At 44.0% G+C, this 288,358-nt stretch overlaps 3 protein-coding genes and 2 pseudogenes across 5 annotated transcripts; 2 read left to right on the top strand and 3 right to left on the bottom strand.

Annotated features, from left to right (window-relative positions):
* The first annotated feature begins 107,190 nt into the window (after positions 1–107,190).
* On the top strand, positions 107,191–171,083 carry Serpine2 (serpin family E member 2). Of its 2 annotated transcripts, XM_052749993.1 has the most exons (10): positions 107,239–107,354; positions 117,238–117,359; positions 142,030–142,310; positions 146,471–146,698; positions 152,743–152,940; positions 161,022–161,220; positions 162,432–162,532; positions 166,249–166,335; positions 168,772–168,855; positions 170,463–171,083. In XM_052749993.1, the coding sequence occupies exons 3-10, from the start codon at positions 142,052–142,054 to the stop codon at positions 170,498–170,500; spliced, it is 1,194 nt and encodes a 397-aa protein (XP_052605953.1). In that variant the 5' UTR covers positions 107,239–107,354; positions 117,238–117,359; positions 142,030–142,051; the 3' UTR covers positions 170,501–171,083. The 2 variants fall into 2 exon arrangements, with proteins under 2 accessions (XP_052605952.1, XP_052605953.1); XM_052749992.1 differs by lacking the exon at positions 117,238–117,359 and having other exon boundaries at positions 107,191–107,354.
* Positions 170,869–184,428, bottom strand: LOC128117748 (ATP synthase subunit d, mitochondrial-like; annotated as a pseudogene).
* A 984-nt stretch (positions 184,429–185,412) lies between these two features.
* Positions 185,413–190,749, bottom strand: Mrpl44 (mitochondrial ribosomal protein L44). 2 transcript variants are annotated; one of them, XM_052749994.1, is made up of 4 exons: positions 190,532–190,749; positions 188,848–189,316; positions 187,811–187,989; positions 185,413–185,890 (listed from the first exon to the last, which is right to left on the bottom strand). In XM_052749994.1, the coding sequence occupies exons 1-4, from the start codon at positions 190,708–190,710 to the stop codon at positions 185,701–185,703; spliced, it is 1,017 nt and encodes a 338-aa protein (XP_052605954.1). In that variant the 5' UTR covers positions 190,711–190,749; the 3' UTR covers positions 185,413–185,700. The 2 variants fall into 2 exon arrangements, with proteins under 2 accessions (XP_052605954.1, XP_052605955.1); XM_052749995.1 differs by lacking the exon at positions 190,532–190,749 and adding an exon at positions 190,174–190,364.
* Positions 190,750–195,874: 5,125 nt separating this feature from the next.
* On the bottom strand, positions 195,875–196,581 carry LOC128117345 (ADP-ribosylation factor-like protein 5A; annotated as a pseudogene).
* A 9,504-nt stretch (positions 196,582–206,085) lies between these two features.
* Wdfy1 (WD repeat and FYVE domain containing 1) lies at positions 206,086–256,132 on the top strand. The gene is made up of 12 exons (XM_052749991.1): positions 206,086–206,264; positions 226,502–226,569; positions 232,695–232,768; positions 236,413–236,467; positions 238,923–239,073; positions 240,719–240,831; positions 243,176–243,302; positions 244,304–244,409; positions 249,030–249,131; positions 250,511–250,641; positions 252,041–252,149; positions 252,849–256,132. Exons 1-12 carry the CDS (start codon positions 206,128–206,130, stop codon positions 252,906–252,908), a joined length of 1,233 nt encoding a protein of 410 aa, XP_052605951.1. The 5' UTR covers positions 206,086–206,127; the 3' UTR covers positions 252,909–256,132.
* The last annotated feature ends 32,226 nt before the right edge of the window (positions 256,133–288,358 follow it).

Genomic DNA, 288,358 nt, shown 5'->3' with positions numbered 1-288,358 from the left:
TTCTGTGAGTAGAGGGGGATGGAGAAAAGGATAGCTAATAGTAAGGATGTTTGAGATAACATGCCTCCCTAAAGTCACAGGTGTGGGATATTTTCCATTGAGTTGTTAGTCAGGAGTGTCCTGGAGATTCCCAAAATACAGGCTACTGCCCCTGTTCACGGTTGCTCACTGGAATGCAAAGTTAAGACCTCGCTGATGAAGACATGTTGTTTACAGGATGAGGAAAATCAAGTTAGGACTGGCCAGGAAACTTCCTCCCTGCTGCCTAGCTCTCACAGTACAAGGAGTTGCTGTGTAGACTGCCGGGAGGAAACTTTCATCAACAATCTTACCCAGTCAAGAATCCTGTGAACTACAAAAATGGCCGGAGTGGTAAGATAGCCTGTGAGTGCAGTGGTGGAATGAGTATTATAAAGGTGACATTCTGATTAATAATCCGTTATCTGATTGGATTTACGATCCCTTCCACAGACACACTCACCAAAAAAAAAAAAAAAAAAAAAGTGCCTGTACTGTAAATCTGCCCAAGGACCCATGGCTGGTAGCTCACAGGACCCAAGGGTGAACCTATTGCTATTATTTTCCTAAACGAACATAATATTAAACTGCTTTCTAAATTCATATCTCCATACCCATAGATGAATGCAGCTCTCAGACCTCATCAGAGAAGTTTCTTTGTGCAATGGACAGTAGTTAGTGTACACACACACACACAACCAGTCAAAGTGCAGGGAATAAATGTCTGCAACGTGCTCGATCACACGAGCATCTGTGTGGCCCCGCTCCATTGTTCTCAAGGAACATCATCTCTTGGTGGGACAATGGAGTAGCAAAGGGAAAGGAAAGGGCATGCTAGAGGGGGAGCAATCCCTCATGCTGTGCCCTAGGAGAGGGCATGAGACCTGGGAACACTAAAAACGCTGGGTCTAGTCTCTTGCAGAAATGAAGTCATTCTCCCATGGTCCTAGAGGAAGGCAAAGTTTCATCTTTGTGCACATAAAAAGATGAACCTCTTACCCACTGATGAGAACTTCCTGGCTGCTCTCACCTTTAAGTGATAGCATACAAGATGGTAGTCAACAGTGGGAGCGTGGGTCCGTACCTAGACCAGAGATGAACAGTGTGCTTGATTGGGCTGTTACGAAGCTGCAGGCTAAAAACTTAAAGAGAAGACATTAACAAAGATTTCAGTTTTTCTTCAGTGACATGCAGTTCTCTGTACAGGTTTTCAAAAGTCTGTGTTGTAGTTAGCCAATATGGGGGGTTTTCAGACAAACACAATAATCCAAGAAAGGAACAAGGGAGCCTCCAGGCTACACAAAGATTAGTTGTAAGTCTCACGGTGGCTAAGCAGAGTAAAGATGGCATGAAGAGGAAGCTGGAAAATGAGGGAACTGTGGAATGGCCACTGATTACAAATCATTACAGACTAAATAATTTCCCCCAAAGATGTCAAGTCCTAATCTCTGTGTGCAGTCTATGTTACCCTATGTGAATAAACAGGGTTCATGGAAGTGATTCATGATCTTGGGGTGAGGGGTTATCTTGTGTTATCTGTGTGGTCCTTATGCCATCCCGATGATCCTTAGAAGGGATGCAGAGGATCAGAGTCAGAGAAGATGGCTACATGATAACAGCAGCAGAAATTGGAGTGATGCACTTTGAAGCTGGAGCCACACACCATGGAATTCAGACAGTCATGAGAAACTGAGAACAGCAACAAAGGCTTTTCTTCTCAGAACCTCTGGAAGGAACCACTCTTGCTGTCACCTTGACCTGAACTGATTTGAGACTTCTATCCTCCTGAAACGTAGAAAACACGTTGTGTTGTTTGATGATGTGAAATTTGTGATAGTAGCAATAGAAACTACCACAGGCCCAGTAACACTAAGGGTTTACTGAAACTGAGATATCGATAGAGGAAGTGAGCTCAGAAGCTGGGGGAGTGTAGTCATAAAGGAAATTACTTCAAGTGTGTGAAAGTGCAATAGTTCATCTTCATCGTCAACATAACTAGGTTTGGAGTCACCTAGGAGATATGCCTCTGGACACGTCTATGAGAATGTTTCCATGGAGATTTAACTCAGAAGGAAAACTCATTCTGAAGTGGGTAGCACCATCCCGTAGAATAAAAGGGGAGGAGTGAAAGGAGGGCAACTGAGCATCAGTACTCATCTTTATGCTTCCTGATTGTGGATACAATGAGACCAACCATCCACCACCATGTCTTCCCTGCCACGATGGACTGTACTGGCTAAAACCATGTGTGAAAATAAACCTTTCTTTCTAAAATAGTTAATTTATTACAGCAGCAGCAGTAACTGACAAGGCCAACATGACCATGGGATACACAGGTGAGGTAAGATACTAACACAGTCATTGGAGGGAAGGGGCTTCAGAGGTCAGAGGTTAGAAGGACTATTGGAAGGAGTTGTGAAATCCTCAAGGGTCATGATAGATGTGGCATGAGAAAAAGTGACACTAATCCTGGAGCTGAAATCTTCTAGGAACAAAGGTGGGTGACCTGGAGTCCGTAGATGACCATAACATAGAGACACGGCAAGTGGTTCAGCCTGATGCAAATAGCTTAACAAATGGAGGGGCAGAAGAGACGATGGTGAGAGCAGTTTGGAAGACTAACAAGGAACAAATCTGTTTCCCAGCTCCAGGCCCATGCTATCCTGTGAGCACTGTGGTAAGCACTTGAGAGGTTCAAGGAAAGCTGTGCCCCAAGGCAAACCGTACTTGAGATTATGGGGTAAGATAGTGAGGGCAAAGCATGTGAGAGATTTTCCTGATGACTAATCCTGAGCTCCCGGAGACACAGAGGAAGGGTTTGCTTGGGAGAGGAGTGGGAGATGGATGCACGGAGATGCATTTGGTGAGACTTTGGAAGATGAAGCAGGATCTGAACTCATCACGGCTTCCCAATGGGGGGCTGACGGGAAATGTATCCCAGTGGTTTCACTCTATACCAGCGGTGGAGTGCTAGCAGATACTAAGAGATAGTGGGGACTGTTAGAGTCACCAGGAAGGTTCTAGAGCCTCCTAACCCATGGCAAAAGAAGGGGAAAGGGCGCAGTGTGTAAATAAGCCTTGAGAGTGATGTAACTTGGTAGAAAGAGGGAGGTTTGATAACAGTAATCTATTTTATATAGTAGAGAAAAACACAGCTTGTTCTGACTTGTTCTCACATTAACAGTGCCAGGCAAGCATTTCCCAAACTCCACAAAGGTTATCAGATCTCCAACAACTATCATGCAGGCCACAGGCTGACCAGACAATAAACCTGAGTGCCATCTTTCAAAACCCTTACATTTATCTGGCCAACACCAGGAAGCTTTAAGAACAGAGTATCTGTCTTGTGGCCAAGAGGCCTTACTTCAGCCCTGCGGGTTTGGCGCTTTGGACTTAGGTTCAACATGCTCATGAAACAACAGTTTTATTTATAAATGGAGAGGGGCAGTGGAAGAGTGAATCCTGGGGAGACACTCTATCGATTTATGGAGATGCTTGGGTTAAAATAAAAAAAACCTTCACACGGGACTGACTGTTTACAGAATGAATTTCAAATGTTTGGCACTTGGAGTAGAGTCATCGGAAAAGTGAATTTCCAAAGAGCCTTGAGCTGCCAGGAGAGGTCACAAGTGAAGAGGAGAAAAAAAAAGTCTGTGGACATACACAACCTGAAAAGGCCAATGTGATAAGAGTGAAGAGCCATCTTCTTGTTGCCTACTATGTACTAATAAAGCTCATGCCCAACAGCTGATATCAATAGGTGACTGCTATAATTGTCTTCAGGGATTTAAGTTGGCTTTACTCACCATGTCAGAGGTCTGATGTGATACACTCTCCTGCAAGTCTGCCCTTTATCCAGAGTGGTGTATCATGAACCAAGAATTGTTGTGGGAAGCAACCATCCCTTGAGGTCTGAAGACCTTTTCCCATAAATGAAACACAGAACGTTTTTCTTTGCAATACCAGTAGAGTCCTTGGCACCCGTTAATCAATTCAATCTGATTACTGAGAGTATGGGGAGAAGGTTTTAAAAGGCTCCTAGAAATGATCGTCCTCATTTGAGGAGGTGTTTAATTTCTGGCCCCAGTCCTCGGCACACAGAAACTATTAGGGTTATCCCTCCCACGAATTTGGTAAGCTAAGTTCACTATTATCTTTTAAAAGGTAGACTCTGAAAGGTCCCTTCAAGTTTTAACATTCTGAAATCTAAAGCAAACCTCCTGATACCCCATTATAATATGTATCTTTAAAGTAAGTGGAGTTTGACATTGAATGACCTATCTCATAGCTCCCCTTCTATGTGGTAATAATCATGCAGGCACCTGACTCATCTTTTCATCATCCTTGAAGGTTCTCGCAAAAACAGGCAACTGCCACTTTGCTGAAAGGAGCAGAGCTTCTCAATTACTGTATTTGAAAATACGCTAATGGAATCATTTCAGAATGACTGGAAAACTGGCTTTGTTCTAGTTTATAGTCTCATCTTCGGTCACCAGCAGCCAAATTTAAAAAAAAAAATACCAAGCATCTTACTAAGTCATCTTAGTCATTGCAATTGATTTCTTCCAACCTAAGCACTGAGTTTCTTAGCATATGGTCTCTTACTAAGATCAACAGCTTACCCTACAAGGAGACCCAGTGGAAGAAAGCTTGGGACACATGTGACTCCTCAGCAATACATGGTGTGACCAGTATCTCCCAGGACCTCCACTAGCTTTGCAGGTGATTGCTTTCTTGGCCTAAGTAAACATGAGAGTACTTGGAGGGGAGAGGAGGCTGGTACTCAAGATGAACGGAGAAAGAAGATGCTTAGGGTTGGGCAGTGGTATAGAAAACCATGGTCAGCATGCCTGGGGGGTGCAAACAGATCCTAGACACCTGTACAGAGAGAACAAAGAAGCCCAAGGAGAACCCCTTGCATTTCTCTGTTCACCTAAGTCAGTAGAATTGCTTGGCTGTATCCAAAGAGAATAAGCACTTTGGAGAAACATAGTAAACAAGCGTTCTGAATATCGCACACAATCATCTACTGAACAAGAGAGTGTTTCTCTCAACCAGTTTATAGAGGTGGTGGGGTCTTTTTTGTTAGGATCACAAAGGATTTGTCCTTTCCATACAGAAAGAGGTTGTTGAGGCTATTTCCTCCATAGTCCACTCCTGGCTTCAGTTGAGCTGCAGATCACAGCCACCAAAGCCATCAGAATGAGAAGTCACCTAGAGTTGAGGTGTGGATGAACACACACACATGACATATGGCTGAAAATAGTATATATTTTCCCCCAAATCAACCAGATCTGGATACTACTAAAGACCCCTGCTCTAGCAGATGGCATACAGACAAGGGGAGGGGACAGGAAGTGACAACTTCCTGCTATAGAACAGTGCAGAGAAACCCACTTGACTTCCTCTCTGTCCCCACTCCTCACCTTTCTCCTAGAACAGGTTGAGAGAGGCTGGGTGAAAGACCTTTGGCTGGCCTTTATCAAGACTATCTTTTTTGGGGTGATTCAGACCAAGTGAAGTGAGACCACTTGGCCCTCTGTGACTTTTGTGAATTCCCGGCTTCACTAGACTTCAATCTCCACATCCACAGTACTCCCTAGATGGCTGCCATGGGCCCAGGCCAGTCCAGGGTTGGACACTGCTTCTAACTTCCAGACAAGTTTTGACATCAGCTCTGGCAATCCCAGACACAAAAGATGTGCCCAGGGAAGCACTGGGGTGATTTTCAGTGCACCCCAGTCCCAGCAGAGTACAGAGCCAAGCTGGCATGTGACCAAATCTTTCCCCATCCCTTCCCACACTCCTTTCCTCCCTGCTCTGCAGACACTCAGCCTTGTGGACTCTAACTCACAGAGTCCTATTCCAACCTATCTTGTCCCCAGGACACTCAGCCTTGTGGACTCTAACTCACAGAGTCCTATTCCAACCTATCTTGTCCCCAGGAGTGCCACTAATTCTTCTTGCCATTGCCCACTTTTTTTAAACATGGCTCCTTTGAAGCTGATCACACAACTAGGTTTTTGTTGGATTGTTGAGATCAGGGCTCCATAAAGTGATGGACCCCTAGCACTGTTATTGTAACAGCCCCCACACTGACTTACTATCTGATAAACAATGTGTGTAACAAGGACAAATAAGTAAAGACCCCTAGGGCTCCAGCTCAGCTTGGTTCTCTCCTGTTGATTCAGTCACCTTGAATGCTAGCTGCCTATGCATTTCTTCACACATTTGGACCTGGACCTGCTGTGTCTATGCCAGGCTTGGTCCCTTTGTCTCTGCTGCTGGCTACATCTTCATTCTCAACCCCCATTCTTCCTTGTCCAGACCTCTATAGCAGCATCTTCTCCACTATGGTTGACTTGAGTCAATAAAGACTCTAAGCTGGGCATGGTGGTCCATGCCTTTAATTCTAGGACTTAGGAGGCAGAGGCAGGTGGATTTCTGTGAGTTTGAGGCCAGCCTTGTCTACAAAGCAAGTTCCAGGACTGCCAGGGCAGTTACAAAGAGAAACCTTGTCTCAAAAAACCAAATACACACACACACACACACACACACACACACACACACACACACACACTCCATTTCTATCAACCCACTTCTGAAACCCCTTGAACTCTGCTGTAACCTCTTTAACTTTTCCATCCTGTAACTCATGTGTATGCATATACATATTTTTTGCTGTGTGATGTGTGATATGAGAGTTAATATTAGTAATTACGATTGGAACAAAAGAACCTACATTCACCTCTGTTAGATCGCCAAGGTAGGGGGTATTATCTTGCAAATTGCTGCTATTCAAACAGCTAAACCTTATGAATTTATTATTATTCAATAAATTCTGACATTGTGGAAAGGCATAGATGTTTCTGGCATAGGGTGCTCACAACACCAATTAAAATGAGTATCAGTAAAATTTGGATGACTAAAGGTATTTGCAACTTTTCAGAATAAGTGGCTTAAGTCAAATTCATCTCCTAAGTAGTGAGACAGGTGTGCGTGCATGTGTGTGTGTGTGTGTGTGTGTGTGTGTGTGTGTGTGTGTGTGTGTGTGTGTACTATGTATCCTTGTGGGTACAGGAGAATATACCCATGCACTTGAGGCCAGAGAAGGATGCTGGTCATCCCTTTCCATCACTGACTTATGTTCTTGATAAAAGGTCTATCACTGACTTGGAACTTACCCTGTTTGGGCTAGGAAACCCCCAGCAGTCCTGTTTCTCCACCTACCTCTGGTGCTAGGGTTGCAGGCATGTGTGGGGGTTTTTACATGAGTGTTGGGATCTGAACTCAGATTTTTAGGCTTGCAAAGCAAGGGCTCTTACCCACTGAGCCATGTCCCCAACATCAAAGACATGTCTTTATGGCCTTAGGTTTTCAAGAAAAGTGCTTGTCCTGAAATTTCTTTGTAAACTCAACAACCACTACATTATTTCTTTTGTTGGTCCATACCACAGTCAACTGAGTTATGCGCTTTCCTTGAAGGAAATAATTTAATACCATAATCCCATCAGAAACCATGAGGACATTCACCAGCATCATCCCTTTCTCAGAGTTCCAAGGACTTTTCCTGCCATTCATTGGCAACTGTCTGTTCCCAAATTTATTCTATCTCTCTCTATCACAAGTCCTGGCTGAGTAAAATCTTGAGTGAGTAAACTTACTACATCTCCAAGTGTAGGGTTTTACGATGTTAAAAAGCTTAACACTATCCGGGCTATCTTCTCAGCTGCCTGTGTTTCTTAGGATTCAGTTGACTGATGTCCACAAGCATCAACAACTTAAACAAAGCAGAACTGTTTTCCTCTCTCTTACAGATTTCAGTACGGAACCACACGACATCACTCACCCTGGTTCCATCTTGCTGCTTTCCCTGGAGTGCTCTGCATTCACAGACGTCCATTGTCCAAGATGACTGCTCCATGTCTAGTCTGCACATGCATATTCTGTCTAGCAGAAAAGAGGAAAATGGAAGAGGGAATGCCCCCTTCAGGATGCTTTACATAAATCTAACAACAACAACACAAAATTTCACTGAAGTCCTACTGAACAGAACTTGGTCACACCACCACATATGTGTGCAAAAAGACTGTGTGAAATGGAAGTTTCCTCTGGTATGTCATCACTTCCAGAGTGTGAAGTGTCTGGAAGTGATTAGCAGGTTTTCCTCAGCCCTCCCGACTTCCTCACATCACAGCATCCCATGAAGGCCACCCCGAAGCAGCTGCTTCCAAGTCATGGTTCTCCTTCCTCATTGCATCACTAACACCTCAAGCTTGCTTCCTGTGTGATCTCTGGTGCTGGTCTTGAGTTCAGTTCCTGAATCATTCGCTTCTTACTAACTTCCCTCAGGCGTGGTGGAAGGTAGTTTCTGTTCAGACACTGAAGTAGGAAGGGAGACAAGCCTGTCGGACAGTCCATTAACTGAAATGTTAATGAGCTCTCTGGCACACCAAGTCAGGAATAGGGTGTTGGTGACACAGTCACAAAAGGCCCAATCTTCTGGGACGGGTCAAGTACACAATCAGAGACTGATGAAGAGCTGTAGGGCAGCGGTGGGGGAGGTGCCTGGATTGTCAGGGCGGATGAAGGTGGTCAGGCAAATCATCTTGGAAGAGCTTAGCCTGAGGTGAGCTTAAAGGAACTTCCTTCTTGCCAGAAGCAGAGAAAGAAAACAGTATGCTGTGTTCATGCAAGTACGTGATACTTGGGGTGACTATAAAAGCAAGAAATGAAATTAGAGAGGCAGGTACCAACTCACAAACCATCTTAGCTTGCAATGTGATAGGAGTTCCACTTCAGACAGAGACAGCGGGGACCACTGAAGGCATTCCATCGATGAAACAATCAAATTTGGGGTTATAGGTAGAGCACTGTGGCAGAGTGTGGAAGAACATTTTAAGAAGGGGTTAAAATAAAGAAGTAGCTCATTCCTAACTATCTGACATTCTATGCAGAATGTCTGCCAACTCTGGACACTGCTGGAGTCGGCAGGAGGAAGAGACGGGTAGGCAGAGCATAGGGTAGTGAAACTCTCCTGTGATTCTACAGTATCATGACAGACACATGTCCTTACACATTTGGTCAAACTCATCAGATGCATAAACACCAAGAACAAGCTGTGATGTAAACTATGGGCTTTGGCTGATTCTATTTGTCAATGTAGTTCAATCAGTTTTATTAAATATACCACTCTGGGGTTTGGAATGTAACACTAATAATGAGAGAGGCTATGCACAGATTGGATAAGGCCATTCAGGATATTTTCCTGTGAACTTAGAACTACTGATATATATATATATATATATATATATATATATATATATAGAGAGAGAGAGAGAGAGAGAGAGAGGGGGGGGGATGCTGACATATATATGTATATATATATATGAAATTAGAGGGCAGAAAGGAAGCTGTTGAAGTAATCAAGAGGGAAATAGTGACAGACTGAACTACAGAAGGGGAAAAGAGATGGAGAGGAAGGGATATTCCTGTCAAAGAATCAAACCAGGAGGTTAGAATTTGGTAGATGGAAGACAGAAGGAAGGGTACATCATGGTTGAGCTTGGTTGTCTAACATGCACCCGAGGAGAAGGTGCTGTCAATCACTGAGATAGCAAGTATCCTATAAGAAGTAAGTTTTTGGAGGAAAGTTAATGGGGATGACGATGGAGGGCGCTGTGTCTATGGTGATCCTAGAAGTGAAGTCAGGTAAACAGGTGATCTCACTGTCAGAAGCTCCAGCGTCAGGTCTGGCCTGGAAGATGGAGGTGGCAACCAGAGCATAGAGTTTAAATCATGACTGTGTGTATACTAAAGCACACAGTTAGAGCAGACAGAAAGAAAAGCGGCAATGCAAAGCCAGAGCATGCGGGAGGCTTTCAGACAGGCAGGGGACAGGGCTGGGAAGATGGGCTTGGCAGTAAAGCATGCTTGCTTTCCTTGCAGGGGACCAGAGTTCAGTGCCTGCCCGGAACCCGTATCGGGCAGCGAACAACTACCTGCAAGTCCAGCTACAGAAGATCTGATGATCTTTCATGGTCTGCACAGGCACCTACACTCTGCATGCATGCATGCGTGCGTGCGTGCGTGCATTGCTTGTGCATGCACACACACACACACACACACACACACACACACACACACACACACACAATTTAAAGATAAAATAAATCTTACCCAAAAAAAGAAAAGTAGGTAGATAAAGGTGCAAGGCAGAAAGACATCATGGAAGCTAGAGGCTGAGACAGCTCAGGAGAGAGTCTGTGACTGTGGTATTTTGGTGAAACATCGAGGTTGCTGATGATAATGATTTTAGACCCTAAACTGACTCTATTATCAGAGACTCCACAGACAGGTGTGTCACAGGAGTGGGAAGTGGCCCTGGTTTCAAGTGGGCTGTGAAGTAGAGACGCTAGGTTTCAATGTCCATGTGGACTTCGCGTGGCCAGTAGAGTGGAGCTATTGGGCTGGTCCTAGCAGTTTTAGAATGTGAAGGAAGGCTTTGCTGGTTTCATGTTTCCCATCAGAGATATCTCAGTGTTCTTTCCTAGCTATGAGAGGAAAGCCAAAAAAGAAACACCATGCCAGATGGTGGTGGTGCACGCCTTTAATCCCAGCACTCGGGAGGCAGAGGCAGGCGGATCTTTGTAAGCGAGATCCAGGAAAGGTACAAAGCTACACAGAGAAACCCTGTCTTGAAAAAAACAAAAAACAAAAAACAAAAAAAAAAGAAGAAAGAAAAAGAAACACCACTAACTTCAAGTTTCCTAGCAAAGTGAGGGACAGGGAATCTTTTTTACTTATAATGATTATTTATTTTTATTTTATGTGCATTAGTGTTTTGCCTGCATGTATGTTGGTGTGAGGATGTGAGATCCCCTGGAACCAAAGCTAACATGTGGGGGCTGGGAACTGAACCTGGGTCCTCTGGAGGAGCAGACTGTGCTCTTAACCACTCAGCTATCGCTCCAGCCCAGCAGGGAGTCTTTCACTACTCAGAAAAATGGGAATGAACACTGGTCTTTGGAATTGTTTCTAGGGGTAAAGAATGGTGAGGGGAATGGGGTGGTTAACAAAGAACCACTTTAAAAAAAAAGAAAAAGAAACAAAAACTTGGCAAAGCTCTCTGTGAGTTCTGTTTTGCTACCTTAAGTCTGGAGCTGAGTATTCCTCGTGAGTGTCTTTGGACCCCATCACTGAATTCTGAAATCATAGCACACTTTGGGGCATTGTGTAGCCTCCTTCAACTCTTAACCATTTCTATGACTCTCACTGCCATTTATGTTTGCTGTCTCCGGGTAAGTTGTTCTTCCTGCCCAATCAGAATTTTCTCCACATCCCTCATACAGCCTCAACCCTGCCCTCACTGATTGCCCAACAGTCAGAATAAAGGCCTCCTGCCAATGACCCACAGGAACTGAATCCCCGTGCCACTAGCCATGTGAATGAACGTTACGGGAAATAAAGCCTTCTGCTCCCTTAAGTTCTAGAAGATTCTAGCTCTAGCTAGCAATTTGACTGCAACCTTAGGAGAGCCTCATAGCAAGAACAGCCTCGCTGACGTCAACCCAAAGCCTGAACTGCAGAAACTGAAATAAATGAATGTAACTTTGAAGCATTGTGCTCTGAGGAGCCTGATGCTCAGCATTAGACAACACAGGTGCCTCCCACTTTATCCTGTGTGCCCTGGAAGAAGGGATGCAGATACAACAAACACTGAGCTGTGCTTGCTAGAGTGGGTCCTTCGGCAAGCGCACAGCAAACACTAGCTGCTGACGTGCCATCAGCCAAGTACTGTTGTAGGCACCAAGGCTGTAGTGATAAGCAAGGAAGTACCCTGACATTCTCACAGGACAAACACACTCATACTGGCCCTAAGAGCCGTCCGGAATATAAAATACTCTGTGTGGAGAAGATCAGGGGCAAGGCAATGACTAGGATGAGCCAAGACCTCACAGAGAAATGTTGAACAAATTCTGAAGAGAATGCAGAGGAGAAAACGGCCTGCTTACAAAAGGACTTGGTGTGTTTTAAGGATGGAAAGAGAGAGGCCCATGATGGATAAGCAGATGACTGCTAAAGGAGGTGTGTCACAAAGTCGTGTCTCTCTGCTTTCTTCTTGTAGTGGCTGGGTCAGTGGAGCCTAAAACTGCATCCTTGATCTGACCTTCATATCCTCTCCACACAAGACCAGTCAAGTCTGGAGTGGAAAGTGACAGGTGTCTAAGCTTTTCCGGAATGCTTCATTGTGGAGAAATTTGACCTCAGAATAATTTGTAATTAAATGGTTTGTGGATTTTCATTTGTCTTGCTCTCTTGGGAGCCCCATGGAATAAAGCATGCTTGAGACACAGAGAGAATGCAGCACTAGATTTTAAAAATGTTACCAAAACTAGCGTCAGTGCTCACAAACAGATCAACCATTACATGCGATAAGCACGTGACTGAAGAAACATGCAAATCAAAATGGGCAGTGTCAGGCTGCAGCAAAGGGCACAAAGAGAAGCAAGAGACCATGGTCTCATTTCCTCCTCGCCTTTTCCCCAGGCGAAGTTCCATGGGGCATCCCAGGGCTTCTGTTATCAGGTGCATGCATGCGTTCCTTTTAACCACTGTGTTCTGAGGGTCTGCTATGAAGCATTAGACAACTACTATGATAAGCATCCCCACCTCCTCCATGCTCCCCTGGAGAGGAAGCAATGCTGATCTTAACAAACACTGAGTTATGCTTACTGCAAAATGTGTCCCAGAACACTCTTTTGTATAATGTAGAGTTCCCTCGAGGAGACACACCATCCTCATTCACTTCTCAGGTGTTCACAGGAAAAGCCAGAGGAAGTCAAATTCCTTTCAGGGTACAGGAGTTAAAACATCCTCTGGTGTGAGTATGGCTACGTAACTGAAGTCAGATATTGCAAAGTAGATAACGTCAAGAAGTTTCCAGAATGCAAGGCATGTGAGGTAATAACAGGAAGCAAAGGTGGAGAAGTAATTGCTGGGCTCCCATTAACCACACAGGAGATCCTCCTGAGCTTGAACGAGGGGGACCAGAGAATTACTGCTCAGCATGAATCAGATAGAAGAAAAATAGCATCCAATTCCTGAAAGGGCAATGGGTGGGTGGCAGAACTGCGGGATGGAACGAGGCGGGATAAGACTCCTGTGATCTCTGTCTTCCACATCACTCTGGGGCAGAAAGTCAGACAGTCTTGAAGATTAGAAATAGAATAAGGATTACTTTAGGGAGAGTTATTGGAGAAATAGCTAGCTAGCTACCAGAGAACTTGTAAGACAAATGAACATGGGTAGATTTTTAAAATTCAATGTAAAAAAAAAATCCTAAAAATGAGTTGGCCTCATCAATTGAGTTAGAATCTCCCATTTAAAGAAAGCAAGGGTCTTGGAGAAAGTTTCTTGTGGCCTCAGGTTGGCCTCCTATTTTCTTTTTAATGCTTTTGTTTGTACGGGAATCTGATTTCACTGGGGACTCTGATTAAATTAGGTGCAGGTCAAAACGTCAAAACCTGTCTCCCTTTTATCTGATGACAAAGGAGTTGAGAAGGCAGCAAAACAAGAAAGGGAGGAAGTTAGGAAATTGGAATTGAGCCTCTATTGGACACGGCAGACGTCTGTGTGGTATGGAGTGCATACCAATGGAATTCAGTCACCTAAAAATCCAGAATACACAAGAGGAAGTCAAGACAACAGCAGTTGACAATTTTATTGTTTGTTTTCGCATTTCTGTTTCATCTTCTTATTCTCTATCTCCAACACAACCCAAAAGTTCCACCATCATTCATACACAGCTAAATTAGGATGAGCACCACTCTATCAGAGCACATGTGTTTTCTAAACCTCCCCAGGTCATGCTGACATGAGACTTGAGGACCACTGAGTCTTTGTGTCTAGCATTTACTAGACCCACTGAATAGAACCATCGTGGTAAGTGTGATAGTCCACTCAGACTCTGCTGGTTTGAATGAGATGCTCCCCATGTTCTAGAACATTTGAATACTTGGTTCCCAGTTGGTGGTTGTTTCAAGGGGCTTAGGATGTATGGCCTTGCTGGAAGAAGTACGTCACTGGGGGTAGCCTTTGAGATTTCAAAAGCCTTGTGCCATTTCCAATGTTCTCTTTCTGCTTGGGGCTTGTGTTTTGAGATGTGAGCACTCATTTTCCAGCCCCAGCCACAACGTCTGTCACCTGCTGACACCATTATGGACCCTAACTCTCTGGAGTCATATGCACAAAATGAACTCTTCTAAAACTTGTCACATTGTTTTATCATAGCAACACCAAGGCAACTAAGACGGATTCTATAACAAATGTAACATATAATGACATTTTGGTCAACCATGGACTGCATATACAAAGTGGACCCATAACAGTATACCATCTAATGGTATCATAGATACTGTAGTATATGCAATTAGACTCAATGATTTCCACACAAGGATGACATTTATCGGATGAACCATCTCATGAGATATCCCCATTAGTGAGTAACAAATGACTAGACCATAAAGTGGATGGCTTATAAACAACAGGGATTTATCTCTCACAATTCTAGAGCATGGGAAGTCCAAGACCAGTGCACAGGTAGAGTCATCATCTAGTTCATAGATGATGTCTTCTAGCTATGTTCTCATACAGTAGAAAGAACTGCTGTCTGGAACCTCTCTCATGAGGGCATGAACGCCACTGATGAGGGTTCTGTTCTCATGACCAAATCACCTTCCCAAGGACTGTAACTCATGATACTATTGCCTTCTCTATTAATATTTCAACATATGTATTGAGGAGGATGGAGGAACACAAATGTTCAGGCCATAGCAATTGGATGGGGAAGTCCGTCTTTTTAAATTTTTCCTCACATGCTTTTGATGCATACAACACCTTGTGTTTGTTTGCTTGTGATATGATGGTCCACAAATTGGTGCCTGGATAGGATGAGATATGATTGACAGGGCTAGAGGAAGGAGAAGGTCAAATGTGGTAAACGAGACTTTGCTGGATGCCAGAAGGAGGTACCTATTCTCCAGGATCTAAGGAGAGGTGGCAGAGGAGGAGAGCAAAACAAAACACAGACGTCTTCCGTCTCAAGGGACAGCTGGGACAAGGGGATACTCAGAGGGAACATGTATATTTCGGGAACTGTGGGATCTTGAGCATTCTTAATAGTTACTTTAAAGGATAAGTGAAGCATCACTGGGCAAGATGGAATTTGTCTCCAGAAGGTTGAAGGGACGCATGGGGGGCACAATTCAGATGAGCTGCTTAGAGCTGTCAAGGCTATAACGAGCCAAGAGAAGACTTTTAGAAAACTGTTTTGACAGAAAGAAAAATAGGAAGATGGAAAGTCTATTCACCACCATTAGGCGTATAATAGCAGAGAAAATTGCCTCCAAGAAGCACCTTAGGGCAAGTCAGGGTGGCCTGCTGAAAGGCTGCTTTTAAGAGCCAAGCTGGGGCAAACACTACAGGAGAGAGGTCGCCCTGGAGCCAGAAGCCCAGAACAAATACAACGTCTGTGCAGGGCACCGGCTGGAAAAGCCCAGGCTCGGGGCCCAAGGGGGGACATGATAGACAGACACTAAAACAGCTTCCAGAGGCAGGAGAGATGGAAAATGTTTTAGCAACACCACACACCACACACACACACACACACACACACACACACACACACACACACACACAGCTATGTTAATGGCCTCAAACACAAAATGACCAGCAGTTCAGATATACCAAAGAGAAGGCCATAGAGTGCTTCCTTTAAGTGCAAAGGTAAAAGTTTCTCATAGTTATATACATAGAGGAACCCCACAGTGTCAGTTTGGTGCTATATATCATCTCAGACCTCCACCACAGGCCTTAGAACATATCCCCTGCAGACAAGGATGCACCACTGAGCACTGTACAGATGTTTTATTTTAGGTTCTCGCTAAGCACGCCTTTCAGAACACAGGCCTAGGGCAGCTACAGTCAGAGATCTGAAAGATCTCAAGGCTTCCAAGATGTTCTGGACATTGACGTAACCAGTAACCTCTCTGACATTAGATGATACAATCTTTTCATATTATTAAAATGTTGTAAAAGATGTCCTTGTACTTAAAATTATTTTATTTTAACATTTAAGACATTCAAAAAATTTAAGTCTTAGAAGTGTAAAAGGTAAGTCAAAGGTTATACAGAAATGCACTAAAAATCACCCTGCCAAGGCACTGATGGGTATAGCTCAGTCCACAGAGTGCTTGTCTGAAAGGCCCAAGGTCCTGGGGTCAATCCCCAGAGTTACAAAAAGAAAACAACATCTTTAACCTAGTGTGGTGGTGCACACCTGTAGTCCCAGCACACAGGAAGTGGAGGCAGGAGGATCAGGAGTTCAAGGTCATTCTGAGCTTCATAGTAAGTTAATGTCTGTCTAGACTACAGGAGACCTGGCTCCAAAAACAAACAAACAAAAATATCAGGGCCAGTGAGCTGGCTTGCTGCCAAGTCTGATGACCTGAACTTAATCTTCAGAATATACTCGGTGGAAGAACTGATGTCCACAAGTTCTTTCCTGACCTCCACATGTGTTCGTATGCCACAGCACACACGTGCCCGTGCACATGCTGACACTCAAAATTAATCAATATAAGAAATCATCCTATACAGAGATTGAGCTAATAATTTATACTTCTGATCACAGCATGGGAAGTGCCTATTTCCCTATATCTAACCAATATTTATTTAATTTTAATAACCAATAGTTATTTAAAAGTCATTGCCAGTTTGAAAAGTGAAAAATTCTTAAAACATAAACTCCTAGGCTGGGTAGTGGTGGTGGTGCACGCCTGTAATCCCAGCACTCAGGAGGCAGAGGCAGGGGGATCTCTGTGAGTTTGAGGCCAGCCTAGTCTACAAAGCAAGTTCCAGGACAGCCAGAGCTGTTACACAGAGAAACCTTGTCTTGAAAAAGAAATAAGCAAATGAATAAACTCTTTATTTATTACACATGTTATTTGACCCGCCTCAGATGTTGCAATATCTTTCCTAGCATGTCATTTACCGTCAAACTTTGCTTATGGTGACTCATTTTATGTTTGGGGACCTGGAAGTTTTCTAGTTTTCACTTAATCAAGTCTATCCGTTTTTCTTTCTCTTCCAGATTTTTCCTTCTGATGTTACACTTAGAAAGACCCTCTTCTACCATGAGATTATTGAAGTACCGACCAGCATGTTCTAGAATTGCTAGGGTTCTTAATGCAGCTGGACTTTGTCTTAGGATAGAATGTAAGGAGGGGATCAAATGTCTACCCCAAATACCTGACTGGTCACATCATTATCAAGTATACTAATATACTCTTGTTTAAAGGCCATTTTTCCATGCAACAATAATGGAATAATAACTATATCTCAGGATAGCTATCGCTCTTTGGTGAATGGCAACTACACACCAGGAGCCCCATAAAGTGCCTTTCAGGTATTAACTAATTTCATCCCCACCTTGTGGGATGCTATTACCACATTCATTTCATGAAACTGGAAAATGGCACAAAGACATGGAAAGACTTACGCAAGATTGCTACTAGGAAGTAGAAAACCAAGAATCAAACTATTATATTTTGAATATGAAATGTCCCCGCACAGAATCACTAATTTAGAAGGTTCTGGGAATGTTAGGGGGAAGGGTCTTGCTGAAGGAAATAAGTGACTGGATGCATGCTTCTAAATGTTATTTCCCATTCCACAATCCCTTCTGTGCACTCCCCGCAGGGACCCTGAGTCAACAGAACCAATGATGATGGACTGAAATCTTTGAAAGGGTTTGTTAAAATAAATCCTCCCTTCTTTTAAATTGTTCATGTTAGGAATTCTGCCAAGTAATGACAAAGCTAATTATATAGTAATCCAGCTCAGCTAGCTCCAGAGGCCAAATCCTTTAAGAACAAGTTTCTTGAATTTGTGATAGATCCCTCGGTATATTTATAGACACAGACACACACACATACATATTATAGATAGAATATATAATATTCTGCTTCTTTGTCCTTTCTTCATGATGATGCTATCAAAATGATACCTTTTCCTATTCGGTTGGATGTTTCCTATAGGGAACACCTGCACTTAGGAGTCCTTACTTCCCATATCACTCCATGTATCCATATAACACTGAATACAATCAACAGACACCGTCCTGTGGCATGGACTTCTTTAGACACCCAGTCCTGCCTCATTGGGCTCTGCTGACATAGCGGATCCCCTTTCCTCCCTGAAGGGCTTCGGGGTTCAGTTGGTCGGTTCCTCTGCCCAGAGGAACTGTGCTAGGCCTGGACAAAGTGCAGCTGCTCTCTCCTCTTGCCCTGATATTGTTGTTTCACTGGTGACTGGGGAAATGAATGTCTCCACTGAGAGCAGAGTGGGGTTGACCCCTGTCACCATCTTTAAAGACTAAATATTTATTTAAGTGTGGCCTCCACTATCTACATTCCGGATCCTTTCCTGGTTTGGGTCAACCCCTTTCATCCTCATCTAACAGCTCTTTGTCTTTCCTGTTGCACGCTAGCCCTTCTAGCTGTGGCCAATGTCCCTTTCCCCTCTCATTGCCCCTCCAGAGTCATAGTCTGCCCTTCATAGAAACCTTGTCTCACCCACTTCTTTCCGGTCTCTGACCACACACCCGAGGAGCTCTTATCCTTACACAACTCACTTACTGAAGTTGGAAGGGCAATAAAGAGTGCATTCGTTTCTGGCCAAATGCAGCCATGGTCCGTATGCTCTTTAAAGTGTCCTATCGTGTTACCAAAGCAGGATATGATTCATCTCCAAGGAGGCATCCTCCCAGGCACACACACCAGTGAAGGAAAGCTTGGATCAGACACAACAGAACCGCAAACAGCCCTACAAAAGGCACATTTCCCCAGGGGAATGTACCCTCTACACTGATGTGGGCTTCCACCTCGGCGTTGTTTCAATCTACCTTGTATTTCTTGAATTCACTTCAGATTTTAATACTCTGAGTGGTTGGGGTGGTCTGGGTAGAAAGAGATATTTGGGATGTTAAAATTCTGACAAGTTTGATCACTTCACAGTCTGATGATAAAAGAAAACCAGTGACTAAAAGGAGAAACTTGCCAGAATTTAGAGAAGGGTGTGTGTATGGGAGTATGTATTCTTCCCAAAACAAACAGATAGTAACACATAGTCACCTAGTGCTTGAACACAGTGGGCTTTCATTATTTTTTTAATCTGGACACAGAACAGATTTTTCAATTGCAAAGGAAGTCATGGGGACCACGTAAGGTTAATGGATAAAGACCTCACATTTCAGGAAGCTGACTTGAAAGAAGAGGTTTAATGAACTTCTCTGGGAGTCTTGGGGGCTTTCCTCAGCTCTGTGCTGTGATTCAGCAAAGAAATTTGATAAAGAGAGAAACTCAAGAGTTCATGTGGAGCCTTATGTAATTTTCATTTACATAATTACTTTTTGAAAACCATGTTCTAGCTTGCAAGACTTCAAGACTATGTGCCTGTATACAGATGTTTCTTTCTATGCGTTGTTATTTTAGATAAAGACAGGTTGACTGAGTGGACTAATTCTCTGAACCTCACTTATCCTTAACTATCTGCTACCACCAAAGACATGTGTGTTCTACAGTACATACATCCAAAACATCAATGTCAACACAGAGCATTTTGATCAAACTATTTGATTGGATTTAACCATTCCTGCCCCCTTCCTGTACAGCTCAGTTTGAAAGCCTCCATCCAGGCAAACTCAAACCCACTCTTAGGATCCTTTGTGCTCTATGACACTATTTAGAGAACAATGGATTTTTGACCCCAAGTTCTGTAATTTGGTGAAGAATTGATGTCCTTGCTAGCACAAATAAACAGAAAACCAAGCCATTTTCAAGTGAGTTACTACAGTCAATATTGTGTCTTAATGGAATTTATGTCTAGGTTTTAAAAGGGTCTTTTCTGATTTTTTTGAAATTGATAACTATCAGAAGAAACAATGTCATCTGCAATGGTAGCCTCTCTAGTGGTTCAATCTTCTACTTTCAAGTGACTTTTGTTGGCCCAGGGTCTTTCAAAGGAAAGCCAATTGTATTTAAACCGTTTCTAGTTGTAAGAGCTTTGATGTGAGACTCATTTATTTTTTTCATTAGACTGTGTACTTCAAGCTTTGTTTAACATTGGTAAAGTCAAGAACTATACTTCTTTTTTTTTTCTTTCCTTTTTTCTGTCCATGAATTGTATGTTCTTATGTTTTCCTTGGTTCTCTTAAGATTGTCTCCTACAAAGCAACTATTAAAAACCTTGACCCTGGGTCTTTCTCATATGCTCAGCCTAAAATTACTTCTATGAAGTAGCCATCTTTCTAGGCAATTAGGAAGCCATTCAGTAGCTCCTTGAATTTAGTCACCCAGAAACACTTACAGCTGGATTCTCACAATGGGGTTATACTGCCAATGTCACTGCCTGCAGAACATTTTGTTAGAATTTTATATTTTCAAACTCAGAGGCATTAAACCTCCAGAACGTTGCAGTCAGATAGCTGGTATGAACCTCAGTCAGTAGCATGCTCTTCGTTAATTTCTTGCTTTATCGGAGATTAATTTTACTGAGATATACAGGAAGATGGGTTTGTGTAATTGTCAAGGGATCTCCATGAAACCACAATGGCATGCATCCTTGCTAGCTTCTCTCAGCTCCACTTGCTTGTCACATTGTTTATTGCACTTAAGAAGACCTGCTCAAGGGTTCTGGCTTGTCAGTAAGCAAAGGGTTAAATGACAGATGCCTCATCCTCACTGACTCCATTTTCACTGTCCATAACTATCATCATGGTGTGGTCACAGATGGAGAATTAGCATCAGGACCTACCACTGGAGTCTTTCTATGCTAGGCAGTGCTAGAAGCACCTGTGTGAGGCTTTGTCCAGAAGAGTTAGGGATTGTCTATCGAATTGTCTATATGGCCAATAGTTCCTACTGTGACTTGACTTAACGATGAACTTTTGGCTTTGGTTTTAGTTGTATTGATTATGATCAGTGTTACCCATTATCCCCCAAATGAGTGTGAGAGTACAAAAGGAAATCTTGATGAAGGAATACTATGAAAACATTTAACAAAGCACAAATATTTATGAAGATAATTGACATAATGTTGCCTAATGCTCTTAATAGTTCAAACAGTTTCTCTCCTTCTCTGCTACCACAGAAGAAAAAAGGTTTATTCATTGTTTTCAAATACCCACTAAGATTATTGTATTTCTTCCTTCACTTACAAATAGAACAGAATTTTTATCTGACCCAAGAAAACAATTTTGCATTTTCTTTTACAGCACAAAGTATATATGTTGTTTACATACTGTTGCTATTGTTCAGTTAATATTTATTTTTGAATTTTCTGGCACTATGTATTGGCAGAAGAGAGATCAAGAGTATGCGAGTTCAGTAAACATCTCCTGTTATTTTTCTTTCTTGTGAATTGATTTATATATGTTAATAATTGTTTTTATAAATTACTTCCTGGAATGTGAGGTGTGGCATTATAGGATGCCAGTACTTAGTTTATTTTAAAACTTATATTCTATGGTTCAACCACATTTTCTAATTATAAATCTCCTGGGTCTTCTGTAGAATGAGTCAATGACACATTCAGTTTATGTTGAATGATACAATGTTTTTAAAACTAGTCAACAAAATCTCGCCTGTGTTTAGCAGTTTCAATTCAACAGGAAAAGTCCCGGTTTCCACCTTATTATGACAACCATAAGCCATATCTGAAATAGTCTAGTCCATTTACCTCAGTTGTCAATGCCTAGCTTTATTACACCTCTTATTTTGTTCTGTCTGCCACCCCCACCCCACCTATTACTTTTGGACCATTTTAGAAAGACAGTTTCCGTGTTAAATTTAGTACCTGGAGGCTCAGGGTTACATTATTCCAGATGACTCACAAGAAGGAAAACAGCTCCAGAAATAACCATCCCTGTCGCCCTGCGCAAGTCACTTAACTTTGTGAATTCCAGAAAAACAAGACTGAAGCTCAGAGATGATAGTCATGAAACCGAAGTTGATACAGAGATGCAAGTCGTGAAACCCTCTCTCACCAGAGATGCTGGTCCTCAGGGTGCTGTGGAGTGGGGGTGGGAGCGGGAGAGGGTGACATGCTGTCCTTGGATGTGATGCTCACGGGAGATATGGGGTACGTTACTGGCAGCCCACTTCATAAGCTGAAAGCCAGATTGTTGAGAAAAGAAACAATTCTCCAGTCCTTTGGCAGTCTAGCCCGATGGCTCAGAAGGAAATTGTGTCATTACTTCCTGTCTTAGATAAACATTATGTAGGCAAACAGTTCCCTGAGACCTTGTAATTTCTGATACTCTTGGGCCCACAGAACAAGTTTTCACTGTGGTGTCTCAAAGTCCTTCAACGGAAAGTAGTTTTATATAAGGGCCTTGTTTGAGTTACCTCCACTCCTTCTGCAGTTGCCATGGTGAAACATCTTAACTATGCTTCCCGGACAGCCTGGCCAGGCTGCTGGACCTGCGTGATGCTGGCCCCGAACGCTGTAGTTTCTCCTGGAAATTTAGAGGAAAGTGTGTGGGTGTCCATTCCACCACAGCTAATGATGACTGTGGGAGAGAAAGTGTTTTCAAAGGGGAGAAGATGCCTTTTTTGCTGTTGATTGGTACATGGTTATCCCCCAGAAAGGCGCTAGACGCAGAACCTTACCTCTCTCACCATAGAACCCGGAGATCTGCTCTCCCCCGTGCAGCCAAGTTGAACTGACATTTTTCTTTCTATTCTTGTCCCTGTAGAGCAGCGGTTCTCAACCTTCCTGATGCTGCGACCCTTTAATACAGTTCTTCGTGTTGTGATGACCCCCAACCGCAAAATTATTTGGTTGTTACTTTATAACTGTAATTTTGCTACTGTTACGAATCATAATGTAAATATCTGATATGCAGGATATCTAATATGAGACCCCAATGGGGTCGTGGCCCACAGGTTGAGAACCACTGCTTTAGCCTCTGGAGCATTGTTTTCAAGCTGATGTGTACAAATCATCTGGGATTTTTTTTGGTGAGGTGCTTTTTTGGTGTAGGCTGCAGTGGGTCTAAATTCTGTGTCTATCCCAAGGTTGCAAGGCCTGCTGATGCTTCTGGCTGATGACTACCCTTTGCATAAAACTGCTCCTTTAATCCCAGGATGTGGGAGGCAGGGGCAGGTGGATCGCTGGTCTACAGAGCAAGCTCCAGGACAGTCAGGGCTACACAGAGAAATCCTGTCTAGAAAGCAAAGTAACAACAACGACAAAAAAAACCCAACCAAACAAAAAGAGTGACCGACACCACCCACTGGCAATTCCCCATCTGCAGGGATATACACGACAATCAGTTGTTGCAGTTAGAAACGCAATGTAGTTCCAACTACTTCAGGGTACGTGTGAAAACTGTTCACTACTGTCTTTCCTTCCATGCCATATGGCAAGGATGTGACTGACGGCATTGCTCTAACACGTGATCTGATTTCAATGGCCCCAACTCACGCTGGAGCCAACCAAATCTCACAATCCCTGGAAAGTGACAATATACATAGGCATCATTGTTGGAAAGATCTGGCATCTTAACTGACCTGGGAAAAGGTTGCCCTGTTGTTTTGCAGGGCTTTATGGAGTACACTTCCAATTGTTTTCTATTTTTTTTTTGTTTTGTTTTTTTTGTTTTTCGAGACAGGGTTTCTCTGTGTAGCTTTGCGCCTTTCCTGGGACTCACTTGGTAGCCCAGGCTGGCCTCGAACTCACAGAGATCCGCCTGGCTCTGCCTCCCGAGTGCTGGGATTAAAGGCGTGCGCCACCACCGCCCGGCCCAATTGTTTTCTATTGATGTCCTAAGGTTCCCTTACTATCAATTACATAGCCTTCTTAATTTATCTAAAGAATGCTGATACCATTCCATCAGTCAGCCTGTAACGCTAAAATATTTATTTTTTAAAATTTAATTAGAAATAGAGTTACATCATTTCCTGCTTCCTTTTCTTCCCTCCTACCTTCCTCATGTCTGTCTCCTTTTAAATCCATCCCTCCTTGGCTTTAACTATGGTTTTTATATGCACATATAAACAAACAAACAGAAATAACCTGTATTTTGAGGGCATATTACGCTGAAGTCACTGTGCTACTCAGTTATGAGGCAAGAAGTCAAATACTGTTTTATTTTGTTTTCCTTCTGTCTAGGCCCACATTTACAATACACTAAGCATTTTTCTTGGTAACTTATATATTTTACTCTGTTTAAATTTATATCAACCCTTTTTTGCTATATTAATATTGGTACGATTATCCCTATTATAAAGTTCAAGACCAGGAGCAGGTTTCTTGTTTGAGATACACAGCAATAACAGTAATGCTAACGCTGGTGAGTTGGCTCCATGGATGAAGGTACTTGCTGTCAAACCTAATGAACTGAGTCCAATCACCATAACCCACATGATGGAAGGAGAGAACTGACTCCTATAAGTTGTCCTTTGACCTCCATAAACACCATGGTATGCACATGCACATACATTCACACATACATACACACACAAGTAAATAAATACACACACATAAATAAATGCTAAAAAAATTTTAAATATTGATGTTAGTAAACAGTGGGTCAGAGCTTGAACACAGAAAGTCAAGGTTAGACACCTACATTTTCAAACAGTGTTCTAGGTATGACTGTCTCACCGGGACAGCCATATTCATATGAAGTCCTTGGAAAAGAGTTTCACATGTAGGACCAGAGGCCGGAGAACAGCCTGCCCTATGAGCAGAGATACTGACAGTCCTACTCCTGGGCTTGAACAGAGAAAGTGAGATCTTAACTCTCAATATGGCATTTGGAGGTCAAGGCTTAGAAGACTAATAAGACTGTGAAAATGGAGTCTTCATCAATAACATTAGTGCCCTCAGAAGAGGCCAAAGGTTAACTCTCCTCTCTATTATATGCCATCTGTGGATACAAGAAATCCACAGGCTGCAACCTGTATCTGGATTTTCATCAGAACCCAGCCGTGCCGGCAGCCATATCACATTTGACACAGAGAAACTGAAGGTCCACAAGGTTGGCAAACGTTTGACCCAAAGTGGTTGTGATCGTCAGCTTTCCATTGCTGTGACAAGCCACCCAAGAAAATCAACTTAATGAATCAAATTTCAGATGTTGAAGTCAATGGTCAGTTGGCTCCTTTTCTTCTTTTTCAACCACCAAATATGCCAACAAGTTGCTGTTGTTTTAGTGTGTGTGTGTGTGTGCGTGTGTGTGTGTGTGTGTGTGTGTGTGTGTGTGTGTGTGTGTGTAGGTAGGTAGCTACAGGTATGCCTGTGAACCATATACATGCCTGGTGCCTACAGGGCCTACAAAAGGAAGGACTCCTGATCCCTGGAACTGGAGCTACATGCCGTTCTGAGGCAACAAGAGAAAGTAAATGATGAGCCATCTCTCCAGCCCCTTTGTTTTCTTCCTGGCCTGTGGCAAGGGGAAGGGGAAGGGCATCATGAGGGCAAACATATAGTAGAACAGGACTGCTTGTGTCTTGTTGGCCAGGAAGCAGAGAGAAAGACTTCACCACTGTGGCAAGGCTCTTCCCTGAAATCTGGCTGAGTGAAGACAAGAGTTTCTGAATTCCCAGGAAGATTCCGAGATCATGATCTAGCGGGGACTTTGTGGTAACCAACAAAGGTGGCAATAGTCGCCTCCCTTGATAATCCAAATGAACCTGCCAACTGTTTGAATAAGAAAGCACAATAGTTCCAGACAGTTTAGAAAACAATACAGCACCTACCTGAAAGTATAAATTGACACAATAGTCTGACTAGCCATTGTCCCCTGTCACCCCTCGAGAGTATCTTCCTCCACAGCAGCTCTTTGCTCTTGGCTTTTCTTGTCCCTGGTAGTTACCCCCGCTTTACTCTATAATGAACTCTGTCTTCGATACTGTCCTCAGTGTGCCCCACCGCAGTTCTTTCAGTGGGGATTATAAGAACTGTGGAGCTGAGCGAAGGCCAGAGTAAGATCCTGATAATAGCCGGAGCCTCATGATCCAGTCACCTTCCAAAAGTCTCCATTTCTGAACACTGCTACATGGGGGCCGAGTCCGAAATACACGAGCTTTCGGACGACATTTAAAACGCAAACCATAGAGTGACCCAAATCAATAACAAAGGTGAGAGCTGACCCCCTGGCATCATTCAACACCATGTTGCTCAGCACTGCGGAGACATTGGTTGCAGAAATGAGTGAGAAGCTAGGGTTGTTTTCTCTCTCTTCTTGATTCCAATCACTTTTCCTATATGCTTCAAAATTCCATGTTGCTTCAAAATGATGTTTTAATGAGCACCTTGAACCCTTGGTGACTGGAATGTAATATGTACTCTCTGATCTACTGAATGAATGATTGAAAACGCACAAAAAGTCATCAGGACCAGAAAAAAAAAAGACTTTGAAGTTATTTGCTCTGAGAGAGCACATCACACATTCCTAAAAACAAAGCTAGCAATAAGATAGTAAATAGTATCAGAATACCGTTAAAGGGAATTTTTTTCTGACAGAGATACATCCCCGTGGAGTGTGTCTTATTATTTCCCAGGCTTCTCACTTTTCACAATCACATTAAGTCTCTCGGTGCTTGTCACTGAATCCCATGAAGATCCAGTATATGGGAAATGCCCAACGTCTGTCAAGGTGCCTGTTATTGTAGTCATTTATTTTCTCCCTCTGTTTTTTCCTTCTTTTACATCTGCTCTGCCCTCCCATGCAGAAAAGCGAAAACAATTTTTTGTGTGAGATATTGAACGTTGAGGTGACTGTGGGCGGCATCACCCCTCATCCATTTTAAAAGTCGTCCTCCTGATCAGAATCAGAGTTGATGAAAAATTTGAATCTGTTTTTAGTGCAATCAAGATAACTTGGCAACAAAGGGCCAAGTTTAGCACAGAATGGGAAATTGGGCCATTTGTTCACAAGGGAGAAAGCATAGTTTACATGCAGCCATCTCAGCTCAAACATCCTCCTGTGTTTAACCTCAAGGGAAGCAATGGAAATCTCATGTACAGTGGATCTTGTCCACTCGACTGAGACCAGCGAATTGTTTGGAGTATGTATAATTCAAGCTTCAACCTTGTGTCATGGCAGGAATGTTGTGTCTTCTAGAGAGGAAAGAACACAGGAAGAGATGTGAATGTGTTCATGTGTAGCACCTACCAGTGGTTCTCAACCTTCTTGATGCTGAGACCCCTTAAGGTAGTTCCTTATATTGTGGTGACCCCAGACTGTGGTGGTATTTTACTTGTACTGAAATGTGATTTTAATTGTATGTTAATAAATAAAGTTGCCTGGGGGTCAGAGCTATTAGAGCCATAGCAAGTGCGTGGCGGCGGTGGCGCACACCTTTAATCTCAATACCATAGAGGACCTGGAGGGCTGTACATACAGGCAGTGACGAGGCAGTCACGTGTTTGGGTTTACAACCAATGAGAAGGCAGAACAGCTAGACTATATAAAGACATACACACAGGAAGTAGGCCCTCTTCGGAGAGCTCTCTTGGCTGAAGAAGGAAGGGTAAGGCTCTTAGCTCTGACCTCTTGGCTTTCTTCTCTGAATTGGCTCTGTGTTTCTTATTTAATAAGACGGTTGATTACATCTACACCAGACCGTAAAATTATTTTTGTTGCTACTTCATCAATGTAATTTTGCTACTGTTACAAATCATAATGCAAATATCTGATATGTAACCCCTGTGAAAAGGTCATTGGTCCCCCAGGGGGGTTGAAACCTACAGGTTAAGAACCACTTACTGAGCTGGCCAGTGGTGGCGCATGCCTTTAATCCCAGCACTTGGGAGGCAGAGCCGGGTGGATCTCTGTGAGTTTGAGGCCAGCCTGGTCTACAGAGCAAGATCCAGGAAAGGCTCAAAGCTACACAGAGAAACCCTGTCTCGAAAAACCAAAAAAAAAAAAGAATCACTTTAGTCAAAAACCGTAATTTACCTGTAAGATAGCTGAGGGGCCCAGAAGGACCCAACTTTCCGGACATGTTTCTTCTTATCAAGAGAGCTGAGGGCTCCCGAAGGACCTCTCTAGCCTAACACAGGGTTGACAAATTGCTTGAGGAATGCCTGGAAACCCTTTTTCAGTTTCTCGGTTGAGCACAGCATGGATGCTGTGCCTTTACAAAGATGAAATACTCACCTGTATAGGATGGATGAATATGGTGAGAATTTTCTTTCCGTCTGTCCTTCCATCCTTCCACTATCCTTCCTCTGAGGTCTTATAATACACAATGCTTTCTGTCATCAGAGCGCAGGCCACTGAGATTGAGGTCCTTATCTGTCATGTTCATCCTTAGGTCCTAGCACATATCACAGTTCATAGCAGTGAGCAGATTCTCAGGGAATTTTGTAGAAATAGTGAATATAAAACAAACACATGTGATAGATAATACACCGAGCATCTACTCATTTCCCGTGACCAATGCCAAGGGTAGTGGTTAGCGTCTGTGCATGCCCAAATCTGAGTCACGAATCAAGGCAGATTTATTCACACTTGATATACACTTGTAAGCACACCTGGGGGTTCTCTTCTTAAAGACTTAGGGTGAAGTTTGAAGCCACCAATGAAAGTTGAGAATGACTGTACCCTTAACGCATATAAAATCTCAAGTTTTAAATATAGTTACATGTAACAAACTGTGAAGACTAGAAAATGACTCTAATAAATTAGTATTTAGATCTTTCCTTCTTGGCCAAAACTGGTAGTCAATGTAACCAGTGGGATCAAGACTGCTGTATGGGCTCCATTTGTATTTTTACTCTTGAGTTCTGGGTTGCTTCTGTCTTTCAAGATCTCTCTTTTGAGCTAGTATTCTTACTATATATAATCAGAGTGTGTGGGGAGGGACCCTACCAGGCTGCTGGATGCTGAGAAGGACTGCTATGCCCCTGTGTGGAGAGGCAGAGCTTCTTTTTTAAAGTATGTCAAAGGCTACACTCCCTTGTGGACACCCCAGCACTTCTTGGCCCTCACCATTGAACATCCTCACTGCCATGTTCCATCAGGTGTACCTCGCTCACCATCAATGCCTTCAAGTGCCCAGGAACAAACTAACACTGTCCTATAGTCACTCAGATACTTCATTTGGAAAAGTCTTCTGTGAACCAACAAATTTCAAAAAGATGCAGAAATTCTCTCCAGGAATATCCCCAGTACACATTAACCTTGTAATAGAGCAAACAAAAAAACTTCCTTTTTTCAACTCAGAGTTTACCACCTTCAATCTCTTATTCCTACATAACACCTTAACACCTTGGTAAACATTGGTGCAGGTCAGAGAACACATGTGAAGGGCGTGATAAAATGTGACTCCAAGGCTCCTTTTCACATAAATGAATAAAAGACTAGGGAAGTTCAGAGACTTCCCCCACGGTCCGCATAGCTTTTGTATTGTACATTGGAGTCGGAGCTAGTTCTTAACATTTTATATCCCATTTCCCCTACTTGAGGCAAGGTTGTTATGACTGATGAAGACAAAAACTCAAATGGGCAGGGAATAAAATTTGAGAATAACTTAATTGAGGTCATTCACTTCACAATCACCTTGAATTGGACCCACACTGATAGTCGGTGAAGGGAGTCCTTGCAAAAAGCTGCTTTCTCCTCAGAACTGGGCCGTGTGTTCCTTAGCTCTGTTCCTGCTAGGTACAGCCTGTCTCCTCCAGCCCAGGTACAGCCTGTCTCTTCCAGCCCAGGTACAACCTGTCTCTTCCAGCTGAGCCTACTAAGGCATTTGGGAATGTGAAGAACCCAGCATTTGGGCTAAATTTCACAATGGCTGGGATTTCATCCCACAGAGTTGGCACTAAACTATGGAGTACCTGGAGAGAGTCCAGAGTACAGACATGGGCAGTGTCTGGGTAGCGATCTCTGTACGGTAGAGGGGAGATCTGGGACAATCCTGAGCATTGAGGAAAGAGGCAGTTTGGCAATGTGAAAATGAAAAGTCAGTAAAGATGGGGTAAGATCTGCTTCAGAAGCAGGAGAGGCAAGCCTGGAGAATTCAGAAGGAACTTCAAGGGGGCCCTAATTAATCATCATGATGGAGCCACAAATTAGTCCTGTGGTAAACAGAACGCATTTCCTTTCTCTCCTGTGTCTCTTTCTTGGAATTTCTTTTGTGTGTGTGCAATTTCCCCAGACCCAAGGCATTGTAGTAAACATGAAAAAGCAGTTGGGGCCACTGTCCATGACATGAAGTGCAGCGGGAGCCCAAACCTCACTCTGAAAAGAGAAAGAACAGCCGCCTATCTGGGTTCCTGTCGCCAAACACCCAGAGTTCTCTTGCTTTTGTTTCATAACCAGCAAATGAAAGATGAGCTTTTAACATCCTGACTGCTTGAGTAGAAATAAATCTTGCCCTTTGTTAGTCCTACCCAGATGTCTTCCTTCACCTCCGAACATCACTGAAGGCAACAGCTCCATCTTTCCTGAGACTTCTTGTCTTAGCAACTCCTTAACAGGACTGGTAAGTTAAGTCCCCAACTGCTGACATTTGAATCCTGACTGTTCCCCCCACCCAGGGGCCATGTAGGAAGGGTTTGCTCTCCAGGGTGTTAGCATTAGGAGGCATTGGATCTTAAAGAAGTGAGACCTGTTGGAAGGTCTTTGGGATTACTGTGAGATCCTGGACCCTCCTCTTTTTCCTTCTGCTTCTTAGACACGAGGTGAGCAGTTTTCCATAATGTACCATTCCCTCCATAGGAGCTTCTTTGCCATGGGTGTAAAGCGAAAAGAACAAGCCGGGGGCTGGCAGGATGACTCAGTGGGTACATGTGCTTGCCTTGCAAGCTGGATGATCTGAGTTCAAGTCCCAGAACCCCCGGCAGAGGAGAGAAAGTTTTTCTCTAATCCCCATATGCGCACATGGCATTCAAGTGGCTGAATTCATGTACACTCGTCATAAATATGCATGTTAATACTACTATTAATAATAATTATGTAATAATTAATAATAATAAAATTGTAAAGACCAACTAAGGGGGCTGGAGAGATGGATGAGCAGTTAAGAGCACTTGCTGCTCCTGTAGGATCCCTCCATTCAGTTCCCAGCACCCATATCGTGCCCCACAACCATCTGAAACTCTAGATTCAAGCAATCTGTCACCTTCTTCTGGTATCCACAAGCCAGGAATGCACTTGCCACACATACATACATGTAGGCAAACAGGCATACCCATAAATAAAAATAAATACATCTATTTTTAACAAAAATATCAACTGGGACTTGCAAATATGTGTGTCAAAATAACCCTTTTCTTTTTCTAAGGTGATTTTTGTTATGCATCTCACTGTAGTAACAGAAAGCCAACTGGTACACTGCCTTCCTCCCATATCCTGTAATGCAATGGGGGACTTCTCCATCCACCAGAGCATGTGTCTGCTCATGTCTCCACCCTATGGAAGGCCAAAAATTCTTTGCAGAGCATGTACAGCCTTCGGGTTGTGTCTTTGATTTCCATGTCTAATTTGTTCACACCCTATACATCAGAATCACTGAGGTCTTTACCTCAATCCAAGAGGTCGGCTTCGTCCTCTCCTCCTGAGGCATGACTTAGGATGTTGCCGCACTTTGGAAGACTTGTCACCACAAGCTCCCATGCCTGTAGATGCTTGTTTGCTCTTTGCACAAACACCTCCTCTCAAGTAGGCCTGAGAATAAATGTGAAGTGTCGGGGAGGTGGAGGGGGGGTCCGTTATCCTCTTTTCCCCGTGGCCCAATTCTTGTGTTAGATAAACAGCAAGATTCATGGTGCCATCCCATTAAATGGTATAATCATGTTCTGACTTATTCCATTGCTTAGCTCAGCCAGTTATGTATTGTTATAACAGGATACCAAAGACTAAATAATTTCTAGACAAAACAAGTGTTTCTTACTGTTCTAAGCTGGGCGGTCCAAGATCAAGGAGTCCACATCTGTCAGGGACTTCAGAGTATGTCATCCCATGGCAGAGAGTGGAAGGGTATAACTACTTTAAAGCAAGCAGGAAGTAGAACTCACAGCCTCAAGCCCTCTTATAATTGGCATTCATCCATGCTTGAGGGTAGACATCTCTTGGTCCCAGCATCTCTCAGGTTCTGCTTCTCATTACCACATTGGGATTAAGTTTCCTGCGAGTGTTCTTTGGTAGTCACATTTAAATTATGCCACTGCTCAACACATATTACACAATTATTTACTGTGTCTGAGAGATGTTGAATATTCAAGGGGGAACAAAATGGGCATCCAGCTTACCACGTACTGAAAAAACTCAACAAGGCATTACCTATAAACTAAAAGCATTGACTACGTTAATCACTACTGAGGGGAAAAAAGAATTAAATGGATGAATAAAACTCTAGAAGGGGGACTCCTGAGGAGGTGACAATTGTCCCCAAATGTAAAGTGTGAATAGACATTGACTAAGTGAGGAGAGGAAGCATTCTCAGGAAGTCTTCCTCTTTATTTACTTTTATTCAAGTTCTTATATATAGAGGTGCAGACTGTGTTTGTCAGAAGACTGAGACATGATGAATGGTATTTTTAAAATGTTTATTTTATTTTTTAATTCTATGTATTTATATATGTGTATATGTATATGTGTGTATATATAATATCTATATGGGGGGAGCATATGTGCACATGTGTGCAGGTGACTATGAAGGTCAGAAGGTTAAATCCTCTGGATCCGGAGTTGCAGATAAGATTGTGAAATGGATGCTGGGAACTCAGATCAGGTCCTCTGCAAAACCAGTGCACACTCTTGATCCCTGAACCATCTGTCTAGCCCTACGAGGAGAGATTTTAAACAATGAGTGGTATTATTGAAACAGGTTCAAAGAATGGCCCCCTTCCTCTAGGTGATCCACTTGAGAATGTTGGAAAGGTTCTGCTCCCTGAACCTGAGGCCAGCCCTCTTCGCTTACCATCCTAGGAAAAGAGAAGTTACAGAGTGGTCCACTCGGAAAGACTGCTACCAGCGGATGGGCCGACAGCAAGTCGGTAAGAAGACAGCCTCTTAGAAGTGGGGGCCAGAAGGCTGAAGTCAGACTGTGGCAAACAAAGGCAACATTGGGAAAGAGCGCAGGAAGTAAAGATAAAAAGAGACTCCGAGTCAGGGCAAGACAGTTCTGGCCATAGAAAAATGAAGACTCAGATTCTTTAGTTTGGTCAAGAGCCAGGAAGAACAAGTCCACAGCTACCAGGGGTCGGAAGAAACCTGAACCTTGGGATCTGCGTGAGTAAGTCTGTTTTCCCAGCCCAACGCTGTTGGTTTTCGGGGTTATTTGTCACTGTTAGAACCTTGGGGGCTGAGTGAAGGACGGATTTCCGCAGAGAATGGATCTCAGTCCTAGGACTCAAGCTGTGACCACTTTGTGTGAAGAGCCTCCTCTAAGGGAAACTTGGGAAATGGTTGTTTATATCTTTAATGATAAAAAATGGTGCTATTGTTACCCTGGTCTCATTAAGTCCTTCTCTCTTTCATTTTTCTAACTCACTGTGCAGGCAGATTCCTAATAAATTTTCTTTTTTTTTCCCCCCTTAAACCTCTAAAGTAATGCCAGGAACAGACACATAACTGGTACCTCCTTGGAGAGTCCCATTGCTTTCCAACCTGGAAAAGCATGAAGGGATGGGTCTCCGCTGGCTTACCCAAAGCCTAGTCACTAATGTAACTGCGGGCAGCTGCCTCCAATAGAAAGGGGCTGGTGGATGATCCAAGTATCTGTCTTCTCTTTCATGTGGCTCTGGACTCAAGCACTAATCTGAAAATTCTTATTTGACTTTCTCCACAGACTCCAACGCCTTTCAGAAACTAGAATGTGTGTCATTGGTGGCTTCCATTGGTTCTCAAGTGTCTCTGGGTCGAATTTAACCACCCCAAACCCCAACCTTATAAGGAAATCTCAAAAGAAAAACACAGTGAGAACCAGAAAGTGAAAGTCTCATGGACAGCCAGGAATAGTGGTTTAAGTTTCATAACTGGTATATCCATATTTTCAGAAGGAATATGGTGCCAAATCCTTTCAGGAGGAATAGGATAGAAAATATCACTCACTTGGAACCGGACAGACCTCTGTTAAAATGCTAAGCCTTCTATTAACCACAAAAATTTTTGCTATATTTATTTGTAGTATTTACGTATGTGTGTATTTGTGTGTGTGTGTGTGTGTGTGTGTGAGAGAGAGAGAGAGAGAGAGAGAGAGAGAGAGAGAGAGAGAGATCACATACATGCCTGTATGTGTGCGGGTACATATGCATGTGTATATGTATGTATCTATCCGGAGACCAGCAGCAAGTGTGGTTCCTCAGGTGCTGTTCATCTTTTTAAAAAGAGTGTCTCCTGCTGGCTTTGGCCTCACTCAATAGACTAAGCTGGCTAGCCAACAAGCTCCGGGGATCCACTTAGCTCCATCTGCTCAGAGCTGGGATTACAATCATTTGCCCAGATTTTCCATATGGGTTCTAGGGATTAAACCCAGGTCCTCATGCTGGCATGATAAGAGAGCTCTCTCCATGGAGTTACCTCCCTAGCCCCACTGAGCAAAGCTTAGGATGAGTCAGTCACTCAGTCCTCATTTATTCCAATTTTGCATCAGCCATATGTGACTTAGCTTAAAAGATTGTTTAGGTAATCACAAAACCAACTGTCAGTGCTAATTGTTATTTATTTTGATTTCTTCCCAACTCCTTTTCATTTGACTTCCTGACTCCACCATTGACTAGACCAAGCTAAGAGCAGGAATTCTTCCCAGCTGGTGCTGAGAACGAGGATCTGGGGAAACTGCTATCAAAGAAAAGGATGCCACGGGAACTCAGAGCACATCTTCCTGGATATATGTCCTTTAGCCCAGAATAGAAGAAAATATCTCCTACCTTCCTCAGGCCTGAGAGCATCCCCATAACTCAGCAAAATAACGGCAGTTTAGTAAATAGCCCACCGAAAATGCACCCTTTATCAAGGATGTTGTAGCTAATACGACAGGAAGTAAGGAATGTGCGGAGCAGAGTTACCATGAATGTTTAGGCTTCATACATTCAACATCCACCAAATCTTCATGAGGCATCTGCCAAGTTCCCAGGCACTGTTCTAGGCGCATGGAATCGTAGCCGGAAGGTTTCTCCAGTTCCACCCAGCCCCACGGTCCTACAGCTGCTTATAAAACAATCACTCAGAGGCTTAATATTATTTACAAACTGTATGGTCTATGGCAGGCCTCTTGCTAGCTAGCTCTTATATCTTAAATTAAGCCATTTCTATTCATCTACTTTTTGCCACGTGTTCCATGGCTTACCAGTGTGCAGGCACATTGCTGTTCCTTCAGTGGCGGTTGGCATCTCCCTCCAGACTCTGCTTTTCTCTTTCCTGTCTCTCTCCTTTCCTGCCTGCCTCTAAGCTGCCTTGCCATAGGCCAAAGCAGCTTATTTATTAACCAATGGGAACAACATATACTCATAGTGTACAGAAAGACATCCCACACCCACAGCATTTCCCCTTTTCTGTCTAATCAAAAAGGAAGGTTTTAATTTTAACATAGTAAAATTACATATCATAGAACAGTTATCAAGCAGGAATTACAGGTATAATATCTAGTCTATTTGTATTCGGCAAAATTAAAGAAAATATTCTATCGATCCTATATTTGTGAGTATAAGATTTCATATCTAATTTATCTTTTATCGTAACCAAGGAAAATTATAATTATCTAGTCTTCGGCTACATCAAAGACCCCAGAACGATATGCTATTACTTAAGTAAACAGGAAGAGCATTGTAAGCAACTTCCAAAAATCTAGAATAACAGACACAAACAGCAATGTCAGGGATCTGTCCTTGCACTGATGTTTCGGTAGATAGACAGGCAATAGCCAGCAAACAGGCAAAGAAATAAGCAATGCACCCTGTCAGGAGGTGTAGCATGATGAAAGACGTACAGGGTGGGATAAGTGAAATTGGGTTAGCTGAGAGAGGAGACGCACAAGTTACAAGTGTAAGCAACAGTGGTCAGGCACTGAATGGAAAAATATTCTTGTAATTGAAAAACTTGAAGAGCATCTTGGTGGGGGGAACCACACCTGGTTTTCTATCTTTTAATTTCTCAACTGAAGTCTCACTTCAAGTCTCACTGCCCAAATCAACTCAAGCCCTTGTTGAGGATGAACCCAGATATGTCCTTAATTAATACCTTATGAATAGACACTCATTCATATCTAAGCTATTACCAAGCAGCAGTTGGGAGTCTTGAGACAAGAGGATTTTTGAGTCCAAGGTCCACCAGGGCTACACAGTGAACCTAAGGCCTGCCTGGGCTACATACAACCCTGTCTTAAAACAACCAAAACAAGCAAGCAAACCAACAAACAAGGTCTAATTGAGTTATGTTGGTGAATGAATGGTAAGTATATGAAACCTCTCCCCCAAGAAATTGTGGCTTAATTTATTCCAACATGTTGAATTCCTTCTATCTTCCAAAACAGCAGGGTCTCCCTTATTTAGACTGATCATTTTCCTCTACCACAAGTAAGTACTGGGACAAAGGCCATGCTTCGGGAATGTGGCCAAACAAAACCTCAAAACTCCAGTAAGCAAATTTTACAGAAATATCTCTTGTCATACGAGGTTGGGCCAGGATCATTTCTCAATACGTGATTTCTACCTATTTTTCATTCCTTTGTATGAAAGTTCTTCTGAGCTGGACATGTGTAGTTCCCCTTTGTACCCAACCTGGAGTCCCAGCACAGCCTTGGGCAGCTGGCAGCTGGTAAGAGTTTGCTGAGCTCTTCTGTTCTAGCTAACAGAGAGGAACAGTGAGCAGGAAGCTTTGATGGAAAACATCCTAACACCAACTGCAGGCAGGCAGGCAGGCTTTGAGGTTCCAGTTTTCATGGGTGGCGACAGTTAAGGTCCATGTGTCTGATGATCATGGAAAGGGGTCACTGGGGAGAGCAAGCATGAGACATGATTTGTATCACAGTCTTCTTGAAATTAAACAACAATCCAACCCTTTCCTGGCAGTGAGGCCTGCTCAGTGCTTCCCCATGTATGTCCTTCAAACACGCTTCTTGTTCAAACATCTGGGACTCAGTCAACTGTGTCAAGAGGTACTCATCAGTTCTAACATCTGGTTTATGGGCAGGATGCAGACTATAAAGACATTTTGTGGAACCTGTAAGGAATTTTTGGTTTCGTTTTTGATGTTGGGAAAGACTTCCAGAGAATTCTTTTAAAATGTTTTGGGCTACAACTAATTAAATTGCAGAGTTGTGGAGCCCAGTCCCAACAGATACATCTACAATCTGACTCCCACACCTAAGTCTCAGGGATCATTGAAGAGGAGACAGAAAATTGGAAGAACCAGAGGATCAGGGAGTTTGCTGTGAAATTAGATCTAGGGATGTCAGAAGCTACACCCATAAAGTATCACCAACACGACTGTCTAAACGAGCTGAACATGGACAACAACAGATGTGCCAAGGAGGATGGAGGAAAGAGCTACACAAACAACTACAGGCAACTCTGAGGAAGGCTGAAAGCTGAAGAATTCGTCTTCCCAGGAAAGAGCACCATTGGTTATCCAATACCAAAGGATTAGCCCTGAAAACATATGTACAAGTCATATACAGAGTGAGCGGGTTGTATTTATGTATTTGAGGAGAGAAAGAAAGAGAAAGAGGGGCATAAAACTGAGAGCAAGGAGGGGTACATGACAGGGTTTAGAGGAAGAAAGGGAAAAGAGGAGTGGTGTAATTATACTATAATCTCAAAAATTAAAAGAAATAAATTTCAAAATATTTGGGGGAAAATAGTTTCCAGCTTCAAAAAATGAAAGCTTCACATAAAATTCTTGAGATCCAACACCCTCCCCGCCCCCCCCCCCCCGTGTGTGTGTGTGTGTGTGTGTGTGTGTGTGTGTGTTTGCATGTGAAGGTTCATGTGTTACAGGTGGTTTGCTTGTTTAGTTTAGTTAATGTTCTGTTTTGAGTCGGGGTCTCTTGGTGGCTTGGACCTCACCAAATAGACTGGGCTGGTTGCCCAAGGAGCCTCAGGAACCCTATGTCTCTGACTCCTCAGCACAAGGATTACAAGCATGTGCCACCATGCCTGTTTTTTCATTTTGTGTTTTTTATGTGGGTTATGGGAATCGAACTTGTTTCCTCTTATTGTGAGGCCAGCGCTTTCCTGACTTTTCCATCTTCCTTCCCCAGCCTCCAACTTGTTTGGACAGACCAAAAGATCTAGTAATGCCAACAAGAAGGGTCCGTATCCACACAATCACAGCCCATCCCAGCATGTCACACAAATCCCCTCAGTCCTTGTTGCCTTAATCTCTACCTGGTTTCCTACTTGGACCTGAGAAGTCTTTTAAAAATTAAATCAGAAAGCATTAAATTGATAACAATTTCATTCTCACAACTTGGGAGCAGAGAGCAACAGCCACCATTTACTGCGTGCTCATGTGCCCCGTACACCGCTCGGCCCTCTTCTCATCTGTGAACTCAGGAGGGATGTCCTATCAATGTCTACAGATCACAAAAGGTAGACTTCGATAAAAAGAAGTCATGCAACTTACCAATGGCAGCGATATGAGGGAGACAAAAGAGAGCTGGCCCCAGCACCTCAGAGATGAACTTCAAATCTTAACATGCATGCCTCTTAGATCAACTAGATGTACTGTGGACAGCATCTTCGGTCTGGTGGTCCTTCTCCTGATGAATTATCTGCTTTCGTTCTAGGGTCTCAATTTGTTGAGCATACATACCTTGTACCTATAGATGGACATCACACTAGAGACAGGGGAGGTATCCGCATATTCTATATGACATGATGTACATGTATGCCCTGCTGGTCAGATTAGGCATTAACTCACCTATTGTAACGATCATGGTTCCTTAAAGAACACAGAAACTACACACTTGTTTTGGCTGCTCTTGGATGAGAATTGAGCCAGAACCTGTTCTGTGGCATAAAATATCGTAGATGGATAACATGGCTGCCAGTCAGACCACACTCCTAAACATCACTTAGATTGAACCTGCACTGTGGCCAAAGCCACGTGCTAAGTCCAAGCGTCTCATCTTTATTTCAGAGCCTCTTTGAGTCTCTGCTCCAGCCAGGCAGTGATTCCCAGCCTCCTCCACAGCCTCAGCTCCGTCCAAACTTGGACTCCTCCCAAAGTGGCAGCTCCCCAGGGGTGGGGGCGCGTGGAGTCCTGCCTGCTTCCTGTGTAGTGTCAGCTCTTCTTTCTGGTGGCTCTTTCATTCACAAGGCCCGAAGGCTAACATCACCCTTCTTCTTTTTAACAAAATAAACCACTTACATGTTATTTATTTTATTTCAGAATATTCCCACTTTCGGGATGATTTCTTTGTTTATATTGTTTTATTGTTTATATAATGAAGGCCAGGCTGAAGACACTGTGGCAGCGTCCCTAAGGCACTGCCTCTGAGCTCTGGAATTTTCCTTAAACCCTAGCCAGCCACACCCTCAGCTTCCTGTGGGCCCTGACCTGAGAGCCCCTCCAGCTGTTTATGCATGCTTCTTCCTAAGGCTCCAAAACTTGGCCTTTCTGGGAATCATGAAACCCAAGTCCCCATACGCCTCCTCAGACACTGCCGAGTCCTTAGTCTGCTGAAGATTATTTCCTACCTTTGTTTTCTGGGACTTCATAATTTAAATGGATCGCTTTGCCGAGGAGGTGCCATTGATAACTTTAGAAATGAAAACCTCCTGGAGGAAAAAAAAAAAAAATCTATGACATGACTTCTCCTGTAACGTGATATTTGCCTCACCCTTGACTCATTTTTTTCCCCTTAAGCACAATCTACTTCCTGTCATTGCTATGAACTCAATGTTTGTGCCCTATCCAAATTCATATGTTGAACTTCTAGCCCCAGAGTGACGGTATTTGGAAGGTGAGCATCAGGTCAGGGGTGTACTAGCTACTGTTCTCATTGCTGTGACAAAATGCCCAACCAAAACCAGCTTAAAGAAGGAAGGATGTGTTTTGTCTTGTAGTTTGTGGGTCTAGGCCATCCTAACAGGGAAGTCACAGCAGCCGGATGTCAACTGGTCGCGTTACATCTGCAGTCTGGAAGCAGAGAGCAATGGGTGCTGGTGCTCAGCTGCCTTCTCTTCCCTATTTGGTCCAGGATTCCAGGCCAAGGAATGGTGCTGCCCACATCTAGGGTGGATCTGCCCATCTCAGTTGGCCTAATCTAGAAAGTCCCTCACTAATACGTCAGAGATTGGACTCCTTGCCGTTTCTAGATTCTGCCAAGTTGACAAATCAGTATTAACTGTCACAGGGGGGTAAAGTTCTTATGAGAGTTCTGTTTAAAGAGTAAAAGAAGGGCTAGCTGCAGCTATGTAATAAGACTGGAGAGAGAGAGAGAGAGAGACAGAGAGAGAGACAGAGAGAGACAGAGAGAGAGAGAGAGAGCTAGCTTCCTCTGTGCATGTCAGGATATGGGAAGGCAGCTGTCTGTAACCTAAAGGAAGCCCTTCCCAGGAAGAGAATCTTCACCTTGGGTTGGCTGGTGGCTTCCAGAACTATGAGGATCGATTGCCTTTTGCTGAAGCAGCCCAGGCTGACTGAGCCCCCCAAGAGGAAAACTCATAAACAGGGAATCCTTCGAATTTTACCGCACAAAAACAGGGATCTTTGTTTTTGTTCAGTGACACAGCCCAAGTGCTTTGCACTTCATAGGCACTCGATAAAAAGTTCATTCAAGGGAGGAAAGAGCTCATTGTTTAAGAACCATCATTATAGACTGGAAGCCCATTGATAAAGCTTTTTAAGGATCAACACTTAAATGGTCTAATCCATACCAATTTCCTTGACAAAAGAAATGAGTGTCTTCTCAGCATAAGTCACTGTGAATCTGGGTTGTCTTGGGGTCTATCCTACTCTTTTTATTGTGTGTGTGGTTTTTTCAAGACAGGGTTCCCCTGTAACAGTCCTGGCTGTCCTGGAACTCACTTTGTAGACCAGGCTGGCCTTGAACTCCCTGAGATCCACCTGCCTCTGTGCTGGGATTAAAGGGGTGCACCACCACCAACCAGGGTCTACCTTACTCTTCATTTGACTGAATCCCACATAACCAAGATGTCTCTAAGAAAACAAGTGTCCAAAAAGTGAGGTGCTAATGTGGAATCTGAACTTAAGCTCTCCTTTTCTTAACTCACAGAGCAGAAGCCGTCTGAATTTTTTTCTATGAAGGCTTTAGTAAATTGTTACATAAAATGTATAAATAATAAAATGTATTGTTTGCTTCTTATCACCAATTCTAAGTCATTCCTGGCAATGTTTCCTATCAGAAAAGTTTTTTCTGTCTTCCAACAAAGCAATGTTTATTATTTATGCTTAAGCAGAAATGTGTGCTTAACATCACTATGCCTGCAATATCTAGTATATACTAGATAATAAATACTTGTGATGTGATTGGATTTAGTGGTAGTTTGTTTGGGAGTTCATAACATCTTATTTTGAGGATCAAATTTGCCTAGTAGCCTGTAACATTGGTATACAAATGCCACGGAGCTACACTCTGTTTCTGGTTCATATTACAGCCCTATTTTTCCATGAAGGACAAAAAGGTTCAGCCTAATTCACCTTATTTTGAAGCAAGTGTGCTTTTTTCTTGAGATTTACTGAAGATGGAGGCTGTGAGATGGAACTGATTAGAAATTCCCCTATGTTTTAACAGTGCATGGGGTTATACTGAATAGGATTGACAAGCTTATTTTTTTTTTTTGGTTTTTTTTTTTTTTTTGAGACAGGGTTTCTATGTGTAGTTTTGGTGCCTGCCTGGATCTCACTCCATAGACCAGGCTGGCCTTGAACTCACAGAGATCTGCCTGGCTCTGCCTCTCGATTGCTGGGATTAAAGGCGTGTGCCACCACTGCCCAGCTTAGCTTGCTTGTTCTTTAAAAGGATATTTCTGTTTGGAGCAGATCCTAGGAATCTGTATTTTTACATATATACTCTGAAGTGTAATTTTGAAAAATTGGCCAAGATTGTCTATGTGTGAAAATATATCATGGGCTCTGCAGTATACCACTCCAGCTCCTCTAGTTAGGATGTCGACTGTATCTCCCTACCTTTGAGTCTAGGCTGGTCTTGTGGCCCGCACAGATCAACAGACAAGGCAGAAGTCATACTGAGCCAGCTCTAATCCTGATCTGCAAAGGTCTGGCTTTCATGAGTCTTTTCGGTTTTTGTCACTATGTGTTAGGACTTGACTCTTCATCCACTTTATGTGCTAAACACTTGGTTCCCAGTGGCTATTTTGTGAGGTTATAGGAATTTAGGATATAGGGTCTGGCTAAAGGAAGGTAGTTTACTGGAAGTGTGTCTTTGAAGGTATCAACTACTTCCTAGCAAACCATCCCTTTCTCTGTTCACCATAAGGTAGAAAGAGAAGGGGGGAGGGAGTGAGGAAGGAAGGAAGGGAGGAAGGAAGGGAGAGAGAGAGAGAGAGAAGAAAGAAAGAAAGAAAGAAAGAAAGAAAAGAAAGAAAGAAAGAAAGAAAGAAAGAAAGAAAGAAAGGAAAAAAGAAAAAGAAAGAAAGAGAAGGAAGGAAGGAAGGAAGGAAGGAAGGAAGGAAGGAAGGAAGGAAGGAAGGGGGAGAAAGAGAGAGAAGTCAGTTTAAGCCACATTTCTGCCACCACAATGTTTGACTCCACCATGAGCTCTTATCAAGGAGCCAAGGGCCACGGGGTAAAATATCTGAAACTTTGAACTAAAATAAACCTTTGCTCCTATCATTCTCTCAAATACTTTGATCACAGCTTTGCAACAGTAATTAATACCATGTAAGCAAGCTCAACCTAGATGATCAAAATGTTGGAGATATCTATCACCCAGATGATGGCTAATTAACAAATAGACATTTGGGTGAGACCGTCCACCTCTACTGGAGAGCTGACCACAGACACGGCAAGGTAGCTACACATGACTAGCCAAGCTGAGCTACTAAGCCAGCGGAACCAATGTTAGCCCAGATATCTGTATGGAATAAGAAACTAATGTCTAACTACTGCACATCTTAAATGATTCCTGCAATCAAACAGATTTTGTGTTTAACGTTAGCCAAGAAGAGCTGCACTTTTATGTGAATCAAGACATGTATCCAAATGCTAATCTCCATAAATTCTTGCAATTTGACTCTTTTGTTCTATCAATGAATATAAGTAGAAATATAACATGGGAGATTTTATATTAATTACAGATAGGTTTTTTTTAAGTCCACCAAACAACACCAAAAATAGCACCAAGAATTGTGACTTTCTGGAAAGATTCTGGGTTGGGTTATGGAGTTAACCAACAGCCCTTAAAAGCATGATCTATAGGCACCACAAACTGTCTCAAATACCCTGGATTTTGGTTTACCCATCCTCACAAATGGAGGACAAAACAGGCATATAAATGAGTGAGGGCTTTTAATTTCTTCATGCCTAGGACAATAGGCTAAGATATATTAGTGATTTTTCAAGGAGTATAATTTGAGAGCCTGGAAATAGGTGCTGAATTCTTTTGTTTTCTAGCAGTGGACATTTTCTGCATTCTCTCTATTCCTTTGCCAAGTAACAACACTGCATTTTAGCATTAATGATTAATGTCTATTGCTGATGTTTCCAGATTAATGCCTCCATGACTGGACAGGAAATCCTGTTCCAGTCCACAGGCGAGTTGCTTTAGCTCGTTATTAATCACCCAAACATAAGCCGCATAGAGTCCCCACTGCAAATGAGAGAGATAAATCCAGTCATATTGATAATTTTAAATTCGCCTCTAGGCAAGCTAGGAAGCTGAAGGGGAAGTGTTATAGGAAAAGGTTTGTCGGGAAAAACAGCAGAAATCAGGTCGTGGGAGCAGCTTCCCATTTCCTCCTGTGGAGGCTGAAAACCAAGTTACAGGAATGAACTTTAAGATCTGACAACAACAAAGAGCTGTTTGTGTTCAATTAGCACATTGATTAGAGGTTTAACGAGAGCATATATTTTCCTTTTATCAGCTCCTAAGGTTTTCTTACTGGGAAAAAAAAATCCAGGCATGGTCTTGCCTACTCTGCAGCTCATAATATTTTGAAATAAAAAGAAAATACCACAATAAACTGACCTAAGAAGAAACTCCTGTTTTAAATCAATGTTGCTTGACCACTAAAAGAATCATATTATGTTATGTATTGTTTTACATGAAATAGGTTTAGAAGAAAACAAGTGTATATTCTTTGAGGAATTCTTTTACAACCCAAGAGATGAATGAAATGAGCTAGTCATGCCTCAGAAGTGTAGCTTTTATGCTTTGTAGTCTCTTTGCAAGGATACAATAATTTCCTTTTATCTCTAAGCAGAAAGGGCATGTTTTATTGCACCCCTATTACAGACGAAGGAATTGGGGTTCAGAGATGTCAATCTACTAAGTACGAAAGTTTCACAGGCTAAATCAATCAGTAACTACATTTAAAATAAGTTTAAAGTAATTTAAAAGATGTATCTCTCCTTGTGCCTCTATCATTTTTATTTCAAAAGCAGGAGAAAAGATATACACTCACAACTCAGAAGAGATACTGTAAGTGCATTTAAAATCACTATTAAATAAAATCACATTTAAATCCATCTATAAGCTGGACATGGTAGCTCACGCCTTTAATTCCAGCACTCAGGAGGCAGAGGCAGGCAGATCTCTGTGAGTTTGAAGCTAGCCTGGTCTACAAAGCAAGTTCCAGGACAGCCAGAGTTACACAGAAAACCCCTGTCTTGAAAACCAGATGAATAAATACATAAATAAAACTTTCTATTCATGGTAGGGAAAGTGAAAAGTGGGTGAAGGAGTTGTGAGAGATCTCGGTGAACCTGTGGATAAGATTGGATTGAGATTAGTAACAAGTGGGACAGAGATGATCTTCCCTAGAGGACATTAGGAATGCATAGATTTGGGGAGTATAGGTTCTGCTCAGGATGATCCATGGGACTAAGTGTGGAATAGCACACAGGAGTGCCTGTGCGGCCTGTGTTAACCCGATCTTCCTCCAAATGTCAGTCCACAGCTGCTCACTCTCCCAATACGGAGAATTCTTTGTAAAAGTGAAGAGGTGCCTGGGGATATAGCCTTCACGGGGCCTGCTCTAACATGTTCAAGACCCTGGGCTACATCCCCAGGAACACAAGAAAATCACGGAAGGGAAGACTCAAGGGAACTGTGTCCTTTTATTATGTGAGACTGTATAGACTCAAAACATTAGAATTTCTAAGAAATAAAAGAAGGGTCACCACCACCCTCTTACTCTAATTAAACAACAAACAAGCTTTACCCTTTTTACAGAATGGTTTTTCCTAGAAACCATTCTGAAAGAGTTCATTTCTTTTTTTTATTATTTTTAAATTTTTTCATATAATATATTTTGATGATATTTTTTCCTTCAACTCCTCCCAGATTCTCCCCACTGACCTACCAAGATTCACCTACCTAGATCCCAACTAAATCCCCCCCCATCTCTCTCTGAAAAAAAATTAAGAACAAATAGACAATAAAACAAAAAAATACTAAAATAAAATATGTTTAGTTAGGGTTTCTATTGCTGTGAAGAGGACACCATGACCACAGCAACTCTTATAAAGGAAACATTTAATTGTGGTGGCTCATTTACAGTTCAGAGATTTAGTCCATTATCATCATGGTAGGGAGCATGGCGGCATGCAGGCAGACATGGTACTGGAGAGGTAGCTGAGAGTTCTACATCTTGCGCAGGCAACAGGAAGGTAACAGAGCATAGATGAGACCTCAAAGCCCGCCTCCACAGTGACACACTTCCTCCAACAAGACCACGCCTACTCCAACAAGGCCAGACCTCCTAATAGTGCCACTCCCTTTGGGGGTCATTCTCTTTCAAACCACCACAAAACAACAGCCCACGAAAATTATGGAGTCCATTTTTGTGTTGGCCAACTACTCCTGAACATGGAGCCTGCCCTGAAGTGTGGTTGATATACCCAGTAAGTATCACTCCATTGGATTTTCCCTTTCTCGGCAGGTATTAATTACAAATATTTTTTTGGTTAAGGGTTAAAACTTGGTGTCTACTTCCCCCCATCATGCTGGAATTTTTATGTGGTTTGAACTTGTGCTGGTTTTGTATATCCTGTCACAATTTCTCTGAGTTTATATGCTTATCAGCCCCGTTGTATCTGAAAAATACTGTTCCCTTGAAGTTGTCCATCTGTCTCCTCTTCTGCATAGATCACTGAGCCTTGAATAGAGGGATTTGATAAAGACATCCCATTTATGGATGAATGCTCCACAGATTCTCATTCTATGTACACTGTCCACTTGTAGATTACCATGTTAATTACCATTTGCTGCATGAAGAAGCCTCTCTGATGAGGGTGAAGCAGTACACTGATCTATGGGTATAGCAATATGTCATAAGGAATGATTTTTTATTGCTATGTTCATTTAGCAGAATAACAGTAGTATATTTTCCCCTATGGCCCTTGATATATCTAATCTCAGATTGTTTAATACTTTAGCAGGTATGGGTTCTATCTCATAGAGTGGATCTCAAATCCAGTTTTTAAAAAGTGGTTGGTTATTCCCATAACATTTGAGCCACTAGGACACCAATATTTCTGACAGGCAGGTCATTGTTGTAGGTCAGAAGACTCATAACTGGGCGATAATGGTGACTGTTTTTCCTCACTGGCAATGTGCATAGCACCCTCTGTCACCATGAATGCAAGTCAATAGGCTTAAAGTGCCTAGCTGGGCCCCAGCTCAATTTCTCCATGTTCAATGCCATAAGTAAATGGTAAAATTATGACATTTGCAAGTATTTGCTAGTAAATGCATGGAGCTAGAAACAATCGTCATGAGGGACATAACCCAGACCCAGAAAGAAAACATTGCATGCTTTCTCTTATATGTGAATGTCAGCTTTTAAGCTCTAGATATGTGTATTTAAATCAGGATAACCATAGAGGTTGAGTAGCTGGTAAGGGACCAAAGGGGAGTAGGGGATCTCCCAAGGGAGGGGAAATAGAATACAGTGTTATTTATAAAGCGATAAAGAGGAAACTAGAATAGAATAGGAGAGGTATGGGAAAGAATATACGGGGGGACAAGTAACATTAAAGTCCTTTTGAAAAGCCATATGGACACCTACTACTTCCTAAAATAGTTATATACATGAAAGGAATTTAAGTGAAGTCACCATATAATGGAGGAGGCAACATCCTCAATTAAGCATCATACATCACCAAGTAAAATGCCCCCATGTTAAAGGCAATTTCCTAGTCATATTTAGAACTCTGGGTTCAATATTAATATTAACATTCATAACTCTATGGCTTAAATCCCTAATGCAAGTTTTGTTTGTGTTTGTTTGTTCAGACTTCACTGCTGGAAGGTGAGATTGTAATTTTACACACAGATAATAGTCAATTTCCCTAAAATTATGTTGGATGCTTTTTTATTATGTGCGATATGCTTTTCTTCAGTGGATAGTAGGACTACTTGTAGTTGGAGTTTTCCTGCCTGGCCCACAGTCAGGACAAATCTCTCTCACCTGCCAGTCCCACAGCCGCTCAAACCCGACCAAGTAAACACAGAGACTTATATTGGTTACAAACTGTATGGCCGTGACAGGCTTCTTGCTAACTGTTCTTACAGCTTAAATTAATCCATTTCCATTAATCTATACCTTGCCACATGGCTCGTGGCTTACCGGCATCTTCACATGCTGTTTGTCATCCTGGCGGCTGGCAGTGTCTCTCTGACTCAGCCTTCCACTTCCCAGCTTTATTCTCCTCCTTGTCCTGCCTACACTTCCTGCCTAGCCAATGGCCAATCAGTGTTTTATTTATTGACTAATCAGCAACACATTTGCCATACAGAACATCCCACAGCAACTACTTGTTTTGGTTTGGGTGATTTTTTTTTTATAAGCATTACTTTTTTTTTTTTTTTTTTTTTTTGGTTTTTCGAGACAGGGTTTCTCTGTGTAGCTTTGCGCCTTTCCTGGATCTCGCGCTGTAGACCAGACTGGCCTCGAACTCACAGAGATCCGCCTGCCTCTGCCTCCCGAGTGCTGGGATTAAAGGCGTGCGCCACCACTGCCCGGCAATTTTTTGATACAGTGAATAGACATTGTGGCGGATGAGACAGGTTTCAGGTAGCCTAGGCTAACCTAGAGTGCCGACATAGCTAAGGATGACCTTGAACTCTGCTCCTCCTGCCTTCTCCTCTCAGGTGCTGAGTTTACGGATGTGGGCAGTACTCAGCAACCCACACTTTAAAGGGCCTTTTGATTTCTACTAGCATCAACTCCTTCTTAATCTTCTTTTTTAAAGGTTTCTACTGTATCAGTTTTCCATTGCTGCATAAAAAAATTACCACGTATTCAGTGGCTAACCGTAGCAGATTTATGTCCTCAGTTTCCAGGTCAGGAGATTCGCAAGGACAAACAGGTTTCAAAGTGTCAGACAGGGGGTAATTCTCCTCGGACGTGGGCAGTCATCTTCCAAGTTCACAGACTTACGCAAAATCCATTGCCTTGTGGTTGTAACCTACTTGTTTCCTTGTTAGCTGTCACATGGGGACTAATTTCCGCTCCTGGAAGTCACCAGCAGTTTCCACTGGCAGTTTCTAGCATGACCGATGACCTGCCTTGCGGTCCAACAGTAACCCATCCCCCACCCCTCCTTATTTCCCTTTGAAGGGTCCTCTGATTAGGTCAGCTCAGCAAAAACAGTCTCCCTGTTAATTAAGTCAAAGTCAAATTAGTAACAAATTGGTAACATAACCATGGATGTGATAGTCACCATATCGCAGGCTTTAACCCAGGCTGACAAGATGAAAGTATGTGCACCAGGGGACCAGCAAAGCTTGTCGCCTGCCTTCCTCGCTTTTGGAATTAATTGTATATCAACTGGACTGAGCTACAGGGTCCACAGATATTTGGTCACACGTTATCTTTATTGTGTCTTGGGGGTGTTTCGGGAGATCAACACTTGAACTGAGAAGCTAAGCAGAGCAGATTTTCCTCCCAGAATGAGTCTTGTTCACTCATTAAAGTCCAGAAGGGAACAAAAAGTGCCAGTGTGAGGAACTACTTGCTGCCTTCAAGGTGGATGCTGGTTTCTTCTTGGCTTTGACCTCAGAATAAAGCATTACTTTTTCCTGGGTCTACTGGAGTCTGTCGGCTTTCAGAAAGCCTTCGCTGCCCTAGGTCTCCAGTTTGTCAACTTCATGTGCTGGGATTTGTCAGCTTCCAGCACTGCATAAAGCAGCTTTGCAGAGGCAGGTTTATGACATGTTTGCTGGTTCTGATTCTCTGGAGGACAATAACGAAACCAGATTTGGGTGCCAAGAGTGGTTCGAGAACCCAAATTTTAAGGATAAGTTGTTCAGATTTATTTGAGAATTTCTGGAATTGGAACTCTAATGAGATTCAAAATGCTAATGAACTATTTTCATTAGTTAAGAGAGCATTGACAGACGTGACCTGGCATTAGAGATGCATAAAATGTTGCCATTAGGTACTTTTAATCAACCACTTACAAGAATTGAGGATCTGAGAAACTATGCACGGAAACTTATGAGCTCTTATTTATTTTTTTTTAACTAATGAATATAATGAGGTCGGGTGGCTGTTCTGAATGTCACTAGAAAAAGTGGCAGAGAAACGGATGTACTGAGATCCAAATGCTCAAATTACTTGAAAATTTCTTTATGTGCTTAACGTGCCCTTTTCTTTGAGACTGGTCCTCCCTATGTAACCAGGCTGGTTTTAGCCTTGTAATTCTCCTACACCTACCTCCCAAGAGTAGGGATTAAAGCATGCCACAAATGACCAGCTTTGAAGTCAACTCTTACCTTTTGAAACCACAAGGATAGGACCATGGGAAATCACATGCAGATTTTCTTCCCATGACTAGGTGAATGAACTACAGGATGGGTTGAATGCTCGGTCTTGCAGTATATTGACTGTATGAGTGAGGGCAATGGGTCAGGAGGAATAGAACCTTGAACACTGTAAGTAGGTGTGTAGACATGGCGCCTATAACACACAGCAGAATCAAAGCACCTATCAGAATATTCCTATGTTGGCCTGTAGTGTTGTTATGTCGATGAAGAATTCCTAGAAGTGAAATAGTATTCCCAAAGCTTTATTTGAGCAGTGTAAGTAGAACACATTAGGGTGAGTAAGAAGTGATCTTGAACAACAGCAGAAAAAAACAGAGTTTGGCCTTTGAATGTCTGGACTTGAGCCAGCTAGCTTACAGATTTAGCATCCTCTGAATGAAGGAGAGGCCAAATCTTCTCAAGAAAATACCCTGATCTACTGCCAAAAATGTCTCCTGTTAATCTTACTCCCAATCCTCCCTAAAGGACCTATGACTTTTCCCAGAGTTACTCCACATTGGGAGTGTGTGTGTGGGGGGGGGGGGGGGGGGGGAAATCAGGCCTTTAAGGACTACAGGATAGCGTCTCTGATTTGGTATTTATTTCAAGAGACCCACAAAGGCTAGTGTTGTCCACCAGTTAGAGTAAGGACTTATGGAAGAAAATCTTTATCTCAGATCTGCATCACAGTAGGCACAGGAGGTCACCAAACTCAAGCCCTGGTTATTCCCCCAGATCTGCAATGCGTAATTGAAATGAACAACCCCAGCAGCTGACACACTCCTCATGATGATTCCCTGGCCTGTCAATCTGGTTTCATTATGCTTTGGAAAAAGGGGTGGAAGCCATTGGAAGTGCCTCTATCTAGGAAAAAAAATACATCAAGGCCAAAACTGCATGCTAGAGGGGCTACAGTGACAATGTTGCCACTGAGGACTTGAGGGACATAGGGACAGTGACTCCCACCACAAATGCATTCAATTACAGAGAATGGTAATTAGATCTTAGGGAGCAACAGATCTTCCAGGTGGTGACTCCAATTCCACCTCCTGCACCAGGAGTGATTTCATTGCTTGAGTGAATTAACACATGATTACTGCATTGCAAGCTATTAATATAGCAAATGCCTTCTCCTCCATCCATGACAATAAGAGGCAGTTGGCTCTCCATTGTCTTAGTACTATATCATCAACACCCTACCTTGGGGATATACAAATTCTTTAATCTTTTGCCATAATTTAGTTTGCATGGTGCAAACTGAACTTTCCTTCCTTGAGATACCACACTGATCTACTATGTTGAAGGATTATGCTGATTGAACTCAATGAACATGGAATAGCTTCTATCCCAGTTGTACTGGTAAAACACGTATATGTCAGAGAGCTAGAAATAAATCCAACCAAAATTCAGGGACCTTCTATCTCAGTGCAATTTTTAGTGGTTCCATGGTATGAGGCGTATTGAGAAAGAGATCTTTCCTAAGGTGATGGGTAAGCTGTTGAATCCGTGCCTTTGATACACTGAAGAAAAACTCAGTGCCTAGAGGACCTGTTTAGATTTTGGATGCAACATACTTATCTGTTGGGAGGTTGCTTTTGCCCATTTACTTAGTGCCCTGAAAACTGTCATGTGGAGACCAGACTAAGAGAAAATTCTGACACAGGTCCACAATGCTGGGCAAACTATTCTACTATGTGAGCCATTTGGCCCAGGAGATCCAATGGTATATGAAGATAGGAAAGCCCTTTTGAAGCCTTTGTCAAGCCCCTATCCAAAGACGAATGGGCTCATGGGATTTTAGGGCAAAGTCCCACCATTCTCCTTGTAACTACTCTTTTTTTCAGACATAGTTCTTAGAAGTCCTTAACCATAGGCCACTGAGTTCTCTTGCAACTTGAACTGCCCCCTCATGTGCTAGATTTATCCAATATAATTGTCCAACAGAAGTTAGGGCTTCTGTTGCTGTGAAGGGACACTATGACACCATGGCAACTCTTAATAAAGAAAACATTTCGTTGGGGCTGGCTTACAGTTTCAGAGGTGTAGTCTATTACTGTCATGGCGGGAAGCATGGCAGTGTGCAGACAGATATGGTGCTGGAGAAGGAGCCAAGAGTTCTACATCTGGATCGGCAGGCAGCAGGAAAAGATTGAGACACTGGGCCTGCCTTGAGCCTCTGAGACCTCAGCCCCACCCCTCAACAGTGCCATACCTCCTCCAGAAAGACCACACCTATTCACACAAGGCCATAGATACTCACACTAGGCCACACCTACTCACACAAGGCACACCTACTCACACAAGGCCTCTGTCTCCTAATAGTGCCACTCCCATTCAGCCTATGGGGGGGGGCATTTTCAAACCACCACCACAATGGAACACAACTGGTTGATTAAATCCTGAAGGCGCGAGTGAGTTGCATGTAGAGGTGGCACAAATCTCCATGTCCCCACTGCTATTGCACTGCCTTATCCCTCCCAGCTTTAATCTGTGTGTTCATGGGGAGTCCTCTGTCACCAGGAGACTGAGACTATCCCCAGTTTATATGTGGGTCCACACAATATGCAGACACTACACAAAAGTACATGGTTGTAGCATTACAGCCCCCTTCTGGTGAAGGGCAAACCTACCCACGGGCAGAATTTGCAATGAACCAGGCTTTCCCCTTCACTTAGAAGTAGAAAGAGCCCACGCATACTTATCTACTGATGCACAGATTGTTGACATTGATTTTGTTGGATGGTCAACTACTTAAGAGGAAAATTGGTGACCAAAAAAAGTCTGCAGAAGAGGAATGCTGATGAAACTCTCCGGATGGCTTTCAAATGGCTCACAGTTCCAAGTTATGTTCCCGTCCGGGCATCTTCAGTCAGGCCAGCGAGGAGTGAATGTGTGACTAGTGCACTTTATACAGCTCAGGATCCCAGGGCCAGAGAATGGAATGGCGCATAATTAAGGTAATGTCATCAAGACAGTCCCCTTGTTGTTTGACACTCTTCTTAGGGAGAATGAACAAATGTCTACCACCCCAGACAGGGAACGGATGACAGATACCATTGAAGTCCAACTTAGTGAATCCATTAAGTTTTATTAGGTTACTAACAGGAGCAGAAATGACTCCAAGTCAGCTGCTTCACCAAAAAGCATGAGTGACAGTTTGTAAGAGCTGGAAACCTGGAGCACACTGCACAACCTGCAGGCAGCTCACCAGGTTGGGGTATGTCCTTCCCAGGCAGCTCAACTGATCTGGCGTCTGCCTCTTCCAGGCAGCTCAGATGGTCTGAGGATGTCTCTCAGTGGTCCTTACTGCTCATATATGCCTGGGGAGGGAGGACCGTAGTGAATGTACTCAGTGGCAGTAACTTGCTGAAGTCTTTAAGTCGCTTACTTCCTGAGCTTAAGGAGCTTCCTGCGGGTTGCAGTGTTTCACTTCCCCTTGAAGCACTGTGTTGTTTCACCTTTGTTTTGACACTGTGTTTTAAGGAGCTTCTCTACCTGTAGAAGGTTTTAATCTTGGAGGAAACTGGTACAATACACTCCTACAGGCATGCCCAGAGACCACGTTGACAATTAACACTAACAATAATGATGGATGGATGGATGGATGGATGGATGGATGGATGGATGGATGGATGAATATAGATGATAGATAGATAGATAGATAGATAGATAGATAGATAGATAGATAGATAGATAGATAGATAGATGGTGGATAGTGAGTATAGATATATCTATAGATTAGTATATTATATAGGTGATGGAGTTCTGATAAATATACTTGTCTTTATAATTTTCCAAACAACTTTAGAAGATTTTGGAAATGGTTTTTCACTTGTTCATGAGGCAAATATCTTATTCAAGTTTAGTGCACATATAGAAAACCATACAGATAACCAACACATACTTACAGTTTTACAAAATTCATATTTATTTCACTGGTATCCAGAACATTAGCCCTTCAATACCTACTTCCAGCCTCTAGACCCCAAGGACAAGTTACTTGTAACCCCATCCTGACATCACAAATGGGACTGACTAGCTTTGAACTTCATATAAAGAGAGTTATACCATGTTAGATCCAAAGCCCCCTTCTATAACCCACTTTTCCCTGTCCACTCTGCGTTAGCTGGCTGTTTTGGCTGCTTTCTGCTCATTGTTCTCTAAGTTCTCTGTCTCTCACGCTGTGCTCTGTCTTTCTACCTCCATTATTCTCTCCCACTCTCTCACTTCCCCAGCCCTGATCATGTATAGTCTGCTTTTCTCGCCATTCTAGACTTCTCCAAATGCCTCTGGCTGTTCCCTCTCTAATAGCTACAATAAAACCTTCTCATACCATGTTAGTAGTTTTTACACACAATACTTGATTTTTCTATCTGTCTTACTATAGACAGTGAAGAGACTGGCCAGTTTGAGTGTGACAAGCACGGGTCTGGCAGGCCTTTCCCATCTCTCCCATTCCCTCTGCCTTGCAGGAAAAACCATTAGATTGCATTCCTAAAGCTGGCCCCCAAAGTCTACTCACTTATTTGGCCACTTCCTCTTCCTGAGGCTGACCATCAAGGTCCAGCTATCAAAGTATTGAAGTCTAGCGATCAAAAGTCCTCTTTGGCTCACCTAATTAACATGCCCAATTAAAATTAAATACCTCATCCTAACAGGAGGGTTTCTCATTTTACCTTTAGAAATTGCCATTTGCCTATGGGCCAAGTCTGTTTCCTCTCTATCCAGAGGCAGTCCTTTGCCCCCACCCCCTTGCCCCAGGACAAATGTCTCTGCCCCTTTTCTCTTGTTCTCTTCCCATTCTTACTCATCCTCTACCTCCTGTCTGTCTCTTATCCTCTGCTCTCTGTCCCTCTAGGGCAAATGAAACTCCTTTGTTCTGAGAACTTGGTCTTGGAGGTCCTGAGCCAATGCTTTTCCTTGCAGACAACATAATGCTTGCAAAATTCATATTCTGTAATCTGTAACATGTAGTTGTTCATTCTCATTGTTGTACAGTATCCTACAGCAATCTTTTCTACATTCTGATGGTTTATTTTCAGTGTGTGTGTGTGTGTGTGTGTGTGTGTGTGTGTGTGTGTGTGTGCTTATTTCTTGCCTTTGACCATAAACAGTTCTCCTGCCATGAGTATTCAGGGATACATCCTTTGGAGGAGATATATCTAGGAATCTTTTAATTGGAGTACTTATTAATGGCACATGTAACTTTGGCCAGAATTAAACACCTATTATCTTTGCTCCAAGAACATGAAAGATCTCCCCACTGGTGCAAATTAAATATCCTTCCAAAAGCACTTCCACATTTGCCTAGAGATGAAAAGACGATGAAAGAAATTCTGACTCACCTTTCCACAGCCAGGGTTGCACCCTCTTGCCAAAGCACTAAGTATAAATACAGTGTGTTTGGTTTCCCTTATTTCTCACAAATGTTCATTATATTTGGCCATTACTGCTCCCAATATACCCTTTTGATTTGATTGTTAGTCATGTCTTGTTCATTCAACTTTGGACACCTAACATTAATGTTTCGCATACACAGGAGGGCTCCATGTGGGGCTTTGGGATTTGGGGGAGGACTTCTTTACTGGACACTTTTTAGAAATATTTCCTCTTGAGCCATTCTCTTGTTTACAGTCTTATTTCACACTTTAAAAAATCTACATCCGTAAAAATCTTAGATAGGTGTCTTACTATGTCAAAAATTCCTTTGGCACAAATAGTCATCAAAATGTGCCATGAATTGACCAAATAGTCTGCCTTAACCAAACAAAGTGTCGAGTGGATTGTACTGAGCTAAAGTCTCTTGTGATCACATCTCACTGCTGAGCTGAACTGGTTCTGTAAATCTTCATTAGAATAATACCCATTAAGGTGCCTAATCCTGGCAGCATTCAGCCTTGATGAGGAATGTGTGCTTTTAGGATAAATGAGCTCATTCAAACTCTCTACTGGTAGGTAGGTATGTGTCACATTGTCACCTGATATCTTCTAACCTCTGTGCACTTTTTCCTGTGCAGCAGGAATCCCCAGTACCAGCTCAAGGTAATGGAGGAACTAGTCCTACAAAGAATCAGGCCACAGTCTGTCTTGCCCATTGGTCCCATCGCTTCCATTAAGCTCCCCAACTTCAGACATTCTAGGATGAATAGTATACAACACTCAATGTTTTCTGATGAGCGAGGCACTCTAGAATCCAGACCAAGCTCATCCCACTCCACCCTCCTATCTGCACCGTTGCCAACTTCTCTGTTCTGCAGTTTGCTCAGTCGTCTCTCCGTGGAACAGATGGCAGCCTCCTTCAGCTAAAACTCCCAACTCTAGGAGCAATTCCCATGGAGATCCAGGAGAATTTGGTTGAGTAGGATGCCGGTGGGGATGGAGGAGGTTAGCATCCATCGATATGAAAGGATAGTGGTCTCTGACTTCCTATCTCTCTGCCTCTCCCCACTTCCTTCTTGGGTGCATTCGCTCCCATCCCATGCCTGTTGAGGCCACAGCCATACAACAAATTAGTTAAGCTCAGGAGAGCAGCCTGGCCCTGACTTTCTGTGGGCTATCCAGAGTGTTTGGGGTAGATAACAGCCTATTTGTCGTTGGTTCTTTCCTTTGACAGTAACTTCAAAATAGTAGGGAAGTTTTCAGGTGATGAAAAAAAATTTACAAACCCCATCATTTCAGTTATCAATGTTATGAAGAAGATCTAGAGAAGTGTGACAGTGTGAGGAACCAGTTAAGATAGGGCCAAAAGCAGCCTGAGGAGGAGGCATATGAGCTTACATTTCCAGAATGACGGAAATCACTGAGCCCTTCAGAAACCTGGAAGAACATTTCACACAAACAGAATACTATGTAAAAAATGTTGACGTAGGCCAGGCAGTGGTGGCACACTCCTTTAATCCGAGCAGTTGGAAGGCAAAGCCAGGCGGACCTCTGTGAGATTCAGGCCAGCCTGGTCTATAGAGAAAGATCCAGGACAGGCACCAAAACCACACGGAGAAACCTTGTCTCAAAAAACAAAATAAAAAAAATGTTGACATAAAAGTAAGCTTGACTTGTCTGGGAGAAAGAGAGGAAGCCCATGCTCTTTACAATATGCATTTTGCAATATACCTAGATACTGGCAAAATTACACTACCCACCTTTAGTCTATCACCCAAAAGTTACCATTCATGCATTAATGAGAATTCACAGCAAAGCTTCTTCTCATAATGAAGAGGAAGGATAGGAGATAGGGAAATCACTCTAGAAAAGAATGTTGTAGAAGCAAATTCTATGTAAATAGATAGTTAAATCTTTGACTCAGGCATCACTAATGTAAAAATCATTCCTACCCACTTCTACGTGCTATATATTCATATAAACACCAAGCAGTTAATTATCATCTGTTGCAGTCCAGACATGCTATAAAATGAAGTAAGTAATTGAATTATAAAGGTCCTGGTACCCAAGAGGCAGCCATCTATAACTCTATCATGATAATCAAGAATACTTCAGAGAATAAGATGAACTAGACATAGAAAAATGTTTCTTGGTGTGAGTATTGCCAGCAAAAAAAACAAGGGGAACTCGTGAATGTCATTGCATTGTTTTGAAAGACAAATTATTAAAACGTATCTAAGATTAAGTCATGGTAAAACTGATATTAATTTCATAGTACTCATTCTTAACCGTGGATTATAAAATACCATGTTTCTTATGAAAAGTCAAACTTTCATTTAAAATAATTAAGAAGCCACTCAAATTTTTCTTCCCAGAGTCAAAATATGACCAGGATACATTGCTTCAGCCATCTATTATTCCTTTGCTGGTCTGAGGACTCAGAGTCCTGGCCAACTGGGCTCCTCCTCCACAGGAAGTCAAAGCTGAAATCAGTGTGCAAGTAAGGATCGTGATACATCCCAGCAGAGCAGGGGAGCAGTGGAGGCCCTCCACTATGGTGATATTTTATTTTGTACTAAAATGTTATTTGTATGTTAATAAATAAAGTTGCCTGGGGGTCAGAGCTATTAGCAAGCCATAGGAAAGCCGGACAGTGGTGGTGTACGCCTGTAATCCTAGCACTTGATAGGCAGAGCTAGGTAGATCTCAGTAATGCAGTCAGCATTGGAGATACATGCCTTTAATCTCAATCATAGAAGACCTGGAGGTCTATACAGACAGGCAGTGATGAGGCGGTCATGTGGTTGTGTAGATGTAACCAACGGTCTTATAAAATAAGAAACACAGAGCCAATTCAGAGAAGAAAGCCAAGAGGTCAGAGCTAAGAGCCTCACCCTTCCTGATTCAGGGATCCTCTCCAGCCAAGAGAGCTCTCCGAAAAGGACCTACTTCCTGTGTGTCTGTCTTTAAAGTCTTCCTGTTCTGCCTTGTCATTGGTTGTAAACCCAAACATGTGACTGCCTCGTCACTGCCTGAATGTACCGCCCTCCAGGTCCTTAAAGGCGTGCGCCACCGCCGCCATGCACTTGCTATGACTCTAATAGCTCTGACCCCCAGACAACTTTATTTATTAACATACAATTAAAATCACATTTCAGTACAAGTAAAATACCACCACATGGTTGGGTTTACAACCAATGAGAAGGCAGAACCGAAAGTCTATATAAAGACTTTAACACAGGAAGTAGCTCTCTTTCAAAGAGGTAGGACCACCGCAGGAGGAAGGGTAAGGTTTTAGCTCTTAGCTCTGACCTCTTGGCTTTCTTCTTTGCATTGGTTCTGTGTTTCTTATTTAATAAGACAATTGGTTACAGCTACAATCCACCCTTGGCTACTATATTCCTGAAGAGACTCCACAACATAGACGGTGTTCTCTGAGCTTGTCTGATTTCTGTTTTACACCTAGGAGCTCTTTCTTCAATGGGGATCGTAGTCAGTTCCTTGTATGGGGAGATGCGTGGCTCTAAGCCATTCCCATTCACCCAGGCACTCATTGACAAGACGTGTCAGTTTGATGAAATGGGTCTCAGCCCCAATCACTTGGCCAGCTCTTTTAAAACAGTGATAGCTATCAAGTCATGGCATATCTATACAAATCTAAGATGTCCTTAACATCATCGCCTCATGACCTCATTTACCCCACTTGTATAATCCCCCAAGGTTGTCAATGATATGATTTTTTTTTTCTCCAGAGTATGCTATGGATCACCTTAAGATAGGACAATTGTCCAGGTGACATGACCTAAGATCAGGAGCCATGTTCAGTGTTCTCTCGTTGTCACCGAAGTCCATTATGAGGAGCTGGGATGTTAGGTGCATCTGGCTGGTGTAAAGATGGCAGAGACCACGTGTCAACGAATCAGGCAGCACGGAGAGACTGAAAGCAGTATCTGGCTGACAGCCTGCAAGAAATGCGACCTCAGTCTTGCAACTGTATGGTGTGGAATTCCGCAAGTGTCCCAAATGAACTTGATAGTTGATCTTTTCCTTAGAGCCCACAGGCAAGAAGACTACTTGCGTGATCCTTTGACGATAGTTTTGAGACACTAAGAAGGATGTGATCATGTCTAGACATCTGACCTACAGAGCCAGGAGCTAAGAAACATATTGTTAAGCCCCAAAGTTTATGGTACAACAGAAGTGTAATATACAGCTTCAGTACACTGACTAGCTCTCTCTTCGTGTCTCTATCTGCCTATCTGTCTCTCAGTCTCTCTCTGTCTATCTTCCTCTCTCTCTCTCTCTCTCTCTCTCTCTCTCTCTCCATCTCTCTCTCTGTCTCTATCTCTCTCTCTGTCTCTCTCTCTCTGTCTCTCTCTCTCTCTCTCTGCCTCCAGAGAGTCATCAAGTGAAGTGTGTGCTCCCATGACGGGTTCCAGGATAACTTAGTAGCAGGCCCAAAATTATCAACAATGCATTATTTAAAAGTTTATATTTCCCCTAAATCCATGTCATCCCAGTCTGTGATATGTGAGTAGTTTCTGTCTATATTTTTCCAAAGATACAGAATGTAGCCTGTGTTCTTTATGTGTGACCCTTATTTATGTGAAAACAAATGAGAAGGGCATCTTCTGATGATGGCATATGAGACAGAATAGGGGAGAAAGAGAAGAGAAATGAAAGGAAGGGGGAGAGAAAGGAGATAGGAGGGTGGGAAGGAAGGAAAGGGGGAGAATGATAATGCAGTATTTCAGTTATCTATTGATACATTTATGAATCATCCTAAAACAATGGCTTGGTGAATAGCTACTTTATTTTCCTCCAGTATGATGGGTGAAATGGTCCAGTTTTTCCTTCCTATGACTGTGATCTTGTGCTACAGATATTGAAGGGACTTGGCTGGACTGAAAGTCCAAGGTAACACAGTCACGGGACTAACAATGGTGCCAGCTGCTCTCAGGATGCTTAGTGAGGACCAGTGACCACAGTCTGTGATTCTCTGTGTGGGGTCACCATGCACTTTGTGCTCTCAGCATGGCAGCCGGGTGTCGAGGAGCAGAGAAGGTCCATCTTCCTTCGGTATGGATCTAGAAACTCGAGAAAGCCACTTTCGCTGCACCGTAATGGACAGAGCCCACCTTAAGAATCATTCTGATTCAGGAGAAGGAGAAACAAGTCCTGCCTCTTGAAGTAAAAAGAGAGAGGTTACATGGACAGGTTGGAGAAGAATTGTTGGGGTCATCATTGAAAACTCAGCATTAAAGGAGAATCTCTGTGTGTTGGTTGCTACCACCCTCCCCCTCCCCCTCCCCCTCCTCCTCCTCCTCTTCTTCCTCTTCTTCTTCTTCTTCTTCTTCTTCTTCTTCTTCTTCTTCTTCTTCTTCTTCTTCTTGACATAGAAATCATGATCTTCTAAAACTAGATCAGACCATATCATCTTTCCACCTGGATGTCACAATAATCTACAAGGGGCGCATGTGTCCTACTCCTGTATGTAAGCTTCTCTGAGCCCGGCCTCAAGCCCTGACCCGATACAATGGCTCTCTGCATTTCAGACTTGGGTCTCCAGGCTGCTCCTCAAGCCTTCCAGGCACATTCCTATCTCAAGAATTTTGCCTTTGCTTTTTTTCCTCCTGTCTCGGAAGTGTTCTGCAGACGATCCCTCCCTCAAGTCAAACGCCAGGGAAGCTGATTTGACTATCCTAAACAAAATAGGAACCTTCCTCGTCTCACTGCTGTGTACTAAATTGCGTCCTTCCAAAGTTTGCACGCTGAGTGAAATTCAAACCCCTTAAATGGGTGTTATTTGGAGTAAGGATATGATTAAAAAAAATTCTAAGAGTAAAGCCCTAGCCAGATAGGATTGATGTCTCTGAGAAGAGACAGTAGCAGGAAGCCAGAGAGCATTGTCTCCCTTCTCCATTTCCCCACCCCATGTGTGAGAACACAGCAAGAAGTCATCTACAAACCAGAAGAAAGCTCTTTCTAGGAAACAAATGGATCAGCTCCCTGACCTTGGACTTCCAGCCTCTAGAACAATGAGAGAATGAATTTCCATTGTTGCGGCCTTCTGTTTACGATAGCCCCACCCGCTACCTCTGTCCACCTCCCTTAGTGGATTTTCTCCACTCCCCATATCATCAACTGTGTGGTGATATATTGTCCCCCAATATATTGTGCACCCTAATAAACTTATCTGAAATCAGAGACCAGAACAGGTGGCACACACACCTTTAATCCTTGCATTCTGGAGGCAAAGATCCATCCGGATCTCTGTGAGTTCAAGGTCACACTGGAAACAGAGCCAGGCATGGTGGCACACACCTTTAATCCCAGGACTTGAGATCTCATGTCTTGCTTGGGAAAGACACATGCCTTTAATCCCAGGAAGTGATGGCAGGAAGCAGAAAGGTATATAAGGTGTCAGGACCAGGAACTAGAAACTTTTAGCCTTTCTAAGCTTTTAGATTTTAGCAGCAGTTCAGCTGAGATCCATTTGGATGAAGATTCAGAAACTTTCAGTCCAAGGAAACAAGATCAGCTGAGGGATTGGCAAGGTGAGGTTGGATGTGGCTTGTTCTGCTTCTCTGATCTTTCAGCATTCACCCCAATACCTGGCTCCAGGTTTGTTTTTATTAATAAAACCTTTTAAGATTCCTGTTACACAACTGCGTGATTCCACACTATTATTTGTGTTTTGTGTCAACCAACTATAGGCTCCATGAGGAGAGGCTTTGTTTTAATCATTGCTGTTTCCATAACCTCTAAAACATGCCATCAATACCTATGTAATGAGGGAGTTGAATGAACAAGAAACACTAGGGATAATTTTGTGCATTCACTAATAGAGAGAGAATACCATTCCTTCACCAGCTGGAAGCCTAGCATGCCTCCCCTTCCCTAGCAAAACCAGCAAATGTTTTAAAGAGCTGGGTCAGGTAAAACGTTGCAGGAATGACAGCATACACCCTATAAGAAGAGAGTGGAACAGGAAGCTAACCGGTGCAAAGACGGGGCTGGGTTTTTAAAGTGCACAGATGGGAACTCTCTGGGGTGGGCGTGTTTCATCTTGACTTGCTCATATTTGATGCATTGCATTCGAGTGCCGCTTGCCCCAAGGAACCTGTGAGTGCCACTTAGACTAGGGAGTCCAATCCACTGGGGAAAAGTGGTTCAGCTCTCATTACACATCCATAATGTGTTTTTGACTCTGTGGTAGCACTAAAGGTCTATCTCAGAGCATCTTCTAAGAGCTCTGGGATTTGTTTCCATAGCAGGCTTGCTGAAGGTACCCACAGGGCATTACATCATGAGTCTGAACCAGAATAGTTTCGTGGTAGATCATTAACCCTTTATGTGTATCATTACAGCTTATTTTCTTTTATTTTATGTGCATTGGTGTTTTGCCTGCATGTATATCTGTGGGAGGGTGTCAGATCCCCTGGAACTGGAGCTTCGGAGAGTTTGTGAGCTGTCTTGTGGGTGCTGGGAATTGAACCCCAGTTCTTTGGACAAGCATGCAATGCTCTTAACCACTGAGCCATCTCTCTAGCCATCTCTCATTATAACTTCTTCAACACCAAAAGATAAGTCTGTAACAATTGTGGTAGAAATGAACTTCCAAGTATCGGGGGTACCTGTTGCTTATGCTGGGTTCACCCTCACATTTCTTAGATGCAGACTACACACTCTCTAGCCTAATAGCTGAAAATAACAACAAAAACAGCAACAGAAACCCAGCAACTACAGTAAAAGAGCCATCACCACAGTCCCAGCTCACTGATCAGGAAACTGAGACGGAACAAATTGTGTATAGTTAGAGCCCAGAATGAATTGAAAGAAGAATTGTGATGGGTTGGCAAGGAATTCAAAGTAATGAATGGTCTGCTTTTGCATGGCAGTTTCAACTCTTTAACAGCAAGTGAATGAAAACTGTCACTGGAGAGAGTGTGTGATGGGAGCTAGGGAGATAGCTTGGTGAGCCAAGTGCTTGCCCTCCATGTCTGTGGACCAGAGTTTGGATCCTACATGTGCAGGTAAATGCCATGTGGGCACAGCAGCCTCCCTGTAATCCAGCTCTTAGAAGGTAGAAACAGGATCCTCAGAGCAAATGAGATACCACTCCTCAAGATGTAAGGTGGAGCGCTAGCGAAGAAACTACATGATCCCAAACCGTGATGTCTGCATTGATGGTTACACATATGTGTACATAACTACATATCTGCAGATACAATGAACTTGGTGGTAAAGCAGCCAAAATGTGTTGAATCTCTTGGATTCAGAGAGCAGAAGTCCGAAGTCAGGGCATCAGCAAAGTCAGTTCCTTCTATATACCCCTTTCTTCACATGGCCTCTTCTCTCTCTCTCTCTCTCTCTCTCTCTCTCTCTCTCTCTCTCTCTCTCTCTGTGTGTGTGTGTGTGTGTGTGTGTGTGTGTGTGTGTGTGTGTGTGGTGTGTGTGTGTGTTCTCCCTTTCTGCCACTTATAATGGCCCCTCATTCAGACTAAGAGTCCACTCAGGTCCAGGATGGTCTATTCTGGGCAGTCTTAACCTTCATCAGACCTTCAAAGACTCTTATTCCAGATATGATTGTATTACGAGGTTCCAGGGATTAGGGATTGGACACATCTTTTTGGAGGACCCTATTCATTCCCTACATAATCTGTCAGTAGACTGCAGTCTACTAGATACAAATACCGATCACTGTTTGCCATTGAAGTACAGCTAGGGTGGGGCCATGAAGCCTGTTCTAGCTGCAGTGTGCCCTCTTCCCTCAACAGCCCACGTTCATCCTTTCCTCAATGTTCTTCTCAATTTATCTATCCAAGTTACAATAATCATCTAGTGATCCCATTGATCACAGCCATTCTCTCCAACCCCACTTGTTCCTCAGACATCTGCGTTTCTACAAATTCATATTTAGTTACAGAGGGTGCTGCAAAGAACATGGACTTCAGATACAAATGCTAGCACGTACAGCTCTGTCATGTGACCTCTCTAAGGCTCAATCTACTTGTCTGTGTAGTAATACTTGCCATAGAATGAATGCTCCTATATGTAAAGCTCCCAGCTCGGTATCTTGCTCCCGAGCTACAGAAAGAGTCAAGAAGTACTAGTGTTCTTCCAGGGCATACATTATATCTGTGCTGTATAATCCAGGCATGACACAATAAAAAACTTTGTAGGAATTTTCCTGAAGACAGAGAAAAAGCATCATTACTCTTAAAGAAGCCACAAGTGGATTTTCCTCTTTTGAAATTCTGAGCAGAAGAAGATTTAGAAATGTCCTTGAATGAGGATGCATGGATCAGAGCTCTTTTTGTGTCTAGGAAGGCTTGCACATTTACCGTTACTGATGATGGGGATTCATCCTAATTTAGTACATCTTTCTAAAGGAAAATACCTGCCCACGACAACCTTCTCTCCTTTTGCAGCTTGAACAGCTCCCTGGCTATTCGTTTAAATAATCTTCTAATTTCCCATACGATGGCTAATCATCCAGTCACTCTGTAGCAGGCTTCTGTTGTTTTGAGTCGTAGCATTTTAGTTTGGCTGAAAAACAGTCTGCAGGTCTAACTTGGCCATAGAAAACTCATGTACTGTCAAATTCAAAATGATCTCTTTGGGTTTTTCTGGCACCGTTTGATGACTGGTCACAATGAGGTTCCAAGAGCATTGCAGGGTGCCTATGGAGTTTTCTGAGCCATGAGAAGAATTGACAATGACCGGGCTTGTTTAGATGATAAATACATTTCCTTTCCTGCTAATTTCACGGGAAGGACAAATTTGCATATTGTTTATAAAATAAAGCTCATAGATTGTCATCCTGAATCATAAATCACGTTGAGAAGCCAATTACTCTATTCCCTGATCTTACTAGATGGCAAAATGCCAGCACTTTCTAGAACCATCTTAGTTGCACTCATTTGAGTGTTTGTGTGTGTGTGTGTGTGTGCGCGTGTGTACATATTTGTGTAGGTACATGTGTACAGTACAGGCACATGAAGGTCAAAGGTCATTCCTCAAGCACTATCACTTTGGGGTGTGTGTGCAAGAGACCCTGTCTGAAACATGTCAAGTAGGTTAGGTTGACTGGCCAGTGAGTTCCAGAGATCAGTTTGTGTATCCCAGTGTGTCCCCAGCACTAGGATAACAAGAGCATGCTGCCATGCCCAGCTTCTTTAACATGGCTTCTGGAGATTGAACTATGGTTCTCATGGCTGCTATTTCTTAACTCTTGCATCTATTTCTAAACCAAGGTCTTTTTTGCCCACCAGCAGCCTGTGTGGCTAATAAACTTTATTTAGACAATATAGTACATGTTTTTGTTGATTTTAGTGGTGCTTTCTGATTCAAAACAGCTCCTACCACTCTGTGTCCTGCTTCTTCCATTTATACTGTCGCTTGGTTCCTAAGTTCATGTGAACTGGTTATCATTGAAGAAACTTAGCAGTTTAACTGGAAAATACCCGAGTGTTGGCTAACGGGTCCAGACTAATAATTCCCCGTCTGCTAGGCACACCCTTGTGGAGCTGTCTCTGTCATTCTGACTCAGAGATCAGGCTTCAAGCTTACCCAGCTAGTTAACTATCCGGTTGGTTCCAAGAACCACAAGCTAAATTTCATTAAATTGTGACACTTTGATATTTCCTAAATGGTGACATTTTGGTATTGTGCTATAAAAAAATAACAGACAGTGTACTCAGAATTTTCCCTCATTGAAATCTTTAATTTTTTATTAAGCATTTTAAATAAAAGTTCATCTGGCCTAACAAACCCAGAACAAAGTTAAAAATGTACCTAAGAACTTGTTTAAACACCATAGGCAACACCAAACTCACATTTAAGTCTTTCCCCATTAGGATTGGCCAATAAATTCTACAGGCCTACCCTAACTACAGGTGTACCTTTCTGTTAGTATTTGTGCTGGCCAGTGAAACCCACTCAGGACTCTCTGAGCTTCTCTGATGCATTTTCACTTTGACCCTTGGTCAGAATGATGCCCCTGAAGCATTTTAGCACTCCTCTGGAGTCTTCTCAGCCAGGTAGATGTTCCACAGGCTAAGGTTTTGCTGCTCAAACATATTGGGCCAACTCTGAACACACACACACACACATACACACACACACACATACACACACACACACACAGAGTATAGTATGCGTATATATATTATATATCATATATATTAAAATATCCCAAATCTTGCAGTTCTTTATATACTGTATAAGATTCATAGATCTTTAGTATGCTCTGAGAAGAGCCAGAGAGACACATCATTTCCTAAACTCATTTATATATCCAATTCCTTTTGCACAAAACATCTCTTTGTTTGTACTTCAAGGCACATACTTTGAGAAAGGCTAATACCAGTTCCTGGGCAGAATTTGTGACAAATCCTGGCTACTTGAGCATCATCCCAGTGACTAAGCCACCTCAAATGATTACCAGACTTTCATGGGACCTTGACCGCATTTCAGAATTGCTATGAACCACTGATGTTTCATCTGTTAAGCAACTAGTTTGAGTTTTCTTATAGTTTGAATAGTCTCTGATTTGCCCCCAGAGATTTGTAATATTTGTATTGTTTCACCAAATGACCAAGTGGAAGTGAAAAAAAATACTATTCTATAGAAGAGAATTCCACACCAACCTGTCTACAAAGATACCGTTATGGCTCAATGCAAAAGACCTATGATTTCCCCAAGACCTCCGCATTTTCCATAAGTAGAGTCTAAGTCTTTACATGTTAAGACTGACAGCAGCATGCTTCATCTACCAAGGTCCTTTGTAGAGTGTCCCTGGAACTCTTCAATTGTCACTTCTGAGGAAGCTGGGAGACACTTAGTGGCTTTGCTGCTCAGTCCCTTAATACTGGGAAGAGATCTGAAGTTAGGATCTCCATGGGCTACCAATTTATCCACGTAGTAATGTTTTCCTTTGCAACAGTAAAGGACAGAGACAGCAGCCTTAACTCCACCCTCTTCTCTCCTGTGAGTTTTCCCCTTCTGAATTCTGATATCTCATCTCTGGGATCATCAATGCCCTGGCCATACCAACCCCACCATGTTCTTCTAATGATTCAGAAAGAAGTGGAAACTGTTTCTACACATCATAAACCAGGCCACCACTACCCCTGGCAGTATAGGACCTTGAAATCTAAGAAAGAGAATATATTCATATTTCTATTTGTTTCTCAACCTATGAAGAATTGATATGTGTGTTTGTTTGTCTTTTGTTTTGTTTTGTTTTGATTTTGATTTGTTTGGTTTTTTGGTTGTGAATGAGAACAGAAAGTTGTCTAGAAATGTCCAATTAGGTAATGAAGTTGTAACACACCAAAAATGAAAATTAATTACCATTAAGCAACACACTTAGCAGTTTGGTCTCAGTCCAGAGGCAGACATGAGCTTTGGCTTTCGGGTGACAATCTACTCAAAAATCCAACGTTGGCTGTTGTGTATTTCAATGACTCTAGAGAGCTAGAGCTACCCTGGATGTTCCTGAAGAGAAACAGGCAACACTTGGGGGTAGGTGAAAAGACCATCTGGTGAAATTTTAACTTATTTTTCTGGCAAAGTTTGATGGAAATGAAAAACAAAACAAAACAAAAGTGTTAATCCATATCCCTTAGCTGTAAAAGATGAAACTCAATTCAAACCAGCTCTTAAGCAAAAGAGTTTTGTATTTGTCCGTGAATCTCTCTCTCTCTCTCTCTCTCTCTCTCTCTCTCTCTCTCTCTCTCTCTCTCTCTCTCTCTCTCCATCCCTCCATCCTTCCTTTCTTCCCTTTCTCCCTTTCTTTCCACCTTTCTTTCAGAAAACTTGGCAGTATACTAGCCCACTGGGTCAATGAATAGAACTATGCGTCACCTTAGGAAGGAGTACTCTGTGACAGGAAACCTTGGCCAATGACAGGCAGTCAACAGTCTTGAGTTTAACATTTTTCTTTGCATTCTGACTCGACCTGTGCATAGCAGTTTTCATACCCAGGGCTGCTGCCTGGAACCTCTGCTGCCTGCTGATAGGTTACCCTCTCTCCATCCTTATCTCCTCCATAGACAGGCACTAGAGCCCCATCTATTATGAGAGGACATTCACCAGTTACTCCTTGTCTCAGGCCCTGTTGGCTTCCCTTGGGAAGCAATCTCAGTAGAAAGCATGCTTGTGTATGATTGTTGGCCCTGGACTCTTTACCCAGTGAAGACAGGGATCCGTTTCACTAGCCAACAACTAGTACAGTGTCTGCACTGTATACAAAGTGAAAAACTGAAAGTAAAATAAACCCAAAGAAAGAGAAAACCTCTATTTCTTTGGTCTTTTGTCAGATTGAGAAAAGCAAGGTGAAGCTTAACATTCCGGGCTCACATAATGTACTTTGACAGAAATTGAGAATGTATTGAGCTGGAGTTGGGGGCAGGAGGCCAGGGACTTGGCTTCATATACCTCACCAGTTCTTCCCACTTTCCCAAAAACATTTTGACGGTATTATATATGACCGAACAGCATACCATCAAACAAATATTCATGGTGTTGTCTATGACATTCTCAGTTTGTGAAGATAGAACACATTATCTGCTTTTCTGCCTTTACCAGATATCCCATGTTGCCTGTTACCTACAGATTTTCTATCATATATATAATAAGTAACATATATAAAGATATAATATATAAAACAAATGAATCTCTAATACATTTATAGAAGATTCTGCACTGGGAGAAAATGGATTCATGTTGGCCAGAAGTAAAGAGGGGGCAGGCAAGTCATACAATACCCTGGCTATACTCACATAAGAGTCCGTGGCAGTGGGTCTCAACACCATGGGGGTCAAACAACCTTTTCACAGGGGTGGACTATCAGAAGTATATATTACAATTCATAATAGCAGCAAAATTACAGTTTTGAAGTAGCAATGAAAGAATTCTATGGTTGGAGTTCACCACAACGGGAGGAACTGTTTTAAAGGGTCGCAGCATTAGGAAGGTTGAGAACCACTGGTCTACAAAGTTAGAAACAGAGAAGTGGGAAGACACAATGGAGAAAAGAACCAGGAGAAGGACAGGGGACCACTTCATCCTGATGGGTTCTAAGGGTGAGGATGGAAATAAACACCTGAGCCTGGGGTAGATGAACTGGGAGTTTATGCAGTTATTCACAAGTAGGAATGTTTCTTTTTCCTTTTGCTCTTACTGAGGTTTGACTCTGAGGTCTCAGCAAATCCACCCTTAACTACTGTACCTTGGCTGAAAGGGCTGTCTCAATAACCATGCAGAATTTGGCTGTCTAAAGAACTCTGCCCCTTCTAATACACACTTAGCTCTCAAAACATAGAAGCACTTTTAATCTCTCTTCGAATGTGGGCTCACACTGGTGGCGAAAGTCATGTCACAGCGTGCTCTGGAGAAAGGCGGCGGATATCCACAGTCGTGCGTAGTAGCCTGGCCACTCTGTGTGACTCTCATTTCTAAACCAGCCCTTCTCGGGGAATCAAGTCCAGAGTTCTTGCACTTAAAGTCATTAGCAGTCTGTCACCTTTACCTCCAGCTCACCAGTTCTGTGCTGTGAGTCATGGTCATGCTATTCTGTCTACTACATGTTCAATTCCAACTCACTTAGGAAAATGTTAGTAATTATTTAAAAAGAAATGTATAGGTCCTAAAACTTAAGTAAAACAGTTTACTTATTTTTATACTCCTGGAAATAACTGACAGAATAAAAGATGATGAAATGAATAGTTAAGTACCAAAACATCTTAATACTTCCAAAGACTTGCTGATACCACAGGCGCCGAGAGAATCCAACATGATTTCATTCTACTGTAACCCTTGGGGAAACAGCACCAACATGCCTTCTGCTCCAGGGGACGTGCACTTCCTTGAGCCCCAGTGGCCTCTGTCTGTGGTCCTCCACTGCATCTTCATTTAAGAAAGAAATATCGTAGAGATGGGATGCCTTTGTCTTCATCAGTGAGTCTGCCAAGAGGATTTCTAAACTTTTCAATATCTCTGTTAGCACAAAAGAACAACTTGATACTTCGGTAAATACTCTCGCTCCTTCAAGAATTTGGAAATTTCTAACAGACCAAAAAGCTTTGAATTACTTTCATCATTTGTCACCATTCTGACATTTCAAATGGATCCCGATGTTTAATTTAATTTGTATTGGGGATTTCTACACTGACTGACCATACTTTCTTTGTAAAGTGGTTTTGGAAATCGTCACTACTGGAATTTAATTACACGGACATATTTTTCCAATAAGAACTTATTCAGTGTGGGCCATAGAGATGCCTCAGGTCAGAGCAAGAGGCTCTATGAAAACTAAGGTACATAAGCCAGTTATGAACGCTCCTTGTGAGGCTCAGTTGTGTACAGACACACTCACAAAATGCCAGGAGGTTCGGTCAGCTCTGTCACATGACTCTAGGACTAGAATGAACTTCTGACATCTTGTGTCACAACTTCTGACATCCTGTTTCACGGTGATATCCAGAGAGGTTGAAAGTCTTAGTCATAGAGATGCTTAATGGCAGGGGCAGGACCAAGTTCCAGACACTGACACTGAACAGAAGCATTATGCTTGCTTTACGAGCCATCTCGTGAAGTCTGTTCTTTCATTCCCAGCCAGGCCTGGGGACTTAACTATGAAATAATGCAAATATTTACCCTGTCCTCATAAAGCTTATATTCAAGTGAATGAGATAGGTTGTCACCATCATTGTTGATGTCATCATCATCACAAAGTTGGACAACTGAAATAAAGAAACCAATGAAGGACAGAGAAAATAATAGGAAGTGGCTGTCTGGGTTCTCTAAAGGAACATTGTGTGTGTGTGTGTGTGTGTGTGTGTGTGTGTGTGTGTGTGTGTGTGTGCCTCAAAACAAGAGAAACCAATGATGCAGCCCCTGTATGAGATTGAAATCCGGGGAATGCCCTGAAAAGTCATTGGTATGAGTTTTCACTGAAAGACTGAAGGAACTAAGTTCTTCCAGGCAGCAGCAATAATTGTTCTTCTCTGCAAGAGTAGAGCTTGCACACAGACTGGCTTTCTCTGCTCAGATTCCATCCATGATTCCCTATTAAATGACGCTATGTACCTTCAGGGTAAGCTTCTTTCCTCAGTTGCTCTCCCCACATGTCAATCCTCTCTGGAAACACACACACACACACACACACACACACACACACACACACACAGGTATTTCCCTAATCTTCTAAGCAATTCAACTTCCAGTCAAGTTGGCAATTCAGATAAACCATGACAACCCCCCCTTAGGAACAACAGTTACCTACCAAACAGTCGCTTCCACTTTTGATGGAGGCGACATTTAGGTTCAGAGAGTTGAAGGATGAAGAAGAGAAAGTCACTGGGAGCATTTTGAAAGGCACAAGCAGCAGCAGCAGCAGCAGCAGCAGCAGCAGCAGCAGCAGCGTGTAGGCACTTAGAGGAAATTTCAGTGTTGTTGAGTCTGAGGTCAGCCTAGGTTCTCTTTTGAGAAGGAATGTGTTTATAACGTCTACCTGTTTGATCTCCATTTTGTTTAGTCAGCTGCTTATTCTGATCATGTGACGCTTCTTTGTTTGTTTGTTTGTTTGTTTTAACTTTTCCTTCCAGAACTAGGGATTGAACCAAGGGCATCACACTGGCCAGGCAAACGCTCTTTCGTTGAACTATATCTCCAGATCTCTAATTTTTTTTCCTTCTTTTAATTTGAGAAAGGGTCTCACTAATTTACACAACTGACCTTGAACTCACTCTGTAGCCCAGGCATTCATTGATATTTAAATCCTCCTGCCTCAGCCTCCCACCAGATCTAGCACATGCAATGCTTCTTATACCATAGGAACAAGCTTTCTATTATTTAGAATGGGAATCACACTCCTACCCATATTCTCCCCTCCTCACAGCATGAGGAGGCTTAGGTTTCATTACTAGCCTTGCTTAAGGGCTTGACTCCTTCCTAAATTAACTGAGGGAATCATAGGAAATAATCTACTAAAGCAGAGGAATCAGGAAACTAACTATTCAAATAGTTCATGAGGTGATGAGCTTGTCATCTGCCCTCATCCATTATATGTACAGTTCAGTGAATTCAGTTCTCCTTATTTTACACACTGAATAGATGTAGAACTGCAACAACATGTTCAGAAAGTACCATCACTCACAGCCTGATGATTTGATGCTGTGGTGGTTTGAATGAAAATAGCCCCCAAAGGCTCATAGGGAATGGCACTATTAGAAAGTATGACTTTGTTGGAGTAGGTGTGGCCTTGTTGATGGAAGTGTGTCACTGGGGGTCTTTGAGGTCTCAAATGCTCAAGTCAGGCCCAGTGTCACTTTCTCTTCTTACTGCCTGCTGATCCAGATGTAAAACACTTGGCTACCTCTCTAGCGCCATGTCTGCCTACATGCTGCCATGCTTCTTGCCATGACTATGGACTAAAACTCTGAACTGTAAGCCAGCCCCAATTAAATGTTTTCCTTTATAGAAGTTACCATGGTCATGGTGTCTCTTCACAGCAATAGAAACCCTAACTAAAACAGAAGCCATGCAAGCCCCTGAGCACTTCTGTATTTACCGCTGATTTTCAAATCTATCCACCAAAATATCCCTGAGCTCCTGCTGTTCATTTTCATTCAACTTTTTTAAATCATGTTTTTGTAGCACAAATAGTAATGCATTCTCAAAGTTTCTCACCAAGCCACCCTCCGACTAGTGTCAGATCTCACATGCTAAGATAGAATATTTTGTATATAACATTAACATAAAGCCACCTTGTCTGTCTGACTTAGTAAATAACTTGACCCCTCCAATAATCTAGGATCTGACTGCTAATGTTTGCCTAAAGCTTGGTTGCTCTCTAGCCAGTTGGTTCAGCTGAGATGATACTAATGAAGCCAGTGCTATAGATTCAGCTCCCCTGGGGACTAATTAGCTTCACAGGCAAGAAAAACTCTTCCAAATTTCTCTCATAACCCAAGCCTCCTATTTTAGAAGTTCACACACAAGGGGAAAGAAGGGTCGTCTATGCCATCCCCTCTAAATTCTAAAAAACCCCTCTTCTTCCCAGGAAAGATTATTGCAAGAGCTTTACATTCATTTGCCAGCTCAGTCATTTAACTCTGTGAATTCCTCCTTCCTCCCGTCACCTCTCAAGTAGCTCTTACTAAACACAACAGCAGTCTGCTAACTTCCCTGAGCGAGGCCCATCCAGGGCCAATCCTTTCCTCCAGGGAGGGAAAGAGAACAAACTTCTTGGAAGATGAATGAGCCCTAGTCAGTGACTGGGATAGTTGAGGGTGACAGCTTTCAGATAAGTTGCTTCTGGGGACATCTAGGTCAGCTGATGGGAGCCATGGCTGTCACTCTCAAAGAATTACTGGGGACAGCTAGAATTCAATGAGTAGTTGTTGAACATGGTATAAAGAGCCAGTCTTCTTGTCTTAAATCAAGAGAATTCTAGTATCTCTGAAGCTCTCCATAAAATCCAATGAAGGCTTTGTTGTATTGCCCTGATATAACATTATCCACTGAGGATCCTTGTCACAGAGTAGCAGAGTGACCAGACTGGACTCTTTTTCATCATCAGAGGCTAATAGTTTCTTCTGATAGCTATCAAAGATACATTTTCATGTACATGACATTGTCCTCCCTTCCCATTGTGCCTCAACCAGCAGTAATATCAAAAGGCTTACAGAACATCTCGTCCATTGACATCACATTGGATAAAGAGTTAGTTCACTTCGCAACACAAAGGTATAATATTGATCACATGATCACAGAATATTGGTGCCATTTCTGACTGCATTGTGGATAAATGATTGACTTGACAGAGTAATGGAGAGGACTTTTAAAATGCAATTAAGGTTCCAACTTGGATGTGGTTCCCTGATGAGAATGCCCCTCCTCCAAGAATTAACATAAAGTCTAAAGCAGTTACTACCATACATTGTTGGATCTCTAATATGTAGAGTACACATGTCCAGAAGTAAGAGTGTCTTAGTCACCTTTTTATTGCTGTGATAAGACACTGTGACCAAGGAAACTCATAGAAGAAACAGTTTATTGGGGACTTACAGTTTCAGAAGATGAATCCATGACCATCATGGTAGGGAGGTTAGCAATAGGCAGGCAGGCATTGTGTTGGAACAGTATCTGAGATCTTATATCCTTATGTAAAAATAGAGACAGAGGGAACTAACTGGTAATACCTGTAGCATGAATCTTAAAGGTACTTATTAATAAAAACAAACCCGGAGCCAGTTATTGGGGTGAAAGCTGGAAGATCAGAGAAGCAGAACAAGCTACAGCTACCTCACCTTGCCAGTTCCACAGCTGATCCTGTTTCCTCAGACTGGAAGCCTCTAAGTCCTCATATTCTAATGGATCTCAGCTGAACTGCTGCTAGAAGCCTAAAAGCTTAACCAGCCAAATGCTTCTAGTTTCTGGTCTTCATGCCTTATATATCTTTCTGCTTTCTACCATCACTCCCTAGGATTAAAGTCTCACTTTCTGGGATTAAAGCGTGTGTCACCATGCTTGGCTGTATCCTTGTGGCCTTGAACTCACAAAGATCCAGACAAATTTCTGCCTCTGGAATGCTAATGTGCTACCACTGCCTAATCTCTATGTTTAATATTGTGGCTGCTCTGTCTCTGACCCCAGATAAGTTTATTAGAGTGCACAATATTTTGGGGAACACAATACCACCACAAATACCTTTAAAAATACTTTTGAAAACCTCAAAGCCCACTCCAGGTGACACACCTTCTCCAAGAAGGCCACACCTCCTAATCCTTCCCAAATAGTTCCACCAACTGGGGCCCAAGTATTCAAACCTATGAACCTGTGAAGGACATTATCTTTCAAATCACCACAAAGGGGTAGAAGTGGAAATGCCTCTTCCTCCCCTGACAACACACACATCATTATGTCCAGGGTTGCATTTTGGTCTCCATAACTCCAGTTTAGATTTAAAGGTCCTGGTTCCCAGGATGAACACTTTCACCAAACATTTAAAGAGAATTCTGCTGGAGAGATGGCTCAGAGGTTAAGAGCACTCACTGGCTGCTCTTCCATAGGTCCTGAGTTCAATTCCCAGCAACCATATGGTGGCTCACAACCATCTGTAATGAGATTTGGTGCCCTTTTCTGGCCTGCAGGGATTCAGGCAGGCAGAACATTGTACACATAATAAATAAATCTTTAAAAAGAAGAGAGAGAGAGAATTCCATTAACTTTTAAGGTATTGGGCTGTACCCAGATACTTCAGGTTTCTTTTGCCAACAAGAAGCAAAGTAAGCTGCCTTCATTTTGACAGAAGTAATCATGAGCATCAAGAGAAGTTGAGGCTTTGTTATATGGTTGAGAGGAGGCAGAATATGTTTGGAATCTATATGATGCATTGAACATCTATATTTTGGTGCTTTCGTGTCCGACATTGGTAGTAAACAGGTCAATGTGGCAGTCATACATAGCCCAAGAAGGGCATATTACTCAGGGTTTAGAATCTTTGGATTTGAGAGTCTAGATGCTGCCTTAAGTAAATTTAGCTAGCAGAAGTTATAGCTGAGGATAAAGTAAATATAGAATGAGTAAAATGAACTGTAGCTTCAAGGCCAATAAAGATGAAGCTTGTATTTTCATCTCATTAACTTTTTTTTCTTGTAAAAATCCCAAAGATCAACCAGACATATGAAAGAGTTGTTCCCTGTAGCTTACTACAAGAAATCAAATAGCAGATCCAAGAACTATATGGGGCAGACCATAGCAATGTTTCCAAAGTGAGCCACCCAGATCCTTCTTCCCTCTCACCTAAGTACTTGCAGTATTGATAGGTAGAGGTTTACAGCTAATCTGTCCTCCAGAAACTGTCTTATATGAAGCAAAGCCATCATAGAAACTGTCATGTTCTCTTCTCACTGGCAGGGCACATCTACCAACTATTCATGACAGGAACATACAAGGAACCTGCCCTTTGTCTCACACAGAAAAAAAAATATAAAGGGATATTCTAGTTTCTGACCTTCCTCTGAAATTAGATGAAACTTCTGTGACTGTATCAGAGTCCAGCTTCTCCCTCTGGCCATTCGTGCTTTGTTCCAACTCACATGTATGGAGTTTTGTCTGCATATCACATGTGTGCCTGCCAGAAGAGGGTGTCAAAGCCCCTGGCACTGGAGTAACAGATGGTTTTGAGCCATCATGTGGGTGCTGGGAATTGAACTTGGGTCCTCAGCAAGAACAGCAAGTGCCCTTAATCCCTGAGGCATCTCTCCAGCCCCTATATAACAGAGGGATGTAAAGGGAATGCTTTTTTGTTCATTTGGAGATAGTGTAAATCTTCATTCTTAAACAAGACACTTCCTTTCTCTGCCCTTCTGGTGCAGTGACAAGATAGCAATGTGGGAGTCAAATGGGTATCATTAATTGATAAATTCATTGTGACAAAGTCCTTACCATGACACTTGGAATACTAAGTATTTATTAAGCAGAAGTGTGTGCCTATGATTTCATCTTCTATTGCAAACATCCCTGAAGCAAACAGCTATTTTATTGGGAGGTGATCCTAGTTAAATATCTGTAGGGAAGAAGGAAAGACAATACTATTTGGTCAATGAGAAGTTATTGCTGTGGTCAGTTAGGGCTGAAACCCTTCGAGACCTTGAAAATACTAAGACTCCCTTGGGTCTTTCCACTACAACACCACAGTAAGAATCTGGAGAGACACTGACCCCAATTCTAATCCACCAGATTCCTTCCCCCCCAGCCATGGTATTGAATACTATATGTTTTTAGTCTGACTCACCTGCTATTTGAAAAAGAAATTCGACTTAGCAACCAGTGAAAGCATTCAAGTAGAAAGTGAGAGGGACAAGGAGGTAGAAGCCACAAATGTGTTTAAGAATAATGAGTGCCAAGGCAATATGGCCGGGACAAGGATCGGATTTTCTGTAGTGCGTGTTTGTACAAAGTACAAATCTTCTCAGAAGTTTACTTTTATTCATAGACTTTCCTCTGCTCTTAATTATCTCACTGTCTTATCGGGGGAGGGGGGTGGAAGCGCATAATAAATGAAGACCTCCTTGGTACCAAATATCTACATGCCTTACCTGGAAACTGTGAGAATAAACTTTTGAGAGACTGGGTCTTCAAGGGTGCAATTGGGATTCTGTTAAGATCATTTGGGTGGACCCTAAACTCAATGTCAAAAGTCCTTGCGAGAGTGAACTGGCAGGAACCTTGAGACAGCAGAGGTGCAATGTGACCACAGATACAGAGTTTAGATTGATGTGCCCCAAAGCCAAAGCTACCCTGGAGCTACTGGAAGCAGCAACAAGGGATCCCTGGTTGACTCTGGAAAGAAAAACTGGCCCTGATGATGTCCTTGTCTTTTGGCATCTAGCCTCTAGTGCTATCAGAGGGTAGATTTCTATTGCTTGAAGACTCCCAGGTGGCAGTTTCCACAAAAGCCCTAAGCAATTTCTGAGGGTTTGTTTTTGCTACTTCCTCTGAGAACGCCAGCTGTCTTTACAGTGATTTAACTTTATTGGACTATCCTGAACACAGACCAGTCCAGCTATAATCCATCTTAAAGGATCTGTATGTCTTGAGATCCAGGAGATCCTATACCCTGGTCCCTTGGCTCCAGACTACGATAATACCCCACTGTGACATCACATTCTCTGGCCCTTTCAGAAAAGTAATAGGTATAAAGTCTTTCCTGTACTTTTTCAGACAGCATTAAAAATGGGTTATGTTAAAGCTGGCTGATGAAGATGATTACTCGATCAGAAGCACATTATGGCACTTTCTTCAAATTTATGCACAAGTTGGCTATTTATTCCATCAACATTTATCAGCTTCTGTGGTCTGCCAAGAATTTTTCTGGGTGCCGACTTCTCAGAAGCAGGAATCTTGATGGAAAAACAATGGTTGTCTTATTCAGTGCACATTTACTGAGGTCCACTCTCCTGCTGGAAGCAAGGGCTGTGCATGTGGTGTATAAGAGGAAAGGTCTACTTTGATTCTGTCTACAGAGTCCCAGTTCGCTGGTCCTTTCCTTGGGAGTATTCATGTTCTGTATCACTGGAAAAATCCCTGGATGCTGGATGCAGAATCTGAGATGCTCCCAGCACTCAGACACTCTTCACATCTTAGAGGATCCCATCTGTATGCTTAACACAGAAAGAAGAGAGGATCACTCCCATCTATCATGGGCCAGCTAGATCATCCTCCTTCAAAATGCCTTGCAGATTTTTCTGGCCCAAGTGATCCATCCACCTATGGTATTCTAGATCAAGCCTCCCTTGCTGCCTCAACTGTTTCTGTTAACTGCTTAATGCTTTGCTAAGTGTTATCTTTCCCCTACTTAGTGGGATTACACCTGGAAAGCTAAAATAGGTTCCTAATATTGTCCCAATGCCATAAATGCAATGGGTGATTAATAATTTGTTTGAGGAAATGAGTATTGAGTGCAATTGATTGAACGGTTGAATGAATGGATCCTAACTCCTCTGTGCTCAAAGCATCCCACTGACTTCCCATTACCAGCAAAGGGGGAAACAAAATTCATCCCAGGGACCTCTGACACAGCACCTGCTGTCTTCCAACATCTCCTCCTACCAGTCTTCCGTTGCTCATTCACTGTCCTTCTTGCTGTTTCTCGTCCACACTACATGTACTCATTCCTCAAGACTAGCCAGGACTGCCAGACTCCACAAATTCAATTACAGCACACTCAGATCAGGTTGAAGTTTGCAGAAATGGGTGGTTTAAAACATCCAATGACATCCTAGGTAACAGTTATAATAGATACATACGAAAAACATTTGTTTTTGTATGGACTCAACTTGAACTGAGTGCCTAAGTGCTAGTCTCTCCACGTAGAACACCTTCACTGGGAATCCCTATATGTCCCTCAGATCCTTGGTTCCCTCAGACATCACCATCTTGAAGAGGTGTGCCCTTAGTCCTCAGTCTCTCAAGAACACACCATCTCTAGCTCTTTCCCTCTCCATCCCCTCCTATGCTTCTCTGTGGCACTTTGGAGACAGAGCATTTCCTGTGGGTTTGTTCATCTTCGCCCCTCGTGACAATTCCAGATGAGTGAGGACTTGTTTCACTGGTTGACATCTTATTTTCCCAGGGCTAGGGTACAGTCTGGCTTGAGGCAGCTTCCTTATAACTGTCCCTTCAATAAATAAAATGGAATCACTCATAGTTTGCTTTAATATGGTGGTTCTTACAGAAAGATCAAGTAACTTTTCATTCAGGCAACTTCCCATTCTTGTTATTAGCACCAATGTCCTTCAAGAGTAATACAATACAAGAGTAATACAAAGTAATACAAAACAATAGTCCACTCTTATTCTTAACATTTTGGTTTTGTGAGCCTGCTTTTTAATGGCTGTGCCATTATTCTAACCCTTCACCCTTATTCTTGGCTTCACTTTGCACTGTCTTGGTTATCCATGGTTAACTATGATGCAAAAATATTATTCGTCTTGATCCTTTTGAGAGAAAGGGACCACTTTCACATAACTTTTGTTACAGTCTACATCTACAGTATAGTTTGTGCAGTATACAACTAGTGGCCTTAACGATAAAACAACCATAGCAATGTAGTTACATATTAATTATTACCATTATGCTTCATTTACAAATTGAACTTCATTATAGGTATGTATATGTAGAAATAAATGTAGTCTATGCAGAGCTTAGTACTGTCTGCAGTTTCAAACACCCAGTGGAGGTCTTGGCACATGTCCCACATGGGTAAATCGGACTCACATATTCCCTCTCATCTCACCTGTTCCCCAATCATGACAGCTTTAAAAAAAAGATTTATTTTATTTTTAAGTGTGTGTGTGTGTGTGTGTGTGTGTGTGTGTGTGTGTGTGTGTGTGTGTATGATAGCACAGTTGCCTGAGGAAGCTGGAAGAGGGTGTTAGATCACTTGGAACTGGAGTTACAGGTTGTTGTGAACCATTTGATGTGGGTGCTGGGAACAGAACTTGAGTCCTCTGGGAGAGTAGCCAGTGCTCTTAACTACAGAACCACCTCCCCAGCCCGAGAGGGCTTTTCTTCAATGAGGAGACACCTGAAATAAAAAGAGAATTCTCCTTGCCTCTTTGGCTTCTTGTCACTTACTTAGAAGTCAAAGAAAACAAACATCTGAATTTTCATCCTTCTCTGGCAGAAAAGTCCAGCACCACAAGTTCATGTCACTTGAATCCGAAGTTGCTTGACCTTGAGTTTTCCTTGCGATGTTGCGGGGCTGGTTTATCTGTAATTGACAGTCTGGGAAAGGCAAAAATGAACATTGGTAATTGAGGGGATGACCTGTGCTGTTCCAGCCTACGTTCCACTTTCCTATTTGGCCCTTGCCCAAGAATAGGGAGAGCAACTGTCCTCTGTTTTATTATAGCAATCAGCTATAAGAAAAATTGCAGCCACTGTACAATCTTCCAGAGGAGGCACACTGCTTCCATTTCTGTTTCTGAGATGCTTGAGGGATGAGACACGGCCTGAAAGTGGATACCAGGCAGTAGTCTGACTTGTGAGAAGCTGTCAATGGGAAAGCCGACAATAATCCACTCAGTCAGTATCCAACAGTGAAACATTTGCCTTCCAAAACTTTATTCCCAGCCATTGTTGGGGCTAGAATAATGATGGACAGTCTGGATAATATGGGGTTATTGTATGAAACTGTAGCTCTCCACTATTATAATAGTGAAGAGTCCTTGAAACCTCCCCCTCCTCCTCCTCCTCCTCCCCCCTCCTCCCCCTCCTCCTCCTCCTCCTCCTCCTCCTCCTCCTCCTCCTCCTCCTCCTCCTCCTCCATCACCACCTCTCCAGGAGGTTAGCTCCTGTCAACATGAGGTTAGCCTATGTCCTCATTCCCTGATGACCAGCATCTGGCTCCAGGCTCTGGAAGGGGCTCTGGAGACATCACCAGTCACTAATCTTCATGTTCTTCATGACCTCTCATGTGTTCAGAAATGATTGCTGATACTCTAGGTTTCTTTCTCATCCAGGATCCTCTACCTGGCTTTCAAAGTCCTGCCCCAACTGCTTTCTCCCTGTCTGATCAACGACTACCCCATCTCTTATTCTTATCTTATTTTATAGGCTGTATCCACCTCTGGGCACCTTTCAAAGTCTTCTTTATGTTCTTGATAGCTTGGAATCTCGTCTGTTTAAATTTGCCTTGCACCTAGACTAGACTTTCTCTCTTGTCATAAAATTCCATATTTAACCTTTGAATATACTTGCTGCCCTTATTTTACTTTTTTCTCACATCATCATCATCATTTTATTTTTAGTTAGCATGCAAATTAATAAGATTTATTGTGATATTTTGTGTGTATATATAATTATACTTTGTTCACCGCTTGCCACTGTCCATTTCCACTCTCCCACCGACTCCCTCTTGTTGGTCCTTTTTCTCTCTGCAAACAGTCTTCCCTCCTGCTTTTCTGTCACATATGTTCTAGCATCTCCTCTTGCTTCTGCTTCCCATTCCATTTACGCCTTTCCCTCTCCTCTCATCATCCCCTGTTTATTTTCACGTCTTATATATATGAAGACATTTAAATTGATTCCACATATGAGAGAAGACATGCAACAGATTCTGAGTCTAGCTTATTTCTCTGAACACAACGATCTGCAGTTCCATCCATTGTAATTTCATTCCTTACACCTGATCAAAATTCCATGGTATATAGCGACTACATTTTCTCATCCATTTATCCGTTTACGGACAGCGAGGCTGCTCCATATTTTAGCTATTATGGATAGAACTTGATGCTTTTATTGATTCCTGTTGTCTTTCACCCTCAACTAAATTGCAAATGCCTTGAGATATGGCATAAAAATGTGGAAAACGAACACTGTAGCTCATGACTGATTTGTTTTTTGTTTTTTGTTTTTTTACATTAAAATTTTTATTTCATTTGAAAACCAGAGATTTGACAATGTCCTTTTAAAAATCATCTTAACTTATGAACCTGTTGAACTTATCTTGTAGGCACTTAATACAGGAAATCATCCAAATGCCTGGCCCTTGGACTCCTGTTATCTTGGCTTGGGATTTGCATGAGAGTGAGATAACTATCAGCTCCCATAAATATTTTGTATTTTTCTGTGCCAGCTTCTAAGGTTTATATATCTATAATAATGAGACAAAATATAATAATGAAAATTGTGCAAGGACTAGAAACTCTTTGCTTAAATAAACTCTGTCAATTCCTAAACTAGGCTTATGGAGTTGGTCTTCATCCTTGACTGATTTGTTTTTAAACGACCCCAACGGCACATTTAGTGCCCCGCCCATGTTGACGGCTATTCACTTAGTTTTCTCCTAATGGCAACAAGAATGAAAGAGGTTTCCTTCAGCTCAGTGCCTTCCTGGCACCGTCTATTAAACAAGTGTATTGACGGAATCTGTACTGTCTTGACACCAGCTCAGTAAAGAGCAGCCTACTGTGTAAAAGGCATCCAAAGTAAACATGCTGATTGTACATTTTCTTGAAATCTTCCTATCATCTTATGCTAAGGAATTGTTGTTCCATTTTAGCGCTAAAAACGAGTTTAGTCAGACAAGAAAGTAAGTCCAAGTTCACATAGTCGGTCGAGAGTGAAGTCAGGCCAGTTATGGTAGCTCATAGTCCCAATGGTTGGGAGGGACAGGCAGGAGGATCACTGCAAGTCCGAGGCCATTCTAGTGGACACAGAGATTTCGAGGCCATCCAGGGACACAAAGGGACACCCTGTGTCAAAAAGACGACAACAAAGTCATCGGGATTTGAATACAGACTAAGCTACCTTCCAAGCCCAGAGAGGAGATGTCAAATGAACGGACGAATGGGCAGCATTTCCCGCCAGGGAGTAGTCAATAGAATATCTCTTGGAATTTCTATGGCTAGTTGAAAAATTTAATTCACTCGGTCTTCAAAGAACACCACAAATGCCCAACCCTTCAACACGCTGAACCGAAAGATGCTGGGGAGTGTGAAACATCTAAATATGATTGATTCTTCTCCTGAGGGGGAAAAGGAATCAATGTTTTGCTTTTCCTCCAGTTTAGTAGAGCTTTTTGTGTGTGTTAACGGACTTCCTTTAGAAATTTAAATGCTTAATTTAAATAAGTCCTGGGACTCCACATAGCTCCATCTTGCACAGCTGTGTTTAAAAATGCATGGCCCAGTAGCCAAAAAGTAACTTAATTGAAATTTCGTTCTTTGCCTGCATCACTCATAGAATATCAAAAAGAATAAAATTTCTAAATTGAAAGAATTCTGCTCCAAACCCTGTTTCCTCTCATCAGCATTTCCTCTCTATACCAAAGTTGCATCCATACCTCTCTTGGGTCAAATTCCCACAATTCCTTCTGATGCACCTACGGGAACTCTTCCCTCTCAAATACCTCTTTCCTGATTCACTATCCTACCCCATCTTCTCATTTTACATTATACCTAGGAGCCAGAATGTCAGGGCTGCCACAGTCTTTAATGTGAGACTCTACTGGGCTGTGTAACATCTGTCTCTAGTCACTATAGCCTTGGGAGACCCTGCCTGTGGCATTGTAGGGTTCTTAGCTCTGTCTCTCTCCATCTCTCCCCTCCCTCTTCTTTCACCCTCCTTCCCTCCTTCCTTGTCCCTTTCCTCCTCCCATTGTTTCTCTGAACCTCAACATGGTTATGTGAACAAACTCAACTACAAATGGGGAAATAAATAACCGAAAGCCTAGTTATCCCAGCTCAGAACATTCTAGACCAGCCCAACAACCCAAACACAAGATAGCAATAAAATAAAAAAAAAAGAACAGCACAGCCAGCCCCAAGCTAGACTCGTTATCCTCACAGATCCATGAGCATGCCTAGCCAAGAGTAACAGGTTTATCCAGTCAACTCACTGTCTTATGAGCTAATTTGTACTTGATAGGAGCAGTTTGTTACACACCATGAGGTAGCTGATACATTAGTGAAACAGGAGGAAAATCAGAGCTGGAGGCAGAGGGGAAATAGTGAATACTTATAAATAAATTTTTGTTTCCTTTTGGTAGAGGCTGGTATTTACAAGTTAAATATTTCTAATAGCAATGTTGGAATTCAGTCTTCTTTTGATCTAACTACCAAAATAAGTGCTCAAACTGTAAAAACTACTCAGACACTTTCTATATAGAAATATTTACCCTGCATGCACACAATAATTTAATTTACAATTCCCTTCAAATATAAAGTATAGCTAGACTTTCTTTGAACTGCCAACTCCCAAATAATGACACAGAGACTTCTTATTGTGTGTGAAAGCTTGACCTTAGCTTAGGCTTGTTCCCAGCTGGCTCTTATAACTAAAATTAACCAGTTTATATTAATCTATGTTCTGCTTCCTTACCTCTCCTCAGTACAGTACATCCAATTTCCTTTGCATCTCACTGGTGGATTCCACTTCTCTTCTTCCCAGAGTCCCTATCTCTGCCCAGAAGTACCACCTATTCTAGGTATTGGTGGTTCAGCTCTTTATTAAAACAATCAGAAGGTGCCTTGGCAGAGACACATCTTCACAAAGTGTACAAAAAGATTATCCCACAACAGTATAGCAAATTTTTCTCCCTACCACTCTCATGGCTACTGGTTGGAGCCTGCTGCTTAAGAATTTTGCTGAAAATGGTGCTTAGTGCATCAAAGAAGTAAGTGCTGGTCATAATCTATGACGGGTTTATGGATAAACAACAGAAGTGTGTAAGTCACCGGCTCCTGACAGAACCGCAGTGAAATCTGCATGCTGGCTGCATCCACTTAGAAAATATTCCCCTTCTGAGAATATTTGTTTGGCTTCAGCCATTTTGCACATAAATTGTTCTGAAGTTAGGGTATATGCCTCTGAGTCACTGCCAAAAGAACTGCTTTGATCACATTCAAAGTCTGTCCCCACAAGATCTTTCCTAACTTGGGTTTTAGGAGGCTGAGCCGTAGCATGCGGCCGGTGAGGAGGCATCTGGTGATGAGTCAACAAACACATACCTCGAGATACACTGTATTAGGAAATGATAAGTAATGTCACCATCTGGTGACTCCCCCAGCATGCTGCAGCTCTCCATGCCGATTTCATTAATGCCTCAGAGCAAGAAGACATCCGTTCTCAAAGAGCATGTGGGAATTCTTGGGGAGACTGTGACAACCATACAAAGGACAGTGGATCAGAGGATCTTTGAAGGTCCTTTGTTTATACAACAGACACCAGTTGTCACTAAACTAGGAAAACGGAACCTACTAGAATGGTATAGGACGGCTTTTATAATCAAAGGAAGGACTGGAAAACAGCATGGGGAAACGCCTTGCTGGTTACTAGTTTTCCAAGAAGCCAGACAGCCAGGCCCAGAATGGGTGTTTGCCATGTTTACTTCCCTCCATCCTATGTCATGAATGAACCTTCCAGGAAGCTTAGTGCAATCTAAGTTTTTGTATCTCTGTCTCTCTCTGTCTCTCTGTCTCAGTCTGACTCTCTCTCTCTCTCTCTCTCTCTCTCTCTCTCTCTCTCTCTCTCTCTTTCTGTTCCTCCCTTCCTACTCTTCCCTCTCCCTTTTAGAGACAGAGTTTCTCTATATAGCCCAGTCTGTCCTCGAATTCCCACTGTAGACCAGGCTGGCCTCAAACTCAGAGATCCGCCTGCCTCTGCCTCCCCATTTCTAGGATTAAAGGTGTGTGCCACCACACCAGGCCTAAGTCTTTGCAGTTTAGAAGCCTGTTGTCCTCTAGTTGAGTGACCTCTGGACTCATTTCTGGAAGCTAAACTGATGGTTTAAATATATATTTTTAAGTGTGTGTGTGTGTGTGTGTGTGTGTGTGTGTGTGTGTGTGTGTGTGTGTGTGTGAAGCCTTTGAGAGGCCACAGTCATTGGATGCGCCTGGAGCTAGAGTTATAAGTAGTTGTAAGCTCCCCAACACGGGCATGGGAATTGAACTTGGGTCCTTTGCAAAAGCAGTTCATGCCCTGAATCACTGAGCCATCTCCCCAACCCCCTACACTGACTCTTTACTCCTATAACTTATTTAATTTAAATATGTACTATCATTAGTGATGGAGAACAATATGTCACTACCCCTTCTATAAATAGCTTTCATCTGCTTGCAGACATTAAACCTGTTCCTGAGCTTGCTGTGAATCAAGGGAAAGAATTAAACAACCTCCCCCATCAATTCTGTTTACTGAGCTCTTAATGAGCTTTTCTGAAAGAAATGTCACCAGGCTGTCTGCCCTGGCGAGTCAAGAGTCTATTCAATCTCTATTGAGAGTGGACATGATAAAAAGACAAAAAAATCATGCTGCTGTCACTCACAGAGTCAATCCCTTTCCATAAACACACATGCCTGGGCATGCTCTTTCACACAAATTTTAAAGGCTGCATTTCCCTAGAGGACATTAAGGCTTCTCTACCTGGAGATATGGTAGAATCATGGCATCCCAGGTTGGTGAAGAAGAAGCAGAAGTCCCAACAGAAAGGAATCAGGGTAAGGCAGGATAACAGCCCCAGTTAGTTACTGGACTAGATCTCAACAAAATCATTTCATCATAAAATATAACAATGATATCAAATATCATTTATATGTGCTGGTGTTACATCAATCAAGCACTTTACATGCGTGATCTTATTTGATGTCTTATCCACCACAGCTTTAGAGTTATTTTTCATTGCTATGTATGAAGAAACTAGAGCTCAGAGGGTAGAGACATTACATAATTACATTTACAGGAGGCATCAGAGCAGATGAGGGGCTACGGCTCCAGAGTTCAGGATGAAATCACTGTACTCTCAAGGACAACAAAACCCAATGCTGGAGGTGGAGAAAGAGTCCCCAGTCTGTTGGGCAGCTTCCTGGGTTCCTGCGGGAAGATGGAAGGGCAGAGCCCCAGGAAGGGTATTGGGAGTCTACTCAAGCTCACAGGAACTTGAATCTAGTCTCAAACCTCAGCAGGCTAAGATGTGTCCATTGTAAAGACAAGCAACCCGCTGTTAACTGCAGCTATTCAGGCAAAGCTTACAAGCCAATATAATAAATAAGCCTGGTAATGATGCAGCAGCCTCCAAGCCCTAGAGCCAGGGTCCACATCTGGTCCTAGGACAAGACTCAAAGAAAATCACCAGAGAGTCTGCGTGACCCCTATGCACTCCCCAACTGTGAACTATAGCCTATTCATACCCTGTGCCCAATCACTGTCCTTCTAGGATCCCCATGGTCCTCTATTGTCTGATGAACCACAGCCCTAAAAATGCATCCAGCCTTTCCAGCCTGCCCTGCTATCTTTCCAGTGAACTGAACCCTGTCCCTCAACCTGTATCAATAGGAATATTGTATTAAAATTGATATTATTCATTCGTGTTGGCTATCATGACAACACAGAGATTTTTTTTCCTCAGCCACCAAACTGGACCACTTGGGTTCTGATGCCAGGCCAAATGAAAGCCCATCTTACCCGGTATTACATGGCCCCCATACTTAGGCAGTCTCCCTCGGATGGGTGCTCCCAATTATAGCACCCTCTGTAGCTCCAGTGCTGCCCCAATGGCGGTCTTCCTCACCTTTCCTCATTTTGTGACTTTTGGAATTCTCAAACAGTAGACAGCTGAATGAGCATTTTATTATGACGCAGCCAGCAAAGCCGCTGGCTTTATTGACTGGTGACTGGCCTTAGGTAATGTGAGGCAGGCTGCAGTAAATATTCACACAGACTGACAGCACTCACCAGGGTGCAGAGGTCCACATGACTTTACCCACTCAAGGCTGAGGACGGATACACTCTCCCACTCCCATGCCCTTCCACTTCTCGGTGTCTGCAGCAGGCAATTTGTTTCTGAGGCCCTGCCTTCCCCTGTTCCTGCCTCTGGCTCATTTTCTCATTTTGACATTGCATGTCCTCTGTCCATTGTTTTGGAAAAGTACAGGTGTGACCACCCTTTTCAGAAAAGTCCCTTTGCACAGACTTCATGTAATATGGGCTCTGTTCCCCTCCGACACTGGCCTGGTGAAGCTGAGGACTTCACTCATTTTGAGGAATGCTGAATCACTACTTAAGAATTAGCCTCAGTCTGGCCAGAAGCCATCAGAAGCTTGGATGAGAGACTCAGTTGTAACACGAATCTTAAACTGTCTTATTAATAAAAAAAAAAAATCCCACAGCCATATATTGGGGTGAAAGCTGAGAGATCAGAGGAATAAAACAAGCCACAGTCAACCTCACCTCGCCAACTGCTCAGCAGATCATGTTTCCATCAATCCTCGAACTGAAAGCTTCTGAGTCCTCACCCCTAAGGGTCTCAGTTGAACTGCTGCTAAAAAGCCTCCAGTTCCTGGTCCTCATGCCTTATATACCTTTCTGCTTCCTGCCATCACTTCCTGGGATTAAAAGCATGTGTCCTTCCCAAGCAAAGGCCTGAGATCTCAAGTGCTGGGATTAAAGGTGTGTGCCACCACTGCCTGGCTCTGTTCCCAGTGTGGCTTTGAACTCACAGAGATCTAGACAAGGATCTCTGCCTCCCAAGTGATAGGATTAAGGGTGTGTGCCACCACTGTCGGCCCTCTATGTCTAATCTAGTGGCTGGCTCTGTCCTCTGATCCCCAAATAAGTTTATTAGAGTACACCATATATTGGGGTACACAATATATCGCCACACTCAGTGTCTTCACAGGCCAGGATGATTCTTCCATTAGCAGGGGCTATGAACCTCAGGACTGAGAATGGATTTGGGGACATTGCATCTGCAACCAGGAGTCAATGGATTGATATAAGAGTGTTTGAATGTGAATTTTCCTTAGGAGAGGCTATGGTTTAATAGACCCTTTCCTTTACTCCTCCTTCCTGTCAGGACTATGGCGTTACGCTGTGTGGTCCTGGGAAGCTTTCCTATTGGTGATACTGACAATGAGGACCATGATGCAGTGAATGCAAAGTACTAACAGGAAGGATTTTTTCCCAATTTTATTTTTATGTGTTTGACTGTTTTGCATTCATGTATGCATGTGTACCATATGTGTGCCTGTTTCCCTCAGAGGCCAGGAAAGGGCATCAGATCCCCTGGGACTGGAGTTACCGACAGTTCTGAGGGACCAGGTGGGCGCTGGGCAGGGAATCAAAGTCTCAATAAACTCTTTTAGCTCTGAATCGTCTCTCCAGGTCCTTAAATATTTGTTTTTATTATTTTTCAGTCGTGGATATACGTATTTGTGTGTATCTGCATGTGGGCGTGTTCACATGTGTGTAGGTGGCCACAGCGGCATGAAGAGGATGTCTGATCTCCTGGAGCTGGAGTCGCAGGAGTTGGAGAGTCACCCAACGTGGATGTCTGCCATTATTAATGTTTCTTTAGAAATTCTGGATTTCAGCCATTGTTTTGCCATTATGTCATGGGGGAAGAAGAGCTAGGTCAGTTTACCATATAATTTACTTGCAGGTTATACTTCTGCAAAATGTATGCAAATTGTTTCAAATAGCATCTGCTAATCTAGGTGTTGTTTTCCTAGGGCTCTTCATGTTTCTGGCAGCAATAGAATAGTAGAAAGGAAAAATCACATTCCCTTTATTGAATGGTGGGTTTTTATTTTAAAGACTTATTTGATTTCATGTGCTCTTAAGCACGGAGCCATCTCTCCAGCCTCTTATTTTTTAGTATGTATTTCTTATTCTAAGTTCATTTAATATCAACCTTATGACTGGGAAAATTATATAGCAAATCATTATTGTCAGAAAAAAACATTTGGATTTGGGTTCATAATTGGAATTAAAATATAGATTTAAAAGGAGAAGAGAATTTTATTTCTCACCTAAAGCCAACATCTTGTAGCTGTACCATTCAGAAAGATAACTTCTAAGGTCATGGTGGGTAGCAAGGTTATACTGAGTGTTTTAAGAACCAGACTTAAGAGGATGGAGAGATACAGCAGGGTTAAGAGCACTTTCTGCTCTTGCAGAGGATTTGGGTTCAATTCCCTCCACTTTCATGGCAATTTACAACCATCAGGGGATTTAATGCCATCTTCTGACCTCTGTGGGAACCAAGAATACACATAGTGTACATACATACATGTAGGCAAAACACTCATAAAATAAAATGAATAAATCTAAAGAAGAAGAATCAGACTTGAAAATGGCTTACATCTTTACTGCCCAAAGCCACTCCCATTGCCCAAGTCAGTTGCAAGAAGACTGGAAAATGCAGGAAGCACCAGAGATCGAAGGGGTTGTAGTATTCTTTGGGATTGATCCTTTGAAAAGTCACACACAATGGTTTAGATCTTTAATTGCATTTCCCTTATACTGCTTTGTACTTACACACTCTACTATGGCAAAGCTGAGCCCTAAAACTTCTGAAAAGGAGAGAGTATGCTATACTAGCCTACCATTCCCAGATCAAAGACCTTTATTACATTATTTCTTTTATTAAGGATAGAGAGAACAATTCTTACCACAGCCTCCAGGATCTATCTGATGTCACCTGAACTCTAACAACCTCTCTAGGGTTAGATGCTCCATTCCTTCTCTTCTTGATCTGATCACTTTCCTTTGCTCAACAGACCATCTTCAGCTTCCCCGTGATGCCTCCCACCCAGGACTCTAGACGTGCCATCCTGAATTCTAAGACCACCTTGGTCCACCCCCATTTGATTTAAGACCTGGTTCATCACTAAGTGAAGACTTACCTTGATCATCAAGGCTAAGTTGTCCTCACTCATTCTCACACAGCTCCTTACATTTTCTCTCTTTTGTTATACATGCATGTGTGACTCTTTGACCAACCTTGCTTTTGCTACCATATCTTAGTATATATTTACTAAAACCACTGAGTGAGTGAATTCTGGAAATTAATGACAGAATTATCATGACTGGTCAAGACTCACCAGGATTGTGTATTAAGACAGACAGCTGAGAGGAGGAGGGACAGATTCCTGAACAGAATCCAGATTCTACTAGTAGGAAGGGGGTGGTAAGAACAGATAACCACACCTGCTCTGCCGAGCTGACAGCCAGTGTGCTGCAGGCTGTCATAAGTTCTCGTGGGGATATTGTCAAATTTGTATCTGTGTGCATAATTTAGTATATGAATACCCATTTTGATATGTTAATAGGTAGCTATTAGCTAGAATATTCTTGAACTGATAATACTCTTGTGGTGTGGTACAGGGTATATTTTTCCACGAACAAGAAGCAGGAGGCATGAAACTTCACCAAGATGTGGGTGCTGGGATATTTAAAAAAAAAAAAACTTTCCCACTAGCAAATCCAATTATGCATTCTGGACACATGGAGACATCGGGCTGAAGAGGCACCAAGATATTTATTTCATAACAGTTCATTTTAATTGACAGCTGGATTAACTTAACAAACACCTAGTACATTAGTGGTGCACACATTTGGGTGTGTCTGTGACAACATTTCCTGAAAGGATTAATGATGGGGGAAGATCTGAGGAGATCAGGATCTGGCATCTCTGTCTTCTTAAAAAGACACTACTGGAGCAGAGTGTCTGACAGAAACAGCTTAACAAAGAAAAGTGGGCCTGGGGCTCACAGTGTTAGTCAGTCATGGCAGGGAAGACACAGCAGTGTCCATGGCAGTGGGAACATACCAGAGCCTCCTCACATCTCAGAGAACCAGAAGGCAAATTGCTCAAGCTGGAATCAGGGCTGGCTCTAACTCCCAAATGTGCAGCCTCAATAGCCTAACAATAGCAGCCATCCCTCCTGCTCCCCAAAGGTACTCTAACCTGTCCAAAAGGTCTCACCATGTAGAGACCAAGTATGCATGTACAAGCACCTGGGGAGGGGACAATTCCCATGCAAACCATAGCACCAGTGCTGCTAGGTTAAGGCCACATTTACCTTTTAAATGTCTTCGAATACAATCATATTAGAAAGTTGAAACCCACCCCGAGGCACTACCCCATGGGATGGAGTCTAGAACCAAATAAATGGGGCAGGGAGGAAGGGAAGGCAGCTGAGCAGTGACATTCCTTTTTCCTACTTCCCTGATCCACCCAGATGTGGCTGAGAGTCATTCCTTTTTTCTTCTCCCCATGATGGACTGTACCCCCTGACACCATGATGCCAAATAGAGCTCTGTTCCTTTCCATTCATTCTTGTTGGGTATTTTGCTACAGCAAGAAGAAAGGTCACCAATATGCCCATCAACATGACACTGTACCATTCAAAACAGTTGTGTATCTTAGGAACAGCAAGCACACATAGCGTCCAGCTCTGGGTTCCTAAATACCTTTTTTTGCCAGTGAAAGGAACCCTAACTTCTTGTTGGGCATGGAAAGGTAAAACATAGGTGAGCCTGGTACATCTTGATCCAAAAGGCAAAACATTGAGTCATAGGCAAATGGTTAAGGGCACATTGAAGGGATGCAGAAAGAGGTCCCAGTGGCTGAATCTGGAAATTTGAGAGTGACAAGATGATACAGAAGTGTGGTATTGTATCACAATCCAAAGTATAAACATAAGTAAATCCATATTGATACAAATACATGACTGAACTAAATAGGTGGAAAGAGACACATCTTTACTACAGGATAATTCTATTCAATACAAGCAGATATTCCCACCTGCAGAAGATGGAGTTCCACCTCCTTCCATGTGAGATGGACTTAGTCATGGGCATCAAGAGAAGAGAAGATGATGCCAACACCCATTGACATGTCCATGTGGAAAGGGGAAATTCTACTTGGTCCCACCCCTAGATGAGGAGCTACAGGCTGTCAATGCCTGCTGAGAGAGGAAGAAGCTGTCTCCTTCAGGGAAAGGCTCCCATGTAAGGTTGTCCTGTCCCTAGTGGTGAACCTGGAACACATGTACATATGAGCAAATTTAAATGGTTTCAGTAGTTACACATATATGTGCGTATATGGACTGCTTAACAATAATAACCAAAAAAGAGATCATGAATTTGGGAGGGAGGATGGGAGGAGCTAGAAGGGGAGAGACGAGGGCAGGATTGATGAAGATACAATCCTAAAAAATTAAAAGTTTTAAAATTCTTTTAGAATTATAGAGGATAGAAAGAGGGAAACAGTGACTTTTAGTGAAAAACACAGCAGATATGGCCTGAGTCAAATGACCAAGGGAACTCCCAAGATGAAGCATACTGACCTCATCTAGCCCTGAGATGATGTGAGGAGAGGAAGTGAGAAGTTCATCTCTGTCGTCTTCTTCTTCAAGTCCTGTAATCCCCATATAAAGGGCAATAAAGGACACTAGACAAACACAAATTGAGAGACATCCTACACGACACAACTATTGACTTGTAACTGTCAAGATCACGAAAAAGAGAAAAAGGTTAAGAACTTGTCACAGCCTGTCACAGACTAGAGGAAACAAAAGGAACACAGTGACTAAATGCAATGGCTGCCTTTTATGGGAACCTGGAGTTGCAAAGAAACATTGGGGGAAATAATGGTGACATCCAAATAAGTCTGATGGACTTTAGTTCCTGATGAGGTGACATGGTTAATTTCTAAACTGTGACAAATAAATGATTGACACTCCATATTATCCTTTCAACTTTGTTATAAGCCTAGAAATCATTTCAAAAGAAAAAAAATTAATTGCTGATAAATGAAAAAAGGCTGAGAACTAATATTCTAAAATTCATGTTTAGGGTGCTGGAGATGTGACTCAGCAATTAAGAGTTCAGTCCCCAGGACCCATGTTGTGCAACTCACATAAGTTGTAAGTCTAGCTCCAGGGGATCCTCTAGCCTCCACTGGCTCCTGAACTCCATGTGCATAACTCCGCCCTCCCCCACATATTCCGCTGCCACCACACACAAACAGACGTATATACATATATACAATTAAGATAAGTAAATAACACATCTTTCCTTGTTCCAGGCAACAATATTAAGGTTCTGAGTTGCCTGGGCTCCCCAAATGGTACCACTATCCTGCACTATCCAGCGTTTTATGTTTGAGCCTGGGTATAATGCTATCAGCTCATAGTAGAGGACCTTGTGACATCATAACATAAACTTGATCTACCGCTTGTTGTCATGTAATAGTGCCATCTCCCTGAAGATCCACGGGGGATGCCTTTTAGATTTAGTGCCAAGGACAGTCATGATTCTCTAAGCTGGCTTAGACCCTAGCTGCCAGGAAGCTTAAAGCCAATTCGACCACACACCTCTAGGAGATTTAAGATGTTAGGTACAGATCCTGTGACCAGTTCGCATTCCAAGCTTACTGTGACCACCTCCCTCTTTCTCTTCCCTCTGCTCAGTCTCCACACACAGAAATGGGGCTCTTTCTCTCTGGAACCTCAGTGCCCAGCTTGGCGTCTGGCTCACAGCTGCGACTCATACATTGTTTATCACACACGGCGCACCCTTCAAACGTTTAACAAAACACCGAGAATATTCAAACTTCAAAGCAATCTCATAAAGCAGCGACTGTTTTCCTCTTCATTTTACAGGTCATGTAAGCAAACATGAGGGAACAGAATTATACAAACTGCCCAAGTTACCAAAAGAGTGAATGGCAGAGCTTGGATTGGAACCCACAAAGTCTGACACTGAAGCCACTGTTATTAACCTTGGCCTGCCCGGTAGCTTGTAAATGAGAAGGGGTGGCTGAGAGAAAGTAATAGGAGGGAAGGAGAAAAGAAAGAGGGAGACAGAGAGACTTCAGAAAGAGTTTAACATAAGTGTAAGATGGTATTATATGTTGTTTACAACCTCAGGATTTGAAACAAACAAAAGGACAAAAGGATTTCTGTTCACCCCACTCAAGAACAATCTGCACCCCTGTAAGACACACTGTTCATTCTTTAGGGTTTAAGGCCAGAAAAGATACCATTAAAATGCAAATACCACTTGAAGGGAAGTGAATCCAGTGTTAAAACTCATTTATCATCTCAGCCGGGCAGCCTTCTAGAAGAAGCCTCAGTTTGAATGACATTTGATGGGTGGAAGAAGGCCCAGCACTTCTCAGGGGTCCTGGGAGACTGTAGGAGCCTGCATAAGGCTGGGGCTGGAGGGGGGGAGCCCTGAACAGCACTGGAAAGCAGAGGAAATTGGGCTGTGGGTAGGAGCCTCACCCACCTGGACTGTTCCTGGTAGACAGCTGGTTGGTTCTGCAGGCCTTTATGGAGCAGCCTGGCAAAGACAAGACAGAACAAGAGCCTGAACCCCTTGCTGTACCACATAGTGTTGACTTCCTCTGGACGTTCCCTCTCTTGTCCCCATTCTTTCAAAGCACAGATTCTAAACGAGACATGATAGCCTCTAAAGGGCCCGGTTTATCAAAAGCACTATTTCCCATTTATTGCACGTGATGTGGAACACTTAGGAGGCAGTGCAGAATCAGGACATCTAAGTTAGAGTGATGGTCGTAACAGCTGCTGACTGAGAGTTTTCTGGATGTTTTTCTGTTTGTTTTTACATAATTTCATTCCAACATCCCAGTGAGTCTGTGAGGTAGTATGACGACCTTCAACAACAAATAATGGAAGGCTTCGAGGTATGTGGAGAATTCACTAAGATTGCAGGTTAGTAAGGTAGAGAGCTTAGATACGATCACTGATCTGTAAGGCTCCAGGCACAGGCTCTTATTACCTCAGTCTCTTCTTGGTTTACCTACATCCTAGGACAAGTCAGTTGGTTTTTGGCCCCTAGCAAGTGAGATCAGCCTTCTTTTTTTTTTTTTTTCCTCGAGACAGGGTTTCTCTGTGTAGTTTTGGAGTTTATCCTGGAACTCACTCTGTAGACTAGGCTGGCTTCGAACTCACAGAGATCTGCTTGCCTCTGCCTCCCAAGTGCTGAGATTAAAGGCATGCACCACCACTGTCCGGCCCAACCTTCTTAAACTCTAATGTTCATATGGCTCAACTGAACATTTTAACATTGTTAAAAAATAGGTTGTTGGCCCAGAGTAGTGAAGCACACTTTTCACCCCAGGAATCAGGAGGCAGAAGTAGGTGGATCTCTGTGAATTCACCACGGTGTGTTCTACATAATGAGTTGTAGGCCAGCCAGGGCTGTGAATTGAGACTCCCCATCTCAATAATAATAATAATAATAATAATAATAATAATAATAATAATAATAATAATAAAAAGGTTGTGAATGTAGTAGGTGTGGCAAGACCTGAGATGTTACCAAGCAGGCAAGTTTCTGAGGTTGAGGTTGATGGCCTAGGGTATACACCTTTAGAAACAGGGCACTATATCAGTTTTGATTAGTATGCATGAGTAAGTCTTCTTAACAAGTTCAGATTCACAGGAATGCCACATGAGCAGATGTGAAGAAGGGATTCCCTCGTGCATTATTTAATGAGAATCTCAAAGATGATCCTGCAGACACCTTATGGAATCCACTTTAACACAGCAGCGAAAACAGTAAGTGATCTGTAAGGCCCCTTTCTCATGCTAGAAGTCTTTGAAGATATACTCAGTGTTAAGATGTTATAGATACAGCTACTCAACGACTCTCACTGGCATTCTTGGTACTTAGTTGTTTATCCCTAAGCCCTTTGGGGTAAAAGTCTCCAAAGTAGACTGGAGAGGCAGAAAAACGTCCTTTGGATGGCTCTTTATGTGATAATTGCTTCAAAAGTCTCCATGGCTCTCTATGTCTGGCATAACAATAATTGGTTTCTATTCTTTTATAAGAGCCTGTCTTTCCTCAGAGCTTCATAAATGTGGGGTCAGTGTTACCCTCATTAAAGCCAAAATGCTGTTCAAGTAGAGCTGATAAGTGGAAGCAGGGTACTTCCTCACCATTGAGACCCTGGTGGCTCGTAAAAGTAAGAATTGCTGTACAGTAATGCCTCAAGACACAGCACAGGTCAGCTGTGCCCTGCGGCCAGCTAGAGCTGATTAAGAGTCTGATCGTTAAAGACTGACTCATTATGATGATAAAGAGTGTTCTTAACTCCAAAGCTATCTTGCGAATTAGGTTGTCTTCTCCATGTGACCTGAGTGAACTTTGATGATGGTCCATGGGATCTGCCCAAACATGTATATACAAACCAACACAGTTCTTAGAAATCTTTTCTGGTCTGGCATGAAGTCAAGAACTTAGGAGGATAAATTATTTCTTTCTGTAAAGAACTGGACATCTCACGACACTTGTCTTCATCACCCCTTCCCCTCTCTGACATCTGTCAATAAAGTCTAGGGAAACCCATATAAACACTACCATTTGCTGCTCTACAATGTTCCAGACATACGAGCAGGTGCCCCAGGAGGGTTGGTGTGGGAGGCTATAACAAAATACCCTAGACTAGATGACTTATAAGAAACAGCAATTTATTCCCCACAGTTCTTGAGGCTGAGAAGTCTAAGAACAAGGTCCCAGATGAGTCCGTGTCTGGTGAGGGTCCATTTCTTGGCTCATAGAAGGCCATTTTCATCTTCTTTCTATACTATAGAGAGTCTATGGCTTCACAGAGCAGAAGGATAAGGGTCTTCCTCGGGCCTCTTGTATAAGGGCACATAATTCCATGCATGAAGCGTCCCAAAGACCTTACCTCTTAATGCCATCCATTGGTCATCAAGTTTTGGCATGTGGACTTTAAAGGGACATAAACATTCAGACCACAACAGTTGGTATAGAATAGACCTAACAAGAACAACTTGAGTTGGACCAGGAAAGATAACTGTGTATTTCAGGATGATCAATAACAACAATATACATGAAATGCTTTGGAGTTTACAGTATGCTTCATCTAACCCTATGAAAGACGTTCTGTTATTCTTCTTTTAGACTTAAGGAAACTGCAGCCCACAGGCATTAAATGGCTTCCAGATGATCATGAGAAAGTGACAGAAATGGACAGAAATCCAGGTCTTCTGGATCCCAGTGTCTAATCTTTTGAGTACTTTCCATCGTTCAATGCTGCAAAGGTGGAAGGCCTCAAGTATAAAAGAAGAAACAAAAATATGCAAATAATCTAGGTACCAACCCTCACTTGGATCCTCACATGGATGTCCCCTTTTGGAACAGTGAAATTAATTGGATCGCCCATTCATTCAATAATCACATTATAGTTTTCTGTAATAATATTATATTAATATATCAATTATATCATAATTAATATAATTTATTATGTTAATAGTATATTATTAATAATATTAATGCTATATTAATAATAATATTCTATGATAAATTATTATAATCTTCTCAATTGAAGGAACTGTATGAAAAAAATAGAGATATCTGGAATTGAAGATAGGATATGATTGTAGTAATGACCTATGATGTAGGTCAGTAAGTAGCTAACCTTCAGAGCGACAGGGCTGCTGAGGAAGGAGAGATTGAGACTGGCTGAGAAAAAAAGAAAATTGCAATGGTTTTCATGAGAGAAAGGTGGTGGATTATGCCCCCATATGGTCAAAGTAGCCCGTTCCATGCCACATATCTTCTTGAAATGTAATTTTGTGATTTACCTTATCATGAACGGAATTCCTGGTCCCCCAAATCTGCTATGTTGAAGTCCTAAACTCACTAATGTGACTGTATTTGAAGACAGAGCATTTAAGAAGGTAATTAAGGCTAAATGAGGCCTTAAATGTGAGGCCTTAACCCAGAAACACTGGCACTATGGTTTGCATGTGACATGGGCCCTCCCCAGGAGCATGTGCTTGCACACGTTATTGCTTGCACACTTCGTTCCCTGTTGGTAGAACAGGTTTGGGAGGCTCTGATGCAACTTCCAGGAAAGGAGGCATGACTGCTGGAAGTGGGTCACTGAATATGGACCTGTGAGGGTTAGAACCAGCCCCACTTCTAGCTTGAGAGCTCTGCTTTCGGGCTTGCTGAGATGTGAGAAGATTCTGATGGGCATTTTCATTGCCATGAACATGGCTATGCCTTCCCTGCCATGGCTGACCGTGAGCCAAAAGAAATATTTCCTACCTTAACTTGTTTCTGATCTCTCGCTCTCTCTCTCCCTCGCTCCCTCCCTCCCTTTGTCCCTCCCTCCCGCCTCTCCCTCCCTCCCTTCCCCTCTCCCTCTCTGCCCCTCCCCTTCTTCTCCATCCCCATCTCCCTCCCTTCCCCTCTCCCTTCCTCCACCTCTCTGTGGCCAGTGAGGACACAATGAGAAAACAACCATCTTCAAGGTACATAGTCCAGAAAAATCAGCGCTACTAACACACCGTGTTCTTAGACTTCCAGCTTCCATAAGTAAATGTTCATCTGTTCATCGTATGCCACTCAGTCTACAGTATGAACAGACAGACAGCTATGCCTCTCAGCAAGAGGTAGAGTCAGCTCTTCCTCTTTGGATCTTACATAGTCCATGACCTGCTTGAATCTTGGCAACAGAAGTGACATTGTACCACATCCAAGACAAGTCTCTAAGAGAACTCTGAGCTTTGGTTTCCACCCTCTGGAGGTTTGAACTATAACACAAAGTCTAACTACTACTGTAAACACCACACAGAGGAGATGCTTTTGAGTATGAAGTGTGACAAGATGGAAGACGGAACATGAAGATGAGAAACACGGAAGGCAGAGGGTAGAGTTCCAGTCACCCCCACCGAGGAGCCACACATGTGAGGGAAGCCACCTTCAGCTGGCACCTGCACCAGCGAGCACAGAGTGAATTAGATACCAGCCATCCCAACTGAATTCTGCTGGGGCCACTATGTACAACTATAAACAAGCAAATGACAGTTGTTATTTAAACTATGGAGATTTGGGCTGATTGGTAATGCAATGCTAGATGTCACAGGTGAGAAAGGGGGCCAGAGAAAATGGTTTGAACAATGGCACATTGATAGAAAAAAAATATAATTATAGATAAATAATTCTGATTGATAAAGCTTTAAGGAATATAGAAATTGAGAAGGTGGTACTATCAAGGTAGGCTAAGGTAGGCTGTGGGGGCTTTCACTGCACTTTTTTATTCTGAGCAATTAGGATATGTGTTGTGGAATATTATTTTAACTAGGCAAAGATGTGTTACATTTGTTTATGATGCATTTGTTTAAGGATGTAAGGATGTGTGTTTAATTACGTAAAAATCAGATGTCTGCCTGAGGCAGGTACCTGATTGGTCTATAAAAAGCTGAACAGCCAATAGGTAGGCAGGAGAGGGATAGGCGGGGCAGCAGACAGAGAGAATAAGTAGGAGGAGAAATCCAGGCAAAAGAGAAGAAGAGAACAAGGGAGAAAGAGAGGGGCACATGAGGGACCAGAAGCAAGGAAGCTGCCAGCCAGACATGTGTAAGTAAGATGTTCAGAAGGAAAAAAAATTAAAAAGCCAGGAAGCAGAAAGTAGATAAAGAGAAACAGGTTAATTTAAGTTAAAGAAAAAAAGAGAGAGAGCTATCCAGAAACGAGCCTAAGCTAGGCCGAGCATTCATAACTAATAAGAAGTCACTGTGTCATGATTTGGGAGCTGGTTGGTCAGATGTGTCAGGTACTCTGCTAAACCCTTTCCATGGATGAACTGGTCATCGCCTGCTCCTATGAAATTCTATAGTTATTCCACATTCTGCGAAAAAGAAAACAGGCTCAGAAATTAAGTTACCCTTACTTAGTGCTGGGGCTAAGATCTGAAAGCAGGCATTCTACTCTGGATTGTGAGCCTAGCCTTGAACGGCTGAGCCATCTCTCAGGCCCAACACAGGCTTTCTAATTCCAGAGTATTCACCCATCACCTCTGCAGAAGATTGCCTATGCCAGAGATTGGACTGCAGCGACAAGAAGGGCGTTATCTGAGCAGATATCGGACAAACACGTTGGAAAGACTATGCATCTGTGGACAGATTATGGGAGCTGTAAGAGTAGGAAGGGGGACTTGGTGCAGTCTGGGTGTTAGGTAGTGGGGGGTATGAACTTGTTGGGAAAAGAATAAGAAAAGGGGATGAACAAGTGGGATTTGGGGAAGAAGCACCACCAAGGACTAAAGGGCCACGGAGGAGTACAGATTCATTCTCTTCTTTATGGCTTCAGTCATTCCTGTTAGCAAGCCTGTGAAGGCAAACTGGTTTGGGGACTGGGATGACTCATCTTAATGGTCAGCTTAATGGGATTTGGAGTCACCATGGCAATAGACTTCCAGGCATGCCTGTAAGAGATTGTCTAGATTAGGTTAATTGAGCTGCAGAGAACTGTCCCAAGTGTGGGTGGCATCATTCTGTGGGCTTAGGGTCCCAGACTGAAGAACACAGAGAAAACTCTGAGCGCCGGCATTCATCACTCTCCGCTTCCTGGCTGCGGATGAAATGTGACCAGCTGCCTCAGGCTCCTGTTGCCATGACGACGATGGACTGTATCTTTGATCAAGCTATAACAAAACCTTCATTCGATTGCATTTCTCAGGAGTTTTGTCACAGCCATAAGATAAATAATAAGTACACGGGCAGAGCTATCTGTTTGTTTTTAGACTTGTTATGTGGAGGTGCCGACTAGGCATTTGATGACATATATACATACATATGTATATATATGTATATGTGTGTGTATATATGTACACACACACACACACACACACTTATATGTGACCTCAGGATAGTGATCCAGATGACACATAAATATTATTTTGGAATCCATGCAGAACTCACCAACTCACAGGTATCCAGTAGTGTCAGTGAGGGGTCCTTGATTATACTACAAAAATAAATGTCCCCATAAAGTAGAAAGGGCTCACAGAAACACGTGTTCCCGAGCTTCTATTCAGAAGGGCAGAGACAAGAACGGTGCTAAGCTCCAGACGAGAACTCACATTCTCATTAGGCTGGGATGAGCAGGCTCCTAGCTACTCTTTCCAATCCTTGGAAGACTCGGAGCACTGGGAGGGAGGGAATCCAGTTAACTTGGTTGCATGTCCACCCCTAAGCTAGGGGAAGCAAGGACAGTTTGACTTCTATTCCCAACAAGGTGGTACATGGAACAGAAGTGCTTCAGTGGGCAGAGGATGGGGAAGAATGGATAATGGCTGGCTACATATCCATCGGTGTACGGGGAGAGTAGAAAAGACAAAATCAAGGTCAGTCGGTCTCACCTATGCGAAGAGAAAGATTGGATGAGGGAAAGATACAGACAAGCAAAGGAGTTAAAAGAGTTGTAAAAGATAAGAGTTGTAAAAGCACAAGAATTTACTGTTCATATTCTGATCCCGCCCTTTGGCGCCACCCTATGCCCTGACGTAAAAACCTATCTCTTTGAAACCCTGTCTGGAAAAACAAAAACAACAACAAAAAACTGTGTGTGTGTGTGTGTGTGTGTGTGTGTGGTTTTTGTTGTTGTTGTTGTTTTTGAGACAGGGTTTCTCTGTGTAGCTTTGGAGCCTTTCCTGGAACTCACTCTGTAGACCAGGCTGGCCTCGAGCTCACAGAGATTCTCCTGCCTCTGCCTCCCGAGTGCTGGGATTAAAGGTCTGCGCCACCACCGCCTGGCTTACAAAACCTATTCTTAAGGGAAAAGTCCGCCCATTTTCTCTCCCTTCCGTTTTCCTCCCACGAGGTGAGCACCTCTCGAACCCCTCGCCCCCGTCTCCCTCTCCCTATCTCTCTCTTTTCCTCTTTCTCTCCCTCCTTTCTTCCCCCCACCAAATAAAACTTCACTGAGTGCTGTCTGCACGGCATCTCTGTCTCTCACCCGCCGTGACTGCCCGCCAGGACCTCCAGCGCGTGTAACATCATAACGTTTACTACTGCTGGAAGATCATGGAGAACGATAAAAAATCTCCAGGGTTCATCCATGTTACTGGTAACTTTGGGAAGAGAAGGATGGAGTGAGCAGCTGGTGAAGGGGTGGGGGGAGACTAATGATGCGCCTGAGTGGCTGGATTAAAGAAACTCCTGGAAGTAGGCAGGCAGCATCCGGTGAGCGGTGACGAAAGACATGCTAGGTGCAGTGGTGGGACCCGCGGTGATTCTCAAACCGTGCACCTTCTATTGTGCTTGGTGAGATGTAAGTAGAAAGTGATACCTAGCCTAGCACCTAGCAATGTCTGTGCTCTGGAGTTGTTGGTGAGAAGTAGGCAAGGAGAAAAGAACAAATCGACTCTCGGGCTTAATCAGTTTCAGAAGTTACAGAAAGAGGAAATTGGATTTACTTGAAAGCCAACTTTGGAGGGAAATAAAAAAACAAATGTCTTTTATAAGCTCAACCGGGACACAATAGCAGTGCAACAGTCTCCGAAGGTAATTGTCTAAGTGAACTGTTCTAACCAGGCTCTTCTCTCTGGGTTGGAACAGTCTTACAAAACAGGATTTGCATCTGTAATGTTGTGTAACAAGCAGCTTTGTGGTATAATATCTTTTCAATGGAGGGTAGATAGGAGAGAGGCAACTGTCACTCTCTTAGTATCATAATCTCTCTCGGTCTTCCAGACAAAACACCATCACCCAGTTGGAAGCTAAAGACAGCTTTTACTCAAATACAAGGTCACTTTATGTGGGTCCACGGGGGAGCAGTGGAGGTGGGGTGGGGGGGATTCACATTTAGTCCATGGCACTCAGCACTGGACCCCATCCAAGAGAGGAAACCAGACTAAATAGATCATTTGTTTTATTCTGTTTGGGAATTTCTTGCGTGTCTCTCCCAACTGCAGCTTAGGGACACAAAGCCAAACTCAGAGCCCTGGCTAGAGCTGGCTAAAAGCCAGGTCACTTTTTTATTTTTATTTTTAAAGGACTAAAGAGCTTGAAGCTGTAGCTGCAGATTAAGGCAAGCCACACAATCGAAGGATGAAATGAAATTCTACTGGGAAGGTGAAGTTGGGAAGAAGGGGCCAGGTAGGAGTTAAGTGATTTGTATTGCTCAAACAAAGCGGAGACAGAGAAGGGAAGGCCATATCATGGCCTGGAAGCACCCATCTTTGAGAAATGCACTTGCAAGAAGGGTCAGATGCTGAGAGGAAGATCTGCAGTTGGAGCCCTCCAGCAGAGGTAGTCCCACACTGTCTCTGGACCTTCACACCAATGATGGATGGCCAAGTGTCTGACAGTGTGAGTGGCATGGAAGGTGTCCCCTGGGTCTTTGCTGCTGTCCTGCCTTGTGGGCATGAGGAAGGCAGGCCAACGCCAGCCACGCACCCTCAGTAACAAATGTCGTTGGTATTCCTAGCAGATCGCGCTGGTAGAATGAGGCTTTGTTTTGAATCCTTTCCTCTGGGGGAAGTTCACAATCCATCTCATCCAATGGCCAAGGAGAGAGAAGCATCCATGGCTGGGCTTATTTTAGTGTATTGGTTAACATTGCATCCTGTCTGACTTCAGAACTGACAAGTCAGGTACAGTATTGCTTAAAATGCTTCTTCCACACTCCTGGGGAGAATAGGGAAGTGAATGGCAGTCATGAAAATGTAAACAAAAGAGGCACCTCCTAAAGACTCCTGAGTAATGTATTTCATAGACGAAGAATCTTGACCAGTGGTTCTCAACCTTCCTGATGCTGCGACCCTTTAATACAGTTCCTCATGTTGTGAGGAACCATATTATTATTATTTTCTTTGCTACTCATAACTGTAATTTTTCTACTGTTATGAGTCATAATGTAAATATCTGATATGCAGGATATCTGATATGTGACCCCCTATGAAAGGGTCATTGTCCCCCAAAGGGGTCATGACCCCACAGGTTGAGAACTGCTGGTCTAGATCCTATTTATGCTCTAACTGGGAAAATAGGTTTTTCCTCTTTGGAGACGTTAGCTGCATTACAAGACACTCAAATCCTTCAGTGTTTGTACATTTTTCTCAAAACAGTTAACTGGAGGAAAATTTTCCCGAAAAGTATACAATGGGAAGTAGTGTTTGAGATACGAACCACCGTCTCGGTATTAATATCCTGAGAGTGGTATTATGAAATAGCTTTGCAAAATGTCACCCCTGAGAAAAACTGGGCAAAGTGTACAGGGGTCTCCACCGCACACCTAAAACCATCTCAGTTAGCAACGTCAATGTGAAGACAGCGTGATCCAGGTGGACGCAGAGAACTCAGCGAGCTTTGCTTATCTGTCTTCACTCACACTTCTTCTAGTAGTTTCTCTAGCAGTTTCTTCCACGCCCCCCACCCCACCCCCCACCCCCACACAGCACTTGGTACACACACCAGGGTCTTGTGCACATGAGACAAGCACTCTACTCCCTAGCTACGATCCCAGGCCCTGATGCCCCCATCTGGAAAGCAGCTCTTGGATTTTTCAAATGGGGGTGGGGGTGGGGGTGTGCTGCTTCTCTCTGGATTGTCTTCTATCACCTCCCCACTAGACCCCATCTGAATTCTGCCTATCCACAGCCCACCCTCCCAGGCAAACTAAGCTGCAACCCTGTCATTACCGCCTCTGAAAGTCCCCTTGCATCTCTATATCCTATCTACACACATTTCTGAGCAATTGCTGTGTGTGGAATGACCCCCACTAGGCACAGAGGATACCCTGAGCTGGGAACCATGTGAAGCTGGTCTCTCTCTGCTGCTCTCTGGTGACATATCCTGAGGAGGGACAGAGGAAAAGTAGCAAGAAGCAAATAGGGAAGGGGGGAAAAAATCAAATCATCATGAGGTTTATGAAGAAACTGAGAGGGAAGGAAGTGACTTTAACTCAGTAGTCAAGAAAGGCTTCCCAGAGGAGGGGGTAAGATGTAACTTGTGACCTGCAGAATGAGTGGGCAGCCTCTCAGGAGCATTTGGGACAGAGGGAACAAGAAAAATGGGATTTGTAGACTGTCACGACTGTAGAGCAAGGGAAGGTTTTCTTTTTGTGTGTGTGATTGCATTTCTTCATTTGGGGTGGGGGTGGGGGGCAAACCTCCCATAGCATGTGTCCCTACAAGAGGAACTGTGAGAGAGAGAGAGAGAGAGAGAGAGAGAGAGAGAGAGAGAGAGAGAGAGAGAGAGAGAGAGAGAGAGAGAGAGAGAGAGTCTAGCATGGACACAGGCGCACCAGTGTGACTGCAGGGCGATCTGAGTTGCTCTTAACAGTGGGTGCAGTTTATTTCAGGGCCCTAGGGAGATTTACCGCCTTTCTTCCTCACAAGGGCCAAACGTGGGGCCTGCCGGGGAGGGTGTTGCACCAAAGGCAACAGAAATGACCATGAAAGTTGGGTCCCCACAAACCTGACTTGAGCAAAGGAGGCCTGAAGAAGGCAGAAAGGGAGACCCAGGTGATCCACCATGGAGCAGGACAACCATCTGTTGCTGACCTCGGGTCTGCAGCCGTTTCCTACTCCAAAGGTCTCATGAGCAGAAGGTGCAGGTTCAGAAGACCTGGATTCCCAGAGCTTTGCGTGTGCCTCGTGCCGTCACCACAAGCAAGTGCCCAGTTCTCTGGATGCCCTTGCTTGTCATGTACCTAGGAGCCCCACAGCTAGCCCATCCTCTGAGCAGGCATAAGTTGGCTCTGGGGCACCTGAAGGAAGGACCTGTTCCAGACCTCCAAGTCCTGGCACGGTTATCCCCATCACCTGCAGGATTGTACGTTGTCGCGGGGCGCCCCTTCTCTCTCTAAGTCCCAGGGACACACCACTGGTTTCGGTGTCGCCCACTCGCTCCCCCACATGCCCATCTGGACGACCCACGTGCGGCTCGACCCCGGGGTTGGCGCCGCACCTCGGGCGGGGCGCGTCTGGCCGGCGCTTTCGGGGGACCAGGACACCGCCCCCCACCCCCCGCGCCTCCTCGAGGGGGCAGCATCCGGCCGCCGCGGGTCCGGCAGGGGGGGGGGGGGACGTCCTGGAGTCCCCTGCGGTGGAGGGACGCTGCGGCCGGCTGCCACACAAAGGCGGCGGCGGCGGCGGCGGCGGGAAGGCGGGGCGGGGCGGGCCGGGGGCGGGGGAGGCAGGAAGGGGCGGGGGCGGCGGCGGCGGCGGCGGCGATAAAGCCCCCGCGCAGCCCGGCCGGCTAGTGCTGTGGTTGCACGGGAGCGCGGGCTGCACGCGTCCCCGCCGCCTGTCCGCCCCCCCGCGCCCCTGCGCTGTCCTCCCTCCGGGCTCCGACCGCCACCTGGGGATCTAAGCGAGGACGGGTGAGTACCGGCTGCGCGGTCCCCGCCGCTGGGAGGGGAGCCGGGGACCGTCCCCGGGGCTGCGCCGCGACCGGGCGCCGGGGCGGGAACTTTCTCGGGCCGCCGGGGCCACTGCTGCGAGCGCGCCGGGCGCCCGCGTCCCTATCCCCGAGGGCTGGGGCGCCCAGGTGTGCCCGAGATTGAGGGAGCCGCTCGCCGAGCTCGGCGTGGCTGCGGTGGGTCCTGGAGGGCTGCAAACCGTGACCCTGAACCTGAGGCGTCGGGCCACTCAGGGGTATCACCGACCCCGCACTTTGCTTGTGAGCGCCCGGGACAGGGACCAGGAGACCCACTCTCACTGGTTACCTTTGCCTCAGCAGCGTGGAGGTGAGCAGCGATTTAGGGGAGAGCTTTTGCACCGGCCTTTGCAACAGGCTTATCCATACTATGCAGTAGCAGCTCTTTGCTATTTATTATTTATTTCCATCAACTGTAGACCAGGGTATTGCGAGGCCGCTGAGTGACTCCAGGTAAGGTGAAAGTACTCAGAAATCCTGGGCGGAATTCGGTATTTAATTTGCCCCCAAGATGAGCAGAGGGAAAGCTGCTATTACATAAGACAGCACTCCACCTTCAGGTATTAGAGAAGGTACTGTTGAGGATTTTTAGTGTTTTAATGAACAAAACAGAATCTCCGCGTGTCTCTCTTGAGAAATCTCCAAACGCGGCTGGATCTTGCTTTGACTACTTTGCAAAGAACGTTCTTATATTTAGCGTCAACATAAAAAGGTGTTTGAAGGTTTGACTTTCTCTTTCAAGCTAGGAAGCAGTTTACTTCTCTGAACTGTTCTGGAACAATTGATCTGATAGTTTTGTGCCGTGGGAGATTTTGTATCGGAGTGGGAACAGAGATAACTGGGAGAAATGGCAGCTTTACTGATTTGTGTATCTAAAGCACACTTAGAAATTGAAGGTCCTTTCAACACTTTCTGTGGCTCTAAAGCGGGAATTATACGCTGTTTGCAACATTTAAGCAAAACATTCTCAAGAGACATTCGACCAATAATGCTCCCATCAACTCTCGAGTTTTGACTGTTTTTCAAAATAGTGTTTGAACATTTCGTTCAGGGAAGGGTGATGCCTGAAGGTCATGAGACGATGTCATCTTTCTTTTCTGGAGATCCCCAACAGAATCTATGCAGGAACTGCCCCCCCCCCCCCCCATGAACTTGACATATTAGCACAATTTTGAAAAGACAGAAATGACTGACTCTCCAAAGGGTGTTAATTTTCACCTTCACACATAGATGATTTGACAGTGGTCGGAGATGGCTGAAGATGGTGGAATTGGAAGCGAGATGATGACCTGACCAGGCTCCTGGTCCCGTTCCATGTTGCTGCCTTCTTGTAGCAGTCCTCTCCCACATGGTTGGGGACTTTGGCCATTTCTTCCTCCTGTGGTGGTGATGCTGCAGGCTCAATTCCAGGGCCATCTCAAGTCCAGTGGTTTCCACCCACTCAATTCACTCAGTCCTCTAAACAAGTTCGAGACTGGCCCTCACCTGCAGGTGCTCCGCCTCTGTCAGAAACCCCGACGTCTGCCGGGCATAGTAGTATATGCTCAAAATCCCAGCCCCTGGGAGGCTGAAACAGCATTGCTGTGAGCCTGATCTACATAGTGAGCTCCGGGTCAGCCAGGGCTCATAGAAAGACCTGTCTCAAAAACAACTGGAGTTCGCAGGCACACACACACACACAAACACACACACACACACACACACACACACACACACACACACACACACACACAAACACTCCATTATCTTAAAACCATAAGCTCCTCCTACTTCCCCAGGCTACCATTGGGAGTTTTCAACACAAAGGGTTTTCGGGGGGGGGGGCTTCCATGCTTCAGGTTCTACAGGTGACCTAATGACCCTGTAGAACTGAGACCATGCTCCTGAAGAAGTAAAGGCCACCAGACTTGTCCCATGTGTTACCTCTGTGCCACCCTATAAGCATTTCCATATTTACCCACCCGTCTGCTCAGTCTCCCCAGGCCTGTGTGTGCCTTACGTTTTTCTTTCGACATTTTCCACCTTTGCTAAATATAGCAGGTCCTCGCATTCCTGGGATTATCATTCTTACAGGGGGAGAAAAACAGACAGAAAAGCATACCTATGGTAAATACTGTGGGGTAGAATGGCAGAGAAAATAATCAAGTTGAACTGGGAATTTGCAGAAGAGGAGAGAAAAGGCTCCTTGTGTCAGTGAGTAATGTCTCCAGCTGTGTCATGAATCCCAAGCCTCCCTCTGCTGAGGAATCTTACCCCTCTCTCTTACGGTCTGTTCATTCTCTTGCTTCTGTTTATTCTCTTGCTATGAACCCTATTGTCCTTCAGCAGGAATTTTGCAATGCTCTAACTTCCCCTGTTCTGGCCTTTTTACCTTTCCCTGGTGGTCACCAGATTCTTAAATTGCCACTTCCCAGTTTCTCTTCTTCTCAGGCCCTGCAAGTGTCCCCAGAACAGAAGAGCCTATGATTTCCTGTATGAGCCGTCTCCTGGGTGCCCAGCTGGCCTCTGCCATCTCCTGGGTGCCCAGCTGGCCTCTGGCATTTGACACCAGGCACTTTCTTCCATGCCTTTCTCCAGCTTTCCTCCCTCCCATCATCTCTTCTCCTTCCTGCGGTTTCCCAATACCCTGCCTCTCCCTCATGAACGCTATCCGTAGAGTCTTTGGCTGAAACATTTTCCCAGTTTCACTTGTCACCATTATGAAGTGAGTCCCAGGTTGCCGTCCGAGCTAAGAGCATTCTCTTATATTTCTACTAGTTGCCAGCTTGGAGATCTGAGACTGACTTTATGTGTTTGCTTGTTGTATGCAGGTATACATGTATGCGTTTACATGCAAGCGCTGTTCATCTTGTTTTTGTTGGTTTTGTGTTGAGATAGGGTTTCTCACTGGCTTGGAGCTCCACAGCAGACCAGGCTAGCTGATGAGCCTGAGAGATCCTCTTGTCTCCGCTTTCTCAGCCCTGGGATTACAAGTACACACCATGCTCTTTATTTTTTTAATATTGGTCTGAGGATTGAGCTCACATACCTACCTGTACCTGTGCTTGGGTGGCAGGCGCTTTATCATCTAAGCCAGTGGTTCTCAACCTTCCTAATGCTGCGCCCTTTTAATAATACCTGGAGAAAGGCATGGAAGAAAGTGCCTCATGTTGTGGTGGCCCCGTTTGTTACTACCTCATAACTGTAGTTTTGCTACTGTTGTGGATCGTAATGTAAATATCTGCTATGTAGGATATCTGATATGCGACCCACAGGTTGAGAACCGCTGATCTAACGAAGTTATTGATCTCATCAGCCCTGACTTTAGCTTTTATGCCCACCTCATATGTTCCTCATTAGCCAAAGTTTTTATTTTTTTTTCTTAATGGCTATATAATTCCCCAAGGTATACAAGCGTGAGCCTCCAGTAATGCCTAATTTCTGCATATCCTGCTCTGACCAGTCACAGTCCCGTTGCTTCTCTGTGCTGTGTGAGCCCATGAGCCTCCAATCTATTTGCTTGCCTCTGTTTTCTCTTTGTGTGTAGAAATGACAAGATGGTGCCCAGTGCACCGCTTTTAGCTGGCCGACATATATTGACCTGGGTGAAATGTACAGAAAAATTAGCAATGTTTAGATTAGTTCTGGAGATTAGTACTTGGAGATAACCTTGGATTTATTGCTTCCCTTGAAAGGCAGAAGGCGTGGAGCATCATGAGGCTTACGTTCAATGTAGAAACCCTCGGTGGGTGCTAAGCCCCTTGCACTTGTCCATGATGGAGGTTAGCTGCTTTCTGGTCCCTGTGGACCTGTGACCCCTCATTGACATCAGCTCTGTGGCTTTAGAGTTAGTAACTGTGGGCTGGGGCAGCTGTCGGCAGCCTGGGAGTCCTGGCGGCTTACTGCAAGTTGCCTGCACCGAGAGCTCTGCCTCCTATCTGTCTGTCTGTCTCAGATCTCTGCAGGCTCCCTTCACCTGCCTGCATCCCTCCTGACATAATCCAGTACCTCCCTCTTGGTGTGGAGTTAACCACCACTCTGGAGGGGCAGGTGTAGAGTCAGGAGATTCTTCGGATTGGGAGGTGACTGCTCAGTGGTCCTTCTGCAAGGTTGTCCCTGAGCATCTCAGAATGCTTTCGCTGTGGCTCATACAGAATTCTGGTATTACCTTACCTGTGTCCAGACTCCACATACTTCACCCTTTTCTCAACTCCACGTACCTTCACACACACACACACACACACACACACACACACACACACACACACGCACGCACGCACGCGCGCCAATAGAACATAGGGTTTGGTCAACTCACACCCCAGGCAGCAGTAGTAAGGAGACTGTAAGTATGAAGGCACAGTCCCAGAGATATGTAGTTCCCAAAGTCAGGCAGACCTTCCACTGTCCCACCCAGAGCCTGTGTCTATGGTGCTCAGGGAACATTCCATAACACATCAGGAACTCACCAGGCTGGTGGCTGTCTAGTGACCTGACCACATCTGTGCTCTCTTCTACCCTTCCTGCCTCCCTGCCGTGTCCTCTTCTGGAAGGTTGTTTCTTCTACACTGACTGGGCTCCATGGGGCCCACATACCAGGATGCTGCACTGTATCTCCCTGCCTCCGTCTTGTGGTACCTTTGCCTACAATTCCCTTCTTCCATGCTCACTCTGGATAATTTCACCTTTTTCCAAACCCAGGTCTAGTTATCTTCTGTCCAAAGCCATTCCTGATAATCACTGCTTCCAGCCTTTGGTCACACACATGCACATGTGGTATACACACACACACCACACACACACACACACACACACACACACACAGTGCGTACACACCTCTGTGGTGGCAGCTGCCACCTTATAGTCAAATGCTTTACCTGCCTTTGTTTTAATTTTGTTGGCAAGCTAATGTGTGAACTAAACTGTCACCATTTTTTCGTAAGTCTGGTTCATATTCTGTGTGGAAAAGGAGCTGTATTTCAGGCTCAAAGGGGAACTCTTTAAAAGATAACCTCAACTTCAGGTTATGGTACTTCTACTTTTAATATACGTTTTCATTCTTCTCTGTGTGGACAGGTGGATATGTATGTGAACTTTAGTGTGTGATGGCCAGAGGACAACCTCAGATGTTTCTTCAGTGGTAGCCACCTTGCTCTTTGAGAGTCTGGAACTCACCAATTAGGCAAGGCTGCCTGGCCAGAGAACCCTGGGGATCCATCCTCTTGTCTCTGCTCCCCTAACTGGGATTCCAAGTATATACCACCATGCCTGACATTTTTTTTTTAAGTATGTGCTCTGGGGATTGAACTTGGGTTCTTGTGCTTGCTTGGCGAGCACTCCTGTTTTCACTTTTTTTTAAAAAAAAAAATGTTCTGAGCGACCGCATGTTTTGAGGTAGAACATTAGGAAACGAAAGCAGTACAAAAATGCTTCTCTGCCTGTGACCACTTGGAGGATCCCCCTGACCTTTCTCAGCCTACTGCTGTCTTCCTTGAGGTCCTCTGGCTGGGCTGCACTTTGCCTCTCATGGCTTGTGTAAGGAGGGATGATGCATTGTGGACCATAGTGCACTTCTGCTCGCCTTGGTGATGATGGTGTGTACCTTCTTAGTGACATTGTTTTTCCTGTTTGTCTCTTTTGTCATGGTGCTGACTCTCTTCAGCCAAATTTGGTGAAAAGGACCCTGGACTGAAGAGGATCTGGGCTGTGCTACTGACAGTCTAACCATGTGGAACTCGGTTTCCCTTTGTATACAGTGGATATCACAGAAATAAATGACATTCACGGTTTCTTATTAAATGTCTTATAGATTTAAAAAAAATCTATAACTTCTTGGCTTTCCTTTCTAATCTAGCTTTCTCATAAATATCAAATCTAGATGACTTTTTTCCTTGAGTGCATTATTCTGTGCTTACATACCACGACGTTCCCGTCCATCTCTTTCTTTTATAATCCTGTGAAGTCATTTAGCATTAGAACGTAGAAATAGCACCCTGGGCCAAGGAGAAGATTTAGTTGATGTTTCTACTCGGAGGCAGTTATGAAATTGTTAAATGAATTAGGACCCTATGCTTGGATCTTCTTTGTGAGCCCGTTCCCCATATATAAATGTTCTCAGTCTTCACTTCCAAACCATCTTTCTTCATGAATAGATTGCATGCCTGAGGTGGAAATCAATGTTGGTTAAAAAAAAAATATCCTTGGGAACTAAATGGAGTCAAGCACAGTAAACTGCATCTTAAGGTTCTTTCTTATCGGTATGTTCACAATTTATCTAAGGATGCTGAAAGCTTACTACTATTTTATGATTCTTTAGAGAACCACCATCTTCTACTGAGTAGGCTGCGTCTTTTACATAGTCCACAAGACTTTGCTTTATTTTGCTGTTTGATTTCTAGGTTTGGATTTAAGCCCAGGCTGGAGAAGTCAGCATCCCTACTGAATGCCTTTTTTTTTTTTTTTTGCATGGGGGTGGGGGTGCGGGGCAAGAATGGCCACCAAGCCTGAGCAATCTCCTCTTTTGTGGTACTGTTGGTGTATTTTGATAAACATATCCTCCATTTCATGTCTGGATCTCTCTCAAGGTTGGGTAGACATCCTAGTTCATGATCATATCAGGAACACCCAGACCCATGCTACTGTTTGACCTTGTACTCAACCTCTCCTTCAGAAGATAAAATAGGAATCCACTGTGCCATTCTCCTCTTATCAACTGATCCTTAGAAGAAAGAAAATGTGGACAAAATTTTAACGTTAAAACTCTCTCTCACTCTCGCTCTTTGTCTCTTTCTCTCTCTCTGAAAAAGCTGCAGGCATCTCTTGTTGTGGCTGTAAACCTTGGTAGATACACTTGGTTTTTATACCTTTGCCGCCTCCATGCTCCCCGACAGCACCAAATGAGGGTTTTGGTTACTTAAGGAATTTCTCTTGAGAGTATACCAAACATAGCATCAGGACCCCGCCACCCTTCTGCCCATCCCCCTCTGTAGAATGCCAACACATCTAGCTATAGGAAAAAATAACCACCTGTTTTTATAGGCAAAATCCTGAAAATAGGTATGGGTAGGTATGCGTTTATAGCAAACACAAAACTCACTTGGGTTGAGTAAGGTGCAGCTGGGACGTAACTCTGTGTGTGGCCAAAGGCTTGTCCATCCTGAGTTCGAGCCCTAGCAAACCACCAGACAAGAGATTTAAAAGCATGTAAAAGGCAAGTGACACCTTCCTTCCAGAAGGGAACCCTAGGAATAATAGAGATGCTTGCTGATAGCATTTGGTTTTTTTTGTTAGTTTAGTTTTTATTTGTTTATTTGTTTTCCTTCATATTCTGAATACAGATCTACCTGAGAAGTTCCTTTATTGAGGATTTGGTCTCTGTTTGGATCATATAAAAAGCTATTTACACCTGCGTTACCTTTTCCTTACAGTGCGAAACCCTAATCAAAACAACCCCAGCAGAAATGTGTTCCATAAGGAGCTCTTGCCTTTCGCTTGCTGACCCTTAGATCTGGCTCTGAAATGGAAAGCAGAGACTCAGGGCCTCGAGGTTCACCTCTTCCCTTTGGTCTCTTGACACATCTTCTCTCTTCCTTTCCTCGAAGACCATGACTGCAACTAGCTCCAGGCTTATCTCCCTAGAGCACCATGATAAAGAGGGAAGGAGCTTTCTTGCCAATGCCAGTGGAGGGGCGGGGAACACTGGGAGGAAATCTGATTGGCTCAGTTCTGGTCACTTGCCTTTGTCTGCACCAATGGTTGCAGTTATTAAGAATGGGGCTTTTATGAGTGGTTGGATCTGGTCAAGTGTTCGATGATGTGGGTCATGCTGGGGTAAGGTGTGCTAAGCACATAAATTATCTTCAGGTGACAGAGACTCCTCGTGTGCTCCTTGAACTTGCTGCCTACCTCTGGAATAGGAGCTAATAGCTCTTCTACCCATACAGTTGTGAAAGAAGAGTGGAAAAGCCAGCGTGCCCATGGTTATACAGCCTGTTTATCATGACGGAGTTAGGTCTAAGTTTGTGAACTGTGAGCTGGCAGCACAGATCACCAAGACTTCCATCACTCCTCAGCAGTGTTTATGTCTTCTCAAAAAGAAAAATCTTCCGAATCCCACCCTTCCTTCCAAGTCACTGCCTTTTCCGTAGGGCATGATAGCCCAAGTTCATGAGGGAGGAGTAAGCCGACACTTTTATGTTGTTTGAAGAAGTAACGTGTTTACTTTTGTTAACATTTGGCCTCCCAGTTTGGTCCTTAGACATACCTCCCCCCCCCCCCCCCCCCCCCCCGCAACTGGAGTCTAAAATTAGTGCTGACCTTTGGATGGAGAATGCATTTCACACAGTCCGAAGAACCAACGTAGACTGAGCTGGATAAAATTCCACAGAACCAAGAGTGAGTGTAACCTGATTTTTAAATTCAACTCTATTTGGGATTTAACTTTTCTTTTTGTGAAGTTTATACTTTATTCGAAACTTGTCACTTCTATATAGCAGAGATTTCCCCTCCTCCCTTCCTCTGCTCCTTCTCCTCCTGGTCCTCATCTTCCTCCTCCTCTAGATTTGGAGCCTCATAGACTTTGGTTTGAATCTAGATCCCATCAGTTGCAAGCGGGAGAACATAACCAGGTTTCTAAGGTTTCCTAAGGCTCAGCTTTGTCTGTGAGTTGAGCATGAAGGTAAACACCTCTTGAGTATTGTGGGCATAGAGTGGAGAGTGTATCTTAGGTAGAGGTTGTACATAGTGGTAGGAATAGAGTCTATCAGGACAAGAGGTGGCCATGGTCATAGTTCTGGATTGTCTTTGCCATAGTGATATAGGTGATGTTTGGCTTCCCCAAGATTTCTATTCTGTGTGTCTCAGACCTGGTGAGTTGCTCTGTGTATTGGTACCCTTTATAGTCAGTCTCCCATCCCGTGACACTGAATAGGCAACACTCACTGAGATCAGCCTCAAGTCAACAGAAGTGTCTTCCTCTATTTCTCCCTACTTTGTTGAGGTGAGGTCTCTCGCTGAACCTGACTGTGGCTCTTTTTGCTAGCCAGTTTGCCCCAGGGATGCTGTATGTGCATCCTGAGTGAATGCTGAGATTGCACATGGACTCCCTCTCCCAAGACTTTGAAGAGAGTCCTGGGCATCTGAACTCTGGTCCTCACACTTCTGTGGCAAACACTTTACCCAGGACCATGTCCCCCAACTCAGAAATGACTGCTTTAAAGATAGGCTGAATGCATTTGGAACACTTGTCCATTTAAGTATGATTGGATTCCCTAATTATACAAGAATTCTAAGAATGTTTAACTTGCAAGTATTCCCAGGTCAGACATGTATTTTCTGCTGTAGTTGATAGAGTTGTCTTAGGATTTTCCTGGAACTTAGCATTTGAGACGTAATACAATGCTCTGAGTATGTGCCTGCACCTGAGCTGGTGCTGACAATGGAGATTTGATGTGGTGGATAACTTAATTATAAAAGGGCTTCCTTTCTAAAGACGTGGATTTTCTTTCTGAAATTAACTCCCTAAGAGATTGACATCACTTTCTGCCAAATCTAGGTTAGTTTCTTAATATGACATGTGAGTTAAGATAGCCATTTAGAAGATTGGCCAAAGATGCTCAGATGTGCATAATAAACCTGTTCTTGTGCAACAGGGTGGTAAACTCTGAATTTCAAAGTGCTGATCGTATAAATGTTAATTAATTCAGCATAGTCAAAGGGCTGAAAACACAGTTGTTCCTACAGGTATGCGTCGCTTATTTGACTAAAATTTCTTTGCGCGAGGTAAGTCCACATTTTGCGTGTATGATGGTTAGGTTATGTTTTCCTGCCCCTCCTTTCTTGTCTGGTCGTAGGTGTCTTATCTGGCCTGTGAGGATCCACATCCTGTCTTGGCCTTCTGCGTTCCTTTTACTGTACCTGGTATAGAGGAGCTGAAAAGAAGCTCCAAGGCAAAGAAGGAATTGAAAAATTACAGGTAATCCGTATGTCAATTGCTGTTAAGCACATTTTATACTCGATTTTGATGAGTCTTAGCAACACTTATAGTAAGGGGAGTGGGTCATAGCTTACAGTGAGAAATCATGAGACACAGGTGTGCGGAGCAACTCGCTCAGACGCTCATGGATGGGAGAGAGTCTGGAACCACGGGTCCCCATGGAGGAAACTTTTTGTTCTGAATCACTGTTTTCAGTGCCCGAGCAATAAGGCAAGACAGCTCAGATAAAAAGGTCATGACCTTGATGGGCAGGGAATCACCTTGGGAGTCAGAGGGACTTGGTTTTAAAACCCAACTCCATCTGCATTTGCTGTGTGTAGCCAATGTCAACTGTTCACTTGGCTGTGCTCCATTTCCACAGGTGGGAAGTACACATGGTGAGGGTTTTTCCTCTTTCTTAGAGAGGGATCGATAGTGTCTGTCCCATTTCACACCGAAGGAGCTAGAAAATGCAGGGACTTCTATCCATGTCGTGGTCAGAGCTGTGACAGAGCTCCCCCTTCCTGATTACTGTTACCTGTTGCTCTCAGGATGTCAAATCTGGGTACAGTTTTGCAACAGGCTGCCCTGCCTCCCCCTACCCCTGACTGGACCCTTTACTTGTGGGCTATCCTATCCATTCCCTAGAAATGTGTGGCCAACTCATGTCTCCTCCTGTCTGGATTCACTCCCATCATCCTGATGAAGACGCTGTCTTGGGTGTGGAAGACATTCTACAAATTGGCTCTTGATGGGTGTGCCCCTCTCATAACATCCAGAAATTGAATGACGGTCCTGTCATCGGGGTGAAATTCAATTTGAGAGCTGGGTTTTGAGCGCCTACTCAGTAATAGTTACCTGGAGGCACTCAGGTATAGAGACAGGACAGGCGTCACCTTGGAGATTCTCATCCACTTATGTTGAGAGCATGTCTACGTTCAAGATAACCTAGCACAGTGGCATCCCACAGTGGTAGAAGGGCAGCAACCCCAGAGTGCTCTAGATCAGTGGTTCTCAACCTTCCTCCTGCTGCAACCCTTCACAGTTCCTCACGTTGTGGTGACCCCCAACCACAAAATTATTTTTTGTTGCTTCTTCTTAGTAACTGTAATTTTGCTACTGCTCTGAATCATAATGTAAATATCCAGTATGTAGGATATCTGATATGTGTCCCTTGTGAAAGGGTTGTTCAACCCCCACAAGGGCTGTGACCCACAGGTTGAGAACAGCTTCTTTAGAGGGTACAAAAGCAACAGTTGAAGGGGCTGGGAGATGACTCAGTAGTAAAGTGTTTGCTGCATGAGTCCAAGAACCTGAGTCCGGATTCCCCAGTGTTCATGTAAAATCTGCAGTGTGTGTCTATCGTCCCAGAATTGGGGAGGCAAATAGGAAGATCCTTGGGGCTAGCTGGAAATGATTAAGGTCCAGGTTCAATAAGAGACTCTGTGCTAAAAAAATCAGATTGCAAGCAATAGAGGAAGACACCTGACATTGCACAGCTACATACATACTCATGTACACCACACGGACACTCACAAATGCCCAGGCTCAAAAGTGACAATCAGGTTTCCATGGAGTCGTTTTGCTCTTTATCATCTTGCACTGACATGATCAGTAAGTAGTCCTTCACCAGACCGGACTTGATCTTATGACCTCCATCCTGCCCCTAGTTGTATCAGGAATCTTAAACGTTCTTATTAATAAAATCAAACCTGAGCCAGGTATTGGGGTGAACTGGAAGATCAGAGAACCAGAACAAGCCACAACTAACCTCACCTGGCCAACTTCTCAGCTGATCTTGTTTCCTCAGACTGGAAGCCTCTGTGTCCTCATATCCGAATGGCTCTCAGCTGAACTGTGCTGCTCAAAAGCCTGAAAGCTTAACCAGCCAAATGCTTAACCAAATGCTTCTAGTTTCTGGTCTCCACGCCTTATATATTTTTCTGTTTTTGCCATCACTCCCTGGGATTAAAGGCTCACTTTCTGGGATTAAAGGCGTGTGTCACCATGCCTGGCCGTTTCCAGTGTGGCTTGAACTCATGGAGATCCAGAGGGATTTCTGTCTCTGGAATGCTAGGATTAAAGGTGTGAGTGCCACCATTTTCTAGCCTTTGTCTCTAGTGGCTGTTCTGTCTCTGACCCCAGATAAGTTTATTAGGGTGCACAATATTTTGGGGAACACAATACCACCACACCTAGTCCTTCACCAGGTCAGTCATTAGCTGCCATCATTAATGACACTAATGAGGTATTGGACAGGTTAGACTGGCTGGTGGTCAGTGTGGCTTGGATGGCTGAGAAGGCTACACTGGAGTCTCTCCCTCCTATATCTCTTGTAAAAGGAATCTAAAAAAGTAGTCTGTGATCTTGAGAGGCAGAGAAGCCACTGATGTCCTGATGAGCCATGGGCTGGGAAGATCTTGCCAAATCCTCCAAGTGGTCTGCAGCAGCTTGTGGTTCTGTAGGTGAGGGTCCCAGACTCCCCACTGAAAAATACAGGCAAGTGACAGGATTTCCTCTGTGACATGTGGACAGTGATAGCCAGTTCTTAGGCAGCTGGCTGGGGGGCCGCATGTGAAACCTGTCATGCAGAGAAATGATTTAAATGTGACAAGGATATCTGGGAGGTAATCTATGCACAGGTGAAGGGTGGGGACATAGCTGATGAATGTGGGTGTCTTGATGCCCTGTGGGTAATAGTCTTTGTTTCTTTGACTTGTATGTCCACGAAATTCCATTTGCCATAAACTTTGGTTTTTTTATTGATTTGTTTCAGCCAAGAATTGTTGGTTTGGCTCTCTGTGGCTGACTACAGGTAGACAACTCCCTTACAGAGGAGAAATTAGCTTGCACACAAAAGATGAAAGTTTTAGTGGGTGCCTTTGGAAAGTGTGACCCCGTTGTTCATAGGAAGCTTGCACTTCCATTCAGTATGCATGGTTACAAGAGCAGGTGCACGTGGAACTGTGTGCACACTCAGAAGGATTGCATGATGGGCCAGGCCTGGGAACAGCATCTATCCTCTCCCCTCTTTTTGCTAAGTATTCAGTCTGAAGTTCACTGGCACCTTCAGCATAGGCCGAGAAATGTCATTTGGCTCTGGGACTGGAATGATGAGGAAATGGATTAGCTGAGATCCTTCTTGGATTACTTGGTTGCTATTGCTGTGATAAAACACCATGGCCCAAACATCTTGGGAGGACAGGGTTTATTTCAGCTTATACTTCCAGGTAACAGTCCATCACATCCCTGAGGGCAGGAACTGAAACAGGACAGGAACCTGGAAGCAGGATGATGCAGAGACCATGGATGAGTGTTGCTTACTGGCTTGCTCCCCATGGCTTGCTCAGTCTGCTTTTCTTACATCACCCAGCACCACCTGCCCAGAGGTGGTCCCACCCACAATGGGCTGGGCTCTCCTCCATCAATCACTAGTTAAGAAAATGCCCTACAGGCTTGTCTGCAGGCTAATATTATGGAGGCATTTTCTCAATTGGAGTCCCCTTCTCTCTGATGACACCAGCCTGTGTCAAGTTGACATAGGATTAGCCAGCACAGCTGAGGCCCTGTCTACTGTCAAAGGAAAAGACTACTAAAGGTCGCTTTATAACATCAACACAGTCAGTCATCGGCCCTAGGGGTCATAGATAATTATATTTTTGCCTCTGAGGGCAATTGTACTGATGTTCCCTCAGAGGCTTCTCATAGCAACCAAGCCAATAATTCAGGGTCCATGTCTATGACATGTCACTTGGTCAGGAGATGCAGTGCCTGGGAACATAGTTGGGAACTACAGAAATGATAGCAGATACTGAAGGATGACGGAGGAGAGGCCAAAATAAAATGCTTCTTGGAAGATGGGAGTGGAAAGAAAAGTGCTATTTCTAGCTCACAGTACATGTGAGCTCATGTCTTAGTCAAAGTTTGTTTAGTCTGGTTAACCCAAACTGGTGAGGGTAGTGAGGATCTTCCTACTGAGAAGACTGGAAGTTTGCATGATAGTCATCCGTCCTTGGGAGTTAGGAGTCCATTAATGGAATAGTACGACCCTTTTCTTGAACAGTGTGGAGAGAGGTGTTGGGTGTACTGGAAATTCAGCTCTGAATCTGGGATAGCTAGGAGGGAAAGTCAGGCCAAGCTTCGAAGTGGCATTTTCTGGAAGAAGCACTGGTAATGTCAGCCTTGAGGGAGACATACCTTACATGTTCCCTTATATCTATCTCTCTGGCTGTGTGACATGGTCGGGTTAGATATCATCTGCACATCTCATGTGTGAGGTGACATGTCAACAAGGCTGTGTCCTTGATAGGAACTATGTAAGTCTCCAGTGAAACCACCCACTTTCTACATTGTTGCCGATTATCATCTTTCTTTCTTAAATTTTTTGTTTGTTTTTTGGAGGTTTTTTTTTTTGTTTTTGTTTTTGTTTTTTTTAATCAAGGCAGGGTTTCTCTGTTTAGCTTTGGAGCCTATCCTGGAACTCACTCTGTAGACCAGGCTAGCCTTGAACTCACAGAGATCCACCTGCCTCTGCATCCCGAGTGTTGGGATTAAAGGCATGCGCCACCGCACCCAGCTTGGATATCATCCTTCTTTAGACACGTAACTATGAGGAGAAGCCCAGCCAGCCTGCCCACCCTTCCCATTCCCTGGTGCACCATCTATTCCAGAAGTTAGATAAATGGAGAAAGTGAACTTTAAATTCTTGGTTTGTTGGTTTGTTTGTTTGTTTTATTTAGAAACCTTGCTCTTCTGCCTTAGCTTGGATCTGGCAGAGAGAAGTGGTCAATCCTGTGAGGAAAAGCTCTCAGATTTATGTCAGCACTTCTCACCACAGCAGTTCTCGGAAGTCGAGGGTGGATGAAAGGGGTTAGCACTCAGTATAGAGCAGGGAAACTGAGTCACTGAGCAGGTATGGGGTCTATGAAAGCAGGCAGAGATGAGGCTTCTGGTCCCACGTTTGTGTTGAGTGAATGTAGACATCTTATAGGAAATAGCTAACTGTCCCTCTTGTTGCCTCTCTCCTAGACGCCTTCAGAAGGTGTCAGCATCTACTCTAGCAAGGGAGCTTGAGGCAAACCGAGGGAGGAGACTGAGTTTGAAACCATGCTTCCTATTACTTCAGGCGGTTTCTAAGCTTTGAAGAATTATTTTGGTTTCATGGTGAGGATGACTTGTAAATATAGAATTATTTTTTCTATTGCTGTGATAAAACACTATGACCAGAGTCAACTTACAGAAGAAAGTGTTTACTTGGGCCTTACAGTTTCTGAGGGTTAGGAGCCCATGAGGGGGAGCTAAGGCATGCCAGTACAGAGAGCTTATAGCTCACAAGCAGCAGGCAGAGAGGGCAAGACTGGGAATGAGAGGGAAAGGCAAGTCTTTTGAAACCTCATGTCCTGCTCCCAGTGACACACCTCCTCCAACAAGCCCACACTTCCTAACCCTTCCCAAACAGTTCCACCAACTGGAGGAACCAAGCATTCAAATATATGCGCCTGTGGGGCCCATTCTCACTTAAACCACCACAAGCATAGCCTCCCCCCATGCTTCTTACCCTTCTCTTCTTTCCTCTATTCTGATTTATGTGTTCACACATTCTTTGTAACGAAAGACTTGGAATCAAGAGGCTAAGTCTCTCCCTGACCCCTTGTAGTAAGTACCAGGTCAAACCCAGTCAGTGCCTTTCACACACAGGGCAAGCACTTTATCACTGAGCTATATCCTCAGACCCACAGGAACCTCTTCCCTTTGCTCATCCTCTTTCTTTATTGAGAAGTATTTCCAGATTCTCGTCTTTGAACACATATGTGTTTATTTATGTATTAGTTGATTTTGGAAGGTGGCTCGTAGAGTTTGTTCCCACTGACTTTTATGTTTATAATGCTTTCTTAGCAGCTAGTTTTGCTTACTATATAACTCACGAGAAAGTTCTGCTTAGGAAGTTTGGCTGTACCAAACCTGGGTGGGTGGGCAGGAGACTTGGTTATGAGAACAACCCCCGCAAAAAAGGAGACTAAATATCACGGGGTCACATCAGTGGGTGCCATAGCTTACCTTACGGTAGCCATAGCAGTCATAATAACAAATGCAAAACACTGGCTCCCTGTTTCCTGGTGGAATCCATTTTTTTTGTTTGTTTGTTTGTTTTGTTTGTTTTTCGAGACAGGGTTTCTCTGTGCAGCTTTGCACCTTTCCTGGATCTCGCTCCGTAGACCAGGCTGGCCTCGAACTTACAAAGATCCGCCTGCCTCTGCCTCCCAAGTGCTGGGATTAAAGGCATGTGCCACCACCACTCGGCTGGAATCCATTTTAAATGTGATGTCTTCAATGAATTTCAAGAACTTTTTCTTTAACCCTGAATATTTAGTTTCTACATCTGTTTGGGAACATGGATGTCTTACAAATCTGATTTAGTTACATGGATCTTTTCTTCTCCCTCTCTCTCTCTCAGCTTCTGTACCACAGGCTCAGCTTTTGGTTATGTCTCTTGGGATTGCCTCGGGAGAAAAGATAATAAATACTGTCTGGTGCCAGGGGAGTAGGAAAAAGCATACAGTGAGGGATCAAATGGTACTACATTTTCCTTGCGTGTCAGAAAAATTGGCTGCTCAGATGACATTTCCTCCTGGGGTCCACAGCGTGAAATGTGGAATAAAAGCTCAGAGTTTGTCAGGATGCTTAGTGTCGTTAAAGTTTGAGAGACTAACAGTGACCAATTCCACAGACAGATGATGGATAAACAGAGTTCTCTGGCTGAATAGTGTACTCCATGGTATGATGGTTCAGAGGCAGAGGCAGGAGGATCTCCATAAATTTAAGGTCAGCCCAACCTATTACTGAACTGCAGACAAGTCAGGACCATTTAGCTCAAAAATTCACAACCAAACTGACGCAAAACAACAAGTCTTGAGTGATGGGTAAGGTTGTGCCAATTGCCTGGTGTGGTGGTGCATGCCTTTAGTTTCAGCACAGAGGTGGGTGGGTCTGTAAGATCATCTGGATATACTTAGCAAATTCCAGGATAGCCAAGGCTACATTTAAAAAAAAAAAAAAAAAAAAAAAACTGTGTAAGTTCGTGGCCCAATTCATAGTAGTAAAACCCTGAGGTAGCTCCATGTAGACTGTTTCCTAGCCAGTAGGCACAGGGAGTTAGCTCATCAAACGCTGCACACAACTCTATCCCTTTCATTCTTATGCGTAACTATAGATAATGTAAGAGCCTCACCCCCGGGGACAGTTATTGAAATTTCTAGGTTGTGAGTTCTTTCTTCCTAATTTCATTTCTTATTTTATAGACCAAAGGTGAGGGTTCAAAGTGTGACAGGAACTTTCATGCCCTCGGTAGATGTATATTTGATGCCCCCGTGTTTCCCAGCTTTCGAGTCTAATGATTTTTGTTCTGTGCTGGTAGTTATTGGATATTAGTTGCTACCACTGTTGGCCCCGAATGGCTGTTAAGGGGAGCAATGCCTTCCCCTCCTGCTCTCATGGTCTCCTACTTACTTACTATGTGGTGGGACACTAATAATCAAACCATTTATAAAGGCAAGTAGCTGCCCCCCCCTCGTTAGCCTGATCTCTTGTTACTGTAAGTCACTTTCTGTCTTGTTTCTTTGTCCTTTAAGGATGCCTGCCATTCATCCATCCTGAAGGTTCTTGGTGTGGGACCTCAATAACAGCTTTGTTAACTTGGGAAATGCACAGGCTCCTTCGAAACCCGCTAAGCTCTCAGAAATGGAAGGTGGTCACACATGTCCTTACTCCCTTCTCCCAAATAGCGTATTTTAAATCCCCAGCCTCTGTCTTCATCCCCAGTGGGTATTACTGTCAAGCACCCTGATCTGGAATGTCCGAGGGGCTCTTGTATCTCGAATCATACAGTTCTGGGCACTCTTGAGAACTCAGCTGTGCCTCCTTGGTGGGTATGTTCTTAAGGCTGGTGCCTTCTTCCTGCTAGGCATCCTGGCATCCTACTGCCATTTTGAGTTTTCTTCTCTAGGTTACTTCTCACAGGTTTGAACCAGTCAAGTCTGTGGAGTGTTTGTTTTCTCCAGAAAAAGAGCCCCGTTCAAGCCATTGTTTTTAAAAGTCACTTGGAGCCTTCAAAACCTCCATTCATTAATTCACAGTGCTAAAATTTAGGAGTGGCTGGGGCTTCAGGCAAACTATATTGAATTAAATGTGTAGAGCACTTTAAGACAGCATTTGATTGTACATTTAAAATAGGCAATGCAAATTGAAATTCCTCCTGGGTGCTTTAAGTCATGCATTATATGTGCGGTATTTTCAATTAGCTACAGAAAAAAAAATCCTTCAGTACGGCTCTATTTTTACAGCTGGGAATTGCTCAGGGAACACAATCGACTATTTTATATATGTAAGATTTATTTAAATGACTTGTGGGGCATTTTTGCAATTTAACCAATAATTGAAAATATTGTTGCAGGGTGGCAGGTAAAGCGAGGAAGTCGTTTTGCATTCCAGGAGAGGTGCTATGAGCCCAATAGTGCCTTAGTTAGAGTGGCTGGATGGGGGCGGGGGGTTGTGGCAGCAGAGACTTGGTCCTTCAAATTTCACACCTAGCTTTGGCCCCACCGTAGAGAGGAGAATGATTGGCTGTGAGGTGGTACTTCCAATGAGAACTTCCAACTCTAAAGTTTTATCCATTTTCTCCTTTTTTTTCTTTCTTCTTCTTTTTTTTTTTAAATGGGTCAAACACAAATTAAAAGTCCAATGGGATAGAAGGAGCTATGACTCATTCTCTGAGTGCTGCCCTACCCTTTCCCATTGTTCATCATCATCTCACTTCAGACATCACCCGGAATATTGATGCAGAAAGCAAGTTGATGCCCTCCGGGTGGACTAACCCATACATACCTCCATGGTTGTTCCATAAGCATGACTGGGGCGGGATGGTTAATAACAAATACTCCTACTGAAATAAATGATGTTTTAAGTGGTTGTTCAGCCACACTGTACTGAAACCCATCATTATTCTGCTCAAACAATGAATATAGATTAATTAGGCATTTTGTGCCCAGAAGGGGAATGGTATCCGTTTATTTCTAACCTTTATAATAATAACTGCCAGCCAGGGTCCATCTTCCCTCTGTCTTCCGGGATGTCTGCTAATGTCTCTAGGCATGTAGTTATCACAACTGGGCGGAGGATGCAGTAAGCATCTTTTGGGTAAAGATGCCGCTTAACAATTTGTAATGCACAGCCCCTTACAACCAAGAATCATCCAGCCCAGCATGTGAAGAGTGCCAAGCACTTTTCAAATATGTTAGACTGTATGAAATGACCCATGGTGCACCATTGAATTAAGTTGGTCTTTAGAGGCCTGGCTACTTCTTTAATGCCTTGTTTGTATGTTGAACGCCTGGGTATCCATGTGTCATCCTGGATGCTAGGGTCCAGTGATGGACAGGGCAGATAAAGGAACCGAGGGGAGACAGGACGATAGATGTTTCATTTGGGAAGAACTTTAACGTGGAAGCCTGATGCTGAAAAGAAGCCAGCAGGTTTGGGATATCTGGAGACAGCAATGCTGCTCGATCTCGGCCAGATAATGATGTAGAGGCTGCAGGATGGACTCGCAGCTGCTAACAAGAATATTGGAAAACCATGGGAGAGTTTGGCGCAGATCTTTTGCAAAAGAGCATGGTCAGCTCTCCTTCTCCGCAGTCAGAGAGCAGAGTGGGTAGTGATTTGGGTACAGGAAGTCAGTGCTGCCTTGCAGAGAAGTTGGTGACTTAGACTGGGAACAAGGAGATGGGGAGGAGAGATGAGGTGTATTCAAGAGGGAGAATGGGTTTGGTGATGAGTCTACTATGACAAAGGAAAAGATAGCTCCCAGACTCTTGGCTTGGATTCTAGGATGGGGAGGAGGTGGTGGGTGGTGCCAGTTATTAAGCCAAGTTTGGTGCTTAGGGCTGGCCCCTCCCCCTTCCTAGTATAGCCATGAAAATTGCTAAGGGAATATCATGCAGGAAAACTGTGGGTTGGGGTCCACTTACAGACACTTAAGGCTTTCCTCCCAGATTGCCTGTTCTTCTGGGGTCACCCTAATAGGCTTTTTAGAAGTGTGATACCGCATTATTTGTAAGTGGTCTCTTTGTGGGTCGTTGCCAAGCATTTCCTGTTCCATGTTATTCTATCCACCTAAACAAACAAAATGGCTCTGAGAGTCAGCTTAAAATCCAGACGGCTGCCGTTAAATCTCATGACCCCTGAGACAGAGTTTGTCTGGTTGCACTACACTCAAACCTTCCAAAATTGCTTGAGTTTAATCGCACCCTGCCTCAATTTCGAAATGGTAGGAAAACACTCCGTATTCATAAGCTTGGGAACCTTGGAGAAAACACGATGCCCGTTTCCCAAGCTGACATGGTGCTCCTCAGTCATTTCTAAACCTGTCCTGGGGTCTGTTGATGGAGCAGTGCAGCATGCTGGTGCCCTGGGGAAGACACAGGCCTATATGTTATCTTCTCTAGCGATCTGTGCCCAGATGCAAAGATCCTGTAATGTCATATCCTAGACCTTTGAATCTCCCCTACATTGAGGAAACATAGGAAATGGGTCAGCAAGTCAGGCAAGTCAATAAGTAAGGCAACGTTCTTTTTGTTTGCAGGAATCAGTTTGAGTCTTTCGTACTTGAAGTTAAGGTGGTCTGTAGTGGAGACTCTCAGAGAATGAGGTCATCATCTCTGCCCATGATGGTCATGGTGGTAAACAGTAGTGATGGCAGAAGCTAGCATTGATAGAGGCCTTAAGAACTGGCCTACGCTGGAGAGATGGATCAACAGGGAAGTGTACAGGCTGCTCTTCCTGAGAACCTGATTCGATGCCCAGCACCTGCATGGTGGCTCACAACCATCTGTAACTCCAAGTTTCAGAGGATCCAGTGTCTTCTTGGCTTCTGAGAGTACCAGGCACCCCAGTGGAACATAGATTATGCATGCAGGCAGAACACCCATCCAGATAAAATAAAAATAAACCCTCACTCTCTTTAAAAAAACAAAAACTAAAAGAACTAGCCTTCAAACCCATGACGCATTGTGTTTCTTAGTAGCTACAATACCTCATACACCTTTACCAGGTCTATACAAAGGTGGTGCTTCACATAACAATGGAGAAAGAGTGCAGCCAGCAAGTTGATATGTGCAGTCTGCTCCCTCATTCATACTGTACCAGTTTCCTGTGGGAAATTGTCATATTTTCTCCTAGCTTTTTTCATTCATTTTATGGATATGTGTGTGTGTGCGCGCGTGCGTGCGGATACTGTACCAGTTTCCTGTGGTAAATACTTGTATTTTCTTCTAGTTTTTTTCATTCTTTCTTATGTGTATGTGTATGTGTGCACGCGTGCGCAGAGGTCAACCTTAGGTGCCATTCCTCAGCAGCTACTCACCTTGTCTTTTGAGACAGGGTCTCTTTCTAGCCTGGGGCTCACTACATGGGCTGGGCTGACTGGAGGGCCAGAGAGCCCCAGCAGAAGTCTGAATCTTTAAACCAGACCCCCGCCCCCCTGCCAGCACTGTATGATTACATGCCCACACCATCATACCCAGCTTTTTTTGTTTTGTTTTTTGTTTTTTCGAGACGGGGGTTTCTCTGTGTAGCTTTGGGCCTTTCCTGGAACTCACTCTGTAGCCCAGGCTGGCCTCGAACTCACAGAGATCCGCCTGCCTCTGCCTCCCGAGTGCTGGGATTGAAGGCATGAGCCACCACCGCGCGGCCATACCCAGCTTTTTACATGGATGCCAGGGATCAAGGGAAGACTCAGTTCTTCATGTTTGAGCAGCAAGTAATTTCACCAACCGAGCCATCCCCCCGGCCACTTTACAGGATCTTTTCTGAAGAACAAAAGGTTTCCATTTTTATCCATTTTTCTTGTTTATTAGTTTTACCTTTTTGGACATGGATGCTTTTAGTGTGAATGAAATCTGAGAAAGACTGGGAGTTGGGGTCCTGCCTCTTATAATGTGCGGTGACTGATGACTGTGAACAGGCAGTGGAGGAAGGTAGACACAGGCTTGAGAGGCGCTCTCTAATTTGGGTTCTGGGGTAGGGTTTCCTGCTCCAGGGTCACCTGTGCCTCGCAAGACTGTGAGGTGGTATTTGGCATGAAACGAGCAGAAACAAAGTCATCAGAGGCATTTTACCCTCCAGACCGTCTTAATGAATGACTTTCTGACCTCTCCCCCTGCTCCCTGGACTAGTTACATACAGCTCATTCTCCAGTCTCCACTGGGGAGGGTGGGGCTTTCCTCAGACTGCTACAGGCCCTCTCTGTGTGGGTGCGCCTGGCTTCCTTGGCTGTACAGCCCACTTGCTTTCAGAGCATTTGTGCCAAAGATAGGTAAAAATGAATTCAAGAGGTTTGATGATGGTTTGATTAAAAGTCTTCTCTGAAGCAGGGCCTACCAACCCCTGTGTTCTGTTGACAGATTGGACCATGTCGTTCCTCATCGTTGGGGGCTTTTTGTGACACTCAGTGTCCCTGGCTTCTCACGGGGATGCCACAGCACTTTCCTCCCTACCCTGATATGTTTCTAAAAAACACAAATGGCTTTAGAGATGATGTCCAAGGGTCCCAGACCACTTGGGTTGAGAACCCTGAGGGGAGATTTTAATGATCCTGATTTGATCAGCGATTTGATATGCATGTTGAAACAGCAGATGCACCTCATTAGTACCATTATCATATGCTAATAAAAAGTGCTCGCACCAAGGCCTGGTTCTCAGCAATGAGCCCAGCATACTCACTACCATAGTATTTGTGGAATAGAGGAGCGGATGGCTGTGCTTAATATCAAAAAACTCTTAGTGCTACCTGACTTTAGGGGAGCCAAGAGGCTTTGGCTGTGAAATTGAGCCTCAGCTGTTTCAGTCCCTCTCCACATGGTCGAATGTGGGTTTCCTTGCCCACCACCTCCACTGACAGAAACAGGATCACAGGGCCTTCAGGTTCCTGCCTGATTAAAACCCACATCCTCTGTTAGTGCTATCAAAGCTGGGTCTCACGGCTCAGAAAAAGCATCTCTGTGCTTTGCAGGGCTCGGATGTCAGCTACCCATTCACTGGTCCGCTAAAGAAGGCATCCTTCCTCGTGAAGATGGAAACCCCTCCCCCCACCCCCGCCCCCACACACCCCTTCGCTTTTTAGGGTAATTTGACACGGAGTCATCTTGAGACCTAATTCAGAACTTATTTGTCGAGTAGTCTGGCTTTCCTGGCTAGACAGACAAGTCCCCTCAGATGAAGGAGGGGGTAGAGTTGGGGTGGGGCTCAGAGTTGCTTAGCTCAGCGGGTCCCCGAGAGAAGTGGTTCAGAGAGTGCCAGGGAATAAGTACAGAGGTGTGAAACGTAGCACAGGGTGTGTGTGAACGTTTTGGTGCTTCTCTACCTACTCCGTTGGCGGTTCCGTTTCCCAAATGATAGTCCCAACATGAATGATAGAGTAGCTTTGGTTTAGCAAAAGCAAGCAGCTGTGGGGAGAGAGCTAACAGTGGGAAAGAGGACAGACCAAGGACAGAAGATGTGATGCCATCCGGCTTCCTGCTGCTGCTCTTCGGGAGACTTTAGGGAAATAACTGCCCATTGACTCAGCCTGGTATTATCCCCTCCCCATGCTTCTTGCTGGAAGCAGCGGCTCATTAGAATGCCTGTATCCCTGCTTCCAGCCTCAGAGTTCCTCCACAGGCTGTGGCAAACTGGAGCTGACACATTGGATGAGGTGAACTGCCAGGCTGAAGCTGTAATTGCTGGTCATAAGCCTTCTCTTCTAGGATGCACAGAAGTAATTGGCTGGATTCTTTCCTCTTCCATGTAGTCATGTTTCAGGTTTAAAAAAAACAAAAAACAAAAAACAAAAACAGAAAGAATCATGATATAAATTGGTGTCAGTACTGCCGTGACTCTGGCTGTAATTCTAAACGAAGGGAAGCCAGGGACGTTGTGGTGTGGCGTGGGCAGAGGAGGAATGTTTGTTCTTCTGTGCATCAGAACATAGGTTCTCTTGGAGTCGTGAGTCGTGAGGTATGGAGCGGACCCATACCCTGAGGCATGAGGTATGGGAGCCAACCCATACCCTGAGACCTTTCTACCCATAAAGTGCTGTATCCCTGGTCTCCACCCACTAGGTGGCATAGTGCCACTTACCCCAAGTAGTGTGACAACCAGAAGTGTCTCCAAATATCCCCTGGGGACAGAGTCACCCCCACCCTGGCTGAAAGCCACCGCCCTAGAGGAACAAACACTTGGCACTCTTGAAAGCTGTGGTCACTTGTTTGTTCCCAGGTCGAGGAACACAGTGTCTCTTCACCTTTTCCTCCATTGGCCTCTAAACTCCACCAAAGCAAGCGCCGTGGTATATGAGCCAAGAGCGCAGGCTCTCAGCCTCAGGTCTCTCTACCATGCATGAGATGTGCAATCTAGGTAGGTTACTCAACTTTTTTTTTTTTTCTGGTCCTCCGTTTCCACCATTTGTGGAATATAGAAACAACTACAGCCTACTTTTTATGTGGAGGATTAAATTGCATTTTCAATGTAAAATACAGTGTCTGGCATTTAGTAGATGTCATGTTCATGTTCGTTTAATCTGCTGTAACAAAATACTATTGACTGGCGAGCTTATAAACAACAGAAATTTGTTTCTCATCGTTCTAGAATCAGGGAAGTCTAAGGTTAAGACATTGGCATGTACAGTGGCTGGTAAGGGCTTGCTTTCTGTTTGTACATGGTACCTTCTAGTTGTTCCTTCATGTGTTAAGCAAGATTAGCTGTCTCTGGAGTCCCCTTTATAATGGCTCCAATACCATTTGTGAAGCCCCACCCCCAAGATCTAATCATCTCTCAAAGATATGATTTTTGTTATTATCATTATTATTGAGACAGAGTCTCACTGTATATCCCTGGTTGGCCTGGAATTCGCTATGTAGACGAAGCTGGCCTTGAACTCATAGAGAGACGTGTCTGCCTCAGGAGTGCTGAGACTAAAGGCGTGCACCACCGTGTCAGGCAAGAACCAGCTTCTGATAACATCACATTGTAGGTTAGAACTTCAATAAGTGAATTCTGGAAGGATACAGACATTCAGACTGTAGCAGTGTGCATCCAGTTAATGATGGCTATTATTCCCAAGTACTTAAGGGTGTATTCTATAGCTCTTAAGCAAGTTAGAATTAGGGAAGGATTTAATTGCTGCTGGCACATAGACTAGAAAAGGAACAGTTAACTTCCATTGAATTACAGTTTGTCTCATAAGCATCTATTGAATTCCTCCTGTAATCTAGGCACTGTCCTAAATACATGGCATCAAATATTAACAAATAATTATCTCTCTCTTTAAATGTCTGATATGGAGATATAGAGACATAGATCAAGTTGCTCATCAGAATAGAGCCGCCTCTCTTTATTGACAGAAGAACATGAACAGCCTGTAGCATTCCCCTTAGTGTATCAGAAGGGAGTTCGCTGTGTGTTGTGTGTCCGCATTTCTTTCTCTTTGCAGTAGGTACCACTTCATTAGTTTTTCACGGTCTTCTGACTTGCGTCTTGTTCCTGTGCTCGGCAGCTCTTTCTCTGCTTCCTTTCTATCCAGCTTTCACCTTTCAGCTGATGTTAAGTCCAAGCTCCTGTCATGTGTGTTTTTATAAGCAGAAAAAAAAAGATTCTGTCTTAAGTGTGGTCTTGCATTTCTGAAGCTTTGCAAACTGCGTACCGATGTGCTGCGTGAAATCGTCATCAAAAACAGTTTATAGTGGTAGCTCGGCGATGCCCTTTAGTCTATTGGCACGTGAGTATAACTTTTGCATAGTTGATTATATCATAGTCTTGTTGTCAGTTGAAGTATATCTTTCCCAACCCTAGGGAGGTTGAGGCACAGGATTGAGCATTTTGAGTCCAGCCAGGGTTATATATCGAAAAAGTGTTTCAGCAACAAAAGTAAACAGCCCCAATTATCCAGAATCAATTACTACTGATATATTACTGCTTGATTTTCGTAACAGTGAGTGACATTGTTGGGCGGATGTCATTAACTATTACTCACTGTTGGGTGGCATGGGTCATGTATGTTCTCCCAGAAGGGAGATTCGGTAAGCAGCAAATCCAGCGGGGGAATGGGAAAAGAGGGTCTTAGAAAAGGCAGAAGCTAAGCAAGAGATGGTATCAGGGCCAAGTCCCACGACAGAGCTCACGGGCATTCTGGAGAGTCATTTACAGCGAGACCAGGAGTCAATGGCTATTAGCCTTCTGGGAGGAAATAGTGTCTGTAAACACTTAAGGCTCACGAAGAAAAGTGGGCTTTGCTTCCCACTGGCAGTTGTCCAAAGGTAGCAGGTGCAAGCGGTTAGCAACAGGGCACACAAAAGCTAGAGGGCAAGTATGCAGAGCTGCTAAAAGGCTACCCACAGTGCCGCTTCCATCGGAGATTCAGATTGCAATTAAAATTGCCGGCTTAGCTACTTACTGCAATGATTTTGCTTCTAGAAATAATCAGTTGTGGGCGCAGATCTTCTTTTATTTTCTTACAGTTAATTGATAAAGGGAGTTTGCTGTTTAACAGGTATATGCTTTTTTTTTTTTAAAGAATACATCTTTATTCCAGATTGGCTTTCAGAATTTTTTTTTAAAATCCATTTGTTCTTACAACTCTTGGCCTTCATAGTTTGCTTCAGTCGACATCAGTTTAAAGAGCACTGAGTTCTCATCAATGAATGGAGGACCCAGAGACAGCATCAGTGTGTCTGCAAAGGACTGGTGAAGTTATGCTCATGGTCTGGCTTTGAACAATATCTCAATGGGAGATCAAAGAAACACGAAACGTATTTTAGGCTCGGACAGTAAAGGCACTTGCCACCAAGTCTCATGATCCGAGTTCAACCCCAGAGCCACATGCCAGAAAGAACAAACTGATTCCTGCAAATTGCCCTCTGATCTCCACATACATGTCACGACATACCCTCCTCACACAAATAATTAAAATGTAAAAATAGTTTTTAAAATGTACCTTAATTATGTTATATTAAAAACAATTTCTTTTTTATTAAAGTGTTTATAAATTCATGATTATTTTATATAGCCCAAAGTACAATATCTGTTACACCTTTTTTTTTTTTTTTTAAATGCAATGAGATTGTTTCCCTGTTTTTAAAACATGTAAGCCACTGGTTGATAGCACTGTAGTACTGGAGACCTCTCTTGGTTCCTGGATTAGGAAATCCCCCATCTGAAGCATTACAGATTTAATGGTCAAGTCTGCACACTGAAAGGCGTAAACAGGATATATACCACCTTTACCATACCACTGCTATCAACCACTGTATTCTTTTTTATCCCCTATACCAAAATACATCGCCCCACTCAATTTCTTACTTAAATCATCCAAGGACACTGGAAAGGCACATCCGGAAGTAGTAGAGGAGAAAGCAAGTAGTAGAGAGGGTCACTCACTCTGCATCTCCTGCTGAGTGGGCAGTAGAAGTTGGATTTGAACCCCAAGCAAATTGTGTCTGAAACCCTGAAGGAAGTGGGGAAAAAAATGTTCCTGATCTTGTATTTTTGGAAGTATACAACTAGCAAATCCCCACAATCTTCTTCTCTAGCCTACCTTCCCCCAACCCCAGCAAAGAAAAATCTCAGTATGAAAAATAGATGGGTACAAGGCACTAGGGTGCCAGAGTACACTTTACCAGTAAGACATACCCTTTTTCCTTCAGCTATTGCTGCCGTGTGTTTCAGTGGTTGGAACTGTCTTTCCTAAGCATTTGTAGGTTGGTTCTTGACCCAATTAATTAGTGTCATAGATCAAACATAGATGCATCCCTGTTGGATTCAGGATAAAAAAAAAAAAAAAAAAAAAAAAACTATGACGAACTTCAGAGAGTTTAAGTATCTTTTGGTAACCTGGAAAAGCATTTAAAGCTGCAGTAGCTCCAGCTGCCATCTCCTGTTTGTTCCTCCCTAAGGTATGAAGATGCCGACTCAGGTGGACTGTGGCGTATTTATCAGAGTTACGCATCATGATGTGTTCTAGCTTGCTTGCTCTTCTGGTTTAGTTATCTTAAGGAAATGTGGTCTTATGTGGAAAACAAGGACAGCCCGAGGGACAACGAGGACAGCCCTAAGGCCATCATTTCAGGAATGGCTTGGAAAGGTTTCAAATGTTGTCTTCTGGCTTTATAATGATAACTCCAGTTACTTGTGGATGAACTGTTACCATTACTCTACAGAGGGCCTTAAGTCTTCCTAGACCAGCTCCTGAAGGGTCTCTAGAACGCTGCTTGTGAAATGCTCTTGAGAGTTGGAGACATTTTTCTGCTGGCAAAAAATAGCAATGGGAAATACTCGATCTGACAGTGGAGCCTTACAGACTGGTGTAAAAAGTTTAATTGTTTTCCTTTGAGAAACTAAAGCCCTTCCTTTGAGAAGTCCTCAGCAAAAACTGTTGGCAGATGTGGTTTGCAGGTGTGTTCCTACCAGCCAGGCCCCCTTTAGAAGAAGGGCACAGGGGCAGATCAATAAGGGAGCATCTAGGTTTGAAGAAGAACCTCAGAGCTTTCCCAGTTGGCTGTCTATTGGGCTGGCAAGAAGTTATGGAGAGAAACTGGGGTTGGTGGGGTGGGGGGTGACCTTCCTCCCTATACTATCAGTTGCTCACTCCAGGTGCCTGGCATTATATTGACCCTACTTTTTATTATAGGCACAATTCAGGAGACTTGTTGATTTTTACACAGTAGTATGCTTTGACCAGTCTTACCAATTTTTAATGTCAGCTGGCTCCCCCATTTTGGCCTTATCTAATGAGCCTCCTGTGACTTTCCTGGCCCTGGGAGGTAAGGCAATTTCTGTGCAGGCAGTCTGCCTTTCAAGATTTGGATACACCCCCAGAGAGTGACATAAAAATAAATGTGGGCTCTTTAGTATCTCTGTCTCCAAGTATTGCTTCAGTTTTCTTGGGATTTACGAGATGGGGGTGTTCAGATGCAATCTGTGAATAGTGTTTCACTCTAAAAGGAGCCAGAGAAGTGACTGACTGTACTTGGAACAGGAAGTGTACAGACGAACCTAAGGACATCTTGTCAAATCAGAAGCCAAGGAAGCCGAGGACACTACATGTTCAAGTTGAATGTTTCAAGAATCAACTTGAAGTGACTTCGTTTGAGTCTCAACAAGATGAATATTGATAGTAGATCAAGCCTCTAGAAAATGTTGACAACAGGAGTTTGCTCTGACAGGAAAACGAAACAGAGCACACTGGTGAACTGAGAATTGGTTGACAAAGTCCTTTTCAGTGGGCAACTGTTCTAGTATCTGTTCCACCTTTCTCACACATGCTGAAGCTCACGGTCGTCAGCTATGGAGCCTTTCTTTTTATCTATATCCCTGCTAGTGAAGGAAGGAAACTTAGTTATAAGGCACCTACCATTTTGGAGCCCCTTAATTATATACACACACACACACACACACACACACACACACACACACACACACATATATTTTTTAAAGGTACTTGGGCAATGATCATGGTCCAAAAGCAAAACAGTTGACTAGTCTCCTGAGCCTAACCCCTTGGACAACACCACCATTACAAAACAGTAATTCTACCTGAAGAATTGAGTCAGTCGAGTTGCCCAGCCTCTAGATCAGGGTTGCTGACAATCTTCCAGCTAATAAATCTTCTTTTCTTCCCGCCATACTGTCTCTGTTGCCAACTACCCTGTTCGGATTCTACCAGTTTTACATAAGACAGAGGAACACAGTTACCAAATTCCAGTGGGTATTAGGACCACAGTCAAAAATAAAGCAACTTAAGATTTTGTTGTTGTTGTTGTTCTGAAAAAGCAAAAGGGTTATCAACTTGTCGTAATGGATATCTTGAATCAAATAAGATTATACATGTAGCAGAAGACAATCAGATTGTGTTAACACTGGATAATTAGCATATGAAGGGGTTACTGATTTTGCTAGGTGATAATGATATTGTGGGTTGATATCCTAACTAGGGAATACATATTAAAATGGTCCTGAATGCTGTTCTGTGATGTCTGTAGTTTACTTTAGAATAGTCTTTGACTTGGAAAAGATAAGCAATAAAGTAATCATTGCCATTACTAAATGTTGAATACTGTGGACTTTTTTTTAATCAAATTTTATTCAAATATACATAAAATATTTTTCCATGTATTTTATGTACATTTGAATACATGATATAGTGTATATGCTTATACATATATGTGTGTACACATACACACATGTAGTTTATTATTGTTAGCTCTTCCAACATATTTTAGTGAGTGATGACTGGACTGCTGTCCTTTTTCTGCCACTCTTGGGTCCCCCAGAGCAGATGAGAAGCGCCTGGCAAAAGTCTCAGAACCTGTAGACTTCTGTTGTGTTCTTTTCGCACCAAATTGTTTACATATAGCTTGCTGTGTTAAGTAGAGCATGTGAACATGGAATTTGTTTTCTGCTTGTGCTGTGGATAAAAGGTCTATTTTATATAAAAATAGCTTGTTAAGTAGAAAACAAATGCCACCATTACGAGGCTATCTCATTTTCTGTTACATAGTAGGTCAGCAATGAGTCAGTCTAGGGGTCTGTTTGCAAGTCCTTAAGCAGCCCAGGCTAGTGATGGACAGCAATCTCTCAGGCAGGGGGCACAGAGCTGTGGAAATCAAGGCACATCACCAGCCCCCAGGGGGATGGCACAGGAGCAGGACATGTGTGGTAAGAGTGAGGGCCCAGCAGTACCAGCACGTCTCTTTCTTCACATTTCCTGTGAGTGACTCTAAATCCAGACTTGTATGTGCTGTCTCCTGAATTTCAGTTTCCGAAAGTATTTTTGGAACACCGCATTCCAAACCAAACCCCGGGCAGTGGGATTAGGCCCTGGCTCCTGCCTCTGATTTAGTGCGACCAGTGGTGAGGCTCTAAATAGACCTCGTAGGCTCCAGGACTCTATAAAGGCCCCTGGATTTGAGCTTCCTGTCTAGTGGGAAGGGGGTGGGATCGTTTGAAAACAAGCCAAGTGAGAGGTGCAGAGAGGGATGTTGTATTCAGAGAAGAGGAGTTGGGGAGGCTCTGGTGGTCCCTAAGTAAACAGTAGAGGAAAAAAAGCAAACAGAAGGCCATCAATAGAACACCGTCTTGGAAGAGGAGACTTGGGAAAGTTTGCAGGCTAAGGGCCTCCATAGCCCACCAGTGAAGGACTTCTATCTATCTATATCTATCTATCTATCTATCTATCTATCTATCTATCTATCTATCTATCTATCTATCTATGAGGTTAAGAGAGTGTCATGAACAATCAGGAGGGAATAGGTAGCAAACGTTGAAAGCCTGCCGGTGAGATTAGCAGAGACTTCAGCTTCGCCTGTGTAGACGTGACAGTTGAAGCCACTGAGTCTATGGCATGTGTTTCTCTCGCGTCTGCCATCGGCAAGTGACACATTTTCAAGTGTGCATATTGAAGCTGGCATTTGCAGAACTAGCAGCCCGTTATTTACTACGCTAAACCATGCTTAACGCTCAGAGCAGACCCAATTACTTCGGGAACGTTCCCCTCGCTGGAAAGGGAAAAGGCTTGGAGTAGGAGAAAGCCAGCATTTGGAAGGCTGTGCCGGTGGCAGTAGCTTTATGGGTAGGCTTATGATCTCCCTCAACGATGGCCTAGAGCACATGAATTGCTTTTTATTGTTGTAAAAACATTATTCAAGAAATTGAAACACTCAAACAGATTTATGAACCTCTATATCCACGCTACCCAATATGTTTGGGCCAGGTACTTATTCTTCCTCTCATACCCAACTTCGAAGAGTGATTTCTTTTAAAAAATGAAAATAATAGAAAGTTGCTATATTCTCCCCATTGCCGGATTCTGCTTGGCCTAGAAATGAAGCACTTTAAAACCAGCCACACTAATTTCATGTAAAATAGTATTGATAGGGGTATGAGTATATTTCAGTATTAGAACTTACTCAAGCCTGAAGTGACTTATGGATCCACCCTTACTGCGGCCTCCTGAGCTTATTCTTAGACATGTGTACAAGCCAGGTGAGTTTCAGTTGGAGAGCATTTGGCCAAGCAGAAGTTATGCCCAGAACATCCATCAAAAATTGCCCAGATTCCAAGTTCCACACAGCCTGGAGACTGCCCAGTGTGCTTTTCTGAAGCCGAACATGGACATCTCTCAAAAACTTCCCTGGGCAAAGAAACCAAGAAAAACACTCCCACTATGATGAAACTGTTCTTTTAGGGGAGAAACATCGTAACTGAGCAAAATTCTGGTAACTAAAGCAACTTTGTTCGGAGACTGTTTGTGCTGATGCTAAGATATTAGGGCTGTTAGGAATTTTAGTCTCTATCTTCCTCTCCTTTCTCTGGAGAGTTTTATTTTTAAAGGAGGAAGGGAGAAGGCGGGGAGAGGGAGGGGGGAAAGATAGAGAGAGGAAAAGAGAGGGGGAAGAGATAGAGAGGGAGAGAGCGAGCAGAGGGTTCTCTTCAAAACTCCTCTCTCTCTCTCTCTCTCTCTCTCTCTCTCTCTCTCTCTCTCTCTCTCTCTCTCTCTCTCTCTGCTAAAGAGCTTTAAGCTACCAGTGGCAAAACCACATGATACTTTCTGTGTCTTTTCAGAGTACAAATCCAACCATTTGTTCAAATAGCCCCTCACCCAGAAGAGTTTCTTAGGAGTCATTAATTGAAATTGATGAGGTTGGTTGGTACAAAGATTCTACACATTTTTTTTTTTTTTTTTTTGTATTTGTGATCACTTTGTGGCATGTTGAATTTCAAAGAGGAAATGTATTCCCTGAGGGAGAAAGGGAGAAAGGGGAATCGGAGCTAGCTCAGAGGAGGAGTGTGTAAAGCTCCCATGGTCAGGGCTTGGAAGTCCCCCAAGGTCCAACAGGCTCCAGGAAACTCAGGCGATTGTCGTCGTATTAGAGCCAGTCCAAGGTGCCAAAGTCAAAATAGGCCACTGCTGACCACAGCAGAGGCCCACGTGGGAGCGTTATGTAGGTCACTTACACATTTTGCATTTAGACAGGCTAGATTCAGACAATTACCTTATAATTAAGCGCTGGAGAAACCCCACATGTTCTGAATTTTTAGAAGTTACCTGTTTCACAATGTGTAAGAAAATTACAACATGTGTTTGAATGGTGTGTCCTTGGTGGCTCATGGTGTGTGGACAGCCAGGTCGGGAATTCTGTTTATGCTAACACTTCTTGGCCCAACCCGGATGCTGGCATTTTCTTGGACCAGTTTTGGAGTTCACTGTGATGCTCAGGACTGAACACGAGCATTTCCTCAACCACATTCAGCAAACTCTAGTTTGATGCAATGAGAAATAATAAAACTAGAAATTGGTGCTCATAGCCCCTAGGGCTTATTCCCACAAGTGTTTTTTTTTGAGTATCAGGCATGCATGACCTAGTGTGGGAAGTTCCCAAAACAGGGAAAGGAAGGCAGGAAGACGTGGTTTACCGAGCCCTTCGCACACTCTTTCTTTTCCCTTGTGGCCACTGATTTCCTCTCACTCCAGGTCACCTGTCTCTTCAGATGCTTCCCTCCCTAACCTCCCCTAGGTGACAAGGGGGTCAAATGGCTCCACGGGAGATCCGTGCCTCGTGAAACCTCAAGCCTGTAAAGCAGGGATCAAATTAGTAACATCACAAATTCTGCCTTTGTTTTTTGCTAAGTGCTGCTGTTGAGTTCTAACTTAATGGAAGTATTCACTTTCCCATAAATACACGTAAGCTCCTACCTCTTGTCGTAGCCGAAGAAAGCCCTGTCAGTGGCAATCCAGGACGGCAGTGTATTTCAAGCAAATGGCTGTAATTGAAATTCTCAGTGTAAGCAATGCCATCCGCACCGTTTATGGATTTACCAATTGTTCTGCTCTGTTGTAGCTCTACAGCTGCCACTGAAATTTGTTTTAATTAACAGCCCTGTAATTTCAAAAAGTTGTATGTGGTACATAAAAAAGAATCAAGTCGGTGTGGTTATACGAAAATCCCGACCACCTGAACCATTCCCTCTGTTTCAAACCCTCCACATGGTCTCTTGTGACCCTTGCTTTCTGTCTACCTTGGCCTCCATCACACAGCCTGCCTGCTGTTCCCCAGTCCCTGCTGTCCCTTTGCGGGGCATGCTCGCCCCGCATCTGTGCATGGCTGGTTCTTTTCTCCATCTTCAGTTGACCTCCTCTGTGTTCCTATGGCAGAGGTGGTGTAATGTGACCCTCCTGTGGCCCTTCATTCACCCACATTGCTTTGCTTTATGATGCTGGCTTTTATTCTTCTCTGCAGTTACCTACTAGCTTGCTGGTTTATTTTCTCCATGTCTCTCTAGAAGGACACTCTTGAGAGGGCCAGGGCTTGGTGCATAGAAGACCCTTGGAAATAACACTTCAAATGATTGACAGTTATAAGAATTAATACTCATACCAGCCTAGTGCCTGGTGTGTACTAAGGACCTAGCAGATGGAAGTTTACAGCTTTCCAGCCCTGTTTGTCTGAACCCCGTGCATTTGAGACTAACTTAGGACAGGATTCAGTTATCATGGGCACAAGAAATCGGATCGAGTTGAGTTCAGAGTATTCATCCCTTTGTGTTCACAAAAGAGTGATATATTTCTATCTTTTTTTTTTCTTTTTAGGCTGTCCTTATTGGAAGGAACCATGAATTGGCATTTTCCCTTCTTCATCTGGACCACAGTGACGTTGTCTTCCGTGTACTCCCAGTTCAACTCTCTGTCTCTGGAGGAACTAGGCTCTGACACGGGGATCCAGGTTTTCAATCAGATCATCAAGTCCCGGCCTCATGAAAACATTGTCGTCTCCCCGCATGGGATTGCATCCATCTTAGGCATGCTGCAGCTAGGGGCTGATGGCAGGACGAAGAAGCAGCTCACGACGGTGATGAGATACAGTGTAAACGGTTCGTGTGCGCGCTTTCCCTCCATGAGTGAGGCCTTGCCGTTGGCCCTGCATGTGAAGGGTCGTGGCTTGGTCTCTGCTTAATCAGAGAGGCAGGGCAGCCAAGAGAAGTCATACAGTGCCATCTGGAACATAGGGCCAGGGTCTTCTAAAGGCGAGATGACATCCCCAAAGTTAAGAACTGCACTTTTGGTTCTGTAGCTGTTGGGCTTGGTGTTACCTCTGTCTAGCCAGAACTTCTGTTTTCTCCTAAGGGAAATCTTTTGTGTTATAAGTAAGCATCCTTGTAAAACATGTCCATGTTAGAGACTGGAAGTATGGAAACTTTATGATGGTGGAGCTGCTCCGTATTGATGGGGTGATGTGAGTCTACATGACTGAAAGAAATGCACAGAACTGCTGACACACACATGCACGCACATGCACCAGGCATGTATGAAAAATGAGTCAAGTCAGAATGAGTGCTATAGACTATACCGATGACAGTTTCCCAATATGGTCACCATGCCATTGAGGAAGACTGGATGAGGGGCACAAGGGATGCCCCTTTGCTGTTTTGGTTTTAATTTTTTAAAACTCGTTGTGGGGGTAGTGTGCGTGAGTTCATGTGTGTGTAAGTGGGTGCAGAAGTGTGTGGAGATTAGAAATGCGTGTTTGTGTTTCCCTCCATCCCGCCCCTTAGTTTTTAAGTCATAGTCTCTCACGGAAGGTCACCAATTCAACAAGAGGAGCTGGCCAGTGAGCCCTGGGGATCCCCCTGCCTCTGCTTCCCCAATGCTAGGATCGTAGGCATGTACGACCACACTGGCAGGTGTTACACAGATGCTAAGGATCCGAACTCAGATTCTCGTGCTCATGTGGCAAGGACTTTACTGACTGAGCTGTCTCCCCAGCCTGCCCTGTTTGCTGATTTGAGGTCACTTAGAAATGTGAAGTAAGAAGCCAAATGTCTTTTAAATAAATAAATAAATGTCCAGCCGTGTCCAGCCAGTGGTCCTGGTAACTAACATGCTTGTATTCACAACCCTTGAGAAGTGAGACAGGAGGATTGAGCATTTGAGGCCAGCCTGGCTACATACCAGCCTAACTCAAAGATATGAAATGAACCTGGAGATGTAGCCCAGTGCTGGGGGGTGGGGGGCGGGAGAGGAGGGGGAGGCGTGGCTTGCCTGATATATACAAAGCCCAGCGTTTGATATTTAGTTCCACGAAAGGACAAACAAAACAAAACAAATAACAACAAATACAGGTAAGGGGCGGTGGGAGGGGCTTGGTGTTATTGAAAGAAAGCTTGTTTTCAATCACCAGTGTAGCCAGCCACAGGAACCCTGTGTCCACAGGCAGTAGTTCCCTGTAGGTTAGATTTCCCTTTCCACAACGGTAGCGCCCGAGGGAACAGGACTGTTCCTGAGCTCTTCTGTGCTGTCATGCACACTGAGCGGGAACAAGTCATGTTTCATATCAGGGCGGCAGTCACCTCATTGGAAAGGGAGGGAGCTCTCACCACGTTCTTCCCCGCTCTTCTAGCCGAGAAGTTCTTTTGTTTGTTTGTTTGTCTTTCGAGACAGTGTTTCTCTGTGTAGCTTTGCCCCTTTCCTGGAACTCACTTGGTAGCCCAGGCTGGCCTTGAACTCACAGAGATCTGCCTGCCTCTGCCTCCCAAGTGCTGGGATTAAAGGCATGTGCCACCACCGCTCGGCCCCTAGCCGTGAAGTTCTAAAACTCTTGACTACATTGGTCCTCTTGGCAAGAGAGCTGGATTCGTGGCAGAGGAATGCTTTTCCTTGCCTCTAGCTGCTCCCACCTCCTTTGTGTGTTCAGTGTGACCCTCATGGGGGAGGGTCATCTGTTGGGAACCCCATATGCCCAGTGCTATCCCCTGTTGACAGAGGGACAAACTTTACTTGGTTTTGCAGTTTGCCCGCTTATTAGATGTGAGGAAAGGCTGAATTCTTGGAACATACTGTTTTGTCTCTGGCTGGGAAGTTCAGGGTTGTTGGTGATTTCTACCGCCTTCGTGAGTCACCGCTTAAATTTATGGCCATCCAGGCCCTGTCAGCCAGCGTAGTTCCAAAATAGCAACTGGGGTTGTGTCTTGTTTTGGTTTGGTTTTAATGCTGATCCACTGTGATTTTAAATCGGCATCTTCTTGAGGTTGGCTACCAGTCTACTCCTACCCTTTCTCTCTTCGGAATTGCCAACAGACATGTGTAGAATGTGATGTCAGGGTCCATGACATACTTACACATGCTGGAGGCCTTCTTGGGGGCTCAAACTCTGAGGGTTTATGGTAGTGATGTTCACAGAGGAAGATGAGAGATTGTTTGAGGACGTGGAAGATGAGCTCTGATCTCCCCCCCACCCCCCACCCCAGGAAGTGTATTAGTTCCTTTTATTCATTGCCGGAACAAAATAGCATGGGAAAAGCCAAGGAAGACAGGATTTATCTCAGTTCGCCGTCTGGAGGAAAAATGATGGCAGCCGGAAGCTGGAGGCAGCTGGCCATGTTGTATCCCCAGGCAGAGAGTAAAGAGAAAGAAACCTGGTGCCCACGTCACTTTCTCCTGTTTTATGAGGTCTGCGACCCTAGCTCAGGAAATGGTACCCCCTGGGTGTAGGCCGAGTCTAACCACCTCGATGAACCCAATAAGGAACTCGCTCACAGACATGACCAGGGGTTTTTATGTGATTTTTAGATCCTGTTGACAATTGCTTATCACAGGGAAGGACTGTACATGTCAGGGAGCAGAGTCTGAAAGTGCCAGGGCTGGCATGGGGCCTTGGAGATGATGGCTTTTGGCCTGCTCTTCTCCATAGGATAGTTTCCCCATAGCATGGTGTCCAGGTGCCAAAGTCCTGGCCATGATACAAAGCTCTCCTTAGACTGGGAGATGTCCTGGCCCCGGCATTCATGAAATCGGAGGAAGATGCATGTTCAGAATGACAAGTCAGCCCTCAAGCACCACCAAGCTGACTCTGGAAAGATGCTTTAGGACAATATAATTTTGAAAAGACCTCAGGTGATTAGGGCAGTCCTGTAATTCAGCTCCCTGTGGAAACTCATCTCATCCTTATGACATATTTCTTTTCTTTTTTTTTCATGCCCCCAAACTAAATGGAGCATGAATGAATGGCTCGTGTAAAATAAAGCTTATGCTGCCATAAAATTAATTTCTTTACTTTCCAAACTCAATATCAAGTAAAAATCACAGTGTTCTGGTTGGCGGCACGTGACAATTTATAATAGTCTTCCTAATGCTTATTTTATTCATCTTCTTTTCTCCAAATAGGGAAAAAAAAATCACATTGTTAAATCCTTGGCAAGAAAGAAAATAGCAATTGAGACTGTTAGGCCAGAAAGTCTGCATGAGGAAGCTTCCCGCCATTCATTTCTTCCATGGCTTCCAGTCCCAGAGTAGACCAGCCTTCATGCTGACTACAAGAACATCGTAACATATTGGTACAGGAGCAACTGTCTCCCAAGAACTTTTATGGTCTAACATTATCGATGCCTCCAGAGATAGAGACCCCTTACAAGGCAGACTTAGTCTCTTGTGACTATCTTGCTTGCTGTTCTTATATGCTGTGGTACTAATGAAAAGTTTTTTTGAAGAGGTGTGTGTGTGTGTGTGTGTGTGTGTGTGTGTTCATGTCTACTTTCGTGGATGAGTTTAAGAATACACCTGTGCATCCATGTGAAGATTAGAAGCTGACATGGACTTTCTTCCCTGATTGCTCTTAACCTGAAATATTCAGGCAGGGTCTCTCTCACTTGATCCCAAAGCTCACCAAATTGGCTTGTGTAGCCAGCCAGTTCTACTTAGGGATTCTCCTGTCTCCACCTCTTTCTGAGGGCTGGAACTGTAGGCGGGCTGCTGTGCCTGCCCCGCATTTATGTGGGTGCTAGGGATTTGAACACCAGTCCTTATGGGCTGCAGGACAAGCTCTTGACTTGCTGGGCTGTCTTCATGGAGCCTTATTTTTTGAACAGCGTCTTGCTTTGTAGCCTAGGCTGACCTCAGCTTAAACTCATGATAGCCCTCTTGCCTTAGCTTCTCAACTCCTGGGATTACAGGTATAAGCCACAATGCCCAACAAGAATTGTTGTAAATATGTAAATTACCGTAAAAATATTGCCATGTTTTCTGATTTCCCCTTCAGGAGTTGGTAAAGTGCTGAAGAAGATCAACAAGGCCATTGTCTCCAAGAAGAATAAAGACATTGTGACCGTGGCCAATGCTGTGTTTGTCAGGAATGGCTTTAAAATGGAAGTGCCCTTTGCAGCCAGGAACAAAGAGGTGTTTCAGTGTGAAGTGCAGAATGTGAACTTCCAGGACCCAGTCTCGGCCTGCGATTCCATCAATTTTTGGGTTAAAAACGAAACCAGGGGTGAGTGGCCTTCCTGTTTCCTGTAGGTTCGCATTTTGTGAATGAAAGTGTAGAGACTCAGAGGTCTGGGCTGTAGTCTTCAAGACCAGTGCTTGCTCCACCAAGAGCCACGTGGGCTTAGGCAGGATCTGACTGACCTCTTCACTCTCCATGGGCCAGGTCTCAGTCTGCCTGCCTTCCCCACTTCAGGCTGTCACTGCTCACTATCCGGGGTTTTTCTCCTGCAGGAGGAAAGAACACAGCCCTTCCTCTCTTTCCTCTGCCTGCCATACCCTGCCCGCAGAGCCCTGACCCATGAGTTTGGCGGGTTTCCTTGTTTGTCTTGCCTCGTTTTTTTTTTGCACCTACTGTTTTCTTGGCCTGGAACAGCCTTCTTAAGCTTTGGCTTTGTGTCTCCTGTGACCCCAGCCTCATCTGCCATTGCCAAGCTGTAGGTGCCCTCCACTGGCTTTGTGTGGCTTGTGATTACACTGCTTTGAACCCCTCCATTATGGCATTTTCAACATCGCATAATGACTACTTGTTTCGATGTCTCTTCTCATTAAATGGAGGAGTTTTCCAATGTTGGTGTTTCAAACCTGCTGACTTTGTAAGCCGGAAGCCTCAGAGACATTCAGGAGGAGCTTAGGGCCTCCCACAACAAAGCGAAGCCATTCTGGTTTCTTTTCTGTGGCTGTGATAAATAACCTGACAAAAAGAAATTTGGGGAAGAAATGGCTTATTTTAGCTTACAATTCCAGATTATAGCCCATCATTGTGGGGAAGTCTGGCCAGAGATTAAAGCAAGTAGTCACATCACATCCACACTCACAAGCAGAGAGAAATAAATGCACGCTCAGTACTCAGCTAGCTTTCTCTGCTCCCACACAGTCCGGGGCCACAAAACCAGGACATGGTACTTTCATGCTGGGTTTTCCAGCATCAGTCCAAGCTGTCAAGACAGTCCTTTGTTGAGTCATTTTTCCCAGGTAATTCTAGGGTTAACATTTTAACACTCACGGTTTAATACTCACAGGTGCTAAGACTGGAAATGTGCTCTTGGACTTAGATCATAAAAGAAGCAGCAACTCAATAGGGTAAACCCTGCCTTTGGGGACAAGCTTCTCAGAACCTAGTTCCTGGTGCACCTGAGCTAGGATTACCCAGGGATATGTTTAGAGTACAGTTCTGCGGCCCCTCAGTTGCTGGGAAAGACTTTCTGAGGGAGGGGCGGGATGCCTCTGGTCAGGCTCCATGACCCATCATCCTACTTACACATGAGAAAACGTGATCATCTCAGAGGAGCTAATGAAGAGGGGGAAGGAAGATGGGCGGGAAGTGGAGGAGAGCCAGTAACTTTCTCAGTTGCTCTGCAATCTGGAGTCCGCTCCCTGTGCCGCTCTCAGAAGAATAATAGTGCATATGTCCAGGGCTGGTTGGGGGATGCTGGATCCTGTACGTCTGATGGTAGCAGATGGCAGCAGCTACCTGCAGACATGGCTGTTGGTCCTGATGCTGGCTGTGTGACGTCATGCCATTGTACGCTCTTGGCCTTCTTTACCCATAAAAAGATAATGTTGCATTGTGTTGGTGTGCCATGTGATGGAGTCCCTGACCACCTGTGCTGGGAACCTCAAGCAGGGTTTTTCAGTTCTGTCAGACCCCCTCCCTCTGGTAGTTTGTTCATTTGTTTATTGACAGTGCTCCTGAGGGAGCGTAGGACTTTACAGCCATGCTAAACAAACCCTCAACCAGTCAGCTGCATCCTTAGCCTTCAATTCCCTCCTTCTAGCTTGAAATTCATAGGTAATATATGTATATCATTAGATATAATCTAGCCAGATTATATATAATCATAGATATATATCATAGAATAATATATCACAGCTAATATTATATATATTCCCATTGCATACATAAACAGATTTTTTATTAAAAAATTAAACAGTAATATAAGGGAAAACAAAAGGAATTTATAGTTGTGGTTAAACCTTTGGGTTCAAGTGCATGTGAATACATGATATATTTTTTTTTCTGAAATTTTTGCCAAATTCTCAGGATAAGTGTGAACTGGTAATAGTAGACTAAGTCAGGTGCATTGTACCATGGCACAAGGAACCACAGCGGTCACCATTGCTGATGCAATTAAAAAAAAAAAAAGGCAAACCAGCAAGAGACTTTTTCTGTATCTCTCAGTTATAATAACCCCAAACAGGCTGTTTCCTGGGCTTTTCTGCTACAATAACAAACAGACCTACCTTTCACTTCTTGTCCTTCACAATTATCGTGACATAATTGAAAATCAGTGAACCACACGGGGCTTAGTGAAGAGTGACTCCCAGCTCTTGGTTATGACTGTCATCATTAACTGATGCAATTTTTTTGAAATAGTGGTGCGGAATTCTTGGTAAATTTCCAAACTTGTCTCAGAGCAAACCAAGTGGAAATATTTAAAAGTAGGAGCTGGAAAAGATGGCTCCGTGCTTAAGAGCACTCGCTGCTCTTACAGAGGACCAGAGTGCATTTCCCAGCACCCATGGTGGATGGCTTATAACTGCCTATGACTTCAGGTCGACCGGAATCGAACAACCGCAGGCTACCATGGGTACCTACACTCGTGTGGAGGCATATAGATGTCAACATAGTAAAAATAAATCTTTTATTTTTTTTTTTTAAGAGAGACATTCTCCATTGTGTGGGACTGTTTTTGAGCACCACAGAACATGTGGCATGCCTGGCCACGGCCAGCTCAACCAAAACACGCCCCCAGATCGCCAGACAAGCAACCTCTGTCCCCAGACTGCTGAGCTCATCTAAGGAGATGCGCTTCCTGCAGAGAGAGAGGGCTAGCACCAGGGTGCTTTGCTCACCTTGTGACAGGTCTGACTTGGAGGCTGCCGCCACAGCCTCAACTTCTCCCTGCCACAAAGGCTTCTCTCATCCCCGCCCCCACCCATCACATACACGCCCCCATCCATGCATGTGACAGCCTGGAATGTTTTCCCTCCTGTCGCTGGCTATGTAGCTCCTGCTAACTTTTGTGCCCACCACATGCGTGACGCAGAACCTGCAGGCTCCGTTCTTTCTCAGTCTGAAGGTCTGTTCTGCCACTTGTACACAAAATGTCTTCCCCTCCCCCCTCTCCCCCACCCCAACTCCTGATTTGCAGAATGTTGATATATTAGTGATAGCTGCCAGAACGACAGGTCCATGAAGGCTTTTTGATGACGTGAGTGATAGCATAAGAAGCACTGAGCACAGGGCCTGGCCCTTCACAAAGTGTGAGCTGTTTGCACAGCGGCTAGCTCGGTGCTTCTCCACCTCCCTAACGCTGCGACCCTTTAATACAGTTCCTCATGTTGTGGTGACCCCCCAACTATAAAATTATTTTCTTGCTACTCCATAACTGTAATTTTGCTACTGTTACGAATTGTAATATAAATATCATTGTTTTCCAGTGGTCTTAGGTGACCCCTGTGAAAGAGTCATTGACTCCCCCCGCAAAGGAGTATAGCACCCAATAGGTTGAGAACCGCTGGAAGTCCTGTTTGCCGGGGACCCTGTCTGCCATTTCAGATGTACCTTGTATTTGCTGCCACGGACTTGAGTGCTTTCACTTCGGTGTGTTGGTTCAAATGGAAGCTTTATGCTTTTCCAAATCCTTTTGGCATCTACCTCTAATCCTCGGTTCTTTGTGGGAGGGACCCACTTGGTGCGTGCCAGGTAGTATCCCAAGATGGATGGAGGATAATAGTCCACCTATATCTATGGAAACACCACCAGCAGGTCTCTCATGCTTATTGCTAACCTATCCTACCTCTCACCTATCTATCTGTCCATTTCCTAGTGCTTTTTCTTTGCCATTTCCTTTTTCATTTCACCTTGCCCTCCTAACACATACTCACCCTGAAGGTGGCGATGTATGTAAGGCATTGCATTTTCGTGTTTGTTTTTACTTTTTTTCAAGATGAGGTATCATGTATCCCAGGTTGGTATTGAACTCATTATCCAGCAGAGGCTTGCCCTGAACTCTTGAGTTCTTCTGCCTCTACTTCCCGAGTGCCAGGATTCCAGGTGTGCACTGTGATACTCGTCACCCAGCCCTGAGGCATAATTTATCACTGCAAAATGATGTGAGGTTTCTTCTGCTAATTGAGCCCTGACTACATTCCGAAAAAGGAATGGTACAATCCTCGTAACGAGGCAATGCGTGGTGCGGTTGGGAGAGGCAGGCTCATTCAACTTGGCTAGAATATAAAATACCACCATGGTGGCTGGTGGCACTAACCCTCAACTCTGGAAAGTGAAGGGCAAGGTGGGGATGAGGGTCAAGGGGCATGGGTTATAAAAAGAAAAGGATGGATTCAGTTGGGTAATGTTCTCTACAAGGGCAGAAACACATCCAAAGTACTGGGCATTAGCTTCAAGGAGTGCTGTTGGAGGAGCTTGTTTGCGAGGCTGCCTTGCACTGAACTGAGTGATTGATGGCTATTTATAGCCTGTAGTTTTCTTCCAGGACCAGGCTTAGGTGGTGTTGATGCCCCCTTGTGGAAGTGAGAGTACTGAGGACGCTGAATGTCGGGTACCACAAACTTCCTCTGTGCTATTTTCGAGGAGTTTCAGAGGTTTTCATGGAGTATTAGGACTCTTCTTTCTTGAGTTTCATTTTAAGAGACATGAAGATCTCTGCTTAAATTAGACATCTGGCCTCCATGGAAGCTGTTGATTTTACTGTCACTATTTTAAGTATTATAGCTTGAATACATATTATGTGTTGCTATATATCTATGGAATAAAATCAAGCAAGTTAAATTTTAATAGCTTTGAGTATAAGGAACCCTTATTTAACACACATACACACCTATGTGTTTGTTTGTTTTTTGGCCTTTCGAGACAGGGTTTCTCTGTGTAGCTCTGGCTGTCCTGGAACTCTCTCTGTAGACCAGGCTGGCCTCAAACTCACAGAGATACACCTGCCTCTGCCTCCCAAGTCCTGGAATTAAAGGCATGCACCACCACGGCCCGGCATATACCCCTACCCTTAAACCTTCTAAGACCAAGCAAAAAGGAACCTGAGCAGCAAGCGTGGGTGGCATTTAAAGGATTCCTCCAACACTCTGAAGTGAGAAGAGTCTGTTTGTTCCTTTGCTACTCATGTGAACATCCTGGCATCCCAGCATCCCAGCAAGAGAACACTTGCCTTCAAAGTCATTTCCTGTAGGCTAACCCCATTTCTTCTCATCTCTGTACTCTTGGAGCCTAGCTCAATGCCTAGCCCTTAAATGGGAACATGATACTCAGTTTCAATTCCTCTTGGAGTCAGTAGGAGGCTTGTGAGGACCAGGGATTGATTCCAATCGTTTCTGACGTCTTGGAAGAAATGAGTTTAGTGCGGATGTTTCACAAGGTGGAATGTTTACTCTGACGGGGACTGCATGAACCTGGTTGCTGAAAAGCAGAGAGAAGCAGAAACTGTTTATCTCATGAAGACCAAGGACCCTCATCAGCAGCCACCTGAGAGTTGTCAGTAAAAACATCTAAAACAAGTCGTAATTAAATAATGGCTTATTCTTGATGCATAATAGACACTTTCTCAAACAAGGGCCTTACAGAACTAGTTGTCATTTCTTGAGCTGGTTTGGTAAACTCTTAACTAACCAGTAACAGTCTTCTCCAGTGATTTTAATGTGTTGTTTGCTTTCCTTGAAATTTTTAAATCTGAGCAAGAAAAATTAGTATAAAAAGTGCGCTTTGGAAATCCAGTTGAGGGGCTGATAATGTAGTTCAGCTGGTACAGTGCTTGCTTAATTCAGTTTCCAGTACCACATGAACTGGACATGGTGCCACACACAGAAATCCCACCACTTTGGAGGTGGAGGCAGGGGAGTCAGAAGTTCAGTTAGTCTCAGCTACATAGAGAGTTTAGGCTGCATGAGACTGGAATGTCTGATTTAAGTCTTTAAAAAAATATTTTTTTTTCCACTCTTGTCTCTGCAGCTAGCTGCCATTTGCCCTCAATGCGGCTTTCCACTGCTGATGTGTTCCCTTGTTCTTGGACTTCACAGGCATGATTGACAACCTGCTTTCCCCAAATCTGATCGATGGTGCCCTTACCAGACTGGTCCTTGTCAATGCAGTGTATTTCAAGGGTTTGTGGAAATCCAGGTTTCAACCTGAGAGCACAAAGAAACGGACCTTCGTGGCAGGTGATGGGAAACCCTACCAAGTGCCCATGCTGGCCCAGCTCTCCGTGTTCCGGTCTGGTGAGTACGGGCTGGTTGAGGTCTATTCTAGAATGTGCTGGTAGCAGATTCAAGAGCACATCTTTGTTGGGGGTGGGGGGAGGCTCGGGGAGGTGACACACAGCTGGAATGCCAGTACTTCATAGAGTGGGCGAGGTTTCTGGAAGGCAAGGAAGGCAAGGTTTCTTTCTTCCTTCCTTCCTTCCTTCCTTCCTTCCTTCCTTCCTTCCTTCCTTCCTTAATGGTTTTTTGAGACAAAGTTTCTCTGTGTAGCCCTGCCTGCCCTAGAACTCACTCTGTAGACCAGGCTGGTCTCAAACTCACAGAAATCCTCCTGCCTCTTCCTCTCAAGTGCTGGGATTAAAGGCATGCACCACCACCACCCTGAGAGGCAAGATTTTGTAAAGCACAAAAGTCTTTGTACTGTGCAAAAATATTGTGCATTAACATGTCACATGTGTAGGTTTCTGGGTTGAAAAATGTAGGATGAAAAGATAATTAACAAAACCAATATAAATGGACATTAAACTTATGAAGGAATCTATCAAGTCACCATTACCAAACATATATTACTAAATAAAAATTAAATTTCTTTTTATTTCTTGCATTATCGAAAATTAGAAAGGCTAATAAAACCCACTTATGGCTACTGCATGGGGCAGGTAGGCTCCTTGAGCATTACTAGTGGTAGGACCTGTAACCTTCAGGACTTTCTCTATGTCATTATCTCAGCAGCCCCACTCCAGAGAACTTGCTACCTGAAGATAGTTACACACTAGAAAATAGGAACCTGGTACACATCTCCATTCAGAGCCCTGGGTTCTGTATCTTTGGATTTAACCTACCTCAGATGGAAAATATTTAAAAAGAAAAGTTAACTGTGTATCGAACATACACAAATAAGTTTTCTTGTCATTGTCCCTGAACAATATGATGAAGCAGCTATTCACATTGCATTAAGTTTGATAAGTCACAGACGAGTTAACATATTCAGTCGGATTTATATAGGTAGATGAGAAGACCACGTTTAATATGAGGGATTTCAGCCTCCTGAACCCTGTGACTCCTGAGACATGACTGTGCCCTGGAACACAGGTGGTAATCAGATTGAGCTCTACATAAATAGAAAGATTATGCAGTGTGTATCAGATTTCAGAAGGCAGGCTATAGAACAGCAGATGCTGATGAACCATGCTTACATAAATACTTTCTGTACATTTGTCTATATGGATAAGTCTTGGCAAATGTTCAGGAAAATGTTCACTGTGGTGAGATTTCACATAGATTTCCTCATTTGAAATTGAAATTTCCTGTGTATGGATGTGCGCTTGTTGGTGTGGTGTAGATGTGTGTAGGTGTGAGTACCTGTGGATGCCAGAAGAGAACATTGTGGGGGGGAGGGTCTGCTCTGTGACTGTGTAATTCATTCTCATTGTGCCTCGAGCTAATGGCCAAAAAGCTCCAACCATCCTCCTGTTTCCAAGTTTTCTGTGGTTGCTGGGGATTGGAACTTAGGTCCCCATGCTTTCCTAGCAAGCTTTCTTCTTCTCTCTGCAGCCCCTGAGCTTTCTTTGTTAGGAGCATGTATCATCAACCCTATAGATGAGGAAAAAGTCTCCCATGCACGCCGTCATTCCCACAGCACAGATAACCATGACTGATTATTTTTGTACATTTCACTTCATGGGAGCATTCTTGATCCACCTTAAGTCTCCTTTTCCTGTCTATATGACAGGCTTCAAGTCTCCAATCTGTACTGGGCCCCCTGGATGCAAAAGAGTCTTCTTTTTTTCTTTTTTGTCTTCCCTTTTTTAAAAAAAGAATTTATTTATTTATTTTTATTCTCTGTGTGAATGCCTGTGTGCAGGAGCCCATAGAAGCCAGAAAAAGGTATCAGTTACCCTGGAGCTGGAGTTATGGGTGGTTATGAGCCACTCAACATGGGTGCATGCTAGGAACTATGAACACTGGTCCTCTACAAGGACAGTACATACTCTGAACCACGGAGCCATCTCTCTAGCCCCAAATACTACCTTTTCATTCTCAGTCACTGTCACATCCAAACAGATGACCATGTCGCCAGCTGCCTGCTGGAGAAGTCATGGCTCCTGAGTGTCACAGTCAGAACACTTCCCATCTTGTCGGCCATAAGTCAGGCTGCTAGGAACAAATTTTCCAAAGTTACTAGTCAAGAAATGTTCATTGAGAAACATTATATGCTTACAACAGCACAGGAAGTTTGTCCCAAGTATCTGAACATAGTAAATGGCTCCTTTCGCCTGAAAGTCACTTCTGTGACATTGACCTCCCCATCTTGGGCTGTGCTGTTCAAGGACACCCTTGGAATGCTGGCAGCACCCCCCACTGCATATCCAGACAGAAATGTCTTATTTTAAATGGATCCTTGTATAGTCTGCATTCGATGAAAAAAACAAAACAGAAAATTATAGCAAGGGTTCTTTAGATATTCCTCTGGGAGATTCAGACATACAATTTTTTCCCCTCTGTCTAACAGCCCTGATTGTCCTGGAACTCACTCTATAGATCAGGCTGGCCTCAAACTCACAGAGATCCGCCTGCCTCTGCCTCCCCAAGTACTGGGATTAAAGGCATGTGCCACCACCGCCCAGCTGACATACAATTTTTTATAGCAATGTAGCCTGCTCTTCTTGAGTATATAGTCTGTTCCCAGAGGGAAACACTTGAGGGCCTGTTCTGAGTTCAGAACTGATTTGTCCAAGAACATACATGTGCGCTTTACCTCGGGTACACACAAATGCATCTTTTGTGGTGCCCAGGATCGAACCCAGGGCCTTGGGCAGGCTAGACAAACACTCTATTGCTGAACTGCATCCTTGATATAAATGCATGTTTATCAGTTGAGTTAGAGAGAGGAGATGGGAGTTGGGGGTGGGAGAATGGATCAGAGAGTGAATATCTGCCTTCCTTGATTCACTCACTCTCTCCTTTCCCACCTCCTTCCACCCTGCCTGCAACTGAGGCTGCCTTTTGGGCTCTCTTGCTTCCTAGCATCCTATGGGGAAGGAGAGAAGGCCATTAATTTCCCAGACTCTCCCCACAATGACATCAGGGCTGCAGCCTTCCTTCCCACAAAAATCTCAAGTCCTTCCAGAGGAGTATGATCAGGAACTCATTCTCTCTAGGTCACCCTGCCCTTTAAGGCTGGGCATGGTGACCACTGTCTATAACCAAGCCATAGCAGTTCTTCTGTGTTCTTCCTGTGCTTTATATAATGCCTTCATCGGGCTCTGCTTAGATGACCCAGCCTGATGGCACATGTGTTTCCCGTCCGCTGTGACTGCTGTACCGAGTGCAGGACAGAGCCATCTAAGTGTTCTTGCCTCTATCCCATTTCCTTACAAATCGGGACAGCGAGCAGCATGGGCTCATCCTTCTCTCCTTCCTTTCTGTGCCTGTCATTGGGTCTACCTGGAATCCCTGCTTGGAGTCTGGCTTCCTTCTGGAACGGGTGGTGTGAGAGTGTCGTCTCCCCCCCCCCCCCCCCCCCCCCCCCCAGTTTTGTACTTTGCTGCCAGAGCAACTTGTCAGGATAAGACCGGCTTATACGCGTGGGCCTGTGAGCCGGGTCCAGCAGGCCGCAGTGGCTCCGAGCAGGCATTCATTTTCACGACTGCAGACCTCTTAGCCTGGTGGCCATTTCTGCCCATCTCCTCCTCACCCTCCGCCAACGCTACCAGCCAGGACTCAAGAGGCTGATGTGCCCAAGCCTGCAGGGTCTCCTGTTGGGTGTTTCTTGGGCCTCAGCCAAGTCTTGGTTCCCCTTGCTGAAACACTTCCATTCAGAGGATCTGCCTTCTTGACTTCTCTCCCAAGATATCATCGGCATCTCTGAGGGGACCCACTTGGCAACGTCAAGGTGAAGGGATGGGAAGTTAAAAGAGGGAGGAAAATGCTTCTGGTTTGCACCTCCTAACGAATAAGCCTTCAAGGATAGACTTCTATTTAGGAAGAGCTTTGAAGTGCTGTTTGGTGGACGGGGATCCAGGCTCACTGCAAAGCCAGCTGCCACATATATAAAACGAAAAGAAAACATGCTCCTAGAATCCCAGTTCCGAGGATAAAAACCCTTTTAAGCTCTAGATATATAATTTCTGACCTATAAATATGTAGTATGTCTTTGAAGCCTTTTGGCATGCATAGGAGCACACTGCAATATTTATTCCACAATCTGTTTTATTCCTTAGCTGCTATAATCATGGGCCTTTTTTCCCCCCATCAATTTGTTAGAATTTACAAGACTGTTTTTTAGCTGCACATTATTTCATAATATAAACTTGTGTGATATTTTCTGACTAATCAGTTACTTTTTTCCTCTAATAAATAGCACGGCAGTGAGTGTTCTTATGCTTAAATTTGTAAAGGCTTTTATCACTATTCCTAGAGGAAATTCGCTTAAGTAGGAATTGCTGATCAAAGTCGTTATAAATGTTCATCTTAAACGCTTGAATTTATACTGTAGAGACCTTATCCTGGGGGGGGGGCGGCGGGGACACAATAAATAACCAGACTTCTCTGTTTGTATATGTGTGCACATGCTCATATGTGTGCAGGTGTACCTGGGTCTGAGGGTATGTTCCTCAATCACTCTTCACCTTATTTTTTGAGGCAGGGTCTTTCACAGAACCTGGTGCTCACAGATTCAACTAGGCTGGCTGGCCACTGAACCTCCGGGACTTACCTGTCTCTGCTTCCCCAGAACTAGAATTACGAGTTTGTCACCATATCTGCATTTTTAGATGGATACTGGGAATTGAACTGATGCCCTCATGCTTGTGAGGCGGGTGTTTTTTTTTAACCAGCTAAGATGCCTCCACAGTCCCCCATCTCTGGTGTCCTTTCTTCTCTTTTTCCAGCTCATATTTATCCAACAATATGACTTCCCCTTTGGCTGTCTGCTAAGTTGGAGTTCCCAAGACTAGGTGTATTCTTGTTCTTGCCTGCCAGGTTCTCCCAGCACAGCACTCACCTAGTGATTCACCTAGTTGCTTAGGCCTTGCCTCTTCCCCATCAGCTGTCCTCAGGCCTGCTTTGGACTCTGGTCTGTGATGTAGACAGCCATACTCAGAGGATCTATCTCTTGTGTCCAAACACATTTCTCAGTTTCTGTTCAAGTGGGGTCAGGAGATTCACTCTGACTGGTAGCCAAAGGTCATTACAGGGACAGCCATCTATAATGCTTTCCTGATAGTCTTTAAAATATTCCCCTGGATTTTACAGACCATAAAGCATTTGTAGCGTTTCAACGAGTTGTGTCCTTCCTTGTAGGACTTAACGTAGGAGTCACAGTGTTACAAGGGCCTTTCCAGAATAAAAGTTCTCACTCTAAATGGATCTTCTAAGAAAAGTCTCCAATCTTCACATTTTTCATACTTGACTCTTGACTAATATTATATCATTCATCTAAGAGAAAGGGCTTCCTTGTTTCTTTTCAGAGTGAGGGAATTTCTTCATGTGTTATACACTGTAGAAATCGTCCTCACAGAGGAGCATATGATGTACTTTGCAGATGTTGAGGTCTGCTTAGCTTAGGATATGACACTTTAAAGGGAAGATCTGTGGGACAGCCAGAGGCCTTGTGCCCTGACCCCAGCTCCCAAATACCCTTTGCTGTATGGTTTGTCCTCATGGGGAGGTGTCACACCCACTACCACTGTGTGGTTCCCCACGGTAGGTCAGCTCTGTGTCTAAACTGAGGAGTAACCAAGCGTTCCAGAAGTCAGGCAGCCAGGCATCATCATGGCTGCGCCCTGTGATCCCTACATCTGGCTGAGAGAAAAGTATCTTGTGCATGAGGTCAGTGTGGAATCTATGGCATGATCTTGTTTCAAAACGTGGTCGGGCCCCACTTCCGTCACTATGAAGCTTTCTGCTATGTGTCACATTGCACTGTGTGTTGTAGATGTACATTGTCTTGATGAATTGTACTGAAGTCATTGACCGAGTGAGCCGTGGAATCCAGGTTCTCTGACTTGAGCCTGTGTTCCAAATCTGACATTTGTCCCCGATAAAAAAAAAGTGATGGGTCAGCACCATAATGCCTATGACAGGAGAGGGAGCAGAGGTGTCCATCGATCTCCCCACTGTTCAAGCTCACGAGTACATCATGGGTACGGTCAGATGCAGCCCGCCTGCTGGCTCTGGTCAACCAGTCCTGGGGTCAGATGCCGAGGTAGAAAAAAAATCAAACATCCAGCAGATGCGTGACTACATGGAATGGCTAACGTGTGCTGGTTTTACTGGTCAGTAATGGCGTATCCAGTCAAGGTTCGGTTAACCTGTGAGCCTGCCTACCTCCCCACTTCCCACACCCCAGTTCACAGTTCCCATCATTCATAGCTTCAATCCTCCTTAGCTGGATTATACACACTTCTATAGCAATTAATCTCTCAAGGTCTTTGTTTCCTGTCCCGGAGCAATAATTTAGTAACTACTTCCCACATTTCACAGTTTCAAAAAAATTAGCTCCACCAGCGCTGGAGACTTGATGTTTACTTCAAGGATTAAAGGACTCATTAGGAGGTGTTTTTTTTCTCACTCTCTCATTGATTTTTCGGTTTCTACTGAGACGGTTTTATCACTCAGGCTAAAAGTAAAGGTGAAGAATATTAACTTTGATTCTTGGGTAGTCTCAACCCAGAACCCAGGCTGGTTTGTGCTCACAGCAATTCCAAGCTAAGTCAGGCCGCACTGGATTCCCAAGCCGTCCAGAGCCTGGTGCAGCCTGTGGTTGGGGAGAGCAAGAGATTCCACCAATCCCTGGAAACGTCTATTATCCTGTGGTGTCGGAGTGCTCGTGACAAAACAAAGCTTGCTCTCTGTCTCTTGCTGCCCTCTCTTTGGCCTTCTGTCCTCCTTCCCTGGAGGTGTGGCCTGTCCAGAGTTCCTCACCTCAGAAGCTATGATTGGCCAAGGTCATCTGCCAAGAAAGGTCCAGTGAAAATCACAGGAGCAGGGGCCAGAGAGATGGAAGGAAAAAATGAAAGAAAATCACAGGAGCTCGTTTCCTCTTTTCTCTTTCTTGTGTTGTACTTCATGTGGAGAAGGTAGAGGAGGGCCCCATGGGTACCCCGCATACTACTACATATATTACCTTTTCTCATTTTGTCACCCCAGCAACCTTGTGGGGTCCATACTTTGGTATCTTGATACTTCCATCTGTATAAAGGGAGGAAGGTCACGGGAAGACCATGTCACCTCATCAGGCTCACGGAGTTCATCTTTAAAGGTTTAATGTTCAGTAAAGATTTTAGAAATCCCCCCATGGATCTAGAAGTGCCAGCAGGGTCCTTTTGACGGCTCGGTTGTGCTATGTATGACGTTGCTGTCGTCGTCTGGTCTCTGTTCCTGGGTTAGTTATTTTGCTTGTGGCTATGAGAAAATGCCTGACCCAGGCAGCTAAAGGAAGATAGGGTTTATTTCAGCTCACAGTTTGAGGGTCTCGTCCACTGTGGTGGAAAGTTAATGGTGGCAGTGGTATGAGGCAGCTGGTCATCCTGCATCTGCACTTGAGAAACAGAAATGAAACCTGGTGCTCAGCTAGCTTGCTCCTTTTTTACTTTAAGACACATAACTATGAGAAATGATGGGTATGCTAACTGGATTCACTGTAGAAATGCTTTTGCTGTGTCTTGCCTATACCATCATATTGTACACCTTAAACACACTGCAGGGTGTTTTCTAAAACAAAGTAAAATGTTAAAAAAAAAAAAAAGCAACTCAAAAGTAGCTTTAATTTATTCTTTTATCCATATAAAGGTCAACCTCAGCACTGTGTGGTGAGTTCCTAATGATCTACTTACATTCTATTCAGCGGAATTACAGTGAGTTTAGCGATGCCCAGAGGCATTCTGTCTAGACTGAAGATGGAGAATTCTGCACCAGGGAAGAAAGAAGTCATTGTCCTTATCTTTGTCCTTCCGAGGGGGAGCTATTTGTAGCAAAGGGAGCTTTGTGGACTGAATTGCTGTCTTTCCCCTGCGGCTTCCCTGGTGACTGCCAGCCACTTGTGCCCTGTCTAGAAGTCAGCAGGCATACACTAAATCTAACTCCAATTTCTTTAGGGTCCACTAGCACCCCCAATGGCTTATGGTACAACTTCATTGAGCTGCCCTACCACGGTGAAAGCATCAGCATGCTGATCGCCCTGCCAACCGAGAACTCCACCCCACTCTCTGCCATCATCCCTCACATCAGTACCAAGACCATCGATAGCTGGATGAACACCATGGTACCCAAGAGGATGCAGCTGGTTCTGCCCAAGTAAGTGTCCCTTCCCTGGAAAGAAAGGATGCGCTGCTCAATACCTGTCATATTGCATAGTAGAAAAACGGGGAGCTAAGATTGTTTGTGGAACGTGTGTTTGGGGGGAAGGCAGGCTATGTTTTATGAAAGCTTTCTCTGAGACCCTGCAGTGCCTGTTTGTGGTGGGATAATGATACTCAAGGAAAGCAGGCAGCCATGGCCTTAGAACCAATCCCACGAGTGCAAATTCATGAATCTGTAACCATTTCTAAGGTATCTCTTTCCATTCATTTAGTACGGGTGAGAACACAGTAGTCCAAGGAGCTTGGTGAGATAAGGAACGCCGCTGGTCGTTCAGGCATCAGCTAGAAGCTAGTAGAGCCCAAGGCCTGTGGGGCTGTGATCAGCTAAGTTCTTTGCCTCAGTATTTAAGGCAGCTTTTCTTGTATACCCTCAAAGTAAATGATAAATGGAATTTCTGATGTTATGACTCCAGGCTAGCGCAAAAGCAGCCGGTTCTTAGTGCATCCTAATTCCCAACAATTCAAAGGACACTTTTTCCAACGTGCAGAGGGAGTGATGGAATTTGTCTCCCTTGTGAACTTTTCATCGTTACTAGTTTTCTCACTCTCCAGAGTGTCTAGCCACACCTCAGTGGGAGTAGAGAATTCCAATAGCTTTTAATTCTCCAGCCACTGAGTTAAGTAGTCAAGAGTAGTACATTTACATGCATTAGAAGTCTTTCTCCCAAGGGGGCTGGAGAGGTGGCTCGTGGTTAAGAGTGCTCACTGCTCTTTCAGGGGACCTGGATTTGGTCTCCAATAACCATGTGGTAGCACTCAATCATCTATAACTCTACTTCCAGGGGATCTGGTGCCATCTTCTGGCTTCTTTGGTACTATGTGTACATGTGGTGCACATAAATGCATGCAGACAAAATACTTATACATCTAAAAGATAAAAATAAATACATCCTAAATGTTAATTGCATCCTAACCACCCTTATAGAAAGTCACTGAGATATGGAGTGCCTGCCCACGTGGATGGTCATGCTCATTGTGAATGGGTAGAGGGTATTACTCATTTGAATATTAGAAGTCAGGCTGCAGTTCAGAGTGGTGACAAGGTCTTCCTTAAAGAATCTGTTTGTAAATATGTGCTGATTTTGGTCATGTTTGAATCATTTATAGCATTTTGACCCTCCCCCATATTATTCTGTGTTCCTGTAGGTTCACGGCTGTGGCACAAACAGATCTGAAGGAGCCACTGAAAGCCCTTGGCATTACTGAGATGTTTGAGCCATCAAAGGCAAATTTTGCAAAAATAACAAGTATGTCGAGTTTAAAACTTAAAACTTCAAGGAAGTGTTACGGGTCCTTATTTGTTCAAAAAGAAAAATCACAATCAGGAGTGTGTTGCCCTAAACCTGTGCAAGTTTTAATTTGATGCATTGCCAAAGGATGCTGTTGACTGTAAATCTGTCAATCAGCGTTCATCATTTACTCATGCATTTCATGTGAGGATTGAGGGACCACGAGAATACAGACTTCTGCATATATTGCCTGTTACCCAAAAACTTGTCGATGCTGGGACTTGAACCCAGGGCTGTGTGCTTGTTAGACATGTGCTCTACTGCTGAGCGATATCTGTAACCCCAGAGTTTGCCTCTTAATTAGGACTTAGTTGTTCTTTATTTTCTTTCTTTCTTTCTTTCTTTCTTTCTTTCTTTCTCTCTCTCTCTCTCTCTCTCTCTCTCTCTCTCTCTCTCTCTCTCTCTTTCTTTCTTCCTTTCTTTCTTTCTTTTTGATTTTTTGAGACAGGGTTTCTCTGTGTAGCTTTGGTGCCTGTCCTGGATCTCTCTCTGTAGACCAGGCTGGCCTTGAACTCACAGAGATCCAAATGCCCCGCCTGCCTCTGCACCACCACCACCCAGCTGTTCTTTATTTTCTAATACAAACTTGGGTTTGAAAAAAAAAAAAAACTAAAGATTTTTTAAGTTCTCAAACATTAGTTTACTTCCATGGAGCAATTCCATACTTGCCTGTATCCAGAAATGTATTTTGCCATGTTCGAGATAAGTAATTCAATATGTCTGATTAGGACTGTCATTCACCCAAGCAACTATTAATAAGACATGCCTAGTATCATCTCCCATATTTGCCATCCTCTGTAACTCTTCCTGGAGTTGTTTGAATGGGTCAGGTCATTTTCTTCTACATTTATAACACTTTCCAAAGAAAAGCCATAGCTTGGACATGCAAAGTACTCCAGAGTCGATTTTAACCCTTGACCGGTAGAGAATTTGGTTTTGTTGCCAACCCCAGTTACGTGCTCAAGAATATCTGAGTATCTCTGGTGGGGGAGAGGCACTTCCCCACTTTATCTCCCCAACACACACACACACACACACACACACACACACACACACACACACACACACACACACAGACACACAGAGAGACATACACACCCATACACATAATACATACACAGAAGCACTTCCCCACCTCATCTCCCCAACACACACACACACACACACACACACACACACACAGAAGCACTTCCCCACCTCATCCCCCCCACACACACACACAGAAGCACTTCCCCACCTCATCCCCCCAACACACACACCACACACCACACACCACACACACACACCACACACCACACACCACACACCACACACCACACACCACACACTGTAGCTAGAGTTTTCCTGCCTGGCCCACAGTCAGGACAAATCTCTCTCACCCGCCAGTCCCAAGCCGCTCAAACCCGATCAAGTAAACACAGACACTTATATTGGTTTCAAACTGTATGGCCGTGGCAGGCTTCTTGTTAACTGTTCTTACAGCTTAAATTAATCCATTTCTATTAATCTATACCTTGCCACGTGGCTTGTGGCTTACCGGTACTTTACATCTTCCTTGTCCTGATGGCGGCTGGCAGTGTCTCCCCGACTCAGCCTTCCACTTCCCAGCTCTATTCTCCTCCTTGTCCCGCCTATACTTCCTGCCTGGCCACGGGCCAATCAGTGATTTATTCATTGACCAATCAGCAACACATGTGACATACAGACCATCCCACAGCAACACACATGCATCTTTGCTGGAACTGTAGCTCTTTTGATCTTCCCATTCCCTGTCATTCCTGGTTCCCAGCCCAGAACATTAGCATCACCTGGGACTGTGTTAGAAACGCTTGTTTTGGGTCTGTTCCAGACCTCCTGAATCACCACCTTTATTTTAATGGGATCTTTTGGCCTAATAAAGTTTGAGCAGCACTTCTTGTTCAGATCACCTGTTAAAGTCTGAATACTAAACAGGAGGACTACGGGCCCTGAATCTCTTTATGCTCTTCTCTTTAACCTTGTAGATGACCTGAGCCACATAAACATGCACATAGTCACAATTAGCCATATTAGAGCTGAGTGTTTTTGCAGACAATGCAACACCAGGTGACCTCCCCACCCCACCCCACCCCCCAAAATAAAGCCCTTTGCCCTCTTCATCCAGACCCATGTCCCATCAGGCTCATGCTGACAGGAGTTGATGTCCTCCTGGACAGTGCCACCCACTGGGAATCATTTGTTGCTTGTGCTCTGGTGAGAAGGAAGTGAGGACCCTCACTAAAGGGTCCCCAAGACACACCTGCAGTTCTGGGCCTGGCCCTACCCAGGAGTTCCCTCATACTACTGTGTTGGTGGATGAGTGGTTGGGGCTAGGAAAGCCAGCACTTCCCTGCACCTAACTAACCATGTGACTAGGGACAGATTTCTTAACCCGTGAGCCTCGGTTTCCCCATCTGAAATCCTTTCTGGGATGGACAGTCTATATTTGGTCCGCCTCAGGAACAATTCCCTCCTGCTTCTCCGGGCTTAGATCGTCCTTAATCAATGCCCATAGGCCAAAAGCTTCCATAGGAATCTTTTCTCTGCTTGTTAAGTTCTTCAATAGATATTTCCTCTGATTATTCCCCAAGATTTTGCGTTCATAACCCAATAATTAGGCTTATCTTATCCTGCTTTACCCTAAGCTTTTTCTTCTCTATATCCCTGACCCAATATTTCTATTTTCTACCTTCCTTAATTTTTATAGATATGAGAGAGAGAGAGAGAGAGAGAGAGAGAGAGAGAGAGAGAGAGAGAGAGAGAAACGAACCTGTATAGAGAGAAATCGAATGCTGCAGCCAGCCTTGCGGTATTTCAGTGCCTAACCTATACACCCGAGAATAAAATACCGTTGCCTTCATTTTTCAATTCCTTATCGGCATGCCTACACTCTCGATGCTGATGCCCCCTCAATCCTTTCGCCAAGTCCTAGGGTTATGTTTTTTTTCTTTTTTGTCCCTTTCTTTTGTCTCTGTTCAGGTGCCATCTGTGGCGGACCAACCCCCACATTTATTTACCCCAGAGACTCTTGAGGAATGAGGGATAAGAGACTTCGTTAGAAATAGAGAGGAGAGAGAAATCAGAGAGAACACAGGATAGACTCAGGTGTATGCCTGGATCCTTATCTTCCAGCCCAGAATTTTATTCCAAAGATCTATTTATAACAACGCCAAGGGGTGGAGCAAAAGACCTCCCCCTTGCTAGTTACAGTCAAGTGTAGACCCTTGCAAACACCTGGTACCCAGGCCCGTGGTCCAATCAACCTCTTACGCAGTCCTGCTGGGTAAAGCCGCTAGGAAACCTAGTGAGCTACAACAAATTGGATAATACCATTGTCTCTCTTCTTCTGGAAAAATGGCATCTTTACAAATCTCTGTCCTTTTCATTCTTAAAATCAATAGTGACCTGAGTTAAAATGATTAGAGACATTTGGGGTCTGGGAGTCCCTTCCAGAAGTAACAGTTACAAATCATTTAACAGAAATTGAAATCCACTGAAAGTGGCAGCCACCTCCAGCCCTCAGTCTGTAGGACGGTCAGAGGTTACTTTAGACCCTTTTTTAAAAACTGGAAGTTGCCATGGCTTCGGGGTTACTCCTGACGCTGCGGATGGCATGCCTCTGGAGCGAGTGCTGATTTTGTGTTTTCTGGGAACAGGGTCAGAAAGTCTTCATGTCTCTCATATCTTGCAAAAAGCAAAAATTGAAATCAGCGAAGATGGAACCAAAGCTTCAGCAGCAACAAGTAAGTGCTGGGTCACATGACAAGGCCACTTCCTGTGGGAAAACAGACACACGCCAGTTCACTCAGCAGCTTAGCAAACCTCTAGGGAGCCTTGTTGCCAGCTGAGCCCTGGGGAGGTAGGAAGGGGAGACTGACCCTTGAGACGGCAGTGGTTGTAGGTAGATGATGAAGTGTTTCGTGATGGTGGTGATGATGAAGATGATGATGATGATGATGAAGAAAATGTTGATGTCAGGGGTATAGCTCAGTGGTAGAGTACTTGCCCAAGATACTTGATGCCTTGGATTTGAACACTGATACTGAGAAAAGAAAAGTCATGTTAGGGTAGGAATTTCATCTAGGAAGGGAGTCAGCATTCCCCTGGAAAGAGCCAGACAGCATGCTTTTCATCCTTGTGGGCCTCCCTGTCTCCAGCAAGACTCCTCAAGTTTGCAAGAAGGCAGCCAGAGGTCTGCAAGTGAGTGGGTATGGCTCACTTAGTCTTCCAATAAAGCTTTGTTTATCAAACCAGGGGTTGGCGCTGTAGACTTAGCCCAAGTACAATTGTGTGTTGGTCCTTGCTCTCTGTGATGTAAAGCACAGATGTGCTGTAAAGAATCTGCATCATTTTCAGGACAGGCATCATTTACAGGACAGGATAGCTGTGCATCCTTCCTCGATCATTAGAACATCTACATGTGTCCCCGTGGCAGCTTATAAGGAAAGAAAGCCTATGTTTGTCCCCTACCAGCACCGTCCCTGCCATCAGTCACCCATATGCGAATGGTGAATGAGGCGAGTGAGCTACCATCTGTAAGCTCACAGAATAACTTCACCGCACACCATGCTGGATGGTTGACTCTTTCTAGTCATGAAACAAAGTTATCATTTATTCTATAGAATCAGCACCTTATTACCTCCCAAACAAATACTTAATTTTTTTTTTCTGTTACTTTAAAATAGCACTTAACATAAAGACCTAGAACACGAGGTTTGCTATTTTTAAAATACCCTTTGTCTTTTCCGGGTGATTGCTACCTCTTAAATTTGACCAAAGCGATTTGTCAGTTTTGCCACCTAGTATTCCAGTCAGGAGCAGCTACATGATTTTTAAAGTAAACCTATGCAAATGGAAATATAGACTCATTGCTCTAAATCGCACTAGGAATTTCAAGGCCACTATAGCAAAGTGTACTGGACCAAGTCCAGGGCTCCAGTCACCACCCCGTTGCTGCTGAATTAGTCAGCTCAGGCTCCCGTAACACTGCCAGAGACTGGAGAACTTAACAGATTTTTATTTTCCCACACTTCTTGAGGCCAGAAGTCCAGGGTCAGAGTGGCAGGAGGCTTGGCTTCTCTTGAGGTCTTTCTCCTTGGCTTGTGTGCTCATGGGGTCTCGTCACATCCCTGGTGTCCCTCCCCATCTTAATAAGGACATCAGTCCTGTTGGGTCGGAGCCTCACCTCCAGGTCCTTCTGTATCCCTTACAGCCCCTGTGAAGGGCCTGTCTCCAAGTGTAATCATATTAGGCGCTTAGTGCCCCAACATAGAAATTTTAGGGAGACACAATTCAGTCTATAATGCCTGCTGTCTATTTGTAATGCTGGGTGAAGTGGTTTGCCCAGCATAATTTTTTGAGTATTCACTTTCCAAGAGCAAGCCCGAGTCATTCATGTGTGTCTTTCAGAAGTTTGAGGAAAGTACTGAGCCATTGTACCAGACACTGGTAGTTATACCAGCCTTCTCCCTTCTGCTAGCCTTCAGTCTTATTAAATGGGGCTGGCCACTGGTCAGCAGTAGACTGATATCTGTGTCTAAAGAAGCTTTCTTTCAGGGTAGAGTGTAGTTCATTGGCAGATGATGACTTGCTCGGCAGTTACACTGTGCTGGGTGTATCCCCAGAATTACAAGAATAACAGAAAGTGCTTTCTAAAGCAGGTCTCTGCACTCACGAGTTGAGCAGTAGTGTAACATAACAGGTGCAGATGAGCTGTCCCTGTTGCCGTCGCAAAGGGCACCGAAATGATGTACCAAAGGAGCAGGCACAGAACCAGCAGTTGAGCATTCTGAGCTAGTCTTTGATCTGCAGAAAGGATGTGGGTAGGTTAAAGAGGTCCAGAGGCTTTATCACCATGGCAGATGGCATGAGTAAAAATAGCTTATAATAACAGCCAATATGCATTGGATGCCCATTTGGTGGCAGTCTTCTGTCCTGAGAGCTGTAATGTGTTTTATGTCATCTAGTCCTCATAAGCCCATGAGGACTAAGTACATTTATTGTGAAGATGGGGCTTTTACAGAATAAAGGAGACAGTAACCGTGAAAAGCCCAGCCCAGTGTTCAGTCAATGGTGACTGTTGAGACCATTAGAGCATGCCAGCTTAGGGGACACCAGCATCTGGGAGTGCAGTCACTGGCCTGCTGCTGATTGGCTAACACATCTTCTTCTTTCCACAGCTGCAATCCTAATTGCAAGGTCATCGCCCCCCTGGTTCATAGTAGACAGGCCTTTCCTGTTTTTCATCCGACATAATCCCACAGGTGAGTGGTTCTTCTGTTTCACCCCTGGCTCTCCATCCTCAGACAAGTGCTCTCCAATTACAGTTGTCCCCATCCGTGTGGCCCTTACTCCATTTCTTCATGTCAGCTGCAGGAGACACTATGGATACTATAACCACCCTCGTTAAAGAGGAAGGAAAATCAAGTCTGTCTTACAGAGTTTGATGGGGTCTTTTGAATATTGCCCGGATTGTAGGTTTGGAGGAAGGTAGTGGTTTTTAACATATAAGAAGGTTCGGCACACCCTTCATAGTTTTAAAAATCCCTTCAATTTTTGCAACACACTCTGTCTTCAATAATATAATGCCTTGGGAATTGTCCATGCAATTGATCTTAGCCCCACAGTTCATTCCTTAAACTGGGCTCTGATCTTTAGCTTCGGGGTGGGGGAGGTATATGTGTAGTGTGTGTATGTGTGTGTGTGTGTGTGTGTGTGTGTGTGTGTGTGTGTGGTGTGTATATGTGTAGTGTGTGGGGGCAGCTGTATGGACACATGTGCACATATATGCATGTATGAAGGGCAGAGGCCTAAGTTGGCTGTCATTCCTTAGGTACCATCTACCCTGGTTTCTGTTGTTGCTTAGATAGGGACCTGGGACCTGAAGATTAGGCTAGGCTGGCCTGCCAGCCCCAGGAACCCTCCTTGTCTCTGTGAGATTATAAACTATAAGCATACACCACCATATTTGGCTTTTTATGTGGATGCTGGGGATTGAACTCAGGTCCTCGTGGTTACATGGCAAATCCTTTACCTACTTAACCATCTTGCCAGCCCACTGAGTTCATCTTTTAAGAAGAAATGGTCAAAATATATTGTATGAAAATTTTTCTTAATTAAAAAATAATGTTTTAAAAAAGATAAGTAACGGGGCGGGGGGGGTGTAGAGATAGTAGGGCTGGAGAGATGGCTCAGCAGTTAAGGGTGCTTTCTGCTCTTGCAGAGGATCTGGGTTCTATTTCTAGAGCCCACATCAGACATCTTACAACTGCCTGTCACTTCAGTTCCAGGTGATCTGATGCCCTCTGGCCTCTGTAGGCACCTACATACATTCAGTGCACACAAGCTCATGCAGACACACACAAAGAAATAAATGAAAATCATAGATTTTTTTTTTAAGTAAAATAAGGATAGTAACAGTCTCCCTCTTTTTATTTAATTATGAAGTATAAAGCTGCCTTTGTGGAAAGGTTGGCTTCACATCCATACACTGTGGGTGCTAATAGGTTTTATCATTTGCTATTACTTTAATCAGAAGGTGTAGTTCCTTATTCTTTTATATCTGGTTTTGCATGTTGTATGTCAGAGCTCATGAGTCCATTTGTGGCTACTTAACCTAAACTTTCATTAAAATGGTAATTAAAATGTCAACTTCTTGGTCACACTGTCCTCAATGCAGCCACCACATTGGAGTAGTGGGTGGGTACCATTATAGCACAGTGAAAGTAGAGACTATTTCTACCCTTTGAGAAAGTTCTATGGAATGGCACAGACGAGCAAGAGCTTTCCCTCCCCGGCATGCAGCACCATCCATTTTGCACCGTGAATTCATTTTTAAGGAGTCCAATGTTATCTCTCTTTAACCCTGTAGGTGCTATTTTGTTCCTGGGGCAGATAAACAAGCCCTGAAGATTAGACAAAAGAAACCCACGCAAAGCAGAAGACGACTCAGTTCTGAAGAAAGACTCCCTCCCCCACATCTTTCATAGTTCTGTTAAATATTTTTGTACACTGCTTTCTTTTTTGAAACTGGTTCATAGCAACAGTTCAGTGACGCAAGTGTTTCTGGTCAGGGCTGTGTCAGAAGAAAGGGCAGGATGGCTGGGATGCTGTAGTGAAGAATGAACAGGAGGGCTTCAAGATGTCTAAAAGATTTCCTTAAACTACTGATCAGTTACCTAGATTAACAACCCCCTTGAGTATTTGCTGTCTATCCAGTTCAGGATTTTTGTTCCGTTTTTGTTTATATGTGTGACTTTCCAGGAGAAGTTTAATCAGTGTGACAGGGGGGGGGGGGGACATTTTATCGTTTTTATGGGAAAAAAAATATCATTTGCCTTTTTAATTCTTTTTCCCTCACTTCCACCCAAAGGCTTGAAGGTGGTAAGGGGTGGAACTAGCGAAAGCTGTAGCCTCTTCGTGTGCTGTTTTGTTGTTGTTATTGTTCTTTTATATAATGCATGTATTCACTAAAATCCAGTTGGAAAACTAATGTCTTGCTAGACACAATTTGCTGTCAAGCCACGTGCCCGTCACTACTGGTCTGTACTCTTCGGATTGGCGTTCTTTTTGTATTTTGTATAAAGTAAAAAAATAAAGTGTTACGAGTAGTAAAAAAAAAAAAAAAAAAAAAGAGAAGAAGAAGCCATTTCTCTGTTTGAAAAATGACATCAAAAGAAACAGCCTTTTCAAAAACCTTACTTCGACCTCTTATGGTAAGCCTTTGTGCCTCGGCAGCTTGTAGGAGCTTCAAAGCTCCTGGGCTGTTTCTGTCCTTTTTCTTGCCATCTGACAAGCAATTGCTGTTCCTTGCCTCAATGCCTCTCAGTTTATAGAGCTCTTCCAGCAGTGACTCTGATGGTAATCCCAGCTCTAGCCTCAGCTGCACTTCACTTGAGCAGTAGCTGAGGATTCTCCACAGACAAGCACTCCATAAAGTATAGAAAGAAATATCTGGAGATTTCTGTCTTTTGAAAATCTAAGCAGCAGTGCATGTTTTGGTTTCGGGGACTGGCTAGAGGGGTTTCTGTTTGAATTGACAATTTTTGTTTCATGTAAGGGGGATACTTTTTCACGTTGAATTTGAACATCACAATTATGTTACCATTTACGGGAGCTTTTACAATGAGTGTCTCGAAGAATTGTACAGCCTGTCGTCATAACAGTTGAAAACTTTGAAGCAGCAAGATGGGTCAGCAGGTAGAGGAACTTGCTGCCAAGCCTGATGGACCTGAGTTCAATCCCCAGGACCCATGTGATGGAAGAACTGATTCCCATATGTTCTGACCTCCACATGCACACTGTAACTTGCACACAAACACCTCCAAATAACAAGTGTAATTTAAAAAATTTAAGACCATCGAAAGCACTTCTTATCAAAACTTAAGAATTTATTACTGCCGGGCGGTGGTGGCGCACGCCTTTAATCCCAGCACTCAGGAGGCAGAGCCAGGTGGATCTCTGTGAGTTCGAGGCCAGCCTGGTCTCCAAAGCGAGTTCCAGGAAAGGCGCAAAGCTACACAGAGAAACCCTGTCTCGAAAAACCAAAAAAAAAAAGAATTTATTACTTTTTAAGCCCAGAAACTCCACAATTTATGCTACATCAAAATGTCAATCATATTTAGCACTATTTGACCTTCTTGTTAGATACAATAATTGTTACTTGTAAAGTGAACTAAACTATGTTGCTTGCAAGTGCTTAATTATGTGTATTTGAAACCACAGAAGAAAAGGAAGCAAATACCAAAAACCTATTTTGAATAATCCCCTCAAGTCACATTCTAGCAAACATGCTCCTTGTTATTAATGCCTATTAGATCCAGTCTTACTGGGTTTTATTCTGCTGTGAGTCAGTAATATATTATGAATTACTTAAAACAATAATGCTGGGGCTGGAGAGATGGCACTGGCTGCTCTTCCAGAGGTCCTGAGTTCAATTCCCAGCACCCACATGGTGGCTCACAACCATCTGTAATGAGATCTGGCACCCTCTTCTGGTTTGCAGACATACATGCAGGCAGGACACTATATACATAATAAATAAACCTTTTTTAAAAAAATGGTCAGAACAATTGTACCAGTGGCAATGAAATGAGAATTATAACCTGCCTTCATCTACTTGTTATTTACTCAAGTCCTGTTTTGTATTGGAGTTTTCTGGGGAAGGACTAGTAAATGCAGATAGAGACACACAAGAGGGAGTTTGTTACAGGAATTGTTACCTATAGTTATGAAGGCCAGGATTCTCGCAGTATACCATCTGTAAGCTGGAAAACCAAAGAATGGCCACACAGCTCAATCTGAGGCCTGAGCAGTGAAGGAACCATGATAGAACTCTGTCAGAGGCCAAGGGCCTGAGAAGCTGGAGCAAGAATGTCCAGTCAGGAGATGGGCTCCCACCTCCAGAGGAGAGGAAATGTTGCCTTTCTTGCATTGTTCTGGCTTCCTCTCCATGGATGGGATGATGACCTCCCACCTTAAGTGAAGGTGGGTCTTCCTTTGTCCACTGATCCAAGTGCCAGTCTTCTGGAAGCACCCCCAGAGACAAACCCAGAAACAGTGCTTTACCACCTCCATGGGCATCCATCTTTTGTTCCAGGCAGGTTGACACTTAAGCCTCACAGGTGTCTACCAGGTATCAAATGCTGGGGAGTCCTTTTCCCAAACCTTGGCATGGACAGACACAGTCTTGGCATAGCAAAGTACTTGCCTGTTTCAAGTACATTTATGATATACAGAAGCAGGACAAAATGGAGATGAGTCCAAGAGAGAGATGTCCAAGGTCTACAGAGTCCCTGGACTCCCAACTCTTCCCTTACAAAGCTCCTTCCTAAAAGGATCAGAGAGTTTGCTGGATACTGGAGTGGCTCTAGTGTATAGTATAGAGATGAATATGTTGCTCATACTTCACTGGTTACTTGAAATTTCCAAGTGTCTGGTAAAGTTTCAAAGGTCAGTAATGCACAGAACTTGGGAAGTCATGGCATCGAGGTACCAGGCTACCCTCGTCGCCCTTAGTTCTCCCAACTCTGCCATCTCTACCCTTCCTCTACTCAACACCTACACTCGGCTCCTGGCTGATTTTGGAATCAAATCTCTTTGCAATCCCCCGGACCAGAGAAGAAATGTTCCTCTCATCTTTTTTTAATGCATACCTTTTACCTTGTGATATAGTTAAGCCAATCAGTCTGCAGGCCGTGTCTTCAAAAATACCAATTTTCTGAAAGCTCTTTTCCTGGAGGGAAACTGGGATAAATGTAAGATATGGACACTGCTAGGAAAATTACAGGCCTGTGAGAGACTACTTTTACTCTGTAGACATGGTTGAGCGAATGATTTACCATAGATTAGATGCCACACTGAGTTTGAGCAGGAGGCAGGCTGCAATTTTCTTAAAGTAACAAAATGGTAGACCTAGGAGGAAATGGAGCCAACTGCCAGTGAAATCACTCTTCTGTCACTTAATGAGATGGGGACTTTCAATTTTTCCTGAGATGCTGGGAAATGAGAGCAGACAGTGACCCAGATACGCCAGCTGCTATGATGTCTTACTGGCCTATCAGTATCTGTCCCATAAAGGAAATAATGACAGGTCACCCGGAAAAAAATTTCCAGTCACCCAGAACTTTACAAAAGGGTTCAAGGGAGTGTCCTTTATGCCTGTCCCTTTGTTTTTCTGAAAAAATGAACTGGGTGACGCCTGAGCTTCACATGAAGGGTCTGAAGAACTTCAGTGATTCAGTTGAGTCAACAGAGCACCAAACACTCCCTTCAAGGACCCATCAACAGTGACTTCTGGGAGAGATGAGATCTGGCTAAGCTTTGGGTGATAGTTGAGTCCTCAGTTGTGGGGTTTTTTTTTTCTATGTAAATGCTTTATTTTAATGTCCAGAGTTTTAGAATGAAGGGCTGGCGCTCCCTCCTGGCCTGTTTCACAGGTTCTCGATGGGCTGATGAGGCCAGTACGAGTACTTCTTCTTGTCCAGCTTGGTTTCTGGGAAGATTTCATTCAAGTCGTCAATGGTCATCTGATCAAAGGGGACAATGTTCTTTATTTTCTCCACCTGTGTCTCAAATATCCAGCTGCATCTCATATTGCCAGATCCTGGCCTGGGATTCAGACACAAATGCAGCAGTTCTTCATATCCTCTCCTCCTTTTCCTCACTGTCCACCAGGGCTGTGTATTTATTGTCAGGCACTGGAATCTTCGGGGCATTATACTTCTTTCCAAATTCATCCACCAAACCAGCCTTGGCCACATTGGTCCTGTAATAAGCCCAGTCAATCACTGGTGGTTTCTCAGACACATTAGCCAACCTAGTATGGAGGGTCTCATTCCAGGACTTTAGGGAATTTCCAATTGTCTTTTGGTTTCAGGGTATAATCTCCACAAAAACTACCCAATCAATGGCTTTTAGAGCAAATTTACACCCAGCCATCTTGGGATCCTTCACCGACCCTGGCAGACCACTGTCTCCAGCAGTAAAGAATGGAAGTTGAGTCCTCAGTTTAATGTGATTGCTGAAATAGTGTGCCCTCCGCCTACTGAGAATCCACTTGAAAATGCCACAAAGTGGATAGCCATTGCTGTTCTTTTTGAGACAGGATCTCATGTGGCCTCAAACTCTATGTAGCTGAGGATAACTTTACTTCTAGACCTATTGCCTCTGCCTCACTATTGCTGAGATTACAGCCGTGGACCACCATGCTCCATTTATGGGGTACTGGGGCTTTGTGCATACTAGGCAGGCACGCTACAAGCAGTTGGGTCTACAGCCTATAACACGAATTGCTAAATGGTCTTTTTATTAAAAAACAAACAAAAAAATCAGGAGCCTGATATTGGGGTGGATGCTGAAAGATCAGAGAGACAAAGGAACAAGCCACCTCTTACCTCTAGTTCTCAGCCTGAAAAGCTTTCCTCACTCCTTATATACGTTTCTCCGCCCACCCATATCATTTCCTGTCTCAACTTCCCTAGTGCTGGGATTAAAGGCGTATGACTCCCAAGTATTGGAATTAAAGGTGTGTGCCACCACTGCCTGGCTCTGTTTCTCTCCTAGTCTGAGTCAATCTCATGTAGTCCAGAGTGGCTTTGAACTGACAGAGATCCAAATGGATCTCTGCCTCCTAAGTGCTAGGATTAAAGGTGTGTGCCACCACTGCCTGGCTTCTATGTTTAATCTAGTGGCTTGTTCTGTTCTTTGATCTTCAGGAAAATTTATTAGGATATACAATATATCACCACCACAACAGCCCACAAAGCATTCTCTGGAGAGTCCCAAATTACTGTACTTTTTTAAAAAGTATTTTTATAATCTTTTGATGTTATAATTACATCATTTCCTCCTTCCCTGTCTTCCCTTCAAACCCTCCACAGGCCACCCACTCTCCTTGCTCTCTTTCAGATTTATTGCCTTTTTTTTTTCTTTAAGTGTCTGTGTTGGGGTGTGTGTGTGTGTGTGTGTGTTCCTAAATATATAAATACAACCTGCTTGGTCTGTATAATGTTACTTGTATGCAGGTTTCAGGACTGACCATTTGGTATTGGATAACCAGTTGGTGTGCTCTTCTCTAGGGAAGACTTGCTTCCCACTGTCAGCATTCCTTAGCTGCCTGTTCTTTGTCTGGAGTTGAGCTTTCCTCTGACATTAGCATGTCTGTTGATGTCCTCCTCATTCAGGTCATGTTTAGGCAGCCCTGTTGTTGAGTCTTCATGGACGTAGCTTCTCTGACATCTCTAGGAGACACAATATCATAGCAAACTTCCTGTTCCTTTGGCTCCTAATAACCTGCTCCATCTTCCACAGCGATCTTTGAGGCTTAGGTGCAGGAGTTGTGTTGTAGACATGTCAATTGTGACAGGGTTTCATAGCTCTGCATTTTGTTTGGTTGTGGTTTTCTGTAATGGGCTCCAGCTGCTGCAAAAAGAAGTTCCCTTGATGAGGCCTGAGGTCTACACTTCTCTGTGGGTATTAGGAAAATATTTAGAGTGTATTTGAGGATTATGATAGTTTAGTAAAGTGGAAGTTTTAGATTCTCCAAGATCCATGAATTCATGGATCTCTAGGTTGTTGGCTAGGTTTCCAGTACCAGGTGAAATTTGCCTCTGATTGAGTGAGTCTTAAGTTCAATTAGAGAGCTGTTGGTTACTGCCAAGGTATGCCCAGATAGAAACATTTCATTTAAACTACATATGCAGCTGGGCATGGTGGCACAGGCCTTTAGGCCCAGCACTTGGGAGGCAGACGCAGGTGGATCTCTGAGTTTGAGGCCAGCCTGGCCTACAGAGAGAGTTCCAGGACAGCCAGAGCTACACGGAGAAACCCCGTCTCAAAAATAAATGAATAAATAATATATGTGTATATGTATGGATATGTTGAGTTCTATGTATTATACGTATTTTTAGGTAACAATATGATTCCTCATAACTTTTTCAGACATCCTATTATTTTACCCTCCTCCTATATTCATTTCCATTCCATCCCCAATTAACCTCCCCATTTCCCCCTTTAGATCACATATTCTGCTATTCCTCCTCTATCGCTTCTCCCTGCCCCCACAATAGTCTTTTTTTTTTCCTGGTTTCTGAAGTTAGTCTAGGGTATATATTATATTCACATCTGAAGACTGGGAGCTAGGAACCTCAGATGAGAGGATATGCAACGTTTGTCTTCCTGGGTCTGGGTTTCCTTACTCACTATGGTTTTCTCGTTCCATCCACTTACATACAGTTACCTGTTCCTGAGTTCATTTTCTCTACAGCTGAATGGTATCCATAGCGTACATGTACCACATTTTTACTATCCATTCACCAAGTGAAGGACATGGTCTTCATTTCTTAGCTATGGTGACAGAGCAGCAATGGACATGGCTGAGCAAGTAATCTGTGGAGTAGGATGTTGAGTCCTTTGGGCATATGCTCAGAAATGGTATAGCAAGATCATATGGTAGATCTGTTTTTAACTTCTTGAGAATTCTCCACACTGATTTCCAGAGTGGCTGGACCTATTTGCAATCCCATCAACCTACATCCCCTCCAGCATTTGTCAAATTACTCTTGTCTTCTCTGTTGAGTCTTGAGGAAAGATACAGATGTGATTTAAATGAGAAGCAGGATAGAAATCACTGTTTTCCATCATACCAAGAACACTGCTGACTAATGCTTGCAAATGTAATTAACTGAATATAGGAACAGCCCTTCCTGAATGTGACACCTGTCCTAGAGCCAAGAACTGAATCCAGTGACCACCTATCAGGCTCCCCATGAACATCTCTATCAAGTCTGTCAGCTAAGCATTCTCTACCTTTGTCTCATTAGCCATAGGTCTCTGTTAAGTGTCTCCAGGGCTTCAGTGACATGCTGCCTTGATGTGAAGGGGCTTGTGTAGAGGAAACATCTTCAGCAAGCTGTTCTCGAGGCTAGAAATAAATAACCTTTCTCCATCTGCAAATGACCTCATGACTCCTCTCTTGTGCAGAGAAAGAACCAGAATAGATTAAACTCATTAGACCACTTTGCAATTTTAATGTACCACGATCCTGGCAAAAAGTTTCTTTGAATAATCAAGTCATGCAGGTCTTTCCTCAATGGCAGGGATGGTAAGTTTTTCGTTTTCTCAATTATTTTTTCTCCAAGAACATTTTTCTTAAGTCATTAATTTTGTATTGTTAGTGAATGACAGGCAGCTGAATACACAAGTACCAGTGGAAACCAAACACCACTTGAGCATTTCTTTTTCATGAGTATGAAAGTGCCTATGGCTGTGAGTTGTTTAACTTAATTGTTTTGAAATAGGGTCTCACTTTGTAGCTAAGGCTGGCCTTAAACTTGTGACCTTCTAGCCTCAGCCTTTCTCATTCTGAGTGCTGTGATTCCATTCACCACACCCAGTTTGTGGTTTGTGATTAAGATTTTTGACAGGGGGACTACAGAGTGGGGAGGAAGTTGGAGTCTTCCAGAGTTGACAGACCTCCAGCTTGTATTGCCAGAGCTGGCCTTGAACTCCGATCCTCCAGCTTCTACTTTCTAGGTGCTGTGATGACAATCATACACTGCCATGCCTGGCCTGAAGATTTTGATGGCTTGGATTTTCTTCTGGTGGCAGGGCAGGGGTGGCATTAGTTTGCAAGGTAATAAATCAAGCCGTCCTCAGTATTCTGCTGAGAGCCACGGACTTCGTGTGGTCTCACACCCCAAGTCAAGAGCCACAGCTCTTAGGTCTTCAACTACAAGGGCTGTAGGTCTTCACAAACTGAGGATTGGAAAGATGGTACAGGATATCTGTAAAAGGAACTGGAAACAGTGGACATCAGGATGCAGGCCTGGATGGTACACCGCCAGTTGCAGGATGTTTGAGTGCCTTTTCAAGTAGTAATTGTTGGTTACACTGCGGCGCTCCTGGCTGGCTGCCCCCTGCGGCAGCCATACCAGCAGAAGAGAGTGCTGATCGGAAGAATCATAAGCCATGGTTACCTTTCTAGAGCATTATTGGGAGAGGGGGTGAGGAAGAGAGAGAGAGAGAGAGAGAGAGAGAGAGAGAGAGAGAGAGAGAGAGAGAGAAACAGAGAGACCATGCGGAGGGAAGAGAACGGAAGGAGAGAGTGCAGAAAGGAAGAGAACGCACAGAGGGCACACCCGCTTTTTAGGCTGGGACACCATCACAGGCTGGTGATGTAATTAAGGACATAATCCTTATAGTAATAAAGGGTTAAAAAAATCTTTAAAAATTTTTATTTTCAGCATCTCTACTATTTTCCCTTTTCCCAGGGAAAGTGGGAATGAAAAACCAAACACTCATATCTTGGCATCAGAGGTGAAGTATGCACATATCAAATTCCTAACTACAGCATCCTGAGAAGCAGCAGGAAGTGGGCTAGCTCAGGCAGACATTTTCAGAGAATTATAAAGCTGTGTGGGGCCTGGGAAAGTCATGTCACATAATCATATGCCATATACACATATGCCTTCTGCAAGCTGCAGGAAAAATGTAATGGAATCAGCTACTATCACAAAAGCTACTACCTGGAAAAGTCAAGGACTTTTCCAAAGGTCAAGCCATGGCTTAAGAAGTCTTGGTGATATTTTAACTTTTGTAGATATATTTGTAAGGATTATGTCCTTAATTACGTCACCAGCCTGCTACGGCGTCCCAGCCTAAAAAGCGGGCGTGCCCGCTGTGCGTTCTCTCTTTTCCACACTCTCTCCTTCCGTTCTCTTCCCTCCTCGAGGTTTCTCTTTCTCTTCCTTTCTCTGTCTCTGTCTCTGTCTCTCCCTCTCTCTCCCAATAAAGCTCTAGAAAGGTAACTATGGCTCGTGACTCTCCTCCAGCACTCTCCTCCCTTGGCATGGCCGCCGCCAGCCACAAGTGCCACCACTTAACCAACAATATTAGCTGGTTCCTACGATGATTTTCTTGTATGCTTTGTTCTTCCAAGAACTCCTAACAGTGTATTTATCTAAAATACCTATCAAGCATCCAAGGCCAAACGATCTCCTAAACTAAGATAACACCCTTGTAGAAACAACATCTGTCTCCTAGGTCAGGCGGATAGCTTTATTTCTTGTGCAATTTAAACTGAGACCCTCCTTTCTTATACAGCCTTACTAACATTATAGACTCCTAACTTCTTACCTAACCACTTCTAGGAATGTAATTTGAGCACATAAATTCCCTTTTTGATATACTAACTGATATTAGCTCTCAGTTGACCTCCTCCTTTAACCACTCCCTTTGGGTTGTAAAAGAAAGCCTGACGGTCACTGCCTGAGGAAAATTCTTTCCTGCCTGTAATTCCCTGTAGGAATTCAAGCCTGGTAATGTAGCTGGAGGGGGAGGATTGCTATGGCTTGGGTTTATAACTGAATACCCTAAAGAACTTGAGGAGGGAGAACTGAGAAGGATAAGGTGGACTTTGACTAGAGAACTTGAAGACAAGGTGGAAGATGAGGAAGAGCCAGATGGGTAAGAACGAGATGAGAAGAACCTAGATGAGGCAGAATTAAGATGAGAGAATTAAGATAGAACTTAGAGGGGACAGCAGATAAAGGTAGAGAGAAATCAGGCAAGAAAGGAACTAGGCACAAGAACAGACCTGAAGCTGTATAGATAGGATTTTATCTCAGAGGAATAAAGTAGACGGACTAAGAACTTGGTGTACTTAGACTCATTTCCCGAAAATAAATCTCGCTGTTCGTAGTTTCTCTTCTGGGCCCCTGGGAAGAATATTATTAAGGCAGGTCCTTTAATAATATTCGAGATACACCCTTTCTTTCCTAAGAGGAGGACAGCAGTATCCACTAGGTGTGTGACATCCTAAGCTGTGCTGTAGGGATGGAGCACCATCTTGTGGTCAGAATCAGTCCAGGACTACAAAAACAGCTCTTGGTTTGTTCCTTTCTTAACCGGAACTATATCATTCCTAGTACATTCTCTTGTGGCTAGGTAACACTTTGAGAATAATTGTCTCCATTTTGTAGATGCATATAGTAAAATACAGTTTGAATTTAAAATAACATGGTTTACATTATCCTGTGTTATCCTAAATGTTCGATCTTCCATTTTTGGCTTAAGATCTTGTGATCTTAAAATATAGAGTGAAAAAAAAAAACAGGAGAGTTAAAGCATAATGGATGACTCCTTTTTCAGTGCCAAACCAACAATGTCTTTACAGCTCAGTAATTCCCTTATGTTCTTATGGTTACCTTTACAATGTGGATAAAGCATTGGTCAAAAGCTAGCATTCCCGATGACCATTGGATGTACTTAGTCACATGCTCCGCTCACCATCCTTATAGCCCACATGTTCCTCCAGCCCACGTACCATGTATAAAGTTTACTCTTATAGGGTAAAACTTGTACAGAGATTGATTCCAAATTTTAAGCGATTTCAAATGGAACTGTGGGAATATGCTGATCTCTCTCCATTCCAGCCCATCATCACATTTTAGTGGTTTTAAAAAAGATTTAAAATAAATATAGCCTAACAATTTGAGTTCAAAGATTTTACTTAAAAATGTGTTGAAACCATATTCCTTATGAAAAATATGGGTATTTTTAAGTAGACTATTTTATGTACTAAAGCTACATTTGTTCCTTATATAAACCTATACTCCTATATTCAGCTTGAAAGCTGAAGGAAGTGTCACAAGCCAGTTTTTGCCCCCAAACTGGTTCCTTTTTTCCTTTCTCTGAATTCGCTCAATAGCAAGCAAGTGGAGGTAAACTAAAAAACCAACTCTGCATCCCTAGGGACTGGGAGGTTCCAGAGTAAAGAAATAGAAGGCTACAAAAAGGGCAGGAGTAGCCATGTTTTATTGTTTATGCTCTCTAGTCACCTCCACAGCCATCTCCTGTCAAGGCACTGGAAGTCATGCTGTTTAGCATGCGCATGGAATCACGATGAAGTTAGAGACAGGTAATCCTATCAGCCCAAGGGAACAGAGACCTCCAACATCCCGTTCTCAAAGAAAAGCAAGGTGAATGAACGTAGGAATTCAGCTAGGTCCCCAGGCACTGCTGTAGACAACACAGAGAGTTCTCAGCCTGAGCAAGAGAAGTCCGAAACTGCATTTCCCACACAACTCTTGAGAGAAAAGGATTACTGAGTTTGCCAGTGAATTCACCAAAGACTAAGAAGAATGCTTACCTAAAGAAACCTGCAACAGGTTCTAAAGAGTCTGGCATTTCACACGAGCTGGGCTCGTGTTGGACATGCTCGTTGTCTTGTGTTTCATGGCAAAACTGACTCCATGGTTTTATTGAGATGCTCGGATGAAGCTGACTCATGGATGACAACACAAATGACGTCTGCACTGGGTTTGGTCTGTTATCTTTGCATCTAACTGAAACTGAAGTTAAAGCTGAAAAAACTAAAATTAAAAACAAAACAAAACCAAAAAAAAACCAGCAACAACAACAAAAAGAAAAAACAGAAACGGTGAACTAGAAAGATGAGAGGTCCAGGCAAGCGTTGGCCACGAATGAGATTCAACAAGCAAAAGAATAATCAACATTTTATAAAAACTACTGATTTAGCTGACTAGATGCCTCTCAAGCGCTCTCTGGAAACAGTCTCTCTTACTTGTGACGACATTGTGTCTTTCACACAAGACCCAAGTTCCACCTTGCCCTTCAGTCTCAACAGGAGGCTTTCCTTTTCCAGGTGGGTTGAGGTGTCACTGGCAGTGACTGTTCAAACAGCTGCCCGCTCCCCTGTCTCAGGCGCTTCCTCGCTCTACGCAGACCAAGGCTTCACAATATATTGTCTCTCATCTCAGAGGCGTTTCTTTCTAGCTTCAGAATGAATGCTGGGTAGACTATTTCATCATAGGCCTGGGAACTCTTGCTCTTGTTTTCAAGGGGGCAGCCCTGGAGAGGCCAGAAACACACACACTCAAGGCTTTGTGAATCAGGGTCAAGCTGGTACTGTGATCCAGCTCAGGCCTGCAGTCATCCCCTAGCCTTGTGATCTCTGTCAAATGAATTCAGAAGAAACACGGGGCTTCGTGTAGAAGACAGACAGGGATTATTACAGAATAACATGAAACACTGTCAAGGGTGAGCGTACAATGAATGACCAAAGGGTCTACTGTAGAGGAAAATACTCTCAGGTGATTGGCTCATGAGACCACTATGATGACCTACATGTCTAAGTTGCCATATACTGTATTTTCTGGTGTCTGGAACAGTTTCCCTCAAGTGTGTTTTCCAGTTCACATGATCAACAGGCCCTTTGAAATGAACCCTTAAGGGGGAGACTTAGTGTCTTTGCCCTTTCAGAGTTCCCTGCTAGATAGTAACCTTTAGGGCAGTGCAGAAAGTCATGTCTCCACCCAAGGCCAGAGATACATTTCAGATTCTATTTTTTAACTGCCCCCACCCCCAAATCAAGTAATGGGGCAGATTAAAAAGAAAGGAAAGGAGTTAAAGCTATTAGAACAGCTGTGCTATTTCAGGTGGAAATGGGTTTCTTTCTCTCAGTGGGGCCCAACAAAGCCCCACCTTGACCTTCCTCCCCTTCCACCTTGACCTTCCTCCCCTTCCACCTTGACCTTCCTCCCCTTCCACCTTGACCTTCCTCCCCTTCCACCTTGACCTTCCTCCCCTTCCACCTTGACCTTCCTCCCCTCCCTATTGCACCGGAAAGTTCACTCCTACTTCCCTCCTCTTTACCTATGTTTTTCACACACTGGAGATACAGGCGGTAACCCTGGAAGCTGGTGATGAGGCAGCGGTCCTGCTGAGATCAGGCTGCATCCTGCTGTAAATTACCCCACACTGGGTGAAAGTTTCAAAGACTGCTTGGTCCTGATAGACTCCATTCTCCATTACTTTAAAAGATGTATTGACTTAACTTTGTGTATAAGATGCATATATGTGCACAACATGCATGCAGTGCTCATGGAGGCCAGAAGAGGGCATCAGTCACCTCATGTTACAGAAGGTTGTGAGCCAGCACATGGTGCTGGGAACCCAACACCTACAAATAGTATTAAGTGCTCTGAACTGCAGGTCCTGAGAGACAATTTTACAACCAGCTCTTGACTCCATTTTGAGGACGGAGGATGTGTACCTGTGCAAACACATGAATGGCACCATCTGTCTGGCACCACCATGGTGATAAATGGCTTATTCCTGCAAGCAGGAAATTCACCATTGTATAATTTATTGGGGGAGAATGAAGACAATAGGGACACATTGGCATATTAAAATCCTATCAGGGGCCAGGCGGTGGTGGTGCATGCCTTTAATCCCAGCACTTGGGAGGCAGAGGCAGGTGGATCTCTGTAGCCTGGGCTACAGAGTGAGTTCCAGGAAAGGCGCAAAGCTACACAGAGAAACCCTGTCTCAAAAAACCAAAAATAAATAAATAAATAAATAAAATACTATCAGGGAAAACAGACCCAAGAACTTACTGGACACACTTGAGACAAGAAAGTCAACCTGATTCTACTTGGGTAGACTATGAACAACTCCCTCTCCTCATAATACACTTGGCAGTCTACCTCCTTTACCTACATGAACTATGCACACACACCCCTCTCCATACAATACACCCAAATACGCCCCTTAGGAACTCCCCTCCTCCTCTTAGACCCCATAAGGGAAAGCCCCAAACAATAATCATAGCTACTGAGAATCTTCCCTCTCCCTGCAGGATATTTGGAGCTTTTCTATTGCTTTAAATAAAATTTCACTGCAACTCCTGCAATCAGTGTGGGCTTTTACTTCATTACTGGACAAACACCAAGAACCTGGAGACAGCCATCCAGCAACAACCTGAACTACCGTTAGCACACTAGACCAAGGAAAAAGGCCAGCCAGCAGGATTTACCACCGTTGGTAGGGGCAGCCAGCCCATGATGCCTAGGCCAGGAGGGCGCTGGGTGAACAAAACCCCTGATCTCTTCTGTTACTTTTCTGGGGCTCAAATTGGCCAAAATCAACTTCAAGTCCAAAAGAACTCACCTGGATCCTGGATGCTAAGAGGCGGCGGCGGCGGCGGACACTTAGTGCTGCACGGCTCCCACGGACCTGGCATCTGACAACCAAATGGAGGCATCAAGGACCAATAGGCAGAGAACTCCCAACTGTCCCTGGGGCTTTAACTCAGCTCAGCAGCTGAGATGATGTGGCCTCCTCCACTGCCATCTGCACTTGTTCGGCAGCCCTGCTCTCCCTGCAGTTGGACCTGCTCCTGCCCCTTTGCCCCTACAGTGGGACCCAATCCTGTAGCTTTGCTCTCAAACTTGCGACACTCACAGCCACCGCTGTTCCTTCGGCCTCTTTCTTGCATCAGCATGAAATGGAAATGCATCTGAAAGAATAACTTTTTATTCATATTACAACAAACTTCACACGTGACATATTTGAGTAGACTGGAAGCTGGAGGGGAATAAAATACACCTAGCTGCACAAATTATACACACAGTAATAAACCAATATATAAGACAAACAGAAAAAAGAAACAAATACCCGTCACCTGACAAACATTTGTTTAATTTCAGGAAGACAGTAAAAACAAGGAGACAAGACGCGTCCCTCCCGGTATTTGAGCTGCTCATCCCGGAGCATCTGTCTCACTGCCTGCTCTAGATGTGACGGTGTCACCGGCTTGCCGCCGCCGAGCCGGCAATGCTGCTTTTCTCGGCTTTCGAGCTCTCTCGGGGCTGGGAATAGTCCCAGGGCCGTCTGTTCTCCGTGAATCCGTAGAGCTTCCTCAGGGCCACTCGAGCGGCCTCCTCCTCTGCCACGAGGACCGTTTCCCCGGGGCCTTCTGCAATCAGCTTTTTATCACTGGAAAGAAAGCAGACAGTGAGCCTGACTGACAGGAGAGCCGAGCACGTGAGGCAATCATGCCTTGTCTTCCGTTCCATTCCGTTCCATAGAAATATAATAACCCATGAGGCCCATAGTTTCCAAGTCAAAGCACAACGTAGCAAGAGGATCAGGAGTTCGAAGATTAGAGCTGGCTGTCGTGGTGCACTCCTTGGGTACCAGCATTTGGGAAGCAAAGACAGGCGGGTCTTTGAATTTGAACCAGCTGTGTCTACATGGCAAGTTCCTTAGGCTAGAAAATCGTCAAAGGTTAGGAAAATGTTTGCAGAAAGTTTAATCTAGTTATCTTAGATACTCAATGTTCATACCTAGCACTCTAGTTAATCAATCAATCTCTCTGTCTCTCTCTCTTTCTCTCTCTCTCCTAGGCAAGCTCCTATCACTGAGCTACACCTCTACCCTATTTTAATCTTAAAACCTGAAATCAATTTCAGGCAGGTCCATTTCTAAGGCTCTAAATGGGTTGAAACTTTGATAGACAGCAAAGTTCCTTTCTTCTAATCTGAGGCAAGTTGAAAAAGCTCCAACAGATAGTGTGGGAGACTGTGGGAGTCTGGCTCCCACCGCTCCCACCTTTCCCAGGGTTCTTAGGAGGAGGAGGAGAGAGGGATAAGAAAGCATCAGACAGAATGATAGGCCTAGCCGAGAAGACAGACAGAAACACAAGACAGCCTCAGGAGAGCCTGGACCAATACCCAATGGTCTCTTCTGCCTCTTCAAAAGGGCTTTTTACAACATATCAAGGGGCAGGGCAAAAGACACCCCGCCCTTTGCTAGATACAGCCAAGTGTAGACCCTTCCAAGCACCTGGTAACCACGCCCGTGGTCAAATCATCCCCTTATGCAGCCCTGCTGGGTAAAGCAAGTTCAGATGCTCCGACCCTGAGTAATTTGGGCCTCCACAAGATAGAAATCAAACTTTTATTTTTTATATAGAAAATATGGGCCGGGCGTTGGTGGCGCACGCCTTTAATCCCAGCACTCGGGAGGCAGAGCCAGGCGGATCTCTGTGAGTTCGAGGCCAGCCTGGGCTACCAAGTGAGTTCCAGGAAAGGCGCAAAGCTACACAGAGAAACCCTGTCTCGAAAATCCGGAAAAAAAAAAAAAAAAAAAAAAAAAAAGAAAATATGAGGTTAGCTTATACCCCACGAAATTCTACAGCGAACAGCTGGCCAAGAGTGACTTAGCAGGAGCTGGAGGGAAGGTTCAGTGGTTCAGAGCACTGGATGCTCTTGTAGAGAACCCAGGTTTGGTTCCTAGCACCAACACAGCAGCTAACAACCATCTATAACTCCTTCTCCTGGTCTCCACATGAATGTGGTACAGACACACACATGCAGGCCAATACTCATACACATAAAATCTTTACAAGTTACTATTAGCAAAACACAGATACCTTGGCTTTCTCTAATAGGAGAAAGGAAAAAAAATACCAGATAATCAGAGATGACCCCACCTTCACCCTCCATGTCTCACTGTGTATCTCTGGCTGGCCTGGATGTAGACCAGTCTGGCCTCCAACTCATGGAGATCTGCTTGCCTCTACCTCCTGAATGCTAGGCTAGGATTAAAGGCATGCACCACCATGCCCAGTTCAGAGACACAATTTTTTTTTTTTTTTTTTGGTTTTTCGAGACAGGGTTTCTCTGTGTAGCTTTGCGCCTTTCCTGGAACTCACTTGGTAGCCCAGGCTGGCCTTGAACTCACAGAGATCCGCCTGGCTCTGCCTCCCGAGTGCTGGGATTAAAGGCATGCGCCACCACCGCCTGGCTCAGAGACACAATTTTAATGCTGCTGGTAGAAGAACATTGAAAAACTGGAAGTCTATCTTTTGGGCTTCCGATCAAAGTTATGAAGTGCAGAATAATTTTTACTCACCAGTATAAGCCAACAAAATACAGAGGCAAGGCAGTTGTGCTTCCTGACTCCCTGGTGAGCCTAGACTCGGGAGCTGAAATGTTTCTCTTCTTCAGTTCCTCCACCAGTAGTCCCATGGGATTTACGACGGTCCACATCTCAAAGAGTTCTTTCCCCGTCATTTGCGTAATTAAAAAGTCCTGGGCAGAAAATGACCGTTCACACATTTAAATTAGAACAAAGAATCTTACGGCCAGACTCAAATCCATTTCACCACAGAAAGTGATGGAAGCGAGTGGCAAATGTACACGTTAAGTAGTTAGCCTGAGAATCTGAAATGCTCCAAAACTGAGAACTTTTTGTATCAAAGGGTTGCTTAAAAAGTTCAGATTATAGAGCATTTTTAGTTTTTGGCTTCGGAATTCTGGTTTGGGCTTCTCCGCCATGGGCTCACACATACAAGGCAAGCAAACTCTACCAGAGTTATAGGTTGTTGTTTGTTTGTAGCTTTAATAAAAACAGTTGAATTTTTTAAAAATTTCAATTTCAAAACCAAAGAAAACAATGTCAAGCAATATAATCTATCAAAATTATAGAGAAGGCAGACTCCTACTTCACAATTCAAGAATCAAATTATCAAAATTCATAGAAGACAAGCACGTGTCTACATATGGCTACCTACCTCCTGACGAAGGACACACTCACGTGGCCACACCTTCCCACCATGGCAGATTGCATTCCTTCTTAGACTCTAAGCTAAAATAAACCTTTTTCCCTTGAAACAAACAAACAAACAAAAACCTAAAAGCTGAAAACGACTTAAATCCTTCAGAACTCACAACTCAGCATTTAATATCTGCTTTCCATTGTATCCGAAAAAGAAGAAAACTGAAATAACGTCAACAAAACTACCATAAAAATAGTTTAGGTCTTTGTCAGTTTTGCGGGGAGAAACAGTGAGTTCTATAACAATAGGTCAAAGGAATGGATGAGAATAAGAATCGTTTCCTTCTGTCCACGTCGAGCGTGTTTGAACAAGTGCACTTGGTGATACCCACCCTGATGAAAAGCGCAGTCCTCTCCGGGCCGCTGCTCTGCAGCAGGGCTCCAATCACAGCAAAGAAGGTCCGACGCAATACAGGCAGGGGGACCGGGAATTCCGCGCTGAGGGTCAACTGCTCCACAGCCAAGTTACTAGCCACGTGGCAGACCACCGCCTCGCCAGTAAGAAAGCTAACCAGGCCTTCAATGCCTTCGGTGGGCAAGTCTGGGAACTCATCCGCAAGAGACTGCGTGAGGCACGTCTGTGAAAAAGACAGCCCTCGTTCAGCTAGGTCTTGATTGTCCTTGAGATTCAGAAGAACGGCTTCTTCCTCTATCCCAAGTTTCTGACGTTTCGCCTCTTCACTTTTGATGTAGCAGCTATTGACAAAGGCAGTTTTGAGAAGGTCCAAGGAAAAGGTTTCTTGCAGCCGAGCCCCAAAGGCTTGTATCTCCGCATGGTAATCCCAGTTTGGCTTCTCGGACCTGGGGATGTAGAGACAGTGAGAGACGGGAAGAACAGCGTGATACCATGTACACTTGTAAAGGGACAAAATAAAGTTTGTTTCTTTTAATATCAGGTTCTAACAGTTTAAATACAAAAAAAGTAATGTAGATGGACACTGGAAATCCTTTGTTACATTCTAATTTGCCCTTTGGCTTAACTGCCACATTGACGTGATTGTTCACATCAGATTAGGCTATTGTTCTAGCTTGTAAATCCCCGCTTTCTGCTCTAACAGTGTAATTATGGTTTCCACCTAAGTATGAAAAAATTATAACTATACAGGTTCAGGACAGAAACCAAAAATATGTTTAGTTTATATCCTATTAATTTAAATTTCAGAAATGCCTACTTATTACCAGTTACTTAAGCTAGTATCAATATTATAAGCATGTTAAAACTTCATAAACCATAGGCGAGCCTTGGGGCTTTGGTAGTTCAGTGGTGGAGTGCTTGCCTAGCAGACACAAGGGAATGGTGTGTGCATGGACACCTTAAATACATACACAATTCCAAGAATTAGAATTAGTGTAAACAGGATCAATATTCTCCTGGAGAATAGTAATCAAATTTCATATCAGGAATAAGTTCTAAAAAAAAAAAAAAGAAAACTAGAGACAGTTCCCGCTTCTTTGGGTGTGGTAACAAGCTAATGGAAGTCAAACACCAGTGCAACTTTAAGAATGAAGCAGGTCTACGTGTATTTTTGTCCACAAAGACACTGTAAACAGAAAATGCAAGTGCATCATATATAAGCATGATGCACTTCTTAAGAATGTATGATTCTTTTTTGCCAGACAGAGACAAGATTAATTAGATCAAAAAACTAAACTTTTACCCTCTTACTCCGGACAGTGGACACATAGTTCAGTTCTACCCAGAAGTGAATTTTTCTGCCCTGGTTCTCAATGCCATGGAAGGAATGATGTTATCTTTCTTAAAGGTGCCCAAAGAATCTCAGGCCTGAGATTGGGTAATTAAAAAACTGGGCCATTCCCCAAGCGGTTGCTCTCTAGCAGGCCCCGTTGCTCAATCTGGGGCTACTGAGATTCTGCAGGGGGGCAGCCCGGCCTCTGTCGCCCTTTTCCTCTGCCCCAGACCGCGTGCCGCCAGGTCCCCACCCCACCGCCTGCCTGCAGCTGCAGCCCGGTGCCCTCACCGCCACCTTGGCCACTCAACCCTCCTCGGACGCCTACCGTCGCACGGGCGGCGGCGGGCAGCGCAGCAGGCGCCTCCGCTCCAGCTCCTTGTAGGAGCGGAAGGCTGCACGGAACCCCTTCTTCATTCCCCGAACCTGGGGGAGCAGGGTCGGGGCGGCCGGAGCCAGGAGGCAGCGAGGGCCCTGCTGCAGCAGCCGTACCACTGCAGAAGCCATGGCAGGACCAAGGCAAGGGAGAGCGGAAGGAAGCCAGCCGGACCGGTGTAGCCAGAACACAGTTCCCCGGGAACTGTGCGGCCCAGGGAGGACGGAGGATTAGGGGACACCCACCAGGGCGGGGCGGCGGCGGGCTGCGAATACTGCGCGTGCGCAAGTGCTCCTTTCCCGCCGAGGATGTGAGTATGGGTGCAGAAATGAGTGGGAAAAGTCGCTTGACCCTGACAGTCTCTCTTGTGTTTATTTCTCATTGAAGTAAAACAAAAAGTTGTTTCACTTTCAGTGTAATGAAAGCAGTTAAATCCCCAGAAGGAAAACATTCCTTGTTTACAGTCAGCCGTTAAGTTGCAGAACATCAATCCTGTCACTGCTGAGCACAAGTTCGAGGTTTCGTCTGACCCTTCTCCAAAAAGTCTCGCTCTCAAAGGCCTTGCGTCCAGAAATGTGCTTAATTTAACCAAGATTAAAGTTTGTATTTTATTTTTATTTTTTTATTCATCTATTTTACATCCCAGCCCCCCCCCCCCCCCCCACACACACACACACCATCCTCCTCTCCTAGTCCCTTTCCCCCATTTCCTCCCTCTCCCACTATACAGAAAAAGGCAGGTCTACTGTGAGTATCAATAAAACATGGCATATCAAGTTGCAGTAAGACTAGCACCTTCCCATGTACTAAGGCTGGGCAAGGAGACCCAAAATGAGAAGTAGGGCCCGAAAAGCCAGAAAAAGAGTCGGGAGACAGTTCCATAGGAAGATCAAACTACACAACTGTCCCATATATGCAGAATGCCTAGGTAAGTCTCATGCAGGCTCCCTGGTTGTTGGTTCAGTCTTTGTGAGCCCCTATGAGCCCAGGGTAGTCGATTGTGTGAGCCTTCGGGTGCTGTCCTTGACCCCTCTGGCTCCTACACTCCTTTCTCCTCCTCCTCCTTCTCCTCCCCCTCCCCCTCTTCCCCCTTCCCCTCCCCCTTCTCCTACCTCCTCCACAGGGTTCCTGAACGCCGCCAGATGTTTGGCTGTGGGTCTCTGCATCTGTCTTCATCAGTTGCTGGGTGACGCCTCTCTGAGAACAATTGGGCCAGGCATCACTCTGGTCACTGAGGACAGCCAGTTCAGGATAGAGTTTATATTTTAAAACTACCACGTTTTTTTTTTTTTGTTTGTTTGTTTGTTTTGTTTTTTTTAACCATGGGGAAAAGACATGGGGGATGCGTCAAAATATTAACAGTGAAAATAACTAGTTTTAAAAATCTTTACTAATGTCTGCAGCTTCACTAACAAAATATAAATGGAAGCCCTGAAGTCACAAAGGGAAGTGTGTCTGCTTTAGTTTCGTGCTGAACATCATGACCTTTAGAGGAACCTTTCTACAGTTGTATATAAAGGCAGCCGTGCTCCTGAAGTCACTCAGATTAATCTCCTGTGTCTTTGAGGGTGCCTGCTTTCACAAACAGCTTGTTCTGGTTACTAAATTATTTTTCAATTTATTTCCACAGCAGGTTTCTCCCTGCCTCTCTCTGGTTACTGTAATTGACCTCCAACCAAGACTTATATCTCTTTCCTGCCCAGACATCCATTTCACCTCTCTTGAAATACAGACCAAGACATGTTACCGCCTAATTAGATAGTCTTCAACACTAGGACTGTACAGCACAGTTTGAGATTCTTAGCTTAACTCTTCAAGGGGGGAGAATCTGAATGGCTTATTTAAACTTATAAAAGGGCTTCCAGTGGACATCTAGTTAAAGCAAATTCTCTAAATCAGGTCAAAATAGTATTAAAAACATTGAAAATTTGTCGATTGTCAGATAAGTGGATTTAACCAAATTACAGGGAATTGCCATGTCTGCAATATTTCATCTATATATTTATTTCAATATTTATTTCTGCAATGTTTCACTTATTATTGGGAGAAATAACCTAAAGCTGGTCGATGTAACTGATGAACCAGCCTGCCTCCTTGAAAGCCATCTTATAGTAAAGGCCAACTAGGTTCATTCCTGTTTATGATCAAATGTCTGTTTCTCAAGGATTGGGCTGTGCTCCACCTGTAACCTTAACTGCAAATGGTTCAGTACTGCCTGTTCCAGGAAACAGCAACCACACCTTTGTTTCAAAAGCTTATTATAACCACCTTGTCATGACCACCTTGCAACCTGGTCTTTCTTTTTAGGAGGTTGTTATGACCAACTTGTTAGGTTTATGTTCTGCTTCTGTAGTAACTGCTTTCTGTCTATTTGCCTGCCAAATCCCCCCTTTGGAGACCCCTTACTCCTGGATTATAAAAGACCTTATCTTCCCCATGTCCAATGCTGATCTCTTGAACCCCACCTCTAGGGAGAGACAGCCCATGTTCACAAATTAAAAAAAAAAAAGCTTGCTTTAATTAATTTGGCAATGATTTGGGTTAGTGGTCTTTCTCCTCACATCTGTGGGATTAGCAGTAACCTCAAGCTTAAAGTAATATAATGTGACTCTATGTCAGAGGCTCTTGGCAACAACAAAAACATAATTTTCTTTTTTTAATGGGAAACATACACTTTATAAATGTTATGACAAAATCAAATATATTCAAATGATTTCTTATGGCCACTTTTACCAAGACATCAAGAGAAGTTAAACAACTTCCAAAATTAGTATCAAAACAGGACCCTTAAATCTATCCACTTGTGCAGAGGTATAAATCTTTGTTCTATTCAAAGCAGAGCACAGTGAGGCTAAATGAGGTATTTGTTTACACCCAGAAGTCGAATATTAACATCTGAAACCACAGGGCTTGCTGAGTTCTGCCCCGTGACATGTAAACTGCCAGCATGACGTCAAGGGGTACTCTGTCATATTTAGGACTAATAAATACTGTTTGACAGTTTTGATATGTTCATATATTAAATCTGTTCTTACTCGGTCATAATTTTGTTTTTATGTACAAGTACACCAGCATCATATTATTTTTTATGTTTAGCTTAAAAGGATTAAAAAAACCCTCATATTTTGTAAAAGTGGTGAAGTTTCATGCTTTCTTATGACATGTCAATAACTGACTATACTACACCAATTTTAACAATGGACCAAATGCTTTAGACATCCAATTAAGAATAAATTTTAGCCAATACCTTGGCAACACCAGGATGTGCTGGTATGTGTTGAACTGATGTAACTGTGATCCAAGCAACTATGCACATGATTATTCAAATTAAAAAAGAAAAAGCTAAAAAGCTGTAGGTCTGGGTGAGGGAGGGGTGGGCAGAGCTGCATTAGAGGCTGTTTGTCTTTGACAAAACTACAAAGTAGATTTGAGTCTTTAAGGGGATTTTCTAATATCCAAGAGGAAAATTCTCATCATGATTTGAAAAAGTATGAGAATGTATGACCAGAACTTAGCACTACGAAGCCCAGTGATTGAGAGCTGATTTTCTCAGAGCAGGTGGGCGAACATTAAATGCTGAGAGTGCACTGGCGCCTTACAGCAGATCTCAGTCACAAAGCATCCCCATTAACAATCATCTGCACCCAATGGGTTTAGACACTAAGTGTCTTACATTTTACTGAAAGATTTTTTTTCCAAGTTTCATCAATGCTTGCAATGTGGACTTCTATTTCTTACCAAAATCTTTAGGAAATTTTAAAGCTGATGCTAAAACTAGTTAAATCTTTTTTTTTTAATATTCTAAATCTTGACAGTTTTGACTAACCTTCAAATTTCCAGGGCACAAAAGGCATATAGAGTCACCAAGAATATGTTAAACACATGATAATTTTGTTTATAGCTATAACAGAAATACCTTCAACTTTTAGATAAATTTTAAAAGTAGCAAATATAAAAGGTGGTTTGGGTCAAATTACTTCTAGTACAAATAATGTAACAAATCAAATTTTCAATCAAATTCTTGAAAGCATTCAGAGTAGTTGGATTTTCTAGCTCCCCCCCCCCCCCCCCAGACAGGGTTTCTCTATGTAACAGTCTTGTCTGTCCTGGAAGTCACTCTGTAGACCAGGCTGACCTCGAACTCAGAGATTCACCTGCCTCTGCTTCCCAAGTGCTGGGATTAAAGGTGTGTGCCACCACTGCCCAGCAGATTTCCTAACTATTAAACAAGACATTTTATGCAGCGGAAAAAAAACATGTAAGAAAAACCTATAGAAACAAATAAATCTGCAAATTGAGAAATTACCAATATTCATTGAAAACTATGCCTTATGTTTACTCTCAAATTCATTTTATCTCTCTGTCATATAATTTAATACCTAAAAAGGCTGCAGCTAAATTAATTACTACTATTTATAGAATGTTACCTCTGTGGGTATTTCACACCATGATTTTCAATTAAGAATTACCTGGTAGTTTTAATCACAATTTATGACTGACTGATTAGGAGCTGAGTTGGCATAAGGGTAAACAGAAGGAAAAGTCTGACAATTGCTTACTGTGTAATTCTGCCCAGTCACACCTGGCCAGAAGTCCAGTAGACAACTCTACGCAATTGCATTATAGTCTCACATCTCTATTACCGAGCAAGAAAAATTCGTATGCAATGTCAAGCTTTTTCCTGTTTGTTTTTAAGGAGCAGCTCAACAATTCTGGGGCAGGGTTGGCTTGTTAGGACAATACAGAGAACAGAAGAGGAAACTACAAAAATGGCACTTAACACCAGTGTTGGTACTGAATGGCATTAGGGTAATAACTAAGGTTATTGTGTGCGCTGTTTGCTTTTCTTTAGAACACACATCAAAGCCATTAACCTGAACTTGAGGTATATACACAACACATATTCAACTTTAAGCAAAAACATTTTCCATAATATTACATTTTTAAAAACTGGGAACAGTGTCTGTGTTGGTTTGTATTTGATTCAATGTAATGAGAAGGGAACATTCAGCTTGGGGTCATGCTGACAATAAAGCTCTACAGTACTTTGTACTCACCACAGCAATACCATATCCTGAGGGGATTCATCATGAGACAATGTCAGTCACAGCTTTGACGCACTTTGGAAGGAATGAAAGAGCAAACTGGGTAGTGACATTTCATCTTTGTTTTCAAATAAGTGGTCTTAATTTTTCTTCTTATAGAAAACTCTTAAATCAGTTTATTATAAATATATCTAGATTCTCTCTCTCTCTCTCTCTCTCTCTCTCTCTCTCTCTCTCTCTCAGCTTTCAAGTAATGTCCACCACTTTGTTGATAGAGTTCATGAGAAGAGGTCAATAGAGATCATCTGATCTTCGACAGTGACACCATCCACTCAAGTCCTTGCCATAACCCCTCGGCAGCAAGAGTACAGCATGCTTGGATATGCCACTGGTGGTCTTTTATAGACGTTAGCTTCAAAAACCGGGAGATCTCTGCTACTGTCATGCATTCTTCAACATCTTGTTTACTAGGAAAAATCAGCAATGCAGCTTTTCTTAGGTCCTCGTGGGTTCGCCTTTTGTAGAGCTCTTCTCTAGTTACAGAAATCCTTTCTCGGTCTGTGCTGTCCATAACTATCACAAACTAAATGTTCGTATAGTAAGTGTTCTAGGAAGAACGAAGGGATTCTGACCGCCAATATCCCACATCAGGAAATGTGTGTTACTAACCACAATCTCTTCCACATTACTGCTTATTGTAGGGGATGTATGTACAACTTCATTCATGAAAAATTAGTAAAGGATGGCAGTTTTCCCTGCATTATCCAGCCCAGCAATGATAACTTTGTGCTCCTGGTGATTGAACAGCCTCCAGATCCAGATGAAGAGAATTCCAATCCTCAGGCTGTGGGGCAGAAGGACACGCCAGGACCTCTGCTCTGCTACCAGGGACCCACGAAGAGGATGCAGCCCCCTTGGCACTTGCCTGGCCCATGGACATTGCCACCTCATTGTCTGCTTGAGCCTCGTGAGCCACCGTCCTCTAGAACATGATTTTCAAATTAAAAAAAAAAAAAAGCTGCTAGATCCCAAGCAGTTTCTCCCACTAATGCCCCACGTGGAGCTCAGGAATTGAAGTCTGTATTCAGCTTTCTGATGTTCTGTTGATATAATAACTTCAAAACAAGGAAAGGTTTATTTGGTGTGGTGGCTATTTTTAGTGGTTAACTTGACTACAGCTGAAATTAACTGAAACCCAAATAGCTGGGCACATCTGTGAGGGATTTTTTTCTTAATTAAATTATTTGAAGTGAGAAGGTCCACTTGTAATCCAGATCTTTGAGGTGGGAAAAGCCATTTTTAATCTGGGCCACACCTTCTGCTGGCAGCCTGTATAAAGGACAGGAAAGAAAGAAGCTTGCTCTCTTTGCCTGCCTGCTGTCACTCTTGCTGGTAAGACCATCCCTTTGATGGCATTAGAGCCTACTTCTTGGGGATTCCAGCATATACTGAAGACCAGCTGAGACATCAGCCTCATAGACTGAACAACTATTAGATGCTTGGATCTTACGTTCATAGGCAGCCATTGTTGGATTAGCTGGACCACAGATAGCCTATACAGCATTCTAAAAAGCCCCCTTCTCTCTATTTATATAGAGATTCATTCCATAGGTCCTGTTTCTCTAACGAATCCTGACTAATACATTTGGATTCATATTTTTTGAGATGGCAGTCCAAGATCAGGCACACCCATTTGCTTTTGAGGCCATGTTAAAATAGTAATACATCATGGCAGGATGTATAATGGTACAAAGCCTGTTCATCTCATGCCTAGGACATAAGAGAGAGTTAATTGAAGAAGAAAGGGCTAGGGACCTAGAATCTCCTTCAGTGACTGACAACCTCTCGCTAGCCCTCGACTAGTAAAGGTTCTGCTATCTTCCAGTAATGCAACGGGCAGGGAACCAAACTTTTACCACATGGACTTTGGAGGGCTATTACAAATCTCAATATAGAAAACTTGTTTTTTTTTTTTAAATATATTTCAATGAACCTAGTAAGAAGACAACTACTTGGATCCAGGATCCAGGCCCAAAAACTTGAAGGAAAGAAAAAACTTTTTTTTTTTGTTTTCTCTTAAGAACCCCCATTTTCCTCTAATCTGATATAATTCCTAATTTGGTCAAAGCTTTACAAGTGTCAACATTCTGTTTTCCAATTTGTCAACATTGATGAACAGTGGGCAGAGTCATATTTAGGAAGAAGAGAAGATGAAGTAATGAGACTTCACTTTAACCGTTGGTGAATCCTTTAACCAATGTTTTTATATCAGGGACTTTGCTTATTCAATCTTTTAGTGATGGTGTGGCAGCTGAAACACAGTGCACAGAAAGATGAAAAATAACAGAGGGTGAGGTGTGTAGTAGGCTTGCCTGCACACTAGCAATCTCAACCATTTGAAAGCAGTCCATCTTTCATATTAGCTAAGGAATCATATCCAAAATGGTCTATAAACTCCCTCATGAAAAAAACGGCAGATAGAAATAATGGCCATAACATAAAACTACTAGAGTTAAAACTGTTTAAAAACTGGAGTAACTAAGCATTGATAAAGAATTAAATCTGCTCCACTGAAGTTATATTTGTAAAATCTAGTTTGGGGAAAGTTGACTCTGTAGATACAATAGCCAAAGTAGAAAACTAGTAAAGCTCGCTAGAGGCTCACAACCATCTGGAACTCCATTTCTAGGGGATCTGGTGCCCTCTTGTGGCCTCTGCAGGCACAAGTGTAGTAGAAGATACACATAAAATAATAAAATACATAAAACCTATAAATGTCAGTATAGATCTAATGTAAGCATTTTAATAATATGCTACAGAAGTCATTATGGGGCAGCAGCCACAAATAGAGAGTCCTCTGCCTGAAAGAGCTGGGTTGGGGGAGCATTTATAGAAGTAGGATCACCAGCGCCAAGCAGTACCTTGACCGTAACCCCAGGAGAGAGCCTGAGGCAGAATCACAGATACTCTGCTCTCATAGCCTGAGCTTTTGGGGACTATGCTTGAAGACACCTAGTTTGATAGTCATTTGTTACGTGGGATCAAATCAATTGGGTGAAATGGCAACATAACAAATATTCCATATCCCAGAAATAAAATGAAAGGCTGGGTCTGGATGGTTACAGATTTGCTAAATGTGGAGGAGGCGGGAGGAAAAACAATATTTCATAGCTTGTACAAAGTCACAAAGGGGAGAACTATTAAGACTTTTTGGAGCTGAAAGAAGGGTTTGTTCATTGGGATGCACTGATAGCAGGCACCCTACAATTGAGGTGACATACAAACTTATGTCCATAGAAGCAAATCACGAAGCAAAATTCCCCGCTAGCCCAACATTATTCAGAACCTATGTACCCTCTCACAGGGACTATGCACAACCTTAGGGAAATGTAGATGTTTTGTAGGGGAATTTACTGGGCTTGGAGAGACATGACGGCACACAGTAAAGTTTCTTGGGCAGGAAATACAGACAGCAGATTGCAAGTGGCCCTCGTTGGAATAATTAGTGATGCCCTCAAAGACCATGACCTACAAGGAATACCTGTCCAGATGTGTTAGCAGACTTCAGTCTATCCCCAGAGATAATAGAAACTCAGTGGAGGGACCAGAGGTAATTCTTTATTTCATTAGGGGTTCAGGCTTCAGGTAGGCAAGAAGGTATCAGAGCAGTTTTTCTCACCATGTATTGCTGACTCTCTCTCTCTCCGGAACAACTGGTATTGTAGAGTGTATTTTGAGATGGCAGTCCTTGGACTATTAGTAAATTTCCCTCAACCTAGTGAAATTAGTCCCGCCATTGAACGCCCCACAGTTGTAGATTCTGTTTCCTATTATCAGAAACAAACTCTAGAAACAGAAATTGGAGGTGTTGGGTGCAATGTCTACATCTTCTTTATGATTCTTTAAACTGAACGGGACTTGCACTTGAGTAAGAGGGAAGACCATGGTGGGAACAGGAATATTAACAATAAGTAAAACCAGGTGGCTAGCGAGATAAAAGTGGAGACGGCAGGACCATGTTGGCTATAATCCCAAAGCTTCCAACTCCATTGATGCTGTTTCTGCTTTGTGCAAATGAACACGTAGAGGCTGTTTGAGCTTTATGAAGAGAACAGTTTGCGAACAGGCAAAATGGCTAGATGAAATCAAGTCTCCTTTCCTCTCTGGGACAGACCATGTTTTTATGTCTTTTGGCAAGGCTGAGTTAGCCGAGGAACAAGCTAACGCCGAGATTCTACCGTCAGTTTATACCACAGATATTTAACATGCTTCAAAGAGATAAAAGTTTATTAGTGTATATAACAGATGCAGAGAGATGCTGATAATGTTAAACATTTCCTATTAATTAACCAGATTATAGCCACTAAAATTCTAAACAACCTCAATGCTGTATGCACATAATCTTTTTAGAAGCCTATCATTTATATCAATTATATTATTTATACCTACTTTATTATTTATTTATTATAGTGTAAATATATGCTGTCATAGTTCAGAGGTTTTACCATATAATCCTCGTGATGCTATTGGAGATTCATTAGTATCACAGTGTTGGTTTTTTGTTTGTTTGTTTGTTTGGTGTGTGTGTGTGTGTGTGTGTGTGTGTGTGTGTGTGTGTGTTGTTTCTTGAGACAGAGTCTTACTCTGTAACTCCAGTTGGCCTCAGACTCCTGGCTTTCCTCTGCCTCAGTTTCCCAGGGCTGGTATACTGGCTGAGCCACTATGCCTATCCTATCACAGTAACTGTATCAGTTGGGGTTAATCATGAAAATGGGACCTATATCAGATGCCTTCCTGGAGGAAGTTAATAAAAGGAACTGGTTTCAAGGTGTTGGAAGAACTGAAAGGCCTACATGAAATCATGGGGAAGAAGAGATCATCACAGCACACCAGGGAGCCCCAGAACCCCAGAATCCTAGCCAAGACTGCCCTCTAAGATCCAGGACAAAAGAGGGAGCTATATTTAGTGGAAATTGGAGATGCTGGGAAAAGACTTTGCTCCCTGAGCAGGAAAAGCAGGTAAAATGTTCTGGTTTCTCTTTCCCTCTCGTTTTCTAGTCTCCCACACCTGCTTGCCACTGTACAAACATATCAGGGAACAGATTAGCAAGAGTCTAGGAAGACTGTTTGCAGAACTAAACCATCTACAACGTAGACTGAGCAGGGAAAGGGTGGTTATCAAACAGGAAAGTGACTAGCAAAGTAATCATACTCAAGAAGCAGAGATGTGAAGAGTGAAAAGCCACGGCCGAATTCGAATGCTGACCTATTAAGCTAACATACTTTTAATTCATCCAAATGTTAACCATAGAAACTTTTTAAAACTAGCAATTAGTGATAATTGTACCTATTACCATTATAATGAAACCATAAAGACATTCCCTCAAGGAATCTAGTGTAAGTCACAAGGAAGTAGAATTTTAAAAGGTCAGGACAAAATGGGTGATTAATGGTGAGATCCAAGGTCAGGAACCTGGGTTAACCCTCATGGCTATTCTACATAATCTTTGCTTCCTACACCACCAATAAAAGTTAATACTATTTTCACTGTAGCGATTCAATACCATGAAAGGCCTCCTGCATCTGCTTCCCTAGGACTGGAATTATAGGTGTGTGCCATCATGTCCAGCTACTTCTAATTTGAATGGTTGATTGATTGATTTTTATGTTGTGCTGAGGAGGGACCTAGGGATTTCACATGTTAGTCTTCTATCATTTCTACACACTACCACTCAGGTTTATCCTCATGGGCCATGAAAGAAAGATAAAAATGTGGGCTGATAACTAGAAGACTGGTTACCACTTTCTAAACTGGCATGATGAAGGAACTGGTGTGTGGTTCAGTTTTCAACAGGAAGCAGAAGGTGTCTATTGGGCCTCCAAGGGAATGTGACAAGATGACAAATAAGAGTTCTTCACACAGTGTGGAAGACTGGCACTACTTCCTGCTCTGCAGATGTCACTTTGGAAGGTCAAGGCATACAGATGCCGTGTGCTTAGCAGCCAGAGGTGCTCAGTGCTTAGCAGCAACAGAGAGGAACCAAGTTAACTTTTGTTCTGAAGGCAGCAGGATGGTTGAAAATCCATAAGAAAGGTAGGTAATCCATAAAGAGCTGTTCAGGAATTCTGGTCTAGGGATGTAGTTCAGGTAGTAGAGTCCTTGAGTAGTGTGTGTGAGGTCTAGGACCACACAAAATGGCATGGTGGCCCACACCTGTAATCCCAGTTGTAGAGTAAGGAGGATTAGAAGTTCAAGATCATCCTTAGTTACATAGTGAGTCTGAATCCTGTCTGGGCTACATGAGACCAGTGTTTACTCAGGCCTGAAGTCTATCTGAGCACACAAAGCCGGTTAAACCTCACCAGAGACCTTACCCATTCTTGACTGGCAAACATGAGTGAAACTGAACTTGACCCATTTCTTGTAAATGCCTGTAGTAGAGGAAAACAAAACTTAAGCTCAACCAATCAGAAGTAGTCAACAAGACCTTAATTATACAACTAGAATTTTCCCAGTGGGACAGATCAAACAAGGCCACATAATAGATGTGACTAACCATTTTTTATGATTCCTTAACATTCACCCATTAAAAGCCTCTCTTCAAAGGATGCCCCCAAACCACTTTGAGTCTGAACCTTTCTGATTTATTACTTTTTAGTTTCTCAGATACACTCTTTGTAGTTTTATTGTTCACTAGTTTGCCTCCTTAATTTTCCAAACTACTTTAAGAAGCAGAGAAAATGAATCACCCCCTACAGTTGTTCAATGTATACGAAGTCCAAATAACTCTCACCTCAAACTACTGAGGTGGACTGACCCAAAAGTGCATCTCTTCCAGTCTCCTATAACTACAGCTGCTTCTGTATGGTTTCCTCTAAAGGCACATAAAACATTTTAGCTATATCTTGGAGGCAGTTTATATAAACAAATTAAGTTTTAATTTCATTTCTCCTTTATACCATATTTCATCAAATCAGTGATCAAATGCACACTAACTTTTAAGTATATATTTTATGCCTACAGATATGAGAATACAATTAAGCCCAGAAGAAAAATATGTGCCATATATGTGTAAACCAGCAGTTCTCAACCTGTGGGTTCATAGGCGTTGCATATCAGATATCCTGCATGTCAGATATTTACACTACAATTCATAACAGTAGCAAAATTACAGCTAAGAAGTAGCAATGAAAGTAATTTTATGGCTGGGCGTTCACCACAACATGAGGAACTGTATTGAAGGGCTGCAGCATTGGGAAGGTTGAGAACCGTTGGTGTAAGGGAAGAAGACAGAGACCTTGTACACATCACCATTTATAGGTTATCAAGAGAAAGAGGTCCCAGAAAGAGGACAGAGGAGGAAGCCCCGTGAATAAAGAGAAAACTAGGCTTAGTGTGGGTTGGTTTGGAGCCCATGGAAGAAGATATTTAGCTTAAGGAGGAGGGAATGGTTGGCTGTGGCAACTGATGAGGATCAGTCAAGTAAGTTGGCAGGAAACCTCTGGAAATGGAGAGCGAAACCTGAAGAAAATGAACTCGACTGGAGGCAGTGGAAGACATTTAACAGTCTCTTGAAACCGATGGACTCGGGATACACAGGAGAATTGATTTCTGAGTTGCCTCGAATTTGTGAGTTCAAGACCCTCTTGGCTATATAGCAAGATCGTCTTGAAACCAAAGCCCAAACCTAAAAGCAGAAGTCCAGTCTCCTTCAAATCTGTCACTGGCCTCCCAACAAATATGAAGAAAAAACTAAAATCTTTGCGAGGTCTCCTGGCTCAGCATTATCTATTTTGTCTGTCTTATTTCTCTTCCTGATGCTCCACCCGCCCCACTGGATGCTGCTTTGTTCCCATAAAACCCCAGGCCTGCTCACCTCTGGGCCATAGTGTGTGCTATTTCCTTGTCCAGGGTAGCATTCTGCCCACATTCCACAGGGCTTACTTCCTTACTGGCTCAAATGTCTTTGCAAGGAGGCCTCCACTGATCACCTGACTCAGGCTGTATTCTCTACAAGCAGAAACTGATCTAGAGGTTGGCACCCAGTTTATTATTAGAGCCTAACACCTGTGAAGGGGAGGGGGCTAGCAAGATTAGGTAGGAATAATCATTGGAAATATAGGGCTGATGAAGCCCTGCTTAGGCCAAGAGAGCGCTCTGGAGCCAGTATTGACTAACAATGTGTCCTGACGGTCAGGTCTGTTTGTTCCTGTCTCAGTTATAAAATGCAAGGTGTCGTGTAAAGGGGATGGCTGGCACCTGAGGCTTCTCAGCAGCTGAGGCAGATCCTGAAGCATCTGAAGGCTAGAGACTACAGCCATGCTGCCTCCATGAAGGTGGTTCTGTGCAGTCATCTTTGTATTCTCCATACCACCTAGTTAGAATTGTAATACCCCTATAGTCCATGTTACCCCTCATTGCTTTATTTTCTTAATTGCATCCAACATTTTCTAATACGGTATATAATTTAATTTATTTCCACATACTATCGTTTCCTTCAGTGGAATGTCAGCCCCTTTTCTCTCTCTTCTGTCTGTCTCTCTAATATTACTGTAGCTGGAACTCTGTCTTATGACACTATTCTTGGGAAAACGTGAACAAATGTCTACAGATCCCAGCTAGGGAATTGACAACAGACCAAAGTAGGGATAACACTAAAATCCAGTTTGGTGAACCAATGCATTTTTTGGGACAGGCTCAGAGGTGACAGAGCAGTTGTGTCACCCAGAGCTCACTTGAGCATGGTGACAGCTCATGACAGCTGGAAACCTGGAGCACACTGCACAGCCTGCAGGCCCCTCGGCAGGCTGAAGAGTGTCCTTTTTAGGTAGGTTAGTTGATAGGCACCTCTTCCAGGAAGCTCAGCTGGTCGCTGCATCTTCCAGGCACCACCTGGGCTGATTTCTATTTCTTTCCCACAGCTTGGCCGGTGTCTGCCCCTCCCAGGCAGGTCAGCTTGTCTGAGCGTCTTCTAGGTAGCTTGCCTTATCTGAGAAGGTCCCTCAGCCGTTTTCACTGCTTCTATATGCTTGGGGGGAGGAGTCTAGAGAATCTGGTTAGTTTCAGGGACTTCCTCAAGCTGTTTTGAGTTGTTTACTTCCTGAGCTCAAGGAGCGTCCCTGTGGGCTGCAATGTTTCCCTTCCCCTTAGGACACCCTGTTTTACCTTCCTGTAAACCCCCCCCCCCCCCGAGCCCCTCACAGACGGACACTTTCAACCTCAGAGGAAACTGCTACCCAACACTCAGGTTCTAAGTAAGCATTCTATCACCGAATTAGTTACTTTTTTCACTGCCGTGACACACACTACCAGATGAAAAAACGGTGAAGGAAAGGGTTATTTTGGCCCCTGGTTTGTGGCTCACAAACCCATGGTTTATGTGTACACAGCCTAGCTCTAGTGCAATACTGCAGTTTGCGTGATAGAGTCATGTGCTGTTGTGTGGGATGGAGGGATGTTGTGTCCTGAAATAGAAGCTATCTGAAGTTTTGACTGGGTCTCATTTATGACCCTTTACATTTACTATCAATGTCCTCCAGCCAAAACCCACTAGGAACACGCCTGTACTTGAACAAGTGAGGTTGGCAGAAGGTGCGTCATGGGGAGGGAGCCATTGGGCCATCTGGGTAAAAGGGAGTCAGAACAAGGCAACTGTAGGATATGGGTGTCAGGTGATTTGGGGAAGGTTTACGGAAAGAGAGCTTTCCTCTGGACAGAAAGTTGGCAAGAAGTGTGTGGGGGGGGGGAGACTAGACGGAAGAGAAATCTGTAACTGGAAAGAAAAAGTAGTGATCACATTCTCCTCGACAGGAGAGTGTTTAGCATTGTAGTTCGCATAATGTTAATGATCATAGAGTAGAACTACACTGTGTCTCTCTTCAAAGGGCACATGCTATCAGCGCTCAGATGATGTTATCCCGCCCAGCTCCCAGGGTAGGGCTGCTTGTGTTTTTCTCATAGCTATGCCACGTTAAGCACCTAGTGGTCTTTCTGTGTGGTTCAGTTTTGAGACAAAAACATTCACCATCTCCATCTCTTAAACTGATCAGTATTGAGATAATCCGTGTAAAGAAACCGGGATGTGTAGTGCCATCTACTGCAGCTCAAATATTCTTTGATGCACTATTTCCTCACTTTTTAACATGACTTGAAATCGGGGTGTGTCTGTCTTTCAAACAATGGCTTCTTAGGATGGATACCGTGCAGTATTGTCTGAGGGGCATGCTCTGCTGCTGCTGCTCGGCTCAATCTGTTTCCGGGAGAACGGTTTGGCTAATTTAACCTTCGTCAAGGTCTTTGCTTGACTTTTCCGAGGGGGTTCTCTCCCGGGTCACGGAACGACACCTGCGCGGCTTTCCCAGGCAATACGGGCAGCTGCGGCGGCGCTCGCGAGCTTACGGCAGCGTGGCGCACACGCGGCCCGGTTGCCCCGAGCAACCGGCGCGTTTCCCCGCCCGGCGGTCAGCTGATGGGCCGCCCGCGGGGGAGGCCGCGGCGCGAACATGGCGGCCGAGATCCACTCCAGGCCGCAGAGCAGCCGCCCGGTGCTGCTGAGCAAGATCGAGGGCCACCAGGACGCCGTCACGGCCGCGCTGCTCATCCCCAAGGAGGACGGCGTCATCACCGCCAGCGAGGACAGGTAGGGTCTGGGAGCGCGCGCGCGCGCGGGCGGGGGGCCAGGGCGCGAGGAGGGGGCGACCACGAGGCGTGGGGACCGTGGGGTCCGCGGCTCTGCCTTCCCCTCCCGTGGTCACCTCGGGTCGAGCGGCCACCCGTCTCTCCCGCGTCCCTGCAGTCCACCGAGATCCGGGTGCCATCAGGAGGTTCTGTCTCACTCCTCCAGGCTGGGAGTGCTCCCCCGCCGCGCGCCTTTAGTTCCTGGGCACCCCAAAACCTGCTCCTTCAGCCCGGACCTTCCTACAGCGTTCTTTCAGTCCAGGACCTGGTTCCACAGCGCCCCCCTCTATCATGGGACCCCGACGCCCCAGAACCCTTCCATCCCGGGACCCTGTCCTACAGTGCCCCCCTCTTATCATGGGACCCCGACCCCCCAGAACCCTTCCATCCCGGGACCCTGTCCTACAGCGCCCCTACAGCCACTGACCGTCCCCCACAGCTCTTCTCTAGTCCCGGACCTCGTCCCACAATTCCCCTCCAGCCCGGGACCCTAAACCCACAGGGCCCATCCATCTCAGGACCCTGACGTACAGCGCCCCTCCATCCTGGGACCCCGTCTCACAGAGTCTCTCCAGTCCAAGGTCTTCCTCCCTACCGCCTTCAGTTCAGCACCTTCTCCACACCCTTTCAGTCTGGGACCTAGTCCCCCCATGTCCCCTCCAGACAGAAAGAACCCCTTGCTCCCGCCCAGGCCTTCCAGTCTTGGGTTCCCAGTGCGCCCCTGCAACTCTGAGACGCCGGTCGTCATGGTCTTCTAGCCAGCCTTTGCCCACCTGCCGCCCAAACCCTGTCCCTGGGTGCTGCTCCAACCTCAGACCTTTGCCTCCTGAGTCTTCCTCGTGGGGGTTCACCTGGTGCTCCAGAGTTTCTGGGTTCTCCTGGGTCCGTTCCAAGTCCCAGAGGATTAGTGGCTGATTACATTGGAAACTGGTGCGGGTGTTTATTTCTTAAAGGAACTCCTGGGACATTCACCTCTTCCTTCTAGTTTGGAGTTGGGTTTGCGGGTGGGGTGAGGTGGGGGTGGGGATGGGGGAGTGGGTGGAGGGTGGGAGTGGGTGGGCTGTACCTTTCGATGCTTCACCTGGCCTCAGGATCAGGTTTTTTTTTTCTTTACCTCAGCTGCTAGAACTCTCTGACCAAGATACTTTTCAATTTTTAAATAAAAATGATTCATTCTTAAAAAAGACTAGACGCATTCATTTTAAAAGGAAAATTTATTTGCAAGTAAGTAATTTTGTTTACAAGTAATCTATCTCCACAAGTAAGAAACAGAATGTCCCTTATCGTAAGACTGAAACAAGCCATGTTATCCATGTTCCTACGTTTTGCCGGTCACTATACTTAGGAAAAGACTCGTTTGGTCCAGTGATTTCATTTTACCCAAGAGGGAACTGAAGCCACCACAGTGGTGTAACTAGTTTCTCTGAGTCAAGGAGATGCAGAGGAAGCCAGAAATGGAACCCGGGACTGGTCATCTGGCCTTCGGTTTTCAGGGTGGTGTAAAGGGACGGGAGAAACAGCTCTCGATTTAGAATTGTAGCAAGTTTGAAACCTTAAAGGTTTGATACACAGTTGAGGGAAACGGTTTCCTTGTAGTCTTAAGCAGCGAGCCATAGGCCCAAACTGGAAAGACTTCGGTGAGAATATTATACTGTTCTCTGAAAGCTGGAGGCAGAGGTCAGCCTTTTGTCCTCCCCCCTTCTGAAGTGAGTGAAATTGAGGGCCTGCCCTGAATGGGAAAAGGAAACTTGAAGGCCCTAGCTCCTACTGGACCTTTCTATTGGCTTTTGAATGAGCTTAGTTAGGGCTTTCTCCTCAGGTAGTGAGCTTATTTTCCCTGCAGTTTACATCTACCTGACCTCAAACAAGGTGGTAGGATTCTTGCCAGGATGTGAAACAGAAAGGGTGTGGGGAGATGAGACAGAAGGGGATGTAAACAAGGCAAATGGTAGAATAATGATATTGACCTGATATAAACAGGAATGCAGACCACAGCTTATTAAAGTCAGCAGGCTTTATTCAGTACAATATTTTATTTGTGACTCATGCATGTTGGATAAATTGCCGAATATTTGGGATTACTGGGTAGGAACAATGCTAATAAAGATTTTATGGAAAGTGATTACTAAGCTCCTTTGGGACTCAGATATTTAGGGGAGTTTTGAGTTTGGATTCTTTTTTTTTTTTTTTTTTTTTTCCACTACTCAACTGTCCTGTAGGATCCTGGCAAATGACTAGACCACCAAGGAGTTGCTTGCTACTGAAGGTTTCTGATGTGTATGTTAAGCCTTTTTGTAGGTACCACAATTCATAGGATTTAATAAGTGTGGGCTGTGAGTTTTGTTTGTGGTTGGTCTTATTTTTTTCTCTAAAGTGTTGTATGTCATACTCTCATTCATTCATTCACTTAGGAATACTGTATCTATTGAGTGTAAGGTCCTGGGGATAAAAGAGGGATCAAGCCGGGCGGTGGTGGCGCACACCTTTAATCCCAGCACTCGGGAGGCAGAGCCAGGCGGATTTCTGTGAGTTCGAGGCCAGCCTGGGCTACCAAGTGAGTTCCAGGAAAGGCGCAAAGCTACACAGAGAAACCCTGTCTCGAAAAACCAAAAAAAAAAAAAAAAAAAAGAGAGGGATCAAAAGCCACAGTGCCTGTGCTCATATAACTTCTGATTTATTGCTCTTTATGGCCCTTGTATATGTCTGAGGACTTAGAACACTGGCTTCCCTTATTCAGCCAAGAATATGTCAGAAATGCCCGTTCATTTGTCTCCACCGTAACCATAAAGGCGGCTGACATTAAAATAGCTCTTTGAAGGGCTGAGCAGTTTACTGAGGACATGGCCCTTCATACTCCGCTCCCCAGATGCTGGGAGACACAGAAGGAAGAGACTCCATGGCCTGGGTTGAAGAACCATCTTTAGGAGAGGCCCTCATGGATAAAGGAATGATTTATAGAATGGAGGGTGCGGGTCCTGGTTCCAGCAGAGGGAAAGGACAGAAGGACGTGACGTGGTAACCACTCTAGATGTTTTAAAGTGGCCGGAGCAGAAAGTATGGGAGGCCATGGCAGGAAAGGGCCGAGGCCTGGAAGGGCAGTGTCCAGTGAAAAGAATTTTAGTGTGGCTCTTAGGAACTGCATTTTATTGTGCTGGCAGGGACAGACTCTAAGAGTTCAAAACAAGCAAATGATGTGATTGAGATTTATGTTTAGAAATGGCAATAGTTAACCCTTAGAAAGTCCCTTCTCTACCAGTGCAAAATTGGGCCGTGTGTTTGTCTGTGTGTGTTGGGGGTGTGTGTGTATCACCACACCCAAGCTCATGTTTCCCCATGAGAATAGTGCAGTCCATTTTTCTGATCAGCAATTCGAAAACTCAATACATTTTCAAAGTCAGAAGTGCCTGTATATGGAAGTTTTCTCAAGGATCATTTGGTGTGAAAACTTGATCTGAATAGATGAAACTTTGCAAATTTTATTTATCCCAGGCAGTCTGTTTTACTGCATAAGCAGCAGCAGTTGAGAATGCTCTGTCGAGAGTGTTATGGAGGGCTGGAGAGATGACTCAGAGGTTGAAAGCACTGGCTGCTCTTCCAGAGGTCCTGAGTTCAATTCCCAGCACCCACATGGTGGCTCACAACCATCTATAATGAGATCTCATGCCCTCTTCTGGCCTACAGGCAAACATGCAGACAGAACGCTGTATACATAATAAGTAAAATAAATCTTTTTTTAAAAAAAGAGTATTATGGAACATAAGGTAGACATACTATATTCTGATAGCCATTTGACAGATCAGAAAACCAAGGCACAAACCACACTTAAGTAATTACCAAGACTGTAAAGCTGTTAAGTGGTAGGACTGAGATCTAAATCCAGTTCTGCCACTTCCATCCCAAGTTCTTCTTGTAATATACCTCTGTGCATGAGAAGAAACCGAGTCCAGGCCATGTCAGTCAGCGATTTACTAGGCCAGCGGCAAATGCAAAATGACAGAATTCACTTTCTGCCTTGATCAAGGAGCCTTCCTTTTTGCTAATTTTCATGATTTAAAGAAATGGCTTGCAACTTTGCAACTTGTGTTTTAATGCTTACAAAAGTAACTTTTGTATACCTTCATTTATTAGTGTGTGTAAATAATGTATGTATGAGCGTGAATGAATACACACCACTGTGTGTCTGTGGCAGACAGGTTGAGCTTTTCAACAGCCATTTTTCAGTTTTTTACTCGGGAGTTCCTGTAACACAGAATGGCCTTGAATATACTGAGCAGTGCAGGGTGGTCTTGAACTCCTAACTCTCTTGCCTCCATCTCTTATTGCTAGGACTATGGTCATGTGCCACCACAATTTTTATTTTATTTTTGAGACAAGGCTGGCCCAGAACAGTCCCCCGAGGGCAGGAGTTGTAGGTGTGTAGTGCCACAAATCTGCTTAGGAAAGTAACTGAATGTTTATAGCAGGATCCAGCTGAAGTCAGTCTATTACATAAAAAAGCCACAGAGAATGAGGATGTCCTGAAAGGAAAAACTAAAGAATCCAGGGGCTTCCTGAAGTCAGGGCCCACTTTTCCAAAGTCTGTGCCAGTGGTTCCACCATCATTGGTGGGCCCCAGGGAACATTCAGAACTATCTGCATTCACTTGGGGTTGCAGGGCGAAAGATACTGTTGGCATATGGGCCCGTGCCAGGCTCATGGCTCAGCGTCCTTCACTGCCAGGGCGACTGCTCAACATCCTGTGGTACACAGACCCCAGTCAGTTGTCTTTCTCCTCTTTCAAAAGTGGTTCTCAGGGGTTGGGGATTTAGCTCAGTGGTAGAGCGCTTGCCTAGCAAGTGCAAGACCCTGGGTTCAGTCCTCAGCTCTGAGAAAAAAAAAAAAAAAGAAAGTGGTTCTCAAACTTGAGAATCACTTGGAGCTCCTGTGAACCAGAGACTACTGGGCCCCACCCCTGGAGATTCTGATTAGGAAAGTTGAGTTGGGGGGCGGGGCTGAGAAAGCTGGCATTTCTGTCAAGTACCTGAGGGATGCTGTTGATCCAAGGACCCTCAAAGCAAGAAAGGAGCATTGTATATCAATCACCAGGGAAGAATGCTCTTTACACCTCCCCTTTAAAAGGAGATTTAATTGTGTGGCTATGTGGGTCTGTGCACTGTGAGTGCTGGTGCCCGTGGACTTGAGAAGAGGGTGTTGGATTCCATGCTGCTGGAGCTATTCTGGGAACCACACTTCGGTCCTTGGTATGTGCTCTTAACTGCTGAGCCATCTCCCCAGCCCTCCTCTCCTTTTCTCAACATTTTGGGTATGTTTCCTTGGAGTTATACACATCGCCACATAGTATCAAGGACCCAGTCTGTCACTGTGACAGAATACGGGAGGTAGCCAACTTGGAAGAAGGAAAGGTTATCCTCATGATTTCAAGTTGTGGTCACTTAGCCTGGTTGCTTTGGGACCTTTGGCAGGGCAGTGCGTCATTGCTGGGAGAGCATGGCAGAGGAAACTTCAAACCAGTGCAGACAGGAAGCTAAAAGAGAGGAAGGGCTAGGGTCTCAATATGCTCTTCAAGGGTACACCCCCACCTTCAATTGCTTCCACCGGCCACATCCTAAGGTTTCCACAACCTCCTAATAGCATCACTGGTTGGGGACTAAGCCTTTTAGCACATTACCTTTTGGGGGAAATTTAAGGTATAAACCATGAGCTGGGGAGATGGCTTAGTGTGTAAGGGTACTTGCTCTGTAAGCAGGAGGAGCCGACTTCACATTTCTAGCACCCACTTACAAAGCTGCACATGACTGTGCATGCCTGTAACTCCTGGTTGGGGGACACAGACAGGTGGGTCTTGCACACTTACGTGTATATACAACACACACACACACACAAAAAAAAAAAAAAATTTAAAGCATAACATTCTCCTCCTTTCCAGTAAAATCAGACTAACGTAGCAGCTGAATACAATCTACCCTCTGAAGACATTAAGTCAGTATGAATAATAAGGCTTAATTGGGGTCCTAAACTTTCAAACTAAGAATTATTTGAGCAGTGTCTTCCTGTTGAGGAAATTAAACAAAGACCACCATCAAATAATGTTCAGTGGTAAATTTAAGAATTGGAGTCAGAGCAGTTAGTCTCTGGAGGGGAGCTGGAAGCTGAACTTGCCTGCAGGGCAGAGCTGAATTGTGTGAGGCAGCAGAGGCTGATTCCCTAGACACATGGCTCTTTGTGGACTCTGCTAGGACTGCACAAAAACTTAGTCAGCTGGTCCCGTGATCCAAGTTTTCAGAGGTGGAAAGTCTTGTTATGAAGCTTTCTAATGAAGCGAAAACTGCAGACTTGCCGTCTTCATTTTTGACAAGGTTAAAGATGAGCCTTCTCTGTCTGCTACTGCTCCAGGAGCCGGTAAGGCCAGCATTGATTTCTACAGGAAACTCGCTTTTCTTTGGCTTAAGTCAGACAATGACAGATCTGTGTTTTCAGGTGCTGTGCATAAGCTGGTTTTAAAAAAATTAATAAAACAAAACAAAACAACCCCAACTTTTAGATATTTTTGTATCATTTTCCCTTTTTAGTCCACTGCTCTTTTAGTATATTTGTTGCCTCTTAAACACATTTGTTTGTTTGTTTGTTTGTTTGTTTTTGAGACAGACTCTCATGTAGCCCAGGCTGGCCTTTAGCTCATTCTGTAGCTGGGGAACTTCTGATCCTCTTTCCCTGAGTTCTGGGTTGACAGGCATGTGCCACCGAGCCAGGTTTATGCTGTGCTGGGGATCAAACCCAAGGTCCTGTGCACGTTGGGCAAGTACTCTACCAGCTGAGCTATGTCTCCAAACTGTTGTTGAACACTTGTAAGCATATTAAGACAGTGTGTAGGAAAATTTGTGTATTTCCTTACTGTTTATGGGAACTGATTCTAAACCCGTTTTTTAGGTAAAATGCATAGAAGGAAAACGTGTCCGGGGTGTTAATGGCCGTATTTTGGTTGGCATTCAAGGCCTAAAAGTTGATTCTTTAGTTTGTGTTATAAAAGAAACTGAAGAGTGGCAGGAAGCCAGCATAGACGTGAGCACAGTGATTCCCATATTAGAGCGACCCCTCGCTGGGACAGTCATTTTCTTTTTATAGTGTAATTAAGAACAGAGGCTCCAGAGAGAAATGCCAGAGTTTGAATCCAAGTCGTGTGACCTTGGACAAGCTACTTAGCCTCTTTGCATCCCGGTCCTCTCAGCTGCCAAGCACGTATATAGATAGTAGTGTCTACCTCCTGGGGTCCTGTGAAGAGCTGACAGATTGATAACATAGATCAACTTAGAGCCTGGCACACGGGCTAGCAGTTGTGATTTTATTCCTATTTATTTTCCTTTATGTCAACAAAGCTAAATATAATTCTGCCCTGTGTGTGCGAGTGTGTGTTGTGCGTGCATATGTGTATGAATAAAGTAAAAAAATTTTCCCTGCCCTAAATAAGGCACTAGCATTTGGGAGCCAGTTACAAATGTAAACTTTCATAACTGACTTTGAGTCATGGCTTTTGTTTATTTCCTTATTTGGTCTGTTACAAGTCATTTCAGTCATATTCACGTCCCACATAGATCTTTCCTCTGCTGTGGCAGAGAACCCTGAGATCAGGTCCTTTGACTCACTGGAAGGACTCACACCTTACAACTGTACACACACAGAGCCATGGCATATTGTAGTCCCAGGGCACAACATAAACCCAACACATGCAGGGAAGACAGGAAGATACCAGACCAAGCTTCGAGAGTCCTCCGAAGTGACTGTGGAGTCACACAAGATGTGTTCAATTCCTCCATTGTTGAATTATGTGACCACCACCCCCCTCCTTGTGTTCAGTACTGTTTATCAGGGGAATTCAGTGGAGACAGTATGCCAGGTGTTTATTGGGGGGTTAGTTATAAGGGCACCCTCTTGTAAGCAGGTACCAAAATTTGGGAGTCTTGAAAAGAAAAACAAATAAGGTAGGGCAGCAGTGGTGCACGCCTTTAATCCCAGCACTCGGGAGGCAAAGACAGGCAGATCTCTGTGAGTTTGAGGCCAGCCTGGTCTACAGAGTGAGATCCAGGACAGGCACCAAAGCTACACAGAGAAACCATGTCTCAAAAAAATCAAAAAAAAGAAACACAAATGAGGAGCATAAACCATATATTTTGTACAAACATTAAACAGGGTAAGCCACTCTTCTGAGTTTGGGAATGTTGGGAACCTCCTAGAAATCCAGGGTCGGAGACACCAGCTGAGGGGCTAGCCTTGAAGGCAGGACAGCTGTCTCAGGCCTGACTCTGCTGTGAATGCCTTCTCATTTTCACCCCCAGGGTGGTCCTCATCTCTTAACCACTGTTAACCCTTGATCACCTCAGTAGCCTCCATGAGGAGCTCTTGAGCCCTAGCATGCCCTCCTTGAATCTGTCTGGCCAAACTTGTGTCTCCAAAGTGGCTTTCATGATGTCTTTTTTTTTTTTCATGACATTTCATTAATGTTGTCTGCCATCATGTCTGTAATTGGATGCAGGGGCGCTTGTAACTATTCTGTACCCAACTTTATTTGCACATCTGTTTCTCATTTCTTTTTCTTTCTTTTTTTTTTTTTTTAAAGATTTATTTATTTATTATGTATGCAGTGAGTGTTCAGCCTGCAGGCCAGAAGAGGACACCAGATCTCATTACAGATGGTTGTGAGCCACCATGTGGTTGCTGGGAATTGAACTCAGGACCTCTGGAAGAACAGCCGGTGCTCTTAACCTCTGAGCCATCTCTCCAGCCCCTGTTTCTCATTTCTTAGTGGTTCTTGCCAATGCGTTCTCTGTCCCGTTCACATCTTACAGCTCTCTCACCTGGATGCTGGGGTTCACGTGCAACCTCCTCAGACCATTAGCCCTCCCCAGTCCCCCCAATCCCAGGCTTTTAGGGCTCCTTCGGTCTCTCTTTCCACCGGGGAGCACTTCTTCCCTGTGTACCGTTGTCAGCCTTTGTCAGCTTCCTCCAGCTTACAGGCAGGTGTTAGGTGCTGCTGGATTGGATTTCTTGTTCTGATCCTCTCACATGGCCAGTACCTCCAATGAGCAGGTCATGCAGCAGGCCATGCAAAGCTACAACTAACTAGCATCATTGGGATCACTGGGTTGGTTGACAGAGACTCACATTGCTGTATCGTGGGCCTTTCCCAATCTGGTTGACTTTCGCCATCTGCAAGTTCTCCCATAGGAACAAAGCTAAAATGTAACCAGTGCTATTGGTCTTTAGAATTAAGCTGTTTATCTTACCTTCTTTCTGTAAACGCACTTAACAAATCATCCTGAAAGTTAAGAGAGTAGGAATGTGTACTTACTCACTTTATGGAATATTTTTTTCATACTTCATAATCAAATAATCTCTTTTCTTTTTGAGGCAGGGTTTCTCTCGTATAGACTAAGCAGGCCTCAAATTCACTATCTACTCAAGAATGGTCTTGAGTTTTTAATTGTCCTGGGCCAACCTCCTTAGTGTTGGGATTCCATGTGTGAGCCACCACACACTGTTTATGTGGTGCTGAGGCTGGAACTCAGTTTGGGGCCTGCTAGGCAAGCACCCCACCAACTGAGTTCAAAATCATCTTTTTAATGATTCATTTCCCTCATAGACCACACACAGCTTTACTCAGCACAGTTCCCTTTAAGATCAAAGTGAATCTGCAGCCAGTGTTCTTGTACAGATTTGGGGTGAGGGGTCCTGTGTCGGGATAGTTTCCTCCTCTTATCTCATCTTCTTTGCTTGTGTGCTGGCAGGGGCATCCACCTGGAAAGACTTCTGGGGAAATTGGAGGTGCTTGAAGTCATTGTTGATAGGGAGCATTTGGGGGTACTAGGTTATGGTTGGTTTGTAGAAAATACTACATGGACTGGATTTCCTTGGGTACTTGAGTACCCCAAAGGGCCTTCTTACTAACTCTGTTTTCCCCCAACATTCCCTGCCTGTGTGCTTACCCTTCTGGGGAAATTGTTTGAAGGGTCTGAACTTTGAGGGTACCATTTTTGTCCCATCTGTTGCTCCCACCTGCATTTCTAGATGTCAGCCCACCTTTTGACCATCCCCGTAGATCTGGCCTCGGTACATCCTTCCCAGCTGAATACTGGCCTTTTAAATTCTAGAGTTTAAAACAGTATAAAGCTTATAACAGTGTGTCCAATGTTAGTTTGATTGAATCACTAAACAAACTAATAAAGAGCCAGAGAGCACAATATAAAACTAACTCAAGCTGTGTTTCCCCTGGGTTAGTTTAATCTTGGGTTTCCAGACAGCTCTGCTGGGCTATGGGTAGAGCTGAAGTTGTTGTTGGTTATTATTATTATTAATATTATTATTATGATGACCTCAGCTTGTCTATATTATTCCTGTCCTCTGGGGTGGGATTTTCCTTAGACTTCTTGTGTGCACAGGAGTCACACAACATCATTTTGATGCCAGTAGTAAAAGATTACATCTGGACTGGTTTCTCCAGTCACACAGAGAACCTGCAGGAGGCATTTCAGCCACATGGCTATGGCTTCCTGGGAGGCGTTACTGATTAGGGGTGGTGTGAGTGTTGGGGTCCCTGCGAGCCTTCTCTGGATGGTACAGTATCCCCACAGACCCTTAAGCTGTCCAGTATTCCTTCTTTCTTGTAGTGCAAGCCAGTAAGTGCAGCCAGGCTTATTGTTCTCTAAAAATGAGGCCCTTTTCTAGCCTTTTGTTTTAGAAGATCCACTCAGCAACCGTTCGCTGCTTCACCTCCCTGTTACCAAAGGAGACACTTTGTTCTCTAGCGGAAATGCAGAGGTCAGAGTTCCAGCCACTTGGTTGGAAGGAAATTGCTGTTTATTTGATAAAGCCAGACTGAAGTGATGATGGTATCATTCCGTCTTCCTTTCAGGCTAACATCGCAGTGTTCTAGAACCTAGCTTAGTGCCAGAATTCCGCACTGTTATCTGGATCCTCCAGCGGTATGGTCAGACTAGGAAGCAATGTCCTTTGTTGTAGGGGACAGAAGTGTTCAGAGTCCAAAGTCTGGTAGTATCAGGGTCCCTGCAAGCAGTCACAATAGTCAGCTTTCTTTACAATCACGATTTTCCCAGAGTTTAAGATAAATCAGGACCTTGGTCTTACTTTGTAGCATATTGTATATTCTGAAATTCGCTTTTTAATTAATTGGTTGAACACTACCTATTTATCAGGATAAAAGTAGAAAATGATTAAATTGCTTTATTTCTGTTGTCCCGGGAGGAAGTGTTAATTGCTGGAGGTGGGGAGGGCTTGACCTTGGGCTTCTGGAGAAACACTTGAGTGTCATTGGCGATCACAAGTGGGCATGTGGTTATATTCAAGGTTATTGTTCCGGTATCATAATATGTCCTGGAAAATATGTAGCACATCCAAATGTATGTCTTCACGGGGTTGCAGATTGAAAATAGTACTCATTAGTTCTACTGGATGCTTCCTGGCTTGGGAGTCAGTGCCTTTTGGGGGAGAACCATGCTGTGTGTCCATCTTTGCTCTCACATCATCATGGTGGTACATGCCTTTAATCCCAGTGCTTGGGAGGCAGAGGCAGGAGGATCTCTGAGTTTGAAGCCAGCCTGGTCTACAGAGCGAGTTGCAGTTGCAGGACAGCCAGGGCTACACAGAAAAACCTTGTCTCAGAGAGAGGGGGGAGAGAGAGAGAGAGAGAGAGAGAGAGAGAGAGAGAGAGAGAGAGAGAGAGAGAAAATATGAATATGACTGGCTTTATGGGCTTGGTGTTGGTAGTTCCCTAATATGAGTGAGTGTGTATTTGTTTTTTTCAAGGCAGGGTTTGTCTGTGTATCCCAGGCTGTCCTGGGATTAAAGGTGCCACTACCGCTTGGCTTAAAATGTATTCTTACATGTATTCTATTTCCTTGCATTAGTTAGCCTTTGCTCTGTCCAGAGCACCTCAAAGCAGTGGCTTAAAGCAGCAGGTATTTCATTGTCGTGAGCTGTGGGTCCGTGGAAGAGTTGAACTGACTCAGTTCAGCTGACTCGTGCTTATGACCAGTCCTGTGTCTCAGCGCCTGGAGAAGTAGCTAGTTCCAGGCTGGTCGAGGGCAGTTCAGCTAAGACACAGGCTCCCTCTTCCTGCCGTAGTTTCTCCTCCGCAGGCTAGCTCCCTGGTTCATGTATTTTGGCAGGCTTCCAGGACAGGGAGCAACAACAGGAAAGGCCTTTCTCAGAAGAGCCCCAGCACCACTTCTGACACACCATGGGCGCCAGAGACACCAGGCAGCCTACCCACAGGAGTGGGAGGAATAGACTCTACCTCTCGATGGGAACGGCTGTAAAATCAGATAGTAAAGGGCATGGAGCAGCAAGGGGTAAAAAAAAATTGAGCACGCTTCACATACAGTTTATCTGCCACAAACTCTGACACATTGCATTTCATGCTAGGTCCTGCTAAGTCCAGACCTTGAGGTAGTGAGAGATTTTATTAGCATCACTATTCCAACTTAGCACAAAAGTCAGGTTTTCTTCCAGCTTTGGGGCATAAGTCTAGTTGAACCTAGACTTTTGGGTGCTCTGAGTCTCTTTGTTTAGGGGAACAAAGAACCTCCTATGTAACAGTTCATGTTTATTTGTTTAGGGGTTACTGCTTTAGTGGAAAACATATGTAAATTTCTGGAAAGGCTCTTTTACTTTTTTTTTTTTTTTAAACTATACAGAGCTACTTTATACTGAATTGTATCTCTTGTAAGGTTTTAAAATGATGAGATTTTCTCACTTTCCAGTAAGAGATGGATAACATTGGATAAGGCAGCTTGAGTCGGCCAGTGTTGCAGTGGCCGTGTTGGCTTGTGTGATTTTTAAGAAAACTTTCTGCTCCTTTCTCCTGAAGCGTAAACTGGAGGTAAAAAAAAAAAAATGTCCATCATCTTCCCCATAGAGTAGCTTGCTCTCTGCAGATCACAAGTGTTTCTGGAATCCCTGTGTGAGTCTAGAATGCAGGAAATCTTTACCTGCACAGTTCAGTGCTGAGGACTTACGGGAACTAAGCAGGGACACACTTGGAGGGTAATAGCCTATTACATCTTTCAAACCAGGGAGCCTGGTGCCTTTTGGGAGAATCTCTTTCCCAGCCTTCTTTTTGTTTTTTGTTGTTTTGAGACAGGGTGTCTCTGTGAAACAGTTCTGACTGTCCTGGATCTCACTCTGTAGACCAGGCTGGCTTCGAACTCACAGAGATCTGCCTGGCTCTGCCTCCTGAGTACTGGGATTAAAGGCATGCACCACCACTGCCCGGCTTCTCCAGCCCTCTTGCATCTGGTTTTTTAGTCCCGATCTGCAGGCCCTGTGTTCTGCTTCTTTGGGAGTGATCCTATCAAGGCCTAGTCCATCCAGAAACTCTAGCTGTGCCCTCCATCGCGTCTCCTTATGGGGCTAGAGTCCCTTCTTTGCATGATAGTGGCCTGCAGGGAAACACTCCTGACTCTGGGCTGCTGGGGGATGTCTTTCTGTACATTATGAATATATGTTGTTCCCATTGGTTAATAAATAAGCTGCTTTGGCCTATGACAAGGCAGCTTAGAGGCAGGCGGGAAATCCAAGGAGAGAGAAGGAAAGAGAAAGGCAGAGACGCCAGCTGCCGCCAAAGGAGCAGCAGGATGCCAGCAGACCGGTAATGCCACGACCATGTGGCAACTTATAGATGAATAGAAATTTAATTTAAGATTAATTTAATTTATGGTTAATTTAAGATATAAGAGCTAGCTAGCAAGAGGCCTACCATAGGCCATACAGTTTGTAAATAATATTAAGCCTCTGAATGATATTTTATAAATGACTGAGAGACCGAGGAGTGGGGGCGGGACATGACTCGGGAGCTGAGAAAACTTACAGCTATACTTGGCCAAGCCTGTACCAGGCACAAGTTCCTATTGATGGCCAGCAGACCACAGAGCAGGAGTCTTAGTGAGGCACACAGAAGCCTCTAGAGTTGGTCTTGTTAAGAAGGACAAGCAGCTGTCATTTAATTGAAGTTGCCTCTGATTCTTGTGCCTGAGGCTGCACAACAGCTTAAGCCTTCATTTAGTTTACACTCATCAGCTTTCTTTGCTCTTAAGGAGTGGAACATTTTTACATTTTCTCTTTTAGATAACTACACTTGAACACTAGACAAAACCCATCCCTGCACATGGGGAACTAATTGCAAGGTGTGTAATTGGTGGCTTGTCAGCAGGTCCCCGTGGACTGACTCTGTTGTTGTCCTCAGATCCTGGAAAGGACCTAGAGTCAGTGCTTGCTGCTCCTCTCACTGTCTATCCTGTCCCTCTACCTGGTGCCCACAGCACCCTCGAGTGTGCTTATACAATTTAGTTATGTAACTGTCACTTAGCTCTTTTAAGGAGAACTGAGTATTTTTGGCTTAAAAGATGGGCCAGTAGGTAAAGGCACTTGGCACCAAGGCTGGGGACCCACATTGGGCCCCCAGAACCCTCATGGTGGAGGGAGACCTGACTCTCATAAGTTGTCTTCTGACCTCCACCTGTGTGCTGTGTGCATGTGTACACACCAGCATGTGTACACACCAACACACACACTTCAGATAAAAGTGTTAAAAGAGAGAATTGCATTTTATAAACATTTCCACCCATCTCCTGGCCTTCATAATTATTTTTAGTGACCATGTAAGCTATTAAGCTACTATGCCATTTGATAATCCATCTCATTATTTAACCTTTTCTCCAAATCCTGATTCTTACCTTTTAACTTTTAGATGGGAAGTTCTGGGTTTTTTTTTTTTTCTACTTCATTAATTTCTCCTGAACAGTTGCCAAGCCTGAAATCCCTGAATTCAACCAAGTTTGCCATCTTTCTTTTAGAAATGATACACGCTTACTCATTTGTACTTGGTGTTTCTCTTCTCCCACTGTGGGTTCTGAGGATCGGACTCAGGACCTCAGGCTCAGAGGCAAGCACGTTTACCTGGTGACCCAGAATTCTGCCGTTAATTTGTCTCACTCTTATAGTCAGATAAAGGTCTGTTTCTTACTGTGTGCTGCGGCCAAGCTCTTGCCAGCATGTTCTAGTTTAGAATGCAGACAAAAAACCTCAGAGCCCTGCAATGGGCATTTCACTACTGTCTGAGTTGTTCCCATGCTTATCCTGCACAGCAGCACGGTACCCAGACACTTAGTGTGGAAGATTGAAAATTCAGAACTGCAGTCTCCTGTGCTGATGGACAGGATCACAGCTCTGAGCCGTCTCCGCTCTCTTTCTAGATGGGTGGTGGAACCCTCCACAGGGATAGATAGGGCTGTGGTTAAAACTGCAAATCACTTATGTAGGCTCAGAAAGAAATGATGCACTTCCATTCCAAGTATCTTTTAGAAAAGCAGACTGTTGTTTGAAAACAGAAATTAGAAAAAGAAAAAAAAAAAGAATGGTTCTAAGGTGTTTTTTGGAAGTTTTCTTTTGAGGCTGCTAGGGTCTTGGAATATCAGAGGTCCAGCCACAGTAGGAAATGAATAGAAAAGGTAGCAGGAAAAACAGGGCCTGACTGGCCTGGAGAGATGGCTCAGCGGTTAAGAGCACTCACTGGCTGTTTTTCTAGAGGTCCTGAGTTCAATCCCCAGCAACCACGTGGTGGCTCACAACCATCTGTAATGGATTCTGATGCCCTTTTCTGACATGCAGGCATACATGCAGACAGAGCACTCATACCAAAAAACTTACATACATAAATAAAATTTAAACAAACAACAAACAAAAACAAAACTTTGGGATGGGAGTAGAGTTGTCAAGTACGAACTGTTCTGTTGGGTTAGTTCCACACAGGAACACATTGAGGGAGCAGCTTCAACACTGTTCTGCCAGAAAACATTGGGCCTGTGTGCCACAAACAAAACCACCAGATCTCAGTGCTTAATGGAGCTGGCTTATTATATGGTTCAAGGTTTTGAGTAATTGGCATTCAGTAAAACATCACACACACTGTTGCTTTCAACTTACTGGAGAGCAGCCTTTGCTTCGACTTTGCTGACTAGTCAGTGTTTTAGCCTGGAATTTCTTAAAGTATTACTAACTAGTCCAGTTGAAGCCTGTTTTTTATAACCCCCATTAAGGCAAGGAGAAACTCTGATCAGAATATGAAACAGATTCCCATGTACCTTGTAGACATACAGATTCCTGAAGATCCTGGGTTGTCAGGGATTAGATTTAATGTTGGTTTGATTGAACTATACACACAGAAGGCCTCAGCAGTACAGGGAGGGGAAGAATGGCAATGGGTTGAAGATGAGAACTCTGGGTAGAGGGCATAAAGCTGAAGTCTACTGCCTGCTCGGAGCCTGATTCCCAGTGAGGTTGGCCTTCTCTGTCTTCATACAATAAGCACTTTTCAAGGGATACTATAAAAGTTTCAGTTTCTTAGCTTGCTGGTTGGGTCCTAGCCAGGGTCAGATTCGTGCCAACCAAGTTGTATGCTGTTTGTTCTATAAAGAAAAATGACGCCATGTTCCAAATGCTGGAATCCAGCTAAGTGGGATCTGAGTGTGGCCTTGGGCTAGGTTAAATACCATCCCGTGTGGATTTCGTTTTTCGGGTCTATTCACGCATGGGAGAGATGGGCTTTTAAGATTATTTCCTCCCAACTGGTTCTTCTGATGTCCGAATGTTGCCCTTTCTGAGCACAAAGGGAAAAGTGTATCCCACTAGAAAAGGGGAAGTGCTGTGGGATGTTCTATATGTTAAATGTGTTGCTCTGATTGGTTAATAAATAAAACACTGATTGGCCAGTAGCCAGGCAGGAAGTATACGTGGGACAAGGAGAGAAGAGAATTCTGGGAAGTGGAAGGCTGAGGCAGAGAGACACTGCCAGCCGCCATGATGAGAAATAGATATTAAGATGCCAGTAAGTCACGAGCCACGTGGCAACTTATAGATTAATAGAAATGGATTAATTTAAGATATAAAAACAGTTAACAAGAAGCCTGCCACGGCCATACAGTTTATAAATAATATAAGCGTCTGTGTGTTTATTTTATAAGTGGGCTGTCAGACTGCAGGGGCTTGGTGGGACCTGGAGAAAAAACTCCAGCTACACATGACCTTCGTGGTGGCAGAGTTTTAGTGAATTACCAACATCATCTTCTTCCATAGACTTAAAAATCTTGACAGTGGTTAGCTGCTAGATTTAACCCTTCGGTGGGCCTGTTGTAAATAAAGCCAGTGAGCTTAAGCAGAGCTGCATGGAACAAGGCTTGATCTTCAGCGGCCTTTGTACCTTGAATTTGGACAGGAGGGAGGATCATTGAGTAGACTTAATCCTCCCCTTAGAGTTGGCCTTTAACTTATTACTCTGCTTTGGCATTGTCTATTGTGCTGAATGTAGCCATAGCATTTCTGTGTAGACCAGTTTCTCAATGGTCTTAATAAAAAAACACGGAGCCAAATATAGGGTAAAAACCTTAGAGAGATCAGGGAAATAGGGGAAGCCACCAGCCAACCTCACCTCACCATCCCTGTAGCTTCCAAAAAGGGCAACTTCCTGTCTACCCAGGCTTATATGCCTTGCTGTTCTGCCATGTATATGGCTTGCTGTCTAGCTACATCACTTCCTCTTCCTGGCTAGCTCTGTCACTTCCTGTCTGTACAGGCCTCCAGAACTCTATAGTTGGTACTGAGATTAAAGGCGTGTGTCACTACCTTGCTCTGTTCCCTAGTATGGCCTTGAACACACACAGATCCTGCCTGCTAAGTGATAGGATTAAGGGTGTGTGCTACCACTGCCTGACTTCTTTGTTTACTTAAAATGACTTGCTATTTCCTCTGATCTCCAGGCAAACTTTATTTATTAAAGCAGAAATAAAATATCACCACATTTCTGATTTAAGCAACATGGAGTATAGTCAGCACAGGTAAGGCCCCTTTTGTGAATCAGTTCTAGGGATAATCCTTGTATACTTCCATTGAGTTTTTAGATGGAGTTGTGTTGAAATAGTATCCAACCTACTATCTACCTCGAAGGACACGTCTATAGAAAATAGTTCATGGTGGAATGGTGAGGGAGGAGAGCTTGGGGCATAACCTGAGAGGACCATCTGGAGACTTGAAATATGGCAGCTCACTGGTTTTCAAGGCCTGAGCTGGGGAGTTAAAGGAGCTAAGTTTGCCACTTAAATCCTGGGTTTGCTTTTGCTGAAATACCTTTCTCATGGTGTTTTAACAGGTTCTCCTGTCCCTCTGTCCTCCCCATACACTGAAACTGGTCAGATTCCATTGGCCTTAAGACATACATAGTGTGGGGTTCTGTGCTGTGTCATGGTGTCATCGATTTAGTCAGTGAAGATCACTGTCCAGTGTGAATTGCTGTCTAGTCACACAGACACTGTGGGCTATGCAGATCTTGAGAGTAGTGGGATGTCTTCTAGTAGATGGACACAGCTCTGGTGATCAACCCCAGAGCCTCGCCATTTTCTCTTCCTCACACCTCTACAATCTACGCCGTTCCCCAGAATCAATCAGCCATTCTTGAGTTTTGTCTCTGTGGAAGAGTTTTACTTGCCTTGAACTTCAAAAGGAAATAACTTGATAAATAAATGGAACTATGTATCAACACTCAGTTTTTTATATATTTCAGTCTGAACTTATCAGCATTTGTCAACTGTCATGTTGCTATTGGAATTATACTTTTATTTATTCATCTTTGTGTTTGTGTGTGTGTATATGTGTGGGTGTGTGAGTGGCACGGCTCAGGGATGGAGGACAACCCATGAGAGTCAATCCTCTCCTTTGTGTACCAAGGATCGAGCTCAGATCCTCATTCTTGATGGCAACCGCCTTTACCCAGTGAGGCACCTTGCCAGCCCATGATTAGAAATATAAACACGGCTGTCAGAGAATGACAGTGGATGATGAGAAACTTGTGAGCAAAGCAGACCTCCCTGGAATGCAGTTACACAGAGGGGACTGGAGCAGAGCCTGCCTTAGAGTTTCGGCAAGGGCAGGAGTGGCCCAGGATGGCCCTGCTGTTTTCTCCTTTTGCAGTGAACACACACACACACACACACACACACACACACACACACACACACCCTGCCCTTTGGTTCTGTTGCTCAGTTACTTTCCTGCACACAAAGGATTTCCTCACAGCCCTGTGTGCCCTGGTGAAAAAGAGGCCAGAGACACAGTGTGGGACACTTTTCTCCAGGACAGGAGGCTGAGGATTGTGGTGGATAGGCGAGACCTCCCACTGACTGAGGCACTTACACCTCTCTTCCTTCCCCAGTCCCATACTGCTTTTCCATAAGCATGCTACTTCATGTTTTCTGTTTTTGCTTCTGTGGGATAGGGTTTTGCTATGTGTCTGAGGCTGGACTTTAATTCATGATGATCATTCTCCTGGTGTAGCCTTCCAAGTGCCAGGATTGTAGGTGTGTGTGTCCCTGGAACCAGCTTTTCTTTCTTTGTGTGCCTGATGCCTTCCTCAGTGTCTCCTGGTGAGACAGTCATGTGACTTTGTTGGTACAATCTGTTTTACCCAGAAAAGTAGTTGATAGTTTTCAGCTTCCTTTGTATGTCATTATATAGTGAATGTTTGTACATTATTAAAATTACTTGAAATCTTGATTTCTAGGTATTATATAACTTACCATGGTCATACTGTGTGATACATAATATATTATATATATATATAAGTATGTATACCATATATAATATACTAAATTCTGTGTATGTATATATTTCCCTTTGAATAACTTTGTAAGGTCAATTTAAAAATGTTGAATTTTTTAAATAAAAAACAAAATTGTCCTGAATTACAAAAGAAGATAACCCCATTGCATACACCACTGAGGGTGAGCATTCTTATGACTTGGATGTGTTTTATGCACATTTTGGAGAGTAAGCCTTTCTAAAGCATTGTAGCAAACTCTCTCTGCCAAGGCTGCTTTTTGCTTTGCACTGAATCTGGAGAACGGTGAGCTGGTGCTTGTGTGAAGTACGTTAATGTATATGGGGAGTCAGACGCTACTGATGGAAATGTTTAAAGATGACAGTGTCTGCAAATACTTGGCATGGGTGTTAATGCTCATCCCGCTGTGTGTGCCGATTTTATAGTATTAGATGAGTGTCAGTTCTGCCCAGTTAGCTGACATGCCATTCAGATGATTTTATAGATAAAATGACTGAGCACTACTCTCCCCCTCTTTGTCTCCACAGAACTATCCGAGTATGGCTGAAAAGAGACAGTGGCCAGTACTGGCCCAGCATCTACCACACAATGGCTTGTAAGTCACACAATTCTCTACTTAAGGGCCTTGTTTCCGATGCCTTTGATGACTTAATTTCAAAAGGCCTGGCTAAAAATTGCTGCTGGATTTCAGAATATGTTCCTTTGTTGCCTAAGACTCTGACAGGCCGTAATAAACCACAGGAACACTCCTTTCCAGAGGCATTTTGTCTACCAGCCTAACTGAAACAGGACCACAATTGAAGAAAGAAATGATTGCAAAACAAAACAGGAAAAGGCCACTTTCCTTCGTCCTAATTTGTCCAGCTTTAACTCCGTAGTGACTTCACAAAAATGACCTTTACAGTTTCTTAGCTGTGTAAGTGCTCTTCCCTTGGCGGATATTTGGAGGTTGTAGGAAAACTTGAAGTGTCGATTCCGTTCTGTCCCCCATGTGGGTACTGTGGAGCAAACTCGGGCTTTTCAGCATCAGCCTTTAAATGCTGAGCCTTCTCATTGGCCCAAGGGTCACTTTCTCCTCGGTGGTTAGGGTAAGTAGTTAGGTTAGTGCGTGAGCAGCCTTTTGCCTGCTCCTTTCACTGTCCCTAAGTACTGTAGAAAGATGTGGACCAAGGATCAACTCTGTAGACAGAGAGTCTGCTCAGAAGCTGGCCATGGAGCTCAGTTGGAAGAGTGTTTGCTTAGCATGCTTGCAGCTCAGTTCAATACCCAGCACGGCATGAAACTGGGCATGGTTGACCATAGATACATAGCAAGGTTCAAGACCAGCCTGGGCTACATGAGATCCCGTCTCTTAGGATGTCCTGACATAGAATTACCCATACATCGTCAAGCCAGTGTACACACCATCACATTACCATGTCTCTATCTTTCTTCTTTTCTTCAGCTTTTCTTAGGCAGAGCCCTGCAGAAAATGCCTGGATGCCACCCAAGGCCAAGTGGGAGGTCACTCCTTCTGTCCCAAACAGCCACAAAGGAGACAGCTTCTGATGGAATTCTCTATTTAGAAAGTGTTCCACCTTGGGTCTCCGTGACATGGGGAGGTGGGGTAGGACAGGAGCAGGCTAAAGGCTAGTCATACTCATAGGAGTAAATGGAGTACATAGGCCTTTTTCGTAATGGGGTCTTAGCTCCTAACTAGTGAGTGAACAGCCCCAACTGTGGGACTCCTTGAGGTACTGTTCCTAGATGACCCTCTAGGAAAAGAAATGGATTTGTTGTGAGCTTAATGGTTTGTTACTGAAGGACACTGCGAAGTTCTTCCATAAGAGGCCTCATGTCAGTTGTCCTGGTTACTGTTGACACTGGTCACAGCTTTCCTAAGAAGCATTCCGAAAACGCCGAGTTTGGTACGGGTATGGATCAGCAGTTATTCAGGACATTCTGTGTGATGGGAATGTTAGTGGTTTATCAGTGTTAGACCTTCCAAGAGCTTTGGACAGCTGGTCAACTTCTTTGTGTTTATAATCACTCAATGAAAATGAAACACTTTTGGAATCCTGCTTAATAGTAAGTATTAGCAATGGAATACAGAGCACATTGGAAGACTCCCTGAAAGACTGCTCATGATATGCCAAGTAGTAGTTGCCCGTGTCTGCATGTATTGTGGCAGCATAGCCTTGGTTCCTTACTCAGAATTCTCTCCTTAACTATGAAGCGACTGTCTTAGTTAAAGCTCTTCTAGAGCCTGTTTGAGTAACAGGGCAGCAGGAGGTGATATCCTCTGGGCCTCGTTAGCTACACCAGCCACACAAGAGGCTTCGGCTGGACTCATGGCTTCTTGCTTCCCAGTGGCCCAGCCGCAGATCTGGTCGCTGAGGGAGCAACGGTCCAGGAAGTCACCCCAGTGCTGGCAGAGCGTGCTTGTCATGGTGGAACACCTCTTCAGTGCTGTTGGTGTTCACCTTCTCAGTCTCCCAGTCCTACTTTCCTCCATTGTTCACAGTAGGGTCGTAACTTAGCCTCTTGGGTCCTGAACACTGGGGCTCATGCTCCTAAGATGCTGAGACTGAGATGCTTGTGCCCCACGTTCCACTGTTACTCTTCAGATTCTCCGCCCCTCCTCCCCTGGCCCCCGAACTATTTTTCTTGCAGTGCTGGGAAGCTGTGTCTCCAGCCTTCCCTCTTCCAAATATTTTGTGCAACTTGATTGTGAATTAAAAACAGTAAGTTACATCTATTTATATTGTGTGGAGGGAGATGGTTCCAGTGGAGGTCAGAGGACAACTTGTGGCAATCTGTTGTCTCCATCTACCATGTGGATCCTAGGGATCAAACTCAGGTCATCAGGCATGACAGAAAGTGCCTTTAACCACTGAGCCCTCTTGCTGCCCCTGCTGTGACTGATTTTTTTTTCCTTAGGGTACCAACACCACATGGCTGTTAGATCTTGAGCATGTGACGATGGTCCTCTCTGTCCCCATCTGTCCTTTTCTTGGCTTCACTGGCTCTCTTGAGGTAGTTCCCAGTTTAAGAAGGTGGGCTGGTGTGCCAGGCGGTGGTGGCTCACGCTTTTAATCTCAGCACTCAGGAGGCAGAGGCAGGTGGATCTCTGTGAGTTCAAGGCCAGCCTGGGCTACAGAGTGAGATCCAGGAAAGGTGCAAAGCTACACAGAGAAACCCTGTCTCAAAAAACCAAAAAAAAAAAAAAAAAAAAACGGGGAGGGCTGGAAAGACTAGGCCCCGGGCGGACTCTGCAGTGGCTGCCTGCCACTGCACGCGTGTTTGTTTCTACACACAGCTGCTGCTGCTGTGATTTGTTGTTACTGTCTGAGACAAGGTGTCACTCGTTAGCCTAGGCTAGCCTTGAACTCACAGCAGTCTTTCTGTCCAGCCTCCCAAGTGTTGAGCCCCAGTCCCAGCTGAGACACTTCCGTATTGCCTAAGCTTCAGTAGCATGGCAGTGAGGAAATAGAGAAATGAATTGTGAAAACTGCTATTTTCCCATGACATTTCTTGTATAATTAAATTCAAAATACAAGAAAGATGTCCTTTCTACAAACGATCTGCAGATTACTGGATTTGAGATGTTTAGTGGCCGTCTACCAACTCCAGCTTCCCTGTGACCAAGGTAACCCTTTCCATGCTGCCATCGGTGGCCAGTCCTGCCCTATAACCTTGTTTCCCTTAGCAAGAGTCACTTTCACAGTGCTGAAGAAAAAGCAGTGACTCAGTTTCTTTGTGCCCCGTGCCTTTTTTCCTTGGAAGATAAAGTTTGATGATGTCATCACAAATTTATCCATTTTATGAAGAGGCTGAAGAGATATAAGTTGATGGCTTGTGGCAGTGATTCCAGCTCACACCTGTCTGTGTCTGCAGAACTGTGCTGCCTACCGAAAGGATGAGGTGGATCCACGGTGTTTTATGCACAGGACCAGGTGACAGTGTTGAAATGCCATGGGCCAGACAGTCAATGGCAGCCCCTCAGCTCTGCCACTGTAGTGCGAAAGCAACAGTGAACAGTGAGGGCGTCAGGTGGGCCCCAGCAGAGACTGTAAACAGAACCTGTAGTGGGTGGACCCGGCAGTCTGCTCCGAGTTTCACATACGTGATTTCAGACTCACAGGTGCCTTGTGTGTGTATATTGCCATCAGTTTGAAAGATGCTCTGTGTCTTTCCTGTTTGTAAAGCTTTGTGAGTACCTGACCCCTCCACTCCCATTTTTAAACTCCATATTGCTTACCCCACTAGAAACCTGTCTTCTAGAAGAGGGAGGGGCAGAAAAGCAGCCCAGGGTATTATAATATCCAAACCAAACTGGGGAAGCCTTTTTAATTAAAAAATTCTGGGGTCCATGAGCTGACTCAGTGGGTGAAAGTGCATGCCCCATGAGCCTGGCAACCTGAGGTTGCTCTCTGGAGCCCACATTGGAAAGAGAAATCAACTCCTGAAAGTTATCTTCTGATCGCCACATGTTCACTGTGGCACGTGTGTGCCTCCCATCACACACACAAGGCAATAATATAATAAACAAGTCTCTAGCATCATAAAATTACTCAGCACATTGACATTTTTACACAAATGAGGAATTGTACATATTTATGCAGTTTTATGATAGTGTCAGGCATTAAAAGAATTGAAGCTTAAAGCCAACATCAAAATTTATCATCAGCTGATAAGCAAACAAAAATGGTAGCAGTGAATCTTTTAAATCATTGAAGCAGCTGATGATTGCTTTAATTGCTTGAGGTTGGGGTGTGTGTGTAACAATATATCTTTGTGGTTATAATTATCTTTTAATTCAGGCAGACTCACTTTGTACATGTAGCTGGCCTCAAATTCCCTATCTAGACCAGGCCGACCTCCACCTCACAGAAACTCTCCTACCTCTGCCTCCCGCCCGGGTCCTTCGACTAAAGTCATGTGCCACTATGCCTGGTGGAGGGTATAATTATTAAACGTGAGATTATACATTATAAACTCAAAACATAAATGTAGGAGTGTGCGCACTTGGAGCCAGTTCAAAGCCACACACCTCCAACTGAGTTGTGTACGGTGTCAGTGGCTACCTTCACCTGCAGAGTTCTTGAGTGCAGCCGAAATAGTCCTTTCCTCTGTGCGATCTTAGAATCGTCTTGGGGTGCAATTCTGGACACAATGCCGATTGCCTGCAGTGCCAGCGATGCAGGCCAGAGATAGGAAAGATGACGGAACAGGCAGGTCTCCGAAGCTCATTGGCTAGCCAGCCTGGCTGAATTGCTCAGCTACAGGTTCAGTGAGAGACCCTGTCTCAAAACCTAAAGGGAGAGAGAGATCAAGGAAAGACACCTGATGTCTACGTCTGGCCGCACATTCATACACATACACGAAGAAGTATACGCGCCACACACACTAAATAAATAAAAGCCAAGAAATGCATAAGCCTAATGGAATGAGAAAACTTCAAGTTATTTTCAAGCTCTAACTTCCTTTGGAGATTTTTTTCTCTTTGACTTTTCCTTTGGGGATTTGAGACAGTGTGTCACTCGGCGTGGACGCCAGGCAGCATGGAACTTTCTGGGTAGGCAGTTTGGCCTTGAATTTTGATCCTCTTCCCTCTGCCTTCTAAATGCTTAGTTACAAGCTTGCACCACCCAGCCCAGCTTTCATTTATTTGTTTGTTTGTTTGTTTATTGTTGGTAGACAGTTTTAATCCAAAGCCACATACATCTGATTTATTCCTCCACACACACACACATGCATTTTTATGCTCTGGGTCTTTCATTGCTAGTTAAAATTATTTATGGGGAGTGAACCCAAACAGTTCTGTCTCCAAATGTTCCGTTTTAGGAATCACATTTGTTCTGATTTAGAAGAAGACAGTTTGGAGTTTCTGCTGTTTAAGAAATTTATTCTGTTGCCCATGATTCCTGGAAGAGGGATGGGTTGGCCATAATGGGTGTGTGTATGAAAGAGGTCGGTGCTATCCCATGCAGTCACAGCTCCGCTTACTGCAGACTGGGGTGTGTGTGTGCTTATTGCAAAGGGATTAATTTTTATTTTTCTCTTGAGGAAAAAAATAATCCCGTGGTGGGTTTCCTTGCTTGTTCACATATGCCATGGGATTGGAATTCTCATGCCACTACCCTTCATTGTTTAGAGTCCAACTAATCATTGGTCTTTTCTGGGGAAGGGTGGCAGGGCAGGGTGAGCATCTGGATATCAGAGCATGCCCAGAAACACTGGTTCCAGAGGCATCTGTGCTATAGCAGGAGCTCCACCCAGACGAGACTTCACGCTGGCTAACTTCACCCACAGTTCTAAAAGTAACCGTGAGATGACTTACACTGTTCCAGGTTTTTTTTTTTTTTTTTTTTTTTTTTTTTTTTTTTTTTTTTTTGGTTTTTTCGAGACAGGGTTTCTCTGTGTAGCTTTGCGCCTTTTCCTGGAACTCACTTGGTAGTCCAGGCTGGCCTCGAACTCACAGAGATCCGCCTGGCTCTGCCTCCCGAGTGCTGGGATTAAAGGCGTGCGCCACCACCGCCCGGCTACACTGTTCCAGTTTTAAACATAAGCCATGGGGAACTTCAATTACATTTTCAATCTGTACAATTTATTTTTCATGAAACATTTTTGTCTATTTTTAAAACCTAAACTGCATAACTCTTCTTAATAATAATATGCTTTTAGAAATGGCTTCCAATACTTACCTTTTCTCATAATGTGGTCTTGTCTTTCTGGCAGCTCCTTGCTCTGCTATGGCTTACCATCACGACAGCAGACGGATATTTGTGGGCCAGGATAACGGGGCTATAATGGTAGGTAGAGTCTCCGATGTATTCAGTATGTCCTTTGTAAGACCACCCCACGTTTACTTATGCTGAACGTGTTGTTTGTCGTGAGCAGTGTCGGATTCATCATCGATGTTAGACTGAAAATGAGTTCAATTTAATTAAATGCTTGTAAACCAATTTCTGTGGATCTCAAAATGCTCTCATGATTGGTATTTTGGTGCTCAGGTCACCCACAAAGCATAGACTTTTTACAGTGGATTCGAGACTGTGAAAGACAGAGCTGAGAAAACAGACCAGCTATTCATTCAGGAACTCATGTGGTTCCAGAGGAAAGCAGTGCACCTTGAACCGCCTTTGGTGGAGGATGGGATATTTAAATTTTCAGTCTGTTACTGACTGGTGTTTTTTATACATTTAATGGTGTGTACATATAGGTTCATTTCCTCGATAGAAATGTAACTCATGCATTATATTGGTCATCATTCTACATGTACATGTTAGTGGTTTGTATTCTCATTAGATCATGTCAGCGTCACCCCTTTCTAATTGCAGAACATTTTCACATCCCCCAAAGAAAACTTGTCTTCATTGACAGTTGCTTCCTAGTGCACCTCCCCCATCTAGATATCTCTTAATCTGCTTTCTGTGAATGGGAAGTTGTCTATCCTACACATTTCGTATGAACAGGATCATGTTCTGTGTGTAGCTTCTTATGTGTGTCTGCCCTGCTACAGTTTGGGTTAATTACTTCATCCCTTTTTATGGAAGACTAATGTCCTCTCAGATAGAGTATTCTCTTAGATAAATTGCACTTTTGTCTATTGATGAGTTGACTGGCATTGGGATTATTTCCATGTGGGGCTGTTGTGAACATTGCTACTAGTAACATTGTGTATACATCTCTGTGTGAATCTACATTTTTCAATTTGTTAGAGATATAGGAATAGAATTTCTGGGTCATATGGTGACTAACATTTCAGGAAATCTTCTGTCCATTTTATGTATTTGTTTGTTTGTTTATTTATAGCCTTGCTTTATAGGCCAAGCGGCCCAAGAACTCACCCCCTTAGTGCCTTTACCTCCAAAGTGCTGATCTTAGAAGCATGCACCACCATCCGGTGCCCTGGGTTTGGGTTGTAGATTCTTGTTTAAAGTTTTGTAAAGCCCAGTTTATCTTTTCTTTTGTTTTTTTTTTTTTTTTTTTTTTTGTAGTTGCTTGTACTTCGGCTGCAATATCTGAGAAACTTTTAATTACCTGGCTCAAGGTCATTTAACCTATTATCACAGGAGCAAACTAATCTGTGGCCATATCACTCTGAGTGTGCCTAATCCTGTCATAGGAGCAGATACGTTACACTTCTCTTTTCTTCTAAGTGTTTGACAGTTTAGCTTTTATTTAGATCTTGGCCCCATTATTAATTTCTGTAGATGGTCTGAGGGATGGTTTCACACTTACCCTTTGGCATGTGGATACCCAAAGTTTTCCCAGTACCATTCATATTTCCTTTTTTAAAAAAATTTTTTAAAATTTATTTTACATACCAACCAGTTTCCCCTCCCTCCTCTCTTCCCATTCTCTCCCCCCACCTCCTTTCTACCCACCTTCCATCCACTCCTCAGAGAGGGTAAGGCCTCCCATGGGAGTTAGCAAAGCATGGCATATCAAGTTGAGTCAGGACTAAGCTCCTCCCCCTGCATCAAGACTGAGCAAGGCATCCCACCACAGGGAATAGGTTCCAAAAAGCCAGCTTGTGCACCAGGGATAGATCCTAGTTCCACTTCTAGGGACCCCACAAACAGATCAAACTATACAACTGTCAGCATGCAGAGGGCCTAGGTGGGTCCCATGCAGCCTCCCTAGCTGTCAGTCCAGAGTCCAGGAGCTCCCAGGAGCCTCGGATCAACTCGTTTGTATTTTCTTTTCCCCTTGTATTTTCTTGGCACCTTTGTCACAGCCAGCTAGCAGAGATTCCAGAAGTGAAAGCTTTGTAAAGACTTGAGGTGACACAGGTCTGTGTTGGAGGAAGGTATCTTGGCTGGGTGGCACTGGATGATAGAGGAAGGACCCAGGCATAACTGAGATGTGGACCAGGGCCAGGTCATGCAAGACCCATGAGTAAAGTTTTGCATTTTATTGTAAATTTAGTGAGAAGCTAGCAAAAGTTTTTTGACAGGCAAATGATATATTGTAATTCATATCCTCCTCCACCTCTTTCAGATAGGATTTCACTACCCTGCCCAGTCTGGCCCTAGAACCTATGTAACCCCCGTTGACCTCAAACCTATGATCTTCCACCTCACCCTTCTAGAGTGGGATTATAGGCATCACCTATATTCTTGTGCCTGGCTATATTCTTAGATGACTAACTCTGTGGAGACTGAAGTGGAGAGTAACAAAAATGGAAAGGAAAGTTAAGTTACTATGGCAACCAGGAATCTTGAGGGTCAAAGATCTTCATTGTTGTTTTAGTTGATTCACCTTTTAATGTAAAGATGCCTTGATTAGTTTACGGGCTGAGAAGAAAGAGCCAAATGGAAGGATGGGCTGCTGCCCTGTCATTCATACAGCCTTGGCAGGTGGCAAGGACCATTCTGCACACAGGGTAGCTGGCAATGATGGGCAAAGCTCTGCCCTTTTCCTTCCAAAGACTTTGTAGGGATATCATGATGATGCACACACTCATGTGAGATAAACCCTCAAGTGTAAGCTGCAAGCTTCTTCTCCGGGTGGCAGTGTGCGCACTCAGGGATTCTTCTTCTCTGGCTTTTGGTTGAAGAAGAGGCTGGAGTTACAGCACATAAAAGCTGTGGCTCCAGCAGGAAGGGATAGTGCAAATCTAATTCAGCAGGAGTCAGCAGTTGACCTCTGGGTTGGCCACCTTGTCTAGAGTGTCGTTTACAGTGCCGATGAACTTTGGTACTCAGCAAAGCCAGATGGAGGATGGGAAGTCTGTATTCCTTTATGTGTGTTTTTCTCACTCTAAATCAGTCTGCAGTTTATGATGTCTGCATTACATAGCACCTTAACAATTTAACACTGATCAGTAGGATTCCTAACTAGTGCATATTCTTTTGACTTTTATTGATTCTTTTCATTATAAAAATGCATGCTTTTTTCTCTCCTAATTATTTGGAAAATACAAGAATATCAAAAGACCCTCTACAATCTCTAAAATTTGTGTTTTAGAGGATATGTTTATGTACACAACATGCATATTTTCCTTATTAAATGGCTGAGCCATCCCCGTGTCCTTCCTGTAAGTCATCAACAGTGTTGACAACGGGTCTTTAACATTTGCTCCTTACACGTGTCGTCTTGAGGGGTTCATTAATTTAATTTTGCAGAGCCAAAGGAGCACAATTAACAAAATGTTGCAGTTAGAGCGAGGCTGACTTGTGGAGAAAGCATCGGACTCAAGCGCTGAGTTAGTGAGCAGCAGTTTCTTTGTAGAATTCCAGCTGATCAATTCCTCCTTAAAGGAAATGATGGCCCAAGGACATGTTACTTGGGAGGAGCGATTCGAATCCCCTCTGTAGCTCACCTTGAGCGCCATGTCTCGTGACAAGCATTTTTTTTACTTTGATTCAAGTTTGGATTCTCTTTCAAGTTGAGCTCCTGTTGTTTGAAGAACTGTAACTGTCTGTTTATTGCGTATGCTTGCTTTTAGGAATTTCACGTTTCTGAAGATTTTAATAAAATGAATTTTATCAAGACCTATCCAGGTAATGACATACACTCTTGCATGTGTACACATTTAGACACACACACATTGAAGGTAGGTTTCCATATTAGCATTTCCATTGTATTGCACCAGTTATATGAGAGAATATTAAGTTATTTATCCTCCTTTCCTGCTTCTTGCACTGACCTTTTTGTATATTGTGTAAGTGTACAAGATTTAATTTCACCATTCTTCTGTTATTGGAAGAAGATGTGCGCTGCTTCCAGTTTTCGATTAACATACAGTACAATATACATGCCTGCGTTTGTGTGTACATGCACATGCCTGTAGGTGTAACTCATAGTTACATGTATAACTGTGTCTGTTCTTGGCTCTAGATGTGACACTGACTCTAGATGTTTAATTTTGATGACTTCTACTTAAGACAAATTCCTATAAGAGGAATAGCCAGGCCATACACTAAAAAGTTACTTAAGTGCTAGAGATCTATTTTTGCAAACTGCTTCCCAAACAAAAATGTCCTTGCAGCTTCATGACCAGTGAGCGAGTGAGGTGCCTGCCCTCTTGCTGGCTCTTCCTAACATTGCCACCTTATTATTTGGTTCCAGTTTGACAGAAGAGTTCACAATTTTAAAATGACTTCAGCTTTATTTAGTGTTGGTCATTTGTCTTCTCTGAATGTCCATTGTGATTTGTGTCTGTATTCCCAGGGAGTTGCAGTGTGTTGTAACTGAGTTAAAAGGTGTGCTTTGGAACACCTATGAAATACACCTTTTAAGAAATTTGTATTTAAGTTTTCAGAGTTCTCTATGGGTTATATACAGCATAATTCTGTAGTGCTTTCTAGAGTTTGCATTTCATTGGTGACCTTTGACATCTAGAAAACTATATGGAAGACTGAATAGAGTTTGCCACATTTTTAATTTCACCGCATGGAAGATTTTAGAAATGGTGGGTGAAGCAGGATAAGCATTAACAGGATTCACCATCCTTTCCTAAAAGAAAATTTTGAAAAACTACAATAGCAAAAAGGATCTAAGCCTCCAAATAAGATAGCTGTTCCTGAGAAAATCAACTGACTGCCATTCTGAGGCCTTTACCATGAGCTGGGATAAGTCTTACTTCAGTTTGACAACCACAGGTTCAGTGGGAAAAGTGTTTGGAGTCAGAGAGAACAAATTTATCTTTTAATTTTAAGATGTATTCTATGAATAAAAACCATGTCCCTCAGTTTTTGTATCTGAAATTGATATGCACCCTGTGTTTGTGGAAATTAGAAATATCATCAAAGCAGAAAAACATGAAACGAAAAACCCATTCAGCCCTACAGCAGTCACTCAGTCACCATCTGGGATTTGGGTTGCTTGATCCTATGGCTGAGAGCTGTGGGAGCACCCTTGAAGTTTCTGGGCTTTCGGGGGGCATGTAATTTTTAGCATGGCCTCCTCGAAATCTGTGTGTATGACAGTCCCACTGACTCTCTGGGCCCCTCAGTTCTTCTGAGCAGCTCACACAGCCGAGAGCAAAGGCAGCGTTTTTCTCTGTCTGCCCTTTGACCTTATTGAGCATTTACTAGATACCTACTGTGTGCAGTCTAGTGCCTCATAAGGCGGAGTCATGCCACTGCCTTGTGTACCCAATCAACCTGAAACATTGCAGAGGTTAAGTGATAGCAAAACTTCCTCCTTTCTCAGCTACTAGTTCAGAGGGCTTTACAGATGTCTTTATAAATAATAATAAAAAATTTAAAAAATAATAAATAAATAAAAATAATAAAAAATATAAAAAATAATAAAACACAGAACTGTTCCATAAAAGACTTCTTTTTAAACTTCACAAAATTGCATTTGTTCTTATATACAATGCTAGTATTATAAAAAGAATCCTATTAATAATGATTTATTTTAAAATGGGTATATCTTCTATTAGATAAGTGCAAAAAGATATTGGCCAGGTGTATTGGTGACTTTTCTGGTTGTTCTGACCAAAGACCTAACAAAAAGCGGAAAAAAGGGTTTAGGTTGTCTTAAAGTTTGGGGGTCCATCGTCTAACATGGCAGGAGAGGCATGAGCCATGATGAACTAATCAGCAGTTAAAAACCACCTTTGCTCTCTTGAGAAAAATCTGCCACTGTCCATATAGATAGCATAATAAGGTCTTCAGAGTAAAAATGAAAATGTTCCTTTGAACACAGTCAGACAGACAGATAATAAAAAAACAACAACCTTGTTTGCTGTTATTGGAATCCTTCTTGAGCATGGCTCTTTAGTGTTTCCTGGCTTCTGACAGCCTTCCATGTGTGGTGGCCCAGGGCTTTGGAGAGAGCCCATGCCAGAGCATGGTGGGGATGGAGAGAAGCAGATTGTCTGGAGTCTACTGGGATCCTGACTACACACTGTGGAAGCTGAGCCTCAGCTCTCGCCCAGGGTGGGAAGGTGTTTCTGGAGACAGCCTCTGTCCTGGAGGGCACTGACCCTCTGTTTGTCTCCTGCAGCCCATCAGAACCGAGTGTCTGCTATCATCTTCAGCTTGCCAGCCGAGTGGGTGATCAGCACAGGACATGACAAGTGTGTGAGCTGGATGTGCACACGCAGTGGGAACATGCTTGGCCGCCACTTTTTTGCATCCTGGGCTTCCTGCTTGCAGTATCCTTCAGAGTGCCCAACCCCTTCTTCCAGCCACCTCACACCTCGCTGTTGAATTTGAAATTGAATTATTAGTTATTCTGAAGGTAGAATGATTCCTGTGGATTTAACCTAGAGTCCAAGAATTTCCATGTCTGCTTTTCTTTTGTATAAAGCATATCTGTTAAAAAATAATGACATAAATATGTTCTCTGTGGGAGATGTATTTTTTTATACAAAGTTGTAGAGCCCTGCTAATGCAAGTCCTACCTTTCATTCCAAAATGAAAAACTTCACCTTAACCCTGGGCTTTATACATGGGCTGCCAGGAGCTTTATACAAAACTTCACTTAATGCTTTTTTTTTTTTTAATGAACGTGAAACGGGCTTTGATTCTTAGAGTACTGTCACGGTGCCTCAGGCTCCCCAGATGCTTGCAATCCCTGCTTTAGCTTTCCAGCCATACAGGATTGGTTTACACACAGCTCACCTCTGCTTCAGGTGACCTCTGCTTGCTGTGTGCACCAGTGACAACATGATGAAGACCATAAGCACAGACATCACCTTAAGACAGTTCATGATAACATGCTGCACCTCTCTCTCTCTCTCTCTCTCTCTCTCTCTCTCTCTCTCTCTCTCTCTCTCTCACACACACACACACACACACACACACACACACACACACGTCAAATTGCTTTTCTTAATTTTTGTTACAAATGAATGCATAACATGAGCTATTTAAAATGAACCTTCGACATATACAGTTATAGTTATACACACACACACACACACACACACACACACACACACACACACACAGAGTTAAGGCTCCAACAACGGAGAAGTGCTCGTATATTGTATCATATATTCTGAGTGAGCTTTCCTGTCGTGGATGAGAGCTGTCACGATGACTTGGCAGAACAAAGTCGCAGCCATGGCCTGGCTTGTGGTTCTCCCGGCCGTGTGTCTGGACTGTTCGTACTCACTCCGTGGACAATGCTGGTTTTCTACAAATGTCCGTGGTTGCAGAGTGAGAGAGGAATGAGTTGTTACTGGTAGTTAATATGCTTTAATCTGACTACCACCACAGATAGCTGATGTCTGGATTATGGAACTACCCTCTATAAGTTAAAGTAAGCCAGGGTCTTCATTTAAAGCTACATTATTTGGGCAAAAAGGAAGATGAGTCCGTGTCCTGTGCTTGGCTGTCAGTATGACATCCTTTTCAGAGACATTTCATAAAATGACATCCTGTTGCATTGTGTGTGTGTGTGTGTGTGTGTGTGTGTGTGTGTGTGTGTGTGTTTGCTGTTCTCACTGTTTAGCAACTTTATTCTTTAATGTTTTGTTACAACTTGATTGTAACTGCCTATCCGTCATCTCCCCCAGCTCTCATGTTTTTTATCGCCGCTTCCTATGCTGTCGCCCTCACTATAGTAACTGTTGGCTGGATGCTATTTCCTTACGAATCTGGCTGCTTTAGTTTCTCTTCCAGGGTGTACCTGTCATTTCCTGCCATTTGCTCAATGCCTTTCACGTCGTGATTGAGGTTTTTGGTCACTCTCCTGGAATACCCGAGTTCCGTGTTAAGCCTTTGTCTATGGCTGGTATTGCTTGCTTCATGGGAGTGTGATGAGTGTGTTACCTGTCCTTGACTGCTTCTCAGATATGATCTGGATACTCAGCACGCCTTCGTTGGCGATTACTCGGGACAGATCACCCTGCTGAAGCTGGAGCAGAGCACCTGTTCAGTTATCACGACCCTCAAAGGACATGAAGGTAGGCTGTGGTCATAAGTTTCTCACCTATGTTAGGCATCCAAAGTTAGTCTTCAGCGCTGTGGTTTTGGGAGTGGTCCCCTCCTTGTGACCAACCAGCTTTCAGTTTGATGGGATGGAAAAGAAGACTGTCAGTCAGATGTCACCTTCAGTTTCACACATCAGAAGTCCTATCTGAATTTCTCAAAGGGATGCTTTATGTGGCTTAACCTTAACTGCTTATTGATTGATTGATGGTTTTTGAAGTGGGTCTAATGCTAACCCTGGCTATCCTGAAACTTAGCATGCAGCTCAGGCTGGCCTCAGCCCACAGTGATCCTCTTCCATTAGCCTCCTAAGTGTGGGGATTATAGTTGTGAGCCACCATGCCCAACAAGCTTTTAAAATCATTGTTTCCATAAGAACTTCCCAGGGGCAGGGTGCAGTACTGGTTTTGAACCCAGGGCCGGTACATGCCAAGCAAGAACTCTACCACTGACCTACATCTCCATCCTTAGACCATTTCTTTTAAACAGATCTTTGGAAGAATTCCCACTACTGTTATTTTTATTTTGTTAGTTTCTAGAGCAGTACAATTAGAGAAACTATGGGCTGGTCAGCCTTATACTTGGTCACCATGCACTGGGTAATGACTTGGGAGAGTGAAGCATTAGACGAAACTCCTTGTTTCTGTGGTGCAGTGTGGTGCGGGGCTCAGTGGAGGAAAGTAAAATTCTGTTGGCTGAACTGGGCAAATGTTTTCTGTGCATGTGAATGATAAGTTAATTTCATTGACTACTGAGCTGAAATGTAATGATTTTGTACAGATGGTTGGATCCCATTTCAGTGTGAGTCACAGACTGGAACTTTGAGGTCTCTAGTTTAGACTAAAGAATTGAAAGTTTGTTGAGAGGATCAATAGTGTGTTTATTTAAGATGGTACTTAGGCTTTCGAGTGCAAGATGTTGGTTGTATCAGACACTGTCCAGCTAAGTTGTTTAGATGAAATAGACTATCCAAGATCAGGGACTCTGGGGGAAAGCTGTTGCAGAGAAGCAAGGCTCCTGGTGAAGCTATATCTTCTGAGGACAGAATGGGCCCTGAGGCTGCTTAGTGACTTTTCTATGTCAGACCATGTTTATCTGTGGTTTAGGCCACTAACTGACATGTGAGGATCATAGGACTCAACAGAATTCATGAAGAAAAAAAAGGGGGGGTCCTGAAGCTCATTTTGCCGAGTGCTTTTTGGTTTGGTTTTCACTTTTATTTTGTTTTGAGAAGGTTTGTGTGGGAAACTGACTCATCTTACTTGCTTGTGAAGGTGACCTCATTAGTTTCTGTATACCTCCAGGAGAATTGTTAGTGTGTGTTCTGTGTCACTGGTTCAGTGCTACTGTTTGTTAATAGCTGTTTCCTAGGCCAGTAGTAACGGTGGAAGACAAATCTCTAGAAACAAAAGATTCCCCCAAGGGCATCCAATTTGATAGGCTAGCTAGTACAAGAGTGTGAAATGTAAGGTTTGGATTTTTTTTTAAGCTGAATTTCTTTGATATATTTATTTCATATACCTGCACCAATTTTTTTTTCTTGAGGCATTAATTTAATTTCCACAGATAAAAGCATCCTAGGGTAAATGTCTATAAAGTCTCATGGGTCTGGAATAACCTAGATCTGCATCTTATATAAAACACCCACAGTAAACTACAGGTGTTTTTCTTGACATATTGGTGGGATTTTTTTTCTCTCAAGAAGTTTTCTGATGTTTCATTTTTAACTACTTTATAAATTATTGGTGTAGAACAAAGAAAAACTTTTTTTCCCCATGAACCATTCAGTTTATTGGGGTTGTTCACAGGAATATGGGTGAGGGGTTGCTTACAGGAACAGGGAAAACTTAAAGGCAGCTGCATCACTGAAAGTCCACCATGGACTCATGACTCATGACAGCTAGAACCTAAAAGGAAGGCTCAGTAAGATTCAGGAAGTAAACAACTCACAAGTCTCAGGAAGTCCCTGAGAGTTAGCAGATGGCACAGAACCCTTTCCCCACTCACCAAGGATATATAAGCAGGAAGGATGGCTAAGAAGAGACTCTGCAACCTTTTGAACTGCCTACAAGGGGAAACTTTTAAACCCTTTGTATTCAAAGCTATGTGGCTCACAGTCAGAAACCCTCATCTTCCAAGTTTGGATAATGGATTTGAAGTGGTTTCTCCATGACTCATGAGAGTTATGGTGGTTTAAATGGCCCTTTGCATGACAAAGGTAGATGTTGTACTCAAAGGCTCAGCTGATAGTTGGGTTTTCCACTGTCGCACATGTGTCCTGATGCTGAGTTCTGTTTGACCCCTCTCTCACATGCCTAGGTAGTATCGCCTGCCTTTGGTGGGACCCCCTTCAACGGTTACTCTTCTCAGGAGCATCGGACAACAGCATCATCATGTGGGACATCGGCGGAAGGAAAGGCCGGACACTTCTCCTTCAGGGCCACCAGTATGTGACCATTTGGGGTTGGGGGTCTGAGGCAGGAGGGGAGGGCACTGGTATTCTGGGCTATCTTCATTTTAACTGCTTCTGTCAATCCTGAGTAAAAAGAAGAAAATGGAGTGTGAGGTGTTCTTCCTCATTAGTCTAAAGAAGTCACCACTCTTTTCTCCCAAGGAATGGCCCTGGTGAAATAACTACTTAAAGCACCATGGGTCGGAGACTGGAGGCGAGAACTTTGACCATGGCAGATTGTGTGTGTTAAAGTGCCGGGCTACTCCCGAGCTGGGGGCATAAGCATTCTATTAAACTGTAAAATACATTTCATTAAAAAGGGACCTGTGCATCAGTAGCTAAGTCACTTAAGCTCTGACATTGTAATACTTAGGGCTTGTCCTACAGCCTGTGAAAAGGAGCACCTCTTTTACTCCTTCACCATGTTTTCCTTTCTTTCTTGTTGCTGGTCAGTAATTACAGTCAAGTTGAAATTTAGCCAGGAAAAAGTTAGGTGCAAAAGTTACCAGGTCAGGAGATTGTTTGCCTGGCATCGAGGTCTGAGAGCCTTCGGGAAGAGGGCAGAGTTCTACCCAGGTGTGCATGTGAGTCACCTGTGGCTGCGTGTGCAGGTGGCTGATCGTGGCCCTGGTGATCTGACTACTTTTCCATATGAACTGCTTGCCAGTAAGAGTTACATTCTGTTTTGTCTTTGAACAAGTAAATACATTGTGTGAACGAGAGATTATGGTGATGGATGGACACAGACGTCTGTAGTTCTTAGCCCTCTCCAACTTGCAGTTTAAACGACAGGTTCAAAAGGAGTAGCGTTTATTTTGCAGAGAATATGATCTGGGTAATGTTAAGGCATACTGGGTAAAGTCTGTCATACAGTCCTTGTCACCACATCAAATAATAAAGTAGCCCCCGGGAACAGAAAGAGGGGAGAGTGCTGTGTTCCAGTGAAGGGCTCTGGGTTTTCCTGTGTTGACGTGTGACTTGTGTACCGTTTGCAGTGACAGGGTGCAGTCCCTCTGCTACCTGCAGCTCACGAGGCAGCTTGTCTCCTGCTCCTCGGACGGCGGGATTGCGGTGTGGAACATGGATGTTAGCCGAGAAGAGGTAAGAAGCAAGAACATGGCAGGCGGGTCAGAGGAGAGCCTTCTCTGGCTTCTCAGTCTGCCACCTTGCAGGTTGGAAGTTGTGTAAACAATCCCGCCTCTCTCACTGCTCCACCTGTGGATTATTGTCTAACAAGTTCTTTCAAATTCTTAACATTAACTTACTTTATTGGTGTGTGTGTGTGTATGTAAGTATGATGTATATGTATCATGTACATATATGTATATATGCATGCATGGGTGCAGGTCTCACATGCATGTGAAGGTGAAGGCCAGAGGTCAAAATTGGGTGTCTTCCCCTCTTACTCTCCATCTTAGTATTGGAGACACCAAGGCTGGTGCTCACTGATTGGACGAGCCTGGCTGGCCAGCAAACCCCAGGGATCCCCTTTTTCCACCTCCCCAGCACTGGGATGACAGGCATAGACCACCCTGCCTGGCTTTTTGTGTAAGTGTCTGGGGTCTGAACTCACAGGCAGCACCCTGCTGACTCAGCCGCCTCTCCAGCCCTCTCTGGTGTGCCGTAACCGGCACCGGGTGAGACTTTCTGGCATTGGTGAGCAATGCAAACAGATGGGCAGCATGTAGGTTGAATGTCAGCTTGGACTCTTTGCAACCAGCAGCCTTCTAGCTCGTCCAGGGATCCGGACCCACGCAGGCCTTCTGAAGCATTCACGTGGCTCCGTAGCATTTCAGTTTGGAAACCCTGAGAAGGATGTCGCAGGACATAGCTAGGGAGTGTCATGGAGAAACTGTACCTCTGTTCTCTGCTTCTATTTTGTCCTGCGCTCTCTTCCACTAGGTCTATGCTGATAACAGATTTCTTTTTAGGCAACTTGATTTTTAAATTTCATTGAGCCACTAAGTAGGTGTGAGACCTTGTTTAGGTAAGTGTTTTAATCTCTGGGTGTCTGTTTTCTCCTCTCCAAAGTGAAATCGTTTCCTGAGATGATGTCTAAGGCCTCCTCCCTTTCTTTAGCATCTGTAACTGTCTGCTCATTCTCCCTGCCATACTTTTATTTTAAGACACACTGCAGGGACTGTGCTTGACCTTGTCATCGTGTGCTTCTTCAGTTAATCACCCCATGCAAATTTCTGAAAATAGATTCTGGTGGAGGGAAATGTCCGTCCGTAGGCTTTTTATAGCTGTCATCAGATGGTTTCCAGGCAGGATTTCCTGCTCATCTCTGCTAGGACCAGGGCGGTCCTTCTTTGCTCAGTGCTATCTGTGGCTTGTGATGTTGATGGCAAAAGCAGATTCCAAAGAAGGACGATGGATGTTAAAGACTGTTCCACTTGAGAAGCATTCACTAAGCTCTTACAGAATGGCCACACAGCCTGTCAACTTAGGGGAAACACATGGTAGATGTTGTTTGGGTGTTGCATGGTTTTTAAATTGTATGTCCGTGTGTGTGTGTGTGTGTGTGTGTGTGTGTGTGTGTGTGTGTGTGTGTGCGCGCGCGCGCGCGCACTTCTGCCCTGCACTCTCCGCTTTGCTTTATCCCTTTGAGACAGATCTCTCACTGAACCTGGAGGTCATGGTTTTTGTCTAGGCTGACTGACCAGCAAGTCCCAGCCATCCTGTCTCTTTGTTGACCACCCCCGCCCCGCTGGAGTTACAGATGTGTAACTCTGTGTAGCGTTTATGAGAATTCTGGGGTTCTGAATTCAGGTCCTCACGCTTGTACAGCAAGGCTCTTACCCAGCAGGCCATCTCCTGAGTCCTAGTGAATTTTTTTTGATACCGCATTGTAACAGGTATTGTCTTACGTGATGTCACACGTGTTCCCAATACTGTCCTGTAGGTCATTGTGCAGTTCAGGGTGCTCTGTGTGCCATTGCAGTGGGGGCCGCGCCAATCCAGAGTCCCCTGTAAGCTTCTTTGCATGGCTCTGCTTTGTGTGGGTCTCACTGAATAGACCTTAGTTTTTAGTATGCCCCGTACGTACTAATCAGAGGCTTCAGTCTACAGGAAGCAGTAGTGACAGACTCGTTTTCAGCTTCTCACCCACAAGAAACATGCGGCTAAGTTGAAGAAAACAGATTGCCCCATGACTGATAATATGTGGTGCCTAACACAGAGGCGTGCTAATTGCTAGGTTTCCTGGCAGCCTTGTGTGGCAAGCCAAACAGGAAACTCTGGTTGCATGACTGCCATTTAACTTCTGGTTTTGCACACTCTAAAAATCTTTTGGTAAGGCTTGGAGTGGTGTACCGTACAACATACTTAGCGCCAGCTCCATATCGCTGCGTGATAATGCTTTCCCTGCACGGTCTATTAAGACTCTGCTCCGTGTTCCTCAGCCGCTACTGTGTGCACCAAGAACAGCTGGTGTGCTGTTGTGTCTCCCAGGTTCTCGATCCATTGTTTCCCAGTCTTATCCTGAGAGAACAGAGATGTGAGAGGGAGGGTGTGTTTCCTGTATCCCCAGGGACGACTGTTGGGATTCTCTCACGGGTTTAACCACTCCGATTTCAACACCTTTGTTTTCCTTTATACATTCCTTCAGAAAATGCAGCCTGAAAGTGGGAGCAGCACCCTTCCTTCAAATGACATAATGTGAACTGCAATTGTACATGTGGGAAAAGAAAATTATAGGCCTGTCTGTCAAGGTGCTTCCTGTGTGGCAGAGATGACTTCCTGTTAGTCATCTCTGGAAGAGAGGGGAAAGCAAATGATATCAAAAGAGGCATTATTTTTGGTAGCCACTAAGTTTTTCTAGCTAAGGAAATGCAGTGCAAAGGTGAGCAGCCAGCCTGCTGTCTGTGAGGTCTGACCCTGTCAGGGATCTGGACAGTGTCCAGGTCTTCCTTAGCCAGGATCCAGAGGGAAAAGCATGGTTCTCCAGTCCACACCGCTCACCTGGAGTATCTCTGGAAGTTAGTCACCTGTCCATACTGACAGGACTGTTCCTAGCCCCTGATGGCTATTAGCTCTCCGTGGCTATCAGCCCCTCCTCCCAGAACAGAGCACATTTGTTTCCCTGCCAGATTATAATCGGGGCTGTTCCTCTTTGGAAGTGAGTGTATGAAGTATGAATGGACAAGTAACTAGTTATGGAGAATGTTTAAGCAGGCAGACTTCAGGATGTGTAATACTCTACGTATCAATACAGTATCAGTGAGTTAGCAGTGGCCATAATAAAGTGGGATTATCCTTGCATTCTCTTTGTTCAGATTAGACAGGTGGAACAGGATGTAGAAAGGAGATAGAAAGTCATAGTGCTTAGCTGATATCCTCTTTTTTGAGCTGAGGATGTTGCTGAATGGTAGAGCATTTGCCTAGTGTGGGTGCCTAGACCCCGGCTCCCCACCACTCTCTTTATGCTCTTTCTTAAGCCAACGTCTCGTGTAACCCACCAGCCTGGGAGTCTGTGTAGCCTGAGCATGACCTTGACCTCCGGGTCTCCCTCGGCTTCACTGCCCGAGCACTGGGATATAGGCGTGCACCACCACATCCGGCTTGTTCAGTGCTGGGTATCAACCCAGGGCGCCTCCATCCTGGGCAAGAACTCAACAGTTGACCTTTGTCCCTGGCTCTTCTTTGCTTGTTTTTGGCTCTTCTCGGTGCAAATAACCCTTTTTCTCCTTAGACAGCACTCACAAAGCCAAGTGGCTCATAATAGCTTAGGGTTTAACACTGACTTCTGAGTATTAACAAAATAAAGTTACAGATTTCTTCATTAAAACTTTATTAAACACTTGTTCCAAAAACACGTGTCTATTTCTGCACTGATTATAGTTTGCTATCTCAAGATACAAAAAAAAAAAATATTCTTTTCTTCCCTTGTGCTCTTCTGCCCTCTAGTTCAACAAAGTAATGCTCAGCCTCAATCCATGGCTCTCCAAGGCCAGCGCTTAGCTGTCATTCTCCAGAACTGTGTTTTGAGACCCCCCACAAAACAGCATTGAGAAGGGCTGTGTGGCAGGTGGCAGTATGTGAGAACACCCTCATTGGTCAGTGTAGGGGAAGTGAATACCGGAGTTCACTGTTCAGTAGACGGCAGAGGATTCATAGAAGGAGTAGACCTGCTCCTGAGGACTGGGCAGGATGGGGAGGGGTGGTGAGTCTATCTGGCATGATGCCCATACAGAACAACTAGAAGTTTCTATTTTGTTGGTCTGTCATACCATGGCCCTACAAACATTTCCAAGAGGTAGTTCAGGTTGCTCAAGAAATGCGTTTTTATTCAAGTAGATATAGATTTCAGTTAACTTTAGCATAAAAAAGAAATATCTAAGACAATCCTTAAAGATTCAAATTATTCTCTTACTTGTAGGTTACAGTTTGAACAACCCTATAAGCACTACTAAAATTGTCATGATTTGTCAAAATACTGCCATGAGTCAGGTATGATGGTGCACACCTATGATTGTAGGTAGCACTTGAGAGGCTGAGGCAGGAGAATTGCTACAACAAGTTCCAGGTCAGCCAGACTGTATAGTGAGACAGTCTCCTAAAACCAACCAAACATACAAAAACAGCAACAAAAAAAATCTATACACCATGGTATTGATCATGGCAACCTCAGCTAAAATACATTGTGGAATTTAAAAGAAATACTAACCCTAGAAAGTTCTAGAACTCTGAACTAATGTCTGAACTCTGCATTGCCCCTAGGCTCCGCAGTGGTTGGAAAGCGATTCCTGTCAGAAGTGTGAGCAGCCCTTCTTCTGGAATATAAAGCAGATGTGGGACACAAAGACACTAGGGTTGAGACAGGTCAGTAGCTAGTGTTTCCTCATCCTGTAAGGATTTTGTATCTCATCATTTGTATCACTAATTTGAATGTTTAGGAATCATACTTTGTTCTTCCAAATGTGGTTAATTCTTCTACTGTTTGATATTGCTGCCTTGTGACTGACAATGAGCGTAGTCTGTCCTGGGGCTGGTGAGAGCTCTTCCATAACTGTTTGTCCTGCATCAGAAAGCTAGGGGGCCTAGAGTCTGCTGTGAAACTGCAGAAATTGCTTGCATTTGGCACTATTTCCTATCAAAGTCAGCGTTTCATACTAGCCAAGAATAAAATTAGAAAAATGAGGAGATTCAGTGATGCACCTTAAGCCGTCACTAGCAGGTTAATAACAGCCCTCCCCAGGGTGTCTCCAACCCTGTGACTATTAGTTCATTCCGAGGTGTGCCGGGATAAATAAATACATCTGGAACATTTCCATTAAGACTTTCTCAAATCTCTCAAACTTTTTTAATTGAAGAAATGGGCCCCCAATAGCCAATTTCCGAGCTCCTGGTAGCATGAGGTGCTCATGTGACTCCTAAGTCGTGCAGTGCCATGAATTCCTGCACTGTCTGGCAGGTGGTTGCTCACTCAGGCCAGTATGGATGTGGTCAGCTAAGTGAGATTGTGGTAATTTTGTTCACTGTTGGTGGTAAGGGATTAGCCTAGCATTGTATGTGTTACTACCATGGCTTTCACTCAGAGAACTGCCCCTCAAGGCCCCGTCCAGACTGGCAGCCCAGGCTGGGCCTCTTTGATTTCTTATCACCCTGAAACGCTCTGTGGGATGCTTGTAGTGGTAAATAAGCACATTATAGTTGGTGACGTATTCCTTCTGAAGGAAACTCGGAGGGGTGAATTTTACTCTTATGCGTTAATAATTAAGAGGAGAGAGAGAAATGGTCATTAAAGGGTCAGTGGTTAAAGTCTGTTACAGTCAGTCAGTAATAATAACTGGAGTGCTTTTGAATGTTCTGGAGGCTTATTTCCAGAACCAGACTTTGAAAGGTCAAAAGACCACTATTCCCCTATACAGATTATTTGAAACTTACTTTAAAGGAGGAATAGATTTTCTTCCCAGAATCTCCAGCTATTGGGTTCTTAAGAGAACTTGAGTTTGGTGTGAATATTGTTGCCTATTGTAGACCAGACACCGTGGGACAGCAGCCACACTGTTGTCCAAAGAGCAGGGAAGTTGTTTTTGTTGTTGTTGTGGTTTTTGAGACCCTTGCCTGTCGAGCGTATACAGTGTCAGTTGATGATGCCATGAATGTTGAGGGTCTATCAAGCATCTTCTCCGAGGCCCTCTTTCCCTGCTTTCCCATGAAGCAAAGCTAACAACTCCTGTCTCCCTCCACCCCGGAAGCATCACTGCAGGAAGTGTGGGCAGGCAGTCTGCGGGAAGTGCAGCAGCAAGCGGTCCAGTTACCCAGTCATGGGCTTCGAGTTCCAAGTCCGAGTTTGTGATTCCTGTTATGACTCCATCAAAGATGAAGAGTAAGTGCCCACTGGTATTTGTCTTACTGTGTCCCGCCCCACTCTGTTTGACGGGCATCTGAATGTGGGCAGCCTAAGGAAGGATCTCGATTTCTACCCACGTGCTTATCTCTTTGGAATGTCATAAACCATTTCCATTTGTTTGTTTTGAATGACATTTGTTTATTTGTGGGTTGGGCATGTGTGCGTCACAGCTTGGGTGTGGAGGTTCAAGGACAGCTTGTGGAGTCCCTCTTCCCTAAGAATCAAACTGGTGAGGAAAGTGCCTTAACTTGCTCAGCCATCTTGTCAATCCACATTTGAAGTTCCTGTTCTATATTGTGACTTTGGGTTGCTACTGTTTATCCCAAGCTGCTCCACTGGCTAGGACAGGTTTTTGTTTTTGTTTTTAATGATATATTTATTTTATTTTATGTACATTGGTGTTTTCCTGCATGCATGTCTGTGGGGGATTGTCATATCTCCTGGAACTGGAGTTATAGACAGTTGTGAGCTGCCATGTGAGTACTGGGAATTGAACCTGGGTCCTCTGGAAGAATAGCCAGTGCTCTTAACTGCTGAGCCATCTCTCCAGTCCCCAGGACAGTTTTTTTGAGTACTGTGAGGCTGGCTAAGAGTAATCCAGCCGCTGGGGCCCAACTCTCAGGGCTCTGTGCAGAGACATGTTCTTGTGTGACAGCAGTGATTGGGCTAGCCGACCTTTGTCCACTCATACAAATTTAGTTACTAAGAAGACTATGAAGACCTGTGCTCTTTCTTCAAACACTCTTAAATAACTTTATCAGACATGCCCTGATGTGGGCAGGTCCTTTAGGAGAATAATCACCATTATCTTTTCTTTCTCCTTAAACCATGGCTACAGTAGCAGAGGCCTGTGTCCCTGCTCATGGTGGCCAGTGAACTGATGGGAGGAAGTGCTGCTGCTATTGGCCGCAGAGCAGAGTGCTGCATCGCGGCTCTTATGGGTGGCAGAGGTTCAGGGGCGTTTCTTACTAACGAATTTTGCCCATAGTCTCCTCCTCCAGAGCTATTCTTCTCTAGTGTTTTAGGCCCATGTTTTGTGTTTATGTGCTAGTCTTTCTAATGAAAACAACCGGTTATTTTTATGCTGAGTAACCCCTTCTCCAGCTCTTTGAGGTCCTGGCATTGGAGCCAAAGCCTCCTTAATTCTAGGCAAACCCTCTGCCCTTGAGCTATACTCTTGGGTCTTATGAAACCTTTTGTACAGACAGCCTGGTTGTTACCTTTCTGTACTCCTTTAATTGTAAAACCGTTGCTGTTTTTTAGAAGCTAATGTTAACACCGTTATTGTATGCAAGCCGCCTGTATTGCTAAAGGATCCCTTCCCTTTTCCTCTCAACACAGTCAGTACGTTTCAATGACACTTTTTCTCTGTTAGTCGGACTTCTCTAGCAACATTTCATGAAGGAAAACATAACATTTCCCATATGTCCATGGACATTGTGAGGGGACTGATGGTGACCTGTGGGACAGATCGTGTTGTAAAGGTAAGCTGGCCCGTTAGCATCTCACCTGAGATAGAGCCATCCTCATGCTGTGAATGGGCTTCAAGACATTCCGGATAACATTGCCATTCACCTTTGCTGTTTAGAATCAACTGACTGCCTGTTCAGAGCCCTGAGTGACTCAGCAGATGTTTGTGACCCCCTACACCCTGCGGTGGGGGTCACTCTGGTTCTTGTTTGGTCATGATGGTGAGGGCTAGGTGCCCCTTAGATCCTGTGGGTTCTGAGCTGGCCTCAAGGTTTTCCCTCCCATCTGGCTTGGGTCTTTGCCAATCTTTGTCCACAACCTTTCCTTTCTTCTTAGTTAATGTTCCTTCACATCCCATCCTATTTGTGAGGAATAATCACGGGTTTTTAACTAATTTCTACATCACAAATAGAAGTTGAAGTAAATGTTTTTTACTTAGTTGAGTCGTGAAACTGAAATAGTTTATATTCTTAGACATTATAGTGAAATATTATGGCATTGTTTTCAGGTTTCAAGATGCTATCTGGAAGTGTTTTTCTTGTTTGTTTTGGGGTTTTGTTTTGTTTTCAGTGTAGTTAGTGAACTACTTTGCTTTATCTGTATATAAGTCTTAAGGGGGGTTTTCTAGCCAAAAACCAGGCAAGTCTGTCAGTGCTGACTCTTGAAATGAGACCCAGTGGTAAGTGTACTTTCTCTGTGTGCCTTCCTTGTAGATATGGGATATGACTCCTGTGGTGGGCTGCAGCCTGGCAACTGGATTTTCTCCACACTGATCCTGGAGCTGGGTGATGTCGGCTACACTTTGCGCACAGCGACCTCCATGAAACAAAACCTTCATGTAGCTCAACAGCCACTGTCATGTAAATGGACAGTAACCACCTAAAAAAACAAATCAATATTTTTAAAAAGAAAAAAATATATATATATATAAGTGTGTTTTGGGGTATTTGTGGAAATTAATCTGTGGGGATTAATACCTAAAAGGTCTGTCCGTAGTGATCTCCTAAGGAGTGGAATTTCCTCAGCAAAACTGCCTCATGAACATTGAATCAGTGGGTAAGGAGGGAGTGATCCAGCAAATGAAGGTTTTAGAGGTAAAAATTTTTAACAAAAAAATATTAATGCTTAGAACTTCTTCAACACAAACCTGTGAGCACACATGGAGTCTACGGAGAGGGTCCTTTGAGGTCCCTGAGGGCACTCTGCTGTCCAGGCAAGAGCTGAAGGAAGGGCTGTCTGTCTTTCTTCAGGAGAGTTGGTAGGGTGTAAGAAACTCAAGCTTCCTCCCTACAGGCTGGCTGTATGTGAATGCTCTCCGCAGTGAGTTGCTGATAGGCATCTTCAAGGTACCTGTTCCCGTCAGGCCGAGCCATAATCTGCTCGTGAATTTGGCTCACTGCCGTTGTTTCTCTCCCAGCCAGGGTCCCATGGGTGAACCTTTGCAATTGTCGTTTCACAAGACAGCCCGCAGTTGTCCCTTTCTCCCAAACCCCATCTGTGGACGAAGCTTTTTTATGGTGCTGTTGTACAAGCCTCCTGCCATTTTTTTCTTCATAGCTAGTCATGACCCGTGGCAAACTCAGCTACCAGCATGGTGGTGATGGATGCCATCAGCCTGGTCCACGGAACAGATATAGCCCAGTCCTGCTAACAGATTCATTTGTTTGCCATCCCAAGATGAGCCCCTGTGATACGGTAGCAATTTATGCCCCTCAGAACAAGTACTCTGAAGCTTTTATGTTATGTTATGCTGTGATTGTCACTAGTTGTCGTTCATGTTGCATAGGAAGAAATGGGTGGCCCATTGCTGAAGTTATCAACCAGGTCTTGTACAGTAACCCCTAACTTGTAAGTCACTTTTCATGTTTGGAAAAGCTGTTGTATAAAATGCATTTTCCAGGTGTTTGACCAGATTACCAGGATGAGGAGAAGGAGGATGGAAAGCCTGCAGTGAATGTCCAGATGTTTATGTATGTCTGTGTTAACAGTAGCACATGAGTTATTACAGTAGAACTGTGGGAGCCAACAGGAAAGGGCCTACTGCTTTAAAGGCTAAGTAATGAATGGCCACAGCATCTGTGTGACTCTTGCTAATGGGTATCCACTAAAAATCTCACTGCTGCTCTGTGTTGGATTACATCAAGATCAGGGCCATTGGGCCTGATAGGACTAAGGGACTAAACATGCTTTATTAACATGGCTTACAGGGAGGAAAAAGTTTATATCGGGCAATAAAACTATGATGACCATGACACAAATAACAAGGAAAGAAAAGGCAGCCAGGTATACTGGGTTCTAGCTTTACACTGAAAGCTCTTGTCTTCAGAAGTAGGACCAAAGGGTTTTGTTGCTCCTTTTAATTTGTATGTTACGTCACCTTAACTGGCGATCCTTCACCAGATTCTGCTTACACTCTACACGATGTGTATTGCTAATGTGCTTTGGACGAGAGACTGGGGGATGCTTTGAAACCACAATGGAGAGTGTTCTCCCTGGTCTGCCTACCTCAGCTCAGTCCGTGGTTCTGCCCACGCAAAGGGAACTAGAACATGATGGAGTCGTTGCCCTGTGGAATAGTGCTGAGCCCTGTGTGGTTTTGTTTTTCTAAAAACATCTGTAAAATGTGACTTTTGGACATCTGTGGTAGATTGAACTGAGCACTCTATATTTTTGAAGCTTTTTTATTTTGAAAGCCTCTTTCTTGGTATAAAACCCTGTGTGGTGTAGAGAGCATGAGGTTGGTTTGAGCTTTCTAAGGGGCTAATAGAAATCAAGGAAGGAATTTCTATTTAAGGAAGAATTAGGGCAGGGGACCTCGGGAAGGAACGCAGACTGTTGGAATGCAGTTTGCTCCTCACTTGGGCCTGTGATCACTTCCTTCAGAAATGTTGGTGCCAGGCTCTTCCTGTGTGTTACACGTCAGGTAGCAAACGGGGTCATATTTTTTTTATAGAGGGTGAAAATTATATTCTCAAGTTTACTGACTGGGCACTCGAGGTAGGGACAGTAAGGCTCATGCTTTTTGCCTTATTTGGACTCTGTTGCAAAATGAGTCACTTAAGATAGTTCCTCACGTAACAGCGACCATCTTTTCCATCCCAGAATTCTCAAGTTAATGTGTACAGATGAGGGTGAAGAACTGCAGAATGTTAGAGAAGAGCCTTGTACTTAGATCTAGTGTGTACTAAAGTGATGCCGAGTCTTTATTCTCAACATGTTCTCCAGTGGTCCTGTGTTAGTTGGTCCCAGTGATAGCACTAGGCCTGTAATTGGTAGAAAGCACTTATTATTCACTAAGTTGTAACTGTTTACTGTGTCCTACTCTTAGCTTGCTGCCTGGAGGACACCAATAAACACTTACTCCAGAGTTTATTACTTTGTTCTCCCTTACAGTGATTCACTTTGTTAGCATCTGTATTTATTATGCTGTCAAAAATGATCAAAATATACAATAAATAGAACAGCAGCCCAGACCCAAGAAGATATTTTTGAAAATCAGTGTTTCATTAAAGTACTATTGATATCTTCCCAAATGACAAGAATCCAGTTACTATTAATGAAAAACGATCTATCTGCTCATTATAAATGGGAGGCTTAACAAATAAGTAATACATGCTAATTTCTGAAAGTGTCTAATGCTTAATTGTTAATTGTGAGTGGATTCTTGAATGTCTTGTCTATCTTCTGCAGTTTACTATACAATAACTCTTTGAGTAAGTTGAAATTTAATTGTGCAGCAAATTTTGGTCAGAGAACAAATTAAAGTGTTTTATTCTGTAGGCTTTTTTGACTTGGGAAGCAAAAAGGTGACATTAAGTAATTCAATTTGTCCTTGTACAGCTGTGTTTCCATATAATACTGTGTGCCCTGTGTATCCCAGAGAGGCTGGAAAATTTTGTCCTTTCTATTTGTGGGTTTGTTTTTGTGGGGCATTTGTTATTGTTGTTTGTTTATTTTTTGGAGAATATGCATATAATAAAATCTCCCTTGCTTGTTACCATGCTGCTTAACTTGTGTTTGTTCTGTTTGCTCTGGACATAGCACAGGACATGTCTATGTCTGTGTCACCATGACTTGGCATCCCATGTATGGTGATATTTTATTTATGCTGAAATGTGATTTTATTTGTATGTTAATAAAGTTGCCCGGGGGTCAGAGCTAATAGCAAGCCATTTAGCCGAAGTCTGGCAGTGGTAGCACATGCCCTTAATCCTGATCACATGGCAGGCAGATCTCTGTGTGTTCAAGGACACAGCCAGCATGGAGACACACTTAATATCAACCATAGGGATAATCTCAATATCAACCATAGAGACCTGGAGGTCTGTATAGACAGACAGTGACGAGGAGGTCATGTGGTTGGGTTTACAAGCAATGAGAAGGCAGAACAGAAAGGCAATAAAAAGACAGACACACAGGAAGTAGGTCTCTTTCTGAGGGGAAGGATGACAGTGAGGGGTAAGAAGGCGGTCTTGGTCTCAGCTCTTGGCTGCTGCTCTGACCTCTTGGGCTTTTAACTCTTCATTTGGCTCTATGTTTCTTATTTAATAAAACCGTTCAGAATTACATCTACACCCATATGCTCTGGACAAGTTACCTGCATTGTCTTTTCAAATTCTAGCATCATGCCTCAAGTTATCTTTCATTTTCATTCTACAGATGACAAAATGAAGATGGAGTCTGTCCATCTGTCTGTCTGTCCCTGTGTCTGACTTAAAGGCAGGTGCCTTCTCTGTTAGCCCTGAAGTCTGGGAAACTTGGAGGAGTCACCAGTTAGTGTAGCTCAGGATAACTGCACAGAGATGCATAGGGAAGCTCTACTTCTTTTTTTTTTTTAATTACACTCATGATATTCATTAATTACACTCATGATATTAATCACATTTGTGGTATTCAGAGATTACATTCGCAGTATTCATTCAATTATATATATATATATATATATATATATATATATATAATTTTTTTTTTAATTTTAAATGCCGATTGTCATTTATTGAAGGAGGAAGGAGGTCTTAAATACAGCACAGTGGGAGAACCCGGAGGGCAGAAGTTCGCTACTGATGTTTTACAATCTTGCATCTAAGTTGTTAATGCCCATTATTCAGGATACACAGACAAGGAACTTCCCTTAAGCATTCAGGAGGGTGGAACCTGGCAGGGAATTAGCATAGAGAGGATATCAAGGTCAAGGTCCGCAAGCAAGGCAACAGTTACCCAAAATGGGGGCCAGGGCCCTACAGGTCCCCCTTTTATTAAAAAATGAGCTTCTGACTTGGGTTGCGTGGGACGTCAGCAGGTCACCTTACCCGTCATGGAGACACCTGCCCAGGCCACACAGGTGCTCTGTCTTAGGTTGGTGAGTGCTCCCCAGGTATTACCTGTCTCTGAATACTCATTATCATACAGGCTCAATCATGTGTGAGCTGCAGAGTTAACTGCTGCCAAAGATCTCAAAGTGGCACTGGACTTGCAATCTGTGTGTTCAACACAGAAAAGGCCAACAGAGGTCCTATCTCACCCATAGCCAGTAGGCTAAAGGCAACTGAGCCATTCCCTTCCTTAACGAGCCATACTGTACGTTGGAGTCCTTGTAAGATAGTATCCCAAAAGCAACTGGAACTTGAGTTTATAAATTTATAATTTTCAAAGCCAATTGAGATGTATATAACTACTGAATTAAATTTATCATGCCCAATAGAATGGAAGATTAACTAACTGTGGTAGCTACTTTTGTTGCCAGGGTCTCCACTGTGCTAGCTGTAGTAAGCAATTATGAAATGGTAATCCCAGAAACAGTAGCAGCGGTGGCTGCCATTGCTATAACAGCAACAGTGGCAGCAGCAATGTCAAATTCTCTTCTGGAGTGTGTGGACATCCACTGGCATGGATACAACTCCAGTAACACGAACTGCCAAGGCCCATTTTTCTTGATCCCAGCGTTACTTTAGCTGGCAGCTCTTCTGGAGAATCCAATCTCATGGCTACAGTTCCTAGGCTTATATTAATGCTTGCCAAAGCTGGCGATACTGGGCTCTCAATCTCTATTGGCATCAGAAGAGTAAATTTCTTCATGAAAACCCATTAGATCTCTGTCATGTTGGGCTTAGAGAAGCTCTACTTCTGTGCTCATGGCTTAGTCTTGCAAGGTTAGAGTGGGTCAGATCCAGGAGAACTGAATCCTCAGCTAACGCAGTAAGATGGATTGGCCTAACTAGTCAAGTTACTGTGTGTTTCTCAAAACTAGATATCACGTCTTTCCTCTCAGGTCAAAACATTTTTATGATAGAAAAGGACCTGGGCAAGGTGACACACACCAGTAATCCTAGCACTTGGAGGGTATATGTAGAAGGAGCTGAACCATACAGAAAAGTTGAGGACAACCTAGGCTGCATGAGACCTTGCCTCAAAAAAAGCAAACAATACAGTAAGATTCTGCCAAGTGATAGGAAACACAGTGCTTTTCAAACAGTCAAACCACCCAGAGAAAGCACCACTAAACTTCCACTGTATGTCTTTCCAGTGTTTTTGATACATTACCATTTTTCGTTGCTGTGCATGTGAGGCTGTGTATTTTCTTGGCTCTTGCTCTGATGGTGTCTCTGACTCCTGAGCTCTGCTCATCAGTGGGGAAGAAGCTTCTCATTGTAGGTGAGTGACTCCCTGTCGTGACTGTTTCTCCCATGGTAGTCATGGGAGCACGTGGAGGAAGGAATGTGACACCGAGCCATCCATAGGACACGTCTGCTCTGGACCTCAGGTGCACACACCATGAGCAAGAAATGTAAGTTCATTGTCTGCGTCCACCCAGGTAGAGGTGTGTGTGTGTGTGTGTGTGTGTGTGTGTGAGATTTGGGGCAGGGGTGGAGGGTAGTGGGGGTGTGGATTTCAACAGCAGTATATTCTAGTTTGTACAGCAGTATTCTGTTTTTGCCTCATGAAATTGTATTTTCTCATTTCTGATAAGCCACCTAAAGGAGGAAGAATTGGGGCTGGAGAGATGGCTCTGTGGTCCAGATCAGATACTGCTCTTGTAGGGGACCTGAGTTTGGTTCTTAGCACCCACGTCAAGCTACTCATAACAATCAGTAATGCAGCTCTAAGGGAACCCGTGCCTTCTTTTGGCCTCCGAGTGCCCCTGTATACTCCTCTCATCCTCCCCCACATATACATCATCAAAAACAATAAATACTAAGAAATAAAGAGAAGGCAGAAGCATTTTTAAAGAAGGGAGGATTTACCCTGACTCTGGGTTTTAGGGAATGGCAGGCATGCAGCAGAAGCTTGTGGTTTAGCCTGTTACATGTAGTCAATAGAACAGAAGCAGAGAAGTTGGCTGACATTTTTCTTTCAATGTTCACTATCATTAGCTCTTAGAGAAATACAAATTAGAACTTTGAGATTTCATCTTATGCCAGTCAGAAAACGAAAGGATGACAAATGCTAGTGTCAGTGTGGGAAAGGGGGAACACATTCACTGTGGGGTACCAGTGCAAACTGGTGCAGCCACTATGGAAACCAGTATGGAGGTTCCTCAGAACGCTAGAAGTAGATCTTCACATGATCCAGATACCACATGGTTTTTGTTGTGGTTGTTTTCTTACCATGCTAACAACGGAAACCCAGAACATGCTAAGCACATACTCTAATCACTGAACTACCCAGTCTTTTACTGGATGCTTGAACCAATGTCCTGAGACTTAACATATGCATGGTAACAAGAAGCACATGCTTCTTCCTTTGCATGAAAGCTTCTTGAAGTAGGAGCCAGTCTGTCAGGGTCCTCAGTGTCCATCACACAAGACCTCTGCCCTGGAAGCCTTTAACCCTTTGATTTCCTGGATCTTTTAGAGGCCGTCCCCTTATTCATAGAACTAAGCGTCTGTCTTCCCATTCTTTGAGTGCTGAATCTGAAGAAAGTCCTGTTGGGCAGTTTTCCTCAAGCTGTTGGAGGCAGAGGGATTAGAGAGCGGCTCCCGGAAGGTGGGTTGTGTCAGCAAACCGGAGCGGCATAAAGGGAGAAGAAGTCACATGGTCAGGTAGAGATGTGTTTGCTTCTGGATTTACTTGTATGGAAACAGTCCCCCTCCCCACTTTGTTTTTGTTGAGGCTGAGCTCCACGTCGTCCAGACTGTCCTTAAACTCTGTATGTAACCGATGGTGGACTTTAACTTGGGATCTTCCTGCCTCTGCCTCCTGGTGCTGGGATTGTAGGCTGTGTCTCAGGTGATTTGGGGTTCAGTGATAAGGTCTTCCTGTGCTTTCATATATTTTCATCTTAGGGTCATATAGACTCTCTAATACCTTTTATCCAGGAGTCCTGCTCAGGTTCCTAGTAAATCCCAGATTGCAATTGTGTACTAAAAGCGTGTGTGTGTGTGTGTGTGTGTGTGTGTGTGTGTGTGTGTGTGTGTCCCCGTCCATCCATCCGTCCGTATGTGTCCCTGTCCAAGGTATGGTGATATTTATGTATGAAAATGTCGTAATAAAACCCATTATTTTGCACACCAAGAAAGTAATAATTACTGATGAGTAAAACTCAGACACCAACTTCAGCACAAAGGTTGTCAACTGTTCCTTCAAGAAACATCCCAGTCACAGCCACTTCTCACCAGACAGCTTCTGTCCCCATGTGCAGGCCACCGTCTTCCTGGTTTTCTGTTAGGCTTCTCATCAGCCTTCCGGCTCCCATCAGCCGGCTATCCACACAGTTGGTACAGCATGACTCCAATCATGCTGTTCCCTGTAAACCCACTCACAGCCCTGAACCATTCACAGTGGGCATTCTAAAGTGGTCTCACTTCCCTCCTTATTACCCAGCTACACCTTTGTCCTTATCGTTATCTCTCTAATTTATAGAAAAGGTTTTTACAATTATTTACTTAATGTGGGTGCCAAGGTACATGTGTGGATGTCAGAGGATAACTTGGCTCCCTGTCATGTGGGGTCCTAGGGATCAAACTCTGGTCTTCAGCCTCAGCAGCAAGTGCCTCCACCTACTGAGCCGCCTTGCCAGCCCCGCTGACTTCTATTAGCCGGGAATTTGTGGATAGCCTCGTGAACCTATTATCAGACTCAGCAAAGGTATTTGAATGGTGCTTCGAGGATGTGGTTCAGTGGTAGAGCACTTGCCAGGGAAGTACAAAGCCCTGAGTTCAATCCCAAGTAGAGGGGTGGGTGGATGGAGAGGAACACACTTGCCATTCACCTATCCTTAACCCCTTTGGAAGTTCATCATTAAAGCATGGCGGTACATCTTGTTTATAATAATAGTGGTGCTTCAACTTGCACGAATCAGGTGCTCTGTGTATAAATGAAAAATAAGTGACGTGAATTCTCTCAGAAAGTGAGCCTGCCATGGAACAGTTGGGGTGTGGTGGTCTCTTCAGAGCCATCTTCCCCAGCAGGCTGGAAGTGGTAGTAGATGGAGGTACAGGGGAGATTATAAAGGTGGAGCCATGGAGGCTGTGCTGAGGTGTTTCTGGTCTTCCTAAAGCAGCAAAGTCTACTTTGGGGGTTCTGCTTGTCATGGGACTGTAAGAACGCCACCAGCTTCATGCTTGTGTGGGTGCTGTTGTACTTCTTAAGCTATTTCCACAGAATTTCAGACCTTCCTCCTATGAAGTGGTGGTATCTGTCTTCTTCCCCTTAAAACCGATCAACTTCAGTGAACTTAGTGACTCACCAGGCCAACCTTGGTAACTGTCTGGGAAACTAGTAAAAGGAACTATGTGTTCTGAGGCTAGGTCAGAAAATGTCACACAGTTCACATGTGTCTTTGGGAAACCAGACAGTTCCAGTTGGCAGCCAGGGTAAGCACCCAGCCTTGGGAGTGCCCCATCCTCCACATCCAGTGCCGCTGAGTAGTTTAGGTTGCTGCAGATGCAGCCAGCAACATCTGGAACATCACGAGACACCAGAAACATGCACTGCTGTGGAATCCCACTCTCAGATTCCTCACCCACAAAACTGTGGACAATAAAATGGTCTTTTAAAGTCAGAGTGTTGTTGGAGTGCTTTGTTATACAGCAGTAGTGTCCTGAACATGGGGCTCCCACCAGACTACCGGCATGCAGAGCTGTCTTCCCCAAAGAAAAGCTGTGACCACGCAATGATAGAACACAGATGAGGAACTCCAGCAGAAGCCAGCTGCTTTTCCACAAGAGCTAGCTGAAGCCAACAGGCCAAAGCCCTTGCCATTCTCCTTCAGATTTCTCCCCTCTATGATCCCAAGATTTTGAAGTTTTTCTTTTAACCATATTGATTCCAGTTTTTGAACCAAGCATGGGATAATCACACTCAGATTATTATATTGGCTAAATACAGAGGGGCTGGATTTTTACAGTGTTTTGTAAATGATGCACCGTGATTAGAGCATTCAGAAACATTTTGAGTTACTGAATTCTCTAACAAGTGCCAGCCTACTACACATGATTTTTATCCTTTAAGCATTGTGTTTTGGTTGACACACAGTTCCACTTGTTGACAAAGCATTGAGCACAAGGCGAAGCTCCCCCGCTGTGATGAATTTACATTCTTGCCGAGGGAAGTGGTGACCTAACAAATAGGTAATCAGTGTTCCAGGAAGTAATAAATGGAAGGAAGCAAAGAGAGGAGCAGGCAGGCTTCTGGAGACGGAGGGCAGAAGGTGGGTGTGGTGGGATGACAACTTGCCAACTCAAACTGATCAGAGTGGCACATGTACAAAGAATTCAAGGAGGGTGAGGGAGAGAGCGAAGCGAGAAACAAGAGAAGAGACCGGGGAAGAGAAAACAGCTCCCGTGTGTGTGTTTAATCTGCCCCCCAGATTGCATGTGGCCAGTGAGCTATGAATTCAGCCCAGCACAACGTTGTCAACTTACACGAAACGTGGAAGCTGTCTTTTCATTTTTTACAATTAAAAAAAAAAAAAAAAAAAAAAAACTCGATTCCAAAGTTCCCACGCATGAACTTTGGATGCAACGGTATTGTGATGTGTCAACAGGGCTAGACAAGCCTGGTAAAAACAAGGGATCCAGGCCCTCGGAGCGAGCTGCATGTGTCTGGAGAAAAGCAATGACCTCAAGTGGGACAAGTGAAGGAGGAGTCTCTCCAGAGCCTGGGAAAGCTCAGGGCTGGCCGGGGCGGGGGTGGGAGGCTGGGAGTGCGGTTCATCATGCAGGAATCTTGAAAAGCCCATGGCTTTCCCTAAACCTAGCAGCCTGTTGTGTGTTAGGCCTTGGGTGCCAGACCAATATGGTCTGACTTGTGCATTCTGAGTAGGTCATTCTGGCAGCTGCTCTACACAGTTTGTAAGGGGTTAGTGTCCAAACGGAGGGTGCTGGAGAGGCTGCAGGGTGGCCCAGGTGAGTCAAGGATGGGGTGAGAGGAAACACAGGGGAATCTTGTGTTGCTTGTATTTGGGTGGATGTATCTGCATGACTTCCTGATGCCCTGGATAAAAGGTCTGAGAGAAATCAAGAGTCAAAGACAGCTGCAAGGTTTGGCCTGAGAAATGGCAAGGTCTGAGTTGGAGAGCCACTATAAGGATTATGTCCTTAATTACGTCACCAGCCTGGAATGGCATCCCAGCCTAAAAAGGAGGTGTGCCCTCTCTGTGCTCTTTTGTATTGCCTCTCCTTCCGTATTCTCCCTTCTCTGGTCTGTCTCTGTCTCTCTGTCTGTCTCTGTCTGTCTCTGTCTGTCTCTGTCTCTCTGTCTCTGTCTCTCTGTCTCTGTCTCTGTCTCTGTCTCTCTCTCTCTCTCTCTCTCTCTCTCTCTCTCTCTCAATAAAGCTCTAGAAAGGTAACCATGATTCTTCTGCCACTACAACATCCATCGGCATGGCGGCAGTGGCCAGCCGCCAGCCACAAGCGCTGCCGCTTAACCAACAGCCACTGGAGGCACAGAGTGGAGCTGTAGCTTCCAGCCAGTCTACAGAGAACAGGACCCCAGCGGCAGGCATAGGACCAGGTCTAGATGCAAGAGTGGGTGCACAAAAAACTGACGATTTGGTGGACCTTTTCAGGAAATGGGGATTATGCTGAACTGAAGTCCTAGAGACAAGTAGGGTCTTCTGTTTGTCAGTTCCATGATGCACACAGCACCATCACAGTGTTAGGTGTCCTCTTCATAGGACACGGTATTGCACTGAGGGGTATCCCTCAGTCTGGTGTGTTTGATAATATTTTGGGCCTGGATTTTCATATATAGTTTTTGTTAGGAGCCTGCCCTCACTCCCGCACATGCGCAGCTCGGGGGCTTGCGTCTTATGTTGTCATCAGCAGGTGCTGGCGACTATGTACCCACCTTAAAAAGCCGGACGTGGACCCTCACCCCTTTTTTTTCTGTTCCCTCTCTGCTCCCTGCTCTCTGCTCTGCTCCTGCCATCTTTCTTTCTCTCCAGGCCTGGCTCTCCTCCCTCCTATCCCCTCCTTCCTTCTAATAAAGCTCTTTGTAACTCTGGTAGTCGTGGCCGTGGCCCATGACTTTTCCGCCGGTAACCAGTGCTGCCACCAGCGCTGTGCATCACAACCAGTTTTAATAAACCCACGTGTTGTATGATCCCAGTCTAGCTCAGTAATTTATAGGTTTAGGAATAAGTTAACAGTCCGTGTTGTATAGGTGATGCTGGGCAGGTGCTACTGTCTACATGCGCAATGCATACTTATCTTGCATCAATCATTTGTACTTAGAGTGGAGCTGTGGGGCGTTTACCCACCAACCCCACAGTTCCCCAGAGTTTTCTTGAGTTCAAGCACCGGGAAATATTAGACAGAAGGATTTAGATTGTGGAGATAAACAGACAGAAAATACAGGATAGCCTCGAAAGGGCCTGGAACCTTTTCCAACAAGCCCTGTCTCTGCCCCAGGGTATTTATAGAGACGCCAAGGGGTGGAGCAAAAGACCTCCCCCTCAGCACAACCAAGTGCAGACCATCTCAGACACCTGCACTCAGGCTTGTGGTCCAATCATCCTCTCTGTGAGTACCTGCTGGGTAAAGCCACAAGGAACCTGAAAACGGGCTCCCACATGGAGCTAAATGCTACTTCTTGTAAAACAGTTACTCAGGGTGTTGCTGAAGTTGTTGGTCCAAGTCTGAGTTCAGGTAGTCCTGGCCACCCACCCCTATTATACTAGTTAAAGACGCAAGTAACAGTGGAAAGAAGAGAAAGGAACTTTATTCAATGTGGTCACGTTGTGAAGGGTAAAAAATGGGGGTCAAAGCCAGACGTGGAGGCATAGGCAGAGGCCAACAGATCTCCATGAGTTCGAGGCCAGCCTGATCTACAAAACGAGTTCTAGGACAGCCAGGGCTGTTTTACACACACACACACACACACACACACACACACACACACACACACACACACACACACAAAGCGGGAGGCAAGGAGAGATCCAGTAACTCCCAAGTACAACTTTAGTGTACTAACTAACATGAGGTTTAGGTTTAAACAGAGCACAATGGGTATGCATAGCTAAGCAGTCCTGGAAAGTGTGGTCCTAACTGTCACTGATCCATTGTCTCTGCTCCAGTCCGTCTTGTAAGACAGTTATCAGGTAAGTTGTTAGCACTTCCTGGACAACATGTTTATCGTTTGCCATCATGAGAGCATCAGCCCTTTCTACTTTTCCTTATAGGAGAATCGTTGGGGAATGTTAGTTCTTTAGGGTTCATTGTTTCAACAGCTGGACAGCACAACTGCCTCTTGAAAGTCTCTTCACTCCTGCCTGGACTGTGACAAGCTCAAAAGACATCACAGCACAGGGAGTGGCTTACTTCCCTGCTCCCTGACTGAGTCCTTTCGTTGCTGTTTGGGGTGCCTCGGTAGTTACGTTTCTCTTGCTATGATGAAAAGCCTGTGACTGAAAGTAACTTAGGATTTACTTTAGAGAGTTCATAGTCACAGGGAGTGCATGGCGTGGCAGTGGGCATAGGAAACTAGTTGATCACAGTTTCAACCTCACCCGGAAGCAGAGAATCAGGAAGGGCAGCAATGCCGTACACCCTCCAGTTCCGCCTCCAGTGACGAACTTCCTCTAGCAAGGCTCCACTACCCAAAGCTTCTGTGACTTCCACAAACAGCAGCACCAACTGGGAGCATCAATGTTCCCTGTGGGGGACATTTACTCAGTCCACTATAGGTGCTTTTAAACAGTCCCATCCCTTGCCCTTTTGTCTCCTTAAAGTTTGGGTGCCAGTGCCATAGTTTTAATGAATTCAAGTTTTTGTTGGTTTTGTTCTAACTGTCACACTTCAAATATAACTTGTGAAAATCAACAAATGAAAATTATCAAATATACATTCCAGCCAAGAATCATAGTGCCTACATCTTTGTTCCTACCATGCAAGAAACCAAGGCAGGAGGATCATGTGTTTTTGTGTCAAGAAAACAAAATTAAACGAAAGGAGATGTTTCAAATCCTTATACACAATTATAACTAATTTAAATGTCTTTATTTTGTTTTTGTTTGTTTGTTTGTTTTGGAGACAGGGTTTCTCAGTGTAACAGCCCTAAATGTCGTGGAACTCTCTTTGTAGACCAGGCTGGCCTCAAACTCACAGAGATCCGCCTGTCTTTGCCTCCCAAGTGCTGGGAATAAAGGCGTGCGCCACCACTGCCTGGTTTCAAATTTTAAAATTCTAATTACGCAATAATGTTTATGCCTGATATCTAGAAATGTGAGATATATACCTTTCACAGTATTGGTAGTAAAAGAGTAACAAATTCAAGAGACTAGTGAAAATGCAGCAGCTTTTAATGCACAGTTCTGCAGGAAGGGATGCCAGCATAGAGAAAAGACAAAAATGGCTGGTACATTTATTTTTTGTGAGATTTGTTTTTAAAGTGCCAGATGGTGAGAAATTCCTGTCCTCCCATAGGCTGGGACTTGCCCCCTTCCCAAAACATCAGGATTCAGATCATTATTCATTGATGAATAATCTGGAGCTTGAGACTGCCTCCCTTTTTTAATTGTGGGCTCTGAAACTACCTGTTTCTTTTCATTGCTCTGATGGCCACTGCTGCCAACTAGAGGTGAGGTGCCTACTGCATCCTGCTCATCTGTTAGAGTCCGATGAACTCTAACCTCACATTGAAAATGGACCATCACAGTCTGTTATTTACAACATGGATCCTTAGAAAAATTTAAGAAAACATTTCAGTGTTACATACTAATATTAAGCAAACTATAGTTGTGTGAATATGAACCATTCACCCTATAATGGGGAGATGAGAAGAAGAAATTTTACTTTTCTGATTTTTAAAAGGCAGTAGATGAAGGTAGCCCTCTGAGAAGTCTAATGTTTCCTGTGTTTACCTGTATTAATGAATGACAGCATCCAATTAAGCATCTAACTGTGTTGAAAATACAATTGCGTATTTACAGATGTTCTTGCTAGTCACAAAGTTGCTCCTGTGCCCCTGCAGTCATTTTGGATACCCTTGAGTCTCACAATTTAAACTATCTGCCATGTCTTCATGAGGGCCGTGGAGGCTCTGGGTGTGCACTGATTGATTTATTTACCTCTTGCCGATATCTCAAAACCAAGGCACAGCCAGATCCAAAGATGAGCGGCATTCTGAAGGCAAAATACCATTACAGATGTTACCTGGTGTTTGCACCTCGTATCTGGAAATTGAAGCTTAATGGGGAACATAAAAGACAGTGCACCCAATTCTAGCAAGCCTTGAAGCCTAGCTACTTTCTTATGGGATCAAGGGCCTTATGAGAGTTAATTGAATGAAAATAGACAAAGAGTCTTCTTAGGCATTTCTGGTGAAGTGAAGGAAAATTAGGTGTTACCTAAATTGGTTGGTGAATCTTGTTACTAGGGGTTTTAGGGTCAAAGCCTGAGTCCTGGCAACCCCAACAAGCTAAGCTTGGCCATCCATCCTCAGCAAGCCAATTACAGAGGTGAGTAAGAGTGAAAAGCAGAGAAAAGGGGTTTATTCAATGTGGCCACGTTGGGAAGAAGAGCAAATAAAAAGTGATCCCACTAAGCGGTCAGCGTCTCGTGTAGTTCTGTCTACCGCTGAGTCATCTTCATCAATACCGCTCCTCCAAGGTGGTCTACAAGCTGTCAGCCTGTCCGAGATATCTTCCTGGGAGACAAGTTCCTCCTCAGGCTGGTACCAGGGTGTAGATGTAACCAACTGTCTTATTAAATAAGAAACACAGAGCCGAATCAGAGAAGAAAGCCAAGAGGTCAGAGCTAAGAGCCTCACCCTTCCTGATTCAGGGATCCTCTTCAGCCAAGAGAGCTCTCCGAAAAAAAAGGGGCCTCTTCCTGTGTGTTATGACTTTATATACTCTAGCTGTTCTGCCTTCTCATTGGTTGTAAACCCAAACATGTGACTGCCTCATCACTGCCTGAATGTACCGCCCTCCATGTCCTTAAAGGCGTGTGCCACCACCGCCACGCACTTGCTATGGCTCTAATAGCTCTGACCCCCAGACAACTTTATTTATTAACATACAATTAAAATCACATTTCAGTACAAGTAAAATACCACCACACCAGGGCTTCAGCTTTCCTCTCCACCAGCAGGAGATTCCTGGGAAGTTACAATTCCCTGTTCCAATGAGGAAGAAGTCTGATCAAGTTTTTATAGTAGCAACAGAAAAACCCTCACGAATCAAGACCCTTTTCAGAGATCATGGGTGGAAACATCAGAGAGGCAGGGGGCAGCAAAGTGGGAACCCTCTGTTAGAGCCTCAGATGCCACCTGATGCCACTCAGCTTTTGGTTGGTTGATGCTAGTGGTCTGCTATGCTAATTCAGCCCAGAGGGAAGCCATGCTGCCTTTGGACATTCCAAGTGACTTACTTAGTGGTCATAAAGCTGTTATGTCGGTACAAAGAAGAGAAGTAAATGTCTATGAAGAGGGCTAAAGGCGGCCCGAGATAATTTGACTTTGGTGTCGCAACATTCTCAACCCTCCACAATCATTAAATTGTAATTGGTTAATCAGCCTTGCAGAAGGATCACCCTGGAGCGACAGCTTCTTCCTGGAAACTTCTGTTCACACAAGCTGGGCTTGGCTGGCCTCAATAGGCCAAATGGCATCAGTCATAGTTGACCACATTGGGAAAAGGAACAAATACAGAGGCCTGGTGACACCCCCTCCCCCAAACCCCTCTTTAGAGTCCTGACATGAGGTTTAGGTTTAAATAGAGGACAAGAAGTTTGCAGAACTGGGCAGACCTGACTGAGGTGTGGTCCTTCCTGCCCATCACTGACTTGTCATTGTCTAGGCTCCAATCCCTCATGGAAGATCATCTGACACATTCTCAGAACTGGGTGAAGCCTCTTTGGGAGACAAGCTCCCCTCTGGCCGGCACCAGTCTTCAGCCCATACTGCCACATTTCAAATATAACTTGTGAAAAATCAACAAATGCTTAACAAGAGGGGTTTAAACATTCCTTTAAGATTCCTTCATTCCTGAACCAGATGTGGTAGCGCACTCGGGAGACAGAGGCAGGCAGATATCTATAAGTTAGAATCCAGCCTGGTCTACAAAGTGAGTTCTAGGACAGCCAAGGCTGTTATACAGAGAAACCCTGTCTCAAAAAAAAAAAAAATGAAAAAAGAAAAAGTGTCTACATTCCAAGTCAGGTGTAGTGGCTAATGATGGTAATCCCAGTACTTGGAGGCAGAGGTGGGTGGATCTCTGTGAGCTTGAGCCAAGTCTGGTCTATATAGTGAGTGCCAGACCAGCCGGGGATACACTGTGAGACACTATCTCAAAACAAACAAACCAAAACAACTTTATTCATCTTCCTGAAATCAAGGAATCTTCTCCTACTTGAGCATTACTGGAATCCTATGAAGGGAAGAGGGGAGGGAATAATGGCGTTGGAGGGTGGAGGATAGCCCTTGAACATCAGAGAACTATTTATGTTGTTCGCTAATACTTAGTGACAGTTTATGTTATCATAGGATGGATTTTCTTCTCAACGTGCTGAAGGATTGTCTTTTGGGTTCTCATACTGAAACAAAGAACTTAATCTCTCTGATTCCTTTCTTCTGTTTTATTCTTATTCTAGTTTTGTTTCCATTACTGTGAGAAAGGTCATGACCAAATGCAACCTGGGAAAGAAGGGTTCATTTTAGCTTACAGTTGTAGTCCACCAGGAAGGGAAGTCAGAGTTTGTACCACCCTCAGTGACCTGGGCCCTCTCATGTCGATCATTAAATCAAGAAGATGCCACACAGACTTGCCTACAGGCCAGTCTGATGGAGGCAAGTCCTCAACTGAGATTCCATCTTCCCAGGCGTTTCTAGGTTTGTGTCAAGCTGACAAAACAAAATAAACAAATAAACAACAACAAAAACAAAACAAAAAACCCAACTAGCAAAATGTTCCTTTATTGTATTGTATAATGACTATTAAAAAAAAAAAAAAAAAAAGAAGTAGGTGCTGGGTGGTGGTGGTGCACGCCTTTAATCCCAGCACTCGGGAGGCAGAGCCAGGCGGATCTCTGTGAGTTCGAGTTCAGCCTGATCTACAGAGCGAGATCCAGGACAGGAACCAAAACGAAAGAAAAAAAAAAAAAGTAGGATCTTCTCTTTTCCCCTTGGTGTTCTGAAACTGCCAAGGGAGTGTATTCAGATGACTCTTCTTTTCCTCAGTAGGCACTCAGTGGATCCCCACAACCTGACAATTTGTGTCTTTCAATTCTGGGAAATTTCCCTGAATTATTTCCATTCACGGTGTCTCCAGCACATTTTCTCTGTTCCTTCTGTTCTTTTGTCTTCGACAGATCTTGCAACAGTTTTCCTCTCATTTCCTGCCTTCCGTCACTTCGTCATCGGTTCTAGTCTCTGGATGATTTCCTCAGCTCTGTTACAATTTTCTGGGGAGCATTTCATTTTGACTTTTAGATACGGTGGTTTCCAAGAACTCTTTGTTACTCTCTGAATCTCCAAAACACCTTCATTTTTCTGTCCTAATTGCGCAAATGCAAAGCCCCTGCTGTCTGTCTGTCTGCAGAATCTGAGGGCAGCTTCCGGCAGCCTCGTCTTTGCTTCTCTTTCCGGAAATCAGCCCTCTCAGGATCCCTGCTTGTTTCTGCCTGTCATTCGCGCTAAGAGTTTACCTGCAGGGTCTGGAGACCACTGGCTATCTATCTGCCCATACTTCAACACAGCTCTAAGAAGCTAACATCACGGCACTTTGTGGGGACATCCGCCTGCGCTGCTTCCTGACGAACTCGCAGTGATCCTGGTCTGTGGATCTGGAGTTTCCCAATCTCTGTCTGGGGCTGAGTTAGTGATGGGCATAAGAAAGTGGTACCTCAGATTTCCAGGTACAGAAATTTATAGAATCTCTGTTTTCTGGGGAGAGGTGGTAGGGCCAATTGCTTCTCTTCTATCCCCATAGCTGACTCCACCGATGCCGGCTGATATTTGGGTTAGAGGACAGTGTCCACATTCTTTGTCCCGGAGCAAAGAAGTAGACAGACAAACACATAGCAGCTGTTAAACAGAGAGTTTAAGACTGAGTACATGTCCCAGGCTTCACTCACTCTCTGTCGCACTCCGTTGCCCACTGCTGTGGTCTCTCTCACCTCTACTAACTACTGTGGTGTCTCTCACCTCCACTCTGGTCTTCAGGGAGACCTGCAGCTCAGACTCCTGGGCCCTCCAGGGGCTCTGTTTGTAGATTTAATTGGTCTTGTCACCCTCTGATCTATGAAGTCAGCTAAACAACAGCTCCTAAGTTTTTCTGTGGTCACCAGCTGTCCTTTTTTAAAAAAAATGCTTTTATTCTAATTGTTTTAAAATTAATTTTAAAAAATTAACTTTAGGGACTGGAGAGACGGCTCAGAGGTTAAGAGCCCTGGCTGCTCTTCCAGAGGACCTGAGTTCAATTCCCAGCACCCACACGGTGGCTCACAACCATCTGTAATGAGATCTGGCGCCCTCTTCTGGCATGTAGGCATAAACGCCTCAGAACACTGTATGTGTAATAAATAAATAGATCTTTTTAAAAAATTAACTTTACATATAAGACAATAGGTTTCATTATAACATTCCCATACTTGTATGTCACTGTCTTATTATTCATATGTTCATACTTGCAGAGTGAAATTTTTGGTATTTATAAGACCCCTTTTAGAAATTTTAGAAAAAAAATCCAAGAAGAGGTATGTGAAGGAAAATGAATATTTTGACTGCTTTGCTTACATGTGTATTGACACACACATCCCTAAGGATACATTAAAGATGCAGACATAAGAATGTGAGTTGGAAACTATGCAAACCACACTGTAGGCTAAAGATCCTTTAGAAATGCAAATTTAAGCAAATCTTTTATTTTTAATTTATAACTTTTCTTATATTAGTTCCTTGTAAATACAGTCTTAAAAAAAACTTCAAGAAGAATGTGTCCTTCCAGCTTACCATATTTACCTAAAAATAAAGTTGAAATTGTATGCCTCCATAGAATTGCTTTGTATATCTCAAGAATAAAGAAATACATAAGCTACATCTCCTTGTATGTTGTTTTTTATTCAATACTTGCACTTTAGCGGGAGAAGAGTTAGGACACTTATCTGGATACATGGTGTTTTCAATGTTCTATATTCTTCTTACTGTTTTCTTTTTGCAATTCCTCTATTTGATTTTAGGCAGTTCATTTAAAAACCTGAACCAGAACTGAACTAATCTTTCTATTCAAAACACATTTGCCATCAGCCTATGATTTTAGATTTTGTTTATTTGAGTCCAGGTCTGTCTGGATATAAAGTTGTACAAATATTTGCTGTCAGCACATGAATTGAGACTGCATATTTGAGGTCAAAGCTGTGTGGATGGGTGCAGAGGTATGCTGCCGCTGCCCCAGCATTTTTTAAATGGCTTCACATTACTGCGTCTTTTATGTGAGGCCCAGCATTGGGTCACCTAAGTCCAGAGTGGAAGGGGGATGGGAGCAGGGATTGCTATTATAGCTTGTCATTCTTTTTCAATTCCAGTGCTAAATTATTTACCTGAACTCTTTTATTTAACCCTTTCAAGAAAGCTCGGAGTTAGCAATTATTTTTATTCCCATTTCACAGATAGCAAAACATTCCTCAAACTCTACTTTTTCTGACTCCAAAATATATCCTCTTATTCTGTCCAGGGATTGCAGGATGCAGAATTATGTGAGAAGACCTGTTAAGGAACACTTTCTGGTTGGCATAGGGTAGAAAGAGCTTGAGCCTGGGCTTTGGCCCCAGATTCAACTTTCTTTAAATTCCATCTCTGGCCATGTCCCTGGCTGTGTTAACATTCACAAGTCACACAACCACTGTAGACACTGGCCATTCTCATCACCTGCAGAATGTGTGCCTAACGAAGAAGAAAGCATGTAGGGTAGCTGTAGCTGAGTTTGAACCTGTTACAAAGAATGTGCATTAGTTTTCCTTTCCCCTTCCTTTCTCTGGGAAGTGATGGAGATGGCTTGAGACTTGAAATTGCTTTGGGGAAGTGAGATGGAAGAAAACAGAGCCTAAGATGGGAGGCTGGGAGGCCAAGCTCACTCTGTAGCGGAGGGTTGAGATGTGTGGTTTCGCTCTATGCTGAATTCCTTGTTCACTGCCTAGAAAGAACACAGATGCTGTCACATAAGGTCTACTGTGGGCAGTGCCATGCATGAGTTCTCAGAGCCAGCCCTTGAGAGTTTGATACCTAGTTTCTTAAAAAAGGGACTCATGGAGACTGAACAAGGCTGGGATTTGAATGAGGCTGTTCTCCAAGGGTAGCTGCGAGTGCTCAACGGGAGAAAAACCCTCCAAGGACAGTGGAGGGGCAATGAGTTGTAAGACTGAGAATTTCCATGGCCCAGAAAGCATAGCAAGGTGCTGGGGCAATCCGGAGCCTTTCCTCAGTAGGGTCTTGGTGTGAGTTTCATCTTGGTTCAATCAGAATACACTCACCAAGCCCAAATGCTGTAGCTCATGTAGGGCTTGGGGAAGGAGTTGGAGGGCACAAAGACTGTGGGTTTCTGGTTGACTCCCCAGAGCACTGTCTTCTGATCACGTGTCTGTCAGGTTGGGAGAAAACTTACCTGCAGAGAATGCTGTAGCAAAGACACAATGAGCTGTTGCCTGTGGGTGTTTCAGCATTGCCTGCCACCTGTCACCTCTACGGAAATCTTGTCTGCTTGTTTGTGCCAGACTGGGTCAGATCAGCAGTGTAAAGCATAACAGGCATTGTTCCAATAGGATCAGGGCTTTACTCCTCGGCAGCCAATCAACGTAAGAATAGTACTGAGTGGAGTCTGGATTTCCGGTCCTGAGGGATGGAGTTTGAGAAGCCCACATTACCTCTCAGGGCTTCATGTTTGAATCTTTCTTCACTGATTCCCTGCTGATCTTTTTTCTTATGCCATTTCATTTGAGGCTAGCCCACACTCTAATTGGACTGAGCGCCCAGCCTCACAACCAGGACTGCACAGGATCACAGACTTGGAGAAACTGCAGCGATGACATCTTGAAAATTTGAAACTTACAAAAATGTGAATTGGGCTGGAGAGATGGCTCAGAGGTTAAGAGCACTGGCTGCTCTTCCAGAGGTCCTGAGTTCAATTCCCAGCAACCACATGGTGGCTCACAACCATCCGTAATGAGATCTGGTGCCCTCTTCTGGCCTGCAGGGACACATGCAAACAGAACACTGTATACATAATAAATAAATAAATTTTTAAAAAAAAATGTGAATTGCTTCAGAAGTCCCCAGGAGATCACTAAATCCTGCTCCTTGTATTTGGAAAGGCTCCAACCATATATACTCAGAGAGTCAGTGAAGATGTTTTTGAGTAGCCCTGGTACATAAAGAATATTTACCCCATAGAACACTTTACTCGCTTTAGATAAAATGTGGGATGGGGAGTAGGGGGAGAGAAAGGAAGGAAAGTGAGGAAAAAAGAAAATAAAAAAAAGCAAGAAAAATAGATTCTTACTGGCAGCTATTACTCATAACAAACACTAGATGTCCCCAATGCCATGTTGTGACCTAAAAAACCTTGGTCTTTAAATCTCCCAAGACTGTTGGAACCTAACTTTTTGTTATTTTGTCTTTTTTTTTTTTTTTTTTTTTCCAGAGCTGAGGACCGAACCCAGGGCCTTGAACTTGCTAGGCAAGCGCTCTACCACTGAGCTAAATCCCCAACCCCAGAACCCATTTTTTAAAGTTGAAGACAAAACTGGAACATGAGGCCGGGCGGTGGTGGCGCACGCTTTTAATCTCAGTACCCGGGCGGATCTCTGTGAGTTCGAGGCCAGCCTGGTCTACAGAGTGAGATCCAGGACAGGCATCAAAACAACACAGAGAAACCCTGTCTTGAAAAAACAAAACAAAAAACTGGAACATGGTTCTTCACCGCTCTGGGCTTCATTTGATCAGACATCCGACTCTAAGTGGACATCCACACAGCATTTTGCCTGGATGTGCAGGTTTCAGCAGGGCCATCCAGGTCAATGTTGAATGACTGGACGGCCATAGTGGAAAATGGAGGGCATTCCCAATAACCACCTCCCGAGAGAAAAGGATCTCATGCGCTGCTGCGTGTTGAGTTGTGGGCTGCTGTGTTCCTGCTGGTCGGCCTTTGTTTCCATCTAATTTGCAAATGAATTCAAAGAGAAATGGTAGGAGAGAGTGGGCAAGGAATCAGTTCATAAATGCTGTTCAGAAAGGAAAAAGGAGTTTCTTTTTCTACAAAACCCCAGCTTCTTATCAGAATCCAGAAGGCCAGGCTCCTCTGAGACCAAGATCTTGTACCTTCTGTGCTCCAGCCCTACCTGGGTTCCTTCAGATATTCACTTCCAACCCCCCACCTAGCTGGCCCCCTTCAGATTTCAGGGTAAATGTCCCTTCTTCAGAATCTCTTCATGAATTCCCTAGTCAAGTATGTTTCTCATTCTTCCCTATCCCCGCCCTTGGCTTTATCTATCCTGGACCTTACCAGCTTTCCAGACACGCTACTTCTGTCATGTACTGCCTGCCTGTTGGCTCCAACACTAGATTATAAATACATGTATGGCAGAAGGACCAGCCAAATCTTGCACCTTGCTAGACCAGAGAACTTCAGCAGGTTCAACAAGGAAATAAATAATGGTAGGTGGATTCCTGTAAGCAGGGAAGCCACCTCCAGTAGTCTAGTAATTAACTGTTCATTAACTAATAAATAATGCAAAGCTTGCAGCCAGTATATTAAAAAATGGAGCATATTAATTAATGCAAATTCTTTATACTCATTAACGCATAAGAGTGAAATATGTCCTCTGCCTTGACACTGGTATTTTCCAACCCAGGCAGGCCGTCTTATCAGGGGTTGACTTGAAGCAAATCACTGAGTATTTGGGACAAAGTGAACTGAAAAATAACTCACATTGGAGCTTGTTGAATGAGATAGAGAAGGAAAGTAAGAACCTGAGCTCAGTACTGGTCCTCCTGAGCAGACAGGGTCCAAGTGAGAGCTACGCACTGGTGCAGGACCGAGCTTTATGAACTGTGGTTCCAACCAGAGCTGTTCACTTTTATTCAGTGTACTAGAAACTGGCACCTTAGTAAGCACTTTCCAGGTATCTTGTGGTTGGCTCTCACAATGACACTGAGTCAGCCACCGTTATCACCTCCATGTACAGATGAGGAAGCTCGGGCAGAGCCAACACAGCGAGGCAAAACTGAAACCCATGCTTTGCAGTCGTCTGAGGCCACTGCCACCTCACTGGGAGCCTTTGGACTGACTGTACCTGTGTTCCACTGGGCCAGTTGACTGGGCATTAAAAGGTCTGTGCTATGTTTGGCACATTGGTTGTCCATCAAAGACGAATGTATTAAAGGCATAGGACACAGGGTGGGTCTATTTGGAGGAAATACAATGTTTAGGAGATGGGGACCAGTCAAGCCCCTTAATTCACTGGAGGAATGTCCTTGAAAGGGATTGTGCTCATTCATATTTTGCTTATATTCTGTGCCACATATGTGCACTGTGATGTACCCCCTCTTCAGAGGCCCAGACTAGAACCTCCAAGGCAGTAAGTGAAAATAAACCACATCTCTATGTAAATTATTTGTCTCCATTTTCTTACACTGTGTAACCTAGGCTCTTTAAATGTGCCATTCTCCTGCCTCAGCTTCCAGAGCATTGAATTACAGATGTGAGCTATCAGAAGACTTTTCTTGTTGTTCATTTGTTTGAGATAGGATCCGACACGCTAGCCGAGGCTGTCCTTGAACGGACTACATGGCATACACAGTCTGGCTTTGCGTCTGTTGCGTCCTGCTTCGGCTTCCTGAGTGCTGGGACTATAGATATGCATTTCACCGTTCTGAGTCTCAGTTCCCCCAAATGTGAGAGGAATAGTGATGTACACAGGACATCTGGGACAATCTCAGCCCTGTAATGAGTAGTGTGAGAAGAAACAAGGGGGAGGTGAAGGATGTGGTTAAGCAAGGACGCTTCTTTATTAGGCTCACACTAATGGCAGTCTACTATCAGTAGTAACCGTTGTAATTACTGAGTACAGACTACTTAATACTGCAAGCATCTTGAGATATGTAGGAGTTATTATCTCTGTTTTACATGTGAGGAGACTCTCCTGGCTGGTCAGAGAGACTGAGTGGTCACTTCAGCCCTCTGGCTACCTCTCCTCCTGTGAGGTTAACTCAGAGCCAGGACATGTCTGTCGTGGTCCATGATCTTGGACAGGGATTTGTTCTCAACCTTTCCCCTGACCCAAGTCACTTGAGGCTAAGTGACTGTGTTCTGCCCTTCTTCCAACTCTGCTTTAGATTTCGAACTGCTGTCCTGAGGTTCAGTCCATTGTCCAGCCCATGAATTTACTCAGTGACTCTGCACTTCGTGCTCAGCCTTCATAGGGTCAAAAGATTGCAAGGGGAGTTGATCTGTCTTAAAGTTTCCAAAACAAAGGGTGTTACCGGGACAGTTCTGCTTGCTGTTGAATTTAAGTGTGACCAGCCAGTTAGGGTGGCCCGTGCCTGTAATCCCAACTACTTGAACCGAAAGCTGATGCAGAGGGATTGTGAATTTGAAGCCAGCATGAGCCACAAGACCTTGTGTCAAAACAAACAAAAAAACCCCAAACAAACAAACAAACAAACATTCCATAGCAGGATGACAATGTAAGACACCAATGTGGCAACAGGTTGAAGTCAAACTTAAGGACTTTACGTATATATGAGGCAGCCTCCCCTACACACTCCTAGTTCTGGCCCCAACGTCTTCTATGTCTTAGGAGACTCATCCAGATCACCTACAATTTTGATCTGTAGTCTTTACAACTGCCCAGGAGCTGAGACTTTCTAGAGGGTCCACTGTTTGAATATTCAGAATTCCCAAGTAGGATGGTTGTGGAGAAAGAGGGGGTGGCACCAGAACTCAGGGCAGAGTAGGATCATGAAGGTAGGGGACAGGAAGGCAAGTCCACCAGCACGAACTGCAAAGCCAATCAAAGCTGATTCTCTCACACACATATGCTCCCATGCTTTCGGAGGCTCCACATCTCAGCACTCATGACCCTGGCATGGTGCACTTTCCTCTGTGGCTTTAGCTGCCAGCTAATTCCTAAGGTGCGCATGCACACCACTTAGCGTGTTCCTCTCCATGTGGTGGTGATAACCATCAGCATGCATTTTTGAGGTACTTGGTAGTTAATAAGACTAAACAGATGAGGAAGTCAGTGGCTGCTCCTCAGGAGGCCCACTTATCTTCAGTTTGGTTAGCCTTTAACCAGCCTCCCGCAACGGCCTCTGTTCAGAAAGCAAAGACCTGTTTATTTCCCAACAAGTCCTGTTTGATGACTCCAGGTGAGTCTATTTGCAGATTCCAAAGACTGTTTGTTGGTAAGACTTCATTAGGCTTCAGGAGTAGCCAGAAGACAAGAGATACCTATCTGCCTTTGGCTGTGTGCTCTTTTTCTTTTCTAAAGACAATCAAACATTTATAGTGCGATAAAATACCACCAGTATATAGGGATCAGCTAGATTAAGATACCGGTAGCTAAACCTCTTATGCAAAGATAAAGGTAGTCATAGGATTGTTGTGCTATTCATTAATAATGTCACATTCTTACTGGTCTACAATGTCTACACTAAAAAAAAAATCAGGGAAATCAGGCCTCTCTCAGCAGTGTGCATGAAGGTATGTTTTAAGAGAGCTGATGTTGTTTACTGACAATGGACAAAGTTAACTTATGAATGATCCGGACTTGGCTTTTCCCTGAAAGGGATCCACCATGGAGAATATGCTGGGTGATGATCTACCTGTGACATCTGTCTTACTGACTCTGCCACCTTCCTTGAGGATGTATCTAATCTCCCCTATAGCTCGAGCTCTAGGGCGTGCACCCCTGTTCCTGTAAACCCAGATTGCAGGGAAAGCATGTTGTAAATGTACTCATGCACTCATGTAAAAGTGAAAACAACTCAAGAGTGTGTATACTACCTTCACTGTTGATTAATTTCTAGGGGCAATACAAGCATAATGCAAACTCTGTAGAACGTTGTAAACCTGTGTGTGTGTGCGCGCACACGCATGCATGTGTGTTGCATACATAAACATGCATGTTTATGCCTTATGTTACATAAATATGATGAATCTCTGTTCCCAATTGATTACTAGGTGCTTCTCAAATCTTAAAGGTACAGATTTTTCTTAAATGTTCACCAGATAGACACACAGTAGTTTGAATAGTTCCTCCTACCATTATGTCCCTAAGCCCCATGGCCAAGTATCTTCTCAAATTAACCTTCAAGCACAGCTTTGTTCCAGTCACACTAACCCCTAACCTACTCCCTCACTCTTTCTATCCTTTTCTTGACTTAACATCCTTCGGTACATCCTGCTTGTCTAATTACTTGACCGGCCTCCTTGTCCTTTTAAAGACCCAAACTTACACTATCAGCTTTGGAAGACACACTATCCTGTTGTGGTTCGAGGCTCTGAATCAACCCAAGCAGACTCAAGAGGTTACCCCGAAAGGCAAGATTTAATGGGGGGAGGGGGTGTGGGCTGCTCAGGGCCCCAGAACAGACTCAGGAGCTGAATTGAGACTCCAAGTGCCAGTTGAAGCAAGTATTTAAGCACAAAAATCATAAACATTTGTTGCCAAGTTACAGTTACAATTTTCACCAACCAGAATCCAAAGATCAGGGGCTTTCCTTAAGGGTTCCATTATTGTCAATCCAACATACAATGCAAGCTTGTCAGTCCAACCAATCAGATCCATTTGTTCTTTCTGTCGTTAGGAACAGTCATGATGTTTCTAGAGAACTGAAGACGCATAACGACTATTTCTATGGTTTAAGGAAGAGGTGGGTCAGCTATTGGAAGGTTTCCAGCTCCCCTAGGGCTTGGGAACCTGAACTTCGTTTCACCCTACAGGTAAAATGGAGTCTGAAGTCAAAATGGCAGTACTTAGGACAAGGTGCTCTTTGCCTGGTCCCAACATCCCACTTTCCTGCACATGTCATGAAGGGGGAGGCAGGAGTAGACCAAAGACCCAGCAGGAGTGCGATATGGCTTAGGGGTTTGCACAGTAACAGGGGCAAAGGCGGAAGGACCAGAGCAAGGGAGCAGGAGTCAGTGCCTGCGGGAGAATGGTACTTCCTATCAGGGAGCAGTTTAGACAGAATGCAATGAAGAGTGGGAGCTGCCCATCACGGAGGGATGGGCACAGATGGGAGAGGGTCGAGCAGAATGCAAGGAAGTAAAGGTAAAGTGTTATAGAGAGGAGCAGAAAATGAGGGTGTCTGTTAGAAGTTAAGATGGCGGAGGTTGAGGACGTCTTGTTTTCAGAAGATAAGAGGACTGCTGTGTGTTTGAACAATCCCCAGACAGGGGAAATGATGATGTAAGTGGAAATTGCCTGGTTAGATCTTTGTCTATGTGAGGGAGAGAGCACCCCACTGCGCTCAGTGGAGGGGCTCATGCAGATGGTTGTTTATTATTGTGATAAGGACAGCCTGTGGATGATGGGGACTGGCAGGGCTGGGTTGGGGTGCTTGGTGTGTTAGGGGCAAGGAAGGGCTCTTTTGATTGCTTCTGTTTTCTTAAAAATGTGAAGAAGGAGGAAAGAAGAGGAGATGCTGAAGCAGTCCTTCAGAGGAGGGAGAATCAGAACGGGAGGAGTGAGGTTGCCAGGGAGCCTCAGGCCACGGAGTTTCGTGGTCAGGAACTTAAAGTGAGTCCTGACAACATGGGGAACAATTTCCTTAGTTTTGAAGACACGGACTCCAGGAATCACAGAGCTTTTTCAGTTACAGTACTTGCATATAACCTTTATAAAACTGGGAATAATCTCTGTACTGAGTAATAAAAGAGATATGAAAAGTCCAATAGTGGGCTATTTTATATCCTTTAAATATTATTTTTCAAACTAGAAATTGACCACAGGAAATTCTCACATGTAACAGTAATGGAAAAAAAAAATCCATTACAATCCATTTTCCAAAGCCACCACAGCACTTTGCAGTGGAAAGCATGAAGAACTCCCAGCCAGGGCCCTGCGTCTTCTCATCCACCATTCCTTCTGCTCCCTTATGTTCATCGTGCTATGCTATGTCAAGCACAACGATCACTAAATAATAATTGAGTGGTGCTTCTGAAACTCACTCTTGCAGGCTTTCCGTTATGTGAGCTTTGTATAGCCTCCTTTTGCTTTGTTTCCTATTCTGGGTCACAGATGACACATTTCTACCTCCAGGGATCCTTTTCTGACCAGTTCTTGTCCAGAATCAAATTGGTAACAAGCAATATTCCAAACCGGTTCAAGTAACCAAAAAGTTTGGGGCTTGAGTCAGGCCTCAGGAAATTTCAACAGGGTTGATCATGCCTCTACCAGTTAACGCAACATTCTCTTTTATAAAATATATTTTACGGCCGGGCGGTGGTGGCACACGCCTTTAATCCCAGCACTCGGGAGGCAGAGGCAGGTGGATCTTTGTGAGTTCAAGGCCAGCCTGGGCTACAGAGCGAGATCTAGGAAAGGTGCAAAGCTACACAGAGAAACCCTGTCTCAAAAATCAATGTGTATATATATATATATATATATATATATATATATATATATATATATATATATATATATATATATTTACTCTTTGTCAATGACATACATGTATAATGTATCTACACCCCAAATTTCCCCTACTCTTCCCAGACACCCCCTAACGCGTCTCCCCATTGTCATGTATTCTTTTTTCACATTGAATTTGATTCAGTATTTCTATTTCTGCTGAATTCTTCTTTCATACCTTGCATGATCTTTCTTATTTCATCCAGCGGTTTGTGTCCTCTACCAGGAGCTCATTTTCTTCTTTGATTTCTTTGAACATGCTTATAATCATTCTTTTGCATTCTTTATCAGAGACTTCATCTAACTTACTCTCTGGATGCTATTTGTAGGATTAGTAATTTTGGGGGGAGTCTTTTTGTTTTTCGTGTTGCTTGTGCTATTGCATTGGTGTTTATACACCTGTTGATATTTCTATGTCACTCTACCTGGTCTAATGTTCTTGATGGTAGCTCCTTAGAGAAGTGAATCCTTCCCCTGTTTTAACAGCTACAGCAACAGGAATAAATGGATGTTTTTCTCCCAGAGAAGCCCTCCAAATATCCTAGAGTTTAGTTTTGTTAGTTTGGGCTCCTTGGGCATGGACATGCACCTATTTGAGGATTAATAATTATTAATGTAAGAAATCAAATTTCTGATTGATGTAGATTGGGTCACTTGTTACCTTTGAAGTTTATGTGTGTGTTGAGTCTCCCAACTCAAACTAGGAATTACAGGAGGATGAGGGGCTGGTGAGAAAGATAAGAAGCAAGTATCCGGAAAGAAAATTTTTAATTATGTATCTGCATAGCACATGCTCTTAGACTTTCAGAGTATTTGAGATAACTACACATTCACATAAGCCGTTATTTGCTGAATAAGTCTTCTGTATCATGCTATACACTCATCTACACATTTTATTATTTATTTTATTTATTTATGTTAGTGATGGGGCATGCACTTGTCATGGAAAGATTGTAATGGTCAGAAGACAACTTTCAGATTTATTCTCTCCATCACTTGTGTTGTAGGGATCAAACTTAGGTCACCAGGAAGCTTCTGTACCCACTGAGCCATCCTGCTGCCTCTGAACACTTACTTTGAGAGAGATCATGTCTCCTTTTTCCACTTTTTGTATCCAGCACCCAGCACAGTTCTTAGTGTAGAGTGGATGTCCAATAAATGTTTATTCAATAACTGTGATACCAAAAAATAAAGCAGTGGGATGCAGGGCAGTACATATGCCATGTTTCAGTTCGCTTGTGTTACAACAAATGGTCCAAGACTACATAATGAATAAAAAAATGGGAATCTGTTGCTCACAGTTCCAGAAGTACAGGGTTAAGATGTCAGTCATTTTGGTGTCTGGTGAGGGTTCGGTCTCTTTTCTAAGGTGAAGCCTTGAATGATTCTTATCATGGAGAGGACTGATGTGTCCTTATATGACAGATGGGACAGAAGGTCTAAAGGGGCCTAATCTAATTCGTACCAGGTCTTTTTGTAAGGGCTGAGCCCTTATGATTCAATTATATTCCCCAAAGATCCTACTTCTTCTTGGTTTGTTTTGTTTTGTTGATACAGGATCTTACTCTGTAGCCCTAGCTAGCCTGATACTCAATATGTAGCCCAGGCTGGGCTTCAAGTCATGGCTACCCCACTGCTTCAGTCTCTTAAGTGCTAGAATTGCAAGTGTGCAGCACAATACCTCTCTGAAGACCCTGTTTCTTACTATTGCCACCAGGGGAGTTAAGTTGCAACATAAATTTGGGAGGGGACATATTTAAATCAAAGGGAACCCCAAAATGCCAGTCTTGGCTTAGCTCAAGCTGGGCTGTAGGAGGACTGCTGTTGGAGAGAGAAAAGCTCACAGGCAACATTCCTTAGGAACTTCTGAAATGGGTTTCTGTCTTCCAGAAAGGGCAGCTCCCTTGACTATGCCTGGGGTAACATGTCAAAGCCCGTGCTAGCCTCCAGTCAATTTCAGGCCCTAGGCATTTCAAAGTCCACCCTAGCCTCCTGGCCTTCTCACCTCCTCCTCTACCCTGGACTCCCAGGCTGCTCTAGTTCACAGGCATCCTTTCCCCATCTATTTGTGCTCCTTATAACTTCCATTTTTCCACTCCTCCTTCTCTAATCCTGGCCATGTCCAGTCTGCTTCTTACTCTCTCTGCTTTAGACGTGTCCAAATGCCTCTGACTGCCCTTTCTCTCTCTTACCTACAACAAAAACCTTCTCCCTAACCATGGAGTGGCCAGGTCAGTAATTTCTTTACTGCACCCTTACTTCCACATAGGAACAGGACTTGCATTTTTATTTTTAAAAATGAAACCTCTTAGCTGGGCCTAGGGGCACTGCCTGCAATCCCAGTACTTAGGAAGCCAAGGGCGAGGGATTGACAGTTCAAAGATAGCCTGAGCTACACAGGAAGACCCTATCTCAAAATCAAAACCTATTTAAAAATAAACACTTTTTCCCCCTCCCTAGTCTTCCTCTAAAGAACACAGACCTGGATGGAACGGTCATAAATGTAGCTGGTATTTCTTGGAGGTGGAATTAAGGGTGAAGTTAACTGAATAGCTGCACGTATTTTCCAGGTTTACACAGAACCTCTAACATCTTCTAACTGAACAGTTTCTGAACATCTTCTCTAGAAATATATTGGGTAGGGTTTCCCACTTATAACAGCTGTCTTGTTGTGCAAAGTCAAGAGCGTCCCTAAAGCTCATAAGGCCAGGAATGGACAGTTTCACGGTGGCCAGATGAATTCCTTGACACCACAAAGGGATTTCTGTAGATGCTGTTGCCTGTGACATTAATAGGGAGGGCAGAGAAGAAAGAACAGCAGTGCTGGGGTCCAGTTAAGCATGCTGCTGCAGGAGCTGCATAAGCTGACTCTGAGGCTGGCCTCTCCTTTGCTCCTCTTGCTGTTTAGTTCGAGAGCCCTCAGTTTCTAAAATGTTAATATTTCAATTTACTCACTCTCATTTTGTTTCATTGTCTTCTCCTACTGTGAACCCAGGGCTGGTCTACTGCATTCTCTCTTTGATTATCTCAAGATTGAGTCTCCTAAAACAAAGGTGTCTAAAGTCCCGACAAGGTGTTGAATCACGTGCACAAGCCCAGAAATAACCTGAGCCCAAACATGTCACATAATGGCTTCAGGCTCATACAGCAGATTGGGAACTCCAAAGCTCCCTAAGGGGCCTGACTAGGGACTCAGCGGTGGGACATCTCTAACTACTAGGACTTTGAGTCTTCTCTAAGTGAACATGTCAGTTTATGGTCTTGATCTAGAACCAGGAATTAAAAAGAGAACAAGACAGGCTAGGACACTAGAACTCAGGAGGCAGAAGCAGCAGGGGTCTAAATTCAAGGCTTGCCTGAGCTACGGAGTGAGTTCAAGGTAACCCTGAACAAACTAGTCTCCTACTTATGTTTCTTCTACTGCTGTGATGAACATCATCATCAAAAGCAACTTGGGAAGGCAAGGTTCTATTTGGCTTATAGGTTCCAGTCCATCAGGGGAAACCAGGGCAGGAACTCAGGAAAGAAACTTTGTAGTTGTGTGTTTTGTTTTGTTTGTCTACTCTTGTGGGCACCTGCCACTCAGCTCCCAAATAAGTACACGGAGACGTGTACTTACTTATGAATATTAGGCCTTAGCTTGCCTTGTTTCTAGCCAGCTTTTCTAACTTAAATTATCCCGTTTCTCTGGAATGGTTTGCTTCTGAGCTCTTACTTTTCTTTATTCTACATATCTTTCTTTCCTTTTACTCCATGGCTGGCTGTGTGGCTGTGTGGCTGTGTGGCTGGGTGGCTGGGTGGCTGGGTGGCTGGCCCCTGGCTCCTTCCTCTCCTTTTCTCACTCCTCACTCTTCCCTAGAGTTCTCCTCCTATTTATTCTCTCTGCATGACAGCCCCGCCTATTTACCTCTCCTGCCTTGCTATTGGCTGTTCAGCTCTTTATTAGACCAATCAAGGTGTTTTAAGCAGGCAAAGTAACACAGCTTTCCAGAGTTAAAACAAATGCAACATAAAAGAATGCAACACATCTTTGCATCATTAAACAAATATTCCACAGCATAAACATATGTAACGCATCTTAAACTAATATTCCACAACAAAACTTGAAGGCAGGAATTGAAGGAGAGGCCATGGAGAAGTGCTTCTTCCCAGCCTGCACTTCCTGGCTTGCTAATTTGGCTTTCTTATATAGCCCAGGACCATGTGACTAGGGATGACGGCACTGTCTACAGTGGGCTGGGCTATTACTCATCAATCGAGACTTGTCTACAGGTCACTCTGATGGAAGCATCTACTTAGTTGGGACTCCCTCTTCCAAAACTGTACCTTGTGTCAAGCTAACAAAAAACTAGCTAGGACACTTAATTGTTAGGTCTCAAACCCTGGACAAATGACTAAGGTCCCTATTTAACATATCAAAGCAGACATGGCTGCCAGGTTCTCTCAGCATCCCCCAGTTCCTACCTGTGACAGGCTGGCATACTCTACCCTCTACCCTAAAGGACTGGGCTGCCCTTCCCTATATAATCCAGCCAATCATAGCAATTTTGGATCTTGGCCCAGGTCACCCTTCTTGGTCAGCCGCTCCTTTCCTGTCTCCGCTCCCACCTCTCCTCTCATGGCCCAGCTCAAGGTCATATTCACTCTGGACTCTCCCAGATGTCTCTGCCTCTGACTGTGCTCTCCCCTTTATCTACAAAAGCCCTTCTCCTCTACCATACCTAGAAGCAGTCATGTCCTTCCAGTTTCATGCCTTTTTTTTTTTTCCTCATTCACCAATGAGACCACGTCTCAAAATAAAAAGTAAAAAGAGGGCTGAGGATTTAGCTCAGTGTATGAACTCTCTTGTTGGCATGTGTGAGGTCCTGGGTTCAATCTCGAGTACTGAAAGGGAGAGAGGGAGGGAAGAAAAGAGGGTGTAGAAAAGTCAAACTGAAACTGTAAGTTACTGTGCAGGATATTCTGTTATCTGAGAGCACATTGTCCCTCCCCCACGGCTGTGGGCTGGGTGCCTCTCAGGAGTCAGCCTGGATTCTGATGCCTTTACCCCTGTTCACTTCTGTCTCCTACTGGCTGAGCCCGCTTTGACCTTGCCCTCTACAGCCTCGGGCGTTCATCGGTAGAGTACAGTGGGCGCATTTCTCATTTTGATGGCTGCTGAGATAACCTACACAAAATGTTCAGCCCGCTGCAGGCCTTCCTCTGAGGGTGACTGGGTAAGCTGTGAGAACATGGAGGGAGGCCCTTTAGATAGCAGAAGCCCAAGACAGTGTCCACTGCCTGCCTCAGTGGGGTCCTAGAGGAGGAAGGCAAAGAATGCTATTCGCTTTTAAGTTAATTTCTTTTTTTTTTTTTTTTTTTTTTTGGTTTTTCGAGACAGGGTTTCTCTGTGTAGCTTTGCGCCTTTCCTGGAACTCACTTGGTAGTCCAGGCTGGCCTCGAACTCACAGAGATCCGCCTGGCTCTGCCTCCCGAGTGCTGGGATTAAAGGCGTGCGCCACCACCGCCCGGCTTTAAGTTAATTTCTAATTCCACCCTTTCCACCGTGGGCCACACACTCAGGGATCTTACCCCTGTTTGAGTATTTGATTTAAGTCTTAACTCACTGAGATCACTTTAGCTTTAAAACTCTTTAGTAATCCTACCTCTTTCCCATTATAGATAAAACGTTCCAAAACAAAAGGCGTTGGATGCTTTGCAATTGGCTCGGCAAGGCCAGTGGTTCAGATGGGGGGGGGGGGGGGGCTGCACTGGAGTGAGCCACGATGGAAGCAGGCATGAAGGTTATGTACCACAGCAAGGTGAAGCCAAAGCCAACAGAGGGGGCAACGCCAGAGATTTGGAAAGTGTTATGCCCAGATCGTGGGGACCCCCAAAAGACCACCACAGAGACCGAATCCCATATGTAAAAGCAAAGAGCCTTTATTTTCAAGCTCAGAACTTGGGTTCTTTGTCAGATGCAGCAGTGAGAGCAGAGGGTCTGGAGCCCATGCAGGGTGGTGTTTTTTAATCATAGCAGAGGTTGGGGTGAGGGGATTTCTAGGGTCCAGGACCCTGATTGGCTGACATTTGTCTAGGGTTATAGGGAATGTTTGGAATGTCAGGTATTTCCCCTTAGATGCAGGCCCCACTGGGTGGAGTCAGCTTAT

The sequence above is a fragment of the Peromyscus californicus genome, unplaced genomic scaffold, assembly GCF_007827085.1.
Source record: "Peromyscus californicus insignis strain IS unplaced genomic scaffold, ASM782708v3 Scaffold_21__1_contigs__length_65335640, whole genome shotgun sequence".
NCBI classification, from domain to species: Eukaryota; Metazoa; Chordata; class Mammalia; order Rodentia; family Cricetidae; genus Peromyscus; species Peromyscus californicus.
This window is presented reverse-complemented; position numbering and strand designations above follow the sequence as displayed.

Bases quoted from the DNA above. Each gene is read 5' to 3' on its own strand.
- Serpine2 (XM_052749992.1), top strand. From the start codon at position 142,052: ATGAATTGGCATTTTCCCTTCTTCATCTGGACCACAGTGACGTTGTCT. The intron at 152,941-161,021 runs GTGAGTACGGGC...CAATTTCTTTAG, and splicing joins GCTCTCCGTGTTCCGGTCTG to GGTCCACTAGCACCCCCAAT. The intron at 166,336-168,771 runs GTAAGTGCTGGG...TTCTTTCCACAG, and splicing joins CAAAGCTTCAGCAGCAACAA to CTGCAATCCTAATTGCAAGG.
- Wdfy1 (XM_052749991.1), top strand. From the start codon at position 206,128: ATGGCGGCCGAGATCCACTCCAGGCCGCAGAGCAGCCGCCCGGTGCTG. The intron at 206,265-226,501 runs GTAGGGTCTGGG...TTGTCTCCACAG, and splicing joins ATCACCGCCAGCGAGGACAG to AACTATCCGAGTATGGCTGA. The intron at 239,074-240,718 runs GTATCCTTCAGA...ACTGCTTCTCAG, and splicing joins TCCTGGGCTTCCTGCTTGCA to ATATGATCTGGATACTCAGC.
- Mrpl44 (XM_052749994.1), bottom strand. From the start codon at position 190,710: ATGGCTTCTGCAGTGGTACGGCTGCTGCAGCAGGGCCCTCGCTGCCTC. The intron at 189,317-190,531 runs GTAGGCGTCCGA...CTACATCCCCAG, and splicing joins CCGCCGCCGCCCGTGCGACG to GTCCGAGAAGCCAAACTGGG. The intron at 185,891-187,810 runs GTGAGTAAAAAT...CTTTCTTTCCAG, and splicing joins TATTTTGTTGGCTTATACTG to TGATAAAAAGCTGATTGCAG.